Raw genomic sequence first — 288,358 nt, 5'->3', positions numbered from 1 at the left:
AGTTTGTGCATTGGTTGTAATTATTGTTTTAGAATGTTAATTGAAGTGGATAAGTTTTGAGGTGGTGTGTTATGTTTTTGGGTTGTGGTCATTTGGCAGGTGTTTGCTTCCATGGGTGTGTTATGCTGCAGTCGTTGTGGCGCATGGTTCGTAACCTTCTTGCCAGACCTGGTCTAAAATGGGGACCGAAAACACAGACTTCCTCCTCTCCCCCATATGATCAAACAAGAAGCAGTCTTTCTTTTCCTCCTCCGGGGCCAGGCCAAACTCAGTACATGCCTTACCCATCATTGCGTGGAAGGAACCAATGTCATCCGGCGGTGATGATTGCGCCAGACTTCTTGGAGCTTCCACCTCAGCTTCCGACTCCCATGTCGGATCTCTTGAAGGGGATGATGATATGTCTGAAAAAGACTCTCCTCGTTCCGACTCGGACTCTGGTAGCTCTCCTTCCTCCGGGTGTTAGCGTGGAGGATCTTCACTAACCGGAAGGTCTGTTGGTACCCTGGCCATTGACCGCGGGGCTGGACCTGGCTCGTCATCGGCCTGCGTAGCATGTACCACTGCAGGTGCACCAATGTGAGGCAACTTTGCGTCCAACTGGCTCAATAGAGTCTGCAATGTGGACAACACTTCCAAGGACAACACCGCCTGGGGATTCAGTAAAGACGTAGTAACTGGGATACTTCGCCCACTCGAGACCGTCAACGAATTGACACCCTGTAATCCAAGATCCGTTGGGCCAACCACCGGTTCACGGTCGTCTTCTACAGATGATATTGAGAAGGCCGCTTCCTGTTGTAACAGGGCAACTGGTAAAACCGGATCGTACACCTCCGGTTGCCAGCCCTCCGGAGGGGCCACCATTGACGATGCCAACTTCTCAACCATCATTGTCTGAATCGACGGAGCGATTGCAGGAATAATCTGCGCTGATGGTAATGAAGGTGTCGACGATCGAACTCCCGTCGACGACAACGGTGGTTGTGGCGCAGAGTCCTGAGGCGTTCCTGCTTTTTTTTAGCTTGATTTATGTTTCGACGAATCTCGACTTGAGGATGACCTGTGGTGGGCTCCTGAGGAGGTCTTTAACAGATCTTTTCTCTCCTTTTTTGACGAGGAGGAAGAAGATGAAGCTTTTCCTTTTGATGACGATTCCCTCGTAGAATGTTTCTCAGAGAAACGTGTCTCCGTCGAACGTGGCTTCTTCGCCGGCGGTTCTGCAGATACAGATCGGCGGGGGGCTACCGGAGATTTAGATCCCGAGGCCAAACTATGTGTAGAGCCTACCTCCGAGGGAGGGTACACTCCAGCGCCGTCATTCAGCCACGTCACCAGATGTCTATTTCGGTCCTTCAGGGTCTTCTGTGAGAAGCCTTTACAAATCTCACAACTGTCAGCCGAATGATGAGGATGAAGATAATACAGGCAATCCATATGCCCATCTCCTTCGTAAACCTTTTTTAATCCGCATGTAGCACACGGACGGAACAACGCCTTCCCAGACATTGGGAAAGAAAACAAAAATCAACCTTGTAAAATAGCAGATAACACTAGGTGATCCCACTACTTTGGTTGAAATCTAAGCATGTGAATCCATGAAAGATACCAATGCTGGAGAAATGGAGTTACAGGTAAGAAACTATTACCATCGGGAAGCGTGACTCACCTGTGGCGGCATGTTCACGAATAAATTCGGAATAGCGTTTGTGAGCAATTTTCGAGTTGTTCTCAGTTGATTCTTCTTTGTGTACAAGGATGTGTCGTACATATTCGGGGTAAAGTGCAGGCTGCAGATGCAGTATCGATGACACCTCTTGTCCTCCAAGACTTGTTTGACTCTACTTTCAAGCTCTTCCAGTGGATATCCGCAATATCTGACCCATTCTCTTATTCGATCAACAGTTTTAGGGAATACATTCATTGTAATGCCTTCAGATTTGTCATGGGTCTTCAAAGGCAACCAAAATAGAACATGCAGGCATTGTTGTAAATTCTGCAAAATAAAGGTCAACATTATTCGAAAATAATTTTGCATACAAATGTGAGAAAGAAGGAATTGGACCATACATTGTTCATTGCACGCTTTCTTTTGGGCACCACTGCAAAACCAGTGCAGCGTGGGCGCCTGTATTATTGGATAACTTTCACAAACAATTCATTGATGTGTTGAAAATAAGAACATGTTACTCGTCCCTTGAATGTACTATCGTGCATGAAAAGGAAACATGCTTGTACTATAGACACGGTCCGCGAAGGATGCAATTTGATGCTAATTGACACTGATAAAAATTGATATATCGATAACATAACAAAAGAAACTCAAGTCAATAGCAAGGAGACAAATTAAAATAGCACTACTGAGTACGTTACTTCGAAATAGATATAAATTTCAAATGAAGGAGATATGATTAGGATACATGACTTACCTTGACCAACAAACAGTTAGATTCAGCAAGCAGAGTAGTTAGTGGCAGGAGAACAGGGAGATGTTCACAGGTAGCACACTGACAAATTCGCTCGAAGCGGTCACAGAAGTTCACAGATAACACAACGAAGAGCAGATTAGCATCGGTCACCGGGCTTCTCAAGTAGCACGTTCACGAGTTGGCTTGCAGTGCTCAAAGATGTTCTCATGATAAATATCAAGTGGTTTATAAAGAATTTCAAAAAGAGGTGTGTTTGTGAATGAATGACGTGTATATGTCGTGGTATTATGTGGATTGCAGGGGCGCGGCCTGCTTGAAGGGGAGCCTGCCTGGAGACACGGGGTCTGAGGAGGCCTTGTGAACAATGACCCATGCGCGAAAGATAGCTTTGAAGTGTACATGGTGTTTGGCACCTTAGCCGTTCGCGCCCCTGACAGCACACCTTGGCAGCGCACATCCACCGGTGTGAACTGCCTTTGATAGTGGAGGGGGGATGGATTGGCCTGGGGCGTGCAGACAAGGCACCGGAACACTGCTGAATGGAGACTCACTTATGTGGATTGCAGGGGCGCGGCCTGCTTGAAGGGGAGCATGCCTGGAGACACGGGGTCTGAGGAGGCCTTGTGAACAATGACCCCTGCGTGAAAGATAGCTTTGAAGTGTACATGGTGTTTGGCACCTTGGCCGTTGGTGCCCCTGACAGCACCCCTTGGCAGCGCACATCCACTGGTGCAAACTGCCTTTGATAGTGGAGGGGGGATGGATTGGCCTGGGGCGTGCAGACAAGGCACCGGAACACTGCTGAATGGAGACTCACTTATGTGGATTGCACGGGTGCGGCCTGCTTGAAGGGGAGCCTGCCTGGAGACACGGGGTCTGAGGAGGCCTTGTGAACAATGACCCCTGCGTGAAAGATAGCTTTGAAGTGTACATGGTGTTTGGCACCTTAGCGGTTTGCCCCCCTGACAGCACACCTTGGCAGCGCACATCCACCGGTGTGAACTGCCTTTGATAGTGGAGGGGGGATGGATTGGCCTGGGGCATGCAGACAAGGCACCGGAACACTGCTGATGGAGACTCACTTATGTGGATTGCAGGGGCGCGGCCTGCTTGAAGGGGGGCATGCCTGGAGACACGGGGTCTGAGGAGGCCTTGTGAACAATGACCCCTGCGTGAAAGATAGCTTTGAAGTGTACATGGTGTTTGGCACCTTGGCTGTAGGTGCCCCTGACAGCACCCCTTGGCAGCGCACATACACTGGTGCAAACTGCCTTTGATGGTGGAGGGGGGATGGATGGGCATGGGACGTGCAGACAAGGCACCAAAAACACTGCTGAATGGAAACACACTTGATTCACTTAAAAACTGAAACAACCATTGATAAAAAATAGTATGAAGATTACTCAGAAACGAGACTGCGCCAAATTAGTAGTTGAAAAACCAGTTGTTGGTTTTATTTAAACGATTGCCCTTGCTATATGACACGTGTTTCGGCTTAAGAACCAGCCTTTCTCAAATCAGGGCATTGTTGTCACTATTTTGTTATCAAATTCACAAAACCATAGTCACAAAAAACATTGTTTGGATTTCACATTTTTGTAATCGGATCGTTTCAAAACAAAACAGAAATGAGTTTTAGATATCATGTCACAGAGAAAAGGGGGTGGGGGAACGGGGCGGATTCAAGGGTTCAGTAAAAAGAAAATTATTTTCAATTATATTCATTGACAACATAACATTAAACATGGACCAATGTGTACCACATATTAGAAAAAACGGTTTTTGAAATGCACAGAAGTTAGATAAAGAAGAGACAATAAACATCAGTGTAGAAGAAATAAAATAAAATAATAAAGAGACAAAAAGATATAAACAGAGTTAGTTTTAGGGTATTGGAATATGGGTTATATTTGTGTCAACACACGGGCTACAAGCAATGAAGGTAGCTGACCAGAGCACAGAAACAAGTCACAGAATACTCAAAGAAATACAGTGAGAGGAATGGAAAAGAAAATATGCTGTTGTGTGTTGTGAAATGGTCTGTTTATACTTATCAAGGAAAGAGGCTTCCTGCCGTTTCCATGGCGACACATCATTAGCTGAAGCGCAGAGAATGTTGACACGGGACATGCTTTGGCATTGTCAAATGGGCGGTACGCGTCTAGTGATATCAGGCTCAGGGGCGGGGGCTATGATTCAGTGCCGCAAAGGCAGGTCACCCAGGGCGATGCAGCAAGTGATAGGATTATGACAAGATGGCCGTGCCCTGCTGCCTGATTTCGCTTGTGTTCAAGAGACAAAAACTTGGGTAAGGCGCATAGGAAATGTTTGTACGATCGATCGACTTATGGTTAAAAATACATGGTCGAGCCATAGGGACAATAATATTTCTGACTGCACCATTCCTTTAACTTCTGATAGTTTGTCAAAGAGAATATTGACAAACTGAATGATGTTGTCACGTGGGTATGTTTGAAAGCCAACAACTGTACCAAGTGCTCCGTTAACTAGTGCTTGGTCCACGTCAAGGTTACGTTTAAGCATTACTGTACAGTTTAAAAATAATTTTAATATTTTCTCCAAACCAGCTGTGTTAGAGATAGAGTTTTCTAAGGTATTTAGCCATGTTGTGGCTTGTTCAGTTTGTCTGTGGAGCAAATTTGAACTATTGGTTGCATTTCTTTTCTCAACATTGTTTCATTGAATTGTAAACAGCTTGCAAGAGTTGGCATCAAGGTCTATCATGGCCACTGGTCAAAGGCCATTACCTTCATGCCCTGCAGGATCCCAATGGACCCCGTCCTGGCGCCAAGCTCATTTGAATGTGTGCTCTGCACACAGTGTGCCTAAGGCACGTGCATCCAGGCCGGGCATGGCCCTCCAAAGACATTGGAAGCATGTGCAGAAGTCAGAGGGAGTGGTAAGGTGGGGCCACAAAGCGGGGCTTAAAGGGAGTGGCTGGGGCTAGGCTGTATAAGCCAGCCCGACCCGCATGCTGGAGCTTCGCGTTAGTCTGCTGGAGCAGCGTAACGCTTACCGCTGTCTACATTTCCTTACCTGTTTCCAGTTCATCATACTTATCTTCTGTCTCCGGAACTCCATCCTACAGCTACCGCGCGCATCTTACCTGAGACCAGCCACGCCATTGCTCGTAGCACTGCTATCCGATCCAACTCTGCAGCTACCGCACGCATCTTACCTGGGACCAGACATGCCATCGCTTGAAGCACTGCTACCTGATTCCAACTCTGCAGTTACCGCGCGGATCTTACCTGTCTCCGCTGATCCAACTCTTGCAGCTCCTTGTGTCCGGTCCTGTCTTCCAGGTCTGCAGGAGATGCTGAGCCCCACAGATCCCTCAAGAATGTTTGATCAACAACTGATAAGAAATCCAGCTGAAAAACCAACAACCTCAAGGGAAAAGGGGAAGTGGAGAAAATAAAAAAACGACAGACACCAACTTCTGAACTGAGGCAATCTGTAGGGAAAAAGGACATAAGGACATAAATTACTCATAAAATACTTTCACTCAATCTCTCTTCTATCACATTTCCTGACATCAAACAAACCCCATACCTGTACCAAACTTAGAGGTTGTAATAGTTGCTGATGTTTTCAACATTAAATAGAAATTTGTTTTTTAACTCTTAATATGGAAGACCTTAGAGAATCAGTATTCACTTTTAACAGTTTCTGAATATAAACTCATTACTTCATAAAACTCCTTTGCCTTTTAAAGATCAACTGCTTATTCACAAGTCTTATGAATCCAGAGTTTCAGATAAATTATGCATTAGCAAGTATAACTAGTGAGAGTTGAGAAAGTATAACAAAGTTTCTGCTGTGCACTCTACGATTTGTAATCTTCTGCCTTTAACTGAAAGTTTTCTAGTTTTAGCATACCAGCAGAACCTCTTCTACTCATGCGCACTGATAGTTGCTTGCAGGAAAACTCTGATCTCGAAATTCATGCACTAACTTCCTTGCGCATGCACGTTACAACTTTGTGTCAATTGAGTTCCGATGCACGCTGAGTTAAACTAAATTTATTACACTTCCTTGGGCATACGTGGTCAACTTCGTATCAATTGTGTTCCAATGCGTGCTGGGTGAAACTGAACTTATTACTTTCTTGCGCATGCGTGGACAACTTCATGTCAATTGTGTTCCGATGCGCGCTGGGTAAAACTGAACTTATTACTTTCTTGCGCATGCGTGGACAACTTTGTGTCAATTGTGTTAAGATGCGCGCTGGGTGAAAACTGAACTTATTACTCCTTATCACTGTATTTACGGTTCAGTTTATTTACAAACCTCCGCACTCCGATTCCAAATTAAACTATTGGAATCTTAGCGCAGATGACAAAAACTACGCTACTAAACTCTCGCGCATGCGCAAATGGCGAACTTGTAGGCAGTTAACATAAACACTAATCAACTGCGCAGTAACAGAAAGCTTCACTACTCCAGACTTTAAAAAGAAGCTTGAAATATGCAGTTTGTCCCAGCTCACAGTTCAACTTCCACAACCAGCATTTTCAAGAGCAAAACACTTTTAACTTCTATTTACTTCAAACTAACACGGAAGTCTCTGGGAGCGTTTACCCAAATTAAACACTTGTTGGCAGCTGATTTATAGTTGAATCAACTTCTTGAATTAAAACTAAATACCTAACTTACTAAATACCTAAATTAAACAAAACTGAAGTTGAATATTTCACCAGTCTTATCCATAAGCGCAGCGCTCCCACCAATGAATCAGCTGAGCTTGTCCCACGCAGATCTGGCACTCTGAATCTGTAGTTTTCAAAGAATTCTTGTCTGGAAAGTTTCAAAAAGACCTAAACTCAGGAACTCAGCAAAACAGGACTCTCCCACTTGAGGATGAACAATGAAAGGCAGTTAAGAATTCTGAGAGAGATCTGAAGTTCATGAAACCACCAATCAGGGACCTGCACCTCCTCCTCCATGTTGGCTTGGGAAGCCCTCTCTCTGATCAATAGAAGTTAAGTAAAATAAACCAAAACGCATTTCAAACACCACATCATTCAGATTTGATTAATTATCAAATTTACACCCCCTTTAACACTTCAAACCAAGAAAAACCTCTCCCAACCAGATTCCCTTTCCCACCTGACAACCTACTACCATAGAATCAGACCTGACAGTACCCCCCTCCTCAGGCCCTGTCCCAAGGGCCGGGCTTATTTGGATTCTTCCTATGGAATTTAGTCACCAATCTTCTGGCATGAATATCTGACTCCAACTCCCAAGTTCTTTCCTCGGGCGCAAACCCCTTCCAATCGATAAGATATTGAATCTTTCCCCTGACCTTCCTAGAATCAAGAATTCGTTTAACGTCAAACTCTTCAGAAATGGTTTCTAACACAATAGATTTAGGAACCGGCGTCATTCGGATTCCCTTAGACACCGGCTTCAATAAACTTACATGGAAAACTGGTTGGATCTTTAAGTTTGAAGTTAACTTGAGTTTTACCGAAACTGGCCCCACTACCTCCTCAATCTCAAATGGCCCCATAAATCTTGGACAACATTTATTTTTTCCTTTCAATTTGATATTTTTTGCTGATAAGCATACTAAATCTCCTTTAGAATAAATAGGACTCTTTCTTCTTTTAACATCTGCAAATCTTTTAAAATCAGCTTTACTCTTATGTAACATTTCTTTCGCTTTAGACCAACTCTTCTGGATTATTTCAAGTGTATCCTCCACTGGCGGGCTTTGTACCCAGACGTAACACCACCGTTCGGGATACGAAGAATGTTCGGGGTGATGGCAGCACTCGATCCCAATCATCAGGTGATAGCGGTGCTCTTGGATGCCGAAAAGGCATTCGACTCTGTCGAGTAGCCCTTCATGTTCGCCGTAAAAAAAAGTGTATCCTCCAATGCTGGACAAATCTCATTAACTTCCACATCTTCACATAAGAAACGTCGATTATAACCTCTTCCACAAAAGAAAGGAGACATAGAAGTGGAAGAGTTATTATATGCAAACTCCTCCGTCCACAATAGATCAACCCACACTGCTTCTCCTTCAACAAAACATCATAAATATTTCTCCACCTCCTGGTTAATTCTTTCTACTTGACCATTGGCCTCTGGGTGATAACCAGATGTCAAGTTAACTTTCAAACCCAATTTCTTACAAAATTCACCCCAAAACCTTGATATAAACTGAGGACCTCTATATGAAACAACTTGACTAGGTACCCCATGCAATCGTACTATCTCCCAAATGAACTTCTGGGCTAACTCTGAAACTGTAACTCCACCCTTCTTAGGAATGAAATGACTTTCTTTCGAAAAGCAATCTACTACAACGAAAATTGTATAAAATCCCTTTTCCTTTGGCAGATCTACAATAAAATCTATAGAGACTGTTTGCCAGGGTTGAGGAGGAACAGGTAAAGGCTCAAGTAGTCCAGCAGGCCTCCCAGTCTCACTTTTAGATTTAGCACAGATTTCACAAGTCTTTACATATTTCAGGACTTCATTCTTAACATTTTCCCACCAGAAATGTCGCAAAACTAAATCCAATATCTTATGGAACCCAGGATGTCCTGCCAAAACTGATTCATGACAATCATGTAAAATTCTTTTCCTAAGATCCTCACTTGGGAGATACAACTTATTCTCAAAGTGAGGTAACCCATTCCGAATGGATCTCTTATCATTCAAACATGCCCACTCTTCCATTTGCTGAGGATTAAGAGACAACTTAATTGACTCTTGTAGACTTTCATTTTCAACTGAATTTGCTGAAATAAAATGTTCTTCAGAAATTACTGGTTCAGGATGTAACTCTAACTCTTTCTCACAACCAGGAAATTGTCTGGGTAAAGCATCTGCTTTCCCTTTTAATTTTCCAGGCCTGTACATAACCATGAAATCAAAATCTGCAAAAAATAATGACCATCGTAATTGTCTTGGAGTAAGAGTCTTAGCCGACTTCAAAAACAGCAGATTCTGATGATCCGTGAGAACAGTAACAGGATATCGTGCTCCCATCAAATAATGACACCACTCCTGGAAAGCAGCCTTGATCGCTAACAATTCCTTGTCCATCATGGTATAATTACTTTCTGCAGCAGAAAACTTCTTAGAAAAGTATGCTATCGGATGAAGCTGACCAGTTTCCTTATGTCTTTGTGATAGAATAGCTCCCATTGCAAAGTTGGACGCATCTGCTTCTACAAAGAAAGGTTGTGCCGGATCTGGATGCAAAAGGATAGGACCTGAAATAAACCTGTTCCTTAAGATGTTAAAAGCCTCCTCCGTTTCCTGGTTCAAGGAAAAAGGTACACCCTTCTTCAGAAGTCTAGTAATAGGAGGAATAATTGAAGAAAAATCTTTAATAAACCTCCTATAAAAATTAGCGAAACCCAAGAAACTCTGCACCTCCTTGATCTTAGTAAGAGCCGTCATTCCTTCACGGCTCTGACATTCTTTTGATCCATTTCCAGACCTTGAGGGGAAATTACAAATCCCAAAAATTCCACAACCTCAGTATGAAATTGACTCTTTTCCAGGCTTGCAAAAAGATGATGATCTTGTAATTTCTTTAAAACTTGCTTGACATGTTGACGATGCTGCTCCAAATCATGTGAAAAAATTAAAATGTCATCAATATAAACTACTACAAGAAGATCTAAAAGTTCTCTGAAAACATCATTGATAAAAAATTGAAAATCAGCAGGGGCATTACATAATCCAAATGGCATTACTTGATATTCAAATAAACCAAAACGGGTTTTGAAAGCAGTTTTCCATTCATCCTCCTTTCTAACCCGGACCAAATGGTAAGCCCCCTCAGATCTAATTTAGTAAAAATGGTTGCACCTTGGACCTGATCCAACATTTCTGGGATTAATGGTAAAGGATAACGATTCTTCACAGTGACATTATTTAAAGAGCGATAATCAATACATGCCCTAAGTTTCCCCTCCTTCTTGGGCACAAAAAACAATGGAGAAGCCGCCGGAGACTGAGAGTGCCTGATAAACCCTTTCTTGAGATTTTCCTCTATGTACTCCTTCAAAGAATCGTTCTCCTTTTCAGTCAAGGCATACACTCTGCTACTTGGTAAAATTGCTCCATCCACCAGATCAATTTTGCAATCATATGACCTGTGTGGGGGTATCTCCCCAGCTTCAATTTCACTGGTAAATTCCTTATAAAATTCAGGTAAAAAGCCCATCACCGCTCCAATAGAATGCTCATTAAATCCATCTTTTGCTAAGGCCATAACAAAACCATCTTCTGTCCTTTCATTCCTGATTTCTTGTTTACAATTGAAACAATGTTCTTTACAAATCTCTGAATTCTAAAACTCTCCTTTCCCAATGTATGGTGGGATTGTGACTAGTTAACCACGGCATTCCCAAAATGATTTGTAATTGAGGCGCATCAATGAGCTTAAAAACAATGTATTCAGAATGATCTGTAACCAATGTCATGAACAAAGGAACCGTTTCATGAGTGATGGGGCCTGATGTTAGTTGAGAGACATCAACTGCTCTTACCTGCTCTACAGCCAACTTCTCAACCAATGGAATCCCCATTGACCGGGCCAACCCCAAATCCATGAAGTTTCCCGTAGCTCCGGAATCTATCATAGCTGGCCCAGACCCCTTCTCAACCCCATCCAAAAATAAGGATAAGTTGACTTATGTGAGGTACCGCAGCTTGAAGGGTATTCACCACCTGTTGAGCCCGTAAACCACCTGGTTGACCTCTTTTGGGAGTGTATGGACAGTTCTCCAGCATTGGATCTTTCATAGATTCAGATGCTTGAATATTCCCGTCGTCAGACTGGGAATCCTCTGTGATAAAATAATACACACATTGCTACATAGCCATGCATGTACCTAGCCCATTATGGCCTATGAGCCACTCTATTGTGTAGTCTCTCCACCTCATTTTGGTCCTTTATAGCCCCAACCAATGAGGTGGCAGGGCTTAAGCTCTGCCCCCGGCAGCCATCTTCAGATTTTTCACCACAGTCTAACAGACATAGGGAATCCTCAAGCTCTCTGAGCTCTTCAATTCTTTTTCTACTTTTCATGTGGAATATATTTTTCAAATATATTCCACTTTGTTCCCCTGTTTAGGGGCTTTGTCTCAGGTTTTTTGAGACAAATATCTCTTGTTTTTGACCCAAAATCGTTGTGTAAACCTTCTCTTCAGAATGTCTGCATCTCAGGCTATTAAGAAGCCTTCCCTGTTCAGGGACTGCACAAGGTGCAAGAAGAAGTTAGTCTACATGAAGGACCCCCATGAACATTGCATTTACTGCTTGTATCCGCATGACATTCAGAAATGCGATATTTGCAAGACGTTTTCCAACAAGACTCTTCAGGACAGGCACAGAAGACTTCTTTTACATCTGGAAGCCAGGGATCAATCTTCGGACGAAGAGTCTGTCAGAACAGCTCCTGTCCAATCCAGCATTCCATCTGAGAGGCAAACTTCGAAGAGAAGGTCCACTTCAGTGGAAAGGAGTTCCTCTCCCATGGCCAAAAGTAAGAGGAAGCTGGAGTTAATACCCTTTCTTCCTCCACTGGACTCATCGAGCCAGAAAAAGTCACATTCATCAGCCAAATCTACCTCCAAAGGTAAGGAGGAGTTTGCAAAAAGGCCAGGGGGGGGCATTCGACGCCGCGAAACTGTCCAGAAGCGATGTGAAAGATAAAGGCCCGCCGTCGGCCACACAGTCAACGAAACCCTCATCGACGATGATTACACACATGACATTGTCTACGGCAAGATCCTCGTCATCGGATTTATCGTCCACAAAACAGTCGTTGACGAAGGAAACACACCATTCGTCCACGAAGCACTCCATGAAACGCTCGTCCGTGGAGCACTAGTCGACGGGGGAGCGAACATCCAAAACACATTAGTCGAAGAAACACTCGTCGACCGGAGAGAGACCAGCCAAAACACATTTGTCGACAGAACACTCATCAACGGGGGAGAAACCATCCAAGCCGTGTTCATCGACAGAACTACCGTCGGCGGGACGCTCGTTGACAAAAGTACCATCGAGCACCGAGGAATTGGAGCCTGAGGCACCTTCCACTCACGCCAGGGTGACACCTGTCCTTGAGGACAGTTTCCTTGAGGCTGCTCAAGCTGCTGAAGCAATGGTAGCGCAAGTTTCTCCTTTGGGGGACATGGCAGAGCTTCCTGATGTAATTCTCCAGGCAGAATTTTTAGTTGCAGAAGTGGTGGAAAAACAACCTTGTCCTTCCCCTAACCAGCACAGTCCCCCTTGGCAGCCCTCTACGGAAGAGGCCGACTATCCTCATGACCCGATACTGATGTTGTCCGTACAGAGGATCATGGATGAGTTCTACAGGCATCAAAGGGAGCAGAGCAGGCTGTCTGATCCCTTAGAAGCGGAAACCCGTTGGAGAGACACGTCTCCAACTCCAGGCACATCAAGAAGTTCACCTCATAGGAGTAGACCTCAGAAGAGGGCATGATCACCTGAGCCTCCTCGAAGGTCTAGGAGCAGAACTCGCAGTGCTTCACCGACAAGGGTCCCATCACCACCATCATCGCATAGACCTCGATCTACGGAAAGGGATCCCACAATGGTGCCGTCCTCCGTTTCAGTCTCGGATTGGCAGGAGGATCCTTTTAGAGAATTCTCTGATCGAGAAGAAGACGAAATTACACAGGAGCCTGACGCAGCCAGTGAGTGGGACGAGTACATCGTCGAGAAGCCCAGGAGGAGAGATTCCCCAGGAGATGCTTCACCTCCGGATGATCTGGTTTCTTTCCACACCATAATAGGCAAGGCTGCAGAATTGTTCAAAATTCAAGTTACATCAGAGGAAAAAAATGAGTGCTTTATTAGCACAGGGACAAACGCAGGAGGACGATTACCACCATTCCTCTCCTCGACACCATCTGGGAGTCCGGATCCAAGATCTTATCTACACCCTTGTCTACCCCGGCTCTGGTGTCCAGACCAGCGAAGAAATATAAAGCGCCTGAGTCTGTGCCGCTTTGCTTGAGAGGTCATACAAAACTGGACTCTGTTATCACTGTTGCGGCTAGGAAGAAGCTTGCCATTCCCGCTTCGCCGCTGTCAGCACCACCGGACAAGGACGGGCATAAGCTAGAAGCCATGGGCAGGAAGGTATCAGCTTCAGCGTCACTTACCATCAGAGCGGGTAATGCGATGGCCATGACTGCGGGATATGATCGCAAGCTTTGGCTACGCATATGCAAATTGGCTAAACAGTTACCACCAGAGCTTCAGGAAGAGGCTAGATCGATAACCGCTGATGGTGAAGCAACCTCTTATCATATTATCGACGCAGCGGTTGATGTGGCCAAATCAGGCTTCAGACAGATGGCCCATGGCAGAGTACTCAGAAGGCAGGCCTGGATGAAGGCTACTAATTTCAGGCCTGAAGTCCAAGCGCAGATATTGGACATGCCCTTTGATGGACAGGAGCTCTTCGGGAAGAAAATAGACAACCACCTGAAGGGGATCAAATCAGACACAGACCCAGCCTGAGCCATCAGTTCTTTAAAGGATAAGGACCGTCGGTCTTTTCGCCCCTTTAGGGGCTCATCTTCTAAATACAGAGGGTACGGCCGCTCCTCTTATGGTCAGAAGGTGCAAGGTAGCACGTACCAAGAGAACAAGTATAAATCCTCTAACAGATACTCCCATAGAGGCAGGCGTGGCTCCACCCAGGGGAAGTCACAAGGCAAACAAAACTGACTATCCGATTCTGTCCCCTCAACGTCACACCCCAGTGGGGGGAAGGGTAAACCAGTTCTTCCAACACTGGCAGTCAATTACATCGGACAAATGGGTGTTGCAGGTGATCAGAGAGGGTCACACCTCAGAATTTCTAGACCAACCTCCTTCCCTGCCTCCATATTCACGCAGGGTGCACATGTTAAAACAGGTAATGTCCGAAGTTCAAAAACTGGTCCAGAAAGATGCGGTAGAGCCGGTGCCGTACCCCCAGAGGGGAAAGGGTTTCTACTCCAGCTTCTTCCTCATCATAAAGAAAATCGGTCAATGGAGACCCATCTTGGACCTGAGGGCGCTCAACAAATATATCAAACGCATAACACTCAAGATGGTAGCATTGCCAGGAGTGCTTCCTTGGTTAAACAAGAACGACTTCTTGGCAACTTTAGACTTGGCGGACACTTACTTCCATATACCGATCCATCCAGCTCACTGGCAGTTCCTCAGGTTCACGGTGGGTGAGCTTCATTTTCAGTTCCGAGTGCTCCCGTTCGGGCTAAAATCAGCACTGAGAGTTTTCACAAAGTGCTTGGCCTGAGGACAGGAACGGAAGTCTTCCCATACTTGGACGACTGGTTGATAAAAGCATGTCCCGCTGAAAGGGCTCGCTCAGCAGTTTCAAGGACGATCAACCTCCTAAAAGGGTTAGGTTTCTCCATAAACAACAAGAAGTCCTGCCCCGTTCCCAGCAGGACAGCTCTTTTCTTGGGCGCCGAGTTCGATACCAGCATTCCCAGGGTGAGACCATCAGCAGAAAGGGTAGCAGCGATTCTGCGTTCAACCTTGTGCTTCCTGGAGAAACAGGCAACATCGATACGTTCTTACAAATCGCTTTTGGGCATGATGTCCTGGTGCATATTCCTCATACCAAATTGCAGGCTTCGCATGAGACCGGTTCAGGAGGCCCTAGACCATCAATGTAAACAAGCTCTCGGATGTTGGGAGGACGTCGTCCAGATTCCATCGACATTACACAAGGCTCTTCAATGGTGGAATTTTCAGCGGAATCTTCAACAAGGTATGCCGTTACAAGCACCAACATCAACCCTTCTGCTGTGGACGGACGTGTCATTATCAGGCTGGGGCGCTCACCTGGCGGACCTCCAAACCAAGGGCACTGGGTCCGCGCAAGAGTCGCAACTCCACATCAATGTGTTAGAGCTCAGAGCCATAAGGTGGCCGCTGAAGGCTTTCCTGCCGGTGGTAGCTGGACAGGTACTCCCTGTCCAGACAGACAACACAACCTCCATGCACTACACAAACAAGCAGGGAGGCACGAGGTCAGAGATCCTGTCGCAAGAAGCCCAAAGGCTATGGGCATGGGCCTTGCACCACAGGGTGCAGATCAAAGCAGAACATCTTCCGGAGTGGACAATGTCCTAGCGGACAAGCTAAGCAGGGAATACATGTCGTCGCACGAGTGGGAGCTGGACAAAAAGGAAATCCAGCAGATTTTTGCCTTATGGGGCCATCTGCAGATCGACCTTTTCGCCACCAAGGACAACAAGAAGTGCCGAAGGTTTGCCTCGAGGTACCCGGAGTATCAATCACTGGGAGACGCATTCTCAGGGGCTTGGACAGGAAGGTTCCTCTATCCCTTTCCCCCTATTCCCCTCATTGCGAGGGTACTGCGCAGACTGAAGGAACAGAATTGTTCTATGATCCTAATTGCGCCGGATTGGGCCCGGCAAGTCTGGTACTCAACTCTGAAGCATCTCTCCCGACGGCCCCCGATTCGCCTCAAGGCGCATCAATATATGTTGACACAACAGAACCGCAAGGTCCTCCACCACGACCCGAGTAGCCTATCTCTCAAGGCATGGTTCCTGAGCAGCGTTGATGAATCTTAAGCTACCATCAGAATGTTGGGATATCGTCAGGGCCGCGAGAGCCCCGTCGACACGAGTCACCCGGAAATTGACTCGATTTTCCAAGTGGTGCGAGAGAGCTGCCCTCGATCCTCTCACCGTTCCGGTAGACCAAGTTCTACCCTACTTATTGTGCCTAGCTAAAACAGGGCTTTCATTGTCCTCCATCAAGTTCCATCTGTCAGCCATAGCGGCGTACACAACAACTCCGGAGATGGAATCCTTGCTCTCTTTGCCGGTGGTTAAAGTCTTTCTGAAAGGGCTGATGCGTACTTATCCTCCTACCCTTCTTAACAGCCCTCATGGAACCTCCCTTCGAACCCATAGACAGATGCAATGTAAAGTTCTTGTCTTGGAAAACAGCTTTTATGATAGCCATCACATCAGCCAGAAGGATCAGTGAGTTGCAAGCTTTGTCATCTGAACCTCCGTTTACTTTGTTCCAGGAAGACCGTGTCATTTTAAGGCCACATCCTAAGTTCCTTCCCAAGGTACTGTCGGAAATGACACTCACTGAACGCATTGTTTTGCCAACCTTTTTCCAGAATCACACTTCTGAAGCAGAAAGAGCATTACACTCTCTGGACGTTGCTAGAGTTCTGAAGTTTTACTTGCAGAGAACCAAGGAGTTCCGCTCCTCAAACCGACTGTTCATTGCTTTCTCTGGCCATACCAAGGGACAGCATATCTCTAAACAAAGTCTGGCACGCTGGGTTTCATCCTGCATTGCCCACTGCCATCAGATAAAAGGCGACCCTCTAACTAGACCGTCGTCAGTGCACTCTACCAGAGGGAGGGCGGCTTCTACAGCATTCCATGCAGGGGTGGCCTTGAAGGACATATGCAGAGCCGCCACGTGGAGCACTCTGCACTTGTTCGCTAAGCACTACTGCCTGGCTCAAGGTACCTACAATGAAACTGCAGTTGGACAGGCAGTGCTCTGCCATCTCTTTGGATAAGGTAGGACCAGCCTCCTTTTTTCCCACCTTTCCCGGAGTATGTAACCGTTGTGTTGCTGCATGGTAAAGGTTTGATCAGAAATATGTTTTTCTGTATTTATGAATATATGTATATGATGGTGGCATGTTTTAACTGCTTAGTATTCTATTCAAGCATCTGAATCTATGAAAGATCCAATGCTGGAGAAGTTTTAGTTACTTACCTGTAACTGTATTTCTCCAGCATTGGTATCTTTCATAGATTCACATGCGCTCGCACGCCTCCCCTGAGAGGCTGCTCCTATGCTCAGCATCCATCGTACTGTAGTCTCTACTGTTCAAAATCTGAAGATGGCTGTCAGGGGTGGAGCTTAAGCGCTGCCACCTCATTGGTTGGGGCTATAAAGGACCAAAATGAGGTGGAGGGACTACACAATATATTGGCTCAAAGGCCATAATGGGCTAGGTACATGCATGGCTATGTAGCAATGTGTGTATAGTAAAAAAAAATGTAATCATTATTTTATCACCAAGGATTCCCAGTCTGACGACGGGGAATATTCAAGAATCTGAATCTATGAAAGATACCAAAGCTGGAGAAATACAGTTACAGTTAAGTAACTAAAACTTCCCTAGAAAGTGACCACTACCACCACAATATAAACTCAAATGATTCGCTCTCCTGCTATCTTTCTCCTCCTTGGGTAATGGTCCTCTAATTCTACCTGCCGGCTCGATGACTTTACCTCTCTCCTCCACTCTAGGTTTCTCAAAACGCTGAACCATCTTCACTTCCCCTTCCCCCTTCCTACGCTCATTTCTTCTCTCACCCAACCGAAAATCTATCTGCATTACTAAGTCAGTTAGGGCATCACAAGAGGTAGGACTATCCACAATGGTTGATAAAGCATCTTTGAATTCATCTCTCAAACCTCTATAGGACAAGGACGATATCTTCTCCTCAGGCCATCCTGTCTCCAAAATGAAGGCTCTAAAGGCAGTTACATAACTAACTAAATCCTTACTTCCTTGTTTAAGGTCCAACAATTCCCCATAAATCTCTTGTGAGATCATCTTTCGTCCAAACATCTTTTGAAACTCCTCTTTAAATCGAACAAAATCTTGGAGAACGGGATTCTCTTGAGCAACTAAAAAAACCACCCATGCTGATGCATCCCCAGTTAAGTAAGACAAAACAAAAGCAACCTTTGCCCTATCAGATCTAAAACTCTCCGGACGACACAAAAAGTGCAACTCACTCTGAGTGACAAAAGCCGGAAATTTCTTAACTTCCCCACTAAAATGCTCTGGAGGAGCCAATGGTACTGGGGCCTGACCCCAAATCTGTCTTCCCACATCTTCATTTCTACCATCTACTATCTACAAAACTGGAGGTTGTTGCTCCCTACGCTCCCTACCTCCTACTGCTCCAAACTTAAGAGCTTCAACACTAGTAGAAGGACCTAGTCTTTCACCTAAATCACCTGCTCCCTGAATACGAGTTCCCCCTAAAAATTCTTAAATTTTTGTCATCTGTTCTCCCAACACCTCCACTTTCTTATGCAATTTAGATTTTTCAAGATGAGCTACTCTTAACACCTCCCTTAATTCCTGGAATACTTCCCCTAACTGTTCCATAATGAAATCTGTGAGACCCAGCAACCCAGGCAAACTAATTTTGGCCTTTAATCTGTCTGGTACTGTCTTCAGGTCTGCAGGAGATGCTGAGCCCCACAGATCCCTCAAGAACGTTTGATCAACAACTGATAAGAAATCCAGCTGATGAACCAACAACCTCAAGGGAAAAGGGGAAGTGGAGAAAATAAAAAAGGACAGACACCAACTTCTGAACTGAGGCAATCTATAGGGAAAAAGACATAAGTTACTCATAAAATACTTTCAGTCAATCTCTCTTCTATCACAATTCCTGACATCAAACAAACCCCATACCTGTTAAACCTCTGTACCAAACTTAGAGGTTGTAATAGTTGCTGATGTTTTCAATATTAAATAGAAAATGGTTTTTTAACTCTTAATATGGAAGACTTTAGAGAATCAGTATTCACTTTTAACCGTTTCTGAATATAAACTCATTACTTCATAAAACTCCTTTGCCTTTTAAAGATCAACTGCTTATTCACAAGTCTTATGAATCCAGAGTTTCAGATAAATGATACATTAGCAAGTATAACTAGTGAGAGTTGAGAAAGTATAACAAAGTTACTGCTGTGCACTCTACGAATTGTAATCTTTTGCCTTTAACTGAAAGTTTTCTAGTTTTAGCATAATAGCAGAACCTCTTCTACTCATGCGCACTGATAGTTGCTTGCAGGAAAACTCTAATCTCGAAATTCATGCACTAACATCATTGCGCATGCGCGTTACAACTTCGTGTCAATTGAGTTCCGATGCACGCTGAGTTAAACTGAATTTATAACACTTCCTTGCGCATGCGTGGTCAACTTTGTATCAATTGTATTCCAATGCGCGCTGGGTGAAACTGAACTTATTACTTTCTTGCGCATGCGTGGACAACTTTGTGTCAATTGTGTTCCGATGAGCACTTGGTGAAAACTGAACTTATTACTACTTTTCACTGTATTTACGGTTCAGTTTATTTACAAACCTGCACTCCGATTCCAAATTAAACTATTGGAATCTTAGTGCAGATGACACAAACTATGCTACTAATGTTTCGCGCATGCGCGAATGGTCAACTTGTAGGCAGTTAACATAAACACTAATTAACTGCGCAGTAACAGAAAGTTTCACTACTCCAGACTTTAAAAAGAAGCTTGAAATATGCAGTTTGTCGCAGCTCACAGTTCAACTTCCACAACCAGCGTTTTCAAGAGCAAAACACTTTTAACTTCTATTTACTTCAAACTAACACAGAAGTCTCTGGGAGTGTTTACCCAAATTAAACACTTGTTAGCAGCTGATCTATAGTTGAATTAACTTCTTGAATTAAAACTAAATACCTAACTAACTAAATACCTAAATTAAACAAAACTGAAGTTGAATAGTTCACCAGTCTTTTCCATAAGTGCAGCGCTCCCACCAATGAATCAGCTAAGCTTGTCCCACGCAGATCTGGCACTCTGAATCTGTAGTTTTCAAAGAATTCTTGTCTGGAAAGTTTCAAAAAGGCCTAAACTCAGGAACTCAGCAAAACAGGACTCTCTCACTTGAGGATGAACAATGAAAGGCAGTTAAGAATTCTGAGAGAGATCTGAAGTTCATGAAACTATCAATCAGGGACCTCCACCTCCTCCTCCATGTTGGCTTGGGAAGCCCTCTCTCTGATCAATAGAAGTTAAGTAAAATAAAACAAAAAGCATTTCAAACACCACATCATTCAGATTTGATTAATCATCAAATTCATACCCCTTTTAACACTTCAAACCAAGAAAAACCTCTCCCAACCAGATTCCCTTTCCAACCTGACAACCTACTACCATAGAATCAGACCTGCCACTTTGCATCCTTACCTGTTCCGAACGCCCGACAACACGGAAGTCATCTTCCGGCTCAACATCCTCGCGGATCCCTCCATCTGGCAGCCGACAGGTGTTCGGAATATCGCTCACCATCAAGCACCGTCTGGTTGAACCTGCAAGGGAGACAGAAAGCACAAGGTTAGCAACTGCACAACTCACAAACTTGCGCATCATCCGGAAATCCAACTTACCTACTAGTGGCCTCTTCTGGATCCTCTTTGGCATCATTTAGAACCCTCTTCCATCACTGCGACTCTGCGGGGCCATCTTCATGCCTAAAGGGGAAAGAAAGGACATTACAACGCTACGGACAATAATTATTGGGGAAAAATCAACACAAAAGGTTACGGACAATAATCATTGTTACAAAAACTTACCTCCAATGTGGGATTGGTCGCAGCCGGTCTGGGCCACCACACATAAGGACCAGTGACGTAACTTGGTCTGTCCACAGTGCCCCTGCTGAGAGAAAGCAGGACGGAGAGCTCAGCCTTACAAAACAACAGGTGAGATCATATGGGAAAACTCATGCTCATATCATTCTGGCACAAAGGGTCTGAGGGGGATCGCACTTCCACCGCAGCATTCTCATTGCCTCTTACCTTCTGCCAGGGGTATAACCAGTAACTCAAGCAGTCTACACTACCGCAGTCGAGGGAAGAGCTCAAACCTGAGGAGTCCAGTCCAGGGAGGACTCCAACCATGCCCCAATGCCCCCGCAGAGACCAGGTGAGCGTAACAAGGTCATACAGTTTACATTTGTGTGTGCTAATTTTTCCATGACATCAGTAGCACATGACCTACGACCATAGAGTGCATGGATGTGCCTGGTTTTTAATATAGTTTGTGCTTCTTGAGATAGTACACCAACTCTAACACTTTTTAAAATGTTGGCGTATGTGAGGTCTGCAGACTGATGCATGTTTTCAGTTAATTCTTTGTAATGGAAATGTTGCCAAAGGTTGACATTTCCTATGCTGCCAAGAGTTTTACGGCATAGTTTGTGCCCTAAGGTTTTAAAAATAGGTTCACCTTTAACTGGTGTTAATTGAATAAGATCTCTGAAAACTATAATGTGTTTTCCTCCAAAGAGTTCTTCATAGTCTGTGTTCAGGACCACTTGTAATCTGAGGTGAATGAAGGAAACTATGCTTACCTCATCTATTAGCAGCATTTTAATTTGTTTGAAAACTCTGCATAGTTCCATTGGAGCTTCTGGAGAAAGTTTGTAATAGTCTAATTTGTTTTGGTGTTCTACTGGAAGGAGTAGTAATCGGTGTAAAGTGACACCGCCTATGTTGTAGGCAGCTAAACCTGTGGGGACAGTTACAACAGCTGACAGTTTGTTGTTTGTCAATTGTTGGAGGAACTTGCAGATGATTTTGATTAAGAATGTTTTGCCTGAACCAGCTGGACCACTCATGTATAGCAGTATAGATGTGTAGTCTTGACAGGTACAATTTTAAGTTTCATGCTGCACACCATGTTCAATTTGTTTTGTTATTTCTAGGAAAATGCTACGCTGCTCATTGTTTAGTTGTGATTTTAGTAGAGCAAAGTCTTCTGTAGATTGCTCATACTGACACATGGTGTTTTCTACTTCAGTCATGGCTAATTCTGCCTCATTTGCTGTTAGTGGCTGTCCAAGTGGTTCTTGGCTTCCTGTTACAGAAGGTTGACTGCTGTCAGGAGTGTCCACATCTAGTTGCGCCTGGAGTTCTTCTTCTTGTTGCTGTTCATTGTGCAACATTGTTTTGTACTGTGTAAAGTTTACGTCTGATATAGTGCTTTCATTTGCTTTGAAAGCATCTTCATAGGAGTCATAGGTATCTAGTAAATCTCTTCTTTTCTCTATGGTTTAAAAAGTTGTAGCAGGGACATGTAATACAGTTCTTTATGTTGAGGAGTTTTTAATAACAATTTCATATGATTAATTAAGCATCGTTTGGTACGTTTCACTGAGCTGCCTTCACTATTTTCCACTCTGTATCCACCTTTCTTCTCATCTGGGATAATATTATTTTTGTATGTGAGGTTTTGGGCTATGTGGTATAGACACATGGTTTCCAAAGTGGTACTCCTGTTTGGGTAGTATGCGTCTAGTAAGTTGTTTTTCAAAATGTCTTGGCTGTTGGGATCATTTTTTAATATTGTTTCTATGTCTTCATATGATTTGAGAACTCTTTTTCTAGATTTAGCAGGACCAAGGCTTAGCCATACTATATTTTTAGATTTTCCATACAAGGCAGTACTGGTTAAACGGTCTGCAGCTTCATAGCAGCCAGATTCTCTATGGGAGAGCATTTTTATGCCTAAACTGTACAATTTCTGTGATAGTGTTTTGTCAGATGATATGTCATCCCAGAGGTCTTTGAGCTCTGTTTTTTCGCCTTTGGTTAAGTAGGCTGTGACATATCGTGCAACTGCAGTGGAATTGCCCGCAATGTACTGCATCTCTATATTTGCATTCCATAGGAGGGCAATGATTGCATTGTAATCATTAATGTATTTTGATCCTTCTGTTCTTTTTATGTAATATTTGTTATTAGGTGATTTACCTTTGACACTACGTCTAACTGAAGACATGAAGTTGTTTACTTGACCTGTTGTTGAAACTGGTCTAGGGAAACCAAAGCGGGATTCAGTGTAGTATTTCCCTTTGTTTTTATATTTGCCACAACAATGCTTCCCACATTTGTGTCTTTGAAATTGTAAAATTTGTGCATGAAGGTCCACTATGTGTCGTTTGTGAAGGGATTTCACAAGTGGCATATTTTTGGATGAACTGCAAAACAGTGGCATCACTGTCCTGACCAAATTTAGGAGCATTTTATTTATCCAAAAAAGCATGTGGATGTTTGGTGCTCCTCTGGCTTGGTATTCTTTTCTCCAAAAGAAGTGTTGCATTTCTCAGATGGTAGCAACAGTTTTATTACAAATGAAGTGTAGCATAGCAATGAAGCGATGATGGAAATATCTTGATACATTTACAGAATCTAGAGAGCAGAGTTCTCCTGGTGTTTTTATATCTATATTTGTTTTGTTTTTGTTTGCTATGCGTAGGACATCGTGTAAATCTTCCCATGCATATTCTGCACAACTTAATGTCACAAACCAAGTGGGTGGGCCAAGGTTTCTTATCATACAGCGTACATCAGCATGACGTAGGAACTAGTATTCTTTTGTACCACGCATGTTTGATAAAAGATTTGTAATGCTTGACTGTAAAACTTCATCGTTTTCTTGCACTTTTTGTACTAATTGCATAGCTGACATATTTTGAAAATTGATACCTGATTTTAATGTGTGTGCAACTCCGTAGCATAGAGTTGCTAGTTCACTTGCAAAGAGAAGTTAGAATAGGTATTCCACGTTTTGTCTGAATCTCAGGTCTTCAGAATACATTTGTAAAGAGCGGTATTCTGATGCTGTTATTTGTTTGGGTCTTTCATCGTACCTTCCTTCATTTCCAGTAGGAAAGAGTAGAGGAAAGGCTTGTGCTTCATACTTTTTCCCCATATGCTGATTGGAGATCCTTTGGCTTGTCGCATTTGGTAAGTTTCCAGTGCATCATCTATAGTGTCTTTAGAGTGTAATGGGTGAATTCTATAATGGTCTAATATATTGGATTCTGTAGTATGATCTAGAAGTTGAAATTGACCAGTTCCTGACGAGTCTTGAATTTTTTCGGTGGTTTCCCTCAGGTTTTCTTCAATATTTATTTCTTTGTAGTATTCATTGTTGTCTTTTAGATATTGCAGGGCTTCTCTAACTTTATGCAAGTCCACGAGTTGTTCCCAATTTTTTTATCTTTTGTAGGTACGCCATTTACTAAGATAATCAAAGATTGATCTATTGGACGTTGCACTCCCAGAGTGTGTACATTTTCTTTGAGATCTAATGGCAAATAAACTACTTTGCCACAAATGCCTTTCAGTAATTCAGAGGGAGGTAGTTTTGCTGTTTTTGGTTGAAGGCGTATTATTGCTTGAAATGGGTGCACTGTTTGAATTATGATACTTACATACAAGTTAAGTTCTTGCAGTGGTTTTGGTAGTAGGAATAATTCCAAGTTATTTGTGATAGCACGTGAAGGTATTTGGTTGTTGTCAAGTTTTGCGGTGCAGTAACTGCAAAGTATTAAGGGGTTAGTAATTTCGTATTTGTTTTCTGCTATAAGAGAGAGAGCTAATTGGAACCACTTGGAATCTTCATTGACTTCTATTTTGTAAATTATGTCTACAGTTTTTGTGCTATTCTTAGAAAAATATTCCTGCGGCAACATACACACACATATGGTTTGGTACTTCAGCAGATGTGCTTTTAACCTTTAGTATTTCTTTTTTGTATGTGTGTAGTAGAAGGTTGCAAACTGTAAAGTTGTTGCTAGTCTGTTCTAAAGCTATGGGATTTTGTAAGTGGCTTTCACTTCCAAAATATTTTCTCTGGATATGCTCTATTTCTTCGATTAGTTCTCTGGCTGTACCATGTAGAAGATTGTTATTTAAATTGGCTAGTGCTAAAGCAAGACTTTTGGCATAGTACAGTTTATGAACCAGATTTCCTATAGTTGAATGGTGAGTTGCTATCATTTTGATATGGTGGAAGGTGCTTTTGCAAATATGTCCAGAAATGCAGGCTAATGAATGTCCTTGCAGTCCTGTGGATTTTCTCACTGGACAGGAGTCTATAGTTTGTAATAGTTTTATTTTCAATTTGTCTTTGCCTTTCACATACTGATTGAGGAACTGGCCTAAAGATGTGAAAGATGTTTTGCTTATGTTACACATTGATGTGCACTGCCATTTGTAGACTGGACACATTCCTTCAGTGGAATGGAGAATTGATACTAAGTTTTTTGGGGATATTTTTGTGAGCAGCGTTTCTTGTTCCATAATGGTATTATTACATTTTTCATACCCTCGTCCACTGCTATGTATGGCAATTGGGTTTCTTTGCTTTTGTTTGTATGCTTCTTCATTGAAATATGGTTCTGTGCTGGTGGTGTGACTCCACTCACCTCCACAGATGTTTGCAAAGCTATTTTTGTTGATATTCCGTTGATTGAGAAGTCTTTTTTGTAGTTTAGTAGTTAATTTTGTTAGTGGTTTCTTTCTGATTAAAACTAAAATAAATAATTTCCTTTTGAGAAGGATTGCACTGTCTATGAGAGCTTCCAGGATTCATTTTTTTACGGTAGGTTTTATGGGTTGTGCATGATTTCTCTCTTGTTTTTATAAGGTTCTGAAGGACTCTGTGGCAGAACATTTTTTGTAAAATAGTTTTTTAGGTATGCTTACTTGTGGCTATATCGAGATTTATAGGTGCAGTGTTAGCACTAGTGGTAGCTGCAGTCTTTTTAATAACTTTCTGTTTAGTTTTACATTTTGAAAGAGTAGGCAACGTTTCTTTACTGGAAGCTGCTTTTGTTTAGCTTAGTGACTGTATTAGCTGTTTTGTTTGAACTTTTTGTAGAAATTCTGCTAGAGGTGGATGCTTATTTTGTACACTTTTATTTTGATTTGCTCTACTTCTGCGTTGCTTTCTATGGTGTTGCTTTTTGGTAGGCATTCTTTGGGGACTGTTGGAGAAAAAAGAAAGTGTGGGTTGGGACGTTGTGCAATGTATGTGTGCAATGTGCATGAGTGTCTGTGTATGAAGGTAGGCATGTATGTAGAGGTGTGTGATTGTGCAATGGACTGTTACTTCAGGTTGGGAAGGCTATTCTCGTATTTGTGTGTTACTATACTGGTGTTCAGATGACAATACAAAGTGTGCACCTGCTGAGGGGCAATCATTAATACTGAATCTAGTGCTGCAGGGTTAATAGAATTGTTTGTTCTACAATACTAGAATTCTACAGTGTTTGAGTAACAGAACATTATTTCAGTATTGCACTTACTTTTTTGGATGCAAAGAGTAGGTTTCTTCTGAGTTCTGTTTCGTACTTCAGACGCTGCTGGTTTTCAGGAGAGTGGTCTTCACTGCAATTGTGAAAGAAAGAAGTTAGTAAATATGTGTGGTAATAGCACTGTTGTTAATGTAGACATGTATTTGTTTGTTTATGCAGTATTAGTGCTTTCTGATAATTGTGCATAGCATGTAGATGCAGTTTCCTTTGTTTGTGTGCATTGTGTATATTTTACTTAGAATCTGTCAGTTGAACTTGCCTTAGAAATGATTACAATAGTAAACACACTTGGCTTTTTAAGGCAGTGTTATTTGATGTTAGGAGATAAGAGAAATAACCGTATGCTTTTCTTGCTACTTATACAGGGTAAATGGCAGGAACTCTGGTGAAAAGCATGCAATGTATGTATTTACAATGCAGGGTATCCTCTACTTACCCTGGATAAGTAGTAAAAATGTTGTGCTGACATCTCTTTCATCTGTTAGTGTCACTTTAATGGTGAGTGTTTTACAAGTTTTCATTTACCCATATCACAACACAGGCCAGGAAACCATTAAAGGATAGTTCCGGGACTTTTTTTTTATTGTCCCTACGGTTCGGCCATGTGTTTTTAAGCATAAATCGGTAGATCGTAGAAAACTTTCCTATGGACCATACCCGACTTTTCATCCATTAACGCACTCGAAATCATCCGCCATTTTCTGATAATCCTCTCACTTGCCGCATCGCCCTGGCTCACCTGCTTTTGCGGCACTAAATCAAATCCCCCGCCCCTGAGCCTGACATCAGCAGACGCGTACCGCCCATTTCCCAACGCCAAAGCACGTTTCGTGTCAACAATCGCTGCACCTCAGCTAATGACGTGTCGCCATGGAAATGGCAGGACGCCTCTTTCCTCAATAAGTATAAACACACCGTTTCACAACACACAGCAGCAGATTTTCGATTCCATTATTCTCTCTGTGTTACTTTGAGTATTCTGTGACTCGTTTCTGTGCTCTGGTCAGCTACCTTCGCCACTTCTAGGCCTTGTGAACACCTGTACCATCTCTGTAAATTATTTTACTTTCTTTACCACACAATGGCTACAATAATGCCCTATATGTACGAGCCCGAGTACACCGAGGAAGAACTACTGGAAAGGCAAGCACGCAAAAACGATGGGGATTCGGACGGCAGTTGGGAGGACCAGTCAACGGATGAAGAGCCTGGACCATGTCGCATGGACGGCGTCTCCACCTGGTGCACGTGCAATCGGTGCGAGCTAATGCCAACTGAGGAGGAGAACTGCTGCTGCCGTGAAAATTCCGGGTGCTTGGCCTACATTTCGGAAGGCGAGCCAAGTCCGCAATGCATCACCGAGCTGCCAGAGTTCAGGGAAGCCTGCCTCTCACGGACCGTGTTGCGGATGATGATGGTGCTTATGCACGAACTTCGCGGCACTGTTCGTCCGCGTAATCCGAGTAACGAGTAAGTATACTCTGGTTTTGATGTCAGTGATGCCACTACTATGTCATGGTCGTCTCCCACATATAAAATTACATCTACATATCATTCGAATGCATGTAAATTGGGTCCATATTGTGCATTTTCTAGATAGAATTTTTTTCAAAGCAGAATGATAAGAAAGTTTTGTCATTTTAATACAGTTTGCATCTTTCATTTTCACAGGTGGTACAGGCTGGTGGCCTATCGTTGCTTCACTTGGTGGCTTCACGGGAGGCTCGGACACCGCGTTCGGAGAGTAATACCTGCCTGTGCGGTACTTGCCATTAGACAACATTTCCCAAGCGACAGTGGACAATACCGCGGATTTTCCCTGGATGTGCTGCAACCGGAACTTTACAATGTGTAATGTTTATTATTTATGTTCAATTGAAATTAAGATCTAAAATAAAACCCAACATATATTTTAACAATGGTTGTTTTCATTTTTTAAATTAATCTAGTGTGTCTCCATTGAATAGTCTTCCTGTGCCTTGTCTTGTCACACCACATGTCTCCGGCCAGCATCCTCCCTCACGCTGGCCGCCCACCTTCAATCCACATAACCTTTGCACCCATATATTCTCCTGGGAGGGAATGTAGCTAAATAGGAATGTGCGCTCGTTCAAAGTGAAGGTCAGCTGCTTTGATTTTTTGCTCGGGTGCTGGAATGGCCCACGACTCAGTATAAGGTTGTATTGTTATTTGACCTTGACAGGCCGGGACCATCCCGAAAGACTTCTTTTTACGGGTGTGGGGCAATAACGTAAGAAACGATAATGAAGCCATTTCATGTTCGTTCATTAGAAGAAATAACGTCGGCATAGAAGGAGTGGTATTTCGGGGCTGCCCTACGCACAGACACAATGGAAAATGCAAATATAATGTAAGTAACTCTTTAGATGAGTTTATACCGCAATTTAATTACTATACAGTAGCTTTAAAGACGTGTTAAGTTGTACTTGTTCGTTCTATGTGGCATATTGTTTTGTGCCGCCACTATCTTGAGGAGAACCATCTCCTTTTACGGAAGCACCTCAAAACCTTCCTCTTTGCTTCTGCTTTCTCTCTCCCTCTCCCTTGCTACAACTGGTCCACTGTCTGCGACCTCGGTCCTGGGCCCTTCCACTCTCCACCTGCACTGCCTCCCTGTCAACCCCTGCACTGGGGGACTGTCTCAGTATCCTACAGCCACCCCTTGATGTATAATACCCAGTTGCACTGTCCTAGCTATGAAATAATTTCCCGACCTAATATATAAAATGAATAATTTTAATAAAGATCTGATGGTGAGACTAATTTCATTTTTTATGTTTTTCAAACAGGTACATCATGCATTACTGCATGTGTCACGAGTACCAGACACCGGCGGATGGTTTTTTTAACCGCCAGTTGCTTCTCCGCGTGAACAACGTTACCACCCTGACCATTTTATGGGACGATCGCCAAGTACAAGTATGCCCTTACGCGGTACTAACGGCTAGATGCAACATACAGACCGTTGTGGTGGCCTAGTGCCTCGTTGTTGGAACAGCCATGCGATTATCAGTGCGACCGAAGAGCTTATTTTATCGTAAACCAACACCCTGTGTACTGCACACGAACATCGCTTGCCTCAAGACAAACTATTTTGGATCGAGAGCAAAGAAAAATGCAAATCCCAGAATATTCTCTAAACATTTGATGTCGAATAAATGTACTTTGCCAAATGTACAATCTTGCCGTTTGCTTTTAAACCACAGTTTCATATTCCGAATTGTGGCGCTGTATTGTGAGAAGATCTAAGACCCTGTGTACAGCAAAGGAACATCGCGTGCCTCAAAACGAACTTTTTGGAATGTGAGCAAATAAAAATGAAAATCGCTGAATATTCTCAAAACATTTGATGTCAAAAAAATGTACTTTACCAAATTTACAATCTTGAAGTTTAATTTAAAAGTACAGTTTCATATTCCCGATTGTGGCGCGCTGTCTTGTGTGAGCTCATCTGTGTTGATTTCCGGGTTCTGTGTGGAGTCGCGTAGAAGACGCCTGGGCGCGTTTGCCTATGCAGCTCAGTCACGTCACGGATAGAGGCGGGGAATATGAATGTTTTGATAAAGTCTGTTTCAGGGGCGGGGGATTTGATTTAGTGCCGCAAAAGCAGGTGAGCCAGGGCGATGCGGCAAGTGAGAGGATTATCAGAAAATGGCGGCTGATTTCGAGTGCGTTAATGGACGAAAAGTCGGGTATGGTCCATAGGAAAGTTTTCTACGATCTACCGATTTATGCTTAAAAACACATGGCCGAACCGTAGGGACAATTAAAAAAAAGTCCCGGAACTATCCTTTAATTGCATGCATTTGAATATGGTTGTTGCCATTTACAATCATACTGTTATTTCTCCCATCTTTTAACATGAAATGACACTTTGCTAGACAGCTAGGTCTGTTGTGTCTGATTACTATTGTAATAATGTCTAAAGGACGTTCAAATGATAGATTGTATGTAAAATGCCCAGAATGTATACAAAGGAAATTGTATGTAGATCCTACGCACTATAATGCATGAAATGCTATTATGCTTGAAATGTCGATAAATAGGTGGTAGTGGTTACACAAATGACAGAATGAATGAAGAGAATAACAGTTTGCACATTACAGTTAGTAATATGGGTAAATGAAAATCTGGAGAGCACACAGCTTTGCAAGTGACACTTGATCATAGCAGATGGGAGAAATGATAGTATGTTTTTTTACAGGTTATACAGAGTAAGTGGCAGTTACCCTGTTTATATGCATTTATACTAGAGCTGTACATGTACTGTGCACAAAATATTCATACCTGTAGTGTGCGTTCATGCTTGTGGATGTGCATGAATCTGCAAGCAGAAATCTTGGAGAGTTTTATAGTAGTTGTTGCTGTAGGTGCTTTGCAATCACAGCAGAATTGTACTCAGAGTGATCAACAGTACATCTAAAGTGGTGACCTGTGATGAACAGTAGCCAATGAGGGAATGGTGAGAGAGTGAAGTGGAAAGGGTAGAAGGGCTGCCCAGCATTACGCGCGGACATCGCGGCTGTTCACGGACAGGGCGTGCCACATCCAGGGTTTCTCAGCAAATCCAGCATGGAAAGGGGACTGTAGGGATTAGACAGTCAGGTGTTGAAGCTTTTCTTTGCAGGAAGAGAGGGTGTGTGTGTAGTGAAGATGGCAGATTTGAAGAAAGTGAGGGTGTTGGTTGTTGGAGATTTATTTGTAGATGGTTTAGAGAGGTATGTTATATTTAAACATAAGGCTGCCAGTTTTGGTTTTGAAGGAGTGAAGGTTTACTGGTCAACTGTGCCTGGTTTCAATATGCAGGCAGTGGTTGGAGCTTGTAAAACTTTCTGCATGTGTAAGAGTCCAGATGTAGTGGTACTGCATTGGGGTGGTGTCCATTTGGGATACATCAGTGCTCCAACTTTGTTGATTACACTTGAAAACTTGGTTCAGGCAGTGATGGAGGTTGTTCCAAATGGGAAAGTGATTTTTTCGGAAATACTGCCTAGGGCACTATGGGACAATTCTAATGTTTTATGTCCCCAGAAAAATGGTGCAAGGTGTTTGGTGAAGAGAGGGATGTCTGTTTTTTTGTTGAGAAGTGGAATGTTTTCTTGTAACAATGACAATATTGATTTTGTTAATGGTGACTATTTTAAATCAGATGGCATTCATTTCTTTATCCATATTGGGAAATGCCATGTTATTTCAAAATATAAGGAGTGCTTTACAGAGGATAATGTGAAGACATCAGGAAGAAAATAAGTGAAAAAGAAAATAACAAATGAAAGCTTTTTTTTATAAGCACTTAAAAAAAACAAAAAAAGGCTCTTTTCAGAGCCAACCTCAAAGGGGAAGTGGGGCACACTATTTAAATTTTCATTCCCCACTTTCGGATTTTATGATTTGTCTGTGGACACTGTATATTACATACAGGGATTTTGAGGCTGAGAGGCATGCAAATGAGACTGTGCAGGGCGAGGGATTGGTCAATAAGGTTTACTGTGTGTGATGTGTAAGGAGAGACTTTGGCAGAAAGTCTGTTTCTGAGAGGAGAGCAGATAGCTATGGCTGTGTCTTTCAGAAGGCAGATTGTCTGGATTTTTGGTGACTCGTGGATAAATTGGTTGGAGGTGCATGCAGATCGCTGTGGAATGGCTGCAGATCTTCGATTCCCTCATGTGGATGTGCACTGGCATGGAGTGCGTGGAATGAAGTGGCTGGATTTGGTTCCTCTTTGTGCTACTTTGGTGACACAGTGTCATCCAGACATTATTATTATTCATTGTGGAGGGAACAGTTTAGGACATGTCTCTAGGATGTCATTCAGGGTGTCTCATGGTTAAAAGGTAACCCTTAAATAATGCTTGTTGAGGGATTCAATTGTCCCGTAGCGTTCCAAATATTTTTCTTGGAGGGCACATTAGGCTGGTACCGCTTGCCCCTTTTCTTGGGCCCCCACTTGACCCGCTTCCCTAAGCCCTCCACCATGTAGAATCCATCAGGCTTCACTCCCATGATGGTCTTCCCAGATGGCAGGGTTCGAATCATACAGCGAGGATGCTGTAGGATCTGAGGCTCCTCCTGGTGATCCCCCCTCTTCCATGAGAGGAATAGGATCCTCCACCAGTACCTCTGTTACTTACCTCCCCGCCTGCTCCTCCCCTCTGTCAGGTGGGTCCACCTCCTGCTGCGACACACAGACTGGACCTCCTCCTGAATGATTGGAGACAATTTACTCCCCTATGCCCGCCTGCAAGTCAGGACCCAAACCAAGCATCTCCTCTGGGTGTTTTTTGCAGGCAACGCCTCCTCTGACGTGATGGTCATGCCTGTCTGCTCTTCTGCTGCTACAGTGGAGCATCCTCATGACACCCTCCCTCCCTGTCTAATGGTTTGCCTCCTTTTCCAATCCTGAGGCCTCACCAAATGCTTCAGCCACCCAAATGACTCAAGATCGGTCGAGCTTGTTTGCCTGGTCCCACAAACCAGCACCCACAAAGAGCACATGCTTCTTTTCTTGAGAACCCAAAAGTGTGTGTAAAGCAACACAATACTAAATGGAAAAAACATGGGAAAAACAAGGGAAGAGACAAAACAATCCGTCAACTACAACCAACCACTACAACCTAAAATCTACAACTGTGGAAACAATAATACATTACAATACAATTAAACAGTACATGGTCAACATAGAGAGGAAAGTGCATTTTCTTGTTTTGGGGGAGCAAATAGTTATGTGAACCGTACTCTGGCTTTTTATGTATTATAAATGTTCCCAAAAGGGGAAAGGTACAAGAGGAAAAAGTAAATATGTGTATTTCTTTTAAAAAACAATGCAAACACAAAGCACTAGCACATACTGAACAAACATACAAAGAGGAACAGAAAAATGACTTCAAAAGCACAATAAACTACAAGATACTACACTACAAAAAATAACAATGCGAAAACACTACACCAAACTCCTTCAAAAACTTCTCTAAACTTTTAAAATGCACCAACCGCCCTCCAAGTGTGAGCCTGACCTGTGCCAAACCTTCCCTTGCAATCTTTCCTTTAAAACACTCAAAGGAACAGGAAGTGAGCAGGGCCTTATATTGCTGGGCAAACTTCCTTTATGGTAAGTTATGTTATACAATATTGCTATTGGAGCAATAACCAGCAAAATGGTCTTATGATGCCTGAACCTTGTCCTAGAGGTGACATATTTTGACCCTGCCTCAGTCTTTGGATAGTGGGAAGAAGGTTGTGGAGAAAATAGGAACAGGGTATTAGCCAACCAACAAAGTAAATTGGTAGGGGTAAAAACACTTGGGATGATGGGGTGATATGGTTGTAGGCTTATGGATGCATGTTTCCTACTCAGATTAGTTCTCCATAAGCGTGAAAGGAAAGTGCCCGTAATGCACCGCTCAGTATAGAGCAAATGCGCTGCTCTAGATGTAGTTTTTGTTTGGTTACATGAAGAACATGAGAGGTGCTCTAGTTGGCCTTTTAGTGTGAAGGTTTTCACCATATTGCTTTGTAGTAACCCTTACCAATACCAGGGCTTTTGCCAAGCCAGTTAACAGAAATCTCAGCAGCACCAAGAGTTGGGTGTGTATAGATGAATGTTTGTGTACAAAATTAGTTAATTGTTGAGGGAAAGAAAGAGGAGACACGATGAATTTGAGTCCAATATTATTATCAAGACTGGATTTCTCCCTATAAATTACTAATCCCCCTGAGTAAACCAGAGGTGGCTATAATTAATGCAAATTCTAGTAATAAAATGGAAGGTCATTCTTATTAGCGCAATGGATGGGATCCCTGTGTAAATATACCTGAAAAAATAAATAAGTGAAAGTGAAATAGATGGAGTAAGTAATCACTTGTCCTTTGCACTAGGTGCATTTTCTATGAAGTGTCACAGAGGTTAGTATTTGCTTTAAAAATATTGAATCGGTAAAGATTAAGTCAGTGAGACATTTAAATTGCATTGCTTAGCTGTCAAATAACAAAAAAAAACACCTCAGCCCCAGCACCTTATAAGCACAGGGCTGAGAGACATAAACAGTGCCAACACAAGACGGTCCTCACAGGATGAAAGAAAGCCAGAGAATGAGTATCTTACATTTTCAAACCCAGTCGAAGTTTCTGGCTGGGAGTTAGTAGCAATACAAATCTTAGTTTATTCATTTATCTTAATTCTTATAACTCGCCGCACGGCGGAAGCCCTCGGGGCGCAGAAAAAACAAGACAAGATGAACAACCGGTGCCAGGCAGTCGGCCTGGCGGTCTGTGATCAGAGGAAAAGGGCGGCTGAAGGGCTAGCCCTAGGGCGCATTGAACAGGAGGGTCTTAAGCTTACTTTTGAATTTGCTTGTAGTTTTCCTTTTACTTATATCAAGAGGTAGAGCATTCCAGATAGCAGGGGCTTGGGCATCAAAGCCGGCTCCTCCAAATGTAGCCAGCCTGAATCTGGGCTGTGAGAGCCTGGTTTGATCCTGGGACCTGAGGTAGTTGTTGAGGCATTCAGGAGCCTCCCTAGAAAGGCACTTGTGAGTCAAGGTCAGAATCCAATGTTTTTACAGACAGCCAGTGCAGCTATTTCCTTGCGTAGGTAATGAGTGCGTGCCTGGAAAGGCCCTGGGTGGCCCGCACAGTGCCATTTAGGGTGACTTGCGGTGTTCGATTGGGATGTACCACTCAGCAGACTGTCGCAGTAATCCAGGCGAGAGGAAACAAGGGCAGAGGCTTACAGCAAGATGTTTCTGAGAGATAGAAAAGGATGAATATGATGGAGCATTTTATTAATGAAGCCACATAAATCCTGAGTCCGCACAATATGATGCCTCATTGAGAGCTCCGCATCCAGGGTAACGCCCCCGTTTTCATCACCAAGATGGTGCTCTCTGCAATGGTGAAACTTTTGTAGCACAGGGCAAGATCTTTTTAGCTTGGGGCCTGAGGCAACAATAAGGAGCTTAGGCTTATCGGTATTGAGGGCCAATGAGTTTGCTGTCATCCAAGCCGAGTAAATGGTGTTAATAGCCTCAGAGTCTTGAGAGTGCGAGCCTGAGACTCTCATCACAACCTGGGTGTCGTCCGCATTGTTGGTATAAAGGACACCCAGGCCATCAAGGTGTTTCAAGAGTGGCAGCATGTAGATGTTGAATAGGGTGGGGGAGATGCAGGAGCCCTGTGCGACCCCGCATGTGATGGATGCCAGAGAGGAGCTTGCCTCATCAATGGCTACTCTAGCATTGTGGGGACCCAAAAAGAAGGCAACTCATTGTGCTGCCATACCTGAGCAGCCCACTAGGGATTCCAACCTGGCCACTAGCAAAGCATGGTCGATCAGGTTGAATGCAGTGGTTAGGTCGAGTAGCATCAGGAGCGCTGACTGACCTTGATCCACAATGCCGACAAGACTAGATTTGAGGTCCAACATAGCGATCTCGGTGCCATGTCTTGCTCTGAAGCCAGATTGCTGGGCTCCCAGGATGTGATTCTACTCAATGAATTTTTAAAACTGAAGATACGCCACCCTATCCATGATCTTGGAAAGAAGGGCACGTTGGTAATTGGACAGTAATTTTTGCCAAGCCAGAGATCCAGAATGTCCATCTTTAACAACACAGTGATCCATGCTTCCTTCAGAAGAGTGGGGAATCGTCCTTCAGTAAAGGAAATATTGACAAGCTTTGTTACCCAAGGACCTAAGACATCCAGGCAGCCAATCAGCAGCCTGGAAGGACATAGGTCGTCTTTGCAGGAGGTAGGTTTCATGGTAGTTATGATCTGAGTGATTTCAAGCTCAGAGCATTGGGAGAAATGAAAAACTGGTCTGTGATTAGAAGGGGGAGGCCGAAGAGCTTCATCCACAGTGTCCTCTGACAAGACCGATGTAGTTCTGGTGTTGGTGATAACTTATTGATGCAAGGCAACTTTGGAGACAAAGGAGGCATGAATTCCTTGGCACTAGATGGAGTGCTTGATGGGGCGGATAAGGTACGAGACTCAACATTAAATTGTCTCAAGACGGCAAAGCACTCCTTGGAACTAGAATTAGCTTGTGCAATCCTGGTGTTATAAAAGGAATATTTAGCCTGGTGATAACCATCTTGAGCTTTTTCACTGAGAGGCGATAGAAGGCTGAAGTGGCTGATGACGAGTTCTTACGCCAGTCTTGTTCGGCAGATCTCTTGAGTTGTCCAAGTGTAAGAAACGAGTTGTTAAACAACTCTTATTATGGGTTTCCGGTTTGACACACCTACTGATGAGAGGCCAGGGTATTTTTAATGTTTTCTATTTATTTAAACATGTTACAGTTTATTACAAACCTTTCATGATTACAATTACTTTTACAAACATCCCTCCCACATTAAGAAAAAACATTTCACCAGATAAAAATAGCCAAACAATTCATCCTTTGTCTCATAAAACCTTTCCATATCATCACATCGCATTTCCCCCTCCCTTTACCAGAACCCATTAAAATCATCACAAGTCATCTTCACGAGACCTAATAGACCAGTTTTAATTCCAGGACTTCCATCAAACATTGTGTTGCCGCTAGTACCATTGCAATGTTTTCACCCAATATAAGCATTTCTCACCATTTCTCCAATGTTAGCGCCCTGCATCGGGACGCCGTCTCACTCATATATTTATTTCTGGCCTCGGTCAGTAATTCACATTCTAGTAGAAGATGTTTTATTGTCTTGACCCTTTCCTGTCTTTTACAAAATCTACAGGACGGGGAGAGGTCATCAGTCTGTTTCCTTATCCATAGGACCTATCTCGTTGGAAGGATATTTAATCTTAACCTCATGAATACATTTCTGTGTCTACAGCTGGGAAATTTCACGAGGTATTTGGGCAGTTGATCAACCGACCTCTGCTCAAAATTCAGATTGGGCGATAATCTATACGTGGTTCTTTTCTAAATGGTGTTAATCCAGTCTACTCTCCACATCTGGACCTTAACCTTATTTGGGTTGTTTAGCAGAACTTCTTTATTTAGGTCTAAGGCTTCAAGGCACTCCCTACACCGGTGTTTCTAGGGATCAACCGTCCTATCCTGAATCTTTACATCACCAATTATATCACTTTTTAGTATATACAAGGGAGGTGGATTATCCACCACTGTACACTTCCTGTACACACTCATGGACTTCCATCTAACCATAGAGTGGAGGGATTGAAAGCCCAGTTCATACCTGATCGAAGCAACAGGCAAGGATTTTGTAAGATCCCACACTCGCCTCCAAAAAAGGCCCTGCATTATGTCCCAAAAACCTACCAGTATGTTTAAAGCTGTTTCAGCTCTGTATAATAGGATCGGAGTAACCTTGCTTGTAAAAGGTTATTATTGGGAGAAGCATGAATTTTCCAAACCTTTTTTGTAGCATTTTTGTCTTGGTTGCCAGTATAATAGACTTCAACCTGAGTTCATCTGTCCAGAGATTTTCGTTTACATTGGTGTTAATTAACACTCCCAATAGGTGATTGAATCTAAACATTCTATTTTCTGAGATCCTACACACCAAGTGAATTTAGGTTTCCTTTCCTCGTGTATTTGAGAGGACCAAGATTTTGATTTTGGATGCATTTATTCTCAGCTTGTTGGACTGAAAATAACGGTTCAACTGAGAAAGCCTCTTTTGTATGCCTAATGACGTTTTGTCGATGATGACCAAATCGTCTGCGTACATGACCCATGGAATATTATGTTTATATATGTGACGTGGAAATGTTGCAACCCCTGCTTGGCTCGTTGCCATGTCTGAAAGAAACAGGTTGGAGATTGTGGGAGCCAGAGGGCCTCCCTGCTTTATTCCCCTATACGTGGGAATCACACTGGAGAGGAGACCATTAGCAGTCATTCTTTCTTGAATGTTACTTGCCAAATACAGGCTCCTAATTGCTTCCAAAAGGTCCGGAGGGCAAGCCCAAGCTGAAAGCTTCTTCCATAGTATCTCCCTGTTGATAATATGAAAGGTTTGCTCCAGCTGTATGAAAGCTAAATAGACCTTCTGCTTAGTCTTAAGTCCCCTTATTTTAAGGACATTTAGCAAGAATAGATCCAGGCTTGTCCCCACACCCGGGACCAAACAAGCCTGTCGTTTGTCACTGTGCCCAGACTCACGCACCCATTTATTCCGATGACTTAGTAAAAATGGAGGCAAACATTTTCCCTAGCGTATCCAGCATTTCTCGTATTGTCCCTTTAATCCTTTCTTATATATTGGGACAATCAGGGTGGACCTCCATGAGGGGGGATCTGTTTAGCTGCTAACATTTGCTTAAATAGGATCATACAAAAATCAGCCCAATCCTCTATATTTCCTTTGAGGTCATTGTTGTTTAGGCCATCTGGTTCTGCAGCTCTTGAGGAATTCAATGTCTTTATTAATACAACTATGTCCTCTCTGTCAAATTCAATTGAGCAGGGAATACTATCTCTTGCCGAATTCATAGAGGCTACCTGATGTGAACCAGCAAAGAGGTCTGTTAAATATCTGTTCCACACCTTTTCCGGGACTGCAGGGGGCATAGAGGCCAATTGGAATGTGGTGTTATTATTGGTATATATGTGGTATTGATTAGCTTCCACAGGTCTTGAGTGTTCTTATTAGCAAGGACCTTCATTATGATTTCAGCATCAGCTTGGAAGCGTTGAGCTCTAGTGGCTAACAGCCAATTTATATATTGTTGTTTTCTTTTCTTTTTTAGTATCAATTTGTCCTCATATTGTTGGCGATCTATGCACCATAAGTCTGATCTTAGTATTTTTTTCATCTCTCTCATTTGGTAGCTCGAATAATGCAGTCTCTTGAATTCTTGTTTTACCCCAGAGTTGGACTTCCGTTGGAAGTCCATTAACACGCTATCGTAGTCAACCCCCCTGGTATTAGACTCTAATATCCTTTTACTTTTTGAAGTCACTACTTTCACATCCCAAGGCATGATCCTTAGTTGATTGCCCCCCTGATTGATCTGTATTAGCTCCTTCATTGAGTCTGTAGTGTCATGTGCACGCCCCATAAAGGTGAGGGTCAGGAGATGATGGTCACTATTAGCCGTAGGACAAATTTCCAATGTGGATAGCCATTCATAGAGGTCTCTGGAGACAAAACAGTAGTCCAAATGCATGTTTGAGTGCCCCTTGACCCTGTCACCTTACCAGGGATGTCACCTCTTATAAGGCCGTTCAGCATACTAATGTCCCGCTCTTTCAACTCTGATAGCCATAGGGCTGTTTGTTCAGGTCTTCACATATTAATACATGGGGGTCTTGCCTTTCTAATCTTACATCAACAATTGTTTTTATTATGGTCTCCACAAATTCTGCATCCCCTATTCCTGCCGGAATCCAGTACAAGTTAAATATAGAGAGTACCAATGGCGCATGAACGTCCTCTCTTTGCCAAGACAGCGTCACTAATTGGGTGAATGGATTTAGACTCTTAGAGTCCAAGATCGCATGGGGACCTCCCCGCTTTACCAGTGTCATAAGGCCTGCTGAAGGTCTTCCCACCTTTCTTGTTGTAGCAGGGATAAAGCAAACGTCAAATCCCTCACAGATTGGCTTTAAAAAGATCCATGTTTCCTGCATACAGAATATATCAAATGGAGCTAAATCCAATCCCTTATCACTAAATAAGTGCTTGAATCCCCAAGTATTCCATGAGGCCATACAAAGGGGCGCACACTGGGAGACAGGGCATTATAGATCTGACGCTAGTGCCAATGAAGCTGCCAGCCAACCCCAGTCAGCCTCCGACTCTGGCATCTTCACGTTCTTATGGCAGATCTTCACCATCCTCTCCTCACCCGTCATAGATCCAAATGTGACTTCCATTTTGGCTCCAACACCTTCCCCCTGGGACCTCGTCTCATAGATCAGATCATCCTTCACCGATAGTGATTTAGACCGGCCCGAGGAGGTTCTTGATTACTTGGTTTCCGTAAAAGAGCATGTTTGTTCCTTTTTTGAGGTCTTTAACACCTTCCCTCTAATAATTCGAATCCCAATAGGAGAAGGTCAGGGCCTGCTTCCACTAGGCAGTTCCTCACCAATACAGAATGCAAATGGAGAATCACCCAGTCGAGGCGGTATTCTTCCACAAACTCCACTATCATGATGTCTTCCGGGCCTATAAATCTAAGCTTAGGCGAACAATGGAGAAGTTGTAGAACATTTTTCCTGTTCATAATAAAGCCGTCTTTTTCTGGGATCAAGCGCTCAGTTATAACTTGGAAATTGTTGGTCTCCAAGTGATCATTTAAGTTGTTCTCTCCGCTATTAAGTTTGACATCTTTGCGGATCAGTTCTCTTTGGAAGGTCATTATTACCAGGGATTTTATTCTCATTTTGCATTGAGTCTTTTTTGTTCCATAGTGCAAAACGGGGGGTGGGGTTGATTTGCACACACCCAGGTTTGCATTAACACTAGGCGAAATGCGTACTTCTTTCTCCCCTTTTCTATGTTGTGGAGTGGCCCGACCTTGTTCATTCTTTCCCAGATAATACGTTGCATTAGGTATATCTTCCTCCTCCATGACATCTCGTCTGAGTAGGTTGAGAGATTCATCAGCAGAAGTATGTCTTCTTCTGGTACTTCTTGATGTATTTTGATTTCTGTGTCCTTTCCCCTTCGGTTAGTCAGAACCAGGTGAGTCCCTGTCTGATTTTACACACATTTTTGTGGGTTAGGGAGTGTGAGATTTCTCAAGAAAGCTCTTGAACCACATGTATGGCCTTTTATCGAAGGATGTAGATTTTTAGATTTTTTATTGCTGCAACACCAATTTTGTTCCCCTTGTTCACCCGTAGATGGTCTTTTTCAAACACTGCAAATACGTTTTTCTCTTCAGTGGTTATGGTCTCAGTTTGATTTCCTAGCTCAGATTCTTCGAGATTATCCCTAGGAGAGGTTTCCTCCCAGATCTGTGCCTGCGCCTTCGGTTCGCCCTTGAACTAGTTGTGTACCTTTGTTTATCTCTCTTGATACTGCAGCCTTCATAGTCTTCTTGCCTTTGTATGTTGATCTTCTGGTGTTCTCACTGCTCGATACCCTGATTGCCGGATTTCCATTCATACCTGCCCTACTCATTTCATTTAAGGGAGCTGTAGGAATCTCCATGTGACTTTGCTCCACTGTCGAGTCATCATTCCTCAGTGGTCGATTCTGTGTGCAATTCTGGTGCCTCAACCATTTTATTTGCTCCATGATAGATACCATCAGCGTAGACATCTCGACCACCACCCCTCTCGCAAACTCCGCTTCTTTTTCAAGCCTCGTTTGTACTGCTCCAACAAATGATTCCAAGAATATCAATTTCGTATGGGACAACACCAATAAAGTGGCCTGATCTTTTATGGTATCTTGCAGGGTCTCATACAGTTTCACAAAGGGGTTCACTGCCAGGGCAGCCATGACAAGGTTTTGGAGTTGGACCTGGTCCACCCCTCCTGCAGTTTGTGCTTGATTTGTATCTGACGGGCCCCGTCCCATTGAAGACTGATTGAAGTGAGAATCAGTCGAGGCTGATATTTCGATATTGAGTCCTGGTGTAAGTCTATAGAAGGTCCTTGAGACTCGTGGGGATTGCCAGGGAAGCTCTTGGGCTCATGTTCAGCATCCGGCAAGTCAGGGAAGTGAGGCGGATCTTTCAATTCTTCATTAGCTTGATGCAATGAACACTTGAAAACCAGACTCGGGCTTTTGTATGCCTAATGACGTTTTGTCGATGATGACCAAATCGTCTGCGTACATGACCCATGGAATATTATGTTTATATATGTGACGTGGAAATGTTGCAACCCCTGCTTGGCTCGTTGCCATGTCTGAAAGAAACAGGTTGGAGATTGTGGGAGCCAGAGGGCCTCCCTGCTTTAGTCCCCTATACGTGGGAATCACACTGGAGAGGAGACCATTAGCAGTCATTCTTTCTTGAATGTTACTTGCCAAATACAGGCTCCTAATTGCTTCCAAAAGGTCCGGAGGGCAAGCCCAAGCTGAAAGCTTCTTCCATAGTATCTCCCTGTTGATAATATGAAAGGTTTGCTCCAGCTGTATGAAAGCTAAATAGACCTTCTGCTTAGTCTTAAGTCCCCTTATTTTAAGGACATTTAGCAAGAATAGATCCAGGCTTGTCCCCACACCCGGGACCAAACAAGCCTGTCGTTTGTCACTGTGCCCAGACTCACGCACCCATTTATTCCGATGACTTAGTAAAAATGGAGGCAAACATTTTCCCTAGCGTATCCAGCATTTCTCGTATTGTCCCTTTAATCCTTTCTTATATATTGGGACAATCAGGGTGGACCTCCATGAGGGGGGATCTGTTTAGCTGCTAACATTTGCTTAAATAGGATCATACAAAAATCAGCCCAATCCTCTATATTTCCTTTGAGGTCATTGTTGTTTAGGCCATCTGGTTCTGCAGCTCTTGAGGAATTCAATGTCTTTATTAATACAACTATGTCCTCTCTGTCAAATTCAATTGAGCAGGGAATACTATCTCTTGCCGAATTCATAGAGGCTACCTGATGTGAACCAGCAAAGAGGTCTGTTAAATATCTGTTCCACACCTTTTCCGGGACTGCAGGGGGCATAGAGGCCAATTGGAATGTGGTGTTATTATTGGTATGTATGTGGTATTGATTAGCTTCCACAGGTCTTGAGTGTTCTTATTAGCAAGGACCTTCATTATGATTTCAGCATCAGCTTGGAAGCGTTGAGCTCTAGTGGCTAACAGCCAATTTATATATTGTTGTTTTCTTTTCTTTTTTAGTATCAATTTGTCCTCATATTGTTGGCGATCTATGCACCATAAGTCTGATCTTAGTATTTTTTTCATCTCTCTCATTTGGTAGCTCGAATAATGCAGTCTCTTGAATTCTTGTTTTACCCCAGAGTTGGACTTCCGTTGGAAGTCCATTAACACGCTATCGTAGTCAACCCCCCTGGTATTAGACTCTAATATCCTTTTACTTTTTGAAGTCACTACTTTCACATCCCAAGGCATGAGCCTTAGTTGATTGCCCCCCTGATTGATCTGTATTAGCTCCTTCATTGAGTCTGTAGTGTCATGTGCACGCCCCATAAAGGTGAGGGTCAGGAGATGATGGTCACTATTAGCCGTAGGACAAATTTCCAATGTGGATAGCCATTCATAGAGGTCTCTGGAGACAAAACAGTAGTCCAAATGCATGTTTGAGTGCCCCTTGACCCTGTCACCTTACCAGGGATGTCACCTCTTATAAGGCCGTTCAGCATACTAATGTACCGCTCTTTCAACTCTGATAGCCATAGGGCTGTTTGTTCAGGTCTTCACATATTAATACATGGGGGTCTTGCCTTTCTAATCTTACATCAACAATTGTTTTTATTATGGTCTCCACAAATTCTGCATCCCCTATTCCTGCCGGAATCCAGTACAAGTTAAATATAGAGAGTACCAATGGCGCATGAACGTCCTCTCTTTGCCAAGACATCGTCACTAATTGGGTGAATGGATTTAGACTCTTAGAGTCCAAGATCGCATGGGGACCTCCCCGCTTTACCAGTGTCATAAGGCCTGCTGAAGGTCTTCCCACCTTTCTTGTTGTAGCAGGGATAAAGCAAACGTCAAATCCCTCACAGATTGGCTTTAAAAAGATCCATGTTTCCTGCATACAGAATATATCAAATGGAGCTAAATCCAATCCCTTATCACTAAATAAGTGCTTGAATCCCCAAGTATTCCATGAGGCCATACAAAGGGGCGCACACTGGGAGACAGGGCATTATAGATCTGACGCTAGTGCCAATGAAGCTGCCAGCCAACCCCAGTCAGCCTCCGACTCTGGCATCTTCACGTTCTTATGGCAGATCTTCACCATCCTCTCCTCACCCGTCATAGATCCAAATGTGACTTCCATTTTGGCTCCAACACCTTCCCCCTGGGACCTCGTCTCATAGATCAGATCATCCTTCACCGATAGTGATTTAGACCGGCCCGAGGAGGTTCTTGATTACTTGGTTTCCGTAAAAGAGCATGTTTGTTCCTTTTTTGAGGTCTTTAACACCTTCCCTCTAATAATTCGAATCCCAATAGGAGAAGGTCAGGGCCTGCTTCCACTAGGCAGTTCCTCACCAATACAGAATGCAAATGGAGAATCACCCAGTCGAGGCGGTATTCTTCCACAAACTCCACTATCATGATGTCTTCCGGGCCTATAAATCTAAGCTTAGGCGAACAATGGAGAAGTTGTAGAACATTTTTCCTGTTCATAATAAAGCCGTCTTTTTCTGGGATCAAGCGCTCAGTTATAACTTGGAAATTGTTGGTCTCCAAGTGATCATTTAAGTTGTTCTCTCCGCTATTAAGTTTGACATCTTTGCGGATCAGTTCTCTTTGGAAGGTCATTATTACCAGGGATTTTATTCTCATTTTGCATTGAGTCTTTTTTGTTCCATAGTGCAAAACGGGGGGTGGGGTTGATTTGCACACACCCAGGTTTGCATTAACACTAGGCGAAATGCGTACTTCTTTCTCCCCTTTTCTATGTTGTGGAGTGGCCCGACCTTGTTCATTCTTTCCCAGATAATACGTTGCATTAGGTATATCTTCCTCCTCCATGACATCTCGTCTGAGTAGGTTGAGAGATTCATCAGCAGAAGTATGTCTTCTTCTGGTACTTCTTGATGTATTTTGATTTCTGTGTCCTTTCCCCTTCGGTTAGTCAGAACCAGGTGAGTCCCTGTCTGATTTTACACACATTTTTGTGGGTTAGGGAGTGTGAGATTTCTCAAGAAAGCTCTTGAACCACATGTATGGCCTTTTATCGAAGGATGTAGATTTTTAGATTTTTTATTGCTGCAACACCAATTTTGTTCCCCTTGTTCACCCGTAGATGGTCTTTTTCAAACACTGCAAATACGTTTTTCTCTTCAGTGGTTATGGTCTCAGTTTGATTTCCTAGCTCAGATTCTTCGAGATTATCCCTAGGAGAGGTTTCCTCCCAGATCTGTGCCTGCGCCTTCGGTTCGCCCTTGAACTAGTTGTGTACCTTTGTTTATCTCTCTTGATACTGCAGCCTTCATAGTCTTCTTGCCTTTGTATGTTGATCTTCTGGTGTTCTCACTGCTCGATACCCTGATTGCCGGATTTCCATTCATACCTGCCCTACTCATTTCATTTAAGGGAGCTGTAGGAATCACCATGTGACTTTGCTCCACTGTCGAGTCATCATTCCTCAGTGGTCGATTCTGTGTGCAATTCTGGTGCCTCAACCATTTTATTTGCTCCATGATAGATACCATCAGCGTAGACATCTCGACCACCACCCCTCTCGCAAACTCCGCTTCTTTTTCAAGCCTCGTTTGTACTGCTCCAACAAATGATTCCAAGAATATCAATTTCGTATGGGACAACACCAATAAAGTGGCCTGATCTTTTATGGTATCTTGCAGGGTCTCATACAGTTTCACAAAGGGGTTCACTGCCAGGGCAGCCATGACAAGGTTTTGGAGTTGGACCTGGTCCACCCCTCCTGCAGTTTGTGCTTGATTTGTATCTGACGGGCCCCGTCCCATTGAAGACTGATTGAAGTGAGAATCAGTCGAGGCTGATATTTCGATATTGAGTCCTGGTGTAAGTCTATAGAAGGTCCTTGAGACTCGTGGGGATTGCCAGGGAAGCTCTTGGGCTCATGTTCAGCATCCGGCAAGTCAGGGAAGTGAGGCGGATCTTTCAATTCTTCATTAGCTTGATGCAATGAACACTTGAAAACCAGACTCGGGCTTTTGTATGCCTAATGACGTTTTGTCGATGATGACCAAATCGTCTGCGTACATGACCCATGGAATATTATGTTTATATATGTGACGTGGAAATGTTGCAACCCCTGCTTGGCTCGTTGCCATGTCTGAAAGAAACAGGTTGGAGATTGTGGGAGCCAGAGGGCCTCCCTGCTTTAGTCCCCTATACGTGGGAATCACACTGGAGAGGAGACCATTAGCAGTCATTCTTTCTTGAATGTTACTTGCCAAATACAGGCTCCTAATTGCTTCCAAAAGGTCCGGAGGGCAAGCCCAAGCTGAAAGCTTCTTCCATAGTATCTCCCTGTTGATAATATGAAAGGTTTGCTCCAGCTGTATGAAAGCTAAATAGACCTTCTGCTTAGTCTTAAGTCCCCTTATTTTAAGGACATTTAGCAAGAATAGATCCAGGCTTGTCCCCACACCCGGGACCAAACAAGCCTGTCGTTTGTCACTGTGCCCAGACTCACGCACCCATTTATTCCGATGACTTAGTAAAAATGGAGGCAAACATTTTCCCTAGCGTATCCAGCATTTCTCGTATTGTCCCTTTAATCCTTTCTTATATATTGGGACAATCAGGGTGGACCTCCATGAGGGGGGATCTGTTTAGCTGCTAACATTTGCTTAAATAGGATCATACAAAAATCAGCCCAATCCTCTATATTTCCTTTGAGGTCATTGTTGTTTAGGCCATCTGGTTCTGCAGCTCTTGAGGAATTCAATGTCTTTATTAATACAACTATGTCCTCTCTGTCAAATTCAATTGAGCAGGGAATACTATCTCTTGCCGAATTCATAGAGGCTACCTGATGTGAACCAGCAAAGAGGTCTGTTAAATATCTGTTCCACACCTTTTCCGGGACTGCAGGGGGCATAGAGGCCAATTGGAATGTGGTGTTATTATTGGTATGTATGTGGTATTGATTAGCTTCCACAGGTCTTGAGTGTTCTTATTAGCAAGGACCTTCATTATGATTTCAGCATCAGCTTGGAAGCGTTGAGCTCTAGTGGCTAACAGCCAATTTATATATTGTTGTTTTCTTTTCTTTTTTAGTATCAATTTGTCCTCATATTGTTGGCGATCTATGCACCATAAGTCTGATCTTAGTATTTTTTTCATCTCTCTCATTTGGTAGCTCGAATAATGCAGTCTCTTGAATTCTTGTTTTACCCCAGAGTTGGACTTCCGTTGGAAGTCCATTAACACGCTATCGTAGTCAACCCCCCTGGTATTAGACTCTAATATCCTTTTACTTTTTGAAGTCACTACTTTCACATCCCAAGGCATGATCCTTAGTTGATTGCCCCCCTGATTGATCTGTATTAGCTCCTTCATTGAGTCTGTAGTGTCATGTGCACGCCCCATAAAGGTGAGGGTCAGGAGATGATGGTCACTATTAGCCGTAGGACAAATTTCCAATGTGGATAGCCATTCATAGAGGTCTCTGGAGACAAAACAGTAGTCCAAATGCATGTTTGAGTGCCCCTTGACCCTGTCACCTTACCAGGGATGTCACCTCTTATAAGGCCGTTCAGCATACTAATGTACCGCTCTTTCAACTCTGATAGCCATAGGGCTGTTTGTTCAGGTCTTCACATATTAATACATGGGGGTCTTGCCTTTCTAATCTTACATCAACAATTGTTTTTATTATGGTCTCCACAAATTCTGCATCCCCTATTCCTGCCGGAATCCAGTACAAGTTAAATATAGAGAGTACCAATGGCGCATGAACGTCCTCTCTTTGCCAAGACAGCGTCACTAATTGGGTGAATGGATTTAGACTCTTAGAGTCCAAGATCGCATGGGGACCTCCCCGCTTTACCAGTGTCATAAGGCCTGCTGAAGGTCTTCCCACCTTTCTTGTTGTAGCAGGGATAAAGCAAACGTCAAATCCCTCACAGATTGGCTTTAAAAAGATCCATGTTTCCTGCATACAGAATATATCAAATGGAGCTAAATCCAATCCCTTATCACTAAATAAGTGCTTGAATCCCCAAGTATTCCATGAGGCCATACAAAGGGGCGCACACTGGGAGACAGGGCATTATAGATCTGACGCTAGTGCCAATGAAGCTGCCAGCCAACCCCAGTCAGCCTCCGACTCTGGCATCTTCACGTTCTTATGGCAGATCTTCACCATCCTCTCCTCACCCGTCATAGATCCAAATGTGACTTCCATTTTGGCTCCAACACCTTCCCCCTGGGACCTCGTCTCATAGATCAGATCATCCTTCACCGATAGTGATTTAGACCGGCCCGAGGAGGTTCTTGATTACTTGGTTTCCGTAAAAGAGCATGTTTGTTCCTTTTTTGAGGTCTTTAACACCTTCCCTCTAATAATTCGAATCCCAATAGGAGAAGGTCAGGGCCTGCTTCCACTAGGCAGTTCCTCACCAATACAGAATGCAAATGGAGAATCACCCAGTCGAGGCGGTATTCTTCCACAAACTCCACTATCATGATGTCTTCCGGGCCTATAAATCTAAGCTTAGGCGAACAATGGAGAAGTTGTAGAACATTTTTCCTGTTCATAATAAAGCCGTCTTTTTCTGGGATCAAGCGCTCAGTTATAACTTGGAAATTGTTGGTCTCCAAGTGATCATTTAAGTTGTTCTCTCCGCTATTAAGTTTGACATCTTTGCGGATCAGTTCTCTTTGGAAGGTCATTATTACCAGGGATTTTATTCTCATTTTGCATTGAGTCTTTTTTGTTCCATAGTGCAAAACGGGGGGTGGGGTTGATTTGCACACACCCAGGTTTGCATTAACACTAGGCGAAATGCGTACTTCTTTCTCCCCTTTTCTATGTTGTGGAGTGGCCCGACCTTGTTCATTCTTTCCCAGATAATACGTTGCATTAGGTATATCTTCCTCCTCCATGACATCTCGTCTGAGTAGGTTGAGAGATTCATCAGCAGAAGTATGTCTTCTTCTGGTACTTCTTGATGTATTTTGATTTCTGTGTCCTTTCCCCTTCGGTTAGTCAGAACCAGGTGAGTCCCTGTCTGATTTTACACACATTTTTGTGGGTTAGGGAGTGTGAGATTTCTCAAGAAAGCTCTTGAACCACATGTATGGCCTTTTATCGAAGGATGTAGATTTTTAGATTTTTTATTGCTGCAACACCAATTTTGTTCCCCTTGTTCACCCGTAGATGGTCTTTTTCAAACACTGCAAATACGTTTTTCTCTTCAGTGGTTATGGTCTCAGTTTGATTTCCTAGCTCAGATTCTTCGAGATTATCCCTAGGAGAGGTTTCCTCCCAGATCTGTGCCTGCGCCTTCGGTTCGCCCTTGAACTAGTTGTGTACCTTTGTTTATCTCTCTTGATACTGCAGCCTTCATAGTCTTCTTGCCTTTGTATGTTGATCTTCTGGTGTTCTCACTGCTCGATACCCTGATTGCCGGATTTCCATTCATACCTGCCCTACTCATTTCATTTAAGGGAGCTGTAGGAATCTCCATGTGACTTTGCTCCACTGTCGAGTCATCATTCCTCAGTGGTCGATTCTGTGTGCAATTCTGGTGCCTCAACCATTTTATTTGCTCCATGATAGATACCATCAGCGTAGACATCTCGACCACCACCCCTCTCGCAAGCTCCGCTTCTTTTTCAAGCCTAGTTTGTACTGCTCCAACAAATGATTCCAAGAATATCAATTTCGTATGGGACAACACCAATAAAGTGGCCTGATCTTTTATGGTATCTTGCAGGGTCTCATACAGTTTCACAAAGGGGTTCACTGCCAGGGCAGCCATGACAAGGTTTTGGAGTTGGACCTGGTCCACCCCTCCTGCAGTTTGTGCTTGATTTGTATCTGACGGGCCCCGTCCCATTGAAGACTGATTGAAGTGAGAATCAGTCGAGGCTGATATTTCGATATTGAGTCCTGGTGTAAGTCTATAGAAGGTCCTTGAGACTCGTGGGGATTGCCAGGGAAGCTCTTGGGCTCATGTTCAGCATCCGGCAAGTCAGGGAAGTGAGGCGGATCTTTCAATTCTTCATTAGCTTGATGCAATGAACACTTGAAAACCAGACTCGGGCTTTGTGCGGTCCCCGCCATAGAGGGGTGACCCAGTTGTTTCCTGAATGGGGCTGGTGATGAGGTGTTCACACCAGTGCACTCATTGAGCCTTCTCTGATGGGAGCGCATTGTATTAAGTACTTCCATGTCGTGCGATAATATCGTCAGCAGTGCAGTATGCTGTCGCTCTAATATTGTACCTGGTGACAAGGAAGGACTTGGCGACACTACTGTCCAAATAGCGTCCAATGTAGGTAAACTGGCATACTCAGGAGAGTGCAGCCTGTTAAAAACAGCCTTGAGATACGAATAATCCTCCTCACATACTGAATCCATCATTGATGTTGGACCCCATTTCTCCCTATATTTCATGTTGCACCTGTTAGCGGAGACCCAACTAAAGTAGGGTTCCGTAAAAAGAAGCACATTAAATTATGGATTATCCCATAAGTACTGGGGCATCCATTTGCTTCATCATCTCATCAAGGTCGGTAGTAGGTTGTCATGGGGAAGGCTCAAAAGTGCATTCTTCTGGTGGTAACGGGGCCCCACGCGGTACAACACCGCCCTGCTCTTTTTTGACCCCATGGAGTAAAGTATTACCTTGGGCTGGTATTTCACTATAGTCCACAGTATCTTCTGAGCTCTCCACAGAATTGAAGGTGGCTGGACCGTCGTCCATATGGGTGAAATCTCTGGACTTTGACTCAGGTTATGAGAGGTCACCTCCCAATGCTCTGACTAGCGCCTGGTGCTGGCAGCCGTTGGAGCCATCCTGCTGATAATAAAGTCTTGTTATTTGGCCGGAGGTGAGATGAGGCGGGAGGTCAGTATGGGGGGGAGGGGTGCGGGCTATCAACTCAATGTGAGGAGTGGCTCCCCCCTCGCCCTTGTATTAAACAATGTGTGAACGAGTGTGAGAGTGAACCCTTTTACCCCTGTTGAAGCAAGCGCAGGAGAACACCGAAAGCACAGGCAAACAATTCCTACCTTGCGGGGGGAGCACTCATGACCACCAGATTTCTTTTAGGGCATCGAGAGAGAACGCTCTTCTTTAATGTCCCAATTCCACCAAAGTCCAACGCTCTTGGTTCTCACTTCCCCTCTTAAGTTGTTACTAACGGAAAATTGATGATAAGTAACAATAATCCACACACCACGCCCCCACCGACCGCTGTATTTTAACTGTATTTTCCCGACCCGGGCCACATGAACCGAACAAACGGAAACTTCCAGTCCACAGCAAAGTCACACTTGCAAACCGTGCTACAGATAATGCCAACTGCACCGATCCCAATCAGCCTCTTTATTTAGTGTTGTCTCTCCTCTTCTCCTATAGCTGTACCTTGTTCGTGTTCACTTCAGGCGAAGTCTTATGGAATTCCCACAAGGGCAACAGTCTGGAAAAGCTGCAGAGAGCCCTCTGTCACCTGCAGCCCTGCGCTGACTGCAGGGACTGCTGCTCTCGCTACTCTGCTTCGCTCCGCGGGTTACAGGCTTTTAGTTCACCAGGTCCCCCTCCAGGATATCGCAAGCAACAAAAGACTGCAAACACAGAGTAGCTGCAGGGACTGATACTCTTGCTACTCTGCTTTGCTCTGCTCAGCGGGTTGTTGGGGTTTTAGTTCACAAGGTCCTCCTCCAGGCTATCGCAAGTAATAAAAGACTCCAAACACAGATTAGCTGCAGGGACTTTTATTCTTGCTACTCCGATTCCCTCCGCTCAACGGGTTGCAGGGTTTTAGTTCACTAGGTACGCCTCCAGGTTATCGCAAGTAATGAAAGACTGCAAACACAAAGTGGCTACAGGGACTGCAACTCTTGCTACTCCGCTTCGCTATGCTCAGCCGGTTGCGGGAGTTTTAGTTCACCAGGTCAGCCTACAGGCTATTGCAAGTAACGAATGACTGCAAACACATAGTAGCTGCAGGGATTGCTACTCTCGCTACTCTGCTTTGCTCCGCTCAGCGGGTTGGAAGGTTTTAATTCATAAGGTCCGCCTGCAAGTAACAACGAAAGACTGCAAACACAGAGTAGCTGCAGGCACTGCTACTCTCGCTACTCTGCTTTGCTCCGCTCAGCGGGTTGCAGGGTTTTAGTTTACAAGATCCGTCTCCAGGCTATGGCAATTAATGAAATACTGCAAAGGAGAGGAGGATAGCTCAGCGGCAACTTGCTCGCCTTGGAAGCAAGACGACACGGAGCAACACAGGTTCGATCCCCCGGTCCGCGCTTAGAAACCTCTGGGTATTAAGCGTGTTATAAATAACCTATCATATCATAAAAACAGAGTAGCTGCAGGACTGCTACTCTCGCTACTCTGCTGAGGGGCTAGGGTATTGACAGCCACATCCAAGGTGTCCGTGAGGTGTCAGGCCAAGTCAACGGCGCTGTTAAAGACATTGAAGGATCCCAGACTGGAGCCAAGGAAACCAGACAGCTTAAAAGGAGTGAGATCTTCCAATTCCTGGTAATCTTTCCGGGTCTGGGGCAAGCATCCAGTCTGGGCAAGGGTACAGGGGGTGTAGCTAGAAACGTGAATACATGATGGTTGGACTAAGGACAGGGATTGGATTTATGGACAGGTTTTAGATGGACAGCTGATGAGATAATAGCCAATCCTGTGTGTGCCCGCCCATGTGGGTAGGCCCCTCAGCCCATTGAAAGAACCCAATTGGATGTCTGCAGAAGCATTGGCACAGTAGTTGAAATCCCCCAAAACAATAATGGGAGAGTTTGGTTTGGTGATTTTATTTCAAAGGTTAACAAACTGTTCATCAAAGAGAGGCAAGGCTCTCGGGGGTCTGTAGATGACGACAATGGTGATAGACACATTGTCCGAGACTTGCAATTTTGCCACTATGCTCTCACATTCGTCCTGCCGTTCATGAGGTGAGAGATGGCAACGCAAGTGGTTTTAAACAGTAAGGCAACCCCCTCACCTCGTTGATTACTGCAGTCAGCCAGAAAGATTTAATAATGAGGAGGTATGGCAACAGTGGCCTCAGATTCGATAGCATCATTAAGCCAGGATTCAGTTACAGCAAGAAAGTCAGGACTGGAGTTGGTCAACACGTTGTTGATTTCGACCCAAATCCGGTGCATAAGGGACCATGGGGTCTAAGCTTGAAGGTTTAGGGCTAAGGCCGAATGAGGTCATCAGCGGCTTGCCATGAATCCCCCCCCCATACTCCAGCCGCACGGACTAAGGGCGGGGAGGAACGGATGCAGTGGGACGGAGTTGAAAGTCTGAATGATGTTGACCAAGCTAGATGGCATGGAATTAGAGCATAAAGGACCAGTCATGTTGATCAAAGTGGCCTCAAGATGGCTGTATTTGGCAATGACAGCCACGCATTTACACTGTAGAGCATCAGCGTTCTGAGAATGGCATGCAAAGGTACCGGAACGCAACTCAACAATCAAGGAATGAGTGTCACTCATGATATGATGGAGAGGCGAGAACAGCACAATCCTTGAGGCCTCAAAGCGTAGGGGTAAAATCCGCCGGTAGTAAATCTGACGCAAACCGCCTCTTCAATTGCACTGATGGTGTGTTTAAGAGAACCGAGGTTGCCGGGAAGGGTAGTTCGTAAGAACGTCTGCAACTCAATGCTGGAGACAAAGCTGCAGGGAATGTAATAGGCACAACAAGGTGTGAGCAAGTAGATGCACTGAAGGCCAATTCTAGCGAAAGTCGGACAATCCGAATCTATGTGGTGCAGAATAAAGTACAAAGCGCAGTCCTTACTGCCTGTGGATTCTGCAAGTCTTGTCCACCGCTCCCACCCCCCAAAGCTACCCATTGAGGGCAAATAAAGGGCCACCTGATCAGAAAACGCTGCACCAATCGACCCTGGTCTGGTATTTATCACATATGGTAATTACCACATGCAGTAATGCTTGTGTGGAGCCAATAACCTCCACATAAAAGCTGGTAGTTAAAAAAAAAACTTTCAGGAACACATTTCATAATTTGGTGGTGCAGTAAAATATCCTGTAGTGCAGTTACCAAATATTGTACCACTACTGCCAACCCTTAATCAAGGCTATTATGTGCTTGCAGGGCATTGGGTCTGCTTACCTGACTCCTTCCTTTTCACATGGTCTGGGGTTTTAGATGTGTGACATGACACCACCAGTAGAAACCTCCAGCCTGATGACCAGTACACATCCACCATCATCACCATAATGCACATTGTCATTATGGACAAACCTGACAACCAACAGCTGATAGCTGGTATGTTCTGGTGGTGGCGGATGGCATGAAATATGTTCCTGAAGCAGCTAGGAATCATTCAGCAACTCCTCCAGCGAACCATGGGTACGTTGCCATGAGGAACAGGTATCCACTGTCCCCTCCCACCCTTTTCCCATTGCTGCAGTGTCTAAACTAACATCACTGAGAAACTGTTTGCCATGATGGCAGCCTAGCATGGGTAGAGGAAAATGGATGGGACCAGCTGAATGTCTCTTGATCACTGCTGCCGATCCTAGCAGATATTCAAGTGTCCCTGGAAAATGATTAGCCAGAATGGGAGGCAAGTGTATAGAGGGGCTATAGAGAATGCTTGGCTTGACCAAATGCAATCTACTGTTCTTGCATCTGAAGAGGCCTGTGGTCGGCCAAGGGAGGATTCGTTGCTTGGCTGGGAGCAGGCAGTATCAAGGGAGGCTTATGATGGTGCCAAGAAGGATGCCCTTTTGGCCCTTCTTCCACTGATGTAGATACCAATGCCAGGGTTGAGGAGGATGTCAGATTTCTTTTTTTCTTTTTTTTATTTGATTTAATTGAATTTACAATGTTTACAACTATCCTTGAAAACAGTTTACTTCATACGTTCCTTAGAAACTTTCTGACAATCCTTTTCTTTGTTAATTAGTTAATTTTCCGGCTGTCAGTTCGCATAATGATATGTAATGCTCATTTGCCAGTCATTAAACAGTTAAACAGTTAAACAATGTCTTCTGGCACAAATCAAAACATTTCTCGATTTGCTGTGTTGTTTGTTTAGTTCTAAGGCCCTTATGGACGCCTTTTCCTAAGCCCTCTCTGCCTCCAGTGGCCTATCTAGGCCTAAACATTGAAGAAAGTGAACAGTGGCCACCAACGAGCTGATCTTCTCTCCACTCATTAGCCTGGCCCACCATTCATCTCTATCAAAGTGGTGCAGGTTTTTAAATATGTGGCCCAGATGTATCTCACGGGCCGGACTTGTGCCCTGGCATTCCAAAAGCAAGTGTTTTATATTTTCCACAAAGTCTTGGCTTTTGCAGAATCGACAGAAGTGCTTGATTGTCCTCTTAATGATATAATTTCGTTGGTATGTAGCAGGTTCAATCGAATCCTTAGGAAGCTCTGCCGGATTTTACTATTTGGGAATTTCGCTAAGTAACTCCTTACTTCATTTACTTTGATCGGGTTGTGAGGTAGGAGCGACGGTAGTTTTAGCCTGGCTGTTTCATCTAGAGTTTGAATCCAGTCCAGTTGCAATAGACGTTTCGAAACCTCAGTTGGATTGTTGAGCAATATTCATCTTCCGAACATTCAAATGAATCCAAAAGACACCTGTTTTTTTTCTGCCCATCTCGTCAGGATCTTACACTAAGCATTTCTTAGTTCATTCTGCAGTTCCTTCAAGACCTTTGGTGGATTCGGTAGTAACAGTTTTCTATGCAGCAGTAGCCCATGTTGTGCCACTGTGGCTTTAAGTGACATAAGGCCCAATTCTTTGCAAACAGCTGCCATGGGAGTTGAATTCGGCAGATGCAGCACACGGCACCAAAAGAGCCCTTCCAATTTAGGCCATAGGGCTTCTGGGATCATTGACATCGCTTCAGCGCTACAACTCGGGCTTGGGACTACCTTTGCCTTATAAAATTTGATGATTGGCATTAGGGAAAAGCGACCATACCTCTTATTGACAATTCTTGCTTGGGCTGCTAGGGCCTTCGTTTTCTCGTAAAGGTGCTCCTGCATTGGAGTTTCAGTTACGCTGTTGCTTAGAATAACTCCCAGATATTGAAAGCAAAGCACCTTTTCTAACTGATTCTCATCTCGCCTTTTTTTATTTGGTCCTTCCTTTTGCTCGATTTCTCGAAGGACATTATTTTCATGTTCTCCTTCTTGAGGATGTCTGATTTGACAAAGTGCGTGCTCTTGATTCTGCTGTGAATAACTTAACAGGGGGCAGGGTTGATGTTTCCCTAAGATGCTCCTGCTGCATTCACACAGCCCTTTCTTAGGCCAGGAAGGATGCCCAATTATGCAGAGAGATGGCCTGTACTACTGCTGCTACAGCTAAAGATGCCAGTGCTCAGTCAGGGGGCTGACTCACTGACCAAAGAGCAGGCCTCTGCTGTTTTGGTGAGGCCTATGCTGTAAACATTGAGGATGACTGTCCGGCTCAAATGAAGGCCTCCAGGTACAGCTATGCCACTTTCAATTCCTAAGGAACGTCCTTTGCAGCCATAAAACAATTGGCCCAGAACAATATCCCCCTCTTCTGTCAGATAGTGGAGGCCAGCATGTGCCATGTAAGTCACATGTTGCCTTAACAGGGTTGCTGACCTGGTAGGGTAGTTTCTTGGCTTCATGAATAAATGTTCACGGTATCCACCACACCTCAACATCCTTTAGTCGAATCCTCTTCTCCCTTGTCAGTGCATCAAAATCCTCTATGAATTCCCTAGCTCCATCCACCCCCACTGTCAATTACTACATGACCTAAAGACCTTAAATAAACAGGGATGGCAGAGTAGCAGAGCCCGGCAAGGGAACTAACCTACCCTCCCAATGCACTAGCTGCTGATATCCTTTTCTCATTGCTGTGTGGATCTGTATTTGATTCTTTTGACCTCACCCCCAATAGGGCTGCAGCAATATTCCCACCCTTCATTGTAAATAAAGTTAGGTATGGGTGATCTGGATATTGTAAGGGAGGCATGGTATCACAAGTATGCCATTGGCGCAAGAGGTGCAATTTGTAAAAACCTTTATTCAATTTTCGGGGTTTGAAAAAGCTCCTGCTTTGCCCTATAGCTATGATGGGAGTAGTCTCTACCATCAAATAAGAAAGAAAACGGAACTAGTCTGACTCTGTCGAATCAAAGATGGCCTATACTAACAAAACCTAATGCCTGCCCTATCTCTTATACAAACGGGTGAAAAGGGGAATATGTATGCAAAGGAGTATAAAGAATCAATGCGGCTGAGTCAGCTCTCCTCCCCACATTGGACAGCACGGAGTAAGACCACCCGGTCGACAGGATGACGACACTCTGGCTCAGGTTCTTAAAACAAAGGCAGTTCAAAAACATGGATCGAGTCCCTCCTGGCCTTCCATGTTAAAGTCTCTAATTCCAGCTTCAAAAGTTCTTTCTCAGTTTTACAGTTCAACCAAAGTTCACGCAGGTCTCCCTCGATCAGGCTCGGACCTCTAAAAGCAAAATGTTCACGTAGGTCTCCCTCTGTCGGGCTCTGACCTTTCAATCACAGCACTTGCAGTGGTTCCCTTCTTCAAGCTTAATTCACATTATTTAGGGGTTCCCTTCCCCTAACTTATCACACTTCTGATTTCCCTCTGTCAGGCTGGGACCTTCTCCTGATGTCAGACTTTCGAATGTGCACAGCTTTTACAATAGACCTCCGCAGGACCACTTTGACTTTCCCTTCAGCTCGCACTCTTGTGTTATTTGCCCCAGTGTCTCTTGGTCTGGGTCTTGATCTTCAGTATCCCAGAGCATACTGCCCATGTAGGGAAGGGGCCCCGGGGGCTGAAGTCTCATCTCAAGCTATCCTACCTGGTAGGATGGGGCATGGGTATGGGAAAAGGGGGAATACCGCGTCTCACCATCGGTTGCCTCACCCCCACTCCCTGAAGATCCCTCGCTCAGGTGATCCTCCCGCACTGGTCCACCCCCGGGAACTGTATCCAAAAGCGATGGCCGTGTCCTGGACACCTGGATGACAAGTCCCAGAGGACTAGCGGTTGAGACACCCTTTGGTTTCTCACAATATGGTGAAAGCTTTCTGCTGCCGGGAGCCCATAAAAGAGTTGTAGCATGGGGAAGGCGACCACGCTCCTGCGTCCAGCACATCATTTATAATGTATTCATAATTGTTCATTTAAAAGCGCGCTTAATAACAGTAGGGGTTTCTAAGTGCGGGACCGGGATTCAAACCTGTGTTGCGCTGTGTTGTCTTGCTTCTAAGACCAACACATTGTCCCTGAGCTATCCTTCCTTCCCCTGGTTAAGGGTTAGAATGCCACAGCAAGCCCAGGTCCGAAACACACCAATCTTGTTGATTTCGAGCAGGAATGAGTTCTTCCATAAAGGCTGAGCCACTGTCGGGTCTCCCACTCCATCCAATGCCCCTAAGTGCTGACCCTAAACCCTAATCACATGTCTGGTTATTGCTGGTAGGGTCGGGTCATTACCACCCCCATATAGTGCTTGGATCAGCGTGACCTCTCATCCACATCTGTTCAGCCTTGACATGGGGTAGATTCAGTAGTAGTGTGCTATGTTTAGTAACCCTATGCCCCCCTCCGATACTGAGCGCTGTAACGTAGACAGAGCAATCCTGGGTTGTTTTCCACTCCACAGCAAATCCCTAAGGGCTGAGTCCACTCTCGCAAACCCGGTCTGGGGCACCGGAATGGGGGTGTTCTGGAGGATGTAGAGGTACCTAGGCAACATAAACATCTACAGAAGTGTTATTGGGAGAGAGTGCCAGTGTTGAACATCCTGCAGAAACCTCTGTGATTGGGCGAAGATTGTAATAAAGAAATTCAATGGGATCAAGACCTATGTGAACCCCCAAGTATCGGATGCCTGTCGGCGAGACATCGTTGGGGCAGTTAAGGGGAATCGCCATACCGTCCACCTTTATCGGGAATAGAACTGATTTCTAGCAATTAACTCTAAGTCTAGTAACTGCTTTGCAGTCTCGAAGACATTGAGGCACCACAGGGCAGGAGACCCTCGGGTCACCCATAAATAGTAACAAGTCATCAACATAAAGGGATAGCCTATCCCCATGGCCTGTAGGCCAACGGAAACCCTTGCTGGCCGGATCCATGTGAGGCTGTATAGCCAGTGGTGCCTCAGCAATTGTAATCAAAAGGAGGGAGAGTGGGCAGCCCTGTCGGGTCCCCCGCTCCAAGGGGAAATATCTGGATGTTACCCCATTTACTCTAACCTCAGAGACAGCAGCCGCAGACAGTTTAACCCAGCATGTAAACTGCTCCCCAAAGCCCATACCGCCAACACCTTCCACAGATGCAACTGCAAAACAGTCAAATGCTTTGTCAAAATTTGTTTTGGTTTGTTTTTCTTCGATATAACAACTATAGGGGCCTGCCTCAAGTCCGAGGGCAAGGTGCCCTCCTCTCTACTACGAAGGAATAGTTTGAGCAGGTGTGGGACAGTCAGTCCTCCTGTTTTCTTCCATACCTCCACTGAGAACCCATTGGGACCTGGGGTTTTCCCAGATTGAAGCTGGAAGGTGGCCTCAGAGTAATTTACACTGTATTGTTGCCTGAGATGCTCTGATGATTTTCTGCCATTCCCATGATATTGGCCATTCTCCTTTGGGGACTTGTGAGAGTTATCTATTTGTCAGGGAGCAGGGGAAACACTGTGTACTTATGCACAACGTGGCACTACAATACTGTGTGTCCTATGGGGCTGGGAATATCACCTGGACTGAATGTCATACCCCTCATTTGCATTGGGATAGACAGGAGCCCTGCCAAAGGCTGTGAAATGGTTTGGAGTTGGTCAAATGATACATACAGAAGGTGTCCACATGGATTTGTAAAGATTATTTCGTCCACCCATTGGATTTCTGCCTTTTCTAGGTTACGGGAAATCAATGATACTGTCCTCATTCTGTGGCTCCACAAGATCCCCTCGTGCTGGGACTATGGTACCCACCTGGCAGTGATATTGTATGTTCCTAAAAAAACAGCAGTTTGGCCTTCTGATTGTGTTTTTTTAAAGTGCATCTATGGTTCAAATAAAACCATATAAACTAAGGTTTTCATTTCAATAAAATATGCAAATGTCATAGTTGTCTAAAATACAATGAATAGGATTTTTGTTTGAAAATGTATATTGAAATCCAATTTCCATCAATGATTCATACAGACTTCCTTTTGTGACATGTTAGGTACAAGATTACATGCCCAGTATTGATTCCCAAAAATAATGCTCACATGAGACAACCATATATGAGGCCACTCGGGGTGCTTCACATTGCATTATTTCTTTGTTAAGGGGTGAATGAGTTACGGTGCTAGCAGAGTGGGGTTAAAGATCACTGCACTAGTTTGGAGGATAGCTGAAACCAACAAAATATGTCCCCATAGGTTACAGTCTATGGGTGATACGGTATATCTATTACCTATGCACACCTCATTTTCTCTGAGCAAAAGGAGCAAGAAAATTGCAGAATAAAGGATCACTGCTTTCTGGGTGTGCTAGTCCGTGTTCCCAGATGGTGTCCTAGTTTTGTCTATGTGTTCAAAGTAATATTTTATAGGTATATGGTGGCACAATTAATTCCATTATCAATATCATTTCACTCAGTTTTGTCACTTGACTGAACATAAGCTCTAACCAGAGACTTCAGAAATACTTTTCATCATTTAATATAAAACATAAAACAATCTTTTATACAAGAGCCTCAGCAACATTTTGCAAAACATTTAGCAATATTCTTTTAAGGTAGGCTCAACTTCAAGTATATTACATATCTCAAAGAGGATAGCTGAAGGCATTTGTGCTCAGCACAAGGGGTCACCAGTAGATGAGGGTTGCTGATTGCTCTTAAGGTTATTAAAATGTTCCTGAAATATATGGCTAGCACAGGATTCTGACATAGCGCCCATGTCAAGGCAGCCATGCATGTCACTTCAGCTCTGCATGCTATCACCAACAAGTATGCACAGTTGGGTAAGGTCGGGTCACATGCAGAGTGTGTGTTATGTTTTGTTATGGTATGTTGATTTATATCGCACACCGCTGCCAATTGCATGGTCGCCAGGTGCTCACATAGCTCTGTAGGAAAAGTGGTTGGGGTCGGCTCGTGGGATAGGATAGAGCGTGTGCTCATCTGTTGATACATGCAGAACTAGCAGAAACTAGCATCTGTACATATGAGCCTTCTAGGTGTGCTTTATGTGCACTGGGCTTGTTGTGTCCGTAAGGGTGGCGTCCAGTGTCTGAGTTGTTTGTTGTCTGTAGGTATTGGGTTTGCAGTATGATTATTTTAATTTTATTTTTTGTATTTTATTGTTTAAAGCGCAGACCTAGCACGAGAGCAGCGGAGCGCTGTGCAGAGTGTGGGTAGCCGGCAATTGGGCTGGCATATTTTAACTGCGCAGTACTGTGAGGTCTGTGAGTTGGTATATGTGTCCATTGGAATTAGTCCTTGGTGTTCTTGAAAGAGCCATGTTTTGAGAGATTTGCAAAATTGGAGAATTATGGAGGCATTCCGAGCCAACATCAGGATTGAGTTCCAGAGGGTGGGTGCATGACAAGAGAAGGATTGTTTGTGGGTCCTCTCTTTGTAGACTAGTTGTGATTCAAGCCAGTTGGTCGATTTGCTGCGCAAGGAGTGTGCCACCAGATAAGTGGTGCTTCGCTGCCAGGTATGCTGGTGTGCTACTCGTGACTGCTTTCTAGATGATAAATGCAGTCTTTGAACAGTATCCTGGCTTGGAGTGGAAGCCAATGTAGTTTGCGTAGGATGGCAGTAATTCAGTCAAATTTCTTTACTCCCGTAATAAGATATGCTGCAGCTAGATGGACTAATTTTAGGGGAGCCAAGTGAGCAGCTGGGAACCCTGCCAGGAGAGCTTTGCCCTCATCGATGTGCGAGACCACAAAGGCCTGTAATACAGTCCGGATTAGAGAGGGATCTCGGGTTTGTGTATTTTTGGTGGGTTGCTTCACAAGATTGCTGGGCATATGTTGTATGTGAGAGTTTTGGGGATGTGAAAAAGAGATGGAGGGTGGTTAGTTTGTTTCAGGTGATCTCTTGGTGTTGACTAGTTTTATTGTTGGTTCTTCATTCTTTATTGTCCTCTGTTCGCTTTGGTCCAGGTGTATGGTGTGTAGAGGTGCACATCTGAACTAAATGTAAACTAAATCAGTACAATTCTAGTGTGGCTTAATATCAGTACAGTTCTAGTGTGGCTAAATACGAAAGCACTGGCCGCTAAATCAGTACAGATCTAGTGTGGGTAAATTCAAAAGCAGTGTTAACTAAATCTGTAATTCTAGTGTGGCTAAATTCAAAAAGCAGAGGACGCCAAATCAGTATAGTTCTTGTGTGGCTAAATCCTTACTAGTCTAATGTGGCTAAATGAAAAAGCGTTGTTAACTAAATCAGTACAATGCTTGTGTGGCTAAATTCAAAATCAGCGGGAAACCTAGTTTGTACAGTTCTAGTGTGACTACATTCAAAAGCAGTGTCTGGCTAAAACCTTGTTTGGCTAAATTCTAAGTGTGACACTATGCATCTGTGAGATGGTCGGGTTTCAAGTGTCTGAGCCCTGCCCAGTATTGAGAAAATGCATCCATGATGGTTGCCAGGCTTCCGTGAGCCAGCATCATGGAGTTATGTATGGATCAGGAAACATGGTGTTCTTTTTGTTGCATGAAGTGCAAGTCCACATTACAGATCATCTGCATATGGATGGAGTGCTGCATGTGTCGATTTCCAAAGACGTGTTTTCTAGACGTGGTTGGAACAGTGACCCTCTTGTCCAATCTAGGGTCCATTCTACATTAGGAAAGTCTTCTATTGAATACAACTGGGCCTTGATTGAGGTTAGGACAACATGCTCAATGCGGAATTATTTGTTGTGGCCCATTGACCTCAACACCTGTGAGAGGATCCACAAAGAGGAGGGCAGGGTGATGTCATGTGACAATGATACAAAGTGTTGATATCTGCCTGTGACACAGAGCAGTGATGAGCATCAACAGGGAGGATTGATATTGCAGTCGACCTGAACATGTCACTCAATCCGAGCAGTAGGTATATCCGAGCAGTAGGTGGCAAGTGCCTGCTGTTCAATGAGGTATTTTTGGGACAGCATGGACTGTCCAACCTCAAAATGGATGATCCCATCTTCTCCTCCGTCTTCTCTTGTTCTGGTGCTACGTTTGAGCTGGGGACTGAGATGTAGTTTGTTGGGCAGTCTGGGATGGGGGCTGGTTGCAGGCTGATGCTCCGCCTGGGGTGAGCGCTGGTTGCAGGCTGATGTGGTGAGTTAGTGGTCTGTAAGGATAAGGCTAATGGGATGCCTGGAGTAGGGATTGCTAGTAGGCCGCTGGTCTCCCTCCTGTGAGGACTAATGTCATACTATGCATTACAGCAAAGTGCAGTCATGGTAGGAATGACGTAATATGGAGTTTGAGGATGTTGTTGGCTTCCATGGGAGCATCCGAGGATGCTAGACCAGGAGAGGAGAGTAGTAAAGGCCGAGGGAGGAGCCTGTGGATTGTGCTCATTATTGAAACAAATTCTTTTAATACATGCTGGTGCCTGTCAAGTCATTCCTTTGAGGAAGGGATACACCAGCGTATGGGCAGAGGAGGGACTAGGGTGCAGGCTGATGGGGTACCTGGGGTGAGGCCTAGATTGACGGCCAATGGTCTGCCTTGGCGTGGCTGCAGGGAAGGCTGAAGGTCTGCCTGCAGCAGGGGCTCTGCCTTGAGCTGGAACTAGATTGCAGGATGATCATCTCTATGTGGTGGGACGTGGGCTGCTTGGGTTGATGTGTGATGGGCAGCCGGTGAGATGAGATGGGCAAGGGTGCAGTCTAGCAGATTACCTGGGGGGCTGCTGGTGCTTTGCCAGCTGTTTCAGGTTAAGAACGTTCCGTAGCTTCCTCAGTTGGAACGATAACATTGCAGCTTCTTCCATGGCGGCTGAACAACAGCTGTTAGGAACTTTAATTGTATGCGCTCGTCCCAGACATTCCCTGTGCGTGTGTTTCATGTGTGGCTTGTTCTATGTGCTAACATGGCTTGGTTAGCTTATTTGACTCTTTTGTGCAAAGCAGCACTATTATTCAGGCAATTGCTCTGAGGAAGTTATATATTTATGTTAAAATCTTGCTCTATTATTCCACTGGGAATATTGAAAAAGTGTAAAATGTAGATGTAAACCTATTGCGGTTAAATCACCTCCATTCAATTTAAGACCTGAAGTGGCCTGTCTTTACAAGTGTTATTAATGCACGCATTGCTTTTAGAGCCTTATCTCGGAAAGGAGGTTGATCATAAAAGCAAGGCATAACACCCTAACCAACTAACGTAAGTCTCCAGGATCTTTGAAAATTAGGGTTATGATATCACAATACATGCTGTCAGAGTCAACTGCAAATAAAGTACTTCATTAAAGATGTTCTCATTCCTTTCTATTAGCACCCTATGGGTGGGGGGAGCCAACCAATAAGGAGGCTACGAACGTGGGCTGAAACTGGCGATCTCAGCCTGTGATTCGAGCCGCCTGATATCTGGATCGCCGGTCGGCCATCCCCCCCTACCCTCATTAACCTTTTTTTTAATACCCCCTTCCCCACTTACCTGATTCTAGTGGAGGCAAGTGCCTTTAACTCGGGCCACCACCACCCATTCCAGCCCTTGGAACGGGTCCTTAACGCCATATTGAAATCGTCTTTCTCAAGGCAGTCATAAGTTAATAAAAAAGGATACATTTATGATGATGCGTTTGTTTAGTTTGCTGTTGGGATTTGCATACGAGAGCACAATTCTATCTGTATGTTCTCAGTTATTAGTGCAAAACTGAGAGGTATTGACCAACCAGGAGGCCGGGAGCACCAAGGAAACTCGACAGTGAATGGCCAGATTTCACACTGACCTCCTGTGCCTCACTCCCAGCCGCTACATCTTTTTAGTGCTCAGTATAAATACCCTTTAACATTATTACCACCTGAGTGGTCCCCTAGGGATCTGGCGGATCTGAAAAAGAGGGCGTGAAGTGGGTTGGTGGGGGGGGCTAGTAGGGTTTAGCTGGAATAGAGTGAGAGTTGTGATGTCCTGTTGGCAGTTTCATTTCGGTTTTCTTAGGTGCCATTTCCGGGTCAGTGCAATTCCCATGTGCTTTTGTGTATGGTTATGTGTTGTTTGTATGTTGTTGCAGTGTGGAGAAGTGTGTGTGGGTTGCTGTGCAGAGATGTGGTTGTGTGTGTTAGTGTTGGTTGTGTGTGTTAGTGTTGCATTAGTGTATGCAGAAAATTGAAGTTTTAGAGTTGGGTTAGTGGGTTTTTTCTTACCTTCTAGCTTTGGACTTCTGTGCTCATCATCTCTGATCGTCCTGTGTGTTGGAAATTACTTAGGACGGTGTTGGCTTTCCTCTATCAATTTCTAGCGGTGTGTGGGCAGCGGTTGAGTCTGCCTCCCCCCCCGCCCTTGTGCTATGGATGGTTCGGTGATGGACTTTGGGACCTTCCCTGGGTTTCTTGTGGGGACGGGGGGTTCCTACCTATCGGCGTTGCGTGCCCTGGGGCTCCATGGTTGCCTCTATTGGTTTGCATCCCCATCCGTTTCTTAATGGGTCTTTGTTTTCTTAGTTGTTCCCTTCAGATTCTGATGTGAAGAGTGTTAAGGATTTCAATCAGGCGACGCACACCTTGGTCTCAGCCTAGGATGTAGCGCTCTATTGATATGCCTTTCTCTTTATTAATTGTGGAGTTAATTTGAGATGGTACACAACTCATATCACACCCCCTCTTTCAAATACCCAGGGTCACCATGGACCAGGAACCAGGCCGGTTGGTGAAATGCAATATTTATTTATTGTTAAAATTCAAATGAAATCATACAATTTTTAATATGGGTTAGCAATCACCAATGAGGTGATAATAACAATGAAAAATGTAAGTAATGCACTTAATTAACCTTCTCCTAGAACATACAAAGCACACTTGAATAGGAGCATTTTTTGGATTTAGGAAAGATAGCACCCAAGTTAGGTTTCTCCCTACAATGTTCCCTCAGCCCACAATTAAGAAAATTCTGAGTGGATAGAAAGAGGCAGCAGGTAGTCAGGAATAAGAGGCAGAAAACGGCAATCCGACCTTCCCTCACAGAATAAGAGGCAAAAACTTTAAACCCTTAGCAAAGGCCTAAAATACCAGTCAAACTTTACAAATAATTGATGTGTGGTTGAATTATAATATAAATATGTTTTATCACAATAGCATATATGTTCTATCACTGGCAATCACAAGGTAATGGATCAGCAAAAGGCATACAATTCGAAAATGAGTGGAAAGTTTAGAGCATGCTGCAGCCAAATGACACGTTGGAAAACGTGCACTTTTCTCAATTCCCGCTTTAAATTACCCAAACGGTTTTTAATAAAAACGGGTGAAATACTCTGATTTGGAGTGCGGTTTCTGGGCTGGGGGTAGATATATATCACAGGTACAACATATAGGTGAAAATAGGTCTCTAGTCAGTGAATTGAAATAGATTTGGAAGGTAGTGTGAGGTTAGTTTTTAGGAAAATAGAGCAGTTAAAATGAAAACTTCGGTTTTAAAAGAAAGGCAAAGGTTAATTAAAACAACATTATCTAGACTATATTGTTAAAGAGGAACACAGTAAGCTCCAAGGTTGATTCACGAGGTCAACCTTGTCCTCCAAGTGCTCAACACCAACAATAAAATATATGGAAATTAGTTTGATTACTCCAAATATAACTAAGGGTTTATAATTTACACCAGACAAAATTAAAAAGAGATGGCACTAACACTTTAGAGAGTCAAGGACAGATACACGGATAATTCTAACAGTTTCAACAAGTTACCAGGGTATAAATATGACTACTTAGAGAGTGGGATAAGGACAAAAGCAATGCAAGGTAAGCTAGGCGTTTCTATGGGGTGAGGATTATACTCACAGTCCACTTTTTAGTTCTTGGGATTTTTGGACAGTCAACAGGTTCTGGTCACAAAAGATTCTGGTCACCGGATAACGAACAACTGGGCAATTCGGGTCATTGGATGGCACAGGTACCGCTTGAGGCAGTGGGCAAGCAGTCAGTGGGCAGCAAGCCAGGCTGATTTCAGGATGCAAGAGATACCACAGCTGTCCCCTTTTTGTGAATGGGAGATTAGTGGGTTTATTCTGGATCAATGGCCTTGCTGGAGTAGGGATCAGCTATTCTTGGGTTTTGTAGTGGGCTCTGGAGTAGGGTCAGCAATGCTTAGGCCTTGTAGTTGGAGTCAGCAAGATGAATGGAGATCAGGAATGCAGCGCAGGAACTTCAGGAACAGAGTCTGTGTAGAGTCCCGTTATGGACTCTTATGTATAATGCCTAGTGACATCATAGAAGTATATGGCTGGGCAGGCTTAGTTAAACACACCTCTAACCCACTGGATTGGTCAGGGGTGATAGTCACTGCCTCATTCTCAGCTGGTTGGATCTAAAGGGAAGGAGGGCAGATGTATAATGGGAGTTTTACCATGTCCAAAATCCTCCCACAGTTACTTTAGTTAAAATCCGATTTTGCCACAAATGGTATATTTATACAGTTGAAGTCTCTTAGCAAATTACATAAACAGGTTACATATTTAATGCAGACCATTGCAGTCCAACCCTGCAATCTGTGAGGCATTGTTTTGTACATTTAATAATCTTTGGTATTTTCAGTGTGAAATGTTCGGCGTAAAATTCTGGGAGTTTACAGTGCGTACATACTATCATGGGGCATGTTTCTGTTAATTTTTAGAATTCCATCATGTGTCCTTTCCCCATGATTCACATTCTTCTGGCGGTTGTGTCCCATACATGCTATTGGCAGCCAATACCTCTTATTTGAAAGCCACAAAAATCACATTTAAACTACAAAATGTTTACATTTTTGCAAAGTCCTGTTGCAAAGATAACCGTCTTCAAGGTTTGTTAATAAATAGCCTTTTGAAACAAATGGGCATCCTTTGTCCTACACTGGCCCATATTTTTTCTTGTCAGCTACCACCAACTGTCACTTCCCCCAGAGGGATGATGGGGTTTTCCCAGCTTGATTGAAGGTTTATTGCCCCTTCTCCACTTTACACTTCTCTGTCCTGGAAATTCCATTGTAGAGGGCTCAGCCCAGACCAGATTCTGTCCAACCTAATAATTATCATTGGGGTGTTAGTATCTACTGAGAGGGCCCCCCTTTTGTTTCCGTCATCCTCTCAGCAGAAACCTGTCTTGGGCTGATTCCTCCCCCCATGCAGCCACTGAAGTTTAATTTAAATGTATTTATTTTTGCTCTGAATAGTAGGAAAATCTGCTGAATAGAACCATCTCATCCATGTATTGTCACAGCACAAACCCCTTTCACATTGTTAGGCAAGAAGAAGTTTTTGTTCAACATAGTATTCTCAACAAGCATTTTTCTTCTTTAGTTTGCCAAGCCCATTTTTACACATGTGGTGCAAGCTGCTAGCATTTTGCTTTCAAGTTCGGTTTTTAACTTTCCATCTGGATTCCCACACTGTTTTGCAGCCATAGATATTTTCTTCTAGGCAGTACTTTATTTGAACGACCTATGCACTGAAATTGACATAGCCCAGAGCTGACGTCTCTTTGAATTCCCCTCCCCCCTCTCCCATGCACTTGCGTGTTCTCAATGTCACTGGGCCTAGTAAGATCGCTGTTTTGTTCTCCCCTGTTCCCGTGCCCGTTCTCAATGTCACTTGGCCTAGTAAGATCGCTGTTTTGTTCTCCCCTGTTCCCCTCCCTTGCCTTGTCGCGCTCTGAAACACTTGTGTACGAGCGCGATAGAAATAAAATATCAATCAATCAATCATTGACACTTTGTAACTTAAAAAGTGAAGCTTTTCCCGTGCGGCGGAAAATGGAGTTTCTTTGTTGATTTTTTCAGATTTGGTTTGACAGGGCCTGTCATTCAGGGGTCATACTTGGTTTTGCTGAAGCACAATTGGGATATGAATGGGCATGGCAGGGCTTTATTAAGAACAGTAATTTGAGGAAGAACAGATAAAAATAGCATCAGAGCAGCATCATTTTATGGGGCTGGCAGCAAAGCAGCGCTGCTTTTTCACTCTATTTCTTTTGTATGTGTACGAACACACTGGCAAGCTCCTGCAGTGTGCCCCCTTGTTCCATCCTGCCAATATGTGCTTGGCAAGATGATGCAGCCATCTGTTTGTTGCTGCAAGACGCAGTTTTGAGGCCATGGTGCTCAAAGGAGCCAGTGCAGCCATTTTGCTGGTGACTGCAGATGCACAGCTTGGTTATGTGGGGAAGTACTGCTGAGTTGCTGAGTGGGTAAATATATCCCACAAACCCCCCCCCCGACTCTTCTGAGATTCCTTGTCGAGGGAGAGTAGCAGAAAGTGGGAATCATCAGATTGGGTATACAGGGTTTATCAGATATGAGTCCTTCCATCATCAGGGAACGGGTTGGCACGATCCTCTCGTTGTCTCTCGTCGGAGTGTGGAACGACACCCACAGCTTTCTCTTGGATCTTTCTTTATGGTGTTGTGCGACACTCCCAGATTTTCTTGGATTTCTCCCTTCCAGGTCGCCGGGGAGGTCCTCCTTAGTCTTGGAATAGGCGCAACCAGTACGAATCTATTAAATAAAGAAGAACTGGTTACTTCATTTTCCCACTAACTGCCTTCCAATAGGGTTGACAGCAGTGGGACACGCATGCCTTCAGTAATGACAACTGATAGGGAAGAAAAATACTACTTGTTACATACTTATGCTGATGAATCCATTGTTCCCTTCTGATTCTTCTTTTTCTTATTCTCATGCTTCAGATGTCTCCTCTATATGATTCTCTCTTGGCTCCTCAATTTTTTGCAAAGTGTGCCTAGGGTGACAAATCTTTAGCTGATTAATATGGACCTGTTTCTCTTCTGTCAGTTCTCCTTTGGGGATGCATATTCTATAGGCGACAGGTGAAATTTTATCTACAATTTCAAAAGGACCCCGCTTGGCAAAAATGTATGCTCTTTGGTCTGGTTCCTTTGGAAATTGTACAAGTAGTCCTTGTCTCCTAGTTGGTATTCCTTTTTGGTTGTTTTAAAATCATATTGAGTCTTCATACCTTCTGCAGATTTTTCCAGATTCCGCTCAGCATACTCAAAAGCATGTTGAAGGTGTTTCCTTAGATTCTCAACATACTCATGTGTTGCAGAGGCGTTTATCAGTGTCTGCTCTTGTGTTCTATAGAGCAGATTTTGAGGTAGCACCATGCTTTGTCCAGTCATCAGCTGAAATGGAGACATCTTGGTTGCAGAATGCCATTCCAATAATGGTGCCTGCGCCCAGAGTGATACTCCTAGGGTCGCTGTTATCCATCAATATTGGAATGGTGTTGTGTTTTACATTGACTAATGGTGTTGGGTTTAACCCCAACCCATGCTGTTGGAGATGGGCATTGAGGTGTACATATGCGTCAGGAGTTTGCAGTTTCTGTCCTCTTTTAATTTTTAATTCAAGTGGGAATAGTCGGGTCCGTCCTGATATGGTGACCTCCTCTCCAATTTGAACTTCAACTGCATACGGCAGCAATTGGGCTGGCCAAAATGCTTTTTCTGCATCATCAAAGTCCATGGGATTTCCCCCTAGTCGGGACCAGGCTTTGTAATTGATCAGGTCCAAATTAATGGCAAAACGATTGAGAATGTCACTGCCTAAATAGAATGCAGCAGGGACATCTCGCACGACCCAGCAATTATGTTCTATGCTTTTGTTACCTATGGACATTTTGAGCATACATCTGCTAGGCAGGAGATGTTTGGAATTGGGAGTTTCTACGCCCATTTCCCACTTGTTGATCAATTTAAATGTGGAAATGGCTGGATCTTTTGGGAGCTGACTGAATGTGGCTTTGCTGATGAAGCTCTTACCATTGTTCATGCACACTCTGGCGAGAACAGACTCCTTCCCCTCATTTAACTGAATAAGGATAAACAACTGTTCTCTAATTTTCTGAATATGAGCTAAACTTTGAGCTGGTTTCTCTTCAGTTTTGACTATAGGATTGGGGTTTTCCACATTGTGGATCAGTATACAATTTCAGAGTATTTCCTTCCAGTGTGGAATGCCACTTAAAACTGGAAGGAAGGTTGATTTTCAGGAATGGAGAGGGTTTCCCATCACCAGTTGTCCTACAGCAATTACTGTTACGTCAGGTATTTGATTGGTCTGGAAATGAAATTCAATATGATCAGGTTTTTGTTCAACCAAGAGGCATGTGCCATTTAAACTAACATGGTTGATACTCTGTTTCAATTTTATTGGCCTGTTAGTCTGAGTCCAGAGGACCTTGTTCACACAGTCTATTAGGGGGGACAACCTACGCAGGATGTCATTCCCTAGTAGACATGGTGTGCTCTCTGGACCCATGAATATGACCGGGTGTTTCACTTTGTGTCGCCCAATTTTTATTTCCAATTCTGCAGTCCCCTTGACAGGAATTTCATTCCCATCGAAGTTCTGGAGTTGTCCAGGAACAGGGGTGAAAGGGATCTGGTATCTCTCATCCTTCCTGAATTTAGCTGTTCAAAGGCCCTTTTTGACAGAAGAGTGGCTTGGGATCCAGTGTCCACCAGTGCCGAAAATGTGCATTGCCCTTGCACTTGGACCGGGGCATAAAACCTACCCTCCTTCTCAAGTGGGCAAAGATAATGTGCACTTTGTGCTAGCTGGGTGGTCAATTTCCTTATTTTTGACTCCGACACAGGGGTAGTTTGGGCATACTTCAGTGTTGAAAATTGGGAATCTGAAAGAAAAATTTGACATTCTGATATTTGGAGAGTTCCGGGCTCCTTCTTTTCTGATTCTGGGCTGCCCCCCCCCCCCTTTTAGGAGGCAGTCACCAGAATTGATTTGGGAAGTTTGGGAATCCTCTTGTAGTAATTGATTCCCTGGGTGAATCAGTCCCCACACCCACCCAGTCTTCATTTAGATCTCTTGGGACCCATTTATCTTTGGGAGAAGTTCTCCCGTCCCTGAAGGAGAAGATTTTTTCCCCTGAATCCTCTAAGGATTCTTCCCCTTCAAACTGGAGGACTCTAACTTCCTCCACAAAATGGGCCTTTTTAAGGTCTTTATTTCTCCTACCCACCCTCTGTTCCCTGGGTTGTAGATTTTCGGGGGCAAGAGATTTTTGTTTCCGGTTCCTGGGTGTCTAGGGGCTTTTCACGAGTGAGGAAGGAAGCTTCCTCTAGGAATTTACAGCCCTCTTCCCCCCATACCCCTCCTCCTCTGGAACCGGAGAGTTGTTGGGGTTCTCTCCCCGTCATTGTTCTGGGGTGCAAGACTCTTGGTTTGTGGGATTCTGAGCCACAATGTTCATCTGAGGGTTCTGTTGAACCCTCAACATGCAACCCAGATCCTGGGTAAGGTTCTGGACCTGGGGCTCCAGTTGGGACACTCGTTCCGGCTGGTACGGGGGTCTCTGTTCAAATCTAGGTGGATCACGGGAAGGGTAACTATCCCTTCTCCCGTAGGACCCTCTATATCGTGAATTTTGGTAACCCTCCGCCCTTGGCATCCCCTCTCCCGGATTGGGTTGTCTGGTTTCCTGAAAGCGGGAAAAGAAAGGAGGCTTGTCCTGCAGGTTGGGGTTTTGCGAGTACCGTGGGAATAAACTTAACCCAGCATTTGGGGGGATTCCGGCCCTCCTGGGGGAAGTTAAGAGGGAAGTTTCCTGGGGCAGTGCTTACCTGATTGGATTCTCCCATGGGGCAGGGGGAATCCGTACATACCCCAAGATTGGTCGGTTGCTCTTGTATCATTACCAGCCATGTCAGCCCCCGTCAAGGGGGAGAAAGCTATTTGCAGACCGGATTTACCTGTGGTGCGGATGGTTTTCTTTTTTTGTTTTGTCTGATGGGAGATCAGGTTTGTGCAAGCCTGTGTCCCGTCGAAGCAAAAGAAAATGAAAAAAATGAGCAGTGGTCTTACAAAACATGTTCCAAAATGGCTGCTATCATTCGAAAAGGGACATAGTCCCTTTTCTATTTTGTGCCGCGGGTCTGGACGGTGAAAGCACAATAGCGCCTGTGATAGGCAGATTGTGAGTGGTCAATCTGTCTTTCCTGGGAGCGAATCTCGGATATGTTAGTTGAAATTAACTGAGCAAGGGAGACACATAATGATTGAGATTGGAATGGTCATCTTTCAGCAAAATTAGTTCCTGGTGCATTTTAAAGAGCTCTGTATTATTGGATTGAACATCCAGTATACAAGTAGAATCATAGGCCTTTTACACCAAAAATATTGCCATTTTGCAAAAAATATATTTTGCACACAGATTTATAAATGGAAGACATAGGTTTTCTGCAAGTATGCCCAAGTCCTAATGTCCATCTAAAGATATTGCAGATCAGTGAAAAGCCAAGGGTTGGACTTTGATTTAAAGAACTTTACACCTAATAAGTGAACCTAGGGTTTCCTGGATTGAAACGTTGTTGTTATATTGTAGAGAATAATAGCTCTGAGGAGTCTCCTATATGGAAAAACAGAGGAGATGCCTTATACAACACCAAACGCACTTTATGCAAAAGAACTAATCTTGCAAATCAACATATGATCAGGATTAGCTGTTATTGAGAATGTAATTCTTGATAACGTCATAGTATTAAGGTAAGAAATTGTTACTGAAACATGGTCAGATCAAGAAACAGATGATAAAACTGGATCAGATTGCTCACTCCTAAATAAGATCTAATTAATGACCTGCTAACTGATTAGGATCCGAGATGCGTTGACTAAAACCTTAAATCATTAGCAATTTGAGAAAGTCCTGACCTAGATAAGAGTTATAAGAGTTGAGGTATGAAATTAAATCTCCAAAGAGAATCATCTTAGACCCCAAAGACTGCATATTTTCACTAAAGTCTTGGAAGACGTTAATAAACTTAGCATCATATTTTGGTAGACAATATATCACAGTAAGCACAGCTGATAAATGCACTCCAGTTTCAATCTTAGTTAGATGTTCAAAACATCTCATCATGGACAACAGGCCTAGAAATAAAATTGAATATCAAGACGGCCACACTCACACAACTTATAATAAACCCATACTTAACTGCAGAAACATGTAATAGTAGAATGTAATTTAAACTAACTCAACATACCCTTGCCAAGCATCCTCGACCAGACTGGGTAAACAGACATTGGGTGTATAATAGGAGAGGTTTGGACAAAACCAAATGAAAGAACAAGACAGCACCAATAGTAATATCATATATATAGCTCATACCATTTCTAAAACCAGGCACATGATTAATAACCCCCTAGACTTCAAACTCTTAATTGTCTTGACTACATTGTTTCTACAGGTATGCCTGGTAATTTGATCCTCTAAACACAGCATTGTGTTTTCATGGCCACCCTTAACTCAAAATCTTAAAACGGACTGAACATTTGATTGTGCCTGAATAAAATACCATTGCCAATAGAAATGTTCATCCTACCAAGGGCCACTGGATACCAATTAAACATTTACAAAATATTGTAAAAAAAGGTGCAACAATCTATTAAAGCCTAGCTGTAATGCATTCAAACAGGGATCAGTTTCCATGGACCAGTCACTGTGTGGCAAAGCTGGCAAGGATGGGTTTGATTGCCAATAGGATGGGAAAGAATGCAAAGCAAGAAAGGGGGCAATGAAGCAAAAGGAAAGAAAGGAAGAGGAAGCAACATATGTAGTAGCACAAAAGCAGGCATACAATGTCAGTCGTTGATGTCCAATGTTGCGTGTTGTCGTGTCACAGCAGAACATTTGACTTTCAGTACTGACATATATCCTGGACTCTGCTGTGCTTCATGCATTCGAATCATGGCCACCAATATATTCAATCATATGAAGTGCCACTGAGGTTTGGATATGGACTCCCCCCTCACCCTGACACTGGCCTCAGACTCATAAGTCAGCATTATATAATTTGGACAGGAGGGAGGGACCATTCCGGCAACAGGAGATGCAGGTTTGGTGTGTCTGTTCTTGTGTTCATGCTCATACAGAAATATCAAACCCAACGACCGATACCTTTTCTCATCCCCACATAATTCTGGCATAAACTGCCACCAACTACAATTTATATGGCACAGGCTTCAAGATTTTGTCTCTTCCTTTTCATGGGGAATTGGTAGAGGGAGGCTGACCAGTCATCAAAGTGTGGTAGCCCGGCATCTCCAGCTTTAAGGCACCTGCCAAGCTATCACTGTAGGCACAAGTCTCTACTCTCCAGTCCATGTTGCACCATGCATATGGACTGCGCTGTGGTCCATACCCTACCTGCAGTGCAGGTAATTGATGACCTAGCATTCTCCAGCATGGGATCTTTCATAGATTCAGATGCTTGAATATTCCCCGTCGTCAGACTGGGAATCCTCAGTGATTTAAATAATAATAATAAAAACATTAAATATATATATATTATTTCCATAGAAATACAATGTAGATTGCCCCTTATGGCCTATGAGCCATTCACTTGTGTAGTCCCTCCACCTCACTTTGGTCCTTATGGCCCTAACCAATGAGGTGGTAGGGTTTAAGCTCCACCCCCGGCAGCCAGCTTCAGATTTATCACTGCAGTTTAACAGACTAGAGGGAATCCTCAGCTCTCTGAGCTTTTCGATTTTTCTTTGCTGTTAGTTTAATCATTTTTTCTCTAAAACAGCTTTACCTTTATCTCCTGATCAATCTCTCCCTGTACAGTGTTTCTGGGCCCAGAAAACACTTGTTTTCACTCAGAATTTGTCAAGTGAATCCTCTCTTCACACCATGTCGGAGGAATCTACTGCCAAGAAGCCTTCCAGGACTGTGTTAGATACAAGAAGAAGCTGGTCTGCATGAAAGACCCTCATGACCAGTGCATTTACTGTCTCTATCCACATGAAATTCACACATTTTTCTAACAAAACTCTCCAGGACAGACATATTCTACATTTGGAATCTAGAGGAAATTCTTCTGATGAAGAATCGGCTAAGACAGCCCCTTTGCTGTCTTTGAAGCCTTCAGAGAGGCAAACTTCAAAAAGAAGGGCCTCCTATGCGAAAAGAAGTTCCTCTCCCTCATATAGGAGCAAGAAAAAGATGGAATTGTCATCTCTATCCAAGCGATAGAGGCCCGTCGACGAGTAAATTGTTGACGAAACCCTAGATGTCAACGACGACTCTTCAAACCTTGTCGTCCACGACTAAGTCCTCATCGTTGAAATCGCCCACTTCCAAGCACTCGTCAACAAAGCTATCGTCGACGGTCAAGGAGCACCATCCGTCAACAATGGCCTCATCGTCCACGAAACCCTCGTCGTCCACAAAGCCTTCTTCTTCGATGAAACCCTCATCGTCCACGAAGCCTTCTTTGTCCACGAAACCCTCGTCGCCGACATCCTCAAAGGTACCGTCGACGACTACTGACCTCTCATCAACAGAGAAAAACGAGTCCAAGGCACCGTCCATGGATATCCCTGACACGCCCTCCAAGGAAGCGAGTTGTTCGGACCAATGGACACAGGCCTACATACACCGGAAGACCTCATTTTACCAATAGGAGCTCAACTATCTCCTTTAAAAGAAATGGCAGAACTTCCTGACATCATCCTACAGGAGGATTTCTTAGATTCCGAACTCATTCCTGAGCAACCGACCATCACTCCCAGGGAGAACAGTCCTGCCTGGCATCCCGTTCCAGGGGAACCCACACACCCATATGATCCAGAACTCATGCTTTCAATGCAGAGGATCATTGACGTATTCAATAGACATCAGAGACAGAGGCTTTGTTCCTCTATACCGATGGAAAGATCTCCTCGAAGGCAGTTTTCACTGCCTCATAATTTTTTAAGAAGCTCTCCTACAAGGAGCAGACCTCAGAAGAGAGCACGCTAGCCGGAACCTCCCTGCAGGTCCAGGAGCAGGACGCTCAGTGCTTTGCCGACAAGGGTCTCCCCTTCTAGAGACCACCCACAAGGGACCCCACGATAGTCCCTTCCACCACACCCGTTTCAGACTGGCAAGAAGATCCTTTCAGGGATTTTTCAGACCCGGAAGAAGGGGAGATTACTCAGGAGCCAGAGCCGCAGAGCGAGTGAGACGATTACATTGTAGAGAAGCCTAGTAAGAAGGACTCCCCAGGAGATGCTTCACCACCAGACAATCTAGTGTCTTTTCATGCTATAATTGGTAAAGCTGCGGCCCTCTTTACTTTACAAGTGGCGTCAGAACAGAAAAATCGGTGCTCTATGAACATAGAGACAAACGTTGAAGAACAGTCACTACTATTTCTCTTTTGGACACTATATGGGACACTGGAGCAAACATTTTGGCTACACCATTGTCCACACTGGCCCTTGTTTAAAGGCCGGAGAAGAAGTATAAGGAACCAGACACAGCACCATTATGCCTAAGGGGGCATACCAATCCGTATTCCATCATAACGGTCACAGCCAGGAAAAGGTTGGCTAATCCATCCTCACCTCTTTCAGCTCCACCGGACAAGGAAGGACGTAAATTGGAGGCCATGGGCTGGAAGGTATCATCTTCAGCCTCGCTCACCACCTGGGATGGAAACGCCCTGGCCATAATGGCATGGCTGGACCGTGAGCTGTGGCACTGTACATCCAAACTGACCAAGCATTTGCCTGCGGACCTACAAGAAGAGGCCAAAGCAATCATATCGGATGGTGAGGCCACTTCCAAACATATGATCGACACGGCTGTTGACATAGCAGATTCGGGTTTCAGACAAATGTTACATGGTACAGTCTTGAGAAGACAAGCCTGGATGAAAGCTACGAACTTTAGACCAGAGGTTCAGGCTCAGATCTTAGATATGTAGACAAAAAGGATGGGGTTTAAACTTTGAGGTCCTGAACCGCACTTCTTTATGGCTAATAGGCAAGGTTCTACCAGTGGATTTGTTTTATAGTTGCTTTGGCGGCTATATGCAGCTGGAATCTTTTAGGGGGCACTAGCAAAGTAATTAGTGTTTGGCAACATATTTGATCATGGTTAGACGATCAGGTTGGCAGGTTAGAAGTCAGGGCACGAACAGGGTCTACTACATTGACCCAGGACTCGCATTCGATTTTGCGAAAATGCAACTTTAGGACAAATGTTTTTGCTTATGTGACGGCTTTTTATTAGCCTCGACCCATTATATTGGGTCAATTTTACTATGCACATGTAGCTATTCCCTAATAATTTATTTGCACCATTGAGATATGCCTTAGGTTAGTGTTATGCCTACTTGATTCTAATTAGCCTATATATGGCGCTGTTGTTGATGCTCCATGTTTTGGGCACTTGTATTCATTTGAACTATATTTTCTTGTTGCCCTGTATTAGGCTTCCTAAACTAAGGACAAGCCTCTTCATTCACCTCCATTGAAAGGTTGTTTCAATTTGGACTCTATCCAGTTCTAACTTACTCTGGCCTACGTTTTTCAAACTTGGAAATATTTCAAAGCCAGAGGTCAGTACTATTGTGAAAGTTTAGTGATGTATATTCCTTGGGTTAGGTTTTGCTGTGCTATGGTGTAGAATTTAGCTATATCTTAAACTCCACTTCTTTTGTCTCCTCAGATGTAAATTGGCTTTCATCTTGTTTTTTCTTGTTGGGCTGTGTCTACAAAAGAACAATGAGTTTCTGCGCCCTATGCGGACTAATCTAGGTGAACATGATGTTTCTCTATATCGATCGTTCACTGTTTATTGTCTAGATGTGTTGATTTGTAAGGAGGTTCAGTCAGTGTTTTTATTCTAATTTTGTTTTTTCTCTTCTTTTTTTATTTTCATTTTTTGTTTTAACTGTTTTTACCATGGGTTGATGCTTCTATTAAATTAGTGACCTACAATGAAGTTGGGAAAAATTCAACGTTTCGTCTATGAAACCGACTGGGCTATTGATAAACCATGTATAAATGCTTGCCACTTATATGCCTTCAATGTGACTTGTACTCTATAGTGTTCCCTGATGAAGGCGACTACTAGTTCATTTGAGTGAACTCGATAGAATCTTGTCACCGAAATTGTAATGTGTACGATATTATAACATTCTGTATTTACTGTAGGCATTTAGCACTTTGGCACTAAACACTTTATTTTGCCTGCAGTACTTTTTGCGATGGCATCTCCATCACCCAATGAAATTCATTAATATTGTGATGGACATGCATGTTTTTCATTAGCATTTGGACAAGAAATGTATAAACAAAAGGGAAAATGTTTTTTCATAAATGTATTTTGATATAAATATTTTTGTACCATTATTGAATTAAATGATTTTTAATGTTGAGACTATGTGTATGTATTTTTATAATGTCCTTGATTAATATTAAAATATGAAGTTGTAATTGATTACCTGACTGAACCTCTTCTCTTTCCACCTCTATTCCATGACATGAGTACTTAAATAGTTTCTAGTACTTATCCATGTGACTTTCTTCCTTGGTTCTCGTCAGATCTTAGATATGCCCTTCGATGGGCAAGACCTCTTTGGTAAAAAGATTGACGACCATCTCAAGGATATTAAACCGATACGGCACATGCCATCAGTTCCCTTAAGGACAAAGACAAAGCTCGTACATCCTTTCCGTCCTTTCGAGGTGCATCCTCAAAATATGGGGGTTTCAGCCGCCCCTCTGACAATCAAAAAACGCAATAATACACATTTCAAGACAGGTACCATCAGTCATCAAACAGGTACACCCATAGGTGCACGTGTGGCTCCAACCATGCCAAGGCCCAGAGCAAGCAAAACTGACTTCTTCCTCCACTCTCATGATGCACTCCGGTGGGGGGGGGAGTAAGCCATTTTTATCAGCATAGGCTAAAAATAACATCAGACAAATGGGTGCTTCAGGTGGTCCAGCACCAAGAGTGTTTACCAGTGCCTGCCACTGGTGGCAGCATACTTCAGAAGGTCAGGAACGGAAGTCTTCCCATATTTAGACAATTGGATCATAAGGGCCACCGCAGTGGAGAGAACAAGAAAACTCTTGAAGGATTTAGGGTTTTCGATAAACAAATAGAAATCCTGCCCTGTTCCCAACAAGACAGTGCTGTTTCTGGGGGCGGAAATCAACACCAGCATACCCAGAGTAAGACCGTCGGCGGACAGAATATCTGCACTAACTCATCAGTCTTCATGGTTTCAAAGCAACGGGGCGACCACGGTTCGCACTCTCAAATCTCTCCTGGGCATGATGTCCTCATGCATATTCCTCATACCAAATTGCAGGCTGCACATGAGGCCAATCCAAGAGACCCTGGACCACCAATGGAAGCAGGCAATCCGCTCATGGGAAGATACCATACAACTACCAGCAGCCTTTCAAAAAGCCCTCCGATGGTGGAGCTTACCTCAGAACCTGCTGCAGGGAATGCTTTTCCAGGCTCCAACGTCAACCCTTCTCCTCAGGACGCATGACTCGTTATCGGGCTGGGGAGCGCACTTAGCAGATCTACAGAGCAAGGGCACTTGGTCCACCCAAGAATCTCAGCTGCACATAAATGTGTTAGAGCGCAGGGCAATTCGATGGGTGCTGAAAACGTTCCTGCCAGTACTGGCAGGGCAGGTGGTGACCGTTCAAACAGACAACACAACCTCAATGCACTACACGAACAAACAAGGGGGATTGAGGTCGGAATTGCTATCGCAAGAGGATCAGAAGCTACGGACCTGGGCTTTGCATCACATGATCCAGATAAAGGCGGGAGTGGACAATGTCCTGGCAGACAAGTAAGCAGAGATTTTTCAGCATCCCAGGAATGGGAGTTGGACGAAGCAGAAACTCAGCAGATTTTCCACATGTGGGGATGCCCACAGAACAACCTTTTCGAATGGATTGTGTCCTCCCACGTATTCCTCATCTTGTGATAGTTTGTTATCGGCAGCTTCGCTGCTTGGGAATTATTTTTTTGGCAGAGGGTGCTGTGTTCGATGCCGTGCCGTCGATTGTCCCTCGGCGGGCTCCGTACTGTGTCGATGTCACTGATGATATAAGTAGCTTGAGCCACGCCCGTTGGCTTAATTTCCGTTTTTCCGATTGCTTCGCTCTCGGAACGGCACGCTTCGAGATTTTCTGTCAAGAAAATGTCTTCTTCATAAACCGCTTTGACTCCCAAAACTGGGTTTAAGAAGTGTATCGACTGTGGGTCTAAGATGTCTATCACCGATCCTCACCGTATCTGTCTTTGGTGTCTGGGCTCAGACCATCGAACCGGCGACTGTGGCTCCTGTCAGTCAATGACGGAGAAGGCCCTCCGTGAGAGGAAATGTAAGTTAGCGGTGGGGAGGGAGGCGTCGAAGGGCTCTTCGAAAGCCTTGTCAAAAAAACATAAGAAATCGTCTAATTCAAAAGAATCGGAACATCATAAAAAACATTCGAAGAGATTCCGATCTCGTAGCAGGTCGAGATGATCTTCTTCGTCTTCTTCTAAAAAGCTAAAAGGAGACATAGATCTCCATCGTCATCATCCGATACATGGACGGAATTGGTTCGATGTCCAACAAGATCGGATTCCCCTTCAAAATGGGAGAGCTTTAGAAGAAAAATGATGCAGGTCTTTGAGAACGTGGCCTCGACCCCCTCAAAGAAACTTCAGAAAAGCCAGACCCCGGGCGCTCCACAGGACGACACAGGGAAGTTGGCAATGACGGCAGTAAAACCCAGTAGTACCCATAAAACTCGAGTCGACAAATCATCGAGAGATCCTCGAGGATTGAGTGTTTCTCCGATCCCTCATAAAAGGCAGAAATTGTTGTAGTTGAGTGCAACTTCGTCGACGCCATCGGCGCCGACAGCTTCGACAACGAAGTCTATATTATCCTCGACGCCTTTATCGAAGGCTTTGTCGAGTGTGTTGAAGGTTCCTTCGACCCCTTCAAAGAAAACACCTATTCCTTCGATGAAAAATCAGGAGGACGAGAGAAGGTTTACACCTTTACCCAAATCAGACTTTTTTAGGTCCATGTCTTCAATTTTTGAAGAATCTGGCTCAGAGGATGATGATGTCACTCCTTTTGGAGTAAAATATGGCACTAGACACTAGACTTATAAACCCTGAAACAAAAATGATAGACCTATGTGAAACTTTGCATTCTGCTAGTGGTGTTGACACATCACCTGAATTGGAGTTTGCTGCACCTGATCCTGCAGAACATGCAGACTTAGGGTATAGGAATTTGATGAGTAGGGTGATTGAATATATGGGTTGGGGAAGAGTCTCCCCTACTTTTGAGCAAGACGATATGACGGACATTATAGTCCGGGGACCCCGGAAAGATCCAGTTCTCCCTTTCCATAGGGCACGCCAAAGGACAGTTGAAAGTAACTGGGAAAAGCCTGATAGCATTGTTGCAGTAGACTGCAATCTTCCAAAGAAGTACAGAACTTCTACTTCTGATCCAGAATGCCTGAATAGACACCCTACGCCAGAAGGTCTGGTTGTTCAGGCCACTACTACTTCCAGGCAGACTTCATACCCAACCGTACCTCTGGACAGGGAGGATAAAAAGGTTGATGCTTGGGCTCGTAAAGTTTTTACTTCGGGTAGCATGGCCTTGAAATCGACCAATGTCACGGTTACCCTGGCTAGGTTCACACATACCCTGTACTGCATTTCGGCGGCAGCTGAACATGTTCCGGAAGGCGAGGAAAGGGTAGGCTTCCTGAATATAGTCAATGAAGGGAAGGAGGCAATGGGGGAATGTCTCCAGTCTGGACTGGATACTGCTGATAGTATTAGCAGGTCCATGGCATCAAGCACAGTGCTACGCAGATGTGCGTGGTTGAGAAAGTCGGGGTTTGCACCAGATGTGCAGACGAGACTTCTCAACATGCCCTTTGTTGGCTCGAGGCTGTTTGGTAGTAAGGATGATGAGAGCCTAGAAAAACTACAGACCTCGAAAGCGGCAGCTAAATCCCTTAGTGCCTCTATGCGACAGCCTCAGAAACACTATTCGGGCTTATTTTCCTGGAGGGGTCGTCCTTTTCGATACTACTCCTCTGTTGGTAGAGGAAGAGGACAGGCTTTTCAAAGGGGCAAAAGGAATGTCACTCGTGGTGGACGAGGAAAGACTACAAAGCCATCTTCAGGAACGGCATCTATGCCCTCAGCCGCTCCTACAGCCGCCTCCAAATCTCTCGGAGGTTTTATCATACAAAACACCAGTGGGAGGCAGAATCTCTCAGCATCTGAAAGAATGGCGAGGCATTACTGCAGATGCTTGGGCCCTGGAAACAGTAGCCCAAGGTTACTGCCTTCCCTTCCTAAAAAGACGTCACGATCATCCACCGGGAGCCAGCTCTACCAAAATTCCAGACCCGCTCCTTTTGCAGGAAATTATAACCCTGCTAGAGAAAGGTGCAATAGAACATGCACCTGTAGCGGAGAGGAACAAGGGTTAGTACTCCCCTTATTTTCTCATCCCGAAGAAGGACGGAGGACTGAGACCCATCTTGGACTTAAGAAAATTTAACAAGTTCCTCAGAAAAGACAAGTTCAAAACGATAACTCTTTGTCAGATACTTCAGGCTCTCCAACTCCAACCAGTATCATTGGACCTTCAGGATGCTTATTTTCATGTGTCAATCCATCCGAAGCACAGAAAATACCTGAGGTTCGCAGTTGGCAGTTCTCACTATCAGTTTCGAGTTCTGCCATTTGGCTGACCTCCGCTCCAAGGGTTTTCACCAAACTGATGGTGATAGTGGCAGCGAGTCTCAGGAGAGGGGGGATTCACGTCTACCCCTACCTGGATGACTGGCTGATCAGAGCACGTTCTCCAGAACAAGCTCAGGAACATCTGTCGATCACCTGCCACTTCCTCCACAACCTGGGCTTCTCCCTAAAGTTCAAGAAGTCCCACATGATACCATCTCAACAACTCCAGTTTATCGGAGCAGTCTTGGACACTTCCTCAGGTAAAGCCTCGCCGCCCGAGGTGAGAGCTCTGCACATCCAGCCGATGGTAACAAAATTCCAGTAAGCCCAGCATCTACCGGCCTTCGATTTTCTGAGGTTGCTCGGTCTCATGGCATCCTGCATTTTTCTGGTGCCAGAGGCCAGACTGAGAATGAGATCCCTCCAATGGGCCCTCAGAACTCAGTGGTCCTAATTCTCAGGGAATATGTCAAATCTTCTGCAAGTCCCGAGTGCAGTTGCTCAGGATCTATCATGGTGGGCTTGCAACGACAACATCCTCAAGGGAAAATCTTTTTGGCAACCATGGCCGGAGATAACAGTAGTGACGGATGCCTCACTCACGGGGTGGAGAGCTCACACCAACGATCTGACAATCAGCGGACGTTGGTCTCCATCGGAGTCCAAACTACACATCAACCTAGCGCTGAAGGCCTTCCTGCCCTCCGTACAGGGAAAGAATGTCCTGATAATGACGACAACACAGTGGCCATGTACTACCTCAACAAAAGAGGAGGCGTAGGATCACTACCTCTGTGCAGAGAGGCAATGCAGCTCTGGTTCTGGGCGATACAAGAAGGAATCTCTCTATCGGCAGTTCACCTAGCTGGAGAGCAGAACACGGCGGCAGACGCTCCGAGCAGGCAGAGCACAGTCTCCCACGAGTGGGAGCTAGCTCAGGAAGTCTTTCTGGAGATTTCCGCCCTTTGTGGAACCCCTCAAGTGGATCTGTTCGCAACCACGAAAAACTGGAAGTGTGATCAGTATTGCTCAAGGGAATTTCCCCCGAGAGGAGGTCTAGGAGACGCGTTCGTAGTGGATTGGGATTTTCCCCTGCTGTACGTGTTTCCTCCAGTCCCCGTGATTCCTCAAGTAATCAGGAGGTTGAGAAAGTTCTGGAAAACCATGATCCTAATTGCCCCGGATTGGGCCAGGAGGACGTGGTACCCGGACCTTCTGGACATGTCCATCTGCCCTCCAATACGTCTTCCACAAAGAGAGGATCTGCTCTCGCAAGAGGAAGGTCGTGTTCTCCACCCAGAGGTCAACACACTCAACCTTCATGCATGGTTTCTGAGAGGTTGAGATACAAGGATTGGGATCTTCCGGATGACGTAATGGAGATTTTGCTTTCTGCCAGGAGGCCAGCAACAAAATCCTTGGACCGGTGTCGTTGGAATAAATTTAGTAACTGGTGCAAAGATAGGGATGTGGACCCTTTTCAATGTAGCACACCAATAGTGCTTTCTTTTCTATTAAATCTGGCAAATCTGGGGCTCCAGATCGGGACAATCAAAGGATATCTTGCTGCAGTGTCCATTTTTAAGCGCTCCTCGGAAGAGGCTTCTTCCTTTAAAATACCACTAATAATACAGTTCCTGAAAGAACTTACAAATGTATATACACCAATACCATTTCATGTTCCAACTTGGGATTTAAATTTAGTTCTTAAACTCCTGACATGTATATCATTTGAGCCTCTGCACTCCTGTCCATTGAGGCTTTTAACACTAAAGACTGTTCTTCTTGTGGCATTAACGTCAGCACGCAGGGTTAGTGAACTACAGGCTCTCTCATGTAAACATCCATATACCCCATTTTACAAGGACAAGGTAGTTCTGAAAGTTAAACCATCTTTCTTACCGAAAGTAGTTTCCGACTTCCATTTGTCATAGAAAATTGTTTTACCAACATTCTATCCCCCTCCTCATTTGGGAAAAGAAAAGGAGAGATTACATAGATGGGACCCCAAGAGGGCCCTCAGCTTTTACATTTCAAGAATGAGAAAATTATGTCAAGACGACCAACTCTTTGTGGGTTACACAGGTCGTAAATTGGGGTTAGCGGTGACAATACAAACTATATCCTGCTCGATCATTCTAGGTATATTGGAATGGTACAGATTAGCAGGAAAAGACCCACCGATGGGCTACGTGCTCACTCCACTAGGGGAATGGCTACTTCTGCGACTTTGAAGAGGGGAGTCCCGGCAAAAGATATTTGCTCGGCTGCAACATGGGCATCAATGCATACTTTTATCAAGCATCCAATGAGGGGCTATTTGCCAGAGCGGTACTTCACTCTGTCCATGAAAACAAAACTTAGCACTCCCACCTCCAAATTGATCACTGCTATGGGAGTATATCACAAGATGAGGAGGACACAATACATTCGAAGAGCAAGTCACTTACCAACTGTAACGTTCTTTCGACTGGATGTTCCTCCCACGTATTTCTCATTGACCCTCCCAGACTACCCCGCAGTACAGTTTATGTTTTTTCTCACAATTTCCTCTCACGATGGGCCTATCAGTCACGGCATACGCCTGGATGTTCCACGAGTATTTCCTCGAAAAAACAGAACTGAAGCCAACGGGCGCGGCTCGAGCTACATATACCATCAGTGACGTTGACACAGTACGTAGCCTATTGAGGGACAATCGACGCCACCGCCTCGAGCACAGCGCCCTCTGCGTAAATTTATTTTCCGAAGCAGCAAAGCTGGCGATAACGAATTATCACAAGATGAGGAATACGTGGGAGGAACATCCAGTCGAAAGAACGTTACAGTTGGTAAGTAACTTGTTCTTTGCCATCAAGGCCAACAAAAAATGCCACAGGTTCGCCTCCAGGTATCCGGAACACCTCCCGATAGGGAATGCCTTCTTTGTGGACTGGACAGGCAAATTTATTTATGCCTTCTCTCCTATCCCACTCATAGCGAGAGTGCTACGCAAACTGAAAGAACAGGCCTGCTCGATGATCCTGATAGCACCGGATTGGGCTCGCCAGGTCTGGTATCCAACCCTGCATCTCCTGTCTCAATGCCCTCCAATTTGCTTCAAAGTTCATCAGAGCCTCTTAACGCAACAAGGTCGGAAGGTGCTCCACCACAATCCAGAAAGCCTGTCACTGTATGCATGGTTCCTGAGCAGTGAAGATCAATCGATCTAAATCTTCCTGCAGAATGCTGGGACGTAATTAAGGCCTCTAGGGCCCCGTCTACAAAAACAACCTACATTTGGAAATGGACCCGTTTTACCAATTGGTGCGAAACATCTTCAGTGAACCTGCTCTCTGCATCATCGAGCAAATATTACCGTACCTTTTGCAACTAGCGAAAGCAGGGCTTTCCCTTTCATCCATCAAGGTGCATTTGTCCGCCATATCGGCATACACGACTAACCCAGGTCAACAATCTTTACTCATCAAACAGGCTATCAAAATATTCTTAAAAGTATTGATGCATACTTTGCCGCCCACTCCTACATCAGTTCCTACATGGAGCCTGAACACGGTTCTATCAGCGCTCATGGAGCCACCATACGAACCAATTCACAGATGTGACTTAAAATGTTTATCCTGGAAAGCAGCTTTCTTAGTAGCCATCACGTTAGCCAGGAGGATTAGCAAACTGCAGGACATCTTCGGAGCCTCCTTTCACCTTGTTTCTAAGAAACCGTGTCATACTAAGGACACACCTGACATTTTTACCCAAAGTACTGTCAGAAATGACACTCACCGAGCGCATCGTAATTCCTAACTTTTTCATGAATCACTCTTCTGATGCGGAGAGGTCCTTACACTCACTCAATTTTGCAAGGATCCTAAAGTACTACATCCAGAGAACTAAAGAATTCAGCCACTGCCATCAGTCAAAAGACGATCCACTGGCTAGCCCGCCTTCAGCTCACTCTACCAGAGGGAGGGCAGCTTTGGTTGCTTTCCACACTGGAGTACCTTTGAAAGATAGCTGCAGAGCCGCAACCTGAGCACTCTGCATACGTTGCCAAACATTACTGCCTGGCAGAAGATGCCAGCAAAGAGTCGGCAGTGGGACAAGTGGTTCTTCGCCATCTCTTTGCGTAAGCTAGGAGTGTCCTTCTCTTCCCACCTTCCCTGGTAATGTAACCTGTTACTTGTTGTATAGTAAGGCGAGTAGAAGGATTTGCAGAATGTACTTATGATATGGGCATGGCCTAACTACTTGGTATTCTATTCAAGCATCTGAATCTATGAAAGATCCAATGCTGGAGAAGTTTTAGTTACCTGTAACTGTATTACTCCTACGTCCCGTTCCCTTTCCTCCATACGTATAGGATATTCCTCCGTCCTGTGGGACGGGACCGGCACACTTTATAAAAAGCATCACATTTTTCAAAAATGTGTCCTTCCTCTCTTTTTACGTGGGGTACCGCATGCGGCCGTAACTCCGCCCTCCTTAGCTCCGCCCAGCGCATTGCCCACCAGTCCTTTTCTCCGCTTGATCGGGACTGGACGCACTTGCATCTTCGGAAGATTTTTTCCTTCCAGTGTCCTCCTCTCCTGCTCCGGCTTAGAGTTCGCGAGTCCGTCTATGCCGTTTCAGTTAGATTTTCCTACTTGTTCTTCTTGTCAGCGATGCTTCGCTAGGGCGGATCCCCATCCTCTTTGTTTAGAGTGCATGGGTCTGGACCACAGGTGGGACTTGTGCTTTTTCTGCAACTCCCTTTCGGTCCGGGTGCTTCAACATCGTTTGGAGCAGTGGGAGGAGGTGTTCTAGCGCGCTCCCCCATTGCATTTTCTTACTTTCATCGAAGAAAAGAAGAAATGCCCGGTGAGTTCTTTACTTTTTAGAGCACCCCGGCCGGGGGTCTCCTTCCCTGGGTCTTCCCGGTCTGGGAGGAGCATCAAAAGCTCTGTTACCCGGGGCTTGCCCTGAGGTGCCTTTTAGGCCTAAAAGTGTACCAGAGTTTTCTCTGAGGCCCCCCATAAGGGGCCTATTGACACCGGACACCGGATTACTATCCGAGGCCCCTCCTGTGGGGGCTATTTGTGAGCCCAGTTCTACTGTGGCGGCGGGTACTGGAGCTTGCTTCAAGGTCTCCTTGGCAGGAGCTTCCTGTAAAAACACTGGGGTATGCCCTGAGGCCTCAGTTGAGGCTGTTGGTACCGAACGAATGTTTGAGGCCCGTGGTGAAGGGGCTTTAGATACCGGGCTTGGGTCCGAGGCCCCTCTTTTGGTGGCTAAGGTGACCAGCAGTTCTGAGAGCCCTGTTAATGTCTTGTTGGTGACATGTGTTCCTCATCGCTCCCGTTCAAGCGGTGACACCAGACCTGTTGAGGGGGCACGGAATGAGGTCTTGGACCATAATTCCTCTGTTACCAGCGGTGCCGAGGTCCTTCGACTGAAGGCTTTTCTGGCTGATAGCATGTCTCAAAAACATTCTAGGTCTCGCAGTACTGGCTCGGCCGAGGTTCCTTGTATCAAAGCTAAGATGAAGACCCCTTACCCACCTGTGGAGACCCCTGTCTCACTTCAACATGTGTCGCAGTTCTCAGGTGCTGACAAAATGGCAGCCGCTCCCGCCAAGACTACGGCAACCATTTTGGCTACCTCCCTTGCAACTACGCCATCGGCCCTAGGGGTGGGGAGTGGGTTTTCAGGTGAATTTCGATTTCCTTGTGCACATCCATTTCATCCAGTTTATGACTGGAACGCTTGGATGCCCCTACCACACAATGTCTTGCTTCCTGCGGCATCGGCACCCTTGATTTATGTGGACTCCAGTGGAGAAGGGCCCTCTTGGCAACCCTCTCCTTTGCGTCCCTGGAATTACTCCACTCATGAGAGGCCTCCTCCAGTTGCGCCTAATACATCAACAGAGGACGTCTTTTTCAGCAAGTTTCAAAGACTTATGCATTCCACCCCCATGAAGGAGTATTTTCAAGGCTTGTTTATGGAGATATGGCCGCCTGCACCGATGGTCCCAGCTGCGGCACCTGTGGTTCCGCCGGCGCCGCCTTTACCGGCTGGACCCCCCCGACTCTTCCTTCCTTGCCTCCGTTGTCCCCAGTGGACAAGTCCATAGTGGTGCCTGATGCAACTCAGCCTGATCCGGATCTGTTGGACGACGCACCAGAGGATCAGGACAGCGATGACCAGCCGCGCTCTGTCAGAGCCTTTCACGACCGGGTGCTGGACATGTGTCTGTTGGATGTTCCAGTACACGAGGCACCCGCTCCGCAGGAGGGCGTGCGTTCGGGGGAGTTCACCTTGTCTCCTTCGGAGCGTACCGGCTTGTTCTTGCAGAAGGACGTTTTGGCCGAGGTCTGTAAAGTTTGGGAAAAACCACATACTCCTACGTCTCCTCCCCTTTCCTCCATACTTATGGGACATTCCTCCGTCCTGTGGGACGGGATTGGAGCACTTTGAAAAAGCATCAAAATTCTTTGCAAGAATTTTAGTCCTTCCTCTCTTTCTGTGTGGCACACAACACGCGGCCGTAACCCCGCCCATCTCAGCTCCGCCTGCGCATCGCCCATCAATCCTTTTCTCCACTCGTTCGGGCCTGGACGCACTTACATCTGCGGAAGAATGTCTTCCTTTTTTCCTCCTCTCTGGCTCTCGCTAGTGATTGCATAATAGTCTGTCTATGTCGTTTAAACTAGACTTTCCAGATTGTTCCTCGTGTCATCGACGCTTCGCAAGTGCAGATCCCCAACCTCTTTTTTTAGAGTGTTTGGGCCCGGATCACCGTTGGGACTCCTGTTTTTACTGTGATTCCCTTTCGGTCCGGGCACTTCAACGTCAGTTAGAGCGGTGGGAGGAGGTGTTTGGACGTACTCCTCCTTAGCATTTTCAATCTTTCATCGACAAAAAGAAGAAACGGCTGGTAAATTCTTTACTTTTCAGAGCACCCTGGCCGGGAGACACTTTCCTGGGTTCTTCCCGGGCCGGGAGGAGCGTTGACCGCTCTATCACCGGGGCTTGTCGCTTGTCCCGAGGTGCCTTCTGGGCCTAATAATAGTACTGGAATCTTCTCCGAGGGTCTCCGTAAGGGGCCTGTTGACACCAGATAACAATCCGAGGCCCCTCCTGTGGGGGCTGCTTGTAGACCTAGTTCTACTGAGTCATGGGGTACCGGAGCTCGCTCTGAGGCCTCTTTATCGGCTTCCCTCAAAAGAACTGGGTCCGCCCGAGGCATTGGTTGGGCTTGGTGTTACCGAACACATGTTCGAGGCCTGCGCTGGAAAGGCTGCGACCGGACTTGGGTCCGAGGTCCCTCGTACAGAGACTAAGGAAACCAACATTTCTGAGAGGCCTGAGAAGGCCTTATCGGTGAAAGCTGTTTCTCACCATTCCCGCTGTTGTGGCGACAACAGAACTGTTGAGGGGGCAAGGAGTGGAAGTTCCTCCTTTAATGGCAGTGCCGAGGTCCTTCCTGTGAAGGCTAGTTTGGCTATTGGTATGTCGCAGAAACATTCCAGGCCACATAGTACTGGCTCAGCTGAGGATCCTTGTGTAAAGGCTAAAATGAAGACCCCTGATCCACCGATGGGCAACCCTGCCTCACTTCCTCACGTGCCGCAGTTCCCCTCAGGTGATGGCAAAATGGCAGCCGTTCCCGCCACGACCACGGCGGCCATTTTGGGTGCTTCTCCCACAACTACGCCATCAGCCTCAGGTGTGGAGAGCGGTTCTGTAGGTGAACATAAGGTTCCGTTTGCGCACCGGTTCAGCCCAGTTTACGATTGGAACGCTCGGATGCCCCTTCCGCATAACATCTCGCTGCCTGTGGGGTCGGCACCCTTGATTTATGTGGACACTTAAGGGGATGGGCCGGCTTAGCAACCCTCCCCTCTGCGTCCGTGGAATTATACCCCTCATGAGAGGCCTTCTCAAGCAGCTCCAAAGCTTTCTCTGGAGGATTCTTTTTTTGGCAAATTTCAGGTACTCATGCGTACTGACCCCATGAGGGAGTATTTCAAGGGTCTTTTTAGGGAGATACGCCCGCCTGCGCTTCCGGCTCCACCTGCGCCTCCGGTGGTTCCACCGGTGCGGCCCTTGCCTGCGGTGCCTCCCCCGACCCTCCCGCCCTTGCCTCTGTTGCCCCCCGTGGGCAAGGCGGTGCCTGACACGGTTCAGCAGGACCCTAACCTGTCGGATGATGCGCAGGGCGATCAGGACAGCGAAGACCAGCCCCGCTCTATTAGAGCTTTTCATGACCGTACTGGACATGATGTGCCTATTGGATTTTCCAGTGCCTGAGGCACCCGCTTCGCAGGAGGGTGTGCTTTCGGGGGCATTCACCTTGTCTCCTTCGGAGCGTACCACCCTGTTCTTGCAGAAGGACGTTTTGGCCGAGGTCCGTAGGGTCTGGGAAAAACCACACTCTGGACTTTTTGTCAATAAGAAAATTGACGAGCGATACAGGCTGCATTCTTCGGAAGAGGTGGCCCTATCATTTTGTCCGCCCCCTCCTCCACGGTGGTGGCTGTGGCCACTTTACAGTCCAGGCCTGCAGCATCCTCTTCTACGATGGCTACTCAGGTCCTGGGGAAAGAGGACAAGCTCCTCGACTCCCTTGGGAGGAAGATTTTTGCTAACCCGGCCCTGCAGCTCTGGCAGGCCAATGCAGAACTGGTTTTAGCGGGGGTGAATATGAAGATGTGGAAAGGTCTGTCGGAGATCGAGGAGTCATTCCGGTCAAGAAGCTGGAAGACTTTAAGGCGGGATTGTCCGATGACAGGGTCTTGGCCCAAGTTCTGCTGGAGGCTGCAGCTCATCACGTCGACACTTCGGCTCGGGGCCTTATGCTGGGAGTTGATACCTCTCGACAGGCGTGGTTGCATGCCACCAAGTTCTGAAAGGAGGTGCAGGACAAGGTGTTGGACCTGCCGTTTTACCGTAAGGAGCTTTTCCATTCTGTTGTCGCAAAGCCGGCCTTCCTCTGGTTTTAGACGGTTTCTAGATCAAAAATCCCTCAGAGTGGATACCCCTTTGGGTAATTCTCGCCGGAGGCAGCAACGGACTTGGTTTTTCTCCCGCTCCTCAGCCTCCTCCTTAGGTTCAGGTGTTAACACCACTGAGAAGCCTGCAAAATGACGGTTCTCCACGCTCGCACGAGACCCCGGTGGGAGGACTCATTGCATCTCATTGGGAGGCGTGGCAGACCATCATCGAGGATCGGTGGGTCTTGTCAGTCGCTCGGGGGGGCGGGCTTCTGCTTACCTTTACCCCCTACCACTCCCTTCAAACCTCCTTTCCAGCAGTCGGGATCGTCCTCCCTAAAAGCTGAGGTTCAGAAACTGCTGGACATCAGAGCTGTGTAACCCGTTCCCCTTGGGGAATGAGGGGAGGGCTTCTACTCCTGGCTGTTTACAGTGCCCAAACCCAACCAGGCTGGCCTGCACACTATCCTAGACCTTTGCCAGTTCAATATTTTCCTACCCCAAGAGAAATTCAAGATGATCACGCCCGGCCAAATACGGTCCTCCTTGCAGATGGGCGACTGGCTCAGCGTGGTGGACCTTCAGGATGCGTACATGCATATTCTGATCTGGAATCCACACAGGAGATATCTCTGTTTCTCTGTGGGAGAGGAGCACCTCCAGTTTTGAGTGCTTCCTTTTGGCCTCAGCTCAGCGCCGCGTGTCTTCACGAAGATGATGTCGGTGAATGCGGCCTATCTCCGTCTGCAGGGTATCCATGTGTATCTGTATTTGTACGACTGGCTCTTACGCCGGACTTGCCCATTGAAAGCCGCGTGCAATCTTCAGTCTCTCCTTCAGCTCCTGTTCCATCTTGGGCTGTCAGTGAACTGGCGGAAATCTTCCATGACTGTCTCGCAGGACTTGATTTTCCTGGGTTTTCTCTGGAACACGATCGACTGCAGAGTGTACCTGACCGGAGACAGAATGGCGGATCTGGTAGCCACGTGTCAGATGTTTGCGCAGTGGGAGAGCATGTCAGCCTGGTGGTTCCAGAGGCTTCTGGGCCTCATGGCCTCGTGCGTGTTGGCTCTTCCTCTTGCTCGTCTCAAGATGAGGCAGACTCAGATGGCTCTTCGGCGTTCTTGGCGTCAGGCTGTGGATCCGGACTCCAAGTTGATAATGATTCCGGCTTCCATGAGAGCGGACCTGGAGTGGTGGTCGTCTCTCAGCAACCTGTCGGTGGGGGTGGGTTTTCAGGACTCAGCCCCTATGGTAACAGTCACAACGGACTCCTCCCTTCTAGGGTGGGGTGCAACCTTGGATCTTCTTCAGGTCTCGGATCTTTGGTCGCCTCAGGACAGGCTCCTCCACATAAATCATCTGGAGCTTCTTGCGATCTTCAAAGCGCTCAAGCCGTTCAGACCGATCATTGCCAACAAAATGGTCCGAATTCCGCATGGACAATGTGGTGTCAATGTATTACATCAACAAGCAGGGGGGAACCAAGTCTCCCCCTTTCGTGGACCTGTCCATCCAGATTTGAGAGTGGGCGGTTCTTCATGGTGTCTGGCTAGTTGCAGTACACATTCCAGGCCTGCTGAATGTCATGGCAGATGCCCTAAGTCGGCGGACGATGGTCAGCTACGAGTGGGAATTGAAGGCAGAGATCCTCTCATGGATTTTCCTGCGTTGGGGCACTCCGTAAATTGACCTCTTCGCGACAGCAGCAAACAAGCAGCTTCCTCTGTACGCCTCCAGAAACGGGCTGGGCGCCTCCTCCCTGGGGGATGCTCTCGAGATTCCATGGCACATGGCACAACATGAGGGCTTATGCTTTCCCGCCTCTGCCTCTGATTCATCGGATGATTTGCAAGCCGAAGAACACAGTGAACTTTTCTCTTCTACTCATAGCCCGTGGTGGCCGGCCAGGTTTTGGTTCTCAGAACTTCAACACCTGTCGATGTATACACCAATAAGGTTACCAGTGAGTCCCGATCTTCTCCACCAGGGGGATCAACAGCTGTGGCACTCCTCCCCACAATCAGGTCTTTAGAACATCTCAACCTGTCACACGCATTATTCAGGCAGCCAGGAAACCCTCAACCAGGTCTCAGTATAGGAGCAAATGGCTCAGGTTCTGTCATTGTTGTTTACAGAAACAACTGGACCCAAGGGCGGCTACAGTTGACACTGTGCTGTCCTTTGTATCCCACCTAGCAGAGTCGGGTATTCATGTTTTGTCATGCCGAACTTATCTTTCGGCGGTAACCGCCTACCTATCTACAGACCAATGCTCTTACTCTCTGTCTAATCCAGTGGTTAAGAGACATTTGGCAGGTTTGACATGCCTTTATCCCCCGGTTCGTAATCCGCACCCGTCGTGGGATTTAAATGTGGTCCTTACGGCGTTGTTCCATAAACCCTTCGAACCAATGGCCACGGTGGACCCTAAACACCTGTCCTGGAAGGTGTCTTTTTTGTTTGCCGTTACTTAAGCAAGGCGTGTGAGTGATCTCCGTGTCAGTGAAGCATCCCTTCTTGGTTTTTCATAAGAATAAGGTGGTCCTACGGACAAACCCTTCTTTCCTGCCGAAGGTGGTCTCTGATTTACATCTAAACCTGTCAATCTCCCTGCCAGTCTTTTTTCCGAACCCTGCTTCAGAAGCGGAAAGGGTTCTGCACTGTTTGGGTGTTAGAAGGGCTCTTAAGTACTATCTGGACAGAACATCCGAATTTAGGAGCTCTTCTCAACTGTTGGTGACCTTTGGTAATCCACAAGGAAAGCAGGCCTCTAAGGCGACTATCTCCAGATGGATTGCTGCCTGTATTACGGAGTCTTACACTGTCCAAGGACTGCAGCCTCCTAAAGGTATTCATGCACACCTGGTGCGGGGCAAGGCAGCCGCAGTTGCCTTTCAGAAATATGTTCCCTGGGAGACCATTGCAAAGGCAGCTAGTTGGGCCTCCCCATCTGCTTTTTGTATACATTATTGTCTAGACCTGAGCTCCAGATCTGATGCTCAGTTTGGCCAGGCTGTGCTGAAGACCCTGTTTCAGTAAGGGGTTTTTCCATCCACCCGTAGTTCCTGTAAGGAGTGCTTGGGAATCTCCCATAAGTATGGAGGAAAGGGGATGGGATGTAAGAGTATAACCAGGTTACTCACTGTAGTGACCACCTTACTCCGAGTCCATAGTCTCCTTTCCTCCATACTCCCACCGTCCCCTCTAATAAGGTTCCTCTGTTATTGCTTAAAGGTCTCTGACCTAGAGATAGAAAAGGACTGATGGGCGATGCGCGGGGCGGAGTCGAGATGTGCGGGGCTACGGCCGCGTGCTGTGCCCCGTGCAGAAAGAGAGGAAGGACAAAAAAAATTGCCACATTTTTATGCTTTTTTTATGCTTTTTCAAAGTGCTCCGGTCCCGTCCCACAGGGCGGAGGAATGTCCCATAAGTATGGAGGAAAGGCGACTATGGACTAGGGGTAAGGTGGTCACTACGGTGAGTAACCTGGTTACTCTGGACTATTTGTCAACAAGAAGATTGACACGGGTTATAGGCTCCATTCTTCGGAAGAGGTGGCTTTAGCGTTGTGTCCGCCCGCCTCCTCCATGATAGTGGCTGCTGCCACATAACAATTTAGAACTGCTGCATCGTCTTCCGCAACGGCTACACAACAGTTACGTCAAGCGAATGCAGAACTGGTGTTAGCGGGGGCGAATATGAAAATGTGGAAAGGTCTGTCGGAATTTGGGGCATTTATTCCGACACATCAGCCCGGGGCCTCATGCTTGGCGTGGACACCTCTCGTCAGGCTTGGCTGCACGCCACCAAGCTCTCTAAGGAGTTGCAGGATAAGGTTTTGGACCTGCCCTTTGATGGCAAGGAGGTTTTTCATTCCACAACGGACGTTGAACTGACCATAACTAAGGATAGGACTCAGACCACCAAGTCTTTGTCGGTCCTGGTGAAACTGCCTTTCAGGGCACAGAGAACGTCCTCGCAGCCTCTGCCTTCCTCTGGTTTCAGGGGTTTTCTGGACCGAAAGTCCCGCAGGGTTGATACCCCATCTGGAAATTCCCGCCGAAGTCAGCAACGGAGCCAGTTTTTCTCTCGTTCCTCAGCCTCCTCTTCAGGTTCAGGTGGCGCCGTCACCAAAAAAACAGCTAAATGAAGTTTCTCTGCGCTCGCACGAGACCCCGGTGGGAGGACGTATTGTGTCTCATTTGGAGGCGTGGTAGGGCGGGCTTCCGCTTAACCCTTACCCTTACACCACCCATCAATCATCCCTTCCAGCAGGCGGGGTCGCCCTCCCTTAGAGCCGAGATTCAGAAGTTGCTGGATCTCAGGGTGGTGGAACCCGTTCCCCTAGGAGAAGCAGGGGAGGGCTTCTATTCCCAGCTGTTTACGGTGCCCAAACCCAACCAGGCTGGCCTGCGCACCATCCTAGAACTTTCCCAGTTAAATCTCTCTCTACCCCTAGAGAAATTCAAGATGATCACGCCCTGTCAGATAAAGTCCTCTTTGCAGAAGTGCGATTGACTCAGCGTGGTGGACCTCCAGGATGCGTATATGCATATCCTGATCTGGAATCCACATCGGAGATACCTACGGTTTTCCGTGGGGGAGGAGCACTTCCAGTTCCGAGTGCTCTCTTTTAGCCTCAGCTCGGCACCGCGTGTCTTCACGAAGATGATGTTGGTTATCGCAGTTTATCTTCGGCTTCAGGGTATCCACGTGTATCCGTATTTGGACAATTGGCTGCTGCGCAGTCCTTGACATTTGAAAGCCTCGAGCAACCTTCAGTCTCTACTCCAGCTCCTGTTCCATCATGGGCTGTCGGTGAACTGGCAGAAACCCTCCATGGCGGTCTCTCAGGACCTAATTTTCCTGGGTTTTCGTTGGAACACGATCGACTGCAGGGTATACCTGACCGGGGACAGAATGGCAGATCTGGTGGCCACGTGTCAGGTCTTTGTGCAGTCGGGGAGCATGTCGGCCTGGTGGTTCCAGAGGCTTCTGGGCCTCATGGACTTGTGTGCATTGGCTCTTCCTCTTGCTCGGCTCAAGATGAGGCGGACACAGATGGCTCTTCGGAGTTCTTGGCGTCTGGCTGTGGATCCGGACTCCAAGATGACATTGATTCCAGCTTTCATGAGAGTGGACCTTTTGTGGTGGTCGTCTCTCAGCAATCTATCAGTGGGCATGGCTTTTCAGGACCCAGCTCCACTGGTGACAATCACGGCAGACTCTTCCCTTCTGGGGTGGGGTGTGACGTTGGACCTTCTTCAAGTTTCTGATCTCTAGTCAGCCCAAGGCTAGCTCCTTCATATAAATCACCTGGAGCTCCTGGCGATCTTCCTGGCTGTTAGAGATAATTCTCTTTCAATGGCTAATTTCCCTTACCTAGTGAGTCCCTCAGCAGCTTTGCTGGATTTCTGGAGTTACTTTTTTCCACTTGGTAAGAGTGTCAGCTTTTCCCCCACTCTTACCTGTGTTTTGCCATGTGTATCTCCGCTGTTTTTGTGATTGTTGACTCTGGAGCACACCACTTCAGTAGCCCCCCTCTTTTGTGTGTTACACAGCACCTTCAGTGCAGTGACACAGGGTTGTCTTTGAGACTTCCCACCAACTCCATTTCTGTGGCTGACTCCTGTCCCCCAGAAAAGGGTAAAGTTGGCATTAACTTTACATAGTCAAATAACCACAGATCCAGTACACCCCCTCTTACATGGAGTATTGGAAAGGGTTAATCCTTAGCCCTTTTTATCTGTCTCTCCTGGAGCATTGTTTTGCTCTTTTAACATTTAGACTTGGCTGGTGGCAGTGGTATCTACCTTAACTTTTCTACCGTGATTATACTATATAAACGTGGTATTGTTTTAGGCTGTTATATTAGCCTCGAACATAAACCCGCTTGACCAAATACTCTTTCTTTTGGCTCCGGTCGGGTTTATTCGCCATTTCTTTTTGTTAAAGTCCATCTTGTGTTTTACTTTGCGTGGCAAACCAGGTTTGCCTTCTTTGTTCACCGTCTTTTGACGGTCTTCTGCCAAGAAGCCTTCCTCTGGGCTCCTGGATGTCTAGGTGGGCTGAATATGAGGGAGGGGTGTAGTCACCCCCTGCACAGGGTATCCTAGGAAACCCAAGCCACACTTTGCCATGATTCGCTGACGTGGTTGTCCGGGCTGGACAACCCCCCTGTTGTGTGATTAACAGCAGGCTGTGTGAATGGGGGATTTTCACAGAAAAGGCAGGACTCTTGGGCTTGAAGTCAGAGTCACCACTGGAACTACAAGGAACCGAAGAGAAGCAGAGAAGACGGCTGCTGCAACTACCCCGTCCTGGTGAAGCCCTGCTGCAGTCCTGAGCTATCTACCCTTCGACGACCAGAGAAGATCCAGTCCGGAGTCTTCTTCCCTTGTGCCTAGTGGGGTCAACCAGCTCATCTTCCACAGCCAGAGGATCCTCTTCATGGTTGAAATCACTGCACGCTGCTGTAGTTGTCTGGATAGCCATCCAAAGAGCCTCTCCTGTTTTTAAAGGAGCACACCTTTTATTCACCGTCGCTGCTGCTGGCTTCATCCCTGAGTGGTGCAGACCCCTCCAGACGTCCTCCTTCTCGTCTCCATGACCGTAGCACCAGGAACCGTGGGTCTGCGGAAACTTCCATGAACAACTGCCGTGGCACCAGCTTCTTCCTTGAATAAGGTACTGTGTTCTGCTTCGAGGAACTAGGGTGAATCCCTTTTCTCCACCAAGGCTTGCCCTTGTCTTCCTTCCCTCTTATAACTTTTGCTTCCTCTGTTGACAATAGCCCAGTACTCCTGGCAACATTGAATCTTGAACTGTCTGACTGTGTGATCCATGACAACAGGAACCCGGTTCCACTTGACACTGGCTCCGGCGTCCTCTGATTCTGTCTGCCTTGACAAAAGTATTGCCTATGATTTTTGCCCCCAACTCTCTCTGGTTAGCACAGGTGCTAAGTGTGTTTTTGCCCCGATAACATTTCTTACCGCGGATACGTTTTTCTTCAATACGACCGAGCTGTCAAAAAGAGATCACATATGTATTCCCAGTAACGTCTTTTTTTTTCACAACACCGGCCCGCCTAAACATAAGGTACTTACCTTGAGTTATTCTGTGCCAAGAGAATTGGTTGTTTGTAGTGTATTTTACGTGTGGTTTTGAATTTATAGATGTGTTGTGTTTTACAGATGGTTTAAAAATAAATGTACTTATATTTTTTTACCTGAAACCTTGAGTCAGTGTTTGCTTGAGTCACAGTAATTGTGGTCCCTTTGTGTAATCTCTGCTACTGCTCACATACTCTTGAGATAAGCCTGGCTGCTCCCCTACTGCTACCACTTTAACATAGTAGTACAGGCTTGTACCAAAGGTGAACTTGTATTACCACTTGTAGTCTTAATTGTGTGTAGTGGTCCCTAAGGGCACTGCACAGGATTCTGCCTAACACTGGCGTTCAAGGCGTTCAGGCCGGTCATTGTCAACCAAGTGGTCCGTGTCCGCACGGACAATGTGGTGTCCATGTTTTACATCAACAAGCAGGGGGGTGCCAAGTCCCCTCCTCTTGTGGATCTTGCCATTCAGATTTGGGAATGGGCGGTGCAGCATGGCATCTGGTTGGTGGAAGTACACATCCCGGGCCAGCAGAATGTTACTGCAGATGCCCTCAGCTGACGAACGATGGCCAGCTACGAGTAGGAGTTGAAAGTGGAGGTCATTTTACGAATCTTCCAGTGTTGGGGAACTCCAGAAGTGGACCTCTTCGCAATGCCGGCCAACAGGAAACTTCCTCTGTATACCTCCAGAAATGGACTAGGAGCCTCCTCTCTGGGGGATGCTCTCAGGATTCCCTGGCACAATATGAGGGCCTATGCTTTTCCGCCTCTGCCTCTGATTCATCGACAATTTGCAAACTGAGGAACACGATGAACTGTTCTCTTCTGCTCATAGCTCCCTGGTGGCCGGCCAGGTTCTGGTTTTCAGAGCTTCAACATTTGTCGGTGTGTGCTTCTGTTGGTTCCCCACCTGCTTCACCAGAGAGATCGGCAGCTGTGGCACCCCTCCCACAATCGTTCAGCTTGGCGGCATGGTGCATGAGTTCAGATCTTAAGAACATCTCAACCTGTCTGCTGATAACATGTGCATTATTCAGGCAGCCAGGAAGCCCTCAACGAGATCTTAATACAGGGCCAAATGGCTTTGGTTCTGCCACTGGTGCTTAGCTAAACAATTGGACTCCAGGGTGGCTACAATCGACACGGTGCTGTCCTTAGTCTCTCACCTAGCAGATTCGGGCATTCATATCCTCTCATGCAGGACTTATCTTTCAGCAGTTGCCGCCTTCTTATCCATGGACCAGTGCTCTTTTTCACTATCAAATCCAGTGGTTAAAAGGCACTTTGCGGGTCTAATGCGGTTTTACCCTTCTGTTCGTAAACCGCATTCGACGTGAGATCTGAACGTGGTCCTTACGGCATTGTGCCATAAGCCCTTTGAACCAATGGCTACGGTAGATCTTAAGCACCTTTCGTGGAAAGTGTCCTTCTTGGTCGCCGTGACTTTGGCAAGATGCGTGAGTGAGCTCCAGGCTTTGTCGGTGGAGCATCCCTTCTTGGTTTTCCACAAGGATAAGGTTTTCCTGAGGACGAATCCTTCTTACCTGCCAAAAGTGGTCTCTGATTTTCATCTAAATCAGTCAATCTCATTGCCCATCTTCTTCCAAAAGCCGGCTTCCGAAGCCGAAAGGGTTTTGCATTGCCTGGATGTTAGAAGAGCTCTTAAGTTCTATCTGGATAGAACATCTGAATTTCGGAGTTCTTCGCAGCTATTGGTGACCTTTGGTAATCCGCAGGGTAAACAGGCCTCCAAAGCGACTATCTCCAGATGGGTTGCCGCCTGTATTATGGAGTCTTACACTGTCCAGGGCCTCCAACCTCCTAAAGGGATTCATGCACACCTGGTGCGGGGCAAGGCAGCTGCTGTTGCCTTTCAAAAGTATGTCCCCTGGGAGACCATCGCGAAAGCGGCTACATGGGCCTCTCCATCGGCTTTTTGTAAACACTACTGTTTGGACCTGAGCTCCAGATCTGATGCTCAGTTTGGCCAGGCTGTGCTATAAAACCTTTTTCAGTAGGCGGTTTTCCATCCACCCGTAGTTCCTGTGAGGAGTGCTTGGGAATCTCCCATAAGTATGGCAGAAAGGGGACGGGATGTAGGAGTATAATAAGGTTACTCACCGTAGTGACCATCTTACTCCTAGAGTGAGTGAGTAACCTTATTATTCTCCAGCATTGGTATCTTTCATAGATTCACATGCGCCCGCCCGCCTTCCGGAGAGGCGGCTCCCTCTTTCCGCAGCCATCTTTCCTCTACTCTTCTATGGCTCAAAATCTGAAGATGGCTGCCGGGGGCGGAGCTTAAACCCTGCCACCTCATTGGTTAGGGCCATAAGGACCAAAGTGAGGTGGAGGGACTACACAAGTGAATGGCTCATAGGCCATAAGGGGCAATCTACATTGTATTTCTATGGAAATAATGTATGTGTATATATATATATATTATTATTTAAATCACAGAGGATTCCCAGTGTGACGACGGGGAATATTCAAGCATGTGAATCTATGAAAGATACCAATGCTGGAGAAATACAGTTACAGGTAAGTAAGTAAAACTTCCAATGCTAGCCATTATGGATTAGGATTAGGATTACGTACCGTACTTAATTCTACTGTTTTAGAAAATTAGTAAGAGATAGGTATAGGAGGTGAAGTACCATCAACAGAAACTGAATTAGATGGAATGAGCGATGAAGAAAAACACAGTTCTCAATAAATGATTCCTGCCTGCAACAGAATCCTAATGACAACAGAGTATAAAAACAGTAACACCAAATCAACAATAGTATGAGTCATTACACTGTTTGCTTTACAGCCTTGAGCATTTTTCTCTGGTGCCTGATTGCCTTTTATAGGTCAATGAAGAACCTTATTTTCAACTTGCTTTTGACCATAATACACATGTCCTGGACTGAGAAACCTAGGAATTTACCAATACATAGCATTGGATCCTGGCTAAAGGGACTCCTATGAACTGTGTATCTCCAAGAGATATGCAGGGAAAAACTCACTCTGATGAAATTCCTTTGGTTTGCCATGCTCTGACCCTTCAGGCCACCCAATGAATCCAAAGTTGGACCTCTCGAAATTGATTTGCCCAATGTATCTTTAATTTCAAAGCTGTGAAATCATTAATCAGCCTCTCCAACACACTCCCTCAATGTTTTCAATGCTGTCTTCTGCAAGTATATCTTCCAAGTCTTAAACATTTCTGCATCATCAGCCTTGATTTCCAGAACAGTCTGTTTAATTACTTTTATGAATGCAACAACATTTTCCATTGCAGACATTGAGTAAGGGAAAGGAGTGTCGTCCATATCTTCCTTTACATGTTCACGTAGTTCCGTATGCTGGTCCTGCTCACATCTTTCACTGGAGGGATTTCCTGAATTGCCCATGGCATTGTATAACACAGATGGGGACTCTTCTATCATGCCTGCTTCCACCAACCAACCCCTCTACTTAGAATTTCTTTTGCAAAGGTCAGAGAAAGCAAGCACATTAGCTGTTCATTCTGCTGCTTTCTAGACATTTCTCTTTCAAACCTTTATCAGTGTTTCACAGTGTTATTAGCTTTTCCTGTTCGATCTTCCTGTAAAGGAAGATATTAGACGTGAGATGTCGGGAGGACTCAAAAGGAGACTTTGTACATGTACCAACTTTTCCGTAAAAGGGCAACTAATAGATAAAAAGTTAGCAAATTGATTGCTAATCTTGTGTAAACCTCCTCCTTCATTAGAAGGCTCGAGTAAAGATGACACCTGCATTTTTTAGTAAATGGTATCTTGATCCAGAACCAATCATTGAGATCCTGAACAGATCACACAGGAGCATGGTAGGATAGAGGGATTAATCCCATGTCAGATAGGATTACATTTGAAGAAATGTCTTTAATGGCTAAAATAAGGTCCAATCGATTATAGGTGTGGTGAGCATTGGAAAATACAGTGTATTCAAGATTGTGTGGTTGCAAGTACCTTTCCGGGGTGATACTGTAGATGGGTTTATATTAGCTGATACATTGAAGCTGTTGAAGAGTTTTGAGCAATGAATACATATCCGAGCACTTCATGATAGGGCCATGGTATGTGTACTTGGAATTATTGGGCCTCATTACGAGTCTGCCGACCCAGACTTAAAACCATACCGGCGCCGTTTCCGCGACCGTGCAATCACGACCCACGGACCCGGAAACACCACCACCACAAACCGCTGCCGCGTATATAAGGGATCCGTAAAGAGCCCGGCGGTGAAACCACCCACTTACCGCCAACACGAAACACCATGGCTATCACGAGTACCACCGACATGGAAACACTGCCAAACAAATGGCGGAAAAACTGTGGCCACGGAGGCGGTAACGGCGCCGCCGCGAACATGACATTAAACAGTACCAGGTGAGGCAAATCAGGCCACAGGTGCCCCAAATGAGGCCAGCCGGACCCAGCAGCTCACTGGGAGGCTACAAAAGGGACACACCCACACCCAGGTCAACTCCAAACACAACAATGCAGGCAGCAGCAGCAGCAGCATTGGGACTGGGACTTTTGAACCTACAGGCAGCAGTGCACATAGTGGCAGCAATGTTGCAGAGGAGGATGAGGCGGAGGAGCGTATCCGTCAGTTAGCAAACCATGCACCCATGCCAAACACAAATGCGCAGCCGGCACGGCCCCGCAGGCAGCCTGCAATACCCTGCATCAGGGCCTCACCGTGGAACTTGACCCCAGGACAGATCCACGCATTATACCGGCTGGACCGGTCAACAATCATGTACATCACTGCTATGATTGAGGATGACATTAGCAGCCAAATTGCCATTTCGACTGCAATTCCCCCCCTCCTGAAGGTGGTCAGTACTGCATTTCCTAGGCACAGGAACCTATCAGTGCACAGTTGGTGAGCTGCATGGGCTCTCACAACCCTGTTTCTCTAAAATATTGGGACAGGTACTGGATGCTCTGCTGCGCCATGTGTCCGAACACATCGTCCTACCCCGTACACTTGCAGAGGTCATTGCAACCAAGTTGGCATTCCATGCCATTGCAGCCATGCCAAATTGCATAGGTGCATTAGACTGCATCCACATAGAGCTGACAGTACCACGTGCAATGGAGATGGTGTACCGCAACAGGAAACAGTACCACTCACTGAATGTACAGATGGTATGTGATGCCGGACTGCTGATTACACATTGCTGTGCACGTTTTCCGGGCTCAACACATGACTCAATGGTTCTGAGGAATTCAACATTGCCACGCTACATGGAACGCTACGTTGGACAAAGCACATGGCTTTTGGGTGAGTACTTCTGCCAATCCACATGTCCTATGGAAGTGTGTTGAATGTCTAGGCCAATGACCCGTGTAAGAGGGCTGCCACAACTGCACATGCATCAACCCCTTGCACATGTGATGGACGGTCAGCATAACCCACACATCTAAAATATAGACATGACAGGTTGCCACTGTACAACACCTGCCTAAGGAGACATACGACCAATGCTACCAACAGGCCATACAGGTGGATCCTCTCAATGCAGCCATCCACACCTAGGTCCACTTCCCCCCAATACACATGTTGTCTGCTCATGTGACATCCTGCAAAAGCATAATCATCACAGGCCATGGATTTAGTCCCCTATGTGTGCCTGGCATTGCACAGTGCATTAGTCACCAACCACTATCGCGTATAAGGTCCACTTCATATGCATAACAAGTAATAGTGGCATGTCCAAATGACACCAGCTACAACAATCACTGCTGGATGGTAATCGCCTGCCCTTCAGACCATGGCAAGGCCCTTATGGATGAAAGTATGATGACACAGTATTGCATTGCATCGGATCGTGAGATGAACCACAAACACTGACATGTCCCACACATTTACTTCACATGTAGGTGATGCTGGATATGCACTCACGCCATGGCTGATGAATCCTGTGCAGAGGCCAAGGTACAGGCATGAGGAGGCGTACAACAGGACACACATCCACACACGTGGCATGATAGAGAGGACGGTTGGCCTACTGAGGGCCAGGTTCTGCTTCTTGAGCAGATCTGGAGGATCACTACGGTACAACCCAGTTAAGACGGGTAAAACTGCGCTTGTGTGTGCCATGCTGCACAATCTGTGCTTGAGCAGGAACATTCCACTTCCCCCAGATGCAGAAGATGAAGATGGGGATGGCGATGGCGATGGGGAAGGGGATGTGGATGGGGATGGAGTGGCACCACAACCTCCCAGGGGTGCCCAAGATGGCCAACAAGCACGGGATGCACTAATTCGCATTTACTTTTGAGAGACTGCACATTGATATCAAAGCATGGATATGACGATGCCAATGATTAAATTATGTTTTTCTGCGAATGAAATAACAGATGTCCACTCATTACTGCAGTATTGAAAGGTTTCAACAGGGTAGAAGGTGCATTGGGTCTAGGGAAGCTGTACACCCATACCCACCCACCACCCAAACCACCCAAATGTTCCAACCCCCAAACAGGACCCTATCAACTAACCCCCTAATGACTAACCCCCACCACCCACGCCACCCATCCAAAAACCATGGTGTCCACAAATGCCATGTTCACTGGCATCCCCACATGCCACTATTTACAGGGATGCTTGTGTGCAGGTGTGTCCTTGCTCGTGGATCCAGTCAAGCAACTGGAACGCCTCCGTGGGCTGCCAGTGGCAGAGCTGGATGAGGTGGTGCTGGCTGAGGTGACCGTTGGTGTGATGATGGGCAAGCATCCTTGAAAGGCCTGCAGGGCTACCAACATGGACTCAGCAATGCTTGACTGCACGCTGTTCCCTTCCCTGACATGGCGTGCCAGGGTGAGAATTGTGGCTGCCAATCTGCCAATGGACCTGGTGAGCCGACAGACCGACGTGGCATTGGTCTCCCGCTGCAGCCTGGTCTCCTCACGCTGCAGCCTGGCCTCTTAACGCTGCAGCCTGGCCCCCTCACGCTGCAGCCTGGCCTCCTCACCCTGTTGCATTGCCTCCTCACGCTGGAGCCTGGCCTCCTCCAGCTATCTTTCCACCAGCTGCGTCAGGGTGGCCTGCTGTTGTTCAATGTGCTGCAATCTTGCACATAGCTCGCCCATGGATGTTGTTGGGGAGCGCATGGGGCTGTGCATTTCTTGGGGGCTGAACTCTAGCCCATGGATGGGTGACACGCCATCCATGTTTTCTCCATCACCCTGTTGCACTTGCTTGGCCTGCATGGCCGGACCACTCCCATCACTTGATGCTGCCTCCTCAGCTGTGCAGATGGGTTGTGATTCATCATCCGGGGCATGGGTGGCTAGCTGCATGTGGGTAGTGTCTTCTGCTGGTGTGCCTTATTCTGCCGGTGTTCCTGATGTTGCCGGTGTGCCTGGTTCTGCTGGTGCCTGTGCGCCAGAGCAGCTTGCATCATCGTCCTGGACTTGAGTGCTGCGTTGGGCGCCTGCAGGTGGCCGCTGCGTCGCATCTTGTCCATCGTCGCTGTCACTTGTCACAACTATGGGGATACAGAGGACATGTGTTTAATTGTGTGGTTGTACGTTATGTGTCCATCACATTCATCAGACATCACATTCCATATCCAATTGCATTACGACACTTTTGACTATTTATGCACACAGGTGTGTGTCTGTGCTTCCTGTCAGGCACGCACGGTATGAATCTTGAGGGGTCATACCTTGGGGATGTGTCACTCATCATTTGGCCAGTCAGTGGGTCCATTGGGTCACTGCAGCCCTGTTGGGGGGGCATTGGAAGTGGGTCCATTGGGTAAATGCAGCCCTGTTGGGGGGGGCATTGGAAGTGGATCCATTGGGTCACTGCAGCCCTGTTGGGGGGGCATTGGAAGTGGGTCCATTGGGTCACTCCCATTCACACGTATGGCTTTGTACTGTGTGCACTTACCAGCATCTGCAGGTGGGCTCACTCCTGCCTCTGCCTCTCCTATGCCGTGGATGCCTTCCAGGTGCATTGCACTGCTGCAGCGCTCCTCCCACGATTGCAGCTTCAGAGGAGATGCCACCTCTTGTGGCCCTCCTTCACTGAACGTGGGGTCACGCCAACCACTGTGCACTTGCGTGCTGCCTCCGCCCACACCTCCTTGCGCCTTTGCTGAGTGGCACGCCGCTGATCTGCACTGAAAAGCATTTCAGCATGCTCAACAATGTGCTCCACCAGTACTGTGAGCTCAGCCTCACTGAAGCGCTGCTTTCTCTGCCTGCGTGCTGGTATCCTGGATGACATGATGGTGTTGGATGGTTTGTCAGTCTCAGGGAGGTGATCTGACCTGTAGTGTCTCAGGATGGCAGTGGATTGTGCTTTATATAATGGCCGCCTCTCTGTTTCCGGTCTTTTTCCCGCGGCCATGGTATTTCCACTTCCGGTGTTTCCGTGTCGGCGGTGGCGGACACAGTTGTAGCACCGTTTAATGTGCCGCTAGGTCTGCTCGCGTAGGTGTTTGCGTGACGGCGGTGACGCCGTTTCCACCTCGGTGTGTTGCACGCAACCTACATGCCGTAATCGGCCCATCTTTCCGCAACCTTGCGGAAGCGGAAGCGGAGTCACAGTCAACACGGAATCACCGCTTTCCAGCGCAGAGGACTCGTAATGAGGCCCCGTGAATGGTTGTGGGGGACAGTTATGAAAACAGGAAGTTTACAGCTCCTTGAAGATGCACAATGGGAAGACCCCAAGACCAACACACTCCTTTAAATAGCAATAGGCTATAATCCAGCAAACATGAACATGCAGAATGAGTTTGACCAAACTTTGCAAATCATCACCAGCATAGATGAGCGGTCCAACAATAGTGAGAGAGCTCCTTCATAACCAAAGGCAGCAGCACTCCTATTGGGATTGATTAATAATTTGGCAAGTATATGGCTTATAAAACTACATAGCCAATGGCATTGCTGTGACCCCATGTGTTGTGCAACGTGGTTGACCTCATCGACTTGTGCATATCAAAGTATGAAGTAAATGACTGTGAAATTTGAGAGCTTTATTGTAGGGTTTCTTCAGACAGTGCTTGAGTCGTATTGCATGGGCAGGACAAAAACTGGAGGCAGTAACACCATTTCTGGGAGAAATTATTGGAGAAAAGCAATCGTATAATTCCTTTTTGCAGCCTTTTGGAATGCTGTATACAAACATGTTGTACCTGCAACATTTTGTTTACTTTTTCTCCACTCTTCAATTGACATTGACTTTGTTTTCGAAACATCACAATCGTACTGACATCATCGACACATGGCATATATACAATTTGTCATGGCACTTATACAGGTTTGCCGGGCTGGACATAAGGTGCCGGTAACAACGTTTACCGGCACCTTTCCGGAACAGCAAACTACAGGTCTGCCAGCTCCAGAGGTTACAGACCCGTTCAATCTGTTCGAAGCGCTCAGATATGGTTGGGGGTGAATATAGAGTCGGCTGCAGTGATTCACTGGGAGGCTGTGGTTCTGTTGCATTGCAACATTATTATTATTGCATATATTGAGCACAGATTTATGTTCAGGACGTATCTGAGTCTTTACTATATATGAGGGAAGTACAAGTCATAGGGAGCGCGGAGCTAACAACGGAGGAGAGGGGGTGGGCAACATGGCAGCAAGGGATCTACAAGCAACTAGAGGTGAAACGGGGGAGCAGATTGCCAAATCTTAGGTTAGGTGTTGAGTGGAGGGTGTGTGGCCCAAGGTGTTAGGGAGAATCATTCTTTGAAGAGGAGAGCCTTGAGTTCCTTCCTTATATGTAAAATGTAGGTGTGGGCCTGGTATAAATGGGGAGGGTAGTTGTGTACATAGTATGTTCAGCTCCTCTGTGGTTCAATCTCCCGCATTAGGAGCAGTCTGCTAAGTTCGCCACTGCAGATCCTTCAAGTATCAAGTCACTCCAGCATTGATGGAGGCCTCGGAGGACAAGAGGATATGCAACAATCTCAAGCACCCTTGGTGCTTGTCAGTGGGTATGTGAGATGGCCAACTTAAAACTTATGCCAGAAGTTTTTGCTGTGCCTGACTGCCCACAAGCTCTGAACAGTGCCTCTGCTACTGCTGCTGTCCATGATGAAGCGGTCCACCACACTTCACCACAGCATGGGATTCTTTGTAAGTATTTGCATTAAGGAGCTGCTTTTATGTGTCACAACTATGTTCCATAGAAATGCTGGTGGGACTTGTGAAGATTCATCCAGATTCCAGTGAAAGTCTTTGGAAAAATTGATGGACAGTGTCAGATCTGAATCTTGCGATGTATGCAAATCTATGGGTACGATGAGTGAGAGTCTGTTATTTGGGATAGAGACTCATGAAGGCAAATGTCTTTTCAATGCATTGAAAATCTGCATGCATTTAAATTCACAGGTCCTCCTTGTTTGTCTCACCTGAAATTTCCCATGCCTTCGGGTTTAGTGCTCTTTACAAATATTAAATAAATAAAGATACGGTATGAATTGCTTCAGAAAAGTGCTTACTAACTGGGGTGTTATTGGTGCATCTTCTGAGGTCTTACCTGTCGAGGTTAATGTCCTTATGCTGCAACCAAGGCTTTAATGTTAACTAGGAACTTGATGATGTTGGGCTCATGAGTCGGCTGAACAGAATGAAGGCTCTAGTGAAGATAGCAGACATGGAGGATGTTGGGTAGTGTTTGAAAGTATTGATTGTTTGATCATGAGGAAGATGAATGGTGACAAGTTATCAGTGAAATTCTGGGTATGCTATGATAGGTTATTTATAACGCGCTACCCAGAGGTTTCTAAGCGCGGACCGGGGATCAAACCTGTGTTGCACCGTGTTGTCTTGCTTCCAAGGCGCGCACGTTGCCCCCGAGCTATCCTCCCGAGGTATGCTTTTGCTTTGAAAAAGGTCCCCAGGGCTAATAATTCCATTGGTGATTTGGAATAGTTCTGATTATCTGTTACAAGTTTTCTCTATGTAGGCCTGGTACAATGCCATGTATTGTTTATGTAATGGTAGACTTTGTCAGTGTGAATTTTCCACCATATTCTTTTCATTTTCATATCTGACATTTCAATGTTTATCCTTTTATTAGTGAGTGTCTTGGGGATGGACGGTTCGAGTGTTTCAGGGCGTTAGGGTTCAGGCAGTCGAGAGTTTTAATCGAGATCTTGTGGATGTCTGACAATATGACTTTTGGGATTTGTAAAGTGTATAGCTTGAGCTCCTAAATATGCTGGTGATGTGAAGCGTGGGGGTATGACCTTGGTAGGGAGCGCTAATTCCCTAATCCCTAGATTGTGTTGCATGCAGCAGTATCAGCATTAAGAAAGAAACACCAAATCTTATAGGTCAAATGAATAAAATATTTGTCTAATGCTGACAAATTGCGCTACAGCTATTCAAAATCAATGAACTTGTGTGGGTCCTGGCAGACAGACAGTACTTGTTGTTATAAGCTTATTAGTATTTTTATAATATTGACGGCTTGCATTACATCTGATCATACTCAAAATATTTGTATTGGTCCGAATTGACAGAAACAGTAGTTAGGTTATAATAAACTTTGTAGTGTTTAAGAATTGGTCACAGCCGACACGTGTTTCGACCTGCGGTCGTCCTCAAGGCTGTTTGTATACATTACATCATTATGCAAGAAAAAAGTGAATTCATAAAAATAACCATAATTCCGAACATGACATGCAGTCTATACAGTTGGTTTTCATGGCATAGTAGCCATATCATTAAAAAAAATATATTATTAAAAAAAAAATGTTGTTACATACCCAAGATAGGTTGGAAGCCATAAAGAGAAGCAAGAGAAAAGAACTAACCAGAGAGCAATATTCAGTTACAATCATAACTTATTGTTCCATCATTGCAGTTCATTCATTAGCATCAGGTCTCATCAATTATGTCCCCTTAAAGTGATATGCAAGGTACCCCATAGCCGAACAGAACAGACAGAACCCATGTTAGTGTCTATTGAGTGTGCCTGGAAATCTAATATCCTGCGCGTTTAAGCAAGTGCTGTTTATCAAGTGCTGTTGTGGCTGTTGGCTCATCCTGCTATCCGTGCTGGAAAAAGAACATCCTCTTGGTATTAAATCAGAGACACACTTTTAAAGAACCATTTCAATAAGTAGACAGGAGTCACTTCATAAAAGCGCTATCCACGCTAATATTATTTATTTATTGTTACTTTTAGTGGTCCCATTTGTTTGGCTCTGCCCACCCTAACTAGCATCCTACATAACCTGCAGGCCGGGCGCCTTTGCGGGCACGCGTTTAAGCAAGTGCTGTTGTGGCTGTTCGGTGGGTGACCGGGTAAGTGAGAAAGCCTATCCGTATTAATGTGTAAATGTTTCGATGTTTAACTTTTATTAGTCGTTGTGTTTGTCATTATTGCTGCATTTCTCAACAGCTTGTGCTCATTTCTAAATATAGCAACCAATCATATACCACTAGGGTAACATGACCACGGCAATACTATACACGTTAAAGACCTCAGTGCCAACTGAAAAGTATTGCGCGTTGCTGCCTGATCAGCTAAACGCATGCCCGTTAGAACACCAACCAATCTGGGCACATTTAACAGCAGCGCTGTCATGTCTCGCTGTTGAACTGAATCCTATAGATCCGGCCTTCGCAACTTCTGTGTCTCTGAACAAAATAATCGTTGCTCCGCGGTGGATCCGACAACAGCCATTGCCCTGATAGCTTCAGACTCCACGGCTGCTGAAGTTCACACTCGAAATCAGACTATTATTGACCTTTCTGCAACTCTCGACTACATAATAGATACGGGTTACACTGAACCCTCCTCTCGAGAAGCGGTGGCTGCATAGTAACTCCCATCGATTCTCAGATGATCTTACCACTGCAAACCTGTCCGGGCGCACCTGATCATCGTGATGAACCACTCCCTTGTGCGTCTCACTCACAGCCAAACACCCCCCCCGCGCCCCGCCATTTCAATTACTCCTTCTCCCTCACTCGGCGCTACCGCTGCGCTGTCACAGTTCTCCAATCATCAGGGTAATTCATGGAATTAATGTGCGCTGAAAAGGGGAGCGCAAGTGTGTAAATCGCAGCGCATGCGTGCTAAAGCTGCACACGCAGCCGTTTGTCGATTCATGGAATGCGCTGCTCGTGGCTTATCTGAGATGTGCGCTGAATTCGCGTGTGGCGCACACATCATTGTGACATCCCGAAGGCTGTGCGCGAGACGCCCAGTGAAGGCGCACACAGGGCAGCGCACACACCTAAGAAGGGGCGGAACATGCGGAATGGGGAACACGTGAAAATGTGGGCGTTACCATGCAGCAGCTCACGGGTAGCACAGACTTCTGCCTGCAAGGCCACACGTGATGCCCGGATCTCCTCACAGGTTGCCTGGAGCTCAGCTGAGATTGTGCTTGTTAGCTGCTCCAGCTGCTGTTCTGACCTTGTACTCTGGGACACCTCAAGTGCATCCAGAGTATCTTTGAGGGACCTGTGTTCTAACCTCAGGGCATCCCTGTGGGCCTGTGACTCTGCAGATATGGCTGTGCGCAGAGTATCCAGTTCAGCCCGTCGGTGCCTGTTGGACGCCAACATGTCCTCCCTGTGTGAGCGGCACGTGTACTCCGTTGCCTGCTGCTGGAGCTCCACCTGCCTTTCTGGGGGGATAATGGAAGTGGCCACCGTATCCACGGCCTGAGCCATCATCTCACACGATGCCCCCTGTTGTGCTGCCATAGCATACATGGAGTTATCTTACACAGTATTGCCTGGTGGCGCACGGCCACCGTGTTGGCGGACACCACACCTGTTTGGACCCAAGGTGATGTGCACCTCGCTGTGCTGGCACTGCCTGAGGCTGCAGGGCAATCCTCCTTTGATCTGCTGGCCCAAGAACAGGAGCAAATATTGTGGAGTGTGACCCTGCATCCGTAACCGCCACAGGCGGACTTTCCAACACTGAATGGCCCATTGAGGGGTCTACCCCCAGTGCAGGTGCGTTGGACAGAACAGCATCCCTGCCAGAAACACTCACCTGCGACGGGACATTTGTCTCAATGTCTGATTCAGCACCTGAGGCATAGAGGTCATTGGAGGTGTACCCAAAGACACCCGTGGACAGGATGGTCTGTAGGACTAATGGATTTTCCTGCACCACCACCCCACGTCCTCCACTGGTGCCTGGTTGGTGCTCTGAGTACTCCTGCCCCTGCGTCATCTCCTCCTCAACACCATCTAGTGCCTCATCACCTGTACAAAAATAAAACAAAAGTAATGAAGACAGGCATGAACAGCATAACCGACACACATAGGCATCACAATCTACACATCAAATACATTAATGAGACATGTCACACATGACACTAACTCTGGCATGCATGCAATGAAGTGGAAGGGGACCCTAAAAGCAGACACTTAGGACTACAAAATGGAAAAGCAACATGTGCTGCATGGTGCATAGCACCTGCATCACACATTAGCCTGTGAGTGGCATGGACAATCCACAAACATGACACATGCCAGCACACAGATGGCACGTAGCATAGCCATGGCAGAATTGACAAGGACACCCAGATGGTAATAAATCAGTACTGTCTCCCATCCATGTGAGACGCACATCATGAAATAGAACATGCAAAAGATTGTGACAAAACACACCTGTCACACGCTGCAACAAAGCCAGTGTTTACTAATACAGTGATGGTAGGCACATGGATACATCAATGGTAGGTCACTTGGACATGACACAAGTCAATTGTCATGTTGAACATTCAAACCGGGCTCCGAAGTGATCGTGTGCAGTGCATGTGTAGGTGCACAAAAGTCAATCAGCCTGATTGATGAAATCATTCCCATAAAAAGTTAACACATGTGGGGCATTGTGGGGTGAAATCTATGTCTGAAGTATGATGAATTTGGGGCAGGACGGCACAAAAATGTGTGTTTATCATGCAAATGATTCCATCAATCAGGCAGAATGAAAAGAAAAACAGTATTAACAATGTTGTAGCATGATGTCCGTTGAAGGACAAGTGCAGTCATCAGGTGCAAAGTGTTTTCTGCGGTCAGTAGGGATACTGTGAAACCCAACCCCAAGGGCGGGGGATGGTTTGGAGGCACCACATGGGTGACCTATAGCAGTCATGACTACACAGCCTGACCTGGCACTCAATCAGAACACATCACCCAAGCAACATACACATGGTTTGCACACACACGCATGGCCACCCACCGGACATTGCCTCAAGATCTGGTAGGTCTCAAACGGCTTGGATCTGATTCTCTGCGATGAACCCTCCAGCGATTGCCTCATGTTCTGTGAGTTCAACCTCCTCTGGTGGAGACCCACGGCCAGCCACCAGAGTAGAGGCATAATTGGAAGACAGCTTGATTTTTGCTCAGCGTTTGAGGTCATTCACCGCTTTGCGTAATCATCAGCTGTGCGCTTCACAAATCCAAGGGAACTAATCGGGTCCGCAATGTACTGCCAGTGGACCCTACGTTGAGCAGTCATAGTCTTGCTGCCTGCAGTCACCAGCATGTCGCGGCTGTTAGGCAGAATTATATGTAGTACCCTTTAGGATCACTACACACAATTAAGACTACAAGTGACAGTACAATTTCACCTTTGGTACAAGCCTGTACTACACAGTTATAGTGGTAGCAGTAGCAGAGCAGCCAGATGTATCTCAAGAGTAAGTGAGCAGTACAAATAGTTACACAAAGGACAGCAATTAATATGACTCAAGGTTTCTAAGTAAAATAATATATATTTATTTATTCAACAGTTGTATAACATTTCACTATTCTAAGCAAGTTAAAAATCACCATCATAAATACACCACACCACTTCCCTTAAATTCCAGACAAGTTTAGCTCACAAAATGAAGTGGGAGCAAAATGGCACTCTAGCAATTTAAAAGGGAGGGAAAGACAAAGTTATTAGAAATGAGGCAAAACCAACAGGTAAGTACTCAGGACAATTGAACAAGAGAGACTACAGTGAGGAGATCAGCTAAAAAAGGCTTAGGACCAAAGTCAATGGGTCAAAAATCTTTTGCTCAAGATCACACAGTTCAGGGTAGTTTGCGGTAACGTTCGTGGCACAGATTCTGGGCGTGGTTGGTTGGTAGAAATGTTAGTTCAAAGATAAGAGAAGGACAAGCCCTCGGTTTAGAGCAAGATTTCAAACACTTTTACCGGGGTTGAACGAAATGGACAACCGATTTGCACAGTACCTTAAAACGGAGAGGGAGCTGTAGCTGAGGCGGATGTTCCTGTTGGTTCCTGCAGGCTCACAGTTCCTGAGGTGACTGACGGACTGACACGAAGTAGGAAGACTGGAGGGTCCTGCGCCACCAAGGAAAGAAACCAGCAGCAGAGCAAAACAATGAAGAAAAGGTGCGCTCCTTAAAACCCAAGCAGGGTCCGACCTTCCTGGCTATCCGTCCCACTGTAGCACTGTACAGCGAATTTGACCAGAGGAGGGGTCCTGGCTTGTTGTTTGGGCAAACTGGTTGGTCCCAACAGCTCAAGGGAAGACATTTCCTGGAGGATCTTCTCTGTCGTCGGATTCTGGCGATTCAGACCTGCAGCAAGGCTTCACCGGGCAGTTCAGTCGTGGTAGGGGTCCTCTTCTTCCAGTTCCTCGTTGGTTCTTTTGTTCCAGTGGCGACTCTGCTCTTCCAGTCCCAGAGACCTGCTTTTTATGCAGTTTCCCCCATGTATACAGCCTGGCTGTCAATCACACAGCAGGGTGGCTGGCCTGGCAAGGCCAGTCCCCTTAGCCAATCAGACAAGAGTGTGACTTGGGTTACCAAGGGAACCCATGGCAGGGGTCTGAAGATCCCTCCCTCACATCCTGCTTACCTAGACTTATCAGGTGCCTTAAGGAGGAAAAGACAGCGAACAAAGGAGTCATCCCCGGTTTGGTGCGCAGAGAGAAACACGAGAAAGTCTGTAACAAAAAGAAATGGCGAATAAACCCAGCCGGAACCAAAATAAAATGTATTTGGTCAAGCGGGTTTATGCTTCAGGCTAATATAATAGCCTAAAACATTAGCACGTTTATATAAGATGATCGCGGTAGAAAGGTTGGGGTAGATACCACTGCCACCAGCCAAGTCTTAATGTTAAGGGAGCGAAACAAGGCTCCAAGAGGCACAGACAAAAAGGGATAAGAGTTAACCCTTTCCACTACTCCATGTAAAATGGGGTGAACTGGGTCTGTGATTTAAAGTGACTATATAAAGTTAATGGCAACTTTACCTGTTTCTGGGGGACAGTAGTCAGTCCCAGAAAAATGGAATCAGTGGGAAGTCTCAAAGACAACCCTTTGTCACTGAAGGTCCTGTGTAACACACACAAAAAGTGGTGCACATGGACTAGGTGAGGCTCCAGTGCCCAAGGTCACATGTAAGAGTGGGAAAAAAAGGCTCACACTCTTACCAGATGAAAAAAATAAATCCTAGAAATCCAGTAAAGCTGCAGATGGACTCAGTAGGTAAGGGAAATTAGCCATTCTGGAGAATTCTCCCTAACAGCGTCCATGGGGCGACACGTAGCCCACAAGTGCGTCTAGTTCCACATCATTGAAACTCTGCTTCCTTGACGAGCCGTGTCTGGTGCCCAAGCCTGTTCTGCAAGAGCACGCTTCTTCCTCTTAAGAGGTGGTGCGGATCCTGAGTGGCTTACGCCGCTCTGGTCGGTAGGGGCTGAATCGCAGGTGGACTGGGCACTGGAAGCAGGAAATGGCACGATGACCAAAGGTCTCACTGCAGGCATTGGCTGCTGGGTGCTGTTCCCAGGACCAAGTGGCACAACTGCCTTGGTGTGATTGTCTGGGACCAACACTGTCCCGGCTGGGTGACTCAGAGGTGGGGTGGATTGAGCTCCAGCTGCCCCTGCAGCCTCCTCACCCTGGCTACTTGGGGCAGCAGATAACATTGCTGCCCCAGATCCACGTGGCCTGGTGACAGGAACTTTCCCCGCCACATGTGGCTTTGACTTCGTGACACAGAAGTCGGCCTGTGAGTCATCCCGTGCCAGTTCCGTGACAAATCTGGGCCGGGTTAACAGGGCCTGAGCTGGGATGGTGTCAGCTGCATCTCCCCGACCCATTGGGGGGGTATAGGTGTCCCTGATTGGTCCTCGACACACTGGCCTCTTGGGCCACCCTGTCCACGTTGGCCACCACTGCCACCTTGGCCACCCTGCTCATCCTGGCCAAGCCCGCTACCGTGGACACCTCTTGGAGGTCAGCCACCTTTGCCTCCCTTACCACTTGATCGCCTCCAAATTGGCACTGATGTTCTTGTGCAAATGGGAGGTGCAGTAAACAATTTTCCTGGGCAATTGGAGTGAAGGGGGCAGGTACTAGACGGAATACATACCCCTGTGCTCTAGCAGGGGTGTCTCTGACCCCTGGGGAAAGATAACGGGTCACACAACGCTCAGGCACCCCAAAAACAAAATTTAACATGCACACAACCCCTCGGTAGTCGAAGTGCGTGTAATTAAGAACCCGCAGTACGCTGTGGCACCCAGAAACACAAAAAAAGTGTAAGCATATTAAACGCAGGCTATAATGACCTCGGAATGGGTACGCAACACACAGGGGCAATCCCAGGGGAATAATATGTGCGCGACTCACCGTCTGCCTGGAAAAAGAATGTGAAAAAGACGCACGTGGGCACGTTGGCTACACCCCTGCCAAAAGAAGAATTGAACGCTGTCTCAGTAAACAAGGAGTACGCACTGCAACCGTTGTGAAGTAATCATGTGTGAACCGACAAGAAGTACAAGAATCACCCGCTCGCTCTCCACAAAAAGCATGCACAAGAAAATGGCGTCCTACGTGGACCTTTAAGCCCTGTCCACAGATACGCCCATGTGTGCCACGTTACTTACGCCCTTACGCGCTAAGGGCCTTTCCTCCAATTACATGCAGTGACACCCAGACGTGCTGTTTTTGCACGTGCCAGATAACTCCGGATCAAGCTGGCCACGTGACAACACACAGAAGACCACGCTCCTGCCCAGAAGGCCATTTTCCTGCCCCCCACAGCTCCGAGCCACCTCCCAAGAGCCATCTGCTGCTGCCTGCCTGCTGGCCACGTGCCCTGCTATTTGGTGCCTGCATGTCAGCCATCTGCAGGGGTCCAGTTGCTGTGACCACCACTGCTGGAACAGAAGACTCCCGACTGCAGTTCCATCGCTCCACAGCCCAGCACCAGGACCCAGTTGCCCACCCATACCTGCCTAGGGGGTTGCCATGTCGGCCAAAATCCATCTGGGACCAGTGGCGACAGCCCGGCAGAGAGGCAGAGAGCTGCCAGATTCACTGCAGGAGAAGTTGGCATCCTGGTGGAGCAAGTCCTGGTGTATTATGATGCCCTCTTCGGAAGAACACGCGCCAACAAGGATGGACGGAAGAGGATCTGGATGGACATCGTGGTTGCCATCAACGCAGAGGGGGTGGCAACCTGTGACCTACCACACATCCATAAGCGCTGGGAGGACTTAAGGTCCAGGAGCCTCAGGAAAACCTGGCGCCTCTTGGACGCAGCGGATGCAGTGTGTTGCCGGGTCCACCTTACCACCGACGACATGAGGGTCCTGGAACACATTAACCCAGCGCTTCACCTCCAGGTCCTCGAGAGGCAGACCCGTCCAGAGTCGAGCTGTAAGTGTCCATGCATACTTATTGGACGCAGTGCATGTTGAGGTGTGCCAGGAGTGTGCAGCTTGGACATATGTGTGAAAAGGCCCATATATGGATGCGAATGTGCAGGAACATGATCATGCTGCATGTGAGTCCAATCATGTGTGATGCACATCAATAGTGTATGTGTTCCAAAGCATGATGCACAACTGCATGTGGAGATGCACCCATGTTAGCATTTCTGTGTATGTACTATGGCATGGTTGGGGTGTGACACATGGATGCTGGTTCGACCTTCATGTACGTGCACGGCGTACATGTGCGTGTGTGTGTTTGACATGTGTGCGACTGTAATACGCCATGGATGCATGTGACACAGACATGTAGGAACCCGATTGGCAGATGTGACATAGTTGCCGATGATTGCACTGTGACAGGTGGTCGAGATGTACAGATGCATGGCTGTCTGGTGGCTTGTGTGCATGTGTTCGGCACTCCCCTTGTTGCTTGTGACATCATGCCAACCTTTGGATGTTCATGCTGTTGTGTGTGTATGGATGCTGCTGCCTGCTGCACGATTCCCGTTAATGTGTGCATGTTGTAAGTGACTTCAATTCAGGAATCCAACTAAGTCAATGCTTAGGATGGGATGCCCAATGGACGCCCTTATTTATACATTTTTATGTCAAAGTTTGTTAAATCTGGATGATGAACCCTTGTATAACGCCCCTCTCTTTGAATCCCCCTGACCTCACTGAGACAAGAAGTAGGTTTTTGATTTGCAAATTAACAGGTTTTTTTGAATAATTAAACAATATATATATCACATTTTTATGAATAAAATAATATTTGAATAGCACACTTATGAATATGGGCAGTAATCAACAATGGGTAATATTACAAAATTGACAATCTCTTCAATCACTTAGGAGTATGAATATGAAGGATGCTGTAGCAGAGAATACCTTATATGATTCAAGGAAATGCAATGATGGGAAAGAATGCAACACAGAAATAACTTGATATGATTTCAATCAAAAGATAATATGATCACTTTTTCCCCTGTGACTACTCACTTCCCCCACTACGCAATATGAAGAGATGGAAATGAGGGCACACAGGTTTCAGGAATATAATCAAGAATGCAGTTCAATTCCAGTTTCCCCAGCAAGCTTAGAGAGACACAGGAATGATTTTAAAACACATGTCAACATCCTTTTGTATGTAATTGCAATGGATGGGAAAATATGCTAAATTGATTTTAATTCACTAAAGAGATTCAGGATGAGTGATAGTTACTTTAGATTGGTTCAGGTCAACGCTAGCAATGATTCATGAATGATTATCAAATTGGAAACAAAATTCAGCAGTGGAAAGCAAGAAGCAGCTATTTTTACAAGTGGTGAAATGGAGCTAAATTGCAATTCGCCGCAATTTTTCTGCGTGCGTAAATCGCGATTACGGCAAAACTAAAATGAAATGGAATTGGAATTTGTTGGGTTTGTTGGGAAGCTTAGGATCTTAGCTTTAAAATGACAGTTACATTTCGCTTGACAGATGGCTCTTTACAGATTTGGAATCATCAGGATGAACACAGGATTCTATAATGCGGTTCTGGATAGGTTGAAATGAATGAAAGAGGATTACTTTAAACTAAGAGATTGGTTCTGTACAGTTCGAGACTAGATACTCACTCCTAGTTTTGGAATGGAATGCGCCTCGTCAAGGATCTGGTCAATGGTTTGGCTTCACTCTCGCCACCGGACAGGTCTCAGGCCCTCTGGGTTCTTCTCTCAGCACTGCACGGTGGTCTGGGTCTCTTGAACTGGATCTGACGGGTCTGGTTACAGCACTGCTCTCTCTGGGTCTGGATCTGGGTTCTAGCACAGGATTCTTAGCTTGAAGCAAACAGCATGGCCCGGCTGTTGAATGGTTTGGTTAGGCCCCGTGGAAGTTTAGGGGTTAGAATAAGGTTGCAAAAGATTCTGAAGGCCTGCTGAGAAGGATTCAGCTTGTGAATTAGGCCTTTGCTTCAGGGTTCTAGAGCTTGGTTCTAGAGTCTGGATTCTAAGTTCTGGTCTCTGGATCTAGATCTGGAATCTCTATCTGGATATTGTCTGGATCTGGTCCGGCAGAGTGCTTCACAGGGATCGGTGAGTAGTGGAAAAATGAGTGCCCTGTCTGTCCTAGGCAGTCTCTTTTTATGTGATTTCAAAGAGGGTGTGGAGGCTGATTCTACATGCCCAACCCCCTAAGGATTTGATAGGTCAGAGAATCTCCTGTCCCCTGACTGGAGAAAAGAGTAGTGTGTCATCCTGTGTCATCAGGTGTCATGTTTATGGCCTAAGGAAAGAACACTACCCTTTGCTTTTACTTAGAAAATCAATTTTTCATAACAAACATATTTCCCAGATACACAAGTTGTTCCTAATACATATGCACATCACATATTACTTAAGGTACAATCTGTTCAAATCCCATGTTCCTACGAGCTTGGATTCAGAAATGCAACTTATTCGCGCTTTTGGTGGGTTTCGCAATATTGGTTCTGCACCAAATTTGATACATACATGCAGATCCTCTCTGGGCATATTACTGTAAGTTCTTATGTACAAAGCAACAGCACTGCAGCTACAATAATCATAAATTACGGGGTTTGGTCTCAGAACATCACACGGTGTCCTGCTTAGTCTTGAACTGTGAGTGAATTTTTCATATTAACTGTCTCAATGTTTGACATTTTTGTCAGCCTGTTACAATATTTTAGAACCATTTTCCTTAAACATATATTTGGTGCAATGTTAAATCCACATCCCAGTCTGGTCCGCCCCTAGAGCTGGGTGAGTCAGATGGTCACATGGCCTGCCTTCCTGCTAGAGCAGTTGTTGACCAGGCACACCCAAATCAGCATATTCTATTCAGTTGAAAGAGTCTATTGTCTCTTTCCTCCTGCCAGCAGGGGAAATCTCCTAATCTCACAACAGTTCTAATTAACATGTCCATGCGATATCCTCTCCTGTTGGTAGGAAGGCCAGGTGTGAAGGATCCCCATGGACAGAAGGCCTCTTGAAGTTTTAATTAAATCAGACTAACTTCTGATCAATTACACAGAGTTCCTTGTGAAAAAAACATACATTTATAAACTTAAAATAAGCAATATATCTTTATATCAAGTCTTTTTCAGAATGAAACCACTGTGTGGCACTCTATATGGCATTTTGATGGAATTCTCTTCCCTGGCATATTTAGCTTCTGACACACAGCTCTCCTGTCAGAATTTAGAGATCGCCAGCACCTGTCGGAGGCAAGCAACGGTACTGCACCCATTTTTGACAGCTGTCTTTCCATCAATATCTTTAAAAAGTAGATTTTACTTTGATGGCATAGGATTCTTGCTGATATTGTACTGATGTGGATTCTTGCAGTAGAATAATGTGGAACACCCAACAAGAAAGTTGGATCATTTTGGTGATTTGGGTGCCATGATTTTAGCACATTTCGACAATCAAGAAAATGAATTCCCAAACAGCTCTGTGTTGCTTTTGGCAATCAGTATTGCTATTTCCAAGTGGTTTCAGGCTGCTTTGTGGATGGTCCAATGGTGGTTTTAGGCAGTGATCTCCTGTGCTCACTAATATAGGCAAAAGTGGATGGCAGCCTATCTTTCAGATTTTTACTGCGCATTTTTGGATGATTTTGAGCGAGCAGCATGCTTTCCAGTGGCCATTCTGATGTTTCTGTTGCCAGCAATGCCTAGTGATGTTGCAGGGCTTGGATGAGTGGGTTAAGACATCCCACAAGGTGTGTGGGTTCAAATGATATGAGTGTTGGGGAGTGTGATGCCATCTGTGAAGTTTGACACTGCCACTCATGTGCAACTGTCATGTGTGTATCCGACCATTGTACAGTCCCCTGATGCCTGTGTTCTGTCTCTCCCTGTCTGCAGCCTTGACTGATGAAGAGGGCGGAGACGGGACTGTGGAGCACAGCAGCAGGGATCCCACTGCCACCCGGAGACGCAAGGCCCAGCTCCCCTCCCACGTACTGATATCTTCCGGGAGTGAGGAGTCTGGTCTCACATCCATGGCCACAGCTGCTGAGGGAAGGTCCAAGAGGCGGAGTTTGGAGGTGGACTCCTTGGCAGCAGTAGGGGCAGGTAAGCCCCCAGAGGGGCCTACGGAGGAAGATGGCACAGAGTCATCCAGGTTGGTGTGGGGCTTGGTGGAGGAGGTGGCCGTGGAAGCCCCATGCACAGGGCCTGGAAGGGGGATTCCACTGGTGCTAGTGGTGCTAGTGGTGCAGTCCAGGGGCAGGGACAGGAGGCAGGGACAGGAGGCAGCACAGGTTGCAGCAGAGGTGCCTGTGTGTAACCCTGTCCCCGATCCTGTGACTGCATCATCCGGCACCAGGTCCATACAGGTTTTCAGGGAGGGGATGCGCAAACAACAACTGGCCTTCCACTCCCTGCGGACGTTGCAATCCGTGACCGGATTGAGCCTGTCCTACCTGGGGTGGCGTTGCGCCAACCTGGTATTTGGGATGACGTGCTGGGTTCTCGTCTGGACAATCGAATACCTCTTTGGCCGCGTCGAGTGGGTTCATCCGTGTGCTGGATTTTCTTGCGACCCCCTCCTCAACTGAACCCCCTATGCGCCAGTCATCCTCCGTGCCATCTTCCTGCCTAAGCATCACCTGGGCCCCCTGTGGAGCTGCCCCTGAGCCAGCTGCCAGGCTGGTAGAGGACACATCCCTGCCACAGTCGGGAGTCGGAGGTCCAGCAGGGGTGGCCAACCACCAACTGGACCCCAGCAAGAGGAGGACGTGCAGGCATCAACAGGCAGGGCACGTGCACGGCAGCAGCAGGCTCAGTGTTGGAGCGATCTTGACTCACGGCCATCAATCTCCCAGAGGCAGGCATAGGCCGGTGGGCAGGAGGACTCAGGAGGACCCAGGATTTGGAGTGTCTCCCTCGTGGCAGTGGTTGGGCCAGCAGACAGATGCGGAGCGGCGGCGGGCAGAGAGGGTACGGCTCACAATGATCAGGGCGGTGAACTCCATGCACCGGGCGTTGAGGCAGGCTGAGTGCCTCGAGGCAACTCGCAGGGAGTTGGAGGAGGCCATGACTGCATCCCTGCGAGACCTCGAGGCCAGGGAAGAGACCCGCCTCGGGACATTGAAGTGGAGTTCAATGATGCCCTAGCCCGGGACATTAATGAGTGAGCCATCGGACTAGCCCACCGCCTTTGTAAATAGTTATTTAGGTGTAGGTTTCCTTTCTTTTTTATTTTTCTTTGGGGTGCATGGACTATGCCCCCCCTTTTTGTAAATAGTTACTTATTAGGTAGGTTTTTGTTTAGGTTTCCTTTGGATTGTTGGGCTCATGGACCCTTGATTATTCATTTGTATGTAGTTATGGACCTGGTTTTACTTTATTTTTTATCCATGGAGGAATGCTTTGCTTTTTTTGGAACTTTGGATTTTTGTTTTATGGAATTAACGCTTTGGAGCCATTTTACTTTGGATTTTATTGATTTTAGCCTTCATTTTTTTCCCTTATTTTTGGACATCCAGACTTTTATTTACTATTTGTTCTCTTTTACTATTTGTTTCGTTTCAATCATTCATTTTTGTATTTAATATATATTTTTTTCTACTTTGTTTGTGTGGTCTTCTCTCATTGGTTTCGTGCATGTCACAATGTGGGTTTTCTCAGTCATGTGTCGGCATTGTGTGGGTCTGACGGACATGCATTCATGGGCATACTGTTATTTGGTATCTATCATGACATGGGGAATTCAATGTGGAGTGGATGGAATGCTTGGTTGGGTGTTCGGACTTGGGTGGCGTGGGGTGGGATTTGGGTGGCCATAAGGGCCATGGGTCTGGATTATGATGACATGTTGGGTGGGGGACATGAGTCGGGGCCTGCTGGCAGGTGCACGTCACTGGCGGTGGGGTGGGGGACATGAGTCAGGGCCTGCTGGCAGGTGCCCATCACTGGGGGTGCGTTGGGGGACATAAGTTTGGGCCTGCTGGCAGGTGCCGTCACTGGGGCTGAGGTGGGGGGACATGTGTCGGGGCTCCCAAGTGCATGGTGCCATGTGGGCTGCCTGTGGGCATGGTCAGGGGGGATGGGCTGACTGCGGGTCATGGTCTGGGGTGATGGGCTGCCTGCGGGGCATGCCCAGGGGTGTAGGGTGGTCCCATGTGGTGTGGGCTACCTGTGGGGCATGGTGTGCGGTGATGGGCTGCCTGCGGGGCATGGTCTGGGGTGATGGGCTGCCTGCGGGGCATGCCCAGGGGTGTAGGGTGTTCCCCTGTGGTGTGGGCTGCCTGTGGGGCATGGTGTCGGGTGATGGGCTGCCTGCGGGTCATGGTCTGGGGTGATGGGCTGCCTGCGGGGCATGGCCAGGGGTGTAGGGTGATCCCCTGTGGTGTGGGCTGCATGTGGGGCATGGGGCGGGGCACACCCGGGAAGGCCCACACTGGCAAATCGTGTGTAGTACTCCCCGCGCACCCTGGAATATGCGTACCCTACTCGCACTAGCCCAATCGCGTGTGAAACCCCACGCGCACCCCCGGAATACACGTACCCCGCATGCACCAAGCCAATCGCGTGTGAAACTCCACGCGCACCCCTGGAATACGCGTAACCCACTCGCGCCAGGCCATTCGTGTGTGAAACTCTACGTGTACCCCCAGAATGCGTGTACCCCGCTCGCGCCAGCCTAATCGCGTGTGATACTCCATGCACACCCCTGGAATACGGGTACCAAGCTCGCGCCAGGCTAATCACGTTTGAAACTCCCCGCGCACCACTGGAATACGCGTACACCGCTCGCGCCAGGCCAATCGCGTGTAAAACTCCATGTGCACACCTGGAATATGCGTATCCCACTCGCGCCAGCCCAAACGCGTGTGAAACTCCCCGCGCACCCCCGGAATACGCATACCCTGCTTGCGCCAGGCCAATCGCATGTAAAACTCCATGTGCACCCCCAGAATACGCGTACCCCGCTCGCGCCAGGCCAATTGCGTGGAGAACTCCACACGCACCCCCGGAATGCGCGCAGGCAGCCCATCCACCCTCCCCATGCCAAGCAGGCAGCCCATCAACCCTGACCATGACCGGCAGGCAGCCCATCCACAGTGACCATGACCTGCAGGCAGCCCATCACCCCAAACCATGAACCGCAGGCAGCCAATCACCCATGACCATGACCCGCAGGCAGCCCACACCACAGTGGGGACATTTTCCATGCAATTTGCCTGGCACAGGCGGAGTAAGCATATTCAAGGTGGTGCACAAGTTGATTAACAACACGTTTTGGCTGCCATGAGCGGGGTACGCGTATCGAAGGGGGATGGTGGGGAGATTTTCACGCGTTTTGGCTGCCGGGAACGGGGACCTGTATTGAAGGGGGTGCGCAAGTACATTTTCACATGTTTTGGCTGCCGTGAGCGGGGTACGTGTAGTTTTTCACATGATTACAGTGTAGCAGGCCTGTAAACTGGTCCAGGGTTAGCGCAGCCTTTGCGCCGTATTGGGGATTTCAATGGCTTTTCCTTGCGCAAAGGGCGTTCTTGGGGGCGTAACTGGCGCTGCGGGATGTTCGCTGCTCCACGGCTCAAAATGGCCTGGAAACTCCATGAATACGCGATGCGCCGGAATGCTGTTTGGCGCACATGGCTGGCGCATGCGCTGAATTCTATGAATTACCCCCCATGCTTCCACAATCTGAACAGAACTCCTCTGCACTTGTTCTGTTTCATTTGCTAACCCAACCCCTAGAAAATGGTTTCCTTCTGGTCATCCGGCACAACCTTCTGAAAACCACATTATCCTTCTCCAGACAAACCAACGCGGTAGCAGCATCATCCGCATACACATGTAAACTAATCACTGCCTGCAGGCCGTTCATTACCACACCTAATTGCATCACACTTGCCAGAACTTTAGTTCTGTCCAAAATTGATTACTGTAACGCTCTCTATTTAGGTACTAGCCATAAAAATATTAACAAACTTCAAGTAATTCAGAATAATGCCATCAGGGCAGCCCTCAGCATCCCTAAGAAGTCGCATATTTCTGAGACTAGATGCTACCTGCGTTGGCTTCCGGTAGAGCACAGAATATCACTCAAATCTCTTGCTCCAACACTTAAAGCTAGGGCCAACATCGCTCCTGCCTACATTACGAATCAATTCACCTCACATACGTCCTCAAGACCACTCAGAGCGGCACAAGCACAAACAATGACCATACCGAGATTCAAACTCCAGAACTCGGGAGGTGCTAGCTTCCCCGTACTGGATTCTAAGTTATGGAACACACTCCCTGCTTCTCTCAGATCAGAACCCTCTTTCCATGTTTTCAAGCACAATACTAAACACTGGCTCCAGGACATGGACACCATGACAGTCTAACCTCCTCAGTCCACTTGCCTAACTTTCTGCCTTACTGTTTTGCATACCGGTCTTATTTATTTATCTGCATCGCCATTATCTTTTGTAAAGAATGTGAACGCAATTTTCCTGCCTGCCCTACTGTACTTATACTGATCACTTGTATGTAACTGTAACGTAACAACTGTAACCTGTATGTAAGTTGATGCGCCCGTATGCCCCTGGGCCTGGTTGCGCTTCACAAATAAAACAAATACAAATACCTCGTTTGCCACGTCGGTTTCATTTAAAGCATCCGGGCAAACCAGGAGGATCGCAGTTTAAGAGGGGGCATGCTGTCATGATTTGCAGTTTCAGCCCCTTCTTGACTACGTGGTCCATAAGGCATTGCTACACTCCCTCTAAGGCACACTCAACATGGCTGACGTTAGTGCGCGAGTACCGCGCTAGCGTTTCCAGGAGTTCGCCAGTCCCTTGAAAAAGGACACGCCCCCGCGGCGCTTCGCATCTCAACGCTAGACTTCCAAACTTCGGCAAATGTGTTTGTATTTTCCTGTGCTCTTACCCTCTGTCCAGGATCTTAGAACTTCTCTTTCCTAGTCTCCTTCAGCGCCCCCCCTTATCGAGGGTCTTCGCCCGAAGTGCTCGCTTCTTCCGTTGATTCTCCTGGTTCCTTCCTGGTCTCCCTCCTTCCGGGACTCTAGCTACCTGTGCTCCCTCCTGGAATTGAACGCGGACTCCCTCGGTCTGAAATATCTACATGCTGGCGACGGAGGATTCACGCCCGAATCTTTACAAGTGCCGAGCTATCCGGAAAAAGGAAAAGAACCAGTCCAAGACTTCGAAAGACAAACAGGTGAGATTTTAGGCAAAGTGTGACAACATGATTGATCACTTTGTTTATTCTAATGATGTGGCATCTTGAAATCTGTATTGTTAAAACATCAGTTGATACTTAGTTGAAGAATTATGCTTGTGAGGACTGGGGCACATCCTTTTATCTTTTGATATGCTTGCTAATCATTTGTTTAAATTTTCGTATGAACTTCACATTCGGATTTTGTTAATGTTAATGTTAAAGGACATTTGTACCGCGCACTATCACCACCGTAGTGTAATGATATAATTTCTGAAAGTTATTGAAAGGTTGATGATTTTGTCTTGTTTTTCAACCAAGTCAATAAACAAAAAAAACAAAAGAAATATCCCAGTACCATTAGCTGTACACCGTGAAGTATTGCTAGTTCGTTCTGGTGCCCATCCCATATGACCCACACATGTAACCGCGAGTGTTGCATACATTATAGTGCCTAGTTAGTTTGCGTCACAAATCTATTATGGGACCTTACCAGCTTCTTCTTTCAATTGTATTCTAATGCTAAAAAATAATAATAAATAGTAGTCTGTTACTACTGGAACTAGTTTGTGCTTATAACTGGTGCCAAATGCATAAGGAACACTTACCCCTGGTGGATGTCATGCCCGTATTTAGGCATAAGAGATCCATCTATACAGATTTCAATTAGCAATCCTATGGGTTGATTGTCTCTAAAGTTAATCTAAAAAATATATATATTGGGCTGTATGTTAGAAAAATAATCTCTTAACATGGTCATTGCGCTGTGCGCATGCTCATATAAATATTTTCACCTGCATTATTAGTGGTCCATGACTTACCACATGCATTCCATTTCTCTTCCTAGTGACTGTCACATATGTGTTTGAATGTTGCAGTGTTATGCAGGTCCCAATACCTGAGAAAAGATGTGAATTATGTTATGTAGCTAGATAATGTAATATAACTGCCCAGCCGAATCATGTTGCATCTAAATGCCACGTTTAGTGAGCATTTTTAGAGTTCCGTTTCCCTTAAAGTCTGAATATAGAGAATGCAGAATAGTCCATTGCGAGATAACTTACCCAAGATTTTGTGTTTCAATGGCGGGATCCATCCCGTGAACACCATCCGCGTTATGCGCATTGGCGCTATTCACATTGTTGTTTATGTGTTGCTACGTTACGTTGTGACGTCATATGCAGTTGCCCATGGCGTCATACGAAATCACGGCGTCCGGTCAGTGTTTGAATACTGCCCCCGTGTAACTAAATGTCCATTTATGGCATATGTTGTATTCTATTAATGGTGACGCACACAAAAAGAACTCTCCTCCCCTTAAATGAAAGAACAAGCAATACCCTGTTATGAAGGCTTCTTATCTTGGTATAAAATTCTAAAGAGTATATGTAGCCGATACTCCTTCTGTATAAGTATGCCATCTATGATTCAATATGATCACAGTCTTAGTGAAGGCACAATTATCGTGCCCTACCTCATATATGTGTGTCCATAGTTATCCATATTGTTACGAGAATGAATGATTGACTGCCCTGATTAAGCTTGCCCCTCATACTATTTGGCAGATACATTTGTGCTCATCTGCTCCTTAGGTGTAGAATTTCGTTCTAAATTAAGACAGTCCAACTGTGATTGTGATAGTTTGTAGCAGCCCCCAACATGTGCTCAATTGCCTCTTTGTTACATATCATATTAGTAATCGCTGTACTTTTAATTTGATAGTACTAGTGTTGGTATGGTGTTCCAATATGGCAAGATGTACACCTTCATGTCGTTATATTGTCAAACATGGAAGGTAGTCCACCCTCATAGTGTGTAACTACAAGGTTGAATAGAATTGAACAATGTATGTTACCTCTTTCTCGATCGCCTTTCACATTTTGTACAATGTATATGGGTCTAGCGGATCCCATGGGGTACCTATACATAATTAGATATTACATGTAACTTGTATAGAAAATTGTTTGATAAAACAAACACATTTTCGTCAGTTAAAGTGTCACAGAAATACACAAATTCCATGCTCTGAGTTGAGCCCTACTTTGACACACCGCAAGTAGCATATACATCTGGCCTCCAGCTGGCCTAATTTCAGTTTCAGATCTCCACCTCTTTTACCTAGCTTTGCTCTCATTAATCCAATAAATTTGAGATCTCTCATGTCTTACATTTGATGATATTGCTGCCAATGCATTGCTAATGGCAGTTGATAATCTTGTTTGTTCAGACTCGCCATGTGTTCTCTGATCTGAATTCAGAGCTGCCTAATTGTGCTGCCCACATACAGTTTCTTGCAGACACATATGATTGCATATACCACATGGTCTTTTCTGCAATTGAAAGTCCTTTATTTTACTAGTGTGCCTCCCTGTATCAATAAACTCCCAGCAATCTGGGTGTGCATGCCTGCACATGCTGCATGTGCCACATTTATGAAAAGCTGCCATGGGCTTGAGCCAGTCACTGCCCCTCATGTTCTTGGAGGATGAAAAATAAGGACATAGTTTATTCTTAAATGTGTGTGCCTTTGTATATACAAATTGTCGGGGTGATTATCCCGGAGTCGGCAGAGCTGTCCGCGGACCTCCGGGCTGGGAGGCCCCAACTCCTCCCGTGTCCCCAAAAATGAGTATGAGACACACACAAGAAGCAAGACTAAGACTGCGGTTTATTGCAACGGCAGGGACGGGATTCTCGTATGCATTCGAGAAAGTGCAAGAAAGTCACTCTCAGAGAAGCTCGCAGGCTCTTTTTACTACAGTTTGACGCGCTACCTGCATCACCTAAGAAAGTTAGCGCAAAAACCTTTCGCCACTCAGGATTGGCTCTCCGAGTGGTAGGGTTAGTATGGTTAGCATATAGAGAAAGTTGTTATTGGAAGGGACCAGATCAGGTGGTATACTTGGGCTGCCCCTAACATTTGTTACTTCAGAATTGCAACAAGGGGACTCTTGGTGATTGGCTATGAGGAATGGCGTCAGTAGTGAGTCCCCCTGTGTTCTGATTGGTTCTCCCGCGAGCCCTTTACACATCTTTTGTAGTTCATGAAAGCCTGCTCTTTGGCCCCCCTGCAGGCCAGCATCATAGGCAGTGGCCTAGTTTGCTTAGTGCTTGCACCGACCCTGCCAACTGTCTCCATTACAAATCACTTAAACTCATACTGGGCCCTTCAAGCTGGCGTGCATAACACTGCAGGATTTACATACGTCTCCCGCTCTATGCCACTAAAAAGTAATCCTCCCTCTTTTCTTGCAGGGTCATATGCAAAAAGGCTATCACTGAACCACCAATAAAGTTAGCCCCATCCCCATGCCTTTGGCTAATGCATGTTCTTGGTGGTGACTTCCAATTGATATATATAGGGCTGCCCTCCAAACATAACATGCACCTAAGTGTCACTGCAAAAACCACTTAGAATAATACCAGCACACTTGACTCAGGTACCTTTGTCTTGCAAGCATCAGCACCTGAGGGACCACATCCACATTCCCATCTATTCCATTAGCAATAAACTCTTCCTCATTATTTGCAGGGTCATGCACATGGAGCCAATCAAAATGGCAGAGGTACAGTGTACAAGATGACGACGCATGACATTACATTCCATTTGAATTCTTCTTGTGCATAAAGTACTTTCTGAGGCATTTGGAAGGGTGTTATTACCAGCAACCGCTTTTATTAAATTGCAGGTTCCACTGCTTTTGGCTATGATATGTCTGTCTACCTTGTTTCTGGTGGAGAGTAATTAGGTGGTTGGGGTATAAAATGTATGTCCCGATAGTCTTTGCAAAAACCTCTTCTTAGGTGTCTGCTGACGATGAGTTCTTAAGTTTGAGAAGATGGTGAACTGGGGTTGTGCAATTTTTTTTTTGACAACTTGATTTTGCAGAGATCCTCACTTCACTGCTACATGAAGTTGAAAATGATTCCATTTTGTATCTGCTTCTGCGGACAGCAAAGAGATTTTTTACATCGTCAATTTAGCAGATGAACGTATCCACAAATATTTTTGCAGCTTAAAATCATAGCACACTGTATGCCAGTAATATAGTTTACACAAATATAGCTGTACTTCTGAAGAACTGAAAAGCATGACTCCATTTGCAAAGTTTATTACTTGCTAAATTGCATTCAGTGGAAAATAAAACAAGCAAAACACATCTGTGAACTCTACACCGAGCTAAAGTACATTACAGCATGGTTACTGCAGATAGAAAACGCATTGTTTCTGGCAAAGGCCATCTTGCGATAGAAACAGGGAGAATAGCATGAAAAGTAGAATGTGTTGCTATCTCTGGCAGGTAGCTCTGAATCCCCCTGCCATTTCTTTTTGCACTGGGGTTCCCAGCGTGACCCGTGATTGTTCATGGGTTGCCCACACATCACATGGACTGACCAACACATATTCCAATTTCACTTTTATAAGAGTTCCAGCAGGCCAGTCAAACTGGCATTGACATTTGTGTGGGTGTGCATACATAGCTTAATGTTAAGGTGACTTTCAATGTTCTTGTGGTGAACAACCAGCTTCATAAAATGTGTCCATATGTCGTGTCATTCTTTGATTTATCGATTGTTGCCGTTCATAAGGGTACATTGAAATACTTAATTGCCCTGTACTTTTACATACATATCACATGTATGGTTTGACCGTTGGAACAACCTGTCTCCCTATTTTACAAGTTTGGTATTCACTTAAGACTTTTTAATCATCGAAAATATCTTTGCTCTAATTTCGGTGGTCCTGAGGCCATAGACTACTGGATTGAGGGCCGGTGGGATTAGGGAAACTAGGATGGCCAGCAGAGTGTGAACCTCGGATATAATCTTCTCCCCCATGACACTTGTAATGACTAGAAGAACTACAGAGGAATAATAATAACAAATAACAACCAAGTGTGAAGCACAAGTGCTGAATGTCTTGGAAGCTGCCTCTTTAGACTGAAGCCGGAGAACAGCACGAACGATCATACAGTATGAAAAAGAGATGAGAACCATATCAAATCCTGTTGTGAACCAGACTATAACAAAGACATACATGTTGATTACATTGTTTCTCACACATGCAAGATTTGCCACCTTTAGAGTCTCGCAAAAGCACTGCCCAATCAGATTTCTATCGCAATAGTTGAGCTCTGAAGTGAGAACAACCATTGGAAGGCAGACAACCAAGCCTCCAACGATAGCAACAGAGGAGGCCTTAAGCAGATAGTGATCGGAAATGATCAGAGGATACTGCAGGGGTTTGCATATGGCAATATAGCGATCATACGCCATCACCATGAAGAGCCCAGACTGAATAGTAAACATTGAAGTGATAATGTATATCTGGGCGAAACACATTTTCTCACTGATAGACTTCATACCAAACAAAAGATTATTTAAAATTTGAGGAAAGAGTGAAAAGCACAATGCCAAATCCAGGAAGGAAAGGATACAGATGAAATAATACATGGGCGTATGGAGACGACGTTCAATTCGGACAGTTACAAGTAAGGTCAAGTTGGCCGATGAAGCAACAAGGAACAAAAAGAGAAGAAAAGCAGAAAGAAGACCTTTCCACCAGCTCCATTCTCCAGCAAAGCAGTGAAGGACGAACTCTGTCTCCCCTATAATGGTGTGGTTGAAAGTAGGCATTGTCGGCCGATGACACCACTTTCTTTAAGGTCAACTTTAAATCTGAAAATGGAAGAATAAGAGGAAGTAAGAGAATTATAAAATAGTATACATAATATTATCTTTCCACATGTTTTAGCACCCTTATATAATATTACTCAATGTATGCAATTTGAAAGGCTCAGGTCCCCATTCTGCTAAAAGTAGTGAACAAAGCATACATACTAACGCCCACAGTTTCCCCCCGCATCCCAGTTTCTTGCAACACTATTCTGAGGTGGCTGGAAATATTGAAGGGGAAATGTGCTTTCCAGCAGCATTTGCTGGTAGATTGATTGTTTAGATAGAAACATGTGTACCAGTGTCACTGCAAGCATTCCCTATAAGACTGCCGCTTTTCAATCGTAAGAAAGTTTTCTTAAGCTTTCATTAAACTAGAAAATGGTGCTGCAGTCTAGGAAATGCCATTTTTATCAAGGAAAAAGTGTGCAACAGCGTTTAACAGCACTTCACAGATGCCGTATTTTAATTCCTCAGTTTGATGTGCTAAAGCAGTGCTTTTGAAAGGAGAATCTTCTTGCAGGCCCATGCCCTGCATTTCTCGTGGTTGTCGTTAAGCAGTCAATCAGGCACATGCACAAGTCTTGGCTTTGATGTCAGACCGCTATAATATGGAGCTTTTGAGGAAAGTATTCATCCTTCATAGGAGTCTGTTGTGCTACGGTATTCAACATTACTGCATGCAGGATGTCCCCATGCCAGAGGTGAGCACTTAACTTGCGTGCTATTCATACAGGATAATAGTAGATATCTGATTGTGTAAATTGACAGTGTGTGGTAAGACTCCTTTGTTTTTATTCATTGGAAAATATCACACCAGCTTTATGCCCTCTCCATTGGCATCTGATCTGAAAAGAACTATTCCTTTGAGGGCAGCATGTGTCGAACCCACACCAATTAATTTCATCGTCAAGTTTGCAAATAGCTCATTGTCAGATTTGCTCCTTTCAGTCCCTCCTGGAATATTGCTCCACAGATGCAAGATTTGTCAATGTACTGAAGATCAATAACCAGAGAACGTTCTCCTGCCTTGGCACTATGGTATGGAGCTCTCTCCTATCCTCACTATGTCTTGCAATCAACCTTCAGAAATTAGCCAATACCATCGAGATATTACCCATCCAGAACAAGTCCTTCACTTTGTCCTATTTTTCTTTCATCATATGCAGCAAGCAGTGTGCTACAAGCATAAACATTGCAAATAAATGAATACATTAATATATTTCAGCACACTTTTGGAACACTGATGATTCCTACTGAATCACGATGCAGGAATTCTGGGCCTTTTTAACCATTAGTCCCCAGCAAGGGTCAATCAGAATGTAACAAGCATTCTGATTGGCCCTCGCTGCGGCATTACCCTGTCGGGATTCCCTCGCACTCACGTAGATGCCTGTGTTTGTTAACGGCAGGGGGCGTGGCAGCCCCATAGCCAATGACGAGGCTCAAAACGGGGCAATCCCTGCTCCGAGCCTCTCCAAGGCTGGAGGCTGCCTTTGTCTACCATCGGGGACTCAGGTATGTTTTTGTTTTCGTCCACCCCTCTCACCTGCAAACTATCCCCTCTCTGCCCTCCCAGCCCCACTTACCTTCTTTTTTCATTTTCTCAGGAGAAAACGTGCTGGGAACACTTCTGTTCCCAGAACGTCCACTATCGATGGCTGCCATGGAAAGGGAAAATGGACTATGTTTTCCCTTTCCTGGCGGCCATTTTTTAATTTTATTTTTTTCCAAATGCGGATCAGAAAAAAAATGTTATTAGTACCCCGGTCTAACGGGACGGTATAGTAATGGCAATAAGCCTCTCGAAGGCCGGCCAATACCACCCACGGTAATGCCCCTGGGGCCTCATTAACTATGGGCCCCCGGGGGCATTACCTGGAGCAGTTTTGGCCCGCCGTCTCAGGGCTTATTGCCACAGTGGTGGCCTGACATTTCTGCATCTCTCTCGTGGGCTACAATGAACATTTCCACTCGCTCATAGCTGCCCCTGCTCACTTTTGTTTCCTTGCTGCGGTCTTCTACTATGGCCTGCAACCTGTGTTCCCCTGAGGATCCCTCCTGTTGTGACAGGCAGCTAGACTTGCTCACTCCTGTGCCCCATTCACTGGTGTTATGCTGTACGATAGCCCTGGCCATGCCGTTGTGCACATACTCTCCTCATGGCCGCCCAACACAGCACAACATGGTTGATGCCGAACACAAAATTATGTTTTTTCTTTTTTAAATTAGTAGATATTTGTTAAAAAAATGTTCAACAATGAAAGGGTGTTCTAATTGTATCTCATAAATTCACTTATCATTTATTGCTCATCTATATTTTTGCATCTGAGATTGACCAAGGTATAGTAACGTGTAGTGCGGAATCATAGTATGCTATGCATTTTCTCCAAATTTGGCTCTTCACTTGTTAGTTTAAGAAACCATTTGATACCATTTATAGTAAGTTTCCCAAACACATTTGTAACTATACATTTTGAGAAAAAACATGATTTATCTGCTCTTTTTTGACCATGCTACTTCTGTCGACTGTTATCGCCATGAATCTTTACCTAGCAAGCTAATTTCAAATGTACAATGGTCGGCCTGGGAGCATTTATGCTTGAACCAAAGTACACTGATGAAGAAATTTAAGCAAGAAAAAGTCAAGGAATAACAGGGTAAGGCATTGGAAGTGAGGATGAATTTCCTGGACTGAAATCCAGCCAAACGGACGCGGTCGGCACTCGGTGTCAATGTCGTTATTGTTAACTGATGCTCACGTTAGCTGAATATAATTGTTATGAGGAAAATCCCACAACTGGTTCTCCGTATGCTGTTAATGGCCTGGATGCATGAACTTTGTATGTGTTCCCACAAATGAGTATTTTCGCCAGCATTACTGTCCCAAACATTACTGTACTTTCGCCAGCCCAACAGCATGTATTCTTTTCTATGGGATGGCACTAGCAGCTAACTTCTTCAACCAGACAACCATCCACCATCACCTGTAATAATAAAAATATCTGCCTTCATCATGTCTTCTTGTCAATGTCTGTTATTTCCTTTTAGGGGGTATCTATATCCCTGATGTTTGCACTATGATAATCAAATATGCTCAGTATCCACTGAAATAGAGTGCACATGCTTTCCAATGTCAAACCATTACTTTTGAAGCTACTGTTTCAGTAGTGCAGAATGTGCAATTTCTTGTAGAAACCTCATGTATTGTGGATTTAATGAAATAATGGTACATCTAGAATGGTCAACAGTAGTGGCTAAATAGTTTAACTTATCATATTGGCATCCTTTGATTATTTGATTAAAAAAGAAAACGTTGTTGGACCTGCACTTTCTTCATTGTCATATTGGCCTAGATGCCTGCCACAACCTAATGCAGGACTCCCTAATGCTGTTGTGTATGTAATTGTGAATCCCTTCTCTTATAATATGTATGTGCTCTTGGGCTTTGCAACGGGGGCGCACCAAGTTGAGATGGTCATGACTTCCAACATCCGCTGAATTTCAATGGTTTTGTTGCTTTAAACGTGATCACCTTAACTGCACATCAATTCATGATTTTTAAGCAAATTTCAAGGGTTTTGTTATGCCATTATTTTTTTTTATAGGCCACAAGCCATGACCTTTGGCCATGGCCAGTGGCCACGGCCTTCAACCATGTCCACTGTACATGTTACGCTAATAGGTTTCTTTTGGCCCCCACAAGGTGTCCACGGCCCTCAGCTGTGGCCACCGTACCTGCTTCAGCGCCAGATTGCCTTCTGGTCCACTAGCCAAGTGGCAATCGTCGCACTATATATAGAGAGGAAATTAGTAAATGGTGGGAGGAACACCCCTTACAAAATTATCTTGAAGTGGGAAGGATCCCTCAGGGCTTAAGAATACTCACAATACCGTCCTTCGAGGAACAAGATCCAATATTGCTTAGAGATTGTGGAGATGCGACCGACCACTGTTCCAATACGTTTCTGAAATTGCTTGTAAAATATGCACAGACTGACCGCACCAACACTTTAACTCAAATAGCTGAATTAGAAGAGAAAGTAAACACGGTCAAAGAAAGTGAAGGAGGAAAGAAACTACAAGCAAGTATTGGAACAAGCTTGGTAACATACGAGGAAGAAATCAAGCTTAGAAAACTGTGAAAATTCCTAAGAGATAAGGGTGATTACGAACACGGCCGAGTGTATACATTTGCACATAGGTTTGACCACATGAGACAAAAAGCCAAACAACTGCAAAAATATCCTTGGTTCAAAATGAAGATAACCAACAGTCAACAACCTCAACTTCTGAATCTGATATAACTGAGAGTGAAGGAGAAGAACCTACAGTTCGCCTCAATTTTTTAGAAGCAATGAAACTGTTATGTCAAGTGGACGCACCAACAAAAAACACGAGGAAGCAGCTTCAACACAAGAGGACGAGGGAGAGGGGGAAGAAGAAAATGAGGAGGGCCAGGGGGGCAACGGATTCAAGCAACAACCCTCCAGCAAAGATCACTACGCTCTGTAAAACGAATGACAACGTTGTGGAAGCTATGAATAAAAAGCAAATCATTAATCTTTCGGATCATGTCTTAACAAACGAAGAAACTAAAATATAAAAACTGGGACTACATTTCTGCCCTTCAGAAAACCTCGATTATGTACAGACCAGAATAGATTTGGATAGTTTCGTGAGAAAACTACACTTAAAGAAATTCTTTGCCACCACCTCTTATAAGAGGAAACCTACACCGACACTAGAGGGGCGTACGGAAATTATAATTGCCGACATGGAGACGTTGATAACCCTTGCCGACATGGCGACGTTGATAACCCTTGCTAGCTTGGAAAATCAAACTTGTATGGATGGGAGTGAGAACTTTTCTGATCTTGATAGATTAGGAATAAATACAGACTGGCCATCGACGAGCAAATTAAAGCACAAGTGCAAATTCAATCCTCAAAGTGCCCAGAACAGTCATATTGAAGCCTTCTCTAATGCAGTCATTGACGATTTGAAAGATGAAAGAAGAAGAGAAAAGCGGAAATCTAAAAGCAATTTGTCGGTTAAACAGAGAAAAGTATTGCCAGACATAGGGAAACTGGACAAATATGTAATTAAACCTGCTAATAAAGGTTGCAATATCGTCATTATGAATCAAAAAGACTACATCAGAGAAGCATACAAGCAATTGAATGACAGTACCCGCTATGAAAGACTAGCCACATATCCTATCAAAGAACTGGGAAGGGAAGTGGGGGCCTTCCTGACAAGATGGCAAAATGCAGGCATTATGGAAGAAGAGATGGCCAGTTTCTTATTTACGAAACAGTCTGTCACCCCTCTATCTACTTTCTCTTAAAGTTTCACAAAACCCCCACGAAACTGCCAGGGAGACCTATTGTGACCCTCTGCGGTTCCCTCCTCGAAAACATGTCGGGATTCGTGAACGAAGGGCTTTGTACCTGTGTACCATCATTACCTCCGTATATACGAGATACCTGTAACGCTCACCTGATTCCCGCAGAGGCGCCGGTCTTGACTGGGCGAATACCGTATCTTCAAAGGTGATGTGTAACACACGGTTGGCTCTTTGGGCTGGACCTCTGTGCACTGTATGTCTGACTCGAAGAGTAAGATGTCTGCAGATAGAAAATATGGGATTAATGAACTGGGGTTATTGGGTGTCTTCCTCTTCTTCCCTTTCTCTTCTCCTGTAGAACCCCAAAGGTTAACGCTCTCACCTTAGGTAAGTGAACGCTGAGCTCTCCATCTGCCTCGGGGCAGGGTGCCGTAACCAGTTTCTTCACTGGATAAGGGTGCAGGCCTCTTGACCTCAGAGGACTGCTGTCCGTCGTTTACTGCACGAACGGTAAGTTCCGAGTATTTCAAATGTCTTTAAAAGTCTTTTGTAATGATGTCTCTTGTTTTGCAGGGTTCCGGCGATGGCGGATGATGGGCTGAAGTGAGTTGAGGATGGAACCCGTGTGAGGAATAGAAGCGCCTGGAAGCACGTAAGTAAGCGCTTGTTGCCTGCTTCACGATGCGCACTAACTGTCCTTTTATCTTGCAGGTACAAGTTCGGAGCTGCTGAAGGGTGCGGGAATACCCACTGGGTTCGGCGTGGGAAGGAGTAATGGCACGTGAGTAATAAAGTTACCCAATGTCTTTAAACGCACCTTCTTTTGTCTTTCAGATGCGGGATGCAGGGCCGAAGGCCTCCGGAGCGTGCGAAGAGTTGGTAAGCTTTTGTCTTTCAGATGCCGGAATGCAGTGCGAAGTCCTCCGGAGCACGCGAAGAGTAGGTAAGCCTTTGTCTTTCAGATGCCGGAATGCAGCGCGAGGCGTTGGTGACAGCCGATGGACCAGGTAAGAGAAGCGCTGTCACTGAAGAACGTAGTGCTAACCTGTTCTTTCTTGTCTTTATAGGTGTTGCTGAAGACTGGATTCAGGATGGTAAGCCTTTTTCCCTTAGGCCCAGGATCAGATGCAGAAGACACGATGAGCGTTCTGCTGCAGAGGATGCAGAATAACGCAAAGCAAGATTCATCCATCGGGTGTGGTTTAAATAGCCTCCTTTAGTGCTTAGGTGTCTCCTTCCACAGCCTCGCCTGGGTAAGAAAAGAGTTCCTGCTTTCCAGAAGAGTTCCAGTGTTCTGAACCTAGGGAGTGGCTCCTGCCCAACCCAACAGGAAAAGTAGTCCCAAACAGAAGAGGATTAGAGGCTCAACTGGCAGGTAAGTAAGCAGCATGGTCTGCTGCAGGTAGGTCCACCCAAGCATTATGAGCCCGGCGCTTCCAGCGCTGGGACTGGGCATATTTATGAGCCTGGTGCCACTGGCGCCAGAACAGGGTCCAAAAGGTCCCAATTGGGACTGGTTGGCACTCGGAACCTGGGTTATGGGTCTGCTTCCAAGGGAGTTGGGTAAGTCCTGACCTTTTGGAAGCAGAGATCATGACAGCACCCCCCCTCAAGGCCCCTCCCAAACCGGGCTTCTCCGGGGGTTTGGGCTTGTCAGGAAATGTTCGATGAAATCTTTTGATTAGACGAGGAGCGTGGACATATTCTGCAGGTTCCCAGGATCTTTCTTGGGGGCCGTAGCCTTTCCAGTCAATTAGGTAAAATAGTTTAGATTTGGAGATCTTGGAGTCCAGGATGGTTTTGACTTCAAACTCGAGTTCTCCATCAACTAGGATAGGTTTTGGAGATTTAGTTAGTCGGGTTTGAGGTTGCACGGGTTTTAATAGAGAGACGTGGAAGACCGATGTATCTTCATGTGAGGGGGCAAGTCCAACTTGACCGCTACTGGGTTTACTATGGTAGTGATGGAATAGGGACCAATGTATCTTGGGTTGAATGTGCGTGGTCCTTTTAGAGGTAGATATTTGGTGGTTAACTAGACTTGATCTCCTACTTGATATTGGGGGGCTTCCTTCCGATGTTGATCTGCTCCTTTCTTGTATTGTTCCTTAGCCCTTTGAAGGTGAGAAACGGCTTCCTTAAAGGCTTGGGTGATTGTAGAATGCAGGTAGTCTACTGCTGGTGTTCCAAGATCTTGGAGTGTATCCAACTCCGAGGTTCGAGGGTGACTGCCGTATAGAAGAAAAAACGGGGTTTTCCCAGTTCCCGAGTGGACAGAGTTATTGTAGGCATATTCGGCTATCCAAAGGATATCTTTCCAAGTTTTTTCAGTTTGTTGCAGCATGCAGCGTAAATACTGTTCCAGAGTTTGATTGGTCCTCTCGGTTTGTCCGTCGGTTTGAGGGTGGTGACTGGTCGATAGTCTCACATCAATTTGAGCCGACCGACAGCAACTCCGCCAAAAATGAGAAATAAATTGACTACCTCGATCCGAAATTAGAACTGAAGGAAAACCGTGCAGTCGGACGATGTTTTGAAGAAATTCTCGGGCCAGAGTTGTTGCTGTTGGCAAGCCTTTGAGTGGAATGAAATGCGCCATCTTGGAGAATAAGTCCACGATTACTAGGATCGTATTGTATCCGGAGCATGGAGGTAGATCGGTGATGAAGTCCATAGAAAGCGTATGCCAAGGGCGAGGTGGGATGTCAATAGGGCGTAAGAGGCCGGCTGGTTTTTCCTTTTGACTCTTGTTTTGGGCGCATACTCCACAGGACATTATAAAGTCTCTGATATCTTTTTTCCAAGACGGCCACCAGAAGTAGCGCTTGATGTTTTCTGAGGTTTTGGCCATACCTGGATGTCCTTCCATTAAGGAATCGTGATAACAAGAGATTACCTTTTTCTGTAAATCTGTGCTGGGCAGGTATAATCGTTCTTGGAAATACAATAAGTTGTCCTTCACTGCAAAGTCCTTTCCCTGCAGATGCCAATTCTGTATGTCTGCTGGAGTTACAAGTTGCCTGGCTTTATCCTTAACTTCCTCTATGGATTGTGTGGTGATTACACCCAGAATTCTTTGTTCGGGAATGATAGGTACAGGTTTAGGGTTGATCAAGTGTTCTTCCACTCCCAACCGAGAAAGGGCATCAGCTTTACCGTTTTTTGTACCAGGTCGATAGGTAATTATGAAGTCAAACTCGGCAAAGAATAGTGCCCAACGGAGTTGTCTAGAGGATTGGGCTTTTGCGGTTTTCAAATATTGCAGGTTTCGGTGATCCGTAATCACAGTAACGGTGTGTCGGGCCCCCAGAAGATAATGCCGCCAAGCCTTAAAGGCAGACTTGATAGCCAGAAGTTCCTTATCAGTAATAGTGTAATTGATTTCAGGAGGCGAGAATTTGCGGGACCAAAATGCCACGGGATGCAACTGATTGGTTACTGGGTCCTTTTGTGATAGAACCGCCCCCATGGCAAGGCTCGAAGCATCAGTTTCAACGATGTAGGGGAGTTCGGGGCGAGGATGTTTTAAAATTGGTGCAGAGATAAATTTAGTCTTCAAATTCTGGAAAGCTTGCTCCGCCTCGGTAGACCATTCAAAACTTTTGTTTTTCTTTAACAAGGCGGTGATGGGCTGGACTATTCGAGAGAATTCGGGGATAAACCTGCGGTAAAAGTTAGCGAAGCCTAACATGCTTTGAACACCTTTTACGGAGGATGGTGATGGCCATTTGAGAATTGCATCGACCTTCTTTGAATCCATACGCACTCCGCTAGGTGATAATATGAATCCCAAGAACTCAACTTCAGTCACGTTGAAAACACATTTTTCCAACGTGGCGAAAAGTTTGTGTTGACGCAATCTCTCGAGGACCATTTTCACGTGTTTCCGATGTTCAGATTCCGATGAAGAATAAACGAGGATGTCGTCAATGTAAACAACAACACACACATCTATGAGCTCTCTGAGGACATCGTTCATAAAATATTGAAAGGCGGCCGGGGCATTGCAAAGTCCGAACGGCATGACCTGATATTCAAATAGCCCATACTTGGTGCGGAAGGCCGTCTTCCATTCATCGCCCTCTTTTACTCGTACCAAGTGGTAGGCTCCTCTAAGATCCAGCTTTGTATATATGCATGCTTTTCTGACTTGGTCCAGGAGTTCAGGGATCAAAGGTAACGGATATCTATTCTTAACGGTGATCTGGTTCAGGGCGCGATAATCTATACAAGTTCTAAGGTCCCCTTCTTTTTTTGGAACGAAGAACAAAGCTGAAGAAGCAGGGGACTTGGAAGGACGAATAAACCCATTCGCTAGGTATTGATCCAGGTATTGTCGGAGGTGAAGGTTCTCAGGCTCGGTGAGGGCATAAATTCTACTACAAGGAGGAGTAGATCCAGGTATCAGGTCTATCAGGCAGTCATAAGATCTATGAGGAGGTAGAGAGTTAGCCTGATCCTTCCGGAGAACATCTTGGAATTCTAGGTATTCGGGAGGTAACTGGGGAGTCTCCGAAGAAATTGCTGCCAGTGCAACACCAGGTGGAGGGTAACAAGTAGAGACACATTCTGGAAACTGAACCGTTCTTGCTCGCCAATCGATCTGAGGATTGTGTTTCTCTAACCAAGGTATTCCTAGAATAATCTGGAACTGAGGGGCCTTGATCACATCGAACACGATCTTCTCATGGTGTCCATCTTGACTTACTAACATCACTTCTTGAGTGGTATGCGTTACTGGTCCAGAGGCTATCTCCGTACCATCCACCGTAGTAATGACGTCCTTTACAGCCTTGGGACAAAGAGTTAGATTCATCCTCAAAACCATTTCATGATCCACATAATTGCCGATGGCACCGCTGTCGACGTAAGCTTCAATCGCATGTAATCGATCCGGATGATCAGGGCTAATGAGGACCATAGGTATCACGAAATGCGAGGTCACAGAACTGGTTTTAACGCTCGACAAGAGGACCTCTATTCTTGTCGGGCGAGGTCGTTTCCCTGCTCAGAGTTTGTGACCTTGGTAACTGCAGCTCCTACTGCCTTCTTGGCTGGTTTCACCGGACAGTCTCGAAGAAAGTGCCCTGAGTTTCCGCAATAGAGGCATAATTGCAACTGTTTTCTCCTTTCCCGCTCCTTTTGTTTTAGTGGTCCTTTCAGGCCCCCTATTTGCATGGGTTCCCCGGAGTCTACTCCTTTGGAAGGAGTTGGTGGTTTGGAAAATACTCGAGTATCAAACTTGGAACGATCGGCCTTCCTGTTCTGCAGTCTGTGATCTATTTGAACGACTAAGTCTATATAGTCCGAACAGTCTTGCGGGGGATTCACTACTTGGGCTAACACATCTTTGAGCTCTCCACGTAGACCTCTATAAAACAGCGTAATCCTTTTGTCCTCAGGCCATTGAGTTTCCACTATCAGTCTGTTGAAAGACGCAATATAAGCCAAAAGGTCTTGATTACCCTGTCGCAACGAAAGAAGCTCATTGTCCAAGGCCTGCCCGTGTGAATGTCTTGCGAACGGTTTTTCCATACTGAGCTGAAAAGCTTGAAAATCATGGAGAACCGGATCATCTTGATTAACTAGAGGGATCGACCAGTCTGCCGCATTGCCACTAAGGTACGAAAGCACGAAAGCTACTTTAGCTTGATCAGTTAGAAAGGCTGCTGGCCGGCATAAGAAATGCAACCGGCACTGATTAATAAATACTGCAAACCTCTTTGGGTCACCAGAAAATCGTTCGGGCGGAGCCAGAGGTACATTCCCAGGTAGGTTGATTTGCACTGGATTCATAGAGGATGTTGAAGAAAGATTTGCCCCTGATGCGGGTAATGGGGTCTGTCCGGCTTGTGACTGTAGCAATTGTCTAGCGAGATCGTCTGTTCGCTCCTTGGAAATAATCAGTTCCCTTCTTAGAGCGTTCGTTTCCTGACGGGCTGCATGCACTTCTGCTCTTAGTTCCCCAAGTAACTGGGCTAGCTGGTCGGTATCCGAGGTTTCCATAGCGCCTGGGCGGGAGTTTTGCGGTCGGCTTTGCGTTCTGTAACGCTCACCTGATTCCCGCAGAGGCGCCGGTCTTGACTGGGCGAATACCGTATCTTCAAAGGTGATGTGTAACACACGGTTGGCTCTTTGGGCTGGACCTCTGTGCACTGTATGTCTGACTCGAAGAGTAAGATGTCTGCAGTTAGAAAATATGGGATTAAGGAACTGGGGTTATTGGGTGTCTCCCTCTTCTTCCCTTTCTCTTCTCCTGTAGAACCCCAAAGGTTAACGCTCTCACCTTAGGTAAGTGAACGCCGAGCTCTCCATCTGCCTCGGGGCAGGGTGCCATAACCAGTTTCTTCACTGGATAAGGGTGCAGGCCTCTTGACCTCAGAGGACTGCTGTCCGTCGTTTACTGCACGAATGGTAAGTTCCGAGTATTTCAAATGTCTTTAAAAGTCTTTTGTAATGATGTCTCTTGTTTTGCAGGGTTCCGGCGATGGCGGATGACGGGCTGAAGTGAGTTGAGGATGGAACCCGTGTGAGGAATAGAAGCGCCTGGAAGCACGTAAGTAAGCGCTTGTTGCCTGCTTCACGATGCGCACTAACTGTCCTTTTATCTTGCAGGTACAAGTTCGGAGCTGCTGAAGGGTGCCGGAATACCCACTGGGTTCGGCGTGGGAAGGAGTAATGGCACGTGAGTAATAAAGTTACCCAATGTCTTTAAACGCACCTTCTTTTGTCTTTCAGATGCGGGATGCAGCGCCGAAGGCCTCCGGAGCGTGCGAAGAGTTGGTAAGCTTTTGTCTTTCAGATGCCGGAATGCAGTGCGAAGACCTCCGGAGCACGCGAAGAGTAGGTAAGCCTTTGTCTTTCAGATGCCGGAATGCAGCGCGAGGCGTTGGTGACAGCCGATGGACCAGGTAAGAGAAGCGCTGTCACTGAAGAACGTAGTGCTAACCTGTTCTTTCTTGTCTTTATAGGTGTTGCTGAAGACTGGATTCAGGATGGTAAGCCTTTTTCCCTTAGGCCCAGGATCCGATGCAGAAGACACGATGAGCGTTCTGCTGCAGAGGATGCAGAATAATGCAAAGCAAGATTCATCCATCGGGTGTGGTTTAAATAGCCTCCTGTAGTGCTTAGGTGTCTCCTTCCACAGCCTCGCCTAGGTAAGAAAAGAGTTCCTGCTTTCCAGAAGAGTTCCAGTGTTCTGAACCTAGGGAGTGGCTCCTGCCCCACCCAACAGGAAAAGTAGTCCCAAACAGAAGAGGATTAGAGGCTCAACTGGCAGGTAAGTAAGCAGCATGGTCTGCTGCAGGTAAGTCCACCCAAGCATTATGAGCCCGGCGCTTCCAGCGCTGGGACTGGGCATATTTATGAGCCTGGTGCCACTGGCGCCAGGACAGGGTCCAAAAGGTCCCAATTGGGACTGGTTGGCACTCGGAACCTGGGTTATGGGTCTTCTTCCAAGGGAGTTGGGTAAGTCCTGACCTTTTGGAAGCAGAGATCATGACAATACCACTGATTTTCTATGAAAAATAGACAACCTTCCATGGGAATCCACATATGTACTTGCAACCATGGATGTAGTGTCTCTTTACACTTCCATTCGACACAATGATGGAATACAGGCATGTCCAACTTTCTTAAACACTTGCTCCCTTAACCATCTTCAGCATTCCAACATGATACTTGAAATGATAAATTTCTGCGTACAGAATAACATCTTTATCTTTAATAATGAAGTGTTTCGCCAAGTCTAGGGCACCGCCATGGGCATGACATTTGCGCCATCGTACGCAAACCTAATGATGGGCCACTGGGAAATACCTACGGTATGGTCAGAGGAAAATGAAAATCACACCAAAAACATCATCTTGTGGCTACATACATAGATGATTTGTTTATTATTTGGAACAGTACTATACATCATGGAAGGAATTTGTGAAGTTTGATGAACATTAATAATTACAATCTCAAATTCACCGAACATCACAGCCGACAATCGATTGTATTTTTGGATGTGCAAGTTAAAATCATTGGACAAAAATATGGTGTGAATTATACAAAAAAAGTACAGACGCCAACATTCCCCTGCACGCCAAAAGTGCACATCCAAAATGTCTCCTATGGAATATCCCATATGGAGAATTCATCGGAATAAGACGTAACTGTAGCAAAATTGTGGACTTTGACCTAGCCAGCCAAGTTACAGCTCAAAACTTCCTACAGCAGCAATACCCAAGGAAGGTGATTGAAAGATCATAACTAAAGGTACAAGACATGAACAGACAGAAATTGTTGACAACACAGAAATCCGACTCATGTAGTGGGGAAGAGGACAACACTACTAGATTCATTCTAGCATTTGGAAGCCATTCTCAAATCATCAATCAAATTATAAACAAATACTGGAAAGTACTAAAGGTCGATAAAGATATAGGCAGGACCTTAAATGATCATCCGGATATTACTTTTTGCAAAAGTACTTCCATAAAAGATGTATTAGTTACCAGTAACATGGTTCCTGGAAAAACTGGGGAGACCACTAATTGGCTCTCCGATGGTAGAAATGGCTTCTCAAAATGCAGCAGATGTAAAATCTGCAAATATGCACAGAACTACAAGAGTTACTTTCATCCCATTCTAAAATACCACATCCACATTGAGAGCAAAATCACATGTGAGTCAGAGCTAGTTGTCTATGGCCCTCATTACGACCCTGGCGGAATTCGGAAAACGATGGCGGAAATGCAATACCGCCATCGAATAGCGCTCGGTGCGACTATGACCCGTCACCGCAAAGTACGAAGCCATTAGCGACACCGTAGTGAACGCCAACGCTAACTGCACCAAGCACGCGCGCGCGCCCCATGCCAAACCGCAAACACCACCATGGCGCAAGGGTACGCCAATTCCGACCCTAGCGGACATGTACCTAACGCCATGAAGCATGGCGGAATGTACCATTCCGCCATGGTGAGAAGTACGGCATCGCGAATCAACCGTAAACGGCCCCACTGAGTGCCTGTACACCGCTCCCTGCCCACAAAGTCCAACTCCCCATAGGTGCAATGAAGTCACAATGCAACCATTGAAATGTACAAGTCACCCATGCATGCCAACGAACAAAAGAAACACAACAGGGGCCAATGGGAGCTGCAGGGCACAGATGGCACGAATACAGAAGCCATCCCAATGGACATGACCACAGTCCCCCACCAAGAAACGCACGCAAACACAGGCACCTGTGACCAGCAATATTCCGAGTATCACATCATTCCACCAGTCCACCTGGCTGACCGGCATCTGTTACACAAAAACCAATCCCCCGCCCCTGAGCATGACAACATTCAAACTGTCATATTGGCAGCCCCCATCCCTGACCTCACGGGCTTCGTAGGCAAACGCGCCCAGTACAGTACCACGCAACTAAACTCCGAAGCTGGAACCCAATGCAGATCTCCCCACAATACATCGCCCCCCCCAAATAGGCATATGCCACATCACTTGCAAAGAAAAACGCTACACGGGCCAAATCAGAATAGAAATTTAATGCACATCAAAATCACCAAGCCCATACAGCCATCAGGCCATGAACTCCAAAACACTTTTCACCATTGTGTGCTGCATCCGCAAGAAATGACCAGCCACTACTTGTGTGACGCCCTGTTCCCTCATGGTACACAGAGCCACATTCACGTACGAAAAGGCAACATGAAAGCGCACACAACCGCAGGGCCGTCAAAATGGGGAGGCAATAGTCCAGCTGAAAGGCCGAAATGTTGCTCCGAGCCACCAGTACTGCGTAAGGGCATGTGGGCCATTGGCGATCATCCCATAAGATCGTAATGCTGCTCCACTGATTAACACGAAGCAGCAGGTGTCGGGAGTAAAACCCATCTGCAGGAGTGGCATACAGATGGCAGTGGCAAAAGGGGAGGAGACACCTGTCAACCAAAAGAAAAGAAAAAGAACAGAATGGCCATCAGAACTACATTCCAACAACTCACTTCAATGATCACACTAAATCCACAGCCATATGCATGCTAGCCCACTCCAAAGGATCATCACCACCCCAGAACCACTTGCGACTCATAACCATCTATATCGAGGTGCAAACACCATCACAAACGAGTGTACCTGTGCATGCGTCTGTCAAAACAGAATCCATCAGATGGGAATGTTAACGTGCATGGACACAAGTGTCTGAGGGCGCGTCGAGACAGGGAGGGCTCAACAAGGCCAGATAGACGATGGTCCCACTATGGCAGCCCTGCATCACATAGCGTAGGGGAGGCGGATAGATCCCAAGAAGCCCTGTACATGGCAAACTCTGTATCAAATCACCTGCCCATGCATCCATCCATCATTCCCTCATCCCGGGATCAAAACGCCTGAATAATTACTCACATGACATTAGAAACATCCATTGAGTCTGTGCGTTATGCAGCCTGCAAAATCCACAGTGCCCCAGCCCGTAATTCCAGTGTCGTGAAGTAACATGTATTTGGGAACGGCCGGCCTCATCGGCCACGTAGCTATTGCGCATCCCAAACTATTCATATCAATCATTGCTTCCTCGCCATGGCCCCTGTCTCAAGGACATTGAACAATAGAACGTTATATTTGCAGTCAGACCTGTGGGCATCTCCTCGCCGCTAGCTGGAAACCGAAAGCGCCGCCCTTCGAATTCCTCATTTGCAACATCACGTCGAAAAGGCATCTGTGGCCGTTTGAAATCACTAATTATTCCATCGAGTGCGGCTGTGTGTGAAAATGGCAACTGCCTTCACCCACAAATGGGACGCCCCGCCCGTCGTTGCAACTCGGTACAGTGATGCATGAGGGCCCACCGTTACTCGAGTACTACGTTCCACTGACCCTTCACAAGTCTGTTCGCGACTGCACAGATAGTATGTGAAACAATGGGACCACAGCAGAATGAACATATCAACCAATCCTACACGGCCATCGGGTACAAATACATGATTGCAATAGCAAGATGCCATTCCCCGAATTGCAGCGTTGTGCGCGGGACGTGCCCGGCCAAAGGGGAGAGCAGTTTGCACAGGTGGAATTAATCCCCACAGGTGGAGGCCATACAGCCTGAAAACACATAAATTGCACAGCCAGTCTCCTCCCACAACCACACCGAAATGCTACCGGCAGGACTCGCGATGTTGGCCCTGGGGGACCTGATAGCACTGCAAGTACTCCAACTCCAAGAAGAAGACGAACACCAACTACAACCGGCCGCACGGAGGAGACGCAGGAGGAGGAGGAGGCCAAGGCAGGGCCAGCAAGGGCCGCCAGCACAGCCACTACCACCACGCAGGCAGCCCGCAATCCCACGCCTCCGAGCACATCCGTTCAACCTCACTGATGAGCAGATCCACACCCTCTACCGTCTGGACCGGGACACCATAGCCGCCATTGTGGACATGACACAGGCTGACCTTGTCAGCATGATAGATAGCCCAACCGCCATCCCACCCCTACTGAAGGTGGTGTCTGTACTACACTTCCTGGCCACAGGCACCTACCAGCACACAGTCGGACAGTTGCATGGCATTTCTCAGCCACTGTTCTCACGGACACTATTGCAAGTGCTCGATGCCCTCCTGCAGCACGCAGACGACTACATCTCTCTACCACGCTCGGAGCAGGAAATTACCAACACAAAAGTGGGATTCCATGCACTTGCCGGCATACCGGGTTGCATTGGTGCCATCGACTGCACCCATGTTGAATTGGTCGTCCCACATGCCATGGAGGCCCAGTACCGCAACCGAAAACAATTTCATTCCCTGAATGTACAAATGGTGTGTGACTCCAACAGGATCATTACACATTGTTGTGCCCGATTCCCTGGATCAACCCATGATTCTATGGTCTTGAGGAACTCTACAATACCACGCTACATGGAGCGACACGCAGGGAACAGATCCTGGCTACTCGGTGAGTCTCATTACATGCATGAATATGTGTGGTATGTGATTTGGCAATGACCTGGCAGGAAGGGGGGGGGGTGTGCGTACGTAGCAATGGCATTCCACATCATGCGTTTCTCGTCCACATACAGGTGATGCTGGGTATCCACTGAAGAGATGGCTCCTCACACCAGTCCGGAACCCACGGGACCAGCATGAGGAGGACTACAACCATGCCCACTCACGTACCCGTGTAGTCATTGAACAGGCATTCGGCCTACTGAAGACTCGTTTCCGCTGCCTCAGCAGGTCTGGCGGGGCACTCCTGTACCGCCATGAGAAGGTTGCAAAGATGGTGATGGCATGTGTCATGCTCCACAACATGTGCGTACGTAGAAATGTGCCCATGCCCCCTGACGCAGAACTGCAAGCACCTGATGATGGTCATGATGAGGGTGGGGATGTGGCAGCACCTCATGGAGTCTGCGAGGCACCGGAGGCCCGTGACATTCGTCAGCATCTCATTGATGCATGCTTCTAGCACTCACGCCTGGTGGCTGATACATGGACACGGGACTCGTGGCACTGTGTGTGTCTGGGACATGCACAATATGGACTGTTCGCCTATGATGGCCTAGTACACAAAGATCAATGTCCACACATCTCATTGGTTGATCGTGCACTGTTTATGGCATATGTGATATCATGTTGAACACCCTATCGACCCGCCACCCAAGTGAGCCCAACACACCCCCTCCACCCTCCTACCTCCCCCCCGAACACCAGTGTCCAAAGATGCTCATTGTCAGTGGGCTGTCGCTATTGCAAGCCCCCTCTGCGGGTATCAGGGGCACCCCTGCCTGTGGAGCGCAGGTTCCTCCCAGATCTACGTTGGGGGCTGCCCTGGACGGAACTTGCAACGGATGATGTCTCTGCCTGCTCACGTCCATGCATGTCCCTAAGGGTTTGCGAGAGCTCAGTGAGCACACGGCGCACTGCGGCAAGTTCGGCACATACGTCTTTGGACGTCGCATGCAGTTCCCCCCTCAGGCTCTCGGTGCTTCTCTCCATTTGTGCCCTTAGCGTCTCTGTACCTCTCTCCATTTCTGCCCTAAGTGTCTCAGTTGATGTTTCTATGTCTGCCTTAGTGCCCCCACATTCATCGGCATGGTCCTTGAGGAGCGTGGCCATTTGCTGCTGTTGCATGATTAACTGGTCGAGGGACTGTTGCCTCTGCTGGGCCATGGCCATTTGCGGGGGTGTCACAGAGGGGCTGTTGTCCTCATGTTGCCTTGCCACAGGGCTTGTGGGGGATGGCCAGTCGTCGTCTTGTGGGTGCCCCTGCGTGGTATCCTCATGTTGTACGGGATGGGACAGACAGGGGGATTGGGACAGGTCATGGATGGATCTGACTTCGACATCCCCGTCTTCGGTGTCCGAGCATGCTGCCATCAATGGGGTGTCACCTATGGTGCTGCTGCCACCAGAGGCAGTGCCTTCTGTGGCATCCATTGGGGGGACCTGTGGTGGTGGTGGTGGTGTGCCCATGCTGGCTGCTGGGGTGCCTGTTGATGTTCCCTCCTCTGTGCTGCCACCTGATTTGTGCTGCTGCCGTGTCTTGATGCGTGCAGCTGAGGTGGAGGGTCTCTGGCCGTTGGTCTTGGCCCTCTTTGCAGGTGTGCTGGTAGGGGTGTCCTGAAGCTCGTCGTTTGGATCGGACCCTGTGGTGGAGTAAAGGAGGGCGAGGTTTATTGATGGGTCTGTGGGAATTGGAATGGCATTGTATCACATGCATTGGAGTGGTACCTGAGGGTGATTTGGGTCGGGGCCTTGGAGGTGCTTTCATTTGTGTGTGGAGTGAGGGTGCAGTTGTTTGGCAGCCTGCAGTTAGGGTGTGCCTGCTGCACGTGTAGTGCGTGTTTTAGGGGTTTTTAATTATTTATGTATTTATTGTGGGTTTTAACGTGCGCTATCAGGCCTATGTGTGTGGACGTTCTCCTGGACATGTGTTTCTGTAGCACTATGTGGACGCATGGTACTTCACATGGATGGACTGTGTGGATTTGGCATTGTTTTATTTGGCCCCCCTACCTGAATCTTCGGATGTCTGCACTCCTTTCTCCATCCCTCCGACTCCCTCTATGCTCTCCATTCCGATGGTGGACGCACAGATTTCTTCCCAGGGGGTCAACTTGATGGGTGATTCAGGACCTCCCCCGGTGGCTGTGGCAATGTTGCGGTTGGCAGAGAGTATGCTGCGGACGCGTATCCGCAGGTCGTCCCATCGCTTGCGGCATTGCTGTGGGGTGCGGGGTGCGGTCCCCACCGCACTTACCCGCTGTGCCACCAGAGCCCATATGGCCTTCTTGTTTGCAAGTGCCGTTCTGGTCATTTGCGTGGAGAAGACGACGGCAGCATTCTCCTGGAGGGTCTCTGTTAGCACGGTGAGTTCCTCACGGGAGAAGTGGACCTGCCGCTTGCGGTCGCACGCTTTCTTCGCTACTTTTCCCATTTTTCTTGGTTTCGCTAGGGTGGATGACGGGTTGGGGTGTGTTTCAGGGTAGTGATTTTAGTGGTTGTGTGGTTTTAGTGGTTTTATAGGTGTACGGCGGGATGTTTCCTGTTCCGGGGCCATGTTTTGACTTCCGTTTCCGTATATTTCCGGTCACCGTACTTTCCGGTAGGCGCACACTGCGGTGACCGCTAAGAGGGGTGGCGGTATTGCACCTAGGGCGCCGTACGGCGGCGGTGTGGGCCGTTTTGGGGTCATTTCCGCCATCGCGGACTTTGCACTTCCGCCATGGCGTGGTGCTCGTGCCCGATGGGTCGGAATGGGCCGCACTTTGCTCCTTCGTGCAATGGCGGAAACGCTGTTTACGCTGTGGCGGTCCGGTCAGTCACTTTCCGCCAGGGTCGTAATGAGGGCCTATGTCCTGACCTGTCCTTGCCTTAAGTGGTATGTTTGAAGTACTAAATGCAAACTTAAGGTGCGCATATTACAACATATACGCACCATTTTTAATAAAGACGGCGCACATCCAATGGCCAAACACTTCTCAGAATTTCATGATGGAAACCCCAAAAGTCTCACATTCTTTGGTATATATAAAGTAATAGTTGGGCCTAGAGTTGGCAATGCCGAACAATTACTTCGACAGGAAGAAACACGATTTATTATTGACTTTGAAAGTAAGAATTCCGTCGGCCACAACGTTTGACGAAGAATTATATATTTTTTTGGGAGTATAACAGTTCCATCTATGATAAAAATAGATACAAATATCTGTATATCATATGTATTGGAGAACATACCCTGTGTTTAAAGCATGAAATTGGACTATATGAACAGTCATGAAATCAAATGAAGCTACTCTTTTGGAAGATCTAACTGTTTTAAAACTCTTCTATTCCAAATTGTAGATAACTATCAAAATAACATATGGGATCAGATTACTGTAGAGGTTACACTTGTGCCTGTATCACTCCTATTTTTCCTTTTTCCTTGTCCTTATCAGGCCCCCAGTATGTTTTCATTTCTATTGGTTGTATGGCAATTTTGAACACATGCTCTATATCACATGCTTCATGCTAAACTGTTCTTGGGCTTATACTATGTTGGTTTGATTAAGGTTATCATTGTACATTTGCACAAAGTTGTTGGAATGATTGGTTTATGCCATGTGTCTAGGATAAATCATTTGTTTTATCGAGCGGGATTTATACCAATGTCGAATGATGTCTTATTGACTGTGATCCCAAACCCATTAATAACATGGAGTGAGTTGTTCACATATGCTTACTGAAATGCACTATGCACTTTATCAAATAGATATAGAGACAAATTATCATAGGAATGGACTATGCACTTTATGGTTTGCCAATATAAGCAGGGGATTGCAGACTTGTTAGAAATGCAGTGATTCGTGTATACTTATTTGACTGTGATTAATTATTTGTTAGCATGAGTAGGATTTACATCGATGTCGATTCATATATGTTGCGGTCTGAAACACTTGTGTATGAAATATCAATATCAATATATTCTATCATTCTAATGGAGTTGAACCTTTTACATATCTTTACCAGAAAGCACTGTGCACTTTATAATTATAACAAAAAGACATAGAGATTAATTATCGTAGGTATAATATGCACTTTACACCTGATTAAGGTTGGCGCAGAACTATAGGAGTGGCAACAATAATAATATAGAATACTATTTTCTAAGTATTGGAATATATTAATCCCTGGTCCTTGTTGCATTATAGCAAGAATTTTTAGAAAGAGATAAGCCAAACTCTAATAATTGTGTTAGGCGCGAAACAATTATGAGAATGCACTGGCACTTTACTTCTGGGAATACTGGCCGCACTGTGTCAGTGGAACAAGCCATAACACAGAGGAGAACCAGGCATGCATCTCCATTTGAATGCATTATGCATTTCATCAAAGGAATCCATTATGAAACACTGTAGAAGTATAATATTATTATTTCGAATGCAGTAGACACAGACTCTGATAAGAATGTATTTAACCATACTGCATGCGTATTTACATCAATGTATGCACTAAGCACCTTATTATATATTTTTTTAATCAATCACCGCATTTCAAAACAAATATTCAAACTGTTTACTAAAATATGGCTACATGTTGAATAAAACGCAACATCTCTGTTAGAAGTGGATGTATTACCATTTTAGCAAATTGAATACAACTCACTATAGGCCTTTAAATAGCCCAAAGTAAAATGGTCGCATGACGTGCAAAATGTGCCCAAGTCACCTTTTCAGTACTCACAAATTCTGGTGTTTTTTTTTTAAACTTTTGTGCACAGGGTGGAGTTACTGTGATCAAGCCACGGGTGCGTGGTGAAACGCGTGTGGCTGACTGCCGGAACGAATGCCACCGGGAAACTTGAAACTTGATTTTAAACTAACTGTCATGATGAAATAAAGGTTGCTCTATTTATCAACCTTGGCAGTTTTATGGCTGGTCTTTTCCGCTGAATTTGTCTTTGAAAATCCACAGACTGGGAGTGCTGCTCGCCTGAATGGCATTGCAATTGCTATTTACATCTTGGATATTGTGTATATATATATATATATATATATATATATATATATATATATATATATATATATATATATATATATATATATATATATATATATATATACTAGTTATGGTTAAGTTGCTCACCCATAGGAAGAGCACTTTTTGGGTGGCTTATAACTTCTACGCCCCACTCCCCGCAGCCCCCACTCCCCACCCTCGGACGAATCCTTACTAGACTTTGCAAAAGAAGTATGTGTCCCCGTATTAATTTTTCCAGCAGGTTTGGTGAGGTTTCGTCAAGGGAAAAAAAGTTTTGCTCACGTCTACAGCACAAACCGCTTGACGGATTTTCACCAAATTTGCTGCAGGAGCGGCAGCTTGGTCCCGAAAGTGTGCTTTTGAAAATGTGGTGTAAATTTGTCCAGTAGTTTTCCTTAATACGGGCTAAAAGTAGGTACAGAACAATTAGTGATGTCTGGGTTCGGTCCGCGGACTCACTTCCCTGTTAGCTCCGCTAATGGGCCCACGATTGGGTGAGGGGCCTTTGTGATGTCCGCAGACATCGGACGCGCCCGTTGATTGGGCGAGAGGCCCTCAGGATATCTGCAGGCATCCAACGTGCCCGCTGATTGGTTGGTGAAAAGCGTGAGGTGCGTCATATTTTTGCGAAACAACCGGCCATGTTGTATTTGCGGACATTTGCGGCTGTCCACGGACAGCGCAGTGGGGAACAAGTCTGGGAAACACATTTTGGGTCATTTGGTTTTGGAAAGAGGGGATGGGAAAGGTGGGGAGTGAAAAAAAGATGATATGGGGCTATTTGTTTAGGTGGTAGAAGAGGGTACGGGTGCGGCTGTCCGTGGATACTGCGGCAGTCCACGGACAGAGTCTTGGGCGGGCAGCTTATTTGGTGACTGCAAGAGGGCTTTGTGACGAGAATCTAGTCACTGGCCACAACCACCACAGCATAATATGGCCATGCACCCAAGAATCTGGCCACAACCATTGTAATAATAAATGTAATAATAAGTGTTGGGCGGGCCGTTTGAGAAACACATTTGGGATTATTTTGTGAGTACAAGATGGTTTGGTTAGAGTAGGGGAGTGGAATATGGATGATATGGGGATATTGGCATAGGTGAAAAATAGGGTTGGTGGTCTATTTGGATGTCTGCAGATGTCATTTGAATTGGGAAGTTAAAGGCAAGTTTTGGTGTGGTGGTTGTGGCCCGTGCCTAGATTCTTGGGTGCATGGTCGTATGTACCCAAGAATCTAGGCACTGTCCACCACCACCACAGCATAATACGGCCATGCACCCAAGAATCTGCCCACTAGCCACAACTATTGTAATAATATGTGTACAGAAATGGAATCAGGCCATTGGAAACAGCTATTATAATAATATGTGTATAGTAATTATACTTAGTGTGTGGGCAGTGTATAGTATTTTTAACATGGTGACATGAAATTGAAAGGCAAATGGTACTTATGATTGCTGTACCATTGGGGGTATGGGTTGACTTTGTTGTAAATGGTAATGCAGGAGATATATGTGCTTCTTTTTCTGTGAAAAGACAGCATAATATGTTAGGTAGGATAGTTCACAAGGTCGCATTGCATACAATCGCACATATTCATGCACTTTTTACATCTTCATAATCAGCACATTCTAAGTACTATGTTTGAAACAACATTACTGTGCTTTTTGCACACTTGCTGTTTTTGTTTGCTTAATCATTGGGTCATTGGGAACAAAAATCCATGTAGGATTAAAAATAACCTACTACATTAATTTGACGTTACGTATCACAGTATGTTTGTTTGAAGTGTGCAGTATCCTTAGGAATGTTTAAGGTGCACACATAAGTGTGCTAGTTGTTGCAAGCAGTGTTGCACTAGGAAGAATCGTAATGCTGTATTTGCAGTGAAGGGTGTTTTTCAAGTAGTTAGATACCTGTTGGTGTATTGTAAGTGTTTTGCTTTTCGAAAGTGCTGGCGGACTCTTAGTTTAAAGGAATTTTTGAAGTACTTCTATGTCTGCTGGCTTATTGAAAATGTTTTTTATTTCATGAGGAGCATTGCAGTACTATAGATGTAGTTAGATACCAGTTGGCATATTCTAACTGTTGATAATTTTATAGTTCTAAAGGGTATTTTTTGAAGCAGTTTGATACCTGTTGGCATATTCCAACTATTTTGCTACTGAAAAGTAGCATTGCAGTAGTATGGCTGCAGTCAGATACCAGTTGGTGTATTCTAACTGTTGATAGTTTTACAGTTCTGAAGGCTATTTTTTGATGCAGTTAGATACCTGTTGGTGTATTCTACCTATTTTGCTATTCGAAAGTAACATTGCAGTATTATGGATGCAGTTAGATACCAATTGGCATATTCTAACTGTTGATAGTTCTACAGGTCAGTGACTAAACTATGTTCTATGATTGAAACAACATTACTGTGTGTTTTGCACAGTTGTTTCTAATCATTGGGTCATTGGGCAAAAAATCTATACAGCATTAACACAACATACTATATGTATATCTGTTGGCATATTGACACTGTTTTCCATTTCAAAACAGTACTGCAGCACTATGGATGTAGTTAGATACCAGTTGGTGTATTTTAACTGTTGATAGTTTTACAGTTCTGAAGGATATTTTTTGAAGCAGATACCTGTTGGTGTAGTCTACCTATTTTGCTATTCGAAGGTAAAATTGCAGTATAATGTATTCTAACTGTTGATAGTTTTATAGTTCTGAAGGGTATTTTTTGCAGCAGTTCGATACCTGGTGGTGTATTCCAGCTATTTTGCTATTCAAAAGTAGAAGTGGAGTAGTATGGCTGAGGTTAGATACCAGGTGGCGTATTCTAACTGTTGATATTAAGGCACAAAATAAGCGGTTTTGCATCAGAATTTGTGATACGATACCACTGGTTTGCGTTTTAAATTTAATATCATGTCGCAGAAACTGCAATATGATTTATGGCACCAAGCGCAGAGTTTAAAAGGCACAGATTACTGTGCCTGTTTATTTAAACTCTGCGCTTGATGCACTGACAGTGTGGAGGCAGCAGGCAGCAGCTCCCGGGCTGGGCTAAATACATTGTATCGATGTATGAGCCCAGCCCGGGAGCGGCGTCGAAGTCACGAGGAGAAGACTTCAGAAGGAGCACCCCAGCTCCACTCACAGACCCGGCTTCCATCCAAGGTAAGGAGTCATGCGGGGTTGCTTAGGGGAGGGTGGAGGAGGGGGAGCCCCTTGTCTGTGGGGCTGGGTGTTAGCAAGTGGCCACGAGAAATATTAATTCCAGCCACTTGCTAGTATCCAGCCCCACAGTAAAATGGCATGCTGGCAGATCGCCTTTCAAATATTCTTTCCTTCTCGTGATTCGCGAGAAGGAAGGAATATTTGAAATGCCCTCTACAAGCAGGCTATGTTATTACTTCAGGCCTAGGTGCTTAGAAAGTGGCTGCCAATAATATTTCTCCCGCCCGAACGGCCGGGAGAAATATTATTTCTGCCACTTTCCAAGGCCCCAGGCCCGCAGTAATAAAGTAGCTGGCTTGCAGAGGGCATTTTTAATTTTCTTTCAGTCTTGCGATTAAAGGTACGACAAGCCCTTTAATCATGAGACTGGAAAAAAAAATGCCCTCTGAAAGCAGTCTGTTATTTCTGCAGGCCGGGTGCTTAGAAAGTGGCTGGAAATAATATTTCTCCCGCCCTAACGGACGGGAGAAATATTATTTCTGCCACTTTCCAAGCACCCAGGCTTGCAGTAATAACGTGGCCTGCTTGCAGAGGGCATTTTTAACTTTCTTTCAGTATTGTGCTTAAAAGTGCCACAAGTGCTTTAATCACGAGACTGAAAGAAAATTTAAAATGCCCTCTGCAAGCAGGCTATGTTATTACTGCAGGCCTGGGTGCTTAGAAAGTGGCTGGAAATAATATTTCTCCCCCCGAACGGACGGGAGAAATATTATTTCTGCCAATTTCCAAGCACCCATGCCTGCAGCATACTTGCCAACATTTTGTGGCCAAAAAGATGTAGGATTTTTTAAATTTCAAAACTAATGCTTCGCAAAACAATTACATCACTGGACAATACAAAACATACAGTGTTGGCACCACTGGAGCATTCTAAAATACACAACCCACCCAACAGCACAAGATGGAAAGATGTTCAAATGTTAAAAATGTGTAATTCTGAATGTAAGTTAACACCAATTACCTACCTTCACAGAAGGTAATCACACAGAGCTTGTAGGCAACGATTGTCACTGCTCTGTAGCAGCAGCCCGGGCATACATATTTATTCCTGCAGTGCAAGATAAATAACTGAACAACATGGAGACTGATACCCTCCTCAGTCTGATATGCAGATGATGTGCGATGGTGGCACGCTTTGCCACTTGCCTTCACTGGTGGTTCACCTAAGGCCTGTCCCGATCAGAGTGCAGGGCAAAGTCATGTAGCTGTCAGGTCACTGGATTGGTCTGAGCCCATCACTCTGCACAGAGCGTTGAACTGAAAAATGTTTACAGAGCTTTATTTATCAGATCTATTTATGTAGTCCATTCATACAGTGAACCTTTACATTTTACATTCAGTGCATGAATGTATTACTTCAGAGGTACATAGAAATGCTGTATTCTTGCTAATTGTATGTCTTGGGGTAAAACTAACTTTTGGTGACATTTAAAATAGGAGTACAAAATTGCTAATCAAATAGGTTTATTTGCTAATCAAAAATATTTTAATTAGCAAATTCTGCTAATCATTTTTTGAAAACTAGTTTATGCCTTGTACAGGTTGCTGACTAATCTTTGTAGACCCTCATAATCATTCTAAGCACTAGGGTTGAAACAACATTACTGTGTGTTTTGCACAGTTGTTTCTGTTTGCATAATCATTGGGTCATTGGGAAAAAAAACTATACAGCATTACAAACAATGGTGGCAGCTGCTGATCCCATACAAGCCTCCTGCGGTGTCCCCCAGGGATCATGTGTGTCTCCTACTATGTATAACATCTTTATCAAACCTTTGTTTGACAAGTCGGATAGATTGGGTGTCATCTACACTAACTATGCAGATGACACTCAGATCCTCATCCCCCTTTCCGGTAACTTCTTGGAAGACTCAGCTTTGGTAAATAAGATATATCTCCTCATTCAGGCATGGATGGCATCCCACGGCCTCTGTCTGAATGACGACAAAACAGAGATTCTGATCCTCGGCAAAGAGACAGTGATTAAAAAACTCGACCCTAACTATGCCTTGTTTAACATTGACAACAATGTCATCAAATTGATGCCTGCAGTCAAAACCCTTGGGGTCTATCTGGACTCAGCACTCACTTTCAAGAAACAAATTAACTCCCTAGCTTCCTCCACAGCCTATACTTGTAAACTGATCCGAGCATGTAGACCATTCGTAACGGAGGCTAGCTGTATTACCTTAGCTAATGCACTTATCATATCCAGATTAGACTACTGTAATGCCCTATATGCGGGATCTAATAAGTATATACTTAACAAACTCCAAACTCTCCAAAATAATGCTCTTAGAGTAGCCTTAAACATTCCTAACAGATCCCATGTCTCTACCGCCAGAAAGAATATCCACTGGCTAACAATTTAAGACAGGATCACCCTCAAAACTCTCTCGCTCACGTCCAAATGCCTCAACAATATAGCTCCTCCCTACCTAGCAAACAGAATCAACAAGAGAATCTCAAACCGCCCCACAAGAATGACTAACGCTTTCACCTTGTTGGTGCCTACATACAAAAAGAGTACATCTGGCGGCGCCAGCTTTCCAGTCATAGTTGCCCAAACCTGGAACAAACTCTCCTTAGAACTCACGCAGGACCAACCATACCCAAGCTTCAGGCGTAAGGTTCTTTCATGGATACGATCTAATGACATCTAATGTGATCCCCCTCCGTAATAGAACCACTCGTCCTGAGTGACACCTTCCTGACTATGCCCTTGCTAACCTGTCCCCTATGCACGCCGACCTCCACTGCTAGTATCTAGCTACCTCACTGGATCCCACTGGGACTACAAACTGTGGTTGATTGTTACTCAGCTCTTTCATGCTTCCGACACCTGGCACTCAACTGCACAAGTATATTCAGACTGTAACGTTGTTGAACTGTCCTACGGCCTAGTTCTTTATGTTTCCAACACCTGGCATTAACTGTATAAACACATTCAGACTATAATGTTGTTGAACTGTCCTACTGCTTATTTTGTGTGTGTCACTGTAACCAAGTTCTAAAGTATCCTTGTAATGTTTGCGCCCGGCTACCTGCGGGTTTGGTTTTGCGCTATATTACATAAACAAACAAACAAATAATGTTATACATTTATGTGAATTTAACTTTCACAGTATGTTTGTTTGAATGTTGCACTACTTAATGGAATATGGTAGTCTCACAGGTCAGTGACTGCATTTAGGTTTAAGGAATATTAAGTAGACATTTATCATATTTGCTGGTAATCTCTGTTTTAGAGTTATGGAAGTGTTGTTTTATTCAAACCAACCACATCTTTTTGTAATGTATGCAGTATAGTGACTTGCAGTGGTGTGGCACCAGTGTGGTAGATTATGCCTACTGTTGTGTAGGTTTTCTTACCAAGAAATACTTGCCCATGTGTGAAGCTTGCAGTTGTTTTTGGTACCATCTGTGTTGTACCTTAAAAGAATTAGTGTTACATATTGGCTATGTGAGTTTATATGTAAGGTGGAACGATTGTCTGAATTGCAAACAGTGCATAATATGCCATGATTTGCTTTTTGCCCCAGCTGTTGAAATGGAATGGATTCACAATTTGGTATAGATGCATACACAAATCGTCATTAGGTATGTGTTCTTGTGTAACATAGTTGCACAGAGTGCATGTATGTTTCCATGTGTATGAAATCTGCAAGATTTCATTTATAAGTATGTTTTTGCTTTCCAGTACTTGCAATAAGTACATTAGAATGTCTTGTGGATCTTCATTTGTGTTTATGGTGAATTCTACCTTCCTGAACAGTAGTCCAATTCTTGCCTTATTCCTGAGACACTGTGAGTGTTGTCAGGATTATTTGTGGCATTTCTAAGATGGATGAGCATTTGTAAACACAACTAGTCTGAGCCATTCAAGTAAATGTTTTGAACAATTGGTTGCAATTGGAACAGAAGATTGATTGCTACATTTGCATAGCAATTTACACCAGTTGTGTTGAAAACTTTAAATGGACCGGAGAGTTCTGTCTCTGGGCCTCATTACGGCTTTGGCAGTAGCCATGCCGCTATTGGCCGCATGGCCGCCACCAAAACTGGGTTGGGTTCCCAGAATGGGGAATTACCGGCCCATTCCGAGTTCGGAGGGCCCTTTGATTCCTCCCTCTGGGAACCCGGGCCCGGACCTTCCTCATTCCCATCTGAGCCCCCATAGGGCTCAATGGGAATAGGAGAGGGAGCTAACAGCGGGCTGATTACTGCCGGCCCGTTGTTAAATCCCTGGTGCCCTCACGGGACCCGGTAAGGATGTCTGGTAAAACCAGACGTCCACATCGGGTCCCGCGAGGGATCCTCGTAATTTCACGGAACGGGTTTAACGGGTCCGCTTCCATTAGCAGAGCCCGTTAACCCGTTCCGCGAAGGTTATAATGAGGCCGTCTGTCATTTGCTGGACCTCCACTTGTTTTATTAGAAGAAATATTTCTCTTTATATCTGCTAAATATAAACTGAATCTTTTTGTGGTTGTACTACTTGATGGAGTAGCAGTTCTTTTTAGTTTCTTTGGTGATATTTTTGAGAGATCTTTTATAAGTTCTGTTTGCATTCATTTTCTTTTTAAAAGTTTACCTTTTCCAGGAACATGGTACATATCGAGATGGGGTGTGTACAGTGCACGTAGTCTGTTGTACTCTAGGATGCAAGGAATGTCAGCCTTGACTTTGTTTGCATCAAAATTTATTAGAAATAGTGCTTTGAGTGTATGTAGATGTGAATGTGCTACATAAATCATACCTTCTTTAAAGACTGTGCTGCCAATGTCAATCAATGCCTGATCAAGGGTTAGACCTTGTGATTTGTCCATATTGACTGCATATGCAACAGACAGAGAGAATTGCTCTCTGATTACATACATGTCTTTGAAAATAAGGCATCATGCTGTTGTCCGTCCAATCCTTTCAACTTCTGAAAGTTTGTCAAAGTGGATGTTGACAACTAAATGTTGTTGTCATGTGGATATATCTGGAAGCCAACAACTGTACCAATTGCTCCATTGACTAAGCTTTGCTCCACGTCAAGGTTACCTTTCAGAATTACTCTGCAGTTTAACCACAACATTAACATTTTCTCTAAACCAGCTGAGTTGGAGATACATTTTCTATGCTATTTAGTCGTGCTGTTGCTTGTTGACACATAGGGATTGTCATGCTGTGCGCTTCCAGTTTTTCTGTGGAGGTAATATGCTCTATTGGTTGCATTTCTTTTTTTAACATTGTCTCATTGAATTGCGTACAGCTTGCTAGGGATGACATTAAGGACATACATTTGATATTTTTCTGTGCTAATTGCTCCATGACATCAGGAGCAGATGTGTCATGTCCATATAACTCATGGATGAGTCTACTATTTAAGATAGATTGTGCATCTTTAAAAAGAAGACCAATCCTAATGCTTTTTAATATGTAAGCATAGGTGTGGTCTGCAGACTGAAGCATGTTTTGAGTTAGTTCTATGTATTGGAAATGTTGCCAGAGATTTACATTTCCTATGCTGCCAAGTGTGTTGTGGCACTTTTCGTGTCCTAAGGTTTTAAAAATAGGTTCAGCTTTCACTGGTGTTAATTGTAGGAGATCTCCAAAAACAATAATGTGTTTTCCTCCAAAGAGTCAGTTTTAAGGACTTCTTGTAATCTGAGGTGAATTAAAGCCAACATTAGGTTGGAGACCATGCTTTCCTCATCTATTAGGAGCCTTTTCATCTGATTCAGAATTCTGTGTACTTCAGTTGCAGCTTCTGTTGATAGTTTGTAGTACTCAAATCTGTTTTGGAGTTCTACTGGAAAGAGCAGTAGTCTGTGTAAAGTAACACTGCCTATGTTGTAGGCAGCTAAACCTGTGGGGTCTGTTACAACAGCTGAAAGGTTGTTGTTTGTTAACTTTTGTTTGAATTGGTTAATGATTTTTATTAAGAATGTTTTTCCAGAACCAGCTTCACCACTTACATAGAGTAGAGGTTTATCATTTTGACAGCTACAAGTTTTACTTTCATGCTTCAAACCATGTTCAATTTCTTTAGTCACTTCTAAGAAAATGCTAGGTTGCTCATCATTAAGCTGCGATTTCAGCACTGCTAAATTTAGTTCTGATTGCTCATATTGATACATGGTGTTCTCTACTTCAGTCATGGCTAATTCTGCTTCATTTACTATGAGTGGCTCTCTGAGTGGTTCTTGGCTTCCTGTAACAGAAGGTTGACTACCCTCGGGAGTGTCTTCATTCAGTTGTGCTTGAACTTCTTCCTATTGTTGGCGTTCATTGTCCAACATGTTTTTGTATTGTTTGAAATTGACATTTGTGATACTGCTTTCATTTGCATTGAATACAGCTTCAAATGGTTGCCTAATACATCGTCTTCTTTTCTCCATGATTTAAAAAGTTGCAGTAGGGCCATGTAGTAAAGTTCTCTATGATGAGAAGTTTTAAATTATATCTTCAGATGATTAATTAGGCGAGGTTTGGTAAGTTTGACGAGGCTCCCTTCACAAGCTGAGACCACGTATTTTCCACATTTTACATCTGGTTTACCATTATTTGTGTAGGAAAAATGTTGGGCTATGTGATATAGGCACACGTTTTCCAAAGCAGTACTTCAGTTTGGGTATACTCCTATGTCCCGTCCCCTTTCCTCCATACTTATGGGACATCTCTCTGTCCTGTGGGCGGGACCGGGGCACTTTGTAAAAAGCATCCAAAATGTTTCAAAAACTTGTCCATCCTCTATTTCTTGCACGGGGCCTGGCATGCGGCCGTAACCCCGCCCACCTTGGCTCCGCCCCACGCATCGCCCATCAGTCCTTTTCTCCGCTCGTTCGGGACTGGACGCACTTGCATCCGCGGAAGATTTTCTTCCCTTTTTTCCTCTCTGGCTCTCGCTAGCGATCGTGTACTAGTCTGTCTATGACGTTCAAACTAGATTTTCCAGATTGTTCATCGTATCACTGAGGCTTCGCAAGGGCGGATCCCCATCCTCTTTATTTAGAGTGTTTGGGTCCGGATCACCGTTGGGACTCCTGTTTTTACTGTGACTCCCTTTCAGACCATGCACTTCAATGTCGGTTGGAGCGGTGGGAGGAGGTGTTCCGACGGACTTCTCCTTCGCATTTTCAGGCGTTCTTCGATGAAAAGAAGAAACGCACAGTAAGTTCTTTACTTTTCAGAGCACCCCAGCTGGGGGATACCTTTCCGGGTTCCTCCCGGGCCGGGAGGGGCGTTGAACGCTCTGTCACCGGGGATTGCCCTGAGGTGCCTGTTGGGCCTAATCATTGTACCAGAGTTTTCTCTGAGGGTCTCCGTAAGGGGCCTGTGGATGCCGGAGCACGCTCCGATGCCCATCCTGTGGGGGCTGTTTGTAGGCCCAGTTCTACTGAGTCGTAGGGTACCGGAGCCAGCTCTGAGGCCTCTCTATCGGCTTCCCTCAAAAATAAGACCAGGGTGCGCCCCGAGGCCTTGGTTGGGCTTGGTGTCACCGAACAGAGGTTCGAGGCCCGCGCGAATAAGGCTGTTACCGGACCCGGGTCCGAGGTCCCTCGTACAGAGGCTAAAGCTACCAACATTTCTGAGAGGCCTGACAAGGCCTTATCAGTGAAGGTTGTTTCTCACCGTTCCTGCTCTTGCGGCGACACCAGATCTGTTGAGGGGGCAAAGAAGAAAAATTTCTCTTTTACCGGCTGTGCCGAAGTCCTTCCTGGGAAGGCTAATTTGGCAGTTGGTATGTTGCAGAAACATTCCAGGCCTCATAGTACCGGCTCTGCCGACGTTCCTTGCGTCAAGGCTAAAGTTAAGACCCCTGATCCATCGACGGGGACCCCTGCCTCATTTCCTCACATGCCGCAGTTCCCCTCAGGTGATGACAAAATGGTGCCCGTTCCCGCCATGACCGCGGTGGCCATTTTGGGTGCTACCACTACAAGTACTTCAGGTGTAGGACTTGGTTCCATGGGTGAACATAGAGTTCCTTGTGCGCATCCTTATCGGCCAGTTTATGATTGGAACACCCGGATGCCCCTTCCGCACAATGTTTCGTTGCCTGCGGGGTCGGCACCTTTGATTTATGTAGATACGTCGGTGGAGGGGCCGGTGTGGCACCCTTCCCCGGTACGTCCCTGAAATTATCCCCCTCATGAGAGGCCTCTTCTGGTTCCAAACAGTCCCCAGAGGACGCCTTTTTCAGCAAATTTTCAGACTCTCATGCGTACCGACCCCATGAGGGAATATTTCAATGGGCTTTTTAGGGAGATATGTCCGCCCCTGCCTCAGGCTCCACATGTTCCTCTGGTGGTTCCACTGGCACCTCCCTTGCCTGCGGTGCCTTCCCCGACTCTACCGCCTTTGCCTCCATTGTCCCCCGTGGACAAGGCAGCGCCCAACACGGTTCAGCAGGATCCTGACCTGTCGGATAATGCGCAAGGCGACCGTGACAACGAGGACCTGCCCCACTTTATCAGAGCTTTTCATGACCAGGTACTGGAGATGATGTGCTTCTTGAATTTTCCGGTGCCCGAGGCACCCGCTCCGCAGGAGGGCATGCTTTCTGGGGCATTCACCCTGTCTCCTTTGTAGCGTACCAGCCTGTTCTTGCAGAAGGACATTCTGGCCTAGGTCCGCAGGCTCTGGGAAAAGCTACACTCTGGACTTTTCGTGAATAGAAAATTGACACGCGATACAGGCTGCATTCTTCAGAAGAGGTGGCCCTGTTGTCTTGTCCGCCTCCCTCCTCCACAGTGGTGGCTGCGGCCACTTTGCAGTCCAGGCTTGCAGCATCCTCTTCCATGACAGCTACTCAGGTTCTGGGAAAGGAGGATAAACTCCTTGACTATCTTGGGAGAAAGATTTTCGCCAACTCGGCCTTGCAGCTCGGACAGGCCAATTCCGAACTGGTGTTAGCGGGGGCTAATATGCGGAAAGGTCTGTCAGAGTTTGAGGAGTTCATTCCGGTCGAGAAGCTGGAAGATTTTAAAGCGGGATTATCCGACACCAGGGTCTTGGCCCAGGATCTCCTGGAGGCTGCGGCTCATCACGTAGGCACCTCGGCTCGGGGCCTTACCTTGGGGCTTGATACCTCATGACAGGCGTGGCTGTATGCCACCAAATTCTCAAAAGAAATGCAGGACAAGGTGTTGGACCTTCCGTTTGATGGTAAGGAGCTCTTTCATTCTACAACAGATAAGAGCTGACCAAGACGAAGGATAGCTCTCAGACAGCTAAGTCCTTGTTGGTCCTTGTTAAAGCCCCTTTCAAAACCCAGAGACCGTTGTCGCAAAGCCGACCCTCCTCTGGCTTTAGGGGCTTCCTAGATCAGAAATCTCGCAGAGTGGATACCCCTTTGGGGAATAACCGCCGGAGGCAACAATTTACTCGGTTTTTCTCCCGCTCCTCAGCCTCCTCCTCAGGTTCAGGTGGCAACACCACCGAAAAACCTACAAAATAAGGGTTCTCCGCACTCGCACGAGACCCCGGTAGGAGGAGGAATCGCATCTCATTGGGAGGCGTGGCAGACCATCACCGAAGACAGATGGGTCTTGTCAGTCGATCGGGTGGGCTCCCGCTTACCTCTACCCCCTACTTCAACCCTCCTTTTCAGCTGTTGGGCTCGCCCTCCCTCAAAGCCGAGTTTTAGAAACTTCTGGACCTCAGAAATGTAGAACCCGTTCCCCTTGGGGACCGAGGGGAGGGCTTCTACTCCAAGGTGTTTACGGTGCCCAAACCCAACCAGGCTGGCCTGCGCACCATTTTAGACCTTTCCAGGTTCAATCTTTTCCTACCCCAAGAGAAATTTGAGATGATCGCGCCCAGCGAGATATGGTCCTCCTTGCAGATGGGTGATTGGCTCAGCGTGGTGGATCTTCAGGATGCGTACATGCATATCCTGATTTGGAATCCACACAGGAGATTTCTCTGTTTCTTTTTGGGAGAGGAGCACTTTCAGTTTCGAGTGCTTCCTTTCGAACTCAGCCCTGTGCCGCGTGTCTTCACGAAAATGATGTCGGTGATTACGGCCTATCTTTGTCTGCAGGGTATCCATGTGTATCCATATTTGGATGACTGGCTCTTATGCAGTCCTTGCCCGCTGAAAGCAGCAGACAATCTTCAGTCTCTCCTTCAGCTCCTGTTCCATCTTGGGCTGTTGGTGAACTGGCAGAAATCCTCCATGACGGTCTCGCAGGACTTGATTTTCCTGGGTTTTCATTGGAACACAATCGACTTCAGAGTGTACCTGACTGGGGACAGAATGGCGGATCTGTTAGCCACGTGTCAGATGTTTGCGCAGTCGGAGAGCATGTCAGCCTGGTGGTTCCAGAGGCTTCTGGGCCTCATGGCCTTGTGCGTGTTGGCTCTTCCTCTTGCTCATCTCAAGATGAGGCGGACTCAGATGGCTCTTCGGAGTTCTTGGCGTCAGGTTGTGGACCCGGATTCCAAGCTGATAATGATTCCGGCTTCCATGAGAGTGGACTTGGAATGGTGGTCATATCTCTCAGCAACCTGTCAGTGGGTGTGGGGTTTCAGGACCCAGCCCCTATGGTGACGATCTCGACGGACTCCTCCCTCCTGGGGTGGGGTGCAACATAATATCCTCTTCAGGTCTCGGATCTCTGGTCGCCTCAGGACAAGCTCCTCCACATAAATCATTTAGAGCTTCTGGCGATCTTCCTAGCGCTCAGGGTGTTCAGACCGATCATAGCCAACAAGGTGGTCCGCATATGCACGGACAATGTGGTGTTGATGTATTACATCAACAAGCAAGGGGGAACCAAGTCTCCCCCTCTCGTGGACCTGTCCATCCAGATTTGGGAGTGGGCTGTTCTTCATGGTGTTTGGCTGCTTGCAGTACACATCCAAGGCCAGCTGAATGTCACAGCGGATGCCCTCAGCCGGAGGACAGTGGTCATCTATGAGTGGGAGTTGAAGGAGGAGGTCTTCTCATGGATTTTCTTGCGTTGGGGCACACCGGGGGTGGACCTCTTCGCTACAGCGGTAAACAAGAAGCTTCCTCAGTATGCCTCCAGAGGGGGGCTGGATGCCTCCTCTCTGGGGGATGCTCTCACAATTCTATGGCACAACATGAGAGCTTACGCCTTCCATGCCTCTGCCTATAGTTCATCAAGCAATTTGGAAGCTGAAGAACTTGGTGAACTATTCCCTTCTACTCATAGCCCACCAGGTTTTGGTTCTCAGAACTTCTACACTGGTCGGTGTATCCGACAATCAGGTTACCAGTGACCTCCAATCTTCTTCATCAGGGGGAACAGCAGATGTGGCTCCCCTCCCCACAATCGCTCAGCTTGGCGGCATGGTGCCTGAGTTCAAGTCTTTAGAACATCTTGACTTGTCTGCGGATAATATGCGTATTATCCAGGCAGCCAGAAAACCCTCGACTAGGTCCCAGTACAGAAGCAAATGGCTCAGGTTCTGCCATTGGTGTTTAAACAGGCAGTTGGACCCAAGGGAGGCTACAGTTGACACGGTTTTGTCCTTTGTATCCTTCTTGGCGGAATCGGGTGTCCATGTTCTGTCATGCAGAACTTACCTTTCAGCGGTTTCCGCTTACCTTTCTACGGACCAATGCTCTGACTCTCTGAGTAACCCAGTGGTTAAGAGGCATTTTGCAGGCTTGACACGCCTCTTCCTCCAATTCGTAGCCCGCACTTGTCGTGGGATCTAAATGTAGTCCTAATGGGGTTGTGTCATAAGCCTTTCGAGCCAATGGCCACGGTGCACCTCAAGTACCTGTCCTGGAAAGTGTCCTTTTTGGTCGCTGTTACGTCAGCAAGGTGGGTGAGTGAGCTCCAGTCTTTGTCGGTGGAGCATCCCTTTTTGATCTTTCACAAGGTTAAGGTAGTCCTATGGACAAATCCTGCTTTCCTGCCGAAGGTGGTATCTGAATTCCTTCTCAATCAGCCGATCTCCCTGCCGGACCTTTTTCCGGCCACTACCTCAGAGGCAGAAAGGGTTCTACATTGTCTCGATGTCAGAAGGGCTCTTAAGTTCTATCTGGACAGAACTTCTGAGCTTAGGAGTTCTTCTCAACTGTTTATGACTTTTGGTAACCCTCAGGGTAAGCAGGCATCTAAGGCGACTATTTCTCGGTGGATCTTTCACCGTCCAAGGGCTGAAACCTCCTAAGGGTATACATGCACACCTGGTGCGGGGCAAGGCAGCCGCGGTTGCTTTTCAGAAATATGTCCCCTGGGAGTCCATCGCTAGGGCAGTTACTTGGGCCTCCCCATCTGCTTTTGTAAGCATTATTGTCTTGACATGAGCTCAAGAGCTGATGCTCAGTTTGGTCAGGCTGTGCTGAAGAACCTTTTTCAGTAAGTGGTATTTCCATCCACCCGTAGTTCCTGTAAGGAGGCTTGGGAATCTTCCATAAGTATGGAGGAAAGGGGACGGGACGTAGGAGTATAACCAGGTTACTCACCATAGTGACCACCTTACTCTTAGTCCATAGTCCCCTTTCCTCCATACGCCCGCCCGCCGTCCCCTCTAATAAGGTTCCTCTGTTATTGCTAATAGGTCTTAGACATAGCGATAGAAAAGGACTGATGGGCAAGGTGCGGGGTGGAGCCAAGGTGGGCGGAGTTACGCAAGAAAGAGAAGAAGGACACATTTTTGCAAAATTTTGGATGCTTTTTACAAAGTGCTCCAAACCTTTCCCACAGGACGAAGAGATGTCCCATGAGTATGGAGGAAAGGGCACTATGGACTAGGAGTAAGGTGGTCACTACGGTGAGTGACCTGGTTAGTATGTGTTTAATAAATTGTTTTTCAAATGTCCTGGCTGTTGGGATCATTTTGGGCTATTGTTTCTATGTCTTCGTAATGGTAATCGTAATGGTCTTTTTCTGGATGCAGCAGGCCCAAGACTTAGCCAGACTAGGGGCCTCAACGCCAGTTGGGCGGTAACGCTGGCGCTATTACCGCTGGTGCTATTAGCCCTACCGCCAAACTCCCCGGCGCTATTAGCGCCGAATCACGGGTTTGGCAGAACGATTAGTGCCCACTCCCCATTGGGCCCATTCGGGAATTCCTCATTCCCCATTGTGCCCAATGGGGAAAATGTGCGTTATTACTGCCGGCGGATTTTGTGACAGTGTTTTGTCAGATTATATGTCATCCCAGAGGTCATTTAGCTCTGTTTTCACAGCTTTGGTTAGGTAGGCTGCGACATATATTGCAACAGCAGTGGATTTGTCTGCAATATATTGTATACCTATGTTTGCATTCCACAAGAGGGCAATGATGGCATTGTAATAATTGATGTACCTTGAAGCTTTGTTTTTCTTTAATGCTGTATGTTTTTAGGCGATTTGCCTTTCACACAGTGTCTAACAGAAGACATGAAGCTGCTTAATTGTCCTTTTGCTGAAACTGGTCTAGGGAAACCAAAGCGGCATTTGGTGTAGCATTTAACTTAGTTTTTATATCGATGTCGGCAGTATTTGCCACACTTATGTTTTTGGAAGTGTAACATTTGTGTATGTAGCTCAACATGTGTGGTTTCTGAAGGGATGTCGCAGGTTATGTATTTGTGAATAAGCTGCAAAACAGTGGTATCACTATCATGACATGTATAAACAAAGAGATAGGACACAAGACTAATGAAATACAGATGTAATACTGAGACCCTACACGTGTTCCTAAATAGAAAACGCGTACTTATATCTTGAAAGAATAGATAAAGTACAACCCAATACAAAAATATATAAATGTATTATACATCAAACTTTGGAAATTTAGAAAAATAGAAAAATAGAACCACATTTAAGCAAAACAACTGATCATAAAAATACAGTTCAATTACTCCATTCAAACCATTCTTCATAAAAAGTGTATACCACATACACAAACACAACTTAAGCAGCAAATCACAGTGTCATAAAACAAATGTGTTCTCTACAATGTACATAATCCCGACATGTAACATGTTTCAGTTCTTGTTGCCACACAATGGCCGAACTCTCTTCAGGGGAAAACAACCACTTCTTTCCTGTAGTGTTAAAATTCTTTCAATGTTGTGCAGTTGGGGTCCTAAGCACATCCATCAACAGATGTAGTACACACCAGATGCAAGATATAAGGGACACACAACCTAAGTACTCAGTAATCACCACACGTTAACTCAACAACATTCACCATCTCTATAAAAGTCGAGGTAGAAGGCCTCGTACTTGAAACAGAGGGTAAGACAAACCGTCATCATGACCACATTCACCAAGAGTATAACAATCACCCTTGGCGTGAAACCAAATTCACAATTTTCAAAAGAAGGATTGTCAATAATCACTTCCCGGGTGACACAACATACTATTTGTTCGCCTGACTACTTAAAATGTGGTTGTATTTATATAGAAGGTAAGTAGAGCACACCATCACCCGAAGTGTACGAGCAAGGGAGGAATTTAATAAAAAGAATACTGTGAGAAATACCAACTGCACCAAAAAAGTCAGACACAATTAAACATTACCTGGCAGTGTAATATCCCTGCTCAATATTTGTGATCCAATAACGAGATCACCTAACTGACAGATGGTAATTCACTGTCCCAAACTACGTCCGGATACAGTAGGTTCACCAAAAAGATGAATCAGGAGGTGTTCATGAATCTGAAACATTGGAAAACAAGGGAAACAACCCCATTACTATGCTGCCCACCAGCTGTGACTGAACGTTACAAAGAAATTACAAGGAACCTAAGTGGGAGCTACGACTCCGCGTGGCATGCTGGCACAATTCGAAAAACCCGCCTGCGCATTTAAGCAACCAGGGGCGGTACATCTCTGACTATTACCAGTGTCACACACAGCCACTAGTAGCATGACACCCGGGCACGATTGATAATACAGGCCGGAATAATGAGCATATACGGCGAACACTCAATGCAAAGGTAGAAATAGTAGCACAAACAAGCGTGCAAATTACAAACTTACTTAGACTACAACTCCGTACAACCACGGTGAAGCGGCATCAATGTCTCTGCAATGTTAGGGGAGCTCAAACACGTACTTCTGTATTCTACGTGAAAACCAGGGAAAGTAAAGAAGGACAAGAAAAAAGAGCCCTATATATATATGCGCATGCGTGTATAGCGCCATTTTGGCAGGATGACAGACCTCCAAAGGACCGACACCCTAGAATGCACAAGATTGAAAGAACCAAAACATGGCTAGCTGTGTAAACAAGTATGTCACATATAGACCATAATTCTGATCATTTTCAAAAAACGAATGGCACAAACTCGAAATTCTTGCAAAGGCAAACATTTTGAAATCCATAGTATTGATTTAAATACAGTTTTAATTTAAATACAGTTAGACTTTCATAAAAGGACACATCCAGTTCTACTGTACAGAGGGTGTACAATAACCCTTCCTACAAATTCTTACATGTTTCTTCTGAATTTATACATGTTTTGTGGGAGTTAGCCGTACTCCAATTCTGAAATAAAGACAATAAAGCCAGCATCTGTATTTATCATAATATCACGAGTACAACAGATATCTCATAGATGAACTTGGTGCCAATCCACATTCTCATTTAGACCCACCACATGACTTTGTAATTTAAATATTACTTTTTGTTCAAAATTCAATAATTTTTGATCAATTGCCTCTTTGTTAATGCCTTCAACTTTCTTCAGGATCACCCATTCAAAATCGGTGTAGTCGTGTTTCTACAAAGTGCTTTACCATAGGTGCTGCAAGAACCTTGTTTTTAATACAACTACGGTGTTCAATAAATCTGGTACGGCATTTTCTATTTGTTTTGCCGATGTAATGAAAGCCACATGGGCATGTAATCATGTAGATCACATTCTGAGTATTGCAATTCGTCATGCTGCTCATCGTCCAAAGGAGATCTGTATTAATCTGAACAGACTTGGTAGTTTTGGTGAACTTGCACATAACACAATGACCACAGGGGAAATGGCCCAACACAGGGGGAGGGGGTCGCAGAGGGTGGTTTGTTTCACAGGTACAAAGGGTTTCATGGTAACATCTTTCCTGATAAGTATATTTCTTAAATTCTGGCTTTTTTTATGCTATCAAAGGCGAAGGTGATTCTTTGCTATTATAGACTTTCTTCCATGTTTTGCCAATAACATTCTTTATTTTATACGACAAATTAGAGAAGGTATTGACAAAAAACAGTGCCCACTTTTCTTCGTTCTTTATTGGTTTTTTCCAGAATTGCCTCTCTATTGTTATTATAAGCCCTTTTAGAGGAGGTATTTACCAATTTGGCTGAATAGCCCTTATCCAACAATTTACGAGACAAAGTATCAACACTTAAAACATAGTCTTCCTTCAGGCTGCTATTGCGTTTAAGCCTAAGACAGTGTCTGTAAGGCAAGTTGGATTTCAAATGGTTTGCATGATGGCTATTATAATGCAACAATGCATTTTTGTCAGTCTCTTTGCTGTAAGGTTTCACTTTACCAGATGGTGAAAAATGGTAATGTTCAAAAAGTCGATTTGATGTTCCTGTATGTTACCAGTGAATTTCAAAAACCTGTTTTGTAAATTGAGCCAGGTGATAAATTCATTAGCTAGGCACATAGATCCATCCCAAACAATGCAAATGTCATCTATATACCTCAGCCATCGTCTCACAAACCGTAGGTAAGGGTTATCAGTGGAGTAGATCACGCTCTTTTAAAAAGAACTCTACATACAAATTGGCTAAATTAGGGGCCATTGCTGCACCCATTGCCATGCCCTCTGTTTGTAGATAAAAGGAACCATGAAACTGAAAGAAATTCTTTGTTAAGGCAAATTCTGTGCACCACATAATAAAACCGTTACTGACAGGGTGTCCGTCCTCTCTACTCAAAAGGATTTCCTCAATCACTTCCAAAGTCGCTCGCTGCTGAATCATGGTGTACAGCGACTGGATGTCTAAGCAGAGAAGAAGTGTCTTGCCAGGTTCAAAAGGCAGATTTTCTATCTTATTTATGGCATCTGTGGTGTCTCGTAAATAACTCGCCATTTTGATTACCAACGGTCTAAGGTAGAAGTCTGCAAATTTAGACAATGGTTCAAGAATCGAATTCACTCCCGATACAATCGGCCTACCCGGAGGACTGGTCAGATGTTTATGAACTTTAGGGAGTATGTAGAAAACTGGTACTCTACCAGTGTCTCAAATCAAAAATGTGCATTCTTGTTTGGAAATCATTTCTGTTTCAAAGGCACTTGTGACCTTTTCTCTGATGATGGAACACAACTCCGGAGTAGGATCACCCACTAGGCCAGTATAATTATTGTCATCAGATAGTAATCTCTCACATTCATTTACGTAATCAGTACGGTTTAGCAAGACAATGGCTCCCCCCTTGTCAGCTTGTCTGATGATCACATCTTTATCTTGAGCCAATTTAGAAATTAAAGTGCGTTGAGATCTACTGAAGTTGGAATTGTGGGACTTCTCTCTACTCTCTAAGTTCGATACCTCTTTCAACACCTGTCTTTCAAAAACTACAGATTCCGGCCTGAAAGAATAGGTAGGGCACAAAACCTGGAAGGATTATGTAAACCACTCATATTGTTGTTAACATATTCATTACCATCTTTGAAAAATTAATTCAATCGGACTTTGCGCATGAACGCATAAAATTGAGTCCTGAATTCAAAAGGATCATGTCTTTTGGTAATCACATAGTTCAACCTCTTTTTCAGAATGTCTTCTTCTGCAGTGGTTAACATGTAGGTAGATAGATTCATTACCATTGATTTCTTGACATGCTTTGTGTCCGAACCTGGTTGTCCCAATTCCCTCGGTTCGGGCCCTGCCCTAAAAAAGGTTGTTTGTCGTCTCTGGCGGTTGGCACTTCTTTGGCCTCTACCTCTACCTCGAGCCATATTAGGGTGATTTTCTCCACCGTCACCTGTAGTGCTTTCATCACTCCAGCTGTAGGATGTGTCCCGGAATCTAACCCTTCTGGTGTTACTGGGGGTCTGGTTATATGTGCCAAATTTATGTCCCTCTACTACATACGGGAAGGCCTTTTCATGGCTAAAGTCAGATATATCCTTCTTCATTCTCTTTACTCTATCCAGGGTAGCGTCATTCTTAAAGTCTATCAAACCCTTTAAATGCTGTTCTATTTTGGTTTTGACAGCTTCCAGATCCATATCTTTTTTTATTTCTTCCTGGACCTTATTGATGTCAATTTCTATTTTTTTAGAGATTTCATTGGCCGTGTCTATAATTAATACGAGCCAGTCTCGTCCACGTTTGTTAGAGATATAACTCCACTTGATTTGAAACTCTTTATTGTCAAGGAACAAACGTGGTTCGTTCCTAACAATCAAACCTTGGAGCAGTGTTTGAGTCTTAAGATATTCTAACATTATGGCACCATGTAACTCAGTGTGTATTAAACGCTTCCTAAGTTGAACGGATTCATCCCATTGATCACAACTGGTGGGACTGCCTTCTATGGTAAACAGAACTGAAAGGGAATCTAGAAGTTTCTTAACGTAATCTTCACTGTAAGCCAAACATTTCTCTGATGGCGTGGTCATCTTTTCGTCACTTCTAAGACAGGTACTCGACAATTACCAAAACTACTTAAATAAGCCTTCGAGACCACACTGAGCCTCAAACTAGTAAATCAAAAAAGGGCAACCAGAATTGACCCCTAATGTTCACAATCTCTACCTTTAGGGGATATCACAATATGTATAAACAAAGAGATAGGACACAAGACTAATGAAATACAAATGTAATACTGAGACCCTACACGTGTTTCTAAATAGAAAACGCGTACTTATATCTTGAAAGAATAGATAAAGTACAACCCAATACAAAAATATATACATTTATTATACATCAAACTTAGAAAAATTGGAAATTTAGAAAAATAGAAAAATAGAACCACATTTAAGCAAAACAACTGATCATAAAAATACAGTTCAATTACTCCATTCAAACCATTCTTCATAAAAAGTTTATAGCACATACACAAACACAACTTAAGCAGCAAATCACAGTGTCATAAAACAAATGTGTTCTCTACAATGTACATAATCCCGACATGTAACATGTTTCAGTTCTTGTTGCCACACAATGGCCGAACTCTCTTCAGGGGAAAACAACCACTTCTTTCCTGTAGTGTTAAAATTCTTTCAATGTTGTGCAGTTGGGGTCCTAAGCACATCCATCAACAGATGTAGTACACACCAGATGCAAGATATAAGGGACACACAACCTAAGTACTCAGTAATCACCACACGTTAACTCAACAACATTCACCATCTCTATAAAAGTCGAGGTACAAGGCCTCGAACCTGAAACAGAGGGTAAGAAAAACCGTCACCATGACCACATTCACCAAGAGTCTAACAATCACCCTTGGCGTGAAACCAAATTCACAATCTTCAAAAGAAGGACTGTCAATAGTCACTTCCCAGTCGACACAACATACTATTTGTTCGCCTGACCACTTAAAATGTGGTCGTATTTATATAGAAGGTAAGTAGAGCACACCATCACCCGAAGTGTACGAGCAAGGGAGGAATTTAATAAAAAGAATACTGTGAGAAATAGCAACTGCACCAAAAAAGTCAGACACAATTATACATTACCTGGCAGTGTAATATCCCTGCTCAATATTCGTGATCCAATAACGAGATCACCTGACTGACAGATGGTAATTCACTGTCCCAAACTACGTCCAGATACAGTAGGTTCACCGAAAAGATGAATCAGGAGGTGTTCACAAATCTGAAACATTGGAAAACAAGGGAAGCAACCCCATTACTATGCTGCCCACCAGCCTGTGACTGAACGTTACAAAGAAATTACAAGGAACCTAAGTGGGAGCTACGACTCCACGTGGCATGCTGGCACATTTCGAAAAACCCGCCCGTGCGTTTACGCAACCAGGGGCGGTACATCTCTGACTATTACCAGTGTCGCACAGCCACTAGTAGCATGACACCCAGGCACGATGGATAATACAGGCCGGTATAATGAACATATACGGCGAACACTCACTGCTTAGGTAGAAACAGTAGCACAAACAAGCGTGCAAATTACAAACTTACTTAGAATACACCTCCGTACAACCATGGCGAAGCGGCATCAACGCCTCCGCAATGTTAGGGGAGCTCAAACATGTACTTCCATATTCTACGTGAAAACCAGGGAAGTCAAGAAGGACTAGAAAAAAGAGCCCTATATATATGTGCCGAAAAATATTAGTCCCGATTTCTGTGGAGTTGCATAGGACTCTACAGGAACGGGAACACAGGAACACTGGCAGTGTTGCTAATGGGGCCTGAGGTCCGGTGATAAGTATGCCCAACGGGGTCGTAGCAAGAAAGTGGGACATTTTCATACAATTCAAAATGGAAAATGCTGAGCGTTTAAAAAGTTCTCATTTTTTGGATGCTGTACATGAAATTCAAAAAATGGTTTTGTGGATTTTTGTGGATCTATAGCAACACTGTGCGTAGCATTTTTCTGAAAAAAGAAATGGAGATGGAAAATATTTGTAGAACACTTTTAAGTGGCACTTGTGTGAAGGTTTGTTATGTTGTCAGTATATGCATACTTGTAAATGGGATGCATTGTAATGTGTAGTTGCTTATTAAATGATGGTTCTTTTGTTTGTATTGTGGGAGTTGTGGTTGCACCATTTGCACTAGAGAGGGTGCACTGCAAGTCCCATAATGCAGTGAAAAATCGAGAAGCCAATAAGCATGTACAGATTAGAAAGGGGAATATTAGCAAGCATGCATGTGTGGGAAAGTTAATGAAATTGCACACACTACTGTTATTGCAATATGTTGGAGAAATCGTTTCCATTTTTTTTCATTTATTTATTAACAATTACACAGAGCACTGCTGTAAATGTACACACGCATTTATTTAGTCTACTTGAAATGGTGTTGAAATAAATATTTGTAAATGCATTGCATTTTGTCATGCTTTGGTAACATACATGCAGTTTTTGTTTTGAGTTTTCACTGTAGGTGTTTTAGTGTCACTTTGTTAGTGGGAGAAGTGGTATTGAAAGTGACAAAATGAATGCAAAATATAACACTTATGCATGTACTGGTAATATAAAGAACTTTGTTACAGGATCTGGAACTTAAACATGCTGTGGAACTGTTTTAAATGTGGTTTTCTTTTCTTTCCCAAAAAAGACGCAGGGAGTCATGCTGAAATTGCAAATATGTGTTTTTAAACTGTTATGAAAATACTCATTAAAAGAAAACTTTGCAACCACACAGCATTGTAAGTAATTGCCAGTTGAAGTCAGGAGGTGGGACACTTCAGAGTATGATTATTGAGTAGTTTAATGCAGGGTGACTGGTGGGAACCCTGTTTACATGCATTTGTAGAAGAGTTGGAAATGTAATAAAACAAATATATGCATAACTGTACTTTGTGTTGATAGATGCAGATGTAGTTGAATCTGAAAATAGAAATCTTGGAGATTTTTACAGTCGTTTTTGATGCAGGTGCTTGGGAGTAACATGAGACATGTACTCTGAGTGTTCAACAGTGCATCTGAAGTGTTGAACTAAGATGACAGAGTCAGATGTAGAGTTTTGGATGTGATTGGTGGATCCATCACCATCACCGTCTTGTGGCCAATGCTCAATTAGACTTTTATGGACTTCATTGATTCACAACCCTTTCCCAACTCTCAAGCTGGACTTCCTTTGCCTCTTGTACTCATGGTGGCCCTGATTCATGCTTTCCCATCTTCATCTTGTATCCTGGCTAGCAACATTATGGGTTACTACTGACTTCTGCAATTGCATTCACTCACCCCTCTTGCTTCTCCACTCTTTTTTACTGCTTCTTCTCTGTTCTCTCCTCTCCTTTTCTTCCTTTTCCTATCTCCTCCCCTCCTCCCCTTACTTTCTTCTATGCACTTACTGTATCAGGATTGTCCCTAGACCTAGTATGATAGCAACCTTGTCTGTCTCCTCCCCCCTACTCGTTTTCCACCCCCTAACCCTAGCACTATCTGAAATGTCGTCGGGCCTACTATGATAGTCACTTGTTTTGTTCCTCCCCTCCCTTTCTGCACCCCTCTCCCTCACCTTTTGTTTTCTCCGGCTCTACCAGAAATGTTGTCAGTCCTAGTACGGTAGTCGCCTGTGTGTTTCCATTTCTTTCCCACTCTCCCACCTCCCTTCCTTACCTATGTCTTAGCTCCTGCACTATCTGAAATGTCAGTCCGAGTATGATAGTTAATTTCACATCCTTACCCGGTGCATGGCCTGTAAGAATGTCATTGTATTTTCCCTTGTTCCCTCCCTTGCCTTGAAGTGCTTTGAAACACATTGTGCATGGACGCTATATAAATAAATTATCATATCATATCATGTGTGCGAAAGTAGCCAATGAGGGAGTTGTACAAAGATTGAAGTGGAAAGTGAAGAAGGGCTGCTCTATCTCATAGTGTCTTCAGACAGCATGGTAGTCCACGGACATGGCGTGTCACATCCATGTCTTTTAAGGATACCTGTAATGGAAAGGGGACTGTGGGTATTAGCCAATGAGGTCTTCTGGTTGTGCTTTATAGGAAGAGAGTGTGACAGTTCTTTTTGTTGCTGTGTGCAGGGAAGCTGGCTGTGGTTGTACAGTTGAGAAGGATTACTGTGTGGATGGTGGCAAATTCTTTCATGGTGAATTTGAAAAGGTACACAAAACTGTGTGTCATTTTTGCTAACCTTGGATTGGAGGGAGTGGAGGCTTTTTGGTGTGGTGTGCCTGGGCAAAACTGGAAGAGTTTATTTGCACATTGCAAATATATGTCTCTTTTCCTATGTCCAGATGTCATTGTGGTGCATTGTGGAGGACATAGTTTGGGGTATATCAGTGCAATAAGTTTGCAGATTGCAGTGAAAGAATTTCTGAAGGCACTAATGGAACTGTTTCCTTGTGGAAAGGTAATCTTTTCACATATACCTCCTAGGGCAGTATGGCGATGCCCCAATGTGTTTTGTCCTCAACAAGACGCAGGAAGACACCTTGTGAACAAAAGGGTATGTTCATTTTTGTATGGTGTTGGGATGACATCCTTCCCAAATGAGAACATTCTGGTGGATGGTGGACGTAATTTGTTCAGTGATGGCATCACCTTTACTGATTGTGGCAATGCAATCTTTATTGACAATATTCAAAATGCACTCAGAAGTTTCTAGTGAAAATGATGTACAGTGCATGTGATTAGGTTTAGGAAAACAAATCTGAAAAACCCCCACAAAAAATCAAAATACAAAAAAAGTTTCTTTTCAGAGCCACAACTAAAGAGTACATAACTTACATTGCGTTTAATTTTTCTCCCCACCCCCTTGAATTGGACAATGGGCCTCATTACGACCGAGGCGGTCCGGAAATAACGGTGGCGGTAAACCCGCCGCCACCGTTGTTTCCGGACCGCCTGATCCCGACCCCTGCAGGCGGGAGGTGATGTTCCCGCCAGGTCTGACCTGGCGGGTTTAACACCGCCCGCCTGCAGGCGGACGAGGAAACACCGGCAGCATTACAAGATGCTGCCGGTGTTTCCATGATCCCGATTCCCATTGAGTCCCATAGGACTCAATGGGAATGGGGATTTACACCATTCCGCCTCCGTGATTCCCAGAAAACCGGGGTTGTGATGCCCCGGTAATTCCGGGAATCACGGAGGCGGAATGGTAATACGAGTCCGGCGTTAACCAGGCGGTTTTACCGCCTCGGTTAACGCCGGACTCATAATGAGGCCCAATATGTCTGCGGACACTGTGGTAGTCCGCAGATGGCACGTGCCACATCCGGGTGATTTGAGGATGCTAGTCATGGAAAAGGGAGTGTGCAGACCAGGGGATTAGCCAATAAGGTTTCTTGGGTGTGGTGTGCAAGCAGAGAGTTTGGCAGAAGGTGTGTTTGCTGAGAGGAGTGCAGATGGCTATGGCTGTGTCTCTCAGGAGGCAGAGTGTGGGGATTCTGGGGTCTCGTCTATTGATTCATTAAAGGTACATGCTGAGAATCATGGCATCCTTGAAATATTGGTTTGCCAGAAGTGGATGTTTGTTGGCATGCAGCTTGTGGCTCGAAATGGCTAAGCTTGCTTTCCTTTTGTTAGAGTATGGCGTATTTTAAAAGTCCATATATTGCGATTGTCCAATGTGAAGGGGATAGTTTGGTGTTTGTGACTCCAGTGTCTCTGCAAGTTGCGTGAAGGATTTTTTAAAAAACCTTATGCAACTGTTTCCTGTTGCTAAGATTATTGTTTCAGGAATATATCTGTCACGCTCACCTGATTCCCATGGAGGCGCAGGTCTGGCTTCGAGTGCTGATGCTTCTTCAATGGTGAAGCGCAGGACTCTGAGGAGGGACAGGTAGGGCCCCTCTACTCTGGCTTCTCTGGCTCGCAGGAATATTCCCCTTAGGGTCTGGAAGGATGAGTTCTCCATCCTGCTTCTGATGCAGGGGCGCGTTGAAACCCAGTTACTTCACTGGATTGAGGTTTGATGGGAGTTCAAATAAACTTGACTATTCAGTTAAGGCGCTGTAAGAGTTCTGTAGCAAGTTCAAAATTTCAAGCTTAATAATAATGTTCATTGTCTTATTGCAGCAAGCGCTAACGCTTATGTCTTTTCCCCTTAGGGGCCGGGGTTCGGAATGCCGGAGATATGGCGCCGACCCGAAGTGAAACGTGCAGTTCCAGTAAATGACAGGTAAGTTCTGGATGAGCGTTCGGGTAATGTCTTTGCATTCGCTCATTCAATGTCTTTGTCTTTTTTCCTCATAGGGGCCGGGGTCCGGAATGCCAGGAAGCGGCAGGACCCGAAATGAAATGGGAATGACCCAACAGGTAAGTCTTAGAAGGAAACTGAGCTTTTCCTATTCCCTTCTTTCTCTCACCTTGTGTTCTTGTCTTTTTCTCTCTAGGCTCTGGGAAGTGGCTGCGGATCCGGATGATCGCTGCTGAAGATGGAGGTGCCCAGGAAAGGTTAGTGAAATGCAGCGCTGCAGCGATCGAAGCGAAATGCTTTTAAAAATGATGTCTTCCCTTTCAGGATCGTCGGTGTGATGTCTCCGTGATGCAGCTTTAGCAGGTAAGGTCTTCTTTATCTCCAATTCTCTCTTAGCAGGTGACCCAGGATGCTGACAGGTGTGGCTGAAGTCCAGATGCAGGAGCTGACACGCTGAGCGTACAGCTGCGAGGAGCAGAACAACGCGAAGCGTGAGTTGCTGATCGGGCGTGGTTTAAATAGCTTTGGAAGAAGTTCCTGGTATGTATCCTTCCACCGATCAGGTATGTATCCTTCCCCGACCACACCCAGGTGGAAAGTAGTCCCACAGGTAAAGTAGTTCCATTCAGGCCTCAAGAGGGCCTGGATGTAGCAGCATGGTCTGCATCAGGTAAGTGCACATTAAAACACTTGAACACATGTCTAGCTTTATGAGCCTGGCGCCTAAGGCGCCAGGGCAGGGGTCCAACATGAGCCTGTCGCCTAAGGCACCAGGACTGTGTCCAAAGGGCCCCAGCTTGGGCCCGCTGGCACTTCCCTGGGGGGAATGATGCCTGCCTCTGGGGTTGCTGAGTAGGACCTGGCTCCTTGGAGGTAGGCATCATGACAATATCAGAGATGCACATGGAAATGTCGAGCAAGCTTTTTCAGTCCTCAAATTGAACAATCAAGACAGGTTGTTAGTAAAGGTGTTGGTGTATCTGCTTTTTTGTATGGTTCTGGAATGTCATCTTTTGAGAATGATAATATCAATTCTCAGAGTGTGAATGTTTTTGCTCTGGATGGAATTCAGTTTTCAAATATTGGAAATGCAATTTTCCTTTATAATATAAGGAATGCATTGAAGAGGTTCCTGTAAGGAAAAAAACAACATAAAAGCAAAACAATTATTAAAAAAGGTGTTTGTTCGCAAACCCCCTTTAACAAAAAAAAGGTTCTTTTTAGAGCCACCACTAAAGAGTAAATAACTTACCTTGGGCCTCATTACGACTCAGGCGGTAAGGGGTTTACGGCGGCGTAAACAGCGCCGACCCTTACCGCCTGATTCCGAGGTCCCTTAGCGCCATGGAGGTTTTAACACCTGCTTTTAGCAGGTGTTAAAATCCATGGCGCTAAGGGACCTTGATGTTAATTACGCCACCGTAATTTACGGTGGCGTAATTGACGCCTTCCCCACTCCCATTATGCCCTATGGGGCAAAAATGGGAATGGGGAAGGGTAAATGGGGATTGGGGACTTACCGCCCCGCCAACCTCGGAATGGGGCGGTAAGTCCGCCAACCACCATGGCGTAAACGTAGTTTACGCCATGGTGGTAAAAGTACGACCCAGACGGTAACTTACCGCCTGGGTCGTAATGAGGCCCCTTGTGTTTAATTTCTCTCTCCACTCTCTTGTATTTCACAATCTGTCGGTGGGAAAAACTGCGTTAGTCCGCAGGTGGCACGTGCCACATCTGGGTCTTTTTGAGGATTCCAGGCATGGAAATGGGTCTGTGCAGCCCAGGGGATTAACCAATAAGATTTCCTGGGTGTGGTGTGCAAGGAGAGAGTCTGGCAGAAGGTCTGTTTGCTGAGAGGAGTGCAGATGGCTATGGCTATTCTTCCTGGAGGCAGAGTGTGTGGATTTTTGGGGACTCGTGGATCCATTTGTTGAAGGTGTATGCAGAGCAGTGTGGAGTGGCTGAAAATCTTCGATTTCATGATGTCATTTGCAATGGTATGGAGTGTGCGGCATGAAGTGGGTGGACTTGCTCCCATTTTGTGTCAATTTGGTCACATTGCAACATCCGGACATTATCATTGTTCATTGTCGAGGGAACAGTTAGTTTGCAATGAAGGAGACATTTGGCAAAATGAAGGAAATGTTTCCAAACTCTCGAATAATTTTTTCACGCATTGCCTAGAGACAGATGTGGATGTACTCCAGTTCATTTGGTCCGCAAATGGAGAAAGCGATGTGCAATTTCAGCAAGGCTCTGTGTGCATTTTTGGGAGTGTTGGCATGATGTCTTTCCATAATGAAAATATTAAATTTGACACTGCCAATATTTTCCGCAGAGATGTAGTAACTCTGACTGATGCTGGTAATCAGCTTTTTTTGCAAATATAGAAAGCATTTCCAGTAGGTAAAACAAATGCATGGAAGCACGGTGAACACAGAATGCCTTGTCACACACAATCACGGTCGATAGAGAAATTATTCTGTTCAACATATTAAATATATATAATCTAATAGCATCTAACACACAAAGCAGTAAAAAATGATTTTGTTATTTATTTTTTTTTCTCTGTATCTCAGTGGGCTATTCCCAACATCGGTAAATACAACACTTAACAATAGCCAAAAGAAAAAGGATGAACATACCCTTCTGCTTTTTAGTACAATTGTGAAACATATAGTTAAAAATCAATCCCAAGTGTTTGAAACCAGATAGGCATTTTACATTAGATAATGCCTAATACTTAGAGATTTTTTGGGCTATATCTGCAGTACAGTGTATAATTGCTTTATTGGCCAATGTAGTGCCAGTCACTAGAAATGACTAGCAACTTGTACTGATAGCACACAATACATCAAAGGAACCTAAGCTCTAAGGGCCTCTTACACATGTAAAAATGTACAGACAAAATACTTTGTGAGACCCGGTATAAAGCACATATCTAAATGAATTAAATAGGTCTATGACTGATTATTCTGTACACAGATCATAAAAGTGCATGAGACCCGCTCATGCTATATCAAGGTCGACCGGTTTCATAACCATATCTTATTTTGGTCATCTTCATCAGGACTTTATTCAAAACCAAAGGGTGTTGACTTCCTGTGGGGATAAGCCACTTGCTCCCAATCGTATGTTTTCTTATTCCTATGACCGCACTTAGTTAACGCCGTCACTGTATTTCTATGTCTGGGAGAGCTAGGGGGCTGTTAACTCCTGTTTTTCAGCTTCAAGATATAAGCTGAAGTACGCTTAAATGGTGCACTGCAAGTGGAAAAATGCCGCGCTCGCGGCTATGGCGCTGACTCTAAGGCAAAAAACCCAAACTTCTTGCGGGTCCATGGCGTGTATCTCAACACATCCGGATAGTTGCTGCACTCGTCGGTACTCTGAACACAGAATGCCTACTGTTTTGCAAGTTGAAAGAAAAAGTTTAGTTCAGTAGAATGCTGCTTAGTTTACTTTAAAACTTGAAAAAAATGTTAAAAAACAAAACATACAAAAAAAAGCTCTTTTCAAAGCCACCACTTTCCAACGCAAAACAGTGCAATGTTTTTGATGGCACCACCACCCACATTTTTTAGATGTCTGCGCTCTACCGCGCTGTCCGCGGACTTAGCAGGCTGCGTAGGGGCCTGTAAAATGTTTTGGTACTTCTATTTTTGAACTGTGAAAGGTGGCTCTGAAAGAAACCTTTTTTTATTTTTAGTGTTTTGTATTTTTTGGGCTTTTTTTCACAGGAGAGACAAGGGAGGGGAGGGTAGGATGGAAGGGGCACCAACCACAGGGACGACGGGGCAGGTGGAGAGAGGAACATGTTGGGTGGGCCTTAATCAGGTAGGGGACAGTGTTTCTCGTGCTCCTTGACCACAGCCTCAAAAGCACTTTGAAACTGCTCCCCCATACAGAGCAGTGTGTCACAGTACATGCAGAGCACCGTCAACCTCGAAAGATAAGGGTCGACTTTGTCATGTATGGCCTGGGAGGCTTCCGCAGGGATCCTCTGCCCCACATGAGTGTCCCATGTGGTGGCAGGAGTGGATGCTGAAAGTGCACTACTGGCCGTCAGCCTACTTGTCCCTTCGAAAGGAATGACCTTCCGAACTGCTGCCTTGTGATTGGACCGGAGGTTGTGCCACCTGGAGGTGGTCCTGTAGCGGTACAGAAACATTTTTCTGCAACTGAGTAAAACCTTGCACTCAGTGCATCTAACCTTGTCTGCCCAAGCCTTAGGTACACTCCCAATGGTGATAAAGAGGTCACACCCAAGATTCACGGTGGGAGCTGGAGAGAGCGACTTCCAGTTCCTCATCGTCCTCTTGCACACTAGTGTCTGTAGGACAGGGGTGGAGTTCCCGAACAAAGTAAAAGTGTGACACAACCGAGCGAACATCTCCTGTCTGGGGGCACCTCCATTTTGGTTACGGACAGTCCGCACAGGCGTGCAGTCTGCAGACTCCAAATTGGGCTTTACATAAAAAACAACACACACACAGTACACACAAACATATTTATTAAAACAAACACATACAATCAATTAGGAAAGAAATGGGGTAGCAGAATTGGAAAAATATATGGGGGAATTGGGGTTTTCTATGCACTGTTCATTTCATCATAGCGTCTTTTATTTAGGGATTTTGATGGGGATGATTGGTTGGGACAGGGTGAATGGGCACAGGCACAGGTACAAGTCAGGCAGTGTTATTGGATATTTTCCTTTTCATGATTTCTAACTAATGTCATCAACTGTACAAAACTATTATTTAGTTAATCCATTTTTGCAGATAGGTTTATTAGTTAATTAGTTAATTTTCTGCATTTGCAGTTAGGGGCTGTCTGTGGCCATCTTCAGGTTCATTCAATTGTAACTCGGGGTACTTTCTTCATTCCCACTATGTACTGTTAAAAAGAAAACCTTGCTTTAGTGACATCTCAACAAATTACATCACTTTTTCTGCTTTAGAAAATGTATACTCCTACGTCCCGTCCCCTTTCCTCCATACTTGTGGAACATCTCTCCGTCCTGTGGGACGGGACCGGAGCATTTTGTAAAAAGCATCCACATTTTTTTTTAAAATGTGTCCCTCCTCTCTTTCCTGCGTGGGGCCCCGCATACCTTGGCTCCACCCCACGCATCGCCCATCAGTCCTTTTCTCTGCTCGATCGGGGCCGGACGCACTTGCATCTTCGAAAGATTTTCTTCCCTTTTTTCCACTCTGGCTCTCGCTAGCGTTCGTTTACTAGTCTGTCTAAGTCTTTCAAATTAGAATTTCCAGATTGTTCATCATGTCACCGTCACTTCATGAGGGCGGATCCCCATCCTCTTTGTTTAGAGTGTTTGGGTCTGGTACACCGTTGGGACTCCTGTTTTTACTGTGACTCCCTTTCGGTCCGGGTACTTCAACATCGGTTGGAGCGGTGGGAGGAGGTGTTCCAACAAACTCCTCCTTTGCATTTTCAGGCATTCATCGACGAGAAGAAAAAATGCCCGGTAAGTTCTTTACTTTTCAGAGCACCCCGGCCGGGGGATACCTTCCCGGGTTCCTCTCGGTCCGGGAGGGGCGTTGATTGCTCTGTTACCGGGGTTCGCCCTGAGGTGCCCGTTGGGCCTAATAATTCTACCAGAGTTTTCTCCGAGGGTCTCCGTAAGGGGCCTGTGAACACCGGAGTACGCTCCGAGGCCCCTCCTGTGGGGGCTGTCTGTAGCCCCAGTTCTACTGAGTCGTGAGGTACCAGAGTTCACTCTGAGGCCTCTCTGTCGGCTTCCCTCAAAAACAAAACCGGGGTGCGCCCCGAGGCCTTGGCTGGGATTGTAGTTACCGAACGGATGTTCGAGGCCCGCGCAGATAAGGCTGTTAACGGGCCTGGGTCCGAGGTCCCTCGTACAGAGGCTAAAGCTACCAACAGTTCTGAGAGGCCGTATAAGGCTTTGTCGGTGAAAGCGGTTGCTCACCGTTCCCGTTCTTGTGGTGACACCAGATTTGTTGAAGGGGCAAAGAAGCAAAGTTCTTCTTTTACCGGCAGTGCCGAGGTCCTTCCTTCGAAGGCTCAGTTGGCGGTTGGTATGTCACAAAAACATTCCCCGCCTCATATTACCGGCTCGGCCGAGGTTCTTTATGTTAAGGCTAAGATTAAGACCCCTGATCCATCGACGGGGACCCCTGCCTCACTTCCTCACGTGCCGCAGTTCCCCTCAGATGAGGACAAAATGGCGCCCGTTCCCACCACGACCACAGCGGCCATTTTAGGTGCTACCCCTACAACTACGCCATCGGCTTCTGGTGTAGGGCTCGGTCTCTTGGGTGAACCTAAGGTCCCTTGTGCGCATCCTTACCGGCCGGTTTATGATTGGAACGCCCGGATGCCTCTTCCGCACAATGTTTCGTTGCCCGCGGGGGCGGCTCCTTTGATTTATGTGGATACGGTGGAGGGGCCGGTGTGGCACCCTTCCCCGTTACGTCCCTGGATTTGTCCACCTCATGAGAGGCCTCCTCAGGTCCCGAAACAATCTCCTGAGGATGCCTTTTTCGGTAAATTTCAAGCGCACCAACCCCATGAGGGAATATTTCAAAGGGCTTTTCAAGGAGATATGTCCACCTGCGCCTCTGGCTCCACCCGTTCCTCCGGTGGTTCCGCCGGCACCTCCATTGGCTGTGGTGCCCCCCCTGCTCTTCCACCTTTGCCTCCATTGTCCCCAGTGGGTAAGGCAGTGCCTGACATGGCTCAGCAGGATCCTGAACTGTCAGATGACCCTCAAGGCGATCAGGACAACAAGGACCTTCCCCGCTCTATCAGAGCCTTTCATGACCGGGTACTGGACATGATGAGTTTCTTAGATGTTCCGGTGCCCGAGGCACCCGCTCCGCAGGAGGGCGTGCTTTCTGGGGCGTTCATCCTGTCTCCCTTGGAGCGTACCGGCCTGTTCCTGCAGAAGGACACTCTGGCCGAGGGCTTTTTGTCAATAAAAAGATTGATGCGATGTACATGCTGCATTCTTCGGAAGAGGTGGCCCTGTCGTCTTGTCCGCCTCCCTCCTCCACAGTGGTGGCTGCGGCCACTTTGCAGTCCAGGCCTGCAGCATCCACTTCCATGACTAGGCCTTGCAGCTCAGGCAGGCCAACGCCGAATTGATATTGGCGGGAGCTAACATGCGGATGTGGAAAGGTCTGTCGGAGGTTGATGAGCACATCCCGGTCGAGAAGTTGGAAGACTTCAAAGGAGGCCTTTCCGATGCCAGGGTCTTGGCCCAGGATCTCCTGGAGGCTGAGGCTCATCACGTAGACACCTCGGCTCGGGGCCTAATGCTTGGGGTTGATACCTCACGGCAGGCGTGGCTGCATGCCACTAAATTTTCTAAGGAAGTGCAAGACAAGGTGTTGGACCTTCTATTCGATGGTAAGGAGCTTTTTCATTCTTCTACTGATGTAGAGCTCACCAAAACCAAGATTAGCACTCAGACGGCTAAATCATTGTCTGTTCTGGTTAAAGCTCCTTTCAAATCCCAGGGACCATTGTTGCAAAGTCGACCTTCTTCTGGTTTTAGGGGCTTCCTCGACCGCAAATCTCGCAGAGTGGATACTCCTGCAGGGAATAACCACCGTAGACAACAGCGCATACGGTTTTTCTTCCGCTCCTCTGCCTCCTCATCAGGTTCAGGTGGCACCGCCACCGATAAGCCTGCCAAATGAGGGTTTTCCACACTCGCACAAGACCCCGGTGGGAGGACGCATTGCGTCTCATTGGGAAGCGTGGCAGACCATCACAGAAGACAGATGGGTCTTGTCAGTCGCTCGAGCGGGCTTCCGCTTACCTTTACCCCCAACCCCACCCCTCAACCCTCCTTTTCAGCTGTCGGGCTCACCCTCCCTCAAGGCCGAGGTTCAGAAACTTCTGGACCTCAGAGCTGTGGAACCCATTCCCCTTGGGGAGTGAGGGGAGGGCTTCTACTCCCGGCTGTTTACAGTGCCCAAACCCAGCCAGGCTGGCCTGCGCACCATCTTAGACCTTTCCCAGTTCAATCTTTTCCTACCCCAAGAGAAATTCAAGATGATAACGCCCAGCCAGATACGCTCCTCTTTGCAGATGGGCGATTGGCTCAGAGTCGTGGATCTTCAGGATGCGTACATTCATATCCTGATTTGGAATCCACACAGGAGATACCTCCGCTTCTCTTTGGGAGATGAGCACTTCCAGTTTCAGGTGCTTCCTTTTGGCCTCAGCTCGGCGCTGCGTGTCTTCACGAAGATGATGTCAGTGATTGCGGCCTATCTTCGTCTCCAGGGTATCCATGTGTATCCTTATTTGGACGACTGGCTCTTACGCAGCCCTTGTCCGTTGGCAGCAGCGGGCAACCTCCAGTCTCTCCTTCAGCTCCTGGTCCATCTTGGGCTGTCGGTGAACTGGTGGAAATCCTCCATGATGGTCTCACAGGACCTGATCTTCCTGGGTTTTCGTTAGAACACGATCGACTGCAGAGTGTATCTGACCGGGGACAGAATGGCGGATCTGTTGGCCACGTGTCAGATGTTTGCGCAGTCAGAGAGCATGTCGGCCTGGTGGTCCCAAAGGCTTCTGGGCCTCATGGCCTCTTGTGTACTGGCTCTTCCTCTTGCTCGTCTCAAAATGAGAGGAACCAAGTTGGCTCTTCGGAATTCATGGCGTCTGGCAGTGGATCCGGATTCCATGCAGATAATGATTCCGGATTCCATGAGAGTGGACCTGGATTGGTGGTCATCTCTCAGCAATCTGTGTGGGGGCGCAGGGTTTCAGGACCCGGTCCCCATGGTGACGATCACAACGGACTCCTCCCTCCTCGGGTGGTGTGCAACGTTAGATCTTCTTCAGGTCTCGGACCTCTGGTCACCTCATGACAAGCTCCTGCACATAAATCATTTGGAGCTTCTGGCGATCTTCCTAGCAATCAGGGCATTTAGACCGCTCATTGTCAACAAGGTGGTCCGCATAAGAACGGACAATGTGGTATCAATGTATTACATAAACAAGCAAGGGGGAACAAAGCCCCCCCTCACGGACCTGTGCATCCAGATTTGGGAGTGGGCCGTGCTTCATGGTGTCTGGCTGCTTGCAGTGCACATCCCGGGCCAGCTGAATGTCACAGCGGATGCCCTCAGCCCACGGACAGTGGTCAGGTACAAGTGAGAGTTGAAGGCGGAGGTCCTCTCATTGATTTTCTCGCATTGGGGCACACCGGAGGTGGACCTCTTTGCCACGGTGGTGAACAAGAAACTTCCTCAGTATGCCTCCAGAGGTGGGCTGGGAGCCTCCTCTCTGGGGGATGCGCTCAAGATTCCATGGCACAACATGAGAGCTTACGCCTTCCTGCCTCTGCCTCTAGCTCACCGTGCAATTTAGAAGTTGAAGAACTCTGTGAACTGTTCCCTTCTACTGATAGCCCCGTGGTGGCCGGCCAGGTTTTGGTTCTCAGAACTTCAACACCTGTCGGTGTATCCGCCGATCAGGTTACCAGTAACTCCTGATCTTCTTCACCAAGGGGAACAACAGATGTGGCACCCCTCCCCACAATCGCTCAGCTTGGCGGCATGGTGCCTGAGTTCAAGTCTTTAGAGCATCTGAGTTTGTCTGCGGATAGCATGCGCATTATCCAGGCAGCCAGGAAACCCTCAACCAGATCTCAATACAGGAGTAAATGGATCAGGTTCTGTCATTGGTGTTTGGAGAAGAAGTTGGATCCGAGGGTGTCCACGATTGACAGTGCTGTCCTTCATGTCCTCCCTAGCAGAGTCAGGGGTTCATGTTCTGTCATGCAGGACTTATCTCGCAGCGGTTTCCGCTTACCATTCTACAGACCTGTGTTCTTATTCTCTAACTAACCCAGAGGTGAAGAGGCATTTTGCTGGCTTGACACGCCTCTACCCTCCGGTTCGTAATCCGCACCCGCCATGGGACCTAAATGCAGTCCTGACGGCGCTGTATCATAAACCCTTTGACCCAATGGCTACGGTAGACCTCAAATACTTGTCTTAGAAAGTGTCCTTTCTGGTCGCCGTTACGTCAGCAAGGAGAGTGAGTGAGCTCCAGGAATTGTCGGTGGAGCATCCTTTCTTGGTCTTTCACAAGGACAAGGTAGTCCTTCGGACAAACCCGGCTTTCCTACCGAAGGTAGTGACCGTTCCATCTGAATCAGTCGATCTCCCTTACGGTCTTTTTTCCAAACCCTGCCTCAGAGGCTGAAAGAGTTCTACACTGTCTTGGTGTCCGAAGAGCTCTTAAGTTCTACCTGGACAGGACTTCCGAGCTTAGGAGTTCTTCTCACCTTTTTGTGACATTTGGTAACCCTCAGGGCAAGCCGGGTCTAAGGCAACAATTTCTAGGTGGATTGCCGCCTGCATCACAGAGTCTTTCACCGTCCAAAGGCGGAAACCTCCTAAAGGTATCCATGCACACCTGGTGCGGGGCAAGGCAGCCGCGGTTGCTTTTCGGAAATATGTTCCCTGGGAGTCCATCGCTAGGGCAGCTACTTGGGCCTCCCCATCTGCTTCCTGTAAGCATTACTGTCTCGACATCAGCTCTAGAGCTGATGCTCAGTTTGGTCAGGCTGTGCTGAAGAACCTGTTTCAGTAAGGGGTATTTCCATCCACCTGTAGTTCCTGTAAGGAGTGCTTGGGAATCTTCCACAAGTATGGAGGAAAGGGGACGGGATGTAGGAGTATTACCAGGTTACTCACCGTAGTGACCACCTTACTCCTAGTCCATAGTCCCCTTTCCTCCATACACCCGCCCGCCGTCCCCTCTAATAAGGTTCCTCTGTTATTGCTAATGGGTCTTTGACCCGGCGATAGAAAAGGACTGATGGGCGATGCGCGGGGCGGAGCCAAAGTGGTCGGGGTTACGGCTGCGTGCCAGGCCCTGCACAGGAAAGAGAGGAGGGACACATTTTTGATAAAAATTTGGATGCTTTTTACCAAGTGCTCCGGTCCCGTCCCACAGGACGGAGAGATGTCCCACAAGTATGGAGGAAGGGGGACTATGGACTAGGAGTAGGTTGGTCACTACGGTGAGTAACCTGGTACGTGTACCATTAGAGTTGTTTTCTTCACTCATTTCGGCATGGGGGAAATGTTCCTCCAACCACTCCAGTGTGCTTGACATTTCTGTTCAAAGAAAACAATACTACTATTTTTCTAAGTTATGTACACATAATAAATTGTAATGTTACAAAAATAGTAAGTACACTGTATTTCTTTCTGTAAGGGTTTCTTCTGGAATAACTGCCAGCTGCTTGTCAGTGTGTAGGCAACATTCCTCTGAGGTAATACTGTTAGGTGTACGGTTAACCTTTGTGCTTGGTGCATTACATATGTTGTGCAATCTATGAAAACATACTTCTGGTTTCGCAAGTACATATTTATTTTTGGATGTTCTACATATATTTGTTTTTGTTTTATGTACATTTCTTTGCCCGTTGCAGGATCCAACAATGTAAGGTAACCCCTGTGCTTTTGGGCAGTGTGAATGCTGTCCGAAGTCCGCGGACAGTCGCACAGTCCGCGAACCCCGATTCTACCACAATGGCCCAGAGGGGGATTCAGTATGATATAAGGAACATGTCGAAAAATTAAAGGTATCCGGTGAAACCCCATGAAATTCAGTGAAAAAAGGTTGTCAAAGGGACGTTATGGTTAAGTTGCACTAATAAAAACATAACAAATTCAGTGGAAAAAGTTTGCTTAAGGATGTTCGCCAGTTATGTCAAGGTAAGCAGCCATAACTCACGCCACCACTGTGCACTTCTAAAACGAACACCCAGGACATCAAAGATGACATGACAATTTTCAAGTCCTTACAAAGGGTTCTGTTTATAATTTTGGTAACAAGGTGTTACGGGTGATTGTGAGATCTATGCAAAACTACGTAACATATGAATGAATGTACTTATGCAAAGAAAACATTATATTACAGTGTTCCACTTAATACAGGATGCTGCTCATATATACACATAACAAATGGATGTAGCATAGACTGAAGAAGTAGAATATTTTATTCTGTTAATTTTGCTCTGTAAAATAATAAAAGATATGCGTGGAGAGTTTTCATTAATGTTAAGCATAGAATACATAGGTAATAAGTCAAGACCTACTACATATATGTGTTACTATAAAATTACATAGAAATACCCACAATGCATAAGAATTAGAGGCACATAACGGCAAACTACAGTACAGAAGACAGAAACAACATCAATGCAAACTGTGAATAGCATTATAGTTCATTATCAAATACTCACATGAACTACGTGTGTATGGCCTGCTTATCGGCTCATATCTGTGTACCATGAGCTGGCTGACACCAAACCCTAACCCAACTGATTCTTCAATATACAAGAAGGTTAATGTCTTCTGCATATATCACAACTTTTCCATTTAAACATTTTACAGTTAGTGAAGAAAACTGGTTGGCTTTCATATGTCAGTGAACAAAACCAAGTGGCCCAGATTTCTGAGGTCATAGGTGACATCATTAATGAAAATTATTATGTCAGCTTTGATGTCCTGGGTGTTAGTCTTATCAGTGCACAGTGGTGGTGCGAGTTATGGTTGCTTACCTTACCATAACGTCCTCGTCACGGCACTGAAATGGCTCTACTTGACCTAAAAAGGCAAATAGATGACCTGTGAGAAGCAGGCAAACCCGCACTCCTTCTGCTCCTAGATCTCTCTGCGGCCTTTGACCTGGTAGGGCATAAAACCCTATGCCACCATTTCTCCTCCACAGCCAACTTCTCCCCTAAGGCATGTGACTGGATTAGCTTGTTCCTTCAGGAGACAGCAATGAAGGTCTTCTCAGACTCCTCTAGTGCCATCCCCAGTCCCATCAAATGTGGCATCCGACAGGGCTCCTGCATAGCCCCTATCCTGTACAACCTTTTCACCAGACCCCTGTTCAGAATCCTTGATGCCCTGGGCATCTCATATACTAATTATGCAGATGACACACAGGTGCTTATACCGCTCTCTGGTGACTATCTAACTGATACTAACACCCTCAACTTCATCTACTCCACCATGCAATCGTGGATGGCAGACAACTGGCTCTGGTTAAATAGTGAGAAAACCGAACTCCTGCTGATTGGGTCTCCATTCACTTTGGGCAAACTTGACAAGGAGTATCACTCTTTCACTATTGATAACATCCCAATCACAGTTTTCCAAGTGATCAAGACACTGGGTGTGTACCTTGAACCAAGCTTCACCATGGACAGGCAGGTCAATGCCATCGCCTCCTCTGCAGTGTATTACTCTGAACTGATCAATGCTGTCAGACCATTCCTATCCCAACATAACTGATCACCATAGCCAACATTGGCTCCAGACTGGACTACTGCAATGCCCTCTTTATTGGAACCTCCCAAAGAAACCTGGCCAAAACTTCAGATAGCCCCGAATAATGCCTTAAACAGGCATCTCACGCAGGGAGCACATTTCAGGGGTCAGGAGGAAGGTACACTGGCTACCCATCAAGGAAAGGGTTGTCTTCAAAACACTGGCCCTAACACATAAATGTCTTCACGGGCTGGCACCCAGGTACCTAGCGCAAAGGATCACCAAACAAACAGCATCCAAACCATCTAGGACCGCCTACGCGAACCGTATTGCGGTTCCGCACACGTGCAAAGTGCGTGCTGGAGGCGCGAGCTTCACAACAATGGCTGCTACCCTCTGCAACAACCTCCCAGCCCACATTAGATCAATCGACTCTCATGCTGCCTTCCGCAAGGCACTAAAAACTAGGCTCTTTGTCTGAAAGGGCCTACCCCTGTGTATGAAAAGACTTATGTGACTTATCCCTTTGAGTTCTATATTGCATATGTTACCTTTTATGGACCACTGAATATCACAATATGCTATGCAGTGTACAGTACTATCTAATATAACTATGTAAGCAACTGTCTTAAGTCTTATTCATGTGCCGCTTATTGTAACCCTCAAGCAAGCTTTCTTAAGTATCCTTTATAGCGCCTCGATGCCTGTGGGCTGTAGTGCGCTCTGCAAATCCAAAATAAATAAATTGACAATCAAGAGTGATGTGTCTTAAATGTAAAGGTTAGTATACATGATTTACGATATATTTTCTTGGACTTTTATGCAGACGTTGAGTGGCAATTAATGAGTAATTGTATATATATTTTCTAGGTTATTAAATTGAATGCAAGATTAGAGCAACACTGTACAGGCCCTGAAGATGGATAATTTGTCCCAAACGCGTCAGCTTTAATTTCTGGAGGAGTCTAATTGAAGAACGACAGCTTTACCTCTACAAATAAGAATATTGTTCAGTGTTTGTTCATATAATAGGATTACATTCAATGTGGGAAACACTGGGGGGATATAGAGTTTTAGAGTATTATGATTTGCTAATGAAAAAAAATATAATTGCTATCTTTATACCTTTTTGAGTTTATTTTGAACTGTGTTTTGAATATACACCATCGCATCGAATAGGTGGTGTCATTTATATATAAACTAAAATATCCTTGAACATTGTTTTCAGTTATTTATGGACCACGGCAACAAGTGGATTGACTGGTTTGTTCTGCAAAATATTTATAACGTTATGAATTGAATTAGGGGTATCATCCCCATAGGAGTGCATTTAGCGACAGTGGGTTCTATTATTTTGTTTTCTCTTTGTTCTCTCCTTGGCCGGAGAGTTCTAACCCAGTTGCACTTGAAATGATATTTAGAAAACAAATTATCTTTTCGCCCACAGCAAGTCCATGTTCCTCTGGAGACTGACACAGGTTCAGGCTTTCTCATGCCTACACCTGCACTATGGAATTCAGTAGACCATGGTAGGCTTCCTCCATTGCCAAATTTAGTTATGCATGCATGTCTTAATAAATCTATTTATCATTCTCATCGCTCCTTCCCTCCTCACCAATTGGGGTGGGTCTTATATCACCCCTACCCCTTGATTTAGGAATGTAGCCCTAAGCAAGGATTATGCTGCTTTGTACTTCCTTTCAGGTCTGGCATTTGAATTAGCCAGTATATGGAAAAAGCTCCCCCATCAGGTTGTGGGCAATGGTCCTCACTGGTCAACCCAGAGATTTGTTTACCTTCATCAGTCTCTGACTCCTTCTTTAATTCGCTACTGATGAGCCATTTCCCCCTTCTCCTCTCCTTCATATAAAGCCGCTTGTGCCAGAATCACAGAAAAGGTGGCATTCTCCTGGCCCCCAGAGACACTCACACCCCTTTCTCCAGATGCTCATTTGTGAATTTGAGATACTGGGCCATATCCTCTATGCGTCCATGCCTATATGAATAATGACTATTATGTATAACTTTGTTTCTCCAGCATGGGGTCAGGCATGGATTCACATGCTCATGAATATTCCCCGTCGTCAGGCTAGGAATCCTCTGTAAAAAAAAATCAGTATCAGTTTTGTTTCTGATCTGTCTTTCTTAGTAGTAACCAATCACTGGTCTCTGGGTCATACTGCCCCCAGCCAATGACTGCCCTCTCCCTAAGCCCCGCCTCTGGCAGCCATCCTCAGATTTTTACCGCACGTTGAAGTGTTGGGAGTCCTCGTGCTATAGCTCTCAAGTTTTTTCTGCGTTTTATGCTTTTTCAGAGAGATTTATCTCATTTTTGGGTTAAATAGAGCCTCAAGCTCCACTGCTTCTACTGCAGATCAACAGGGACCCGTTTCGGAATCTTCTACGCCCCTCAAGGGTGAAGTTTTCGTTGAGCTACGCTTCTTGGAGGATTCCAGAAGTTTTCTGAGGCCTACCTCGTGGACATGGCCCAGGAGAAAGGAAGCTCAACACCTGGCAAGTTGTTCAGGAACTGCCCTGGATGCAAGCTACAGAACCTGTTCAAGGAGGACGAGCACTCGAAGTGCCTCTACTGCCTTCATGAAGACAAATAGCACGTGGAGAAGGACTGTGTGTGTTGCATGAACATGTCGGAACCAACCATGAGGGACCGTCGGACCCGTCTCGCCAACTGGTTGGAAAGCAAGAGCCCAGCAGGTGAGAAGAAGAAGAAACCCGAGCAGTCTTCTAAGTCCTGTGAGGGTGCCCCGTCGACGGGACCCCAACATAAGGAAAAGCACCGTGAGTCAGCGGGCACAGGGAGCGTCGAACGGTCGGGCTCCTCGGCTGCCAGGCAGGGCGCACCTTCACCGACGCCATCAACCGCAAGCCAACGCTCTGGCTCGGGGAAGAGAAAGTCCGAGAACTCAGCTAAGCTTCTGGAGAGGACCCGGTCGATCTCGAAGGAACCGGTGGAAGGAGTACGAGGCCATGACCCTCCCCCTAAGGTGAAGGCCTCGAGCACTCCCAAGGTGGTGAAGGCCATGATTCACCCGGCCAAGGCCTCTATTGAGGGTATCGCTACAGCCCTGGGGAAGCCTGTGGAGGCTCCCCCAGTGGAGGCGACCTCCGCGCCCAGAGTTTCGCTGCCCCCGCAGAGGGAAGCCTCTTTTAAGCCCAACGAGAAGACCCCCGTGAAGACCCAGGTGGAAAAAGAAGGGGGGGCCGGTGGCCTTAACGGACATGGACACGACCTCCGAGGAGGAACTGGTCAAAGTCATAGAGGAGGCCCATCCCCACGGGAGGGATTCCGATGAGGGGGACGACGAGAGCGAGGGTGACGTCAACGAGGCTCCGGTGGAGGAGGAGCAACCGTCGCGTCCGTCGCAGCCCAGGCCACAAGACAACTCGGCGGCCATTTTGACAGCAATCCAGGCCTTATGCACGGAGATAAGGACCAGGTTGCCCTTGCCTCCGACGGACGACCCGACAGAGCCGAGTCTGTCGGGAAGCCCCCCTAACAAGAGAAGGATCCATCCAACCCTGCCTTCTCAGCTCTCACGGCCTTCTCAGCCTTTGTTTCCTTCCCCGACCCCGAGGGAGGACACGGGGATGGATACGGCCACGACGGGATGGATGATGACGGTGGTGACGACGGGACTGATCTCCCGTCGCCGATTCCTCGGGTGTCTCCTCGCGACGAAATTGGCTCGTTTCACGCCATGATCGCCAGGGCATCCGAGCTTTTTCAGCTCTGCCCTGAAGAGAAGAAGGAAGGCTTCCTTTACCAATGGCGTGAGGTCAAAAGGAAAACAGTCCTCGCGCTCCCGTTGTTGGATGACATCTGGGACGAGGGACTTGCCCTCCTCAAGAACCCGTCCATGTTAGGGAGAATAAAAGACTCTTTTTCTCCCACTCTTAGACATGATTTGAGATATCCTTTGACTTTGTAATGTGTTTTATGGGCTATGGGGTATTTTACTCCATAGGGTTTCACGTAGTTTTTGGTAAGTGTGTTACACAGCACCCTCAGTACAGTAACACGGGCGTCATAGTGACCCCCAAACATAGACTCCATACCCTGGGACTGACTACTGCAGGGGTGCACAACTGATTTTGACAGAGGGCCGAAAGTACCTTACATGAGGGCTATAGTGGGCCGAAAAGTAAATGTGGGCGGGGCTGTAGGCGGGGCGTGGCAGGAGACTTTTTAAACCCCCAATTTCTACTAAACACATGGAAAAATAATGTTTTTGAGGGGTAACGATTTTTATTTGCATTTCAAACTTACATTTTGTACTACACATTTTCCATTGTTATAATTTATTTCTATTTAGTTATTGTATCTCGCATGTTTAGTTAACTTATATATATTTTATTGACCCTAGATTGGACATGCCGTCATTTTGGACTGCTACAGTTTGCTATTTGGGTTGCCCAAGAGGAGTATGGCCTTCATTGAGTCAGGTTTCCTCAAAAAGCCAAAGATGAACATCTCCCAACTGTGCCTGTTTTAGCTTTATTATTGGGTTCACTCTTGGAGTGCAACACTATGCCCCATGTCCCTCACCCCCAACCAAACACTATGCCCCTTGGCCCCCTCACCTCCAACCAAACATTATGCCCCATGGCTCCCTCACCCCCAACCAAACATTATGCCCCATGGCACCCTCACCCCCAACCAAACACTATGCCCCATGGCCCCCTCACCCCCAACCAAACACTATGCCCCATGGCCCCCTCACCCCCAACCAAACATTATGCCCCATGTCCCTCACCCCCAACCAAACACTATGCTCCATGGCCCCCTCACCCCCAACCAAACACTATGCCCCATGGCACCCTCACCCCCAACCAAACACTATGCCCCATGTTCCTCACCCCCAACCAAACATTATGCCCCATGGCTCCCTCACCCCCAACCAAACATTATGCCCCATGGCACCCTCACCCCCAACCAAACACTATGCCCCATGTCCCTCACCCCCAACCAAACACTATGCCCAATGTCCCTCACCCCCAACCAAACACTATGCTCCATGGCCCCCTCACCCCCAACCAAACACTATGCCCCATGGCACCCTCACCCCCAACCAAACATTATGCCCCATGTCCCTCACCCCCAACCAAACACTATGCCCCTTGGCCCCCTCACCCCCAACCAAACATTATGTCCCATGGCTCCCTCACCCCCAACCAAACATTATGCCCCATGGCACCCTCACCCCCAACCAAACACTATGCCCCATGTCCCTCACCCCCAACCAAACACTATGTCCCATGTCCCTCACCCCCAACCAAACATTATGCCCCATGGCTCGCTCACCCCCAACCAAACATTATGCCCCATGTCCCTCACCCCCAACCAAACACTATGCCCCATGTCCCTCACCCCCAACCAAACACTATGCCCCATGGCCCCCTCACCCCCAACCAAACATTATGCCCCATGTCCCTCACCCCCAACCAAACACTATGCTCCATGGCCCCCTCACCCCCAACCAAACACTATGCCCCATGGAACCCTCACCCCCAACCAAACACTATGCACCATGTCCCTCACCCCCAACCAAACATTATGCCCCATGTCCCTCACCCCCAACCAAACACTATGCCCCTTGGCCCCCTCACCCCCAACCAAACATTATGCCCCATGGCCCCCTCACATCCAACCAAACATTATGCCCCATGGCCCCCTTACCCCCAACCAAACATTATGCCCCATGGCCCCCTCACATCCAACCAAACATTATGCCCCATGGCCCCCTCACCCCCAACCAAACATTATGCCCCATGGCACCCTCACCCCCAACCAAACACTATGCCCCATGTCCCTCACCCCCAACCAAACACTATGCCCCATGGCCCCCTCACATCCAACCAAACATTATGCCCCATGGCTCCCTCACCCCCAACCAAACATTATGCCCCATGGCACCCTCACCCCCAACCAAACACCATGCCCCATGGCCCCCTCACCCCCAACCAAACACTATGCCCCATGGCCCCCTCACCCCCAACCAAACATTATGCCCCATGTCCCTCACCCCCAACCAAACACTATGCTCCATGGCCCCCTCACCCCCAACCAAACATTATGCCCCATGGCTCCCTCACCCCCAACCAAACACTATGCCCCATGTCCCTCACCCCCAACCAAACACTATGCCCCATGGCCCCCTCACATCCAACCAAACATTATGCCCCATGGCCCCCTTACCCCCAACCAAACATTATGCCCCATGGCCCCCTCACATCCAACCAAACATTATGCCCCATGGCCCCCTCACCCCCAACCAAACATTATGCCCCATGGCACCCTCACCCCCAACCAAACACTATGCCCCATGTCCCTCACCCCCAACCAAACACTATGCCCCATGGCCCCCTCACATCCAACCAAACATTATGCCCCATGGCCCCCTTACCCCCAACCAAACACTATGGCAGTTGGAAAAAACATCTTTTTGGAGGTGTACCATTTTATTTGTATTTAAAACGTACATGTTGTACTATACATTTCCCCAAATCATACAGGATGAAACAGTGAACCAGACATAGTTGATCAGTGAGAAACATTGCAGCGTTTCTCAGCTGTCAGTTTCTGGATCTCGGGCTCCAGTGAGGTTGTTCCTACTCTCAGGATAGCATGGAGATGTTGGTCAGTTAGTCTTGTCCTTAGGCTGGATTTATGTAGTTTAATTTGTGAAAAAACTTGCTCACAAATGTAAGTACTGCCAAACATAGAAGCCATCTTTAATGCTTCCCGTGAAAGATTGGGGAATTGCGCAGTGTCCAGAGACTGATAGAAGACTAACAAAGGCATCTCTCTGTGCTTATTTTTGAGGGCACTACAGCACTGAAGTTCAATCAGTTCCAGTTGCAGTTCAGGTTGCACACTGTCAACATCAGCTGAGAAAGGGTCTGCAAAAAGTTTAAAAGAGGCTCGCTGGGATTTGAATTGTAAGAAACGATTCTCAAAAACATTTTGCAGTTCCTTCAGGACCTTCACATGCCGATACCACCCTCCATACTTGTCATGGGGGAAAACCTCTGCACATGCGGGGTAGTGTGCCAGCATCCCTTTCTCCAGTTGGGCTGTCAGAAGCCTTAACTTTATTTCAATGGCACAAACTGCCTCAAACAGATCCGATATGAGATTTTGGCTTCCTTGCAACTGTAAATTTAAATCATTGAAATGGCCTGTAAGGTCAGTCAGAAAAGCAAAGTCGGCTACCCAGTCAATATCTAGCATGACAGAAGTGTCCATTCCCTTTTCATCAAGGAATGCTTTTATTTCGTGCTGTAAAGCAAAGAATCGCTTCAGCACATTGCCACGACTAAGCCATCGAACATCGGTGTGATATAGGACATCACCATAATCCGCCTTTACCTCTTCTAGAAACGCCTGAAACAATCGGTGATTTAAAGAGCGTGCACGGACAAAATTAACCGTTTTCACAACAAAGTCCATCACTTGAGTGAATTTCAAATGTTTTGCACATAATGCCTCCTGGTGGATTATGCAGTGATAATTTTTTAAATGGACAACTGATCTCAGTTTCTTCCTGGGCAGGGCAAAACTGGCAGGAGCGCCAGAGAAATAGTTTCTGCTTGTGCTTCTATCCCCCTGAACAATGCTTGATGGGGTTGTAGAAAGGTAACAATTACCCACACTCAATGGGTCTCAAACGCTTGATCGAGGTTTAGTTGCAAAATTACATGAGCAGACATCATCCAGGACCTTACTAGAAAAGTCTGCAGCCGATTTTGAAAGCTTTAGGAATGTACAAATAACCACACCCACTGCTGACCCTTGACACTCTGGCCCAACATCTCTAATGATATGCTATGATAGTTTATTTCTGGTAGAGCCGGAGAATTACACAAGGTGAGGGAGAGGGGAGGAGAAAGGAGGGAGAGGAACAAAACAAGCTTTTATCGTACTAGTCCTGACGACATTTCAGATAGTGCTGGAGAGGGAGAGGGGATAGTAAGTGGGGGTTGGGGGCAAACATTTGTTACTATCATACCATGTCCAGGGACAATTCTGGACCTAGGAGTATGATCTTTAGGGGACTGCAGCGAATGCCAAAGAGCATCACTAAATGGGAACAGAGCTACATGGTGATGCCGATTTGGGTTTGGCCCGGGATTTACACACTGGGTGCAGTTGCTATACATCAGGCCAGTGGCCAGGATTCGCACTGGCAAACACATTTCACTTGCCTGTGTGATCCTACAGGGCACCAGGCAAGGCTGCCAGTTGTCTCTGATGTTATTCACCCTGGCCCACCCCACCCCCCAACTCAACACACACACACAAACATGCACCCATACAGACCTGAACCCCCCACGCCCCCCAACTCCAAACCCCCACCCCCCAAATCAGCACACACACACAAGCACCCAACCAGACCCGAACCCCCATCCCCCAACTCAGCACACACTCAAACATACAGACCCAAACCCCCACCCCCGAACTCAGCACACACACAAACATGCACCCATACAGACCCGAACCCCCCACCCCCCCAACTCCAAACCCCCACCCCCCAAATCAGCACACACATACAAGCACCCAACCAGACCCGAACCCCCACCCCCCAACTCAGCACACTCTCAAACATGCACCCATACAGACCCGAACCCCCCACCCCCCAACTCCAAACCCCCACCCCCCAAATCAGCACACACACACACGCACCCAACCAGACCCGAACCCCCACCCCCCAACTCAGCACACTCTCAAACATGCACCCATACAGACCCGAACCCCCCACCCCCCCAACTCCAAACCCCCACCCCAAATCAGCACACACACACACAAGCACCCAACCAGACCCGAACCCCCACCCCCCAACTCAGTACACTCTCAAACATGCACCCATACAGACCCGAACCCCCCACCCCCCAACTCCAACCCCCACCCCCCAAATCAGCACACACACACACGCACCCAACCAGACCCGAACCCCCACCCCCCAACTCAGCACACTCTCAAACATGCACCCATACAGACCCGAACCCCCCACCCCCCCAAATCCAAACCCCCACCCCCCAACTCAGCACACTCTCAAACATGCACCCATACAGACCCGAACCCCCCACCCCCCCAACTCCAAACCCCCACCCACCAAATCAGCACACACACACACACACAAGCACCCAACCAGACCCGAACCCCCACCCCCCAACTCAGCACACTCTCAAACATGCACCCATACAGACCCGAACCCCCCCAACTCCAAACCCCCACCCCCCAAATCAGCACACACACACACAAGCACCCAACCAGACCCGAACCCGCACCCCCCAACTCAGCACACTCTCAAACATGCACTCATACAGACCCGAACCCCCCCCAACTCCAAACCCCCACCCCCCAAATCAGCACACACACACACGCACCCAACCAGACCCGAACCCCCACCCCCCAACTCAGCACACTCTCAAACATGCACCCATACAGACCATAACCCCCCACCCCCCAACTCCAAACCCCCACCCCCCAAATCAGCACACTCTCAAACATGCAAACCCAAACCCCCACCCCCAACTCAGCACACACACAAACATGCACCCATACAGACCCGAACCCCCACAACTCCAAACCCCCACCCCCCAACTCAGCACACACACAAACATGCACCCATACAGACCCGAACCCCCACCCCCCAACTCCAAAACCCCACCCCAAAATCAGCACGCACAAGCACCCAACCAGACCCGAACCCCCACCCCCCAACTCAGCACACACACAAACATGCAAACATACAGACCCAAACCCCCACCCCCCAACTCAGCACACACACAGACCCGAACCCCCACCCCCCAACTCAGCACACACACAAACATGCACCCATACAGACCCAAACCCCCCACCCCCCAACTCCAAACCTCCACCCCCCAAAATCAGCACACACACACACACAAGCACCCAACCAGACCCGAACCCCCACCCCCCAACTCAGCACACTCTCAAACATGCAAACATACAGACCCAAACCCCCACCCCCCACACACATCCAACACCCCCCCACCCCCGCATCTCAACATACACACAAAAAACATTCAAATCCAAACATCCGACACACATCCAACACACCCCCACCCCCGCATCTCAACATACACACAAAATACATTCAGATCCAAACATCCGACACACATCCAACACCCCCCCACCCCAACATACACACAAAAAACATTAAAATCCAAACATCCGACACACATCCAACACCCCCCACCCCCGCATCTCAACATACACACAAAATACATTTAAATCCAAACATCCGACACACATCCAACACCCCCCCACCCCCACATCTCAACATACACACAAAATACATTCAGATCCAAACATCCGACACACATCCAACACCCCCCCACCCCCACATCTCAACATACACACAAAATACATTCAGATCCAAACATCCGACACACATCCAACACCCCCCACCCCCGCATCTCAACATACACACAAAATACATTCAGATCCAAACACCCGACACACATCCGACACCCCCCCACCCCCGCATCTCAACATACACACAAAATACATTCAGATCCAAACATCCGACACACATCCGACACCCCCCCACCCCCGCATCTCAACATACACACAAAAAACATTAAAATCCAAACATCCGACACACATCCGACACCCCCTCGCAACATACACACACAAACAAAGCAAAACAGACCCGACACACAAACACAAACAGACCACTTACCGGAGACGTGCTGGAAGGCAGGCAGGTAAGCGGCAGGTAAGCAGGAACGCTGGACTCGTACTACGGCTGGCGTGGTCCAAGGCTGAAATGCCTTCCGGCATCAAGCCTTATGGACCACGCCAGCCGTAGTGCTGGCCCTCCATTGGTGCAGCACACACGCATTACGTGGCTCGTAGGAGCGACGTGATGCGTGTGTTTGCTGAGCCAATGAGGGCCAGTGTTTTGTCCGGCCCGGAAGACAACAAAGACTTTCTCCAGCATTGGATCTTTCATAGATTCAGATGCTTGAATATTCCCCGTCGTCAGACTGGGAATCCTCGGTGATAAATTAAATAATAATAATAATAATAATTTTTTTTTTAAAATATATATATATATATATATATACACTGCCACCTAGCAGTGCATGTACATAGCCCATTATAGCCTATGAGCCACTTCATTGTGTAGTCCCTCCACCTCACTTTGGTCCTTTATGGCCCCAGCCAATGAGGTGGCAGGGCTTAAGCTCCGCCCCCGGCAGCCATCTTCAGATTTTTCACCGCAGTCTATCAGACACAGGGAATCCTCAAGCTCTCTGAGCTTTCTCAAATTCTTTCTACTTTTGTGTGGAATATATTTGTAAAATATATTCCATCTTGTTCCCCTTCTTAGGGGCTTTCTTTCCAATTAACCTTGGTGGCAAAACTTGTTGTTTTCCTCTCAAAATCGTCGACTGAACTTCTCTTCAGAAATGGAGGCACCTCAGGCTGTCAGGAAGCCTTCCCTGTTCAGGGACTGCACGAGGTGCAAGAAGAAATTGGTTTACTACAAGGACCCCCACGAGCATTGCATTTATTGTCTGTACCCACATGACATTAAAAAATGCGAGATTTGTAAAACCTTTTCCACCAAGACCCTTCATGACAGGCATAGAAGACTCCTTTCATACCTGGAATCCAGGGATCAATCTTCGGACGAAGAGTCTGTCAGAACAGCTCCTGTCCAATCCAGCATTCCATCTGAGAGGCAAACTTCAAAGAGAAGGGCCTCTTCAGTGGAAAGGAGTTCCTCTCCCAAATCCAAAAAGAGGAAGCTGGAATTGATACCCTTTCTGCCTCCAGTTGACCTATCAAGCCAGAAAAAGTCAGCAAAATCTGCCTCCAGAGGTAAGGAGGAGTTTGCAAAAAACGGGGGGGGCAGTCGTCGGCGGGTAAACCGCCCACGAATGAAGGGAAAGGTAAAGGCCCGTCATCGGCCATACCGTCGACGAAACCAGCATCGACGACGACGACGCTTAAGACATCGTCGACAGTTAGATCATCGTCATCGGACATGTCGACCGCGAAGCAATCGTCGACGAGCAAGAAACACCACTCGTCCACGAAGCATTCCTCCATGACGCAGTCGTCCACGGAACACACTCCACATCCGTCAACGAAGCCCTCGTCGACGGGAAAATCTCAGTCGTCGACGGCAAAAGCTCTGTCGACAGCGAAGCCTTTGTCGACAGGACAATCTCTGTCGTCGACGGGAAAATCTCAGTCGACAGCGAAGCCTTCGTCGACGGGACAATCTCAGTCGTCGACGGGAAAATCTCAGTCGGCGGCGAAGCCCTCGTCGACGGGAAAATCTCAGTCGTCGACGAGGATAACATCATCCATAACGCCTTCAGAGGCACCGCAAATTTCGGCAGTTACAGAGGAATTACTGCCTCTCACTCTTGAAGCTCCTGTCATTACAAGCAATATCATTGAGAAGAATACTGTAACTGAACCTCCGGTGCAGCAATTTTCACCTTTGGGGCACATGGTAGAACTTCCGGATATAATTCTTCAGGAAGAATTCTCTGATGCGGAAGTGGTGGAAGAGTCCATCGGTCCCTTACCGAAACAATACAGCCCTCCTTGGCACCCGTCCAAGGAGAATCCGAATATCCTCATGACCCGGTGCTCATGTTATCCGTGCAGAGGATTGTAGAAGAATTTTACAAACGGCAAAGGGAGAAGCAAATTCCGATTAATCCCATTCCTAGAGAGTCATCCCCGATTCCAGGCACATCGGGTTGCTCTCCTTACAGGAGTAGACCGCAAAAACAGATGAGATCACCTGCTCGAAGACCGAGGAGCAGCACCCACAGTGCTTCACCTACAAGAGTCCCGTCACCACAGTCATCGCACAGACCGCGATCGCCGGACGTAGATCCCACCATGGTACCGTCCACCATCTCGGTATCAGACTGGCAGGAGGATCCTTTTGGTGAATTTTCGGAACCAGAAGAAGGAGAAATAACTCAGGAGCCAGATGCACCCAGTTATTGGGATGACTACGTCGTCGAGAAGCCCAGGAGGAGAGACTCGCCGGGCAAGGCCTCACCACCGGATGATCTCGTCTCTTTCCACACCATAATAGGTAAAGCCGCAGAACTGTTTTAAATTCAGGTTTCTTCGGAGGAAAGGCAATCAGTGCTCTATGAGCACAGGGACAAACGAAGGAGGACAGTGACCACAATTCCCCTCCTCGATACCATCTGGGATTCCGGATCCAAGATCCTATCTACGCCCTTATCGACTCCGGCGTTGGTGTGCAGGCCAGAAAAGAAATATAAAGCTCCGGATTCGGCACCGCTTTGTTTAAGGGGTCATACGAAACCGGACTCAGTTATTACAGTGGCGGCCAGAAAGAAACTCGCCAACCCCTCCTCACCGTTGTCGGCCCCACCGGATAAGGACGGACGTAAATTGGAAGCCATGGGCAGGAAAGTGTCATCTTCTGCATCACTTACAATCAGAGCCGGTAACGCACTGGCCATGACCGCAAGATTCGATCGCGAGCTTTGGCTCCGCATGTCTAACTTGGCGAAACAATTACCACCGGAGTTCCAGGAGGAGGCAAAATCCATAATCGCGGATGGTGAAGCAACATCGGATCACATGATCGACGCAGCAGTTGATGTGGCCGAATCAGGCTTCAGGCAGATGGCACACGGCACAGTGCTCAGAAGGCAGGCCTGGATGAAGGCTACTAACTTTAGACCTGAAGTTCAGGCGCAGATACTAGACATGCCATTTGATGGCCAAGATCTCTTTGGGAAAAAGATAGACGACCATTTGAAGGCAATCAAGACAGACACTGACACAGCCAGAGCCATCAGTTCTTTAAAGACAAAAGTAAGGACCATCGGTCTTTTCGTCCCTTTAGAGGTTCATCTTCCAAGTTCAGGGGATACAGTCGTTCCTCCTATGGTCAAAAAGCACAAGGCAGCACGTACCAAGCCAATAAATATCAGTCATCCAACAGATACGCCCTTAGAGGCAGACGTGGCTCCGCCCAAGGGAAGTCGCAAGGCAAGCAGAACTGACGACCAATCTCCCCCCCCCTTCGCCACGCCCCGGTGGGGGGAAGGGTGAGCCAGTTTTTCCAGCGCTGGCGGTCAATTACATCGGACAAATGGGTGTTACAGGTGATCCGAAAGGGTCACACCTTGGAATTTCTGGACCAACCTCCTTCCCTGCCTCCAACTCCCCGCAGAGTGCATATGCTAAGACAGGTCATGTCCGAAGTGCAAAAACTGCTCCAGAAGGCAGCAGTAGAACCAGTACCCTATTCTCAGAGGGGAAAAGGTTTCTACTCCCGATTCTTCCTCGTCAGAAAGAAAAACGGTCAATGGAGGCCCATCTTGGACCTGAGGGCTCTCAACAAGTTCATAAAGCGCATAACTTTCAAGATGGTAGCTCTACAAGGGGTGCTACCTTGGTTAAACAAGCACGACTTCTTGGCCACTTTAGACTTGGAGGATGCATACTTCCACATTCCGATCCATCCAGCACACAGGCAGTTCCTCAGGTTCACAGTGGGAGGGCTCCACTTTCAGTTTCAAGTGCTTCCGTTCGGTCTAAAATCGGCGCCAAGAGTTTTCACGAAATGCCTGGCACCGGTAGCGGCAAGCCTCAGGAGAGCAGGAACGGACGTTTTTCCATACCTGGACGATTGGCTGATAAAGGCAAGTTCAGCTGCAAAGGCTCGTTCGGCAGTGTCGAGGACGGTCAACCTCCTAAAAGAGTTAGGTTTCTCCATCAACCAGACGAAGTCCTGCCTCGTTCCCAGCAAGGTAGCTCTCTTCCTGGGAGCCGAGCTCGACTCCAGCATTCCCAGAGTGAGACCATCCACAGAGAGAATAGCAGCGATTCTACGCTTAACTTCGAACTTCCTACAGAAAGAGACAACATCTGTACGCTCTTACAAATCCCTATTGGGCATGATGTCATCATGCATATTCCTCATACCGAACTGCAGGCTTCGCATGAGGCCGGTTCAGGAAGCTCTGGACCACCAATGGAAACAAGCTTTCGGATGCTGGGAAGACATTGTCCAGATTCCATCGACGTTGCACAAGGCCCTTCGATGGTGGAACGCTCCGAGGAATCTTCTACAGGGAATGCCGTTTCAAGCACCGACATCGACCCTCCTGCTGCGGACGGACGCTTCCTTATCAGGCTGGGGCGCTCATCTTGCGGACCTCCAAACCAAGGGATCTTGGTCGGCACAAGAGTCCCAGCTCCACATCAACGTGTTGGAGCTCAGGGCCGTAAGGTTGGCGCTGAAAGCCTTCCTACCGGTTATAGCTGGTCAAGTTCTTACGGTCCAGACAGACAACACGACCTCCATGCACTATACAAACAAGCAGGGAGGCACGAGGTCTCAGATTCTGTCGCAAGAAGCCCAACAGCTATGGGCATGGGCCTTGCGCTACGGGATACAGATCAGGGCAGAGCACCTTCCAGGAGTAGACAATGTCCTAGCGGACAGATTAAGCAGAGAATACACAGCGTCACACGAGTGGGAGTTGGACGACAGAGAAACCCGACGGATATTTGCCTTATGGGGCCATCCGCAGATCGACCTTTTTGCCACCAGGAACAACAAAAAATGCAAGAGATTTGCGTCAAGATACCCCGAGCACCAATCGCTGGGAGACGCGTTCTCAGTGGATTGGTCGGGGAAGCTCCTCTACGCCTTCCCAGCCATTCCCCTCATGTCGAGGGTACTTCGCAGGGTGAAAGAACAGGATTGTTCCTTGATTCTTATTGCACCCGATTGGGCACGGCAAGTCTGGTACCCGACGCTGAGACATCTATCCTGCAAAACCCCGATTCGTCTCAAATCGCATCAATATCTACTGACACAACAGAACCGCAAGGTCCTCCACCACGACCCGAGGAGCCTGTCCCTCAAAGCATGGTTCCTGAGCAGCGTAAACTGATGCACCTAAAGTTACCATCAGAATGCTGGGATATCATCAGGGCCGCTAGAGCCCCGTCCACGCAACTCACCTACACCAGAAAATGGACCAGGTTTTCCAAATGGTGCGAGACCTCTGCGATCGATCCCCTCACGGCCTCGGTTGATCAAATTCTGCCTTACTTGTTGCACCTGGCTAAATCAGGGCTCTCACTGTCCTCTATCAAGGTCCATCTGTCAGCCATAGCGGCCTACACAGTAACCGCGGAGACGCAAGCCTTACTCTCCTTACCAGCGATCAAGATCTTCCTGAAAGGACTGATGCGTACTTATCCGCCTACACCTACACCAGTTCCGGACTGGAGCCTCAACACCGTCTTAACAGCCCTCATGCAACCTCCCTTCGAGCCCATACATAGATGCGATATGAAATTCTTGTCCTGGAAGACATCCTTCCTGGTAGCCATCACATCGGCCAGAAGGATCAGTGAGTTGCAAGCTTTGTCTTCGGAACCTCCGTTTACCTTGTTCCAGAAGGACCGCGTCATCTTAAGGCCTCACCAGAAGTTCCTCCCCAAGGTACTTTCGGAGATGTCCTTCACTGAGCGCATTGTTTTACCAACCTTCTTCCAGAATCACGCTTCGGAAGCGGAATGGACATTACACTCTCTAGACGTTTCTAGGGTGTTGAAGTTTTACTTGCAAAGAACCAAGGAGTTCCGCTCCTCAAACCGGCTATTCATTTCCTTCTCTGGCCGTACCATGGGCCAACATATATCCAAACAAAGCCTGGCACGCTGGGTATCGTCCTGCATCACCCACTGTCATCAGTTGAAAGGCGACCCTTTAACTAGACCGCCGTCTGCGCACTCCACCAGAGGAAGGGCGGCGTCAACAGCATTCCACGCAGGGGTGGCCTTGAAAGACATATGCAGAGCCGCCATGTGGAGCACTCTGCATACTTTCGCGAAACACTACTGTCTGACTGAAGATACCAACAAAGAAACTGCAGTTGGACAGGCAGTGCTCCGCCATCTCTTTGTATAAGGTAGGACCAGCCTCCTTTCCCACCTTTCCCAAAGTATGTAACCGTTGTGTTGCTGCATGGTAAAGGTTTGATCAGAAATATGTTTTTCTGTAATTATGCATATCTGTTTATAATGGTCGCATGTTTTAACTGCTTGGTATTCTATTCAAGCATCTGAATCTATGAAAGATCCAATGCTGGAGAAGTCTTAGTTACTTACCTGTAACTGTATTTCTCCAGCATTGGTATCTTTCATAGATTCACATGCGCCCGCCCGCCTCCCCTGAGAGGCTGCTCCTATGCTCGGCATCCATCATACTGTAATCTCTACGGTTCAAAATCTGAAGATGGCTTCCGGGGGCGGAGCTTAAGCCCTGCCACCTCATTGGCTGGGGCCATAAAGGACCAAAGTGAGGTGGAGGGACTACACAATGAAGTGGCTCATAGGCTATAATGGGCTATGTACATGCACTGCTAGGTGGCAGTATATATATATATATATTTTAAAAAAAAAATTGTATTATTATTATTTAATTTATCACCGAGGATTCCCAGTCTGACGACGGGGAATATTCAAGCATGTGAATCTATGAAAGATACCAATGCTGGAGAAATACAGTTACAGGTAAGTAACTAAGACTTCCTAATGGAGGGCGGCCGCGGGCCGTCCTCCATTAGGAAAGTCTTTGTGCCTCGCGGGCCGGACAAAAGAGCATGGCGGGCCGCAACTGGCCCGCGGGCCGTATGTTGTGCACCCATGGACTACTGTCTCCCAGGGCATGTAAAGTCACCATTGACTTTGCTAGTCTTAAATTGGCAACAGAACCAGTACAAACCATCATATTGTGGAAGTACTGGAAGGGATAATTAGATTGCCCATGGGTTTGTTTTTCGATGGGGCCATGTGCAGTCCCCCCTCATCGAGTTTCTGGCTGGTGGCAGTGGTTACCACGCAAAATATTCCACCAGAATATTTTCTATGGGATTTTCCCATTCATTTTAAATGCACCACTTTTTGGTGCAATGTTAAAGATACCGCCGGGTTTTTTATTTAATATTTATTCCCCGGTTGGGTCTTTTTGCCAGGACTCGGTTTTAAAATGGCGTTTGTGTTCGCCTCTGTAACTCCAACCCAAGTCGAGCCCTGTGTTCCACTTTTTGGCGGGCTTCTCCACAGAAGCCTCCAAAAGTGGTGCCACTCTGTCTGGGTCTACAGGATGTGTGGGAGAGAGGTTTAGGCACCCTGCACTGAGTTGCCTCAGCAACTCAAGTCGCACTCTTGTGTGATTGGCCAAGTGATGAGCCGCCCGGCTCACCACTTAGCATGTTTGAGTGACAGCTAGGACTGATGAATGGGGGTTTTAGGCATAAAAGCAGGACTTTGGGGACTGGAACTTCAGAAGTCGCCACAGGACCAAAGAATCCGAGGAGGGAGAAGCTGAGCCGACCTGCAACGACGACACCACAGGTGGAGCCCTGCTGAACCGCCTCACCACTTCTTCCAACGACAGAGGAGATCTTCATCCTGAAGAGTCTTCTTCCTTTGACTGGTGGGGATAACCAGTTTACCTGACTTTTTGCCTTCCCGGATCATCTCGTGGCCGCCTTGCCTGTGCCAAGCACCCCGGCAACCGGGATACCACGTTTTACCACTACCCCGAATAAAAGGGTAGTAACTTTTAACCGGAGAACTCCGCGGCTGGTTTCTTCCCTGGCAGTGCAACGACCTTCAGCTTTCCTCCACGTCGAGATCTTCTCTTCCTCTGAACGATGCCATGACTTGCACCCGCTGCCAGGAACAACTGCCCCCGCTGGAGGATCCTCTCCACTTTCAAGGTACTGTGTCCGCCTGGCCTCCCTCGCAATGGTCTGTGTGGGGTGTCCCTTAAATCCTCAACGTACCACTTGGGTTGGCCCTAGGCTGGCTAACTGAACTTTTCTGAGCTGAACTAATTCCTTTTTGACTCTCTGCAAGACTTTTCAAGCCTCTTAAACTGTGTGATCATGGGCTCATTGGTGTTCTACTCTCTCTAAGATGGAGCCTGGGCTCTGAACTTTTTGCTCACAGATAGACTTTGACTTTCCTGCCTTGCTGGGTGCTTCTAAAGTATTAGTGTTGTGTGCTTTTCTAATTTCTGCCTTTTCCCTCCCTTTTTTGATAACTTATTAGAGTGCCATCTTTAGTTAAGCGCTCACCTCTGTCTGAAAATGAGTGGTGTTAACTAAGACTTGTCTAATAAGGAATAAGGGATGTATATATATTAATAGTGACTGTGTTTTGAACTTGCTTACATAATAGTGCTGGAGTGTGTCTATAAGTGTGTCTTTAAATAAATAATTATATACTTTGATACCAAAGCTCTGGTCAGTGTTTTCTTGTGCTACTGTATTTTGGTACCTATCTTGTATACTCTATATACTGTCTAACTCTTCTTGAGAGAAGTCTGGCTGCTCAGCCACAGCTACCAGGTAAATCTGGGTGGTACAGACTGCTACCAATTGGGTTTACTGCCAACACCTGTAGTCCTAAGCCTTTTGCAGTGGTCCCTAAGAGAACTGCACAGGTTTCTGCCTAACAATCCACAACACCTGCTAAGAGGGACCGGTACGAGAAGAAGTACCGGGTCCCCGATACCACCCCTTTGTGCCTTAGAGCGCAACCGACCCCAGATTCGGTCATTTCAGCAGCGGCCAAGAAGAAAGCGGGGGGCATCGGCCTCGACCTCTACTTCCCCGCCGGACGGCGAGGGAAAGAAGCTGGATGCCATGGGACGACGAGTCATCTCGTCGGCGGCGACAACGATTAAGACGGCCAATGCCCTAGCGATCGTGGCCCGCTACGACAGGGAGTTGTGGTACAAGATTGCCCCCCTGTAGGACTTCCTCCCGGACGATAAGAGGGCAGAGGCTCTGGCAATCCTGCAGGAGGGTGAGGTGGCCTCTGACCATGCCATAAAGGTGGCCACGGACATTGCCGACACCGGTTTCCGCCAATTGGGCAACAGTGTTTACCTTCGACGACGGGGGTGGTTCAGGGCGACGGATTTCCGCCAGGATGTACAGGCCAAGGTTTTGGACATGCCCTTTGACGGGAGCAACCTGTTTGGGAAGACAGTGGATGAGTCCCTCCAGGCCATCAAGACCGACACAGAGACAGCTCGGGCCTTGGGAGTTCTACAACAACGACGTCCGCCCTGAACTCCTGAGGCAAGCAAGGTGCCTCCAAGGGATTTGGCAGCGGCTCCTCAACGTACCGTCAAGTGGCCCACTCCTCGTTGCAAGAAGCCTACAGGGGACGAGGCAAGTCAGGGGGACCTCGCCGTCGTTGCCAAGGAGGCCAAGGAGGCCAAGGCGGCAGCCAAGCAAGACTGAACCAGCCGTGGTGTCGGGCCCCCACCTAAGCATCCCAGTGGGAGGCCGGCTGACGAGGTTCATCAGTGTGTGGAAATCCATCTCCACTGACCGTTGGGTGCTCGATGCCCTGGCCCAGGGGCACATGCTCGAATTCCTAAAGAAGTGTCCCTGCATTCCACCCGTGGCCAGGAAGGAAAAACACGTCCCTCAACTACTGTTGGAAGTAAAGGCGATGCTCAAAAATGGTGCCATCGAGCTTGTCCCAAAGAGGCTTCGGGGTTCCGGAGTTTACTCAAGATACTTCCTCGTCAGAAAGAAGATGGGTGGATGGCGCCCCATCCTGGACCTGCGTCGACTGAACAAGTACATCAAGGCACAGAAGTTCTGGATGGTCACCCTCCAGCACGTGCTGGGACAATTGGAGGAAGGCGACTTCCTATCGTCGTTGGATTTGGAGGATGCGTACTTTCATATCCCCATTCTAAAAAGGCACCGAAAGTTCCTCAGGTTCGTGGTCCAAGGGCGGCACTACCAGTTCAAGGCCCTCCCGTTCAGACTGAAGTCAGCTCCCAGGGTTCACCAAGTGCCTAGCACCGGTGGCGGCACAGCTGCGCCTGCAGGGGATCCACGTTTACCCCTACCTGGACGATTGGCTCATCCGAGCAACAACGAGGGAGCTCGCCATTGAACACACAGCGAAGACCGTCCAGCTGCTCACGGACCTGGGATTCTCCATCAACTTCCCCAAATCCCAACTGGTCCCGTTGCAGGTCGCACTGTTTCTGGGAGCCAAGCTCGATACAGTGGCGGGATTGGCCTCGCCGTCGGAGGAAAGAACGAAGGCCATCCTGGGCAAGGTACAGCGTCTGCTGGCCACAGACGTGGCCAGAGTGAGGTCCATCAAATCCCTACTCAGGATGATGTCATCCTGCATCTATCTGGTGCACCTGTGCAGGATTTGGATGTGTCCTTTGCAGGAGTTTCTCGACGCCCGTTGGATGCAAGCGATGGGCAGCTTTGAGGACAAGATCTCGCTCAATGAAGTACTCTGCCAAGCTGTTCGATGGTGGGGAACCCGCGCGCATCTCGCGGCGGGCACAGACTTTCAGACCCCAGCATATCAGGTGACGGTGATGACGGATGCCTCCCTGGAAGGATGGGGAGCGCACACCGAGGATCTTCACGCGAGAGTCCTGTGGCTCCCGGAGGAGAGGCCGCTCCACATCAACATACTGGAGCTCCGGGTGGTGTTCTGGGCTCTCAAGTCTTTCCTCCCGTCCCTCAAGGGAAAAGTGATGAGGATCTTCACTGACAACACCACCACGATGTTCTACATCAGGAAGCAGGGAGGAACCAGATCCCCAGCCCTGTCCAAAGAAGCACAGGACCTGTGGCACTGGGCCGTTGCCCAGGGGCTGTTCCTGGTACCCTTTCATCTAGCAGGGATAAAAAACACCATCGCCGACTCACTCAGCAGGGAGCTGCGCTCGTTCCACGAGTGGGAACAAGTGGATCAACTCTTCCGGCGATGGGGCAAACCCCAAATAGACCTGTTCACAACGGCGATGAACTCCAAGTGCCAGAGGTTCGCCAGCAGGTTCCCCCAGCCGAGGAGCATGGCCGATGCTTTCTCGTTCCCTTGGGATGGCCTGTTCCTTTATGCATTCCCTCCGTTGCCGTTGCTGCTCAGGCTCATCAACCAACTCAAGAGGTCCCGGTGCAGGATGATCCTCGTCGCACCGAAGTGGCAGAGACAGATATGGTTCCGGACCTTCTGGACTTGTCAGCGACCCCACCAGTCAAACTGCCGACGGATGCGGATCTCCTCTCCAGAGAAGGAGGCGCCATTCTTCATCACGACCCGGAGTCGCTGAGCTTGCAGGCCTGGCTCCTGCAGCACTAGAGTTGGAGGATATGATATCCCGGCTGACTGCAGAGAGGTACTTGCAAAGGCCAGGGTGTCCTCAACTCTCAAGTGCTACAAGTGGAAGAGGTTCTCTGTCTGGTGCCGTGCACAGAAGACTAACCCTCTCAGGATTACAGCCCCTCAAGTGCTACCATACCTACTGTCGCTAGCCAAAAGCTGGACTTTCTCATGCTTCAATCAAGATACATCTGGCAGCGATTTCCCGTTACACCAGAACTACAGGGCGGTCATCCCTGTGGTCTCATCGCCTGGTGAAGGAATTTATGAAAGGACGGTTTCGATCATTCCCGCCGGTGAAGGCAGCAGCCACGTCGTGGGAGCTCAACGTGGTGCTGACCAGGCTCATGGGTCCGCCATTCGAGCCATTGCATTCGGCCCCGTTGAAGTTTCTGTCATGGAAGACAGCGTTCCTTGTGGCCATCACCTCCGCACGACGCGTGGGAGAGATTCAGGCCCTATCCTGCAAGCCTCCATACCTGACCTTTCACGATACGAGGGTAGTGCTGAGGACGCACCCCTCCTTCATGCCCAAGGTGCCATCGGACTTCCATCTCAACGAGCCTTGGTGTTACCTGTTTTCTTCCCATCGCCTTTGTCGCCGGCCGAGAGGACTTTGCACTCGCTGGATGTAGCTAGAGCGCTGAAGTTCTACGTGGACTGAACTAAGAGTTTTCGGAAGACATCACAGCTGTTTGTGAACTTTGGACCTGCGAACCAATGGAAGGCTCTCTCGAAGGCTTCCATTTCCAGGTGGCTCTCCGGCTGCATCATGCACTGTCATCGGTTGGCAAACCGACTGTTGCCTGGCCGTCCGAGAGCCCATCCGACCAGAGCGATCGCTGCTACCATAGCGTTCTTGTCTGGTGTGCCCCTACTGGACATCTGCAGGGCTGCTATGTGGAGGTCGACGCACACCTTCACGAGATTCTATTGCGTCGACTGGAATTCCAGGGAGGAGTCCAGAGTCGGCCAAGCAGTGCTGCGCAACCTGTTCGCTTAACGTGAGCCTGGTGAGGAGGTAAGAAATGCTTAATGTTGAGTTTTGATGTAATGCTTAATGTTGAGCCTTTGCCACCTCCCGTGGTTGTGCATGTGGGTACTGCTATGTATTCTTATATTCATGAGCATGTGAATCCATGCCAGACCCCATGCTGGAGAAGGAACAAGTTACTTACCTGTAACTGTTGTTCTCCAGCATGGGTCTGGCATGGATTCACATGCGAACCCTCCCTCCTACCCCTCTGCGGCTCTTCACTTGGTCATACTGCCACTTTACGTGCTACCAAATCTGAGGATGGCTGCCAGAGGCAGGGCTTAGGGAGAGGGCAGTCATTGGTTGGGGGCAGTATGACCCAGAGACCAGTGATTGGTTACTACTAAGAAAGACAGATCAGAAACAAAACTGATACTGATTTCTTCTTTACCGAGGATTCCAAGCCTGACAGGGAATATTCATGAGCATGTGAATCCATGCCAGACCCATGCTGGAGAACAACAGTTACAGGTAAGTAACTTGTTCCTTTCTACATCAGTGCATTTGTTCATGAATGATTTCAACAACAGTAATTACTTCAGAGTAATTTACTTTGAAGTGATTACTTCAACATTACTTTAAAATATATATGTAGTTTTGGATTTAGGGGTAAAACGGGTCAGGGGAGGTGTTTGGGGTAATGACAGTAGTGAAGGGGAAGGGGAAACTGAGTCTGTCTACAGTGGCGTTACCTGGAGGAGGTGGCTTTACACACTTAATCTCCCCTCCTGGCAGAGCGCAGCGGTGTGCTACAATGTGTTTTCGTGTTTGCGTGGGGCATTGGAGTTGGAGGTGAGCCTGCGCCACGTGATTTTCCCAGAACCGTCTGTTTGGTGCAGTGATAACATCCTACCATGCTAGTCCTACCAATACTTAGGACTGAATGCAATTGACTGCCGTATGCAAAGCGCTCGCTAGCCAAGGAACTCGATGTGCTGTCAACAAGCACAAGGACGCCAATCTACAGCTGTAGTATGCACGTTTACTATTTCATTGTACATTCTGTCTCCGTATTAACGATATCGCAGGTATACTTCGCTGCATTGGATGTGGATAAGCCCTGTCTCTGTGCCTTATGAATGACTGAGACCCCAACCCCAATCCTGTTACACTTATAAACACGCACAGTTGTTGGCACAACTTTTGAAACTGGTGCGCATTTGAAGTACTCTGACAGGTGCTATGTTACACTGGGTTGTGGTTGGGCAACCTTAATGCTGGCCTATAGTCTCCTAAACCCAGCTGGCAATGAAACCCAAGTTGTCACGGAGGTTGGGCCTGCGCAATGACACTATCTACAAGGGGAAGCGAGTCCAGAGCCCTTTGCATACGAGGAAAACGCAAAGGGACACTCCAAAGACAAAAAAATTGAGGAAAGACATGGGGTACCCAGTGTCCAGTGTGAATAACACCCATCCAAGTATCTCAGGTTATTTTGCCGCGGTCCCTGAGGCTGACTCAGGCTCGCAACTGTCCCGTTCTTCTCAATCTTTGGATAACAATGGATCCTTGTTAACACTTTCTAAGACCATACGCCAGAATTCCCTGGACCTGCAATTGCCCTTGCGAGATGCCTCTCAGTCCTCTAATATGTCTGCCATTCCCAATTTGGAGGCTTTGGTGTCTGCCCAAGAGGGGATATTGGGCCCCAGAGGCTTCTCTCAGGAGCTCACCCAATTTCCTGCAACGAGGGGTGTTGGTGGGATCGATACTCACTCCAATTTGTTGACTGAGTTGATGGCCAAGGTTGAAGCCCTGTTTGCCCTTTGTTCCATAGTGGCAACAGACTAGCGGACTTTGCACACCATGATGGCTACATTGCTGGACCGTAGCAAGGTGACTTATGCAGCTTCAACTCCACCTCGGAAGATGCCCTCCTCGACTTATGAACTTGTAACTACCATCCATTACTTGACTGGGGCTTCTGGAATGGTACTGGATACCTTGGCAGAGGGGCCCCGCAGGGAGGTTTTGGCTGAAACGGGGGACAGAGTTGTGGTCACTGACGATTCTGATGTGACCTGTAGGTACCAAGACCCTGTTAACATTGCAGCAGTTACAGAGGAGGATGAATTAGAGGCCCTATGTGCCGAGATGTAATCCCAGCCCGCAACAAAGGGAGTGCGGGGGGGAAGACCTGGAAAGGCCCAATCTCCCTATCCGCCCTCCCTCCGGGGTGCAGGTGTTGCCCCCTCCAGCAATAATATCTGAGCAGAAAAGGCCCCTATAGTGATTTCTAGAGTACTGGGTGATGGAACCAGGCGCACTGCATCCCTCCTTGGCCCTCTGGATAAGTTAGCACGACCCAGGCCAGCTACCCCACTGCCACCCAACCCTGTGAGTACTAGGTTGCCATGGAGTTAAGTGTCTGGTGGGTCAGTTGACAGGGCCTTGAAGCCCCTTTATGTTAGATCTAGAACATCCGGCATACAGGCACCACCAGGAGGCGAATTGGGGGAGTGTATTCTAACTGGGGGACAGCAATAAAATCCTCTGATCCTGTAACTGTCCCTCCTTTGGTCTGGATCATCCCACAGGGCCTTCTTTCCTGTCTCACTAAATGCTGCACCTGAACTTGGCCCTTATAGCATGGCCACTGGTACCAGGGTGGAGGGACAGCTGAGGCTCGGCTCTTTTGTAAGGCTTGAGGAGATCTATACTTCCGATATTAGTACTTTCTTAGATAGAACATCCCTCCTGCGGCTATGGATCTCAGTTCCCTGGCTATCTTCGATCACCTCTGATGACATGTTGCAAATTGAGATCCCCATGTGGGGTAGTCCTACTAACTGGTATCTGATTCGTTTTGCCTCCCCTACAGTGGTGTTGTTACTGTGTGCCAATGTCAATGCTGTATTTCATTTGGGACTGAAACTTATAGTCTGCCATGAATTGCCAGCTCCTAGCCAGTCACTGGGAACAGCCAAACCAGTGGCTTATGATAAAGATGATGCTTGCACAGATGGGTAGAGTGGGGTGGTTATCCCTACGATTTACAGATATCACGACAGGCTACGGGTGATGAGTATTCTGGCTATGAAGCTATATTCTTGGGGTCTCTCGCCTGCTGCTGAGGGCCTTACTGACTCCCGGACAGGAGGCCACTGACTGGTTAGGATACCCAGTTGGAATATACGTGGGCACAGCCACTTACTGCATGCTAATGGGTCTATGTCTATATTGACACATTTTTATGTCCTTCTGCTACAGGAGACTTACTTAGATTGCCCCCTTCAGGTCGAGGGTTACCATGTTTACCAGACTTTAGCCAAGAAAGGCTCCAAGGGACGGCCCTTCGGGGAACTTATAATTGGTGTTAGACACCACTTTAGCTCCTGCCACATGGCTGCATTCACTGCCGAAGATAATGTATTGGCTGTGGAGCTTTGGCAGGAGGAAGGTGTGAACGATTGGAAAGTGTTGGTCCTAAAAGTATATGTTCCTCCAAGTACCAAAACATTGGACGAGCTACTATCTAAAATTGAAGAAATCCTGGTATCATGCGATGGGAATCCCGCTGAGCACCTGACCATCTTAGGGGGGATTTAAATGGCAGGTGTGTAGATGACAAGTTGTGTGCCACATATAGCAACATCACAAACAAGAGTGTGATGGTACAAGGGATTGGTAATCCCAAAGGGAGACTCTGGGTACCCTTTTTGAGGCGGTGGGAATGTTAAGTGGTAGAACAATGGCTGACAACCCCGGCAATTATAATTGGGTTGGGAATGATAGTCCGGCTTTCCCTGGACTATTTCTTCGGGAACAACGCATGCCTTGTGATGGTTGAAGACATACATGTTGTTCCTATTGAGTATAGTGACCATAATATTCTTGCACTCAATATCAATTTGCAACACACATGGCTCAGGGAGAGTGGTTGTATCGGTATCCAAGCTAACCACGCTGGCAATTGTGTTCGATGGGCGGCAAATCATTTACATAAGGTGGGCACGATGATCTCCGAGCTTCGAGATAAGGATATTGATGCCTTGGGCTCTCTGAGTTACAATGAGATAGAGGAATGGTTTAGGACATTGGTCTTTAAAACTGGTGTCTGCTCTAACGTGCCGTGTTGGCATGTAGTAAACCCTGTCACGCCTTCGATGGTGCCATTCGTGATGCCAAGAGAATGATGCACAAAGAGCTATGCGTGGCCCGCGGCCAAGGGCCTTTGGCTCCTGAGTTGACCAAACGTGTGAGGTGTATTAAGAAAAACTACAAAGGGTGGCTCAGGCGCTGGAGGTTATCTATTTTCAACTCGCATTGGCAGAGCATGATTATGGAGCTAAGAAGATATGGGGCATGTTGGCTGATGCCAAGGGGGATCGTAAGAAACGTATCCTAAACCCTGTACAGGAATTGGAATGGATGGGGCACGTTAGAGGGAATAGTGGAGCCAGCACTGGGACTTCGCCCCCGGATCATATGATCGGGGGTGGCCTATGACCTTCGACGAAGACAACATCCAAGCTGTAATCGTCAAGCTTAAAAACACTAAGGCACCAGATCCAAATGGCTTAGCCGATGTGGTATTAAAACATGACTCTCACCAGTGGGCCAGCATACTTAACATTTTGTCTAACAACGAATGTGCGACACTTAAAATTCCGGCATAAGGGCTGCAGTCTGTCCTTGTCCCAGTATATAAAAAAGGCAATCGCTTGTTGCCGGAGAACTACAGACTTCTGTCATTATTAGATGTTACAAGGAAAATGTTCTCCACTTTTGTCCTGAGGGATCTTCAGGCGTGGGTGGAGAAATCCCAAGTGCTATAATTTATGCAGACGTGTTTTCGCCCAGGGTGCACTACGCCGTATAACCTTAGGATATTGGAATCCCTAATTAGGGGAACAATGGATTCTGGTGGGCCCACCTTATAGGCCACTTTTGTGGTTTTTTCAGGGTCAACCGGGAAAAGCTGTGGTGTAAAATGGTATCCGGGGGTGCCCGAAATGGCTTGTCAATGTGCTAAAAGGTCTTCACTCGAATACTCAAGCACGCGTTCAGTTGAACGAACCGTTCAATTGAACGAACAGGGGGGAGTGTCTGCCCTAGTTACAATTCCTACAACGGTGAAACAGGGATGCACGATTGCGCCACTGCTCTATAACATATATGTTTGATCTCCCTGCCTGATTCGTTCCAGGCATTGGCTGTTGCCCTAATAGAGGCGGGAGGTACATCCCTTGTATGCTCTACGGCGATGACTTAGTTATGCTAAATTACACCTATAGCAGAGTCAAAGCCATGTTCGACATATCAGTCGAATACTCTGCTGAAAATTACCTGAATATTAACATGGGGGAAGACTAAGGTCATGGTGGTCTCACCCAAAAGAAAAGGGTGAAGTGCCCCAGTTTCATTCCCAGTCTTGGGAAGGTTGACTATGTTGCTTCATATCCATACTTAGGATTATAAATGAGTGGTAGTAGGACATACTCTTGCATAAAAGCCGTCAAGAAGGTCAAGGATCAACGCATGACCTAACTGATTGGTAAATTTGCAAGGTATACTGCTGGGTTCTCTTTGGAGGGAATAATTACCCTACACAGCCAATACTTTTGCCCCATGCTTTTGCATGATCTGGAGGCACTGGCAATGCACTGGCTGAATTTGATTGAGGTTCCTTCTGGAAGAGCACACCACCACAGTTAAATATCTCTGACTGGAGTTGGGGCTGGTTTCTCTTAAGGGACAGATGTTGATCAGACAGGGACTATTGCACTTGAAAATCCATATCAAGCCGAAATGTTGGTTACTCTTGCTGCTGGGGCCTGGCCAGATTTCTTGCCACAGCTTCAGGGAAGATAGGTTTAACTTATCAATTGCTAAGTTATATAAGAGTATTCAATGATGTCCCGACTTCAATATAGGAACTAGGTACAACGTTTTAAAACATATATTTTAAACGTAAATTGAAGCAGTGGGATTGGAGCAATAACTATGCCCATTGGTCTACCGTATGTAACTATACCTATGACTCAAGGGTGGTGCACAGATTTCTCCAACCTCAGAGATACCTGAGACAGTACCTAGACCCAACTGTGCAGAGTTTTCGACTAAGTCTACGAATAAACCAGTTGCCATTGCTTATTTTTCGTGGTGCCCAATTTGGGCTACCAGTCCAGGACAGGAGCTGTTGTATATGCAAATTGCCTGGAAAATTGGCGATGGCCAAGCACCTTTTTACTGAATGTGCAGCTATGGGTTATTTATATAAGTCCATCTGTGGCAGTTTGGTACATAACCACGAGTCAATAAAGGAGGAAGCATTTTATAACTACTGCCTCAATACTGAGACTGAAAGTGTATACATTGCTCTGTACCGGTTATGGTGCATTATCAAAATACGCCTGCCTAATTTTAATTGATTTGATTTTACGGGGGTTGGCTTCTATGTTCTATTTTATGGTAATTTTATGACTACTATGTATTATTTAATGTTTTCTATACACAATCGATGTACATTAGGCATTTAATGCATTTAATATTTACATATGATGACTGAATTTAGCTGATTTTAAATGACCCGAAGATATGTTAGCTGCAAGACTTTACATGTTACACAACAAATTGATTAGGTGTGGATAAAACAAATCAAGAGGTAAGGAATTACGTTAACCTGTGTACAGCATGAGTACGATTTTATTTAATGTTTTGTAGATATTTTGGGATTTTGGGATTTTTTTTAATTTTGATTTGTAATCTGACTTAATTTGTAATTTGTAAAGGTTCTTCTGGAACTGAATACAAATAAAATAAAATTCAAATAAAATAAAAAAAGTTCAAAGTTATCACTTTGAAGTAAATTACTTCAAAGTAATTACTGTTGTTGAAATTACATGGTGTGTTGGCCACATTTTCCTTAACAAAATACAATAAAGTATAAACAACAATCTTAACTTCCTGAATGTGCTGGCATAATAACTATAAATATGAATTAACATAGCAGGGAAGGATATCCAGACTTCCGTGAAAATACTACTACTGAAGGAACACAAAACCACTAATCTATTGTTGCCACATACAGCAAGCACTTTGTGGTACATTGACATATTGACTATGCATGCCACCCATTCAATCAATGTTAAAATAAAATAGTGAAATGATCGACAACAGCTGGTCATCACTGTGAATTCAACATATTTTCCAATGATGTGGCGATCCGCTTGATAATTGTTGATGGTTGAATGTCATTTTTGTTCAGAAAACAGCTGTTAAAAATAACCCTTGTATCTGAAAGTGTGCTTACCTTAGGAGTAAATGAACGAGTGGCCACAATTGAGAAACCCACAGGTGGCCCTGTGGCCAAAAGCAAAATTGGGACAAGAGGAGAAAAGTAGGATATAAGGAAGATTAGAGAAATACCCATCGAGAAGTGCCCGGTTCTGATACCAGTGTGGGTTGACATTCTGGGATAATGGCATGTGCCGGGCAATATGGCAGCAATGTGGGAAATGTGGGCGAGATATTAGCTTTCATGTGAAAAGTAGAGGCACAGACCACATAGCTCTCCACCACATCAGTAACCTGAACCAACCCACCACCAAAAACAATTTGTCAGACAAATGGAGTGATACAACAAAGTAGAAGCTTGAAGCTTGTCAACATTTACCAGCTAATGGTCAGGGAATACCCATGGAGAATATGTGTATGTGATGTCTGAAGACCTGGAAAAAACTTGCATGACCAAAGATAAAGCTCCTGATAGTCACCCTGTCTACCAGTCACCTAGTTACTTTCCAAACCAACACCAGAGCTTTAGCGAACATCATCGATGCCAAGCAATTTCAGAAACTAGCTGGTCACTTTGAGCATCAATTCTCACCAGCACAGATTTTCATGTTGTAGGGATCCTCACACCTCAGGTGATGAGGTGATTATGAAAATTCAAAGGGGGGCTTAGAAACACGAGAAAGCTGCACATACCAAGATGTATGTCCTGTGAAGCGCCTCATTCAATCGCTGATTATGCAATTTCTGCACAGCTCTCCATATGGGACTTGTAAAGGTTGACTACAAAGAACAAGAACATTCCATGCAGAAGGCTTCATCCACATAAATGAGGGATTTAAGGGACAAGGCAACATTGTGAGAGCTCCATCCAAATCCACATGAAAAGCACCTGATATAAAGACATATCCACACAATGGTATACAACTCTCAAATCGTAAATGTCACTTAATCTTTGAGGAAGTCATAGAACTGACAATTATGCGCATCCCCTCTGATTGTGCTTCCGCAGCCAGATGGCCATGGTAATGTCTCTGTGTACATGAGAATTCCCATCAAAGCAATTCAAAAAGAAGGCCGCTAGGACCCCAAATTAAAAATATATTAATTGCTCCCAACAATTACACCTGATTATCAAAATTGGATCTCAATGAAGGATACCATCAACTTGAATTAATCAAAGATCTTGATAGATAAGAACCAAATCCTCTCTACGTAGCCTTCTTTCAAATGAGAGACTCAATTTTGGGATCTCCTCGGCAGGAGAGATTCTTCAAGAGTCTAAAAAATGGATCCATTTGATCTTTCATAACAAACTAAATTTCAGGGATCATATTCTGGTGTTTTGGGGCCACACATGAAAGTGATGACCAGACCATAGAACAGATACGCAGAGCATGGCAAGTATTAACTTGTCACTAAACAAGAAAAAAAACTAGAGGCATCTCAATTTTATTGGCTACATCAGATGATAAAGCCAGACCCATACACAATCAAGGCCATTAAGAAACTAAGACCCCACACCAATGTGATGAAATCCGTCCTAGGAGTGGTGAAATATTCTGCCCATTATATGGAAAATCATGTCACGATGATATGATAGTGCCACTACAGGATCTGATCAAACATGACGTGTGGTTCATCCAAATGGACAGACATCAAAGTTCCTTTGAGAATGTCAAGTCCATGCTGGCTGGTGCTCACCATCTAGGGTACTTTAACACAAGTAGAGAACTAAACTATCTTGAGTTGTCTCCTGAATATTACTCTTCATAGATTTGCATACCGGTTCCTCCACCCTTCCTGTTACTTGTTGTATATGTCATGTAGCTCCCTCACGCCTTTGGGTCTATGGCCGTGCTATATAAATGTATTAAAGTAAAGAATAAAGTAAAGACACTGGAATCATGATGGTTGCCAGTCCAGTGTGCATGGGGGCAGTAGTAGACAACAGATGAAAGGAGATAAGGATGCGAGTAGACCATTGACATTGCCAGGAAGTTCTTACAACTTAAAAACAGAATGTCATTGGCCAGTGTGGCCATGCAAGTACTTTAATTACTTACTATTTGGCAAGAAAATCTAACTGATAACAGTCTATTAGGGCCTGATCTTTATAGATAGAAAGCTGGAGAATCAGATATCGCATGCCAGGCCACGATCTTTAGTTTGACTCTTAATTTGATAGATTTCATCACGTCGTCCGATACAGCATCACCTCGAGAAGCTATAAAGAAAAGCAGAAGCATACATTAATTATACTTTCAGCCAGGTCTTGCTTCAATGATATTCTGTTCTGAAAAATGATGTCCATCCACAAATCTTAGATATAGAAATGACCAGGAACAACAAGTGGAAGCCATCTACAGGGACAACAACAAGAGCGATAGACCATAAACATGAAGGAATTACATTGCCTGAATGTTTGGAAAGTAAAATAGCATATTGTGTTCTTTAGTAACTGTTCATCATTTTATTAACTATTGTTTTAACACCTGCAAATTAATTTCCAGAGGTGTCACCAAAGGTCTTCTGACATCAGGTGCGTGATGCCACTTCTGCTTCCGATGGCATGTTGGTGAATTCACATCCTTGCACTGAACAATGATGCTTGAGCGTCCAGAGCACCTGTAGAAAGCACGTGCTGGATGGAATGTAAATAGACTCGAGGACAGGTGGGGGATATCTTCTCCGGACAGTCGGGAGTTGGGCTACATAGGCTAGCTGCAAGCTCATGGTGTAGCCTTACTGAGGGCAAATAAAGTGATAGCATTCCGCACCCAGTCTCAAAATAAATGTGTGAACCTGACAATTTTCACCTTAATGAATAATGTATAGAGAGTAGGACATACAATGGAGTCAATTCCAAATTTGCCAAGCAATATGGTAGACAACCAACTGAGATTATGCTTTTAGAGTACAATGCAAAATTGAGCTCTTTTGGTGCTTTTGGTGGTTCAAAAACAAAGGAAGTATCTGAAATGTTGAAAACCATTTTTAGGTGGCTGTTAGAGACATCCTAAAAAGAAAACCTGGGCAACTAAGGAGGTCAGTATGGGGAAAGGAAATGGCAGGCATCACACAGAACATATTAAGAAACATCAGTGCTAGTGAGAGAGTTCAGTTCTCATACGTTGATTAAATAACATTACATGAGATGCATGCAGAGTCAGATTTGATGGCGGTTCCCATGATCCACGTTCATGTAGAGATAAAGATATCATTAGATAACTAATGAGAGTATGATATCCGGGACATATTATTATCACTGTAACTTGTATACCGTGCTGCCCCTACCCAAAGGGGTCTCATAGCACTTAAAAAGGTTCAAAGGAGACAGTGAAAAAGAAGTGACTATGTTTTCAGAGCAGGATAGGAAGATCAGTGTAGACAAGGAATAGCACGGAGGGACATCTGGTTGGATTAGTTAGCGGGAAGAGGTACTTTTTCTGGATTTTGCAAGTTGATGAATTGGGAAAGAAGTGAACTGACAAAGCCAAGAGAAAGCGCCTATGTGATTATGACCTTGCTAATTTAAATACACAACTAACTAATATGGTGTAAGTTATTGCATCACTATAGCTTTATAGACCTGCAGCGAGGGCCGTACCGGGCGTTATGGACACTGACGACTGAGTTAAAGGCCCAAGCTGAGCGAGGGCCTTTAACAAGGTATGAGGGACCATAAAGCCCGGTAAGGCCCGAGCTGCAGGTTTATAAAGCTATTAGAACACTCTCAGCATTTAATTAAGGTTGAAAAAAGACCAATGACCGATGAATGCTGCAGAAATAAATTTGTATTGGGAAAAGGGTTAGCATTTGATGAATAGGCACGTAACAAATGCTCAATACATACATAAATAAATAAATTAAATAAACTGCAGGTATGAGGTTTTTTATATCAGGCAGGGCAATGCATGGGTAAAGTTACTTGTTTTAAAAGTAAATATAATATTTAATTATTTCGGGGCGTGGCTACGAGGGCCATGTAGGAGGACGTGATCTGGAGGAGCTCCCGAGATCCTGTTATGATCCGGGCAAAAAAGTGCGTGATGATGGGCCGACGACCGCTGAAAATACACATGTCGGTGTGTGAATGATTGGGCCACGTGTGGTGAACTTCTGGATGGTGCAGGAGGAACGGCGGCAGAGATCGGTGCGGAAAAGATAGGGAGCGCCGGAGACGAAAGACGACACAAAATGGCCGACCAATGTACGGAACAAAGGAAGAAGCATGCCGCACCGTGACCTAGCGAAAGGGGCGTACTGAGTGCACATTTGTCACTTGTGCAAAATACAGGTCCTCTGGGTCATGTCGAATAGAACGGTGAGGCCGAAGGCGAAACAGCCCACCTTAGACGACTTCGCTAAGACGTCCCCGGGTCAAGACAATACCAAAAGCAGGGACAAGCCGCCTACAAGCGGCATGACGACTTCGGGCGCTAACCAAGAAGTCCTAGCTGCGATTGCGGACCTAAGGGCGGCCTGGGAATCTAAACTCGAACTAGCCGTCACTGAACTGAAAACGGCACTGGACCTCAAGGTCGAAGAGGTGCAGGAGGACGTTAATCTACTCCGACAGGATGTCAGGTTCCTGGCGGAGCGCACGGAGTCCCTTGAGAAGGAAGTTAGCCTGAATACCGCAGATTGCGCCTCCCATAAGGCTGAATTGCATGCCCTGATACAAAGAGTGGGCAACTTGGAGAGCAGAGCGGAGGAGGCGGACGGACGAGCCCGACGGAACAACATCCGTATCGTGGGCCTGCCGGAGGGATTGGAGGGCCACGATCCCACGGAATTCATTGAATCCATGCTTCTGCAAGAGATACCCGGAGGAGCCCTATCCCAAGGATTTGCAGTGGAAAGGGCACATAGAGCTCTAACAAGGAGGCCGCCACCGGGGTACCCGCCTAGGCCGGTGTTAGCCAAAATTCTTAACTACCGAGATCGGGAGAGGATATTGGAACACTTTTGTAAGGGAGGAACGATCACACGAGGAGCGGCAAACATCACGGCCTACCCGGACTAAACCCTGTATGTGCAGCGTAGCCGCATGAACTTTGGGACGGTAAAGCGGAGATTGAGAGAGGCGGGCCACAAATATATGTTACTGTATCCGGCAAAATTGAAAGTCATTCATAAACACAAAACTTTGTTTTTTGAGACCCCGGAGGATGCCATGGGATGGCTCGACACGCAAGGATGTCCCCAGGAGTCAGAAGTTCCGACGGAGAAAGAGCACGGAAGAGACAAGTGATGCACGAAGAAGATGGCGCGGCATGTGGGACTTGAATATAGTCGCTTGCGCAACCTTCAGTGGAGAAGGTCAGACTATTGCACTAGATATGTTATAAGCACTGTAGTTAATGTTGAATTAACGGGAGCCTTACAGAGCGGTTCTCTCTACCCCACAACAGTTTTAGGTAAGTGGCCATTAGGGCGACTTCACCCTACTGAGCTCTGTGCATTGTTTGGTGCTTGCAGGGCTAGATGTGGGGGTGCTTGAGTTCCGAGAATGGAGCTGGGCAGTAGTTGGGGTGTGTGATGTTGGGGAAGGGACGGGTGGGGGGAGGGGAGGGAAGTTGAGGATTTGCCGTGTACATAGTTATGGGGAGTTTGAGCTGGTACGAGAAGCTACAAGCAAAGATGGAGGGCTGTATCTGTATCACGTGGGCAAAGGGGAGTCGCTACGTGGGAGGCAGGAAGACACTCATGAGCCATGGGAGACCTTAAGATCGTAACATGGAATGTCAGGGGACTTAACAGTTACTTAAAAAGAAACAAAGTCATGATGTACTTAAAAAGACAGAAGATTGATATTGCGTTGTTGCAGGAAACACATTTGACCCAGCAAAAATTGGAACTGGTGGGGAAGAAGTGGAGAGGTACTGTAGTGGGCTCTCCGTACTCTGCCTACGCTAGGGGAGTGCTGGTCTGGTTGGCACCGCACGTTCCGCTCCAACTTACACAAGAGGTGGTGGACACGGAGGGGAGGTTGGTCATATTAAAGGCTTTGGTAGAGAATAGAGAGGTGTGCATTATAAATACGTATGCCCCCAACCAAAACACTGCAACATATTTTAGAACCCTATGTACTCATCTGGGCGCGTGTATGGGAGGAGCGGTTATCTGGGGAGGGGATTTCAACTATGTGCTCAACCCAAAGGCTGACAGATCTGATGGGAAGATTGATAGGCCCACCCCAGCGGCCAGGGTTCTGCAGACATTACTAGATGACTTTGGGCTGGCGGATGTTTGGAGACTCAGCTCCGCAGCACCTGCACACGAGGCTGGATTACTTTTTTGCCACGCCAGATGTGATGATAGAGACCACCCAAATAGAATATAGAGCGAGGGTCCTGTCGGACCACTCGCCTCTGGTGCTGACCTGGCAGCACTGCCGCCCCAGGGCGCGGATACCGACATGGTGCCTCTGGGCGGAGGCGCTCCGAGACCCAGTCTTCAGGGAAGATATCAGGGATGCGATCTCACAGTACTTTGAGGTAAACACAGGCAGCGTAGATTCAGCGTGCACACTCTGGGAAGCCTTTAAGGTGGTATTGCGGGGTGCTGCTATTGCTAAGTCAAAAGGCCTACAGGGTGGGGTCCTAACGGAACTAGAGGAAGCGGAAGAGAAACTGGAGCGCGAAAGCAACAGGGCGGGAGGGGACGCAGAACTTGTACTCGAGTTGCAGCAGAGGTGCGCAGAGCTTTGGGAAAGGCTCTGCAACCTTAACTACAAGAAGTATGTCGAGAGGCAACATGCAGGTGGGGATAAAACTGGCCGCTTGTTGGCGTGGTTATATAAGAGCGAAACCCCCAGGCCCCCGATTAGGACAATAACTAGAGAAGACGGGGAGGTCGTTGACACCCAGGAAGGAGTCAACGAGGCATTCTTGGACTATTATAGAACATTATATGAGGACAGAGGAGGGGGCAATCGGGAGGAGATTAGAGAAACACTAAAAGACATGGAATTACCTAAGATTAGTGATGAAGAAAGGGAGGAGCTGGACGCACCGATTACCTTAGAGGAATTAGAGGAGGTGGTGAAGCAGCTGCCCACCTGCAAGACCCCGGGCACAGACGGATTCCCAGGTGAGTTTTACAAAATATATAAAGTGGAAGTACTCCCCCCGATGCTAGAGATACTCAATGAGTCCGTTGAGAAGGGTTGGCTACCGGAATCGCTCAGAGAAGCGCTAATTGTGCCGCTCCCTAAACCCAATAAGCCAGGGCATAGCTGTGGCTCCTATGGTTGTCAATGTTGAACCAGGATAGCAAGATCTTGATGGCAGTCCTGGCCAATAGGCTGCAAAGGGTCATCAGAAAACTGATACACCCGGATCAGACAGGTTATGTCCCCAGCAGAAATATAACCTACAACCACAGGCGACTCCACCGGGTGATTGAAGAGGGAAACAGGAGCGATGGGGAAATGGCTGTGGTGTCCCTAGATGCAGTCAAAGCTTTTGACTCAGTGAGGTGGCCGTGGTTGCTGGCGGCCCTGGAAGAATACGGGATGGGGCCGGGTTATGTTAGGTCGGCAAAATTATTGTACAGTGAACCACTGGCCAGAGTACGCACAGGATCGGTGATATCTGAGAGGTGGCAACTCAGTAGAGGCACCAGACAAGGGTGCCCTTGGTCCCCGATGTTATACATTCTAGCCCTAGAGCCCCTGGCAGTGTACCTCAGACAACAATATGACATGGTCGGTATTGAGGCGGGGGGAGAGAAACACCTAATATCCTTGTATGCTGACGATTTACTACTGTATTTGAAATATCCGGAGGAAAATCTTCAGTATATTCTAGAGGTCATGGAAAAGTATGCAGAACTGTCCGGCATAGCGATAAATCCCCAAAAATCGAGCATGTTCCCATTGGGGAGCTACATAGGAGCCCCTCTGGAACGGTTGCCAGTGTTGTCCGTACCGGGGGCGGCTGATTCCTTCCGCTACCTCGGAATAGATGTACATCATACGGTGGAGAGGGAACACTTGCATAACACCGAGGTGGCTGTGAAAAAAATTCGAACAAATATGAAGTTTTCGGAGAAGCTGCCGCTGGCGATGATGGGACGGAGGGCGATGCTCAAAATGGTGGTCCTGCCTAGGCTGTTACATTTCTTCAGTAATATACCATACTTGATACCCAAAATGTTTTTTGTCAAACTGAACAGCATGTGCAGGGACTTCCTATGGCACGGCACTCGCAACAGAGTGGCGCTATGGAAGCTACAGAACTTCCATGATAGAGGGGGCATTAAGCTGCCGAATCTTGAGGCCTATTATGTAGCTAGTAAGTTGCAATATGTAACCAAATGGCTCTCTGATGAAGAAACTCCTGAATCTAGGCTGTTTGGGCAGGACTGCACTCCGTTTTACCTAAAGGAGATTATCTGGGTGCCTAGACTCGAAATGAAAGAATGCCCGGGTATGCTGTTGCTTGGGTGGAAGATGTGGCACAGAGTATGCCAACTGATGGAGAACCCGTGCCCGTGTTCCCCACAGGTGCCACTAGTCGCCTTAGCTAGGGGAGACAACCAACTCAGGATGATAATCAGGACCTATTGGGAATCGGTTGGGCTGGTCACATTGGGAGACATATGGCAAGAAGGGATTATTAAAGATTTCGAAGAACTGGGAGAAGAGACAGGTTTGCATGGAGGCCAATATGTCACGTATCTTAGGCTAGGGCAGACTATTCGCAAAACCTGGCCAGAGATTCTACTGGCGGAAGAGCCAGACGTCCTAATGGGAACAATATATGATATATCAGAAGGAGGGCACGAGATCTCTAGACTGTATGAGATGGTGATGACCCGGGTGGGGAAGGATTTGACTCATTTGAGGCTGGACTAGGAAGCGGAGGTGGGGGCACAGATGACCGATGGAATGTGGGAACGTGCTATAGGATGCCACAAGAAGGTGTCCAGAAATGCTAGATTGCAGCAGATACAGTTATACATAACGCATAGAGCCTATATGACCCCGAAGAGAATATCTAAGTTTGCAAACGCAGGAAGACAAGCATGCCCAAAATGCGATGAAGAAGATGCTGGTATGACACACATGTTCTGGTCTTGCCCAGTGATTGAAGCTTTTTGGTGGGAAGTGGCACGGAAATTAGGGGATAAAGGGGTCACACTCAACATAGATACGGCCTGGGCCTGCCTGTTGGGAGGGTTTCCCAGACCACGGAATACTAAACACCTTGGGAAACTGAGGGACCTGGCATATATGCTTGCTAAAAGAAGGATTGCCATGGGCTGGAAGCAATGCCACAAGCCACGAGTAGAGGTATGGTGGCGGGACTTGCGAAAATGGGCGGAGGCTGAAACGGTGGTGTGGCAGGAGGCATGTAGCAAGTGCGGGGAAGAAGATGTGGGTAACCTGATGGCTTGGAGAATGTTAATGACAGGACTGTTTGGCACAGTAGTGGATTCTGCAGCTTCGGAAGGAAGCGATACCCAGCAACACGCAGCGGATACAGAACGAGAAATGCAAATAAGCTCTTGAGGGGGGGGGTTTGGGGAGCAGAAATGAGCGTTAATTGATGTTCACGAGTCTGTTGTAAATAATGCTGCAAGTTTGGTTTGTATTGTTTATTTGTTTTCAAAATATTTTTTTTTTTTAAATATTTAATTATTTCAACCACAAACACAAGTGTATTTTTAACTTTCAGTTTGTGTCAACGACATAATGATTACTTTCGTTTGTAGTTTCCTTGTTTGCAGTGTTTGTGTTGGGGGCGGACCTATGTTGTGTAGAGACACACGGAAATACGGAAGACAAAGTGTTGCCGGAGTTCTTTCCAAACCTTTCATTTTGTTAGGGCTACGTTACGTATGCTGACACAGCAATGCAACTTCAATTGCTGCAGGAGCTTCATAGTTTAGCAGAGCTTCCTTGAGGGGGCGTGCCCACGCCAGGCACGCTTGTATGGCAACACGGCACACAGAACTTTAACTGTTTCAGTTCTGTGTGCCGTGTTCCATTGCACTTCTACCTGTGGCAGTGTAGGCAGTGGTGGTAATCAATTGTAATTGCATTCCGCCTTAGAATGCTTGCTCCACATCGAAGCTAAGCTCCAATTCAACATTTGCAGGCTGTCTTGAATCTGCGTGCTATATCAGTTCGTATAGCCTGCAGATTAGCCAATCAGGTTCCAGGAAACACCATTAGGGTGTTCTAATTTGGATTATTGACCTGTTTCAAGTAAAATCTATTACCAATATTCAGCATATTGGCCTCTTTTCAATGTTAAAATCACTCAGGTTTGCACAGTGCAGGATGTACTTTGTTGTTTTTATTGCCAGATACAGATGAGACTTTGTCCTGGGCACACCAGCTATTTCTGATTAAATCTGTTCAATTGAGGGCCATTAATAGAAGTATGCCTGCAAATAGCATATTGTCATCATATTGACGTCACGCTACAGCTTGGTCACTGAGAAATGTTATTGGTAATTAAAGCTGCACAAAAGATGATTAATAGGATTAGCTCTAAGCATTCTTGTGTTGGAATTTGTGAATAACCAAAACCACCTTCTAGGTTGGCAAAGTATGCAGAGGCAATATTCTGTTTGGAATATTAACAAATAGTCAAGGAATGCCTGTATGGTGGGAATATTCATAATCACTCTGACAAATGTTTCAGCAATAGGTTATGTTATGCGTTATAGTCCAGCATTTGTATGAATTTGGATACATTTTTATCATGCATTATGTCTATGTATTTATTGAGCACCGAAAGCCTGTAGGCATCAGGGCGCTGCACGAAAAACAAAACAATCAAGCCTAGGACGCGAAAACAAAAGGGAACCAAGGGGCGAAAACACCAGCAGGTCTAAATGAATAGTCTGGTTTTCAGATTTTTCCTAAAGATAGAATGAGGGTCATTCAGAGGGGAGTCAGAGGACCAGAGGCTGCGAGTGGGCTTGTGGATTTAAAATGTTTACTTCAAATAGAGTGTTGTGTTTCCAAATAGGCATTTGTGGCCATGGCATAGTATTTTGTGTGTGTGTGTTTCAGATACGGGATAGTTACGCGCAATTTTAAAAACAGCTCAGACTGCATCATTTTGGTCTTTTTTGAGCTTTCCTAAACAGTCCTTGCTTGCCCCCACCCAGTAATGAATTACAATAATCCAATCTGGGTAAGATTATTGCACGGACCAGTTTCACACGATTTTCCTGAGCTAACAATGGACAGACCTGTCTGAGGACTCTCAGGTAATAGAGTGTTTTACTATATGGTACATGGTTGACATGAGCTTCCGCATTAAGTGAGACCTCCATATAGATGCCCAGAGTTTTTACTTTATCAACGACAGGGCCAAAACCCCTGTCTACAATAAAACTCTTATAGACCGGACCCAATTTATCCCTGGCTTGTTTGGATCCAAAACCATCAGCTCAGTCTTGGCCGTGTTCAAGCATAGCCAATTTATAGTCATCCATTCTTTAATAAAAGTATAGATTCTGTCCAAATTCTACTGGTCCGCTTCGTAATCTCCACTGAACTCCATGGTCAACTGTAAATCATTGACATAGTTTGCAAAGAACACCCCCAATTGTTCAATATCCACACACGATGATTGAATGAAAAGATTGAACAAAGATGGGGCGAGACAAGCCCCCTGTGGAACCTCACAGGGGATAGGGGCAAAGTCAGATGTTGCTTCCTGCCAACAAACCCTAGAATTCCAGCCGAAGAGGACAGACTCTATCCATACTGTGGCTTCACCAGAAAAGCGACCAGTTTTAGTCAGTGCCTTTAACAACCGTTTGTGATCGAGGAGATCAAAGGTGGCTAATAAATCCAAAAGTATCAGCAAGCCCGACCCATTCATTTCTAGTTCGGTTAACATATGAAGGCGTAAGTCAAGAAGAGCTCTCTCAGTGCTGTGTGATGTCCGGAAACTGGATTGTTTCTTATGAAGAAGTCCTCTAGGTTTCAAATGGTGCTGCATCTGATGGGTGGCCATTTTATCAATACATTTCAACAGGAAAGGGGTGTTTTTTATTGGCCTGAGTTTGGAGTGATCCTTAGGATGAAGACCTGGTTTCTTCAACAATGGGGTCACAACTACATCTGGGACAATGCCCAGAGCAAATGAAGCGTTAATAAATCATCTGCAAAAAGGCACAAACAATTTGTTATTTTCTAAAATAATTTTAGATGGGAGGAGATCTCCAGGACAACTAGTTGGATGCATGTCCTTCAGTAAATCAATTACTTCAGCATCCGACAACGGAAGTTTGTGTAAGAGCTCAAGTGGGTATTTGCACAGACCTCTAGGTGGGTGAACACCAATAGCCAGGAGTTCTATAACACTTACTTCCATGCGCTCTCGAAATACAGACTTCCATGAGCGTAGGACCCTGGATTGGGTGATAGAACAGGCCACCTGGATTTATGAAGTACAAAAGCCTTCTGAAAACAAAAATAACCCTTAAAACCCCAAACCGTCAAACACACCCGCTGCATCCAAGGTGGAGGGGGAGGGAAATACCTCCATTTTGGACTTGGAAACAGAAACAGGGAGGGCCTAAAAATACTCCCCCCATTAACAACAATAAGCAGAATGAGAGGCAGAGGGGACCCTCTGATCCAGCCCAATCGGATGGTAGCCAGGCATGGTATCAGATCAATGCTCCATCTTACCCTGCCACCTATGTCAGCCCAAGATAGAAGGGCAACAGACCCCCCTTGGGGTATGTATGGCCTCCCCCAGCACAAGCGGGGGCAATCAGGTAAGTACCACCCCAGGAAAACCTCCCTCCAAACTTCCCTCTGTACTTCCCTCATACTCCAATCCCCAACCTAAGTTTCTTTCCCAGATACCCTTCAAACCCCAATTTCTATAACAATCCTCCTCTCTCTCCCCGCTTTCAGGACAATAGATTCCTGAAGGGAGACCTAGGATGGAGAGTTATTAGGGAAACTCCCAATACCGAGCAACTGTGGGAGAAGGGACAGCTACACTTTACGGGAGCAGCAAAGGTATGAATCCAGACTCCCCTACCAACCAGAAAGGATGTCCCAACTATAGCGACAAGTCCAACACTTAACACAAGACCTAGGTCGCATGTTGAGGGCTCAGCAGAGCCCTCAACTGGAAATTGCAGCCCTGAATTGCTCGACGCCCGGGTCTGGTGCCCAGGAGCAATGACTGGAAGAAACCTCCAACAACCAACAGGTTCCAGAGGACGGGGGTAGGGGAGAAGAAAGATACAAAGCCCTAGAGGAAGCTTCCTTTCTCACCAGAACAAAACCCCTGGAAACCTCTGAAAATTAACACAAATATTCTACCCCCCGAAAAGCTGGAACCTAGTGAGCAGAGGGTAAGTAGGCGAAATCAAGAGCGAAAGAGAACCCACTTTGTGGAGGAAGTCTGCATCATGCCGTTCGAAGGGGAAGAATCCCTGGAGGATCCAGGGAAGAAAATCTTCTCTTTCAGGGATGGAAGGACACCTCCCAAGGAAAATTGGGTCCCAAAAGACCCTAACTGGGCAAGTATGGAGACTGACCCAGAGAAACACATTCTTAAACCCCAACAATGTCACCCAGATGGCCCTAAAAGCACTGATGTATACTCCCCTCAAACAGATTCGGGTAACTGTCTACAGGAAAAGGGGGACAGTAAAGAATCAGGGGAAAAAGGGAACTTCCCCATCCCATTTGTTGCTGGTTGCAAAATCTTCTTTACAGATTCCCGGACTCAGACACAGAAAACTGTCCAAGATCACACAGTGTCAGAGTTCAATATAAAAAAGTAAACTGCCAACCTGGCACAGAATGCACATTTTCTTTGTCCCCTTGAAGAGAGAGAAGGAAGATTCTGTGCCTCCGTTAAGGTACAGGGTCAATGTGAATTATCAGCGCTGGTGGATACTGGATCCCAAGCCACCCTCCTGTCTAAAAAGGCCTTTGACCATCTAAATTCAGGAATGGGGAGAGTCACCAAATTCCCCTCACAACTCCTCCTAGCCAACTCCAAAACTTTGATGGGAATGACGTTTACATCGAAGAGACTGCAGATCTGGAGACCCAAATTGGGTGACACAGGGTGAAACACCTGATAATAGTCGTCACTCCAGAGGGCACATCTTGTCTAATGGGGAAGGTCCTCCTTTGGAGGTTATCACCCCTGATTGACTGCGTGAACAAGGTCCTCTGGACTCAGAGTAACCCGCCTATCAAATTAAAACAAAGTACAAGTTATGTGAGTTTAAATGGTACATGCCACATGATTGAACAATGGTTCGACAAAATAGAATTTCACTTTAGGAACAATCAAGTCCCAGTATCACTGTCATCTCTGTAGGAGAACAGATTGGTGATGGGAACCCTTCTCCATTTTTGAAAATCAACCTCCCTCACAGTTTTAATTGGCATTCCACACTGGAAGAAAATACTCTGAAAATGTATGTCAATCCACAATCAGAAGAAAACCCAAATCCCATGATGAAAATCCAGCTCAAGTTTTGCCCGCTATTCAGATAAAGGGTGAACAGCTGTTTTTCCCCATTCAGGTAAATGAGGGGGAGGAGCCTTTTCTCGCCAGAATATGCTTGAATAATGGAAGAATCTTCATCAGCAAAGCCTTATTCAGGAAACTCCCAAACGATCATACCATTCCCACGTTTAAATTAATTGATAAGTGGGAAATGGGCCTGGAAACTACAAATTCCAGACATCTCCTGCCTTTAGGTGTATGCTAAAAATGTCCATTGGGAACAAAGGCATAGCACATAGTTGTTGGGTTGTGAGAGATGTCCCTTCCACCTTTTACTTAGGCAGTGACTTTCTTAACCGATTTGCATATTAATTTGGACCTAATTAATAACAAAGCCTGGTCCCGACTGGGGGGTAACCCATGGGATTTGACAGCACTGAGAAAGCCTTTTGGTCAGCTCAATTGCTGCCGTATGCGGTTGAAGTTCAAGTGGGAGAAGAGGTTACCATCCCATGACAGGTGCAACAATTTACAATTCCCTTAAAAATTAAGCAAGGGCAGAACCTCACAAACGTGGATACTTATACATTTGAATCATCACATCCAACAGCAAGGTTTGAATTCACATTATACACCCCTAGTTGACCTAGAACATGACACTATTTGAATATTGGTGGATAACAGTGACCCTAGAAGTATCACTTTGGACACAGACACCCTTATTGTAATGGCAGTTCACTCCCAGCAGTATTCTAGTGATTTAGGTAATGAGACCATTGGACCAATTCCAAATGACTGCTACAATTTTAACAACGATATCCTTCCAGAAAAGATTTCCGCCAGGCAAGGGGGGGATTTCTTGGTGTACTCTTCCTGCCCTTACGGTGTGGAAGAGGTGACCTGTGACATCAGTAAGGATGAGGTGGTATTTCGAGTCAACAGTGACTACCTCCCATCCTTGAAACCTCATGTACAGACCAACACCATAACAAGAGATCTCTCCAACCAACTGCAGGATACCACCACAGTTGCCAAACCCAAGGTCTTTCTAGGCTTTAAGCAGCTGGTCGAAGAAAAAATCAATCTTGCTGATGCCTGTGAGACCGAGGAGCAAAAGCAGGAGCTGAAACAGGTGTTTTTGGATTTTTAGGATATCTTTGCAGTGGATTTTTACGACTGTGGTCACGCAGAGATACATTCAACCTCCATAACTACGGACCCTGAAATGGCTCCAGTATTTGTGAAACAATACCGGTGGCCTCTCGCGTCTATGGAGTCACTCGAAGAGATAACTTAGAATCCTGTGGGATAATTCGTCCAGTCCACAGTATCTTTAACAACCCGTTACTGGGGATACTCAAACCCATGGCCAATGGAGACAGTGCAGACTTTAGGCAGTTAAATAAATGTGTCCACTTGTCAAGATGGCCCCTTCCATACATTGATCAGGGACTGGCCCAGATCCAAGGGTCAAAGGTGTATACCGCCATTGACCTGACCAGTACAAGCTTGCCTTTACCTTCGGGGGCAGTAATATACGTGGACCTGAACACGCTTTAGATACATATACTCCGGCAACAAATGTAATATCTTCTTACATAAGGACATGCCCGACATGGGTGAAAGGGGAAACCTAGCATATGTAGATGATGTCTTAATCAACAGCTGAACTGTGGAGGAACACATAGCTGAAATATGCTATTTTCTGACCCAATTGCAGAGAGCCAAAGCAAAACTGTCCTTTTAGAAGGCACAGTGGTATAAGACCTGCGTGAACGTCTTAGGGCATGAATTCACCCCTGAGGGTCTCAATCCCCAGGTGAAAAAGGTGGAAGCATTGTTGAAATTGAAAGACCCTACTACTCTGCGAGAACTAAGAAGCCTTTTGGACTCACTAATTATAGTAGAAAGTTCATTGAAGACTACGCAGAGGTCACGCTACCCTTGGTCCATTTATTCAAGGCCATGGTCAAGTAGGAGCGGGTGTCCAGAACAATCTGAGGTAGTGAAACAACTAAAGAAAAGCCTTTCCCAAGTTTCTTGTTTGGCTTACCCCATAAAGAACAAGGAATACTTCTTGTAGACAGGGATCTCTGATAATTGCTTAACGGCAGTATTATACCAAAAGCACGACAAGGTCAACAAAGTAATCTCGTACATGAGCTAGACTTTGTCCTCTGTGGAGGAAAAATTCAGTGATTGCGAAAAGGCACTCCAGGCAATGGTGTGGATGTTGAAGAATTACTGCCCATTCATCCAGGGGCAGCACATCATCGTGGAGACTAACCCTTGCAATATCTCCAAAGTGACCGAATCCGAACCAGGAACATGAGTAATTCCAGAATTACTTCCTCAATTCTGTCCATTCAAGGCTTTCCTGTAGAGGTTAGATATGGCCAAAACAAGAAGTGTCCTCTAGCGCAAGGATTGCCTGGCTTGCATGACTGTGCTCAAGAAAACTGTCTCAATGACGAAAGTGTAAGGACCAAGGACAATATGGAGGCGTACCTTATTTCCCCTCACAAAGTCTATGAGGAAGACACGTGTCAGTGGATCCCCACAGTTTATGTGGATGGGTGCTCCTACCATGTTGACAATCACAAGGAAAAAGAACTAGTGGCTGGCATTGAGAATGCCTGGGTGAATGATGCACCGGAACCCTCTGCTGGCTACTAAAAAGGTCCCCGAAGTAGTCAGGTGGCAGAGTTGATGGCGGTACATCAAGCCATCCTGACTGCTGTGCAACAATAACTCAAAACACTCATCATAATCACTGATTCAGATAATGTCAGGAATGGGTTCATGGAGCACCTGATTAATTGGTAAAATCGAGGCATGTTGTGTGCGGATAACAACCCGCTCAAGCACAGGAAAGTAATCCAATCAATTGACGATCTGGTGACCTCTAATGAGATGACCATCTATTGGAAAAAGACCAGAGGTCACTTCAAAATAGAGGGACCAGACAAAACTGGAAATTATTTGGCTGACCAGTTGGCCAAAACCGGAGCCATTCACAGGGATCTCCTAGAAACCAAATCCCTGTTGGGAGAAATCCAGCTTGCTGATGTCACCAGGTCCCAAACACATGCCCAAAATGAACTCTCAAGCCCCAGATGCAGATTTGATTACTGCACAAAAAGAGGACCCAAACATTGGGAAATGTTATCAACATATTGAAGACCCTGTGAATTTTCCCCTAGCAGAATCCGATTATATCGGGAAAGAGGATCTCCGGTTGTTGATGAAGTTTTCCAAAATTTCTGAGACCAAGACGGTTTGTTGGTGCGGCGATCCATATCTGGATGTGACCAGTGGGTAGTACCTACCTCATTCCGAAGCCTGAGGTTAAGTCACACCCATGATATGATATAATATGATATGCCATTTATAATGCGTCTATACACAAGTGTTTCAAGGCGCGACGAGGCAAGGGAGGGGAACAGAGGGAAGACAGACAGTGATCTTAATAGGCCAGGTGTCATTCAGATCGCGCAAGTGCAAGGGAAGGGGGAAAAGGAAAGTGCAGGGGGGAGGGGAAAGTGCAGGACACGGGATAATAAAATAAGATAAATAATAGAGTGGCCAGCTGATGGCAAGTGCACGGTGAGTGCAGATATAAGTTCTGGTGGGAGACTGTAGGTATACCGAAAACAGTCCCCTGGTGCAGGGGTTGCCAGGGAGGCAGTGCAGGCATACAACTGGCAGGGCTTTGGCCCGAGAACAGATGGGTGGCCAGGAACCAGTGCAGTATCAGTATCAGCCAGGACTTCAGCAGTGGAAAGGGGGAGAGAAATCAGAAGCAAAGAAGAAGGTTTGAAGGTGCCACTGCCGGTCATAGGGGGTTTCATACAACCTTACAAATACTGCGAGAGATCCCATACTGGCCACATATGGGTCAGGATCGTGACCTATACTTAAAGCAGTGTCTTGTGTATGCTCAGTTTCAGCCGAGTTCCCTCACACAAAGCGCTCCCGTAGAGAAAATGGAAATGACACTGCCTTGGTTGGATTTGCAAGTCGATTTCATTGGGCCCGTGCTTCGCTCCTCCAGAGGAAACAACTACATGCTTGATTACCAAGTGGGTGGAATGTCTTCCGGCCCCAAATTGCAACGCGGAAGCAGCTGCTGCACTAATGATCAATCACATCTTCTCTCGTTTTGGCCTTCCCCAAAGGATTGAGTCAGACCGAGGAAGCCATTTTTCCAGTGAGGTGATGACAAAGGTGTAGGAGATGCTAGGGGTATACTGGGGGCTCCACATTGCCTACCACCGGCCTGAGTGGGGGATTTGAGAGGTACAATAAAGCAATTGTGGGCATCTTGAAGTTTGTGGCAGACTCTGGACCGAGTTGGGACATCCGATTACCGCTTGTCCTGATGGCCATTACGTCTACACCATCTTCTGCAAACAAGATTTCTTCATTTGAGCTCATGACTGGATGGAAAATGGTGCTACCTCAGCATCTGTTCTACAGAGCTCAAGAGCAGACAAACCCTGATCAATGCGTCCACGACCCATGAGTACATTGAAAATTTACAAAAACACCTTCAGCACGCTTTTGCTTACACTCAGCTAAATTTAAAGTTGGCAGAGGGGATGAAAACCCACCACGACTTAAAGACCACCAAGAAGGAGTACGAAGTAGGATACAAGATCTACCTGTACAATTTCCAAGGAACAAGACTGTTAGGCAGAATTAAATTCAGATCTAATTACATCAACCTGCTGAATTCCGTGAATGACTAGCCTACCAGCTCCTATTTAACCCATGAGACCTCCCAGCGTAGATATTTGATAGACCCGTTTTTTGCTACCTATGTGTACATTCTTATCTTTCCCCGCTGGTCAGGGACGCTTTATCTTACCAGTGCATGAACATGCTGTCTTCCTTGTAATCTGTATATATTCTGCCTACATGTAACGTGTCCTTGACTGTGTATATCTCGAATGTGTGCATTTTGCTATCCATGTATCCTGTAATTGTACCTAAGCCTTGCATATTCTGTACTGCTGCGCATAGCTACCTTCGGGTTTGGTGCGCATTATAAGTGAATAAAACAAACTAACAATCATATGCAGTACCCTTTGGGAACACCACACACAATTAAGACTAGAAGTGACAGTACAAATTCACCTTTGGTACAAGCCCGTACTACACAGTAAGTGGTAGCGATGGCTGAGGTGTCCTGTCATAGTTTCGAAAAAATAGATTCGAATGACAAAACTTTCGAATACAAAGTTAAAAAAAATGTGAATGCATTTTTTTAATGTTAAAGGGTTTAGTTTAGTTTCGTATAGTAAAATAAGTGTTTTTTTTAAGCGGGGGATTGGAGGGGTCCCCCCCATTAAAAAAAAAATGCATTCTAAAGTTTTTTTCCTCGATGCTTTGTCATTCGAAACTTTGACTGTCGAAACAGTCACTATGAATTGATGGCTGAGCAGCGAGACTTATCTCAAGAGCAAAAAGTGAGCAGTATCAATAGTTACACAAATGACAGTAATTACTATGGTTCAAACAAACACTGACTCAAGGTTTCTGAGTAAAAGAATATACATTTATTTACACATCAGTTATAAAACATTTCACTATTATCAAGCAGTTGAAAAATCACAATCTTAATACACTACAAAATGAAGTGTGAGCATAATGGCACTCCAGTAATGTAAGAGGGAGGGAAAGACAAAGTTAGATAAAAGTTGAGCAGCACCAACAAGTAAGTAAGCAGGACAATCTAGAAAAATAACTACAGTGAGGAAATCAAATCAAGAGGCCTGGGCCAAAGTCAATGGACCAAAGTCTTTGCAGAGGATCACACAGTTCAGAGTAGTTCGCGGTTAAGTCTTTGCCAAGAGTTCAGAACGAAGTTGGTTGGACAAAAAGATACTTAAAGAATAGAGAAGGACAAGCCCTCGGATTGTCAAAAGATTTCAAGCATTTTTACCGCGGTCGGATGGAATGAATGACCGGATTTGAACAGTACTTTAAATGGAGAAGAAGACTGTAGCTGAGGCGGACGTTCCTGGCAGGTCCTGCAGGCTCACAGTTCCTGAAGCGACTGTCGGACTGACACGAAGTAGGAAGACTGGAGGGTCCTGCACTGCCCAGGGAAGAAACCAGCAGCAGAGCAAAGCAACAAATAAAATGTGCGCTCCTTAAAACCAAAGCAGGGTCCGGTCGTCCTGGCTATCTGGTTCACTGTAGCTGTGCACAGCAAATTCGTCCAGAGGAGGGAGGCCTGGCTTGCAGTTTGTCAAACTGGTTGATCCCACCAGCTCAAGGGGAGAAGATTCCTTGCAGATCTTCCCAGTCATCGAAGTTTGAAGACTCGGACCCGCAGCAGGGCTTCACCGGGAGGTTCAGTCGTGGTAGAGGTCCTCTTCTGTCAGCTTCTCTTCGGTTCTCTCGATCCAGTGGTGACTCTGCCTTCTCAGTCCCAAAGACCTGCTTTTTATGCAGTTTTCCCCCATTCACACAGCCTGGCTGTCAATCACACAGCATGGTGGCTGTCCCGGCGGGACAGTCAATACAGCCAATCACACATAGTGCAACATGGGTCTCCAAGGAGACCCTGTGAAGGGAGTCTCAAACCCCTCCCTCACACCCTGTCCACCTCAGACATTTAGGCGCCTAAGGAAGGCTTCTGTGCAGAAGCCCGCCAGAGGACGGCGAACAAAGGAACCAAACCTGGCTTGGCGCGCAGAGTAAAACACGAGAAAGACTTTTACAAAAAGAAATGGCGAATAACCCCAGCCGGCACCAAATAAAAGTTATTGTGGTCCACCGGGTTTACGTTCGAGGCTACTAATATAGCCTAAAACCGTACCAAGTCTATTTACATAGACCATGGTAGCAAAAATATGGTAGATACCGTCACCAGCCAATTCTTAATGAAAAGGTAACACAATAATGTACACCTATTAACCCTTTCCAGAACTCTATGTAAGATAGTTTGTACTGGGTCTGTGGATTTAAAAAGACTAATAAAGTCAATGGCAACTTTACATGTTCTGGGAGACAGTAGTCAGTCCTAGAAAATTGAGTTTAAAGTGGGAAGTCTTAAAAAGACAACCCTGTGTCACTGCACTGAAGGTGCTGTGTAACACACAGTAAAAAGATGATGTTTAACAAAAATGTTAAACACACACAGCAAATCACATGTAAGAGTGGGAAGAAATGCTCACACTTTTACCAGGTGAAAACAAAATCCTAGAAATCCAGCAAAGCTGCTGAGGGACTCAGTAGGTAAGGGAAATTAGCCATTCTGGAGAATTCTCCCTGACAAAGACCAAGAAGCGGAAGTTCCTCACCTCTTGGTGCAGTGCTTTTGAAATTGTCGATATAATCTCACCTGTCGCCTATAAGATCTGTATCCCCAAAGGAGAACAAACGGAAGAGAAATGGGTCCATATCAATCAGTTGTTAAGCTGTCGTCCTTGACGGACTTTGTCACTGATTGAAGAACCCATTGAGGGTAGAGCCCAAGAACCATCTAAAGAATGGAAACCCGCATGGAGAAAGTCACACATTTACAGCGATTAAAACAACTTATACTTATAAGGAATGTACCAAAGTAATTATCACGTTGTGAATTGTATATGCCAAGTGTAAAGCAATGTGTAACTTGTTGTTTTGTTGTCAATTTGTATGTCAATATTACCAGGGAAATTAGTACTGTGTAAAATAACTCCTTCCCTCTACAGGCCGCAGGTGGAGCTACCGGAAAGGGACGGGTCCAGGACCAAAACCCAAAATCCCAAAAGAGTGGAGTGCAGACCAGAGCGCCACTCCCTGAGGACGGGGAAAAGAGTGGATGGGCTCTGATGAGGAAATTCATGGAATGAAGCAAAGCCCATAGGAAACAGAAACCCCACTCTCACCTTGGTCTTGGGATCACTGGAATCAAAGACCCAGGAGGGGGGATATGTGGGGTAAAATGTAGCCCCTGAATGCCAGAAATAAAGAGGCAGACCCATATTTAAGAGTGAAGCTGACTGGTGCTATCCATTAGAAAATGCAGGCCAGTCCAAACCATTATTTTGACTCAAGGACAAGTTACATTCACAGAAATCGGCCAACTTTACCACTAACAGGCGCTCAAATGAAGGAAAATGTGCCTGGAAACTTAAGTCCTGGATGTGCCCAATGCATAGCAAAAGACAGATGTGGCTGAAAATGCTGTTTTCCTAAGTGCATGGAAAGCTACACTTTCTACATAAAGAGACAGATAGCAGCGTGTACATTATCTTCAAGGCAGCTAATACTGTGATCCAGAAATCTAATGTGAAGCCAAGCACTGTGCATTTGTCACAAATGAAAACACTTACTTTTCGGCATTAAAATGACATCATTGAAAAGGAGAGGCCTACTTGTGGTAGAAGTGAACACTGGTGCTCTCTGTTAACTGGGCTTTTGGTGAATTATTCCTAGAGAGAGCTGCTGCTGGACTCTTGGGAGGTAAAATACTAGCATAGAGGCCTCAATCCTTGCATTTGAAACAGCGGCTGGGACATAAGAGAGGCTAGCTGGGGATCCAAACAAGAGGAGCAGAAGGAGTCTGGATGCAGAAGAACATCCCTGACTGAAAGTCCTTGACCAGACCTGTGCTGTCCTCAGAGGAGCCCTGCTGTTGCTTTTTTCCCTGACCAAAGCCTCCCATGTAAGTAGACATCCAAAACCATCAATTGTGTGGGGAGCTACTTGCCTTTATCCCTTTCCATTAGTGGGTGTAGGGGGGGTGAAACTGGGTAGGCCCTTCGCAGAATTTATCAAATCTGACTCAAACTTATTTCCCCATTAGAAAACCTCCCCTTTGTTGAAATTTTATTGCATTGGGAGCAGCCATCCTTAAACCGATCCATTGACGTGTGAGTAGGGGGGAAACTGTGTAGATCATTAGCACATTTGATCAAAGTAAATCAATTAATTCCCACATAGAAAATCACGAGATGAGGATTGTTAGGATTCAAAACTAACAATAGCTCATGCCCAGTGTGTTAGAACTGTTATAGCCCATAAAGATCTGGTTGGCTGTCTCTGAAATCCTTGACTCCCACATAGAAAGGGGGGGGGAGTGTCAATCATCCCAAAAAGAAGTAATCCATAAAACGCCACCTTTCAAGTCAGTGTGCAAGGTGTAAATCGAAATTCCCCATTCATCTGAAACCAGAATTGCAAAGTATTGAATCTCATCTGCATATGTGTTGCAAAACTAACTTTTTCTTTTGTTTTCATTTTTCTCTGACCTGCCTTTTTATAACGTCCTGCCTTTTATTTTCAAATGTGTTGAAAAATGATTTTCATTTCAGTTTCTTTTTCCCAACCTTGTCTTTTAAATGATAAGCCCAAAACGATTCTTCTAATTGAATTCCTTTCCCAAACAGTGACTTGTAAATCAGCAGCAAAATGATTTTCCTTTGTGTCCTCACTCCCTGCATCTTGCCTTTCAATTAAAGGGGTCACATTAAATTGAGGCCTGCAGGGTGGGGTCTGCTGGGATAAATGTATTGTTTCAAAGTAAGTCATTCCTGTGGACTCTGTATTAGATTGGGAATGTTTTCTGTCGGTTAAATTTAAATTAAATCTGTGTAAGCTATTATCGCATGTTTCAAAATTTCACCTGTGTTGTTTTAAATAACTGATTTATGGTGTGCTCTTGGGTGTTGCCACAGCATTGGAGCATTGGTGGCTGATGCTAGTCTGCTTGTCAAATCTTGAGTAAATGAATTAATAAATATATATTTTCACTGCACACCAGCCTGGTTCCTAGTCCATTGGTGGCACAGGGTATTTGTTGGGTTTGGGTGCGAGACGGGTTGGAGGCATCACCAAACGGAACCTAAACTAAAAAGTTATTTATTGTGCGCTTCCTTGCTTGGGGGGTTAAGGAACTCCCTGAGTTGAGTGTGACTGCATAATAAACCGCAACATCCCCCCAGCAGAAGCTAAAACTAATTAATGTGTGACCCTATTTTAAGTGTGCTATAGACCTAAAGCCACTAGTTATGCTACTTTAATCCCAGGCCAAGCTCTAAACTCAAACAGAGCTTCATCCCCATGGAACAGGGCCTCATTACAAGTTTGTCTGCATTTCCGGTGGTAAATCCACTGGAGTACCATCAAATGGAATCACTGTTACCACCACTTGGTCCGGCGGATTTATTGCCGGATTACGAGTGGTGGTATGGTGGTGTTAGCCCCCATTTATGGAGTTGATGGGTAGTAATTCTGCCTTTTTGGCAGTTTTTTTACAGTAAGGCAGCAGAATTACCTCCATCATTTTACTGGAGGTTTTTCCTTTGCCTCACGACCAAAGTTGTAGGAAGTGTGGTAACTTAGCAATGCGGTACAGCTGCGATAATGCAATGGTAACAGAGTTACCACCACATGCCCTGCATTTTTTCACCACACAGCTGTACTCATTGTGAGGCCCAGTCACAGTTGGTGCAGAATCGTTTTCTTTTCCTGTACATTTTCTAAATAACCTGAGAACTGTCATTCAATTTCATACTGCACTGCACACAATGACACAGGTGATTAATAGTTCTAGGGAGTGTATCAGCCCCACGGTCAATTTATTGCAGTAGGCATGATTGCTACCTGATGAAAACACAATCTCCCACAACACTATGCAGTTGTGTAATTCACTGCATAGCCATTCACGTCCAAGTTGGAAGCCATGTGGGCCACCAGCTACCCACGACTCCACTCCCATGCGCGTATCGTTTCACCCCCTTGCTTCACTTGCTCCTTCAAGAGTGAGACATGCCTTGTGTGTGCGATTTAGTGCTTGCTGTATTCCTGAGATTAAAGCAGATCACGTGGCAGATCTTTTGTTTTCTTTCTTGCAGGCCAGGAAATAGCAGAAAGGTCAACACTAGGTCAACTAATGAAGTGGATGGAACATGTGAAGATGACGTATGTGGATGGATGATGCTTGGAGAAAGGATAACGTGGGTAGAACGAATGAAAGGAGCAGTGCATAAAATGGTTGTAGTGCATAAAATGGCTTGAATTACATGGATCGGATTGGAGTGCATGGAATGGATTGGAGTGCATGGAGTGGATTGGAGTACGTGGAATGGATTGGAGTGCGTGGAACGGATTGGAGTCCACGGAACGAATTGGATTGCATAGAATGGCGTGACTTACATGGAATGGTTTGAAGTGCTTGAACGTTTGAAAGAGCATTGAAACAAACGGTTTTGAGTGCTTGAAACGGTTGTAATGCGTAGAACAGTCTGAGTACATGGAACGGATGGAGTACATGGAACTATTGGAAGTGGGCTCGATGGCAAGCACCTAAAATAATAGGATACAAAACAAATTAAGTTGGTTGAATCTATCCTTAATAATATCTTCTTTACTTAAGCATAGTGGACACCTTTGGTTTAACAATAGATATATCCCACAAAGTCCCAATCCATGTTATGCTTTAAGGGACTACCCCGATTCCATTTTTTGTATGAAGCACCTAAGGTAAACCACCATATCACATCTCCACGCTTACACTCTTCTTTACACCACCACTCAACTAGAAAACAGCGATACTATGATATAGCTGTTCTCATACCATCATTTTGCCTCATACTCCCCATTACCCTAACTAAATACTTCTGGTTTTACACCCTCCAGCATAGGCGTTCTCCTCAGGCCTAACGCAGCCAGAATCGGTCTGGATAACAACCTGCCAGAACAAACACATACTCTTCATTTCTCAACCACCACACCTACCGCTATCACACTAATGCCACACCAGCTGCACACATATCTGGTGCTCACACGCACCTTTTTGACTCCCTCTATTTCTCTCTACTGACTTGAACTTCGGTTCCTAAGGGCGTTCAACCTACCAGCGCCTTGAGACCATACCAATGGTACATAAGGCGCTATATAAATGCAAAATAACATAACATAACATTAAACCTATTAAAGGTATTATGTTCCGTTCAGCTAACCTGGGAGAACCATTTCACCTACAACACGAATTTCCAGGTGAATCCAATGTGAGTGAATCATAGTCCGGGATCAGAGTGCCTTTGTTAATTCCGGTAGAGCAGGTTGTCCTGGAAATGAACCAAAAAGAACACCTGACTTACAACTAATTCTATTTCCTATGTGAGTTAGTGACCGTTAACAAATGAACCACATGCCTACTGCTCTGCGTGGCCACCCCGAGTACCACCTTATTGCACTTGGACATGCTGATCTTAAAACTGCCCCACAGGATGAACACTAGGATTAGTAGTGTTTCTGTTTCAACTGTAACACATGCCCAATTTTGTATTAGTATTTGTTTATTATTTGTATTGCGCGCCTAACCCTGGGGTAACTGGGCGCTTGAAAGACTTAGTGTACAGACATGTGCGGGCATACAGATTAAAAACAACAGTAATAAATAGAGCAGAGGGACCCTGGTTAGATATGGGTCAAGTAATGACATGCAGGACGGCATACAGATTAGAGACAGTGGGAAACAATAGGCCAGAAGAGGACCCTGGTTACATATGGGTCGAGAACTGCAGTCAGGGGAGTACAAAAGTAGGCTATCAGCGAATGTCAGAGTATGATAGACTTGGAAGTTACCTCTTACAGTGGCGGTTTGTTGCTCAGCCAGTTTTTTATACCGGCTTTGAAGGTGAGAAACTAATGCTCTGCGTGGCCACCTCTAGTCCCACCTTATTGCAGTGGGACATGCTATTCTTAAAGCCCTCATTTCTATTGTTGGGGTGGTCCTTGTGCACACTTGGGGATTGATCCCATGTGGTACTGCGACATGTTTTCCATTTTGATTCCTTGTACAACCATCAATAGACATGTATTTCTATATCTATATACATTTAAATGTATTTTGTGGGGTGAAATAGCCCCTGGATGCGAGATATAAAGAGGACAGGGTCAGCTACGAGGACTTGCTAAAATGCAGGCCTGCATATAAATGAGGTCCAACATAAGGCCTTATGAACTCAATTCAAAAGGAAAGGATATGTGCTAAATTGCAAAATATGGAGAGTTGTGCAATACTCATGAATGAATGACACATGGAAAGAACATTTCGACAAATCCATGGTAAGCTGCACTGACATCCATGAAACCGCATTGCACAGTATATCAAAAGAAATACCAGAATTGTGTGTCCAAGCAGCTGCAGTGACACAGAGCATTTTCTTCCATGTGCATGATGTAATTTCGTTTTTCCCTCTAGACTAATAATATGTACAGAAAAATGGTCTCCAGACTTTCAAAAAAAGGAATAGGGTTGCCGCCGAGCACAAGCTCACAAAATAGACAATGTTAAAGCAAATGGCCTAGTTTTGAAACGGTTTATTTTATAAGATGTCATTTTAAATGTCGCTAGGTATGAGTTACAGGCTGTTTGTTGCAAGAGGCCGGGATGTTGATTTCTTCAAATGTGATGCTAAGCTCTCCTCATGTTGCCTTGGAGAGAGAGGCCTGGCTGCTTTGTCAGTCCTATTACTTAAAAATACAAGAAATAATATGCTCTTAGATGGGAGACACAGGGTGGACCAGATATGATTGGGTCTGTTCTCCAGCCCTTGTGACCTCCGGGTCACAAACCCCATAAAAAGTGCATTAGCTTAGTCATTAGCCCTTGGAGGGGCAGGCTAATCTAAACACAGTTTAACAACAATAGCTCATGCCCAGTGTGTTAGAACTGTTATAGCCCATAAAGATCTGGTTGGCTGTCTCTGAAATCCTTGACTCCCACATAGAAAGGGGGGGGAGTGTCAATCATCCCAAAAAGAAGTAATCCATAAAACGCCACCTTTCAAGTCAGTGTGCAAGGTGTAAATCGAAATTCCCCATTCATCTGAAACCAGAATTGCAAAGTATTGAATCTCATCTGCATGTGTGTTGCAAAACTAACTTTTTCTTTTGTTTTCATTTTTCTCTGACCTGCCTTTTTATAACGTCCTGCCTTTTATTTTCAAATGTGTTGAAAAATGATTTTCATTTCAGTTCCTTTTTCCCAACCTTGTCTTTTAAATGATAAGCCCAAAACGATTCTTCTAATTGAATTCCTTTCCCAAACAGTGACTTGTAAATCAGCAGCAAAATGATTTTCCTTTGTGTCCTCACTCCCTGCATCTTGCCTTTCAATTAAAGGGGTCACATTAAATTGAGGCCTGCAGGGTGGGGTCTGCTGGGATAAATGTATTGTTTCAAAGTAAGTCATTCCTGTGGACTCTGTATTAGATTGGGAATGTTTTGTGTCGGTTAAATTTAAATTAAATCTGTGTAAGCTATTATCGCATGTTTCGAAATTTCACCTGTGTTGTTTTAAATAACTGATTTATGGTGTGCTCTTGGGTGTTGCCACAGCATTGGAGCATTGGTGGCTGATGCTAGTCTGCTTGTCAAATCTTGAGTAAATGAATTAATAAATATATATTTTCACTGCACACCAGCCTGGTTCCTAGTCCATTGGTGGCACAGGGTATTTGTTGGGTTTGGGTGCGAGACGGGTTGGAGGCATCACCAAACGGAACCTAAACTAAAAAGTTATTTATTGTGCGCTTCCTTGCTTGGGGGGTTCCCTCTCTTGACGTCATTGCCTGAATAGGAGAACTGGAACTTAAAAAAAAGTGGTGGCCAGACCAAAGGAGTAGTGGCGCTGCACATTGATTTCAATGAGAGAATCGCATTTTATAGCATAATATTGACAATATACATCGCACAACAGTCATTCCAGGCTTTTAGGAAAGGTGACAGTTAACCAACCCCTTCTGGCCATGCTAAAATGATTTCTGTGGGATAAACACAACTAAAGTTATTCATGAAAATGTGATGTGACCCTCCTTGTGAATTCCAGAGTTGATTAAAGCATGCCAAGTATGATTAGCATGGCAGCCGTAAAGTGCCATGATTCTCACCGATATAGTTCAGAGTAAATGGAGAAAAACTGTATCTCTGCACAGGAATGTGACGTACAGACACCAGACTATTCTCATGTGATTCGCTGTAAAATGTAGATTTAAAAACCTTATGCATACAAGTAAAAACCTGGAAATTAAGGGCATTTGCCATGTGGTCAGAGTTTTAAATCTTAATGCAGACCAAGCCCACCTGTCAAAGTGAGATGATGGAGGTTCTCTCCTCCCCTAGTTGTCTCAAAACACTCCCGTATTCCCTTGTCCTATCAGCACACAGGTGGGGGTGGAATAGTGAGCATTAACCAATTATGCAGGAACTTTGACAAGTTAGTGATGTAATTTGCACTATAACTAAGCCAACTTGCCTCAGAGTTAGAATTTTTCCACTAATTCCATGAGGTGAACTCCTGCCGAAATCTGGCGTGAACATCCCAGCAGAGAGAGGCCTAACCTTACAGTGGAGCCAGGAGACATAGAGAATGATTGGGACTCTTGTAAGAAGTAGAGGATACCTTTGACTGACCCCCCTTCTGCTGTCCCAGCAGTGTGCCCTGGCGTTCTCCAATGCCCAGTCCAGCCCTCTCCTGTAAGTAGAAATACCCCAAGCCATAGATTGTGGATGCCCTGTATTCTTTCAACATTGTCTTAGCTATTTCCCCATTGCAAAATCCCCTGTTTGCCTGTGTAGTTTAGTTATTTCCCCATTTAAAAATCCCCTGTTTGCCTGTGTAGTTTAGTTATTTCCCCATTGCAAAATCCCCTGTTTGCCTGTGTAGTTTAGTTATTTCCCCATTTAAAAATCCCCTGTTTGCCGGTGTAGATCCGTGGCATATTTATCAAAGTAAATCAATTAATTCCCCCATTGAATTCACAGGATCTGTATTGTTGGCATGCAAAACCAACAAACTATTCCCAGTGTGTTGTGAGACGTTATAGTCATAAAGATTTGCCAAAAGAATTAAACCCCAAGCCCCGCTACCAGATGTGTACGCAGGGTGTAAAAACGAAATTGGCCCGGTGTGTCATCTTGCTCTGAAATACCAATTCCCATTTGCATGTTCTTTTTCACATTGCATCTGTCATCCCAATCCAAAGCCGATTTCTCCATTGTGTGCTGACTAATATTCCCCAAAGCCCTGCCGGTCCTTTTGGTGTAACAAAAACAAATTTCCCATTTCTTTCCATGCTTTCCATTTGGCAATGTGCTAGGTAATTTAAAACCGATTTTCCCATTCTGTTCTGACCACAATCCTCAAGCCCTGTGAGTCCTTTTAGGTGTAAGAAAAACGAATTCCCCATTTCTTTGTAGTCTTTCCCATGTCTTTCTAGTCTTTCCCATAGCAGTGGTGCTAAGTAATTAACAACTGATTTTACCATTGTGCTCTGAAAAACAAATTTTCCCCTTACCTTTCTTCCTGTCAAATTGTTTCTGTGAACCATACCCCAAATCCGATTTCTCATTGTGTTCCCACTCCCTGCCACCGCCTTCCATTCAAAAGAGTCGAGCCTAGTCGATGTTTGGAGGGTGAGGGTTGCTGGGACAAAAGTACAACCCTGTTGCATTAATTTTCATTCTGCGCTTTGAACTGTTCTTTGCTTGCATTGGGGGGTGATGGAAAGGGAAAATCTGAGAACTGCATATTCAAGTGCTATCTCTGTGTTGGTACTTTACTAAAAAAGGATATTTTGTCTTTGTGTTGCCACAACATTGGTGGCTGATGTAATCTCTTTGTTCTAATTTGACTTAAATGAATAAATATCTTCTTAACACACACCGGCCTGGTTCCTCGTCCATTGGGGCACTGGGTATTCGTTGGGGTTGTGTGCAAGACGGGCAGAGGCTTTATCAAAAAGGACCTGAATTATATGAATATAAGCATTTTCAAAGTGCGCCACACTCGTTGTGGGGAAGGAGTTCTTTGACTTGGGTGTGACCGTGTAATTATCCACGACAAAACACAGGAACGAACAATGCTGTTTTATTCATAAAAGAATGCATGTAGAAACACTATTTCTTTAGACAGTTGAGGGTGAGCGGTGGGACGGGAGAGGGTTTCGAGGAGGTCCCTTACGACATCTCACTGCGAGCGGGTGGTGGCATATTGGTACACCACTATGCCTGTACATATTAATGGGTTGTCCATATTTTGTACCTAAGGTGCAGTGTGATTTTCCGTGAAAGAGTTCTTACGGAGTCCACTCTGGGCTACTTTCAATGACCTATATTTTTTATTATAAAGGAATAGTATAAACAAAGAGAAGGCGGAGTAGAGCAACATGTAGCCGTGTTAGTCAAAGAAGCGCAGGCTCAGTTTGATGGTCTTGCTTGTATTGCTTCTGTGAAGTCTGCTATGGGATGTCATGATGCTGAACTCATCTGCACCAAACTTTTACTGACTTTTAAACAGGATAATTCTTTCTTTGAACATGGATAGCTTTTTTTTTAAATAATGTTTTTATTGCTCAGTTGTACCATGATGCAGGCAAGGGGAGAGTCACTTTTTAACGTGTCAGAGACAGATAGTGAAAATCAAAATTAATTTAGAACCTTTTTTCTGGGGTTTTTTCTCAACTAAGTTAGACTAAATCACTTTCTATACTTGAACCACGTTTTTTGCTTTCTGGAAAACACGTCATAACTTTTAGTAAATTCTAAATGATCATGGCTGTTGAGTCCATTTTTCCATGATGGTATGTAGAGTGTTGGCATGACCCCGGAGAGCAGAGGAGTTGTCCAACTCCTGGCCTCGAACATGACAGGTTTTCACGATACCCCTCATTATTATTTATGAGGAGAAATGTGCATTCATTTAGAATCATTGTATGCACGTTTATCTCATGAATATTAATGTGGGGGTAACAAGAAAATACGACATGAATCCGGCCCTCGAGGCCTGGAGTTGGACAACCCAGTAACATATGAAGACGTGTCGGGTTCTAGGAAATAGGCATTTGTAATTCAGTCGGCCTACCGCAACAGAGTTTGCTCGCTTCATGTAACAAGGTGAGATTATTCTGATGTTGTATTAATAGGCTTTTTTCCATCGCCACGGCCTGTCTGGAAAGGCAATGCATTGCGTTCCCATATGGGGACACCAGATCTGATCTGTGGAGCAAAGAGAGAGGGACGAAGGGGGAGGTTGAGGAGCTGAGTTTGACAGAAACACCCAGATAAGCGACTACAAGGGGGTTGAGGAAAGGCGCTGTGATTGGGCAAGCAGGGGTGCGCATGTCGAAGGACTTTCAGATCATAAAGCAAGGGCATAAAAACTGTAATTGTATCAAGCATTTCCCAGTGGCGATGGTGAAAGTTTCTAGTACATGTCAGTTAACAGGAGAAGTAGTCAGAGAAAGCTTGTGTGATGACGCATGTTCTGCTCAAGCGCACCCTTGGAATGTGGAACCTAGATTGCCAGGTAACGTTTTTTTGTACCCCCTCCCCGAAAGGTTTGAAGATGTGCGGGTGGCCATTTCAACATGATGGAGGCAGGTTGGGGAGCCGGGACCCACCGGGACTGCTATTGTCCACCCCCGAATAGCCCCAGCCATGCCGACACCTCAGGCAGCCCATGTAGCAGAAGCGCTGTACGGGGTCACGGGCTGCTTGCTGGTGATAGCATTTAAGATTAGAAAAACAGAAAATGCATTGCTTTTTCTAATCCGAAGTGCTGACACTTGCTGGCTTCATGCTGCGTGATGACTTTACTCAAAATCAGAAGGAGAGTTGGACAGTCCAGCCCGCCTCCTGTTTGGGTACAGAGACATCAGCAGCAGGCAGACCTTTCATTCAAGGAACCTGTTTTCAAAGCTTTGCCAACCGTGATGCTCCTTGAATGAAAGGGCTGCATGCTGCTTGTAAGAGCTGGGGCCCTCTGGTGTCACACCCAGCCCCTTCTTTTCTTTAAAAGGAGGGGCAGGGCGCATCAAAGGTAATAATGCCAGTATGCCCCAGCTCTATTTCTTTTACCAGACTCCGCCCCCTTAGGCGGGGGACCCTCGTTAGGGGGCATGGCCTTGTAATTAGGCCACACACCCAAATGAGAGCCTCTCCTTGATTTAAAATTCTACTTAAAGCACTGGTTGGGGGGCCCCTTGCTTAGAGTGGAAAGAGGTCTGAGGCATCAGTGGGGGCATACATTATAGTGGAGATAAAGATAACTCAACTAGCGCCCTAGAAAAAACCCTTACTGGCTCCCACAAGGAACGAGCGCCTCGGCTCACGAGCCACAGGCCTTTGCACTTTGCACTCCTCGCCGCGTTCACAACGCTCACGACAAAGCATATCGCCAGCCTCCGCTCGCCGGCCAACCATGCTTCCTGCAACAGTAAATTGCAATCATGTGATATTGTTTGCACATTCAAACCTCTGCAGATACCTGCAAATTAAATTGAACTTAGTTTCCTTGCTAAAGCAAATACATCTGGAGCCCACGCAAACCAAATTGTACTTGGTGTCCCTGCCAAACTAGACGAATCTGGTGTCCCTGATAAAGCAAAATGTAACTGAGGCCCATGCAAATGAAAATGCACTTGGGGTCCTTGGCACCCCAGCATCACTCACTTGCCCTATAATAGACCACAACTCACAGACCTTAAATTGCCCACGTTACATAAGCTTTCCTCACTGGAAAATGCCCTTACTTCTTCTATCAACAGCAACGCATGCACCCCTGGCATTGACACCACACTTTGCATACTAACTAGGCCAATTGACCCACCACTCCTCGAAACAGACTCACCACTGACCCTGCTGAATTGTAACCTGATAACTCCTAACCGTGACTTGTCTTCACCGCTAAAAGAAGCACTAATCAATGCCAGGTCTTTAATTGCACACACCATTGACCTCACTGATCTAATTACCTCTAACAACGTCGACTTACTAGCCATTACAGAAACGTGCCTGCAAGCTGCTGCAGGTCCTTTCCTTTCCATTCCTGAGTTACACTATTTGCAGGAAAGATAGATTGGACTTTAAAGGGGGAGGGGTGGCCATCATCGCTAAATGTTCCCTGTCCATCAGTGAAATGAACAACCAGGCCTTCCACTCTGTGGCTATCATCGCTAAATGTTCCCTGTCCATTCCAGTCTGGGGAATTGTTAATAATTAAACTGACCCTCTCCTACACTTCTACCCTAACTCTTCATCCTATTTATAGACCACCAGGCCCACTACTATCATTCCTGGAAGATATCTCACTCCTTTCACTGGATGCTAAGCCTTCTTTCAGAATAGTCCTTATGGGTGATGTAAACCTAGGATTTAGCGACCCTGCTGATACTAATGCGCTTGCGTTAGCCAACTCTAGCAAAGGTTTTGGCCTTCACCCAGTGCATCACATGCCCTACCCATGACAAAGGTCGCCTTCTAGACTGGTTGGCTAACCACAACTGCAACATCACTATCATGTCTAGCGTACCTTGCCCTTGGTCAGACCATAGTGGTATATCTTATATAATTCCCATGAATAATCATACTCCTGCCTTGTTACTACCTTCAACGGCCACCCTTACAAGAAATGTCAGGAACATGCCGGTAAGATAGCTCAGCAGGTTGAGCGCTCGCTGCTACGATCCGAGCGTTATCTGCAGGTCCCAGGTTCGAATCCCGGCAAGGCCAGCTCAGCCTTTCATCCTTCCGAGGTCAATAAATGAGTACCAATTTCGGTTGGGTGGTATTGTATGTAAATATGTGCTCTGTAAAGCGCTTTGGATTAAGGCGCTATATAAATAACACATCATTATCATTAACATCACACCAGGCAGCATGATCCTGCTGTTGAAGCCCCTGACAGCCTACCAACCCACGATTAACAACGCCACCACAATGGTTGACTTAATCAATCATTCCTATTTGCTATTGAGGAGGTGGAACCCATGAGTAAACGCAAACAATTTTAGCTCACCTCAACACCTGGTTTACCCCTAACCTCGAAGCCCTTCGCTCTACCAAGCGAGCAGCCGAGACTACCTGAAAAAAATATTGGTCAGTCTCTAATAAAGATCACTTTAAATCTGTTACGCTCACCTGGTATCCACGGGGACGCCGCCCAGCCCTGGATGATTTGCACTCTCAAACCCTTTCCAGGTCCCTTGGTAAGGACTCTGGTTAAAGATGGGTCTGCAATATAGGAGAGCTGGATTCAATACCAGATTCTTTATGTTTTCCCACCTCCCTTGGCCTCAACTCCTTCCTCCCCCTTGGGCCCTATCCTCACCTTAATATTGTAGAATGTGGATTCTCCATCCTGCTCCTCGTGGCAGGGGCGCGTAGATGTGCGGGGCGAGCAGCGACCAAGTTACTTCACTGGTGCAAGCCCACCCTGTGAGAATCCAGGCCTGCTGCGACTCCGTAGGTTTGCTGCTTTACAGTCTTTATATGCAGTTCTTATGTTCCTCTTAGTTTGAATAATAATGACTTGCTTCTTTCCTTTTAGGTATGGAAAGGTATTTTGGAGTTGTCATGCAGTTTGAAGATGAGCATGGGCCGGTAGGCAAAAGCGCGGTGTGCGTGATGCTGTCCGGTGAGTAATGCGCGATGCGCGGCGCTGTTTCGCCTTTTATATTGCTAACCTGTGTCTTTTCTCTCCTTGCAGGTTGCGATGTTCCTCGCCGAGCGCCGTAATGTTCCAGATATGATACTGACCAAGAGATGACTACCCAGGTAAGAATTGTGTGGCTTTCTTCATTCGGAAGGAAATGTGAGTAAACGCTTACTAATGCTGTCTTTCTTTCTACTCTTTCCAGGTTATGGTATTCCAGGATGCATGCGGTGTCGGATGATGGAGTTCGTACCTTCAGGTGAGTGGAACTGAAGTCGGCAATGGATTGAAGACAGGATACTGTTCCAGGTAAGTTTTGTAGTGTTCTTTCTCTCTCTGCAGGTCCTTGGTTTCAGGTAAGCTGGCATCAAAGAACTGGACACGGTGAGCATTACGCTGCCCACAGCAGAATAACGCAAAGCATGTTCTGCTGTTTGGGTGTGGTTTAAATAGTTTCAGGAAACGTAGTCCAGGTAAATTGGTCCCAGGCCTGCCCCACCCAAAGTAGTCCAGGTAAAGTAGTCGCAGGCCTGCCACACCCAAAAGACTAGACCGCATAGCCCAGTTCCTTGTAACTGAGCTATATGTGTGCCTCCATGTTGGCTAAACCCCCCCAAGTTAAATAGTCCCAAGTAAATAGTCCCATTCTAATGTTGGTCTTCATGATGGTTATGAGCCTGGTACCAAAGGCGCCAGGACTGACTCCAAGAGAGGCTTGGATGAGGTTTTAAGGCCTTTGACCTGGCCCTAACTGGAAAGCTGACTTACCAGTGAGGGCCAGGGGCAAGGGTCATGACAAAATCACTGTCTAAAACCTACAAACCCGCCATACTTCAAGCCAAAATTTCTGCGTACAATAATAGAATCGCAAAAGCCAATTCAGGCACTCAAAAGCTTTTTGCCATACTGTAGGAATTTAAATCACCAGTGCCCCCCTCAAGCCAGTTACCTGACAGACCTCTCCTGGTGCACTAATATTCGAAAAGCTTTATTGGATACAATCTCATCACTTCAAATAAAAATCCTTGCAAAGAAAAACAAGCTATCTTCCACTGAGGCCATACCAGACTCAAAACCATCACTGCCTTCCCAACACACACACTTGTTTGAGTTCAACCCTGTCTCCGACTTGGAAGTATTTAAAATCACCAAAGACCTGAAGCCCTCCAGATGTCAAGGTGACATATGCCAAGCCGTTGTCATCGTTTTAAAAAAATGTATGTATTTTTTTATTTTAAAAAATTAAGTTTTGTATACGGTTCCCAAAGTAACCTTTACAAAGCATGAAATAAACAGCACAGCAATGCAGTGGTATGTTACATAAATATCAAAAAGAAAAATGTCTTTTGCAATTCAATATACAATCCCCTAAATACAAAGATTACTAAGTGATAAATTAATAACATCAAAATACACAGCAAGACAACATCAAAATTACATAAAAACATCTTATTAAAAACCATTACATAAGACTTCGTTGTAAAGCATAAATCACAAAAATGAATTAATGTATCGAATCAACCATATACAATCTGATTCATAGTAGACAGCACTTCTTGCAATTTATAAAGAAATCTATTCAATACCAAAATGAATCGTGGACTATTGCCTTGCATTGCGCGCTCCCAAAATGATAACCGCGCCACATCCGTTGGAGCTGGATAATAGTCACCCAACAGCTACTTAGTTCTAGATGTGGGCAATAAACAAGTAGATGTTTTATAGTTTCGATCTGATCACGAGCAAGACAGAATCGACAGTTACAATTAATTTGTTAAACCAAAGCTATTTTATATTTCATTCGTTCTAGGGTTGGAAATTGATTCAATTTAAATCTCATATAGATTTGACAAACCCTAGGACACAGACATTTAAGCAGATATACAGCGCTATTGTTTCTTTTTCTTACAAATACAGCATACTCTTTGTATGTTTTATACAAACTGTTTGTTTCACTGGTAGAAATCCAGTCTGAATCATACAATTTGGTTTTCACATTTAGCAAGCCCAAAATCAAGTCATCCACCGAGGAATTTATATGGCCAAGAATGGCATTCATATGATTTGCAAATGAAACAAGTGACGGTAGTCTGTAAATTAGCAAAAACTCATTAGGACTTTGAAATAATGAGTTATGAGATGGAACAAATATTTTTGCATATATCGAAAGCTTCCGGCATGTTTTTCTAACAGACAAAGATGATAAAGCAAGTTCATGACGAACTATCGAGTTAGGCACAGCCATTGCTAATCATAATATGGATTTCCAAATCTGCCCCTGTATCCTCTTAAGGGTGTCATCTAGATTGAGGAGACACAGATCTAGTCCAAATAATAGAGTAGGCTCCACCTTAAGAGTATAAAAATCAAGGACAGGGACTAACGAAAATTTCCCATATTTACTAGCAATCATTTTCATCTGAGAGAGAAGAGAATGAGGTTTTGTCTTCAGTTGCATTGTCCATGTTTTCAATGAGTTAGTGTCTGTTAAATGATATCCCAAATAACGAATGGATGTCACTTAGCAAATGTTTTGCTCTGCCATAAACCATTTGAATTTTTGTGCATGCTTTTTCTTCAAAAACACAAGAATGTTTAATTTTGCAGGATTCGCTTGTAAATTGTGGGCAGTTGTAAACTCATGAAAAAACGTTTATTTATGCTGCAAAACTGAAGGCATTCTATCCAACAGGATGATATCATCGGCGAAACAGAGCCAATGTATATGCAGGTTCGTCAATCTCACGGGATACATCGCTGGCTCCACCCACAAAAAAATCGATGTCACATATATACAGGTTGAAATTGCAACCCTGCTTGACACCTGTCATCGTGGGAATGTGTGCAGTTATGGCTCCATCTTGATTAATACGCACCTGAAATGATGTATGCAAGTGTAATAATGCAATTAGCTGAACAGTCTACGTGAGAAGCCTAGCTTTAACATTTTGCACCATAAAAGATCTCTAATTATGGTGTCAAATTCTGACTTAAGATCTAATGCAACCATGTATATAGGGCCTGTATTAGTGGATTGGGCAGTCGCCAACAGGTGTGCAAAGACAACAGCATTTAATGAGATACTCATATTTTTCCTGAAACCGACTTGGTATCTAGAATAGATGGCTTTTTCAATGATATGTCTATCTAAATGCTTAAGCAAGAACATTACAAATATCTTTGCGGAGGCATCCATCAGGGCAATTGGACGATAATTGTTAGGATTGTGTGGATCACGTTTCTTGTAAAGCGGAATAATAATTGCATTACGCCTAGATGCAGGATTAACCATAGAACGCACAATGTGATTAAATTGGGTATGCAGTACGGTGGCCCAAAATTTTGGATCAGATTTTATAATGCACGGTGGTATGCCATCGGGACCGGCCGACTTGGAATTTTTCATACGACCAATTACCCACAGAATGTCCTCTACAAAGAATGGCATATCATCTACACTAGCCGGATTCAGGTTTAAAGGGTACCGGGAAATAAACGGCGCCGGAAATGTACTTTTGATTGCAAAGTATGTTTTCCATACATCAGCAGAGATACTAGCTCCTACAGTAGAAATACTGGATTTGCTTGTGCCTCTAAATATGGACCAGATACTACGAATATCCTTTTTACAGAACAACAACAACAGCCTTTGATTGTCAGCACAGTGAATTTGATGTTTTAGGACTTTGAGTTGCTTTCTATAAGATTGTATAATCAAGTTTTTCCTAATATAATATTCAACATGAGAAATGGAAGCCTTGGTGAGTACTGTTCAGGGCCGCTATTTCCACATTTCATGGATATTTAAGTGTGTGAGCTGTATTCCTAAAGAGACCGACTAAATTCCAACACATGGGCTTTGATAATCAATGTATTCCATGATGGTATAAAGAGAGTGACTTATTATCATAAACACGCCATATGTCTCGGTTGATTAAACAGGTTAGATGTCGGCATAACTTCGGTGTCCAATGGACAGAGTGCAGGTGCCTGTCAGCTTGAATCAGTACTATATCCGAGTTGCATGCAGGGACGTCATTTCACCAAAATGCCAGGGGTAGCGGAAGTGACATCACAGTGCCGCGCCCCCAAGAGTGACATCACAGGAAGTGATGTCATTTGACCCCACCCCACAGGAAGTGATGTCATTAGACCACACCCCACGGGAAGTGATGTCATTTGACCACGCCCCCGCCATGACATCACAGAAGTGGCCTCATAAAGTATTATCCCTCAGTGCACTAAGAAAACAATTGTTACGATATCAGTGTATTGTGACATTTCATACAAGAATGAATCATCATATGTAGCAGTGTCAAGGTCCATGTTGCCACGTGAAGTGTATGAACCCCAATCCCCTCTTTATGTGGATCTGCCTTGTTATTTCAACAGGACTACAGAGCGAAATCACATTCTGGGGGGACAGGGATGGATAGGCGGGCATGGGGATAGGAGAAAGCCAGATGATCTATAAAAGACAAAATGTAATGTTAGTAAAACGAATTTGGTGCTGCCGGCATCAGCGGCTTGCTTACTTTCCCTAATGTTAAGCCGCGGCCGTGCAGCACTGAATTCATTATACTAACATACTTGCCAACCCTACAGTTTTAGGTAGTAGGCTACTGCTTTTTAAGCAAACCTACCGCCTACAGATGTGAGTCGGGGAGGGGGCCGGCGAGACAGGGCTGTCTTCCTGACCCAGAGATCATGCATCAGGCCCCTAAAGTGAGCCATTCGGGGGTGGTGCACTGAGTGGGGCCCGATGGCTTGAACCTGGGAGAACGAGGGCGTTCATGAAACACATGCCTGCCATGCTGACATGTGCATGACCCCAGCATAACAGAAGACTGCAATGACCCAACCCTTCCTTTTAGCTGGGGCCCCGTGCAGCTGTATCAGTGAAACCCAGGGGCATCTTAAGCACTTTTGGAGCCCTCGCACAGACATCTTTGTGGCCCCCCGCTACCAAACAAAAGGAATTAAGTGATCAAGAATATCTGGCTGCGCCCCATTCCTCCCCCTAATTTTGAAAGGTTTAGGGACTGGCAATTTCGAGAGGTTAGGCAATACAAGATAAAATGAGATGCCCACGATCGCACATGTGTTACGGGGTGAAGCTGGGATGTGTGCCAACTCTGAAACCTCTGCATTTGAACACTTTCTTTTCCAGTTCTTACCATGAACTAAAATAATCTAATTTTATAAAACTGACTTGGAAAGTACACAAAACACATTACCAAACATGACCATTTTTAAAAGCAATAGATTATAGAAGGGTGTTATCAATATGCATTTCAACTTTGGCTATTGCACATGATCAACATAATTCCCACAGGAAGGAAAGCATGTTACAAGAGTTGTGCCATAAGGAATACACAAACTATGGATACCACAGTGAACACAGAAAGCATTACACAATGACAGTGAACACAGAAAGCATTACACAATGAATTGACCAAACAGAATGTACAGACAGGCAATAGGTTTAGAGCCTCAGCAGCACCTCATAAAATATCCTGACGTGTGATATTTAAGTTAGGTGAAGAATGGAATCTTACTTCTTTAGATCATGCAGCCTCCTGGGGCCCCCTCCAAGTGGGGCCCCGGCGCAAGTGCACTTTTTGCCCTCCCATAAAAACTGCCAGCCACAACATTTTAGGGGGACTGGAGCGGCAGGGGCAGAGCCAGCCACAACATTTTACGGGGACCGGAGAGCAGTTTTGAAAGCTGTTTGTGAGTGGGGTCATTAAACCCATTGTGCCCAGTAGGATGAATAGCTCTTATGCCTTGCTTTGTTCCATTAGGTGCATCTTTCACTTTAACCCCAACTCAGCATGGGCCCATCCAAAATTGTGTAACAAGTGGGGCCTGTGGCTAATGTAGTAGGGCTCACCCTAAGGGCAGCCCGAAGAGGGAACTGGGCTTGTTCTGCCCGCGGCCGAATCCGTAGGAGCTACTGAGCGTAGCGAGAAAGAGCAAACCCACCGAGCTGGGATTGCCCCACTCAGCCCCTGAGAAAAATGTGTAAATGAGGGGTTAAAATAGTGAATTTTGCAGTACACTTTGTGATAAATTGACTTGACTTGTGTGGCCTCGGTAGCACCCAAAGGTGGTGAACAGGTTTTACTCTGGTTCCGATGGAGAGCTATCATTTAGACGGGCAATGTTAAACGTAATCCAGGTTTCAAGAAGTACCCACTAAAGTTCTGTTAGGTGTGCAGTGCACTGATCATATATTCTGGATCCAGTGGTTAGGCTGGCAACCACACCAGAGCATTGCCCATATGTTACAAATTAGTTTTTAGTGTACTTTCTCTCTGACATACCCAACAAAACCCAACAATGAAAGGTTTGGCGTCCATGTTAATATATTGTTGACTTTCTAAACAAGCTATTTTAATGTATACTTTCTTGTGGATAGCTTTTATTGTGCCTAGAGGCTGCCTTATAGACATATTACGTAGCATAAATTAGCAAGGTTTTGCTACCTAAGCAATGTGCTCATGTAATCCTTAACGGATGGGACCCCCATGTATATACACACACATAATAAACTAGCACTGCAGAAAGAGCTCAAAAAATCTAATAGCAGTAACTTCTTTAGGCCATACGATTATCTTGCATGCTAGTATTGGTGTTCCCATTTCCTCTGAAAGCTGTGGATAACCTACATCAGATGGTCCCATAGCACAGCGAGTAGAGCGCTCGCTTTGACATCTGTGCAGACCCTGCTGACGCAATCCGAGGTCGATAAATGAGTACCACACCCTTTGGGTAATAACAAGCAGGGCTCAGATGCCTGAGGGTTCATAAAGCTATATAAATTATACATTATTATTATTACATCATGAAACCCTGCTCTCCCTCCTCATAGAAACCTCCATGAAGGCCCTTCACTAGCTTTCCTGCCAAGTGTCCCTCTACTCACAGGGCAGATGAAATAGAAATGGGCTCTTTTGGACCTGGACCTGTCCCAGGATTGGCTTACTAAGGCTGCCCTTAAAGGGAGTTCCTGTTCGTGCCCCTGTGGTCGGTGAGTGGCCAACTCCTTCTGCCCACCTATGTGGGGTGCACCGCATGCCAGCAGCTGTGCGTGCACTTTCAGAGGGAACATCAGCACCTCCGATCTCCCATTTTCAAGAAACAAAGGGATACACGTACCAGCCTCTTTAGAGTGCACATGATTTTGCCTTTTTCCACATCATCATTGTGTGTGTTGTGCATCAATGTAAAAGGTCAAGAGTAGCCACACAATAGAGGGTCACTGTGCAGAGGCCCACGGGGACAGTTGCAGACATTTATGTAGGCCACACTATGAACCAGCCGAATGGTGTGGCAGTGATTATACATTGTTATATACATTGGGTTTGCTCCATCCCACTTCACTGCTTGAGTGGAATTACTCAATACAACAACGTTAGTAAAATGAATTTGGTGCTGCGCAGCTGCCGTCGGCTGCGGCACCAAATTCATTTTACTAACATTGCAAAAATGTGCCGCCGGCGCCAGCTTAACAAGCCACCGCCGGCCCGGCACATATTTGCAATGTTAGTAAAATGAATTTGGTGCTGCCGTCGGGCTTCGGCTGCGGCACCAAATTCATTTTACTAACGACGTTGCAAATATGTGCCGCCGGCGGCACAAGCCGCCGCCAGCACATATTTGCGACATTAGTAAAATGAATTTGGTGCTGCCGTCGGAATGGACGGCTGTGGCACCGAATTCATTTAACTAATGTTGCAAATATGTGCTGCCGGCAGCTTGCAAATGGTTAAGCTGCCGCCGACGGCACACATTTGTAACTTCTTTAGTAAAAATGAATTTGGCGCTGTAGCGGCCGTGACCGGCCTCGACCACGGCGCGGCAGTCAACTCACTCACCTGCCTAAGCTGAGCCTCGACTCGACCTCGACGGTCGAAGTAGTCACTGGCCTCATGGCCTGCCGCCTGCCGTGGTGGATGCCTGCAGCGCCTGGACACAAACTGTGAGGAGCAGGCAGCACGACTCGAGGAGAAACACGCAGCCAAAATGGAGGTCCTGGACAAGCGTCGCAGCGCCAGCACGCTATGGCCACGCCCCCCTCCTCTGATTGGTCAGTAGCCAGAGGTCGCAAGAGATTGACAGGGGTCGCTGGCCAATCGCCAGCGGTCGCTCTTGCGACCTCTGGCGACCCCCAAATGACGTCCCTGGTTGCATGGAAGGAGTGCTACTCTTGCCTTGATGTCTAACGTGATAGTGTTATGATCACCGCAGGGAATACGGTCAATTCGTACAGGTTCAACGGTAGGCATTAGATTTGCTGAAATGATAAAATAATCAATGCAAGACGAGGTATAACCCCTACTCCAGGTGACCAGGGGGGCAGTCTGAGTAAACTTGGCTAAATTAATATTCCAATGCTCAAAATATTGTAGCCAAACAGTGCCTCGTCGTTTGGATTCTTTTCCTGAACAGACAGCCACTGTACATGCTTTACCAACATCTTGAGGAATGCAGGTTGCATTAAAGTCACCCCCTAGGACAATAGAATAGTCGGGATTCCTCAACAGAGCCTCTTCAAGGATGATATCTAAGATATCAAAACATTGCTGAAATGTGTTGTTAGTAGGATTAAAATAGATGCATATAATCAGGAACACCTGCGCAGGCAAATGCACCTGGTGGTATTCAACTACCAAGATTTCATCATAAGGAAAAATAATCCTAGCTTTAGCATTCATGTTATTATTGAGGAGTATGGCAAGTCCCCCCGATGGACGGCCTAAAGCCCCTGCCTTTGCAGGATGGGAGAGCATAGTAAAACCATTGATTCCAAAGTGCTGCGTACACATGGTTTCCTGAATTAAGAACATAGCAGGTAATGCGTTAGCTCTTAGAGATAGAAGCCATGCATTTACATTTAAATAGCCAGAACAGTTCCATGAAGTAATACTAAAAAACTCAGGTTTACGTTTGTTCAGACAATTTTGAGATTTCCGCTATAGAGGCCAACAAAGGCCCCAGCCATGTAAGGTTGGCAGAGTCTGCCACCAAGACACTTAGGGGGTAATTCATAGAATTCAGCGCACAAGTGGCGCACGCGGCTGGCGCACAGTGTGCGCGTGCGAATCCCTGCGCCAGCCGCGTGTGCTAAAATCCATTTCCGCGCACAGCGTATTCATGGATTCCAGCCACCAAAACCAGCCGTGGCGCACAGTGGCGCAGCAACCCTGCAGCAGCGCCAGTTACGCCCCCAAGAACGCCTCTCGTGCAGGGAAAAGCCATCAATATACCCAATCCAGTTCAAAGGGCTGCGCTAACCCTGTACCAGCACGGCAAGCGGGCTACATGTATCACTGGGGTGCTCGGGAAGTACCTCACGCGATTGGCCCCGTGCGAGCAGGGTACGCGTATTTCAGGGGTGCGCGGGAAGTTCCACACGCGATTTCCGCAGGGTACGTGTATTTCAGGGGTGCGCGTGAAGTTCCACACGCGATTTCAGCAGGGTACGGGTATTTTGTGGTGCGGGGGAAGTTTCACACGCGATTTCAGCAGGGTACGTGCATTTCAGGGGTGCCCGGGAATTTCCACACGCGATTGGGCCTGTGCGAGCAGGGTACGCGTATCTCAGGGGTGCGCGGGAAGTGCCACACGCGATTTCAGCAGGGTACGTGTATTTCGGGGTGCGGGGCAAGTTTCACACGCGATTTCAGCAGGGTACGTGTATTTCAGGGGTGTGCGGGAATTTCCACACGCGATTGGGCCCGTGCGAGCAGGGTACGCGTATCTCAGGGGTGCGCGGGAAGTGCCACACACGATTTCAGCAGGGTACGTGTATTTCAGGGGTGCGCGGGAAATTCCACACGCGATTGGGCCCGTGCGAGCAGGGTACGCGTATCTCAGGGGTGCGTGTGAAGTGCCACACGCGATTTCAGCAGGGTACGTGTATTTCAGGGGTGCGCGGGAATTTCCACACGCAATTTCATCATGGTACGTGTATTTCGGGGTGCGGGGGAAGATTCACACGCGACATCAGCAGGGTATGTGTATTTCAGGGGTGCGCGGGAAGTTCCACACGCGATTTCATCAGGGTACGTGTATTTCGGGGTGCGGGGGAAATTTCACACCCGACATCAGCAGGGTACGTGTATTCCAGGGGTGCGCGGGAAGTTCCACACGCGATTCCATCAGGGTACGCGTATTTCAGGGGTGCGCGGGAAGTTCCACACGCAATTGGCCCCGTGCGAGCAGGGTACGCATATTTCAGGGGTGCGCGGGAAGTTCCACCCGCAATTCCATCAGGGTACGTGTATTACAGGGGTGCGCGGGGAGCACTACACGTGAATTGCACGTGTGGGTCCTCCCAGGTGTTCCCTCTATACCCTCCACGGCCCCTGCAGGTGGCTCGCACCACAGGGGCCTACCCTGCAAATGTCCTGCAGGCACCCCATCCACCATGGCCATGCCCCCCAGCCAACCCACATGTCAACTTGCACTACTGCCCACCAAGGCATGTCCCCCTGCACCCCCAGCCACCAGGGGCACCCTCCACCAGGCCCCCACCCATGTCTCCCACCACCCCCCAGCAGTGCAGGGGCACCCTCCACCAGGCCCCCACCCATGTCCAACTCATGTTCCCCACCCCCCCAACCCCCAGCACTGTGGGGCACCTGCCAGCAGGCCCCCACCCATGTCCAACTCATGTCTCCCACCACCCCCACCCCCCAGCCACCAGGGGCAGCCTCCACCAGGCCCCCACCCATGTCTCCCACCACCCCCACCCCCCCAGCACTGTGGGGCACCTGCCAGCAGGCCCCCACCCATGCCCAACTCATGTTCCCCACCACCCCCACCCCCCAGCACTGTGGGGCACCTGCCAGCAGGCCCCCACTCATGTCCAACTCATGTACCCCTGCACCCCCACCCCCAGCACTGTGGGGCACCTGCCAGCAGGCCCCCACCCATGTCCAACTCATGTTCCCCACCACCCCACCCCCCAGCACTGTGGGGCACCTGCCAGCAGGCCCCCACCCATGTCCAACTCATGTCTCCCACCCATGTCCAACTCATGTCTCCCACCACCCCCACCCCCCAGCAGTGCAGGGTCACCCTCCACCAGGCCCCCACCCATGTCTCCCACCCCCCCACCCCCCCGCAGTGCAGGGTCACCCTCCACCAGGCCCCCACCCATGTCTCCCACCCCCCCAACCCCCAGCACTGTGGGGCACCTGCCAGCAGGCCCCCACCCATGTCCAACTCATGTCTCCCACCACCCCCACCCCCCAGCCACCAGGGGCAGCCTCCACCAGGCCCCCACCCATGTCTCCCACCACCCCCACCCCCCAGCACTTTGGGGCACCTGCCAGCAGGCCCCCACCCATGTCCAACTCATGTCTCCCACCACCCCCACCCCCCAGCCACCAGGGGCAGCCTCCACCAGGTCCCCACCCATGTCTCCCAGCACCCCCACCCCCCAGCCACCAGGGGCAGCCTCCACCAGGCCCCCACCCATGTCTCCCACCACCCCCACCTCCCAGCAGTGCAGGGGCACCCTCCACCAGGCCCCCACCCATGTCTCACACCACCCCCACCCCCCAGCAGTGCAGGGGCACCCTACACCAGGTCCCCACCCATGTCTCCCACCACCCCCACCCCCCAGCACTGTGGGGCACCTGCCAGCAGGCCCCCACCCATGTCCAACTCATGTTCCCCACCACCCCCACCCGCCAGCACTGTGGGGCACCTGCCAGCAGGCCCCCACCCATGTCCAACTCATGTTCCCCAGCCAACATGTCATCACAATCTAGATCCCTGGTCCCTATGGTCAGCCTCCAAATGCGAAACACCCACCCGAGTATTGCATCCACCCACTCATAATTGGCAATTACCTGACAGAACACCAATTGCAAGTTCCGAAACAAACACATTTCCCTCACATACACCCAATGGGTGTCAGTGAATCTCAAAACTCATATCATGAAATGCATGAAACCAATGAGATGATACTATACATTGAAGTATGATAAAAAAATATGTATTAAAGCAAACATAAATAGAATCAAAAATAAAGAAACATAAATGTGAATGTACAAAAATCAAAAGAAGCATGTCCGTGAAAAAAAGCAAAACCAAAAATCATATCCCAAAGTAATGGTGTCCAAAGTCACTGTCCACAAAACAAAATCCAATGGGAAATAAAAAAGAAAGCCATTGCTCCATGGTTAAAATGTGAAAGAAAAATACAATCCAACAGTGAACTATGTACATGGGAACAAGCCAGGATCCATTATCCCAACAAAAGAAAGGAAACCTATCTAACTACACTAACTAATAAAATAAACTATATACAAAAATGTGGCCAATGTCCGAAAGGTCCAAATTAAATTAAAAAAAAATGAAACCTAACACTACCTACATAACTATGTACAAGGGCAGCGGGCTAGTTTGATGGCTCACTTGTGGATGTCCCAGGCCAGGGCATCATCAAACTCCTGCTCAATGTCCCGGAGGCGGTCCTCCTCCATGGCCCTGAGGGTCCGCAGGGCCGTCGACGTGTCCACCTCCAAACCGCTGGGAATTGCCTCGAGGCACTCGGCCCGCCTCAGGGCCCTCCGCATGGAGTTCTCCGCCCTGACCATTGTGAGCCGTGCCTCTTCCGCCCGCTGCCGGTCTGCATCTATGGCGTGGCCCAACCGCTGCCACACAGAAGACACTCTCTGTCCTGGGTCCTCCTGCCCTCCGGCCGATGCCTGCCCCTCTGATGTTGAAGGCCCCGAGCCTTCATGGCTCCCACCACGTTGCTGCTGCTGCAGTGCCTCTGCCCGTGCACTGCCGCCGGCTGGGGTGCAGTCGTTGATGTGGCCACCCCTGCTGGACGTCCGACTCCTGACTGTGGCAGGGATGCCTCCTCCACCAGCCTGGCCGCACAGTCAGAGGCAGCTCCACAGGGCACCCAGGTGACTGATGGGTGGGAAGATGGCACGGAGGACGACTGGCGCGTAGGGGGTCCAGTTGAGGAGGGGGTCGTAGCAAGCCCCATCATACGGAGGAATCCGGCCTGGGTGACCTGTCCCAGCAGGCTGGCGTGGTCAACGAGCCATTCGAGATGACGTGCAGTCTCCTCATGAAAAGACTGCAGGTCACCTCGCATGGCCCGTTGACGCAACGCCACACCACTCAGAACAGGCTCAACCCGGACCCGGATAGCCACGTCCGCAGGCAGAGAAAGGCCAGTTGACGTGAGCTCATCCCCTGCCTGTAAACGGGTCTGGACGTAGGCATCCCTGCTGATGCAAGATGATGCAGGGACAGGATCAGGGACAGGATTGCACACAGGCACCTCCGCGGCGGCCTGTGCTTCCTCCTGTACCTGGTCCTGCACTGCACCACTAGCACCAGTGGGATCCCCACCTCCAGACCCCGTCTCTGTTGCTTGCACGGCCTCCTCCTCCACCAAACCCCCCACCAACCTGGATGACTCCGTGGCATCTTCCCCTGTTGGGCCCTGTAGGGTCCCAGCTGCCCCTTCTGCTGCCGAGGAGTCCAACTCCAACCTCCGCCTCTTGGACCTCCCCCCGGCAGCTGCAGCCTGGGACGTGGCACCGGACTCCTCACTCCCCGACGAGATCACAACATGGGAGGGGAGCCGGGCCTTGCGTCTCCGGCTGGCGGTGGGATCCCCGCCGCTGTGCTCCACAGCACCTTCTCCGCCCTCTTCATCAGTTGACGCTGCAGACAGGGAGAAATAAAACACAGGCAACAGGGCACTGCACAATGAACACATACACACATGACAGTTGTATATGAGTGGCATTGGCAAACCTCAGACATGTCATCACAATCCCCAACACATATGTCATTTCAACTCGCACACATGAGCCATACCACAACTGCCAGCACCATCCATACACATACAACAGCATGAGCAGGCAAAGGTGAGCCAGACATCACATGCAACACAGGAAGTGCACCACACATGTACACACACCACCACACTTGCATGCATGTGTACACCTCTGCCAAGTGTCGCAGTGTTCAGACGGGCATCCATGTCACATCTGCCGATCAGGCTTCCACATGCCGCTGTCACATGCATCCATGTTGCATCACTGTTGCACCCTTGTCAAATACACACACATGCACATGTACACAGTGCTGATACATGCAGATGAAAACAACATACATGCGTGACATCACGGACATGTCTACTTACATACACATTCATCCAAACATGTGTGCCCACACAACTGCATTTGGCATGCAAGCCTACACACACAAGCACCATCCATGTCTCACACATTCCAGCCCTCGCATGTGTTAGCCCCACGGCCCTGTACACCCCCACCCATATTCGACCCCATACAAACAGATGTGCAACCTGCACACTACTGAAAAATCACCACACGCACTGCTCACAATCAGGATGCATGTACACTTACCGCTCGACTCCAGACGGGTCTGCCTCTCAAGGACCTGGACGTGGAGCGCTGGGGATATGCGTTCCAGGACCCTCATCTGTTCTTCCGACAAGTGGCCCCGGTGCCCCTTGGCATCCGCTGCCTTCAAGAGGCGCCGGGCCTTGTTCAGGGTCCTGGACCTGAAGTCCTCCCAGCGCTTCTTGACATGTTGTAAGTCGCGGACTGCCACCCCCTCCGCGTTGATGGCAGTCACGATGTCAGTCCAGATCCGAGTCCGTCCTTATTTGTCGGCGCGGGAACTTCCGAAGAGGGCATCATACTGCCCCAGGACTTGCTCCACCAGGACACCAACTTCAGTGGCACTGAAGCTGGTGCCCCTCTGCCTCTCTGACCGGGGGTTGTCAGTGGTCTCAGATGGTGTTTTCCCCGACATGACAACCCCAGAGGCAGGAGTGAGTGGGCAACTGGGTCCTGGGGCTGGGCTGCGGAGCGATGGAATCCCAGTCGGGAGTCTTCGGTTCCAGCAGGGGTGGTCACAGCAACAGCACCCCTAGCTGATGTGCAGGCAGCAAATGGCAGGGCACGTAGGCAGCAGGCAGTCAGGCAGCAGCAGATGGCAGGTGGGAGTGTGCTCGGGGCTCTGGGGGGCAGTAGTTCAGCCTTCTGGGCAGGACCGTGGTCTTCCGTGTGCTTACGCGTGGCCAGCTTGATACGGAGTGATTTGGCACGTGAAAAATCTGCACGTCAGCGTGTAATTCGAGGAAAGGCCCTTAGCGCGTAAGCGCGTCTGCACGCATACGCCTTTTCATTGGACAGAAGGCCCCTCAAGTGCAAGCGTCCCTGTGACGTGACGCGTACAGGCGTGCATGGGCATTTCAGCGCGCGTGAAAAACTGCATGTCCGCGTCTAATACGAGGAAAGGGCCCATGCGCGTAAGTGATGTGACGCGCGCGTGCGTTTCCCTCAGCACGGGTTAAAGGTGAGCGGGCCCAGCAGTTCGCTGTACGTGCCTTTCGTGGAGACCGACGTGTGTTGCTGCTTCCTGTTGTTTCGCGCGCCATCACAACTTCACAGCTATCAAGGACGTATCTCTTCTTTTGGCGGGCGTATTGGCTACGCGTGTTTTTCTGCATCGCGCTAGTCAGACGGTGAGTCGCACACGCTCTTTTTCCCACTGCGGGTGCCCCTGTGTATCGCACCCATTTTCGATGTCATAGTAGCCTGCGTGTCCCACGCGTACGCGTTATTAGTGTTACTGGGTGCCACCGCGTACTGCGGGAGGTTGAATCCACGCACGTAGGCTGCAGGGTTGCGTGCACGGTTTTACTGCAGTTTTGGGGTGCCTGAGCGTTGCGTGACCCGTCACCACATCACCGGGGTCACATACAGCCTTGCAAGTGCAGGGGGGCTGTTAACATCTTGCTTCCCACCCCCTTCACCCCAATTGCCCAGGTCAATTGTGGTGTCCACCTCCCATTGGCACCACTCCATCTGTGCCAGCACTACTACATCTGTGCCATGGTTGGGAGGGCACCAAAGGTGAGGGGCGCCTCAGCTGGGTGTCCTCCTCATGGCGGGCGTGGTTGGGGACGTGGCCGTGGTGACCAGGGAGTAGGGGGACTCCAGGGTGTCCAGGGCAGCCACAGAGGGGGAAGAGGCAGGGGTGCGCCACTTGAGCACAATGTTGTGCCATGTGTCGGTGCAGCCATGCCACCACCCCCTGTGGTTCCGGGGGATGCAGCTCCTGCATCTGGCACTGGCACCCGTACGACCCGGCAGTCCGTTCCATCGACTGCCCCGGGCCCAAGGGTAGTGGTAGCTGCAGGTGCAGCTGTGGACACCGCCACCCAGGCTCAGGGTCTGCCAGCGCAGGCTGCGTTGGCACTTGGAGAGCCCTTGGTAGATCTCCAACAGGCCAGGGGGGAAACCATAGGGGCACGCCGGGCTGCTCTGACCAAGACACGTGTCCCTGGGGCAGTCATGTCATGTGCTGCCCCAAACAGCCGGGTGTTGGCAAGTGCAGGGGCAGATGCACCCAACAGCACCCCGGTGGGAGTCTGCCAACCAGGACCGTTGCGGTCAATGACCCTGCCACAGCTGATGTTGCTGCGCAGGGTCCATTAGTGGGCACCCAGCTGCCACTGACACAAGTCAGTCCTTTGGTCATCCCTCCACCTGCCACTCCCTTCGCTCAATCTACCAAACCCACTGGCCCTACTGGTCAGGGCGGCTTTAGCCAGCCAGGGTCTGCGCCACAGTCCAAGAGGAGGAAGGTTGCACCTGCAGCACAGGCTGGGACCCCACACACAGCCACGACCTCCTGCACATCGAGGAAGAAGCCATTCTGTAAGCAGGAACTGGACTTCCTCGTGGACTACGTGCGGGGCCACAGCCGTGACATGCTAGTGGGTGCCAATAGTCAGACTACGGCTGCCCAACGTGACACCCACTGGAAGCATGTTGCGGAACATGTCAGTTTATTCGGCCATGAGGTGCGTACGGCGCAGGAGTGCAAAAAGCGTTGGAATGACATCAAGCGCAGCACTAAGGCTAAGCGTGCCTCTAATTACAACTTGACTCTGGTGACTGGCGGTGGACCTGCACCAGAGGAGGAAGAGCTCACTCCGCATGAGGCTCTCGTTGCGGAGTTCATACCACCTAAATTGGTCGAAGGAGGCGGAGAGATGCTGGACTTTGATGCCCAGTCCAGTGAGTGTTGATGCGTGTTTGTTGAGGACGTGTGTGTTTCACTTGTGGGATGTGTTGTGCATGATTGATGCTACATGTGACGTGTACATGGTTCTGATGTGTAAGTAATGCAATGCTTCCGTCATGCATGTCTCCTCTGCCTGCATGCGGGACTCCATGTGGACATGCTCCCTTGCCCCTCCTCCGCCACTCTGCACCCCAGTTCCACCTTTGCACTGGTCTGCTTCAATCTTGCCAATGTGTAGTTTCTTGTTCATGTGTCCTGTGTAGATGCTAACTTCCAGCGTAGAAACTGCCAGACATATGCCGTGTGGTACAGCCTTAGTACTCGATGCAGGGTATCTCACTTGTACTGTGCATGGGTCAGATGTCCCGCAGGGAAATGAGTGCCCATTCATGCTCCATGTGCATTGCACGTATGCCCCTATGTGTCCTTGACTGGATGATCACTGTAATATGAGTCCTTGGTTACATACATTGCCTGCCATCTCATCAGCCTTCCCATGTCAACTGTGGCTCAGTCCCGCGTTGCACACATGTTTAGGCTCCGACAATCTGTGTGGCTCACAGGCCTCAGCCTGTTCAATGGCCAATGACTCTGTCCAACTCTTGTTGTGTCTTCTTCACACGTGGGCGGCCTCCGGAGTTTTCATCATGTGTCCTGCCTACTGTCCCAGCATCATTTGCAGTGTTGTAATTGGAATCACATTAAGCTGTTGATGCCAGTCAACACTGCCTGTCAATACACAGGTTTATGGTCAGCCTTTTCATACCATGCTAGGCATCCCTGCTTTGGTACTGGGGTGGAGGGGTGCTTGGCTTCTAGAAATGGTACACATTGAATGCACAATGCACGTGATGTGTGAATTTGACATTGCACTGCCTTCACATTTCCTGGCACACACCATGGAGTGCTTGTACATGTAGGTAGTGAGTGGCGTACACATTTTCTGCACTGCATAGACCCACTTCCATGGAAACTGCCACCTTTCAACGGGTCTGATCACAGAAGCTATTCAAAGTAGACCCAGCATGCATGCCAGGTCATATGTTGTGTGTCACATGTCTGCCGGATGCCTTTGCTGTCGGTGTGTGTGTGTCGTGTGCTTCTGACATGTGTAGTGACCTTTTTTCTCTCTATTTTTCAGGTGATGACGCAATGGAGGCGGAGGATGGTGTTGTCATGCCAGACACAGGGTTGGTAACACCACATCAACCCGGCACTAGTGGGGGTCGTGGGGTGGTAGGCCACGAAAACCCCCAAGTGCTGCAGTCCATCTTGTCTCTGGCTGCCTATGAGTCCAGCCTTGATGACGACTCTGACGTCCATGTTGAGTTGGATGAGCATCAAGTCCATGTGTCAGGGGTGAGTGATTCTGATGTGGACACTCCTCTGTCTGCGACACCTGCACTGAGGGATCAGACAGTCTTGGTTCCTCCGCCCGTGGTGGATCGGGACGCAGGGTCACCCTCCACACCAGTCACTGATGTGCATGGGACATCACGTCGACGGGGGCATGTAGTCGTGCAGCCGCAGGCGGTGCCAACACAGCGAGGACCCCGGTCCTTGGGTCCCGCAGGGGTCAAGCCCAGCAACGCGGTCGCCGCGCGCAACCGCTGTATACTGAGTGGGAGCAAGACATGACTGCCAATTCCGAACAGCAGGGGGCAGCAATGGAGAACATCGCTGAGAGCATGGAGCGTGTGGCCCGATCTGTGCTCCCCCCTGCTAGGCAGGTGCTTCTCCAGCAGCAGGCGGCACAGTCCACGGCCCGCTCGCTCAGGCTGGGCATGGCGGCCTCAGACAGGGCACGCCAGGCTGAAATGTCGTCTCTGCGTCAAGCAATTGCTGCTCACGCAGAGGCGCACATGGATGCCCTGAGGGAGGAGTATGCTTCCCTCAGATCCACTCTGGGTGTCCTTATGATGTCCCAGAGGCAGCAGGCAGAGGAGAGGTTTGCACAGCTTGAGGGTACCATCTTGGCTGAGCTACAGGCTTGCCGGGAGGTGCAGCGGTTGTCCAGCCAGGCCTTGCAGGAGGTACTCCGTGTTACACGTGCTACCTTGCAAGAGGAAGCACGTGTATCACGTGAGGTTCTGCATGCAGACCTATGTCACATCGCCACACAGAACCAGGCTCACCCGTCCGGCAGACTTGCTGCCGACGAGGGGCAAGCTGCGGCTAGGCGTGGCCAGGCTACTGTGCCACGTCCTCCTTTCCAGGATGAGCCAGACTCGGACGACCATCTATCTCCCACATAGGTCGGGCTGTGCAGGCGTTGAGCCCATGGAGTTTTTTTTTTGGCTCAGCATCATCGCATGTGGATGTTGAGCAGCACCCTGTACCTCCCCCTTCCTGGGTGCCTCCCCTCCCCCCTGGGTCGTATGTGGCCATTTTTGATTTTTCTTTTAGTTTAGTTAGTTAAGTTTCTGTTTGATAGTTAGTTTAAATAGGTAATGTAGGTTTTCCATTGTTAGTGTAATTAGTTAATAGTTGATTTAGTTTAAAATTGCTAGTCTATTGTGCTTTCATGTGATGGTGCAGTGCTTTGTGGCTTTTGAAGGCATCCACGGTCTGTTCCAGCTGGGCCCTTCATGGTTGTCTTGTGTATGTGTTTGCTGCTTGGGGTCCTTGACTCACATATGCCACTCCTGCCTCCCTTATCCATGGGCTCGCAAGGATGGTTCGGTGTTACAGAATATTACACAAGGGCTTTGGACTGTCATATCTGTGGCATGTCTGGTGCTGTGTGACTTGTGTTGACACCGCTCGTGGGGATGATTTTGGTGTTATTGTCCACTGTTCAGCTTTTGCTAGATGGGGTGTGTCATGATTAATGTGTACATTGATTGCTATGCATTGTGTAGTATGTTTCATAGCTTTCCTGTACACGTGCTTGTTGCAATTCATGCTGTAGATAGTGTTCCACACTTTGGATGTGAAAGACGGACTGATGGTGTGATTTGTGATGTGATTCTCTGACATGGTCAAGTAATGAGATGCCTGATGAGACACACACAGATGACTTTGAAGCATTAATCATGTTTCATGCCCTTTCTACAGGGGGGTGAGCCTCCTGAGCACCTTTGCCAGCAGACATGGCCCATTGGACGACGGAATTCTGGACCCGTTTGTTGGTGCCCACATGCACATGTGTGCACAAGCAGAGGCACAGTGATTGCAGACCCACATCCTAGAACTGCTGGCATGTTCCAAGGAACTCCAGGCAAGGTGAGCATCACAGGGGGGCCACGACACAGCAAAGCTTGCACCAGGCGAGTTGCACATGCAGGCTTAGTCACAGCACTGAGGGTGAGCTTAGACGAATATTGGTGTTGAAGCACACAATGCAGCTCAGATGTGTTTGTTGACTGATGGCTGTTGATAGTAGGGTTGTCTGGGACACATGCAGGGGCAGTGGCACATACCCTCCGGTACACCAAGGTCCATTGAGGCACTTGTATCAACCATGTCGCCTTCCGAGACATGGAAAGGGGCAGCTCACAGGGACATACAGCAAGGGACATACTCGGGTGCAGTGCATGTCTTTTCCACGTACTTTATGATAAATGCACTGCCAACTTTGTTTCGGTCATGGTGGTACGCAACTTGCTCTGTAGTCATGGCTTGCTATATGGGTCTGTCTGCTTACCCAGGGAACATTGCATGTTGTGTGAATTGTGACACATTGGTGTTCCATTTGCCACGCTCCCACCAGCGGCTGACTTACTGCATTGACTGTGTATGACCGGTCACAGGGGTGATGTTATATATGGGTACGAAGCATCGACCCCAGATTGTCTGTTTGTAGAGTAGTTTGTTGCTATGGGGCATGTTTGGTGTTGTGTTTTTGTGTAATTGGCACGTACAGGTTGTTGACTGTGGCTCTCTTTGCAGCATTGCAGTGCTCCTGTAACCGGACCTGAGAGTGCGCAGGCAGGAGGCCAGCACTCAAAACCAGAGCTAAGTGTCTTGTTGTTTTTCTTTCAAACTGCTCTGCATAGGCTTGCTGGGGAGTGTACTAATGCATGGATGTATGTGTGGTTCAATTTGGTATGTTTTTTCTCCCTAATCACCCGTGATCCTATGCAATTTTGAAACCTGTACCCTCTACCCGGTGTTCCTGCTTCCCGTACCTATCCAAGCAACGTTCCCTGACCCTCTTTCCCCGCTGGGGTTGCGGATGCCTGTGTAACCCCCGAACTTGCAGGCTCCAAAACCCTAGAGGGGGTGGTTGGTTCGTACCACTCCTGAGCCTGGACTACAGAAGGCCATGACAATGATGTCCAAGTTTGTTTGGATTGTGTATGTGTTCATGCAGGTTGTACATTTTCGTGCATTCCCTAGTTTCATGTGTCATTCCTCCTCCCCTCTCCTGCCACTCATTCCAGTCATCCAGTGTGTCAACACCTGTCCCGACTGCATATCCCTGAACCTCCTTCCCCACCAGGGTCTCAGGGGCCTGTGTGAGTTTGACCTTGCAGGCACCTGGGACATGGTGGGGGTGGTTGTTTCGTGACACTCCCGCGCCTGTACAGGGGACCTGTGACAGTACACATCCGTTCATGGTGCATCATCCTATGTCATGTACCACACATGTCTCACATCCTGTTGTGACATTGTTTTGCTGTGCTACCTTGGTTGTTGCATCATTGTGGTAGTATTTGGCCTTTGTGTGGTACTGCTACGTCAAGTCATCTACTGGAGGGTGTTCTGGTTCGTTTTTCTGGCTTGGATTTTGTGATTTTGGACATTGATTATGAGGGTGCAGGCACCTTTTTACACACAAGGTGGGAGATGGTGACGAAGGGTAAAGGTGATCCTGTGGCCAGGTGGAATTGAGGTTTGAAGGCTCCATGACCCAGGTGCAGTTGTTCAGTGGGTCATGGTCATTTGTGAGGGAGGGGCGAGGGGGAGTTGTTGTTGATAGTTGCCTTGCCCTGCAGTGTGATGGGAACTCTGACATTGTAATGGTGGTATCCTATGTACATGTTGTGTTCTGCTGATCAATGCCTGTTCATGTGTTGTGTTTTCCTTTCAGGTGCGAGGGGATAGTTGTGGTTTGACATGCTGGGGTGTACACATGGTGAATGTTCACATGTGATGTGTAGAGAACATTGATGGTCACTTGAGTGCACATGCATATGTGGAGTGCATGTCCTTGCAGAACCACACACTTGCACTCTGATGCACTACATGTACTCCCAATCTTGCATATCCACGTGTACACTGTTTGCCTTCTGGTGCCCACTGTGTCCCTACAGCACATGTTCTGTGACCGATTATGGATCCTGTACATGCCTAATTTACTGTTTGATGTGGTCTGTCACTTAGATGTGATGCTCAGGGTGTGCATCACACACAATGGCTGTTCACTGTGCTGTGCGCTGAGCAGTGTGTTGCAGGAGTAGGACACTGCACACATGAGCTGCAGTGTTGATTTTGCAATGCATAAAGTGCATGTAGACAGGCATTCATTGTTATGTTACGTCTACGACTCTTGTAATGCATTTGGAAATGACTTATTTTGGGTGGGAGATTTTGTTGGTCTGTCATTTCATCCGATTCCGGGTCAGGCATCATTGTCTGATGCCACTGTACATTTAGGACATGGCAATGTGTACCTTATCGTTACTGTGTTGGTGTATGGGTATTGCTTGCCATGTCATGTTGTGGTTTGGGAGGGTTTGAGTGACATGACAGTGATGGCCATGGCCTGTTTTGCAGGTGTGTGTGATGCACACCTTGCATGTCAGGGTCATCCGCTTCTCGAAGCAACTAGCTGGGGGTAGCTTTCTCTCCGCGGCAGGGCCCTCCCCCTGGAACAGACTTCCTGCCTGACTTGAACTTGAGGGGGACCATCTCCAGTTCTTGAAGCACCTCAAGACCTTCCTCTTTGCTTCTGCTTACTCTCTGCCTCTCCCTTGCAGAATTCTTCACTGGAACTGCACTGGAGCTGCAACTGGGCCACTCTCACCGACCTCGTCCCTGGCCCAGCCACTCTCCACCTGCACTGCCTCCCTGGCAACCCCTGCACTGCAGTACTGTCTCTCTATCCCTACAGCCCGCCCTTCCCAGCACTTGTCTGCACTTACCTTTGCAGTTGCCACCAGCCGACTTATGTATTATTTTTTTGGGCTACTTCCCCTGTACTGGACTCCCCCCCACCTTCCCCTTGCACTTTTCCCTTTCCCCTACCCCTGCACTTGCACGATCTCAATGACACCTGGCCTAGTAGTACCGTTGTCTGTCTTCCCTTGTTCCCCCCTCCCTGCCTCATCGCGCCTTGAAATACTTGTGTATGGGCCATATCATGTCATATGTCATATGTGTGCCTTTTGGTCACACAGGATAGCTTGTGTTTAAGTAGCTAGGGATGCAGACGATGTGGCACTTCCATGGCAACTATCTCAGGGTGGTAGGGTTGTGACAGTTGACTGTCTCTTTGTCATCATCGATTGTCACCTGGTATGTGCCAGGCCTGTGTGCACTCCGCAGGGGTGGGAGTTTAGGTGAAAAA

The sequence above is a fragment of the Ambystoma mexicanum genome, chromosome 7q (assembly GCF_040938575.1).
Source record: "Ambystoma mexicanum isolate Mex_15411 chromosome 7q, UKY_AmexF1_1, whole genome shotgun sequence".
Taxonomy (NCBI): Eukaryota; Metazoa; Chordata; class Amphibia; order Caudata; family Ambystomatidae; genus Ambystoma; species Ambystoma mexicanum.
Note: the sequence above shows the minus strand (reverse complement) of the source record.